The sequence below is a fragment of the Spodoptera frugiperda genome, chromosome 26 (genome assembly GCF_023101765.2).
Source record: "Spodoptera frugiperda isolate SF20-4 chromosome 26, AGI-APGP_CSIRO_Sfru_2.0, whole genome shotgun sequence".
NCBI classification, from domain to species: Eukaryota; Metazoa; Arthropoda; class Insecta; order Lepidoptera; family Noctuidae; genus Spodoptera; species Spodoptera frugiperda.
The window spans coordinates 1,465,744-1,754,101 of record NC_064237.1 but is presented as its reverse complement, the minus strand read 5'-3'; the positions used below and the strand labels follow the sequence as shown (position 1 = coordinate 1,754,101).

At 35.9% G+C, this 288,358-nt stretch overlaps 17 protein-coding genes and 1 non-coding gene across 23 annotated transcripts; 8 read left to right on the top strand and 10 right to left on the bottom strand.

The window, feature by feature from the left end:
- The first annotated feature begins 59,164 nt into the window (after window positions 1–59,164).
- On the top strand, window positions 59,165–59,236 carry Trnaa-cgc (transfer RNA alanine (anticodon CGC)). Its single transcript has one exon. It is a non-coding gene; the product is annotated as a tRNA-Ala (tRNA).
- Window positions 59,237–68,282: 9,046 nt separating this feature from the next.
- LOC118264350 (uncharacterized) lies at window positions 68,283–69,999 on the top strand. The gene is made up of 3 exons (XM_035576829.2): window positions 68,283–68,429; window positions 68,900–69,070; window positions 69,447–69,999. Exons 1-3 carry the CDS (start codon window positions 68,376–68,378, stop codon window positions 69,954–69,956), a joined length of 735 nt encoding a protein of 244 aa, XP_035432722.1. The 5' UTR covers window positions 68,283–68,375; the 3' UTR covers window positions 69,957–69,999.
- Window positions 70,000–85,311: 15,312 nt separating this feature from the next.
- Window positions 85,312–92,565, top strand: LOC118264550 (inactive pancreatic lipase-related protein 1-like). 2 transcript variants are annotated; one of them, XM_050704710.1, is made up of 3 exons: window positions 85,312–85,728; window positions 87,219–87,271; window positions 89,187–92,565. In XM_050704710.1, the coding sequence occupies exons 1-3, from the start codon at window positions 85,694–85,696 to the stop codon at window positions 90,092–90,094; spliced, it is 996 nt and encodes a 331-aa protein (XP_050560667.1). In that variant the 5' UTR covers window positions 85,312–85,693; the 3' UTR covers window positions 90,095–92,565. The 2 variants fall into 2 exon arrangements, with proteins under 2 accessions (XP_050560667.1, XP_050560666.1); XM_050704709.1 differs by lacking the exon at window positions 85,312–85,728 and having other exon boundaries at window positions 86,720–87,271.
- A 528-nt stretch (window positions 92,566–93,093) lies between these two features.
- LOC118264840 (phospholipase A1 2-like) lies at window positions 93,094–95,983 on the top strand. The gene is made up of 2 exons (XM_050704711.1): window positions 93,094–94,949; window positions 95,053–95,983. Exons 1-2 carry the CDS (start codon window positions 94,832–94,834, stop codon window positions 95,952–95,954), a joined length of 1,020 nt encoding a protein of 339 aa, XP_050560668.1. The 5' UTR covers window positions 93,094–94,831; the 3' UTR covers window positions 95,955–95,983.
- Window positions 95,984–117,430: 21,447 nt separating this feature from the next.
- Window positions 117,431–121,622, bottom strand: LOC118264660 (lipase member H-like). The gene is made up of 2 exons (XM_035577247.2): window positions 121,457–121,622; window positions 117,431–118,645 (listed from the first exon to the last, which is right to left on the bottom strand). The coding sequence occupies exons 1-2, from the start codon at window positions 121,551–121,553 to the stop codon at window positions 117,738–117,740; spliced, it is 1,005 nt and encodes a 334-aa protein (XP_035433140.2). The 5' UTR covers window positions 121,554–121,622; the 3' UTR covers window positions 117,431–117,737.
- A 5,424-nt stretch (window positions 121,623–127,046) lies between these two features.
- On the bottom strand, window positions 127,047–145,631 carry LOC118263964 (hexosaminidase D). 3 transcript variants are annotated; one of them, XM_035576247.2, is made up of 12 exons: window positions 145,348–145,631; window positions 144,810–144,864; window positions 144,167–144,349; window positions 142,843–143,040; window positions 141,823–142,006; window positions 141,320–141,474; window positions 140,534–140,643; window positions 133,591–133,694; window positions 131,660–131,746; window positions 130,554–130,674; window positions 129,940–130,026; window positions 127,047–129,518 (listed from the first exon to the last, which is right to left on the bottom strand). In XM_035576247.2, exons 1-12 carry the CDS (start codon window positions 145,374–145,376, stop codon window positions 129,335–129,337), a joined length of 1,497 nt encoding a protein of 498 aa, XP_035432140.2. In that variant the 5' UTR covers window positions 145,377–145,631; the 3' UTR covers window positions 127,047–129,334. The 3 variants fall into 3 exon arrangements, with proteins under 3 accessions (XP_035432140.2, XP_035432141.2, XP_035432142.2); XM_035576248.2 differs by having other exon boundaries at window positions 131,672–131,746; XM_035576249.2 differs by lacking the exon at window positions 131,660–131,746.
- On the bottom strand, window positions 135,670–137,013 carry LOC118263965 (lipase member H-like). The gene is made up of 2 exons (XM_035576250.2): window positions 136,804–137,013; window positions 135,670–136,639 (listed from the first exon to the last, which is right to left on the bottom strand). The coding sequence occupies exons 1-2, from the start codon at window positions 136,907–136,909 to the stop codon at window positions 135,762–135,764; spliced, it is 984 nt and encodes a 327-aa protein (XP_035432143.2). The 5' UTR covers window positions 136,910–137,013; the 3' UTR covers window positions 135,670–135,761.
- Window positions 145,632–146,146: 515 nt separating the features above from the next.
- Window positions 146,147–190,091, bottom strand: LOC118263966 (monocarboxylate transporter 14). Of its 3 annotated transcripts, XM_035576251.2 has the most exons (7): window positions 189,445–190,091; window positions 178,262–178,294; window positions 149,456–151,090; window positions 148,904–149,365; window positions 148,574–148,795; window positions 148,157–148,466; window positions 146,147–147,205 (listed from the first exon to the last, which is right to left on the bottom strand). In XM_035576251.2, the coding sequence occupies exons 3-7, from the start codon at window positions 150,674–150,676 to the stop codon at window positions 147,015–147,017; spliced, it is 2,406 nt and encodes an 801-aa protein (XP_035432144.1). In that variant the 5' UTR covers window positions 150,677–151,090; window positions 178,262–178,294; window positions 189,445–190,091; the 3' UTR covers window positions 146,147–147,014. The 3 variants fall into 3 exon arrangements, with proteins under 3 accessions (XP_035432144.1, XP_050560658.1, XP_035432145.1); XM_050704701.1 differs by lacking the exons at window positions 178,262–178,294; window positions 189,445–190,091 and adding an exon at window positions 172,237–172,383; XM_035576252.2 differs by lacking the exons at window positions 178,262–178,294; window positions 189,445–190,091 and adding an exon at window positions 170,490–171,082.
- On the bottom strand, window positions 158,692–163,685 carry LOC118267832 (putative uncharacterized protein DDB_G0282133). Its single transcript, XM_035582072.2, has 2 exons — window positions 161,631–163,685; window positions 158,692–161,550 (listed from the first exon to the last, which is right to left on the bottom strand). The coding sequence occupies exons 1-2, from the start codon at window positions 163,507–163,509 to the stop codon at window positions 161,486–161,488; spliced, it is 1,944 nt and encodes a 647-aa protein (XP_035437965.2). The 5' UTR covers window positions 163,510–163,685; the 3' UTR covers window positions 158,692–161,485.
- A 2,092-nt stretch (window positions 190,092–192,183) lies between the features above and the next one.
- LOC118264493 (monocarboxylate transporter 14) lies at window positions 192,184–201,740 on the bottom strand. Its single transcript, XM_035577013.2, has 6 exons — window positions 201,643–201,740; window positions 197,176–198,706; window positions 196,473–196,970; window positions 195,822–196,043; window positions 193,894–194,182; window positions 192,184–193,597 (listed from the first exon to the last, which is right to left on the bottom strand). The coding sequence occupies exons 2-6, from the start codon at window positions 198,412–198,414 to the stop codon at window positions 193,446–193,448; spliced, it is 2,400 nt and encodes a 799-aa protein (XP_035432906.2). The 5' UTR covers window positions 198,415–198,706; window positions 201,643–201,740; the 3' UTR covers window positions 192,184–193,445.
- Window positions 201,741–203,923: 2,183 nt separating this feature from the next.
- LOC118264494 (40S ribosomal protein S24-like) lies at window positions 203,924–204,584 on the top strand. The gene is made up of 2 exons (XM_035577015.2): window positions 203,924–204,078; window positions 204,190–204,584. Exons 1-2 carry the CDS (start codon window positions 204,029–204,031, stop codon window positions 204,536–204,538), a joined length of 399 nt encoding a protein of 132 aa, XP_035432908.1. The 5' UTR covers window positions 203,924–204,028; the 3' UTR covers window positions 204,539–204,584.
- A 622-nt stretch (window positions 204,585–205,206) lies between these two features.
- Window positions 205,207–210,030, bottom strand: LOC118264371 (zinc finger protein 62 homolog). The gene is made up of 8 exons (XM_035576859.2): window positions 209,664–210,030; window positions 209,147–209,282; window positions 208,623–208,749; window positions 208,063–208,190; window positions 207,512–207,621; window positions 206,803–207,034; window positions 206,324–206,406; window positions 205,207–205,859 (listed from the first exon to the last, which is right to left on the bottom strand). Exons 1-8 carry the CDS (start codon window positions 209,777–209,779, stop codon window positions 205,754–205,756), a joined length of 1,038 nt encoding a protein of 345 aa, XP_035432752.2. The 5' UTR covers window positions 209,780–210,030; the 3' UTR covers window positions 205,207–205,753.
- Window positions 210,031–210,361: 331 nt separating this feature from the next.
- On the top strand, window positions 210,362–212,787 carry LOC118264841 (lactosylceramide 4-alpha-galactosyltransferase-like). The gene is made up of 3 exons (XM_035577498.2): window positions 210,362–211,242; window positions 211,447–211,574; window positions 212,288–212,787. Exons 1-3 carry the CDS (start codon window positions 210,590–210,592, stop codon window positions 212,551–212,553), a joined length of 1,047 nt encoding a protein of 348 aa, XP_035433391.2. The 5' UTR covers window positions 210,362–210,589; the 3' UTR covers window positions 212,554–212,787.
- Window positions 212,788–213,077: 290 nt separating this feature from the next.
- On the top strand, window positions 213,078–216,130 carry LOC118264537 (lactosylceramide 4-alpha-galactosyltransferase). The gene is made up of 3 exons (XM_035577070.2): window positions 213,078–213,836; window positions 214,008–214,132; window positions 214,781–216,130. Exons 1-3 carry the CDS (start codon window positions 213,085–213,087, stop codon window positions 215,005–215,007), a joined length of 1,104 nt encoding a protein of 367 aa, XP_035432963.2. The 5' UTR covers window positions 213,078–213,084; the 3' UTR covers window positions 215,008–216,130.
- Window positions 216,131–218,240: 2,110 nt separating this feature from the next.
- On the bottom strand, window positions 218,241–236,143 carry LOC118264209 (pyridoxal-dependent decarboxylase domain-containing protein 1). The gene is made up of 15 exons (XM_050704702.1): window positions 235,965–236,143; window positions 235,517–235,890; window positions 230,071–230,177; window positions 228,517–228,648; window positions 227,108–227,322; window positions 226,694–226,765; window positions 226,471–226,530; window positions 225,541–225,732; window positions 225,203–225,247; window positions 224,989–225,117; window positions 224,269–224,506; window positions 223,766–223,916; window positions 223,350–223,471; window positions 221,133–221,319; window positions 218,241–220,723 (listed from the first exon to the last, which is right to left on the bottom strand). The coding sequence occupies exons 1-15, from the start codon at window positions 236,034–236,036 to the stop codon at window positions 220,639–220,641; spliced, it is 2,181 nt and encodes a 726-aa protein (XP_050560659.1). The 5' UTR covers window positions 236,037–236,143; the 3' UTR covers window positions 218,241–220,638.
- Window positions 236,144–236,379: 236 nt separating this feature from the next.
- On the top strand, window positions 236,380–239,013 carry LOC118264211 (NADH-ubiquinone oxidoreductase subunit 8). Its single transcript, XM_035576652.2, has 5 exons — window positions 236,380–236,543; window positions 236,791–237,011; window positions 237,575–237,715; window positions 238,092–238,190; window positions 238,655–239,013. The coding sequence occupies exons 1-5, from the start codon at window positions 236,507–236,509 to the stop codon at window positions 238,814–238,816; spliced, it is 660 nt and encodes a 219-aa protein (XP_035432545.2). The 5' UTR covers window positions 236,380–236,506; the 3' UTR covers window positions 238,817–239,013.
- LOC118264210 (deoxynucleoside kinase-like) lies at window positions 239,009–241,428 on the bottom strand. The gene is made up of 6 exons (XM_035576651.2): window positions 241,386–241,428; window positions 241,129–241,302; window positions 240,485–240,654; window positions 240,021–240,157; window positions 239,815–239,909; window positions 239,009–239,640 (listed from the first exon to the last, which is right to left on the bottom strand). Exons 2-6 carry the CDS (start codon window positions 241,270–241,272, stop codon window positions 239,494–239,496), a joined length of 693 nt encoding a protein of 230 aa, XP_035432544.2. The 5' UTR covers window positions 241,273–241,302; window positions 241,386–241,428; the 3' UTR covers window positions 239,009–239,493.
- A 3,105-nt stretch (window positions 241,429–244,533) lies between these two features.
- LOC118264788 (cytochrome P450 9e2) lies at window positions 244,534–256,416 on the bottom strand. The gene is made up of 10 exons (XM_035577423.2): window positions 255,924–256,416; window positions 254,858–255,021; window positions 251,469–251,623; window positions 250,990–251,163; window positions 250,357–250,495; window positions 249,615–249,677; window positions 247,166–247,387; window positions 246,664–246,764; window positions 245,282–245,450; window positions 244,534–244,728 (listed from the first exon to the last, which is right to left on the bottom strand). The coding sequence occupies exons 1-10, from the start codon at window positions 256,115–256,117 to the stop codon at window positions 244,571–244,573; spliced, it is 1,539 nt and encodes a 512-aa protein (XP_035433316.2). The 5' UTR covers window positions 256,118–256,416; the 3' UTR covers window positions 244,534–244,570.
- Window positions 256,417–288,358: the final 31,942 nt, after the last annotated feature.

Sequence of the window (288,358 nt, the reverse complement as noted above, 5' to 3'; positions counted from 1 at the left end):
AACCATCAAGTAAAGAAATTAAAGAGCGCTCTGCTTTTTAAAAGGCCGGCAACGCACCTGTAACTCCTTTGGTGTTGCGGATGTCCATGGGCGGCGCTGATCGCTTCCTATCAAATCTGCCTACTCCTTTGCAATTAAGTATTCCATAAAAACAAATAAAGAACGGTTTTTCTCATTCTTTCATTCATTAACAAATATCCTATTAAACAAAGCAACAACAAAAATAAAAATCGTAAACCTTCAACAAGTACACTAAAAGTAGTAATTACAAAAAAAAAAACTACAAACTTTATGACCCCACAACTCAGCTGGAGTGGTGAACACCGTTCATATTAACTCCGGACAGACAATGATGGCCGACAATTTGTTACCCACGCTTTGTGTTGCAAAGAAAATTACGATCTGCACTGAACCTTAATTATCTGTCGTTATGAAAGGGATCGCCTGTAAACCCCGGTGTTACAGTGAGTTGTGTGCGGTTGGAGGCTTTTTTTAGACATCGTTTAGTAGATCTTATGGGTTTTGTAATTAGGTTTGTTTTTGTTAATGAGTATTATGTGTGTGTTTTTTTTTTCATTTTGAAAATGATCTTTATCTTTGAACTTGACTGGAGTCTGAGTTTGATACGGCAGTACGTATTTAATCTGGAGTCAAACTTATGTCTTCTTATTTTTTCAAAGGCAATGTTGAAAAACATTGAGAGCCGGAGCCCCGTTAAACCCGCTAGGTAGTCCGCAGCTCCGGATCAGGCATCAGCCCTACTGGGCCCCATCTGTGGTGGTCTGATGGCTCTTTGAGACGCGCGCGGAACGCGGCAATGTTGAAACCAAAATATACATTGTTGAATAAATAATCGAATTATAACAAAACGGATATTTGCTAAAGAATTTCATAGAATTCAAGATTTTGGTGAAGAATTTAATTCTGAATCAAATAATAGGACACAATACATAAACCGCGGTGAACGCTCTCCTAAACCGCGACATCAAAATATTCGACAAATGACAATCTCAGTACAGTTGGCTGAAACAATGGATTTATGATCTTCTTTGTTCTATGAATACCTTCATTTAGAAGGCTGCCCTGTTTCTCTACTGAATATAAAATGTCACCTGACTTTCATTATTTTTTGAACAAAATATACGTAATGATCTGATATCTAAAATCTGCTTTTTCTTTTTCTACGAGCAAATTCTTTGGGTTTATTCTTGTAAACGAGCTCATCTGATGGTAGGCAATCGCCGACGCCGATGGACACTTGAAACACCAGAGGCGTTACAAATGCGTTGCCAGCCTTCTGCGGTTAAGAAATATATAAGTATCAACTTATTTATAAAAATCAGTGATTGAATTCACTATATCACCTTCCCACCTCTCTAAAAACGCAAATAAATATGGCGGTCACTGTCACTTTTCGAATGTAAAAATTTTAGAACGTGAAAAAGGTGTAGTGAGGATTTTTCGTGACGCTCGCCTAGCCCCCTTAGCCAGCGTACCGTGCGATAAGGTACTTCGTTCCAAAATCCAAAACGATGCTTCCCTTGTTGACATACTCATAAAGATAGAATGTATATTTGTTCCCAATAACAGCAATGTCTTCACACCCACTTCCCGCCTTAACCGAAATCTTTTTCTATCCAGAAAAAAAACTTCACTCCATAAAATCAGGTGAACAATATATGCAAAAAGGGAAAACAACGGAAAACCATTTTCCTAACACAATTTACACTCAGCGTAGAGTTTTTTTTTTTTTTTATTAAAACCCCAGGCGAGCCGTAAAGACGAAGGGGGGTGAAGAAAATTTATTCATTTCGAGACATAATTCTGAGCATATTTTAATAAAAATGTTCCTCGAGTACCGGTATGGAGTTCGGGAATTTGAATTCTGATGTTGCAATTCCTTATTTCATGTCGAGGGCACAGACTGTGATACTGAGAGCTGAGGCAGGTTGATGCTGTACTCATCTTCATGTCTGGCTCTGATGTAGTTAGGAGATTTGATTTGAAATCTATATGTTTTTATTAAAATCCGTAACCATTTAATTCTGCTGCCTTTATGAGTAGAAGATTAGAAATAAAAACTTCAATTATAAAAAGATTGATCCATTCTTATCTTTAACCTTAATTTATTTATTTCAGTGGCCATGGGTATTTTCTACCACTCTGACTTTATGGGTTTGTATCAGCATAGAAAAGTATAATATGATGGGGGCAAGGAGTGCACAATGAATTTAAAGGTAAGAAATTGAAACACGTGCACATTGCACAGATGTATATAAATTTACCCATATCTAATAAATACACATAACTATACAAATATTATAAAGCTGAAGAGTGTGTTTGTTTATTTTAACGCGCTAATAAATTATACAATGTGATAGGGGCGAGACTTCTAACCCGTTAAGGTGGACTTAATACCCGTTATCTGGGCATTATCTGACATTTGGCTGAAGAACAGTATACAACGAGTGCAAGGAGCGAACTATGAATTTAAATGTAGAAAATAAGGAATTAAAACGTACATATTACAGAGATATTATAATTATAAAACCTGTATTTAATAAATACACAAATAAATTATATTAGGTACATAATTTATTTACATAGAAATAACTGGTAATTTATAAAAAAAAATATGAAGACAAACATACCCATATTTCATCACAAGCACATAAAAGTTACTCTTCACTCCACACCTCAACACATACAACACCTGTGAAAAAATTAGGACCTCTAAAGAAAATGAGGTCTTAAAAGTGACTAGAGGCGTACACAGCCTAAAAATATCGCAGCACATAACAGTATATTAGGCTGCGGGACAGCGGGGACATTAAAATGCAAAGACTGACTTAACTTGATACTATCTCAGAAGATATAGGACGAATCGTAACTGAGTTTTATTTACTCACTGTAGCTAAAAAAGGGAAAAAAGAACTTATTTTATTTTGGAGTTTTTAAGTAATTAAGTAAGTGTGGGAGAGCCATGTTTCGGCACGAATGGGCCGGCTTGACCGAAGTGATACCACGGCCTTATAGAAAATTGACGTGAAACAACGCTTGCTTTGTATTTCATTGTGTGAGTGAAGTTACCGGAGGCCCAATTACCCCCCATCCGAAACCCCATTGCCCAACAACTCTTAAATTACTAACCCCCAAAAGGCTAGCAACGCACTTGTAACGCTCTTGTTTCGGGCGTCTATGGGCGGCGGCGATTGCTTGTCATTCGTATATGATTTGGGAATTTCACGTTGCCGTTTCATGGGCAGTTTTCGTTGATTCTAAGCAAGCATTTGTCATTTTTAGGGTGCCTATTATTTGTGAAAGATGCAAGCATTCGTCAAATAACGCAAAGTGAACTGTTACCCTTATAAGTACAATCTTTATACTTAAATCAATAAATTGATTATTAGTTCATAAAAATGAAAGCTATGAAAAAAATCTTTAACTTTTTTCTTTTAACTCGTTAATACTTAAAAAGGTTTTCTCGCGATGAGCCATTAAGTATGAGCAAAAAGTAGATATATAATATTTTATCTAAAATCAAATCGTCTTAAAGGAATCACTGAAGCAAAAAGAAAGAACAATGTAACTTTTGAAGCACGCCTTTGTGTTCAAATATATCTTCCAGTCTACTAGGCATTATATGCCAGACAGATAATATAAGCACTTATTCAAAAACGTAGACAATGTCATAATATTATTAAGAGTATACCTAGATAAGATATAATTTTGATAAAGCACAATCAATATTCTTGATATAAATTGTTATGGCTGCTTTTCTTTAAATACGTATAGAGAAATTTAAAATTGTTTTTCTAAAGGCCTAAATCAATTACATTTTCTGACATGACTGAATTCGTTTCAGAATGCATCCACTGAAAATTTCAGCATAAACTTTTAACATTATTCTTGACTCATATAAAACAATATTTATCTCTTTTGTTTAGACATTTCCCAACTTTTTGAGATCAATATTTTTATACAGATTAGTTTGTCATATTCTAATTCACAAAAAAAAACTTAAGTGAATACAGTACGTGTATGTTTTGGCATGTATTTGATGTTAGTATCTAGTAGGTATCTTAAAAGAATGTGAGTTGCCTGCTTATATTAACTTTTAGGAAAAAAAGTACATTGTCATTATTACTAGTCTCAAGGTTGAGTAGATGCGGCAGAAAAGAAACAGTAGGCCAATCTGACTACAGCAAGAAGAAGCAGAATTTTTCACACGCTTCTTCTGTCTAAGTTTCTGTTCTATTTTTTATTTAAGAAATAGTCCATTTTTTATGAATATATTGAATTGCTTTAGCTAAAATTAAATTTTCGTTACGTTATACAAATTCTTAATGCCAGGATGAACTCAATATGTCACTAAAGCTAAGTAAATGGAACTTATGTAACAAAACTGGTAGATAATGAGTCTTTTCTATCCATAGTAAACGATCATATCAAATGCCACAAGTGTTACAAGCTTTCAAAGGCCACGGCACCATCCAGGGGCCTTAGTCTGCTATTACAAATGTGTCAGAATGGTCGATCACTGAACAGTGCAAGAGGGACGGAGCTGTCAATTACCGTCAGGTGGACAGTGAGTTTTTTTGCCACCGTAGTGATATAAAAAAACAGTCTGAAATTCTTTCTGTCGATACAGTGAAGCTTCTGTCAAGTTCTTTTACCAGTCATTAGAGAGTGGGGGAAAGTTGATACTGTATAATATTCACATTATATCCCCCTTTACTGGCGTTTCTATCGACTATCAGCCGTTGCTCAGCATCTTTGTGGGACTCCAAATGATGTCATTAATGTTTGATGCCCATTTTTACCCTCCCTCCCCTTTTGTGGGAGATAGTTCGTTGAATATATGATGTTGTTATTGATTTTTTGTGTTTTTTTTTTTGAAGCTATACTGTGTTGGTTTTATGTTTTACATGTTTATAGTCGTGGTATTTCAACTTAACCTATTAACTGTTGGAGAGCCATGCTTCGGCACGAATGGGCCGATCCGATCGGAGTGATACCACGGCCTCACAGAAAATCGACGTGAAACAACGCTTGCGTTGTGTGAGTGAGGTCACCGGAGGCCCAATTACCCCCCTTCCCAAAGTAAGAAGACCTAATCCCCGATTCTCGAACAACACTTAAATTCCTAACCTCCAATAGGCCGGCAACGTACTTGTAAAGCCTCTGGTGTTTCGACTGTCCATGTTTGAAATAACCCGCTATTTTATTTTCTTTACAAATTGGTTTTATTGTCCCGTTAGTTTTGACGTATTGTAGTTACATTGTTCCTACATATATATACAATAGATAAATAGTGTATCAGAGAAATTGTAAAAAACTTCTTTTTAAAAGAGTAACGATGGAGTTTCTGAGAACGAGCGCCTAGCTTCACTGACAGACAGACTGACGGACAATTCAATTTGACGTTTCAAAAGTGCCTTATTTAGGATTAATTGAAATAAATGCTTTGACTTTGACTTTGACTTTGAATGGGCGATTACTTACCATCATCATATTCCATGCGAACCGATATGACTTTAATCTTCTTAAAAAACTAAAGTCTAGCATTACACTGTGACGTCAGGTGACAGTAAAAATCCTCAACGCTACAAAGGACATTCAATAAACTAGACACTAACTATTTCAATGCTAATATCTGCTGATAGAAGCTTACACTAAAAACCTTTCCCTCTATTTTCCAAAAGAGCATCGAAAACAAATAACTTACGCTGTCAGCATTTTAAAGAAGTGCCCTTATTAATATTAATTTTCTATCCCTCTGCGGATGACAAGCTACAGTTTATAGTTTACGTAGTTGCTTCTCCCAAAATATTATATTAAGTTTTCCAATAAATTTTGGTTATATAGGGGAAGGTTTACTGATATTAAGACTTTGGTAGTATGGTATTCGAGTATATTCTACTCTATAGCCCTTTCTTCATTGTATATTTTTACAACTGTTCTTTTAATAGTATTTTTTTTTTGTATGTAGGATACCTATATCCTTTTTCAGCCCAACACAGCACTGACCGTATACGACGTTATAACGCTTCGTAAGCCAAATATTATACCGTATGACTGGTGAGATACCTTCAATACTTATGGACAGTACTCGGTACTCGATTCTCGTTAACTTGATATAAAAAAATAGGTGCTTAATTTTTTATCGAAATGTCTCTAAAAATAAGTGAAATTTGAATAGGTCTCGATGTAGGTAGGCAACAGCTGTACAGTGTAGATACCTATGTATTTTGTGTTGATAGCGCGCTGCGCGACCCGTGTATTATCCGCGCGGTGTCCAAGTATTCCGCAGTTAAATAAATAAATACTGAACTCTCGGTGTACTGTGTACGAAGTTTAGTAAGAAGTAATTTAATATTGCATTTTTATGTTATTTTATTTAATATATAATTATCTTTGCATACTATCACGTCCTCAAATATTGAAGGTATCTCACCAGTCAGTCTGTATATGCACTACTATGTTTTATTCAATTCATCATCCCTTAGTGTGTCTCGGTATCAAAACGTGACAAATTTAGTCCTCTATATTCATTAAAGTTATTCTTTATCAGCCATTCATTATGTGGCAGCCAGTATTAACATCCAATTACAAAGAATCCAACACAATGAATCCACAAACTTCTCGAAGCCATTTGCATCCCGAGCAAAAGCTATGAAATTAATTAAAAATCATATCATCTGCCTCAAGGCGGCAATAATTACTTCTCTCGAAGTCCCATAAGTATCACATTTGCATATAAATTAATCGCACTTCTTTCTAAACACACAATAGTAATTTTAAACGCACAAAGATCGTAGGGCGCGTCGTGTTCCATGCGCGCCTCAAAGAGCCATCAGACCACCACAGACGTAGCCCAGTAGGGTTGATGCCGACCAGGAGCTTTGAACGGTTTTCAGTCAATAAGACTCCCTCTCGCCTTGCCCAAGGCGGGATTGATTAAATGAAGAAGTCATTGGATGATTTTCCAATTAGTAGTCAATTAGTGGGTTTCTTTACCTTAGTTTCTTTACCACTGTAACACGGAAATCGCCCATGTGTGCATACGAAGTCGCTTGCAGAATCTATTTATTTTATAAAACACAATTAACAAATCGTGCACATTTATGTATTGTGTCACTTTCTGAAATACAGGGCGAGATAATTTTTCAATTAACAAAGTAAATATTTATTTATTCAGACTCCAGGGGCTGTGTTGTGGGGTAATTTGAATTAAATTAATTTATTAAAGGCCATCCGAATGGGTACTGCTAAATGGAAATATCTTTTGTTTGTCTGCAGATATAAGGAATGGCGATGCGGATTTCTACTGAGTTTAATGTAAATAGTCTAAATAAGAGTTGGTTGGTGTCCTTGTTACTGGTTATCGTGAGAACTGCGGATACAGTTAATCTTAATCTCTGAATTTATTATTGTGGTTTTGTTTGTTTTTTATTTTTTATTTTTGTGGTATAGGGCAAATAATCTTTGCTACTTATGGGGAGTTGTATCACATCAAAGAAGTTTGTTAAAGTTACAAGTACGTTTTGGTTTTCCCTCCGGTAATTTTATATGATGAACCACGGCGCATGCGTTGTTTCATGCCGGTTTTTGTGTTGCATGTTCAATCAAATTTAATTTTGTAAGATTATTTAGACACCACTGACAAACGGACTTATCATTTTTAATTATAAGTTTGAAATCGCCAACCCGCGTTGAGCAAGTGACTAATGTTCAAACATTCTATATTCGTGCTTCTGCTTCGTGCAAAAAGAGGTCGTTGGTTAGCAGTGGCCATTTCCAGGCTGGTGATGTGAAAGAAACTGAAGCCAAAAACCTAACACAAACACAAACCAAATAAATGTACGAGTAAAATAAAATCTCCCACCAAGGCCAATGGATCAAATCATCCAAACGATTACTTCCATCCATCCACCATTGCTGACCAGATTAAGGATAGTTCCCTGTTCCTACATTTATTTGTTCAACCACTAACAATGTGTAACGCGTTTAACATTTCTCACGCTCTTAAAGTTTCGTGTGAAATTACTTTTAGTAAGTACGATTATTTGAAGATTTTTTTTTGTATTTTATTTTTAAACATAATAAATGTGGCTCACGACATATCTGTCATTTATCATGGCGTGCAAATATCTTAAGTATCTATTATATTATTATGACTTAAGTAATTAATTTTAATAAAGGCAGAAAATATCGTGAGAAACGCTTAGTAACACATTTACCGATTTATTTTTATATTATAGATTATTTTTATTTACTCTTTACATGTTTACATTTCATGCCTTTAATATACCATTAGTGTGACCTTATCACCAAACCTAAAACCTCATTCCAATTACTTTTCCGAGAATTTTATTACAGAACAGATCTGTATCTTTATTTTCATCAAAATTTCGGAGAAAACACAGCATCCTTTATAATAAGACTCGGTGAAATAAAAGTTAAACTTTTACAGCAATAACAGTTTGTCTTAATTCTCAAAACGACAACATTCTTCTTGTAAAATGATGTAGTGTTTGTATGTTTGTTGCTACAAAACAAACCAATGCTGCAAGCGCGTTTGTGTGAGTTCATAAGAAAACGACACGATTTCCATGCCGGGAATTTGTTTTATATTCAATTGAAATGAAAATACTAATGTATGAAAGGGCTAGCCTCGGAGTTAAAAAAAAAAGCCGACATAGCCCAGCGGATAAGCAAGCTGAAGTGGCAGTGAGTAAGGTACATAGCACGGAGAAATGACAGCCGCTGAAGCAAAAAGGTTCTCGAATGGAGACCGTGTTGAATATCCACCCACAAGGTGGACAGACAACCAGATGAAGGTCAGCAGTGGACGTCTTGGAGCTAATATGGTGATACTTAGGAGGCAAAGTTTCATCTTGTAAACGTACCCAGCCAATCAAAAAACGAATCAATTTCCATATCATTCACTCCTTTTAATTAGCTTCTAATCCATATCGTATCGTAACCGTCACGTAAGGTCCAAATTCCCTTGCGTTAATATCACCGAGATTAAGTCAAAGTAATGAGGTGTAAAACCCTCTTGTTTAGTGAACTAGTTTCATTGTACATTATGGCATTTACACTTTCAGGTAGCCATTATAATCCTTAAATTGTGAACGGTAAAGCCTAGATTAGCTTGCTGTTTAATATGTATTGGAAATGCCTTTAATAGGACATAAACAATAGAAACTTTGAACCAGCTGGTTTGCTTCGGATATTAATGGTCTAGAGTGCGTTGCAGTTTCTGAAGTACATAGTATATAATGACAATATAATATCAATACTGTTATTCCACATACTCTTTTAAAAATATATATGTTTGTATATATTAACGTAGTACGAATAATGAATGGAGTTTCTTGCTCGTTCACCATTCGAAGCTTCAGTTTGGAACGAGCCCCTAGCTTCACTGACGGACAGGCAGACTATTTATTTATTGGCGTTTCATAAGCACCTATTAATGGTTTAGTTGAAATAAATGCTTTTGACTTGACCGCAGACAAGTAGGCTTAGACACGCTTGGAAACAATAACAGGTATTCCAATTACGATATGTCTGACCAAATTTTACTGACTATGTGCCTCATTGTTCTGTGTATAAAATGATTTATAGCCTAGGTAAAATATATTTTCTTACAAACGATGCCACGTATAATAGGGATGATGACAGGGTATAAAAATTAAAAACCTATTTAGTCTAGTCAGTTGGGTAATGGAAAAATATTAGCCACGTATTTCTTTTTTCTGTCATATATAACAATACTTAGATATAACGAATCAAAGTTTAGGAGTAGAAGCAAACACATAATTTTTACGTACAAAATGTACCTAGCAATGACGTCACGCGATATTTCAGGTCAGGTTCAGATATTTGTTTCCGTAACAAAATAAAAAATACGTGTTTAAAAGACGGACATTAAAACAAAAATTGGTCATCTAACCCAGTATAGGTTGGGCTCGCTGTCATTGCAGCGGTAAGTCCCCTCTTTGAGGAGTGGCTAGAGAGGCGCCATGGCGTCCTCACCTACCGCCTGACGCAGGTGCTTACCGGACATGGGAGTTTCGGTAGGTTCCTGTTTTTGATTGGGCGGGAGGAAACGCCCGGGTGTCATCACTGCGAAGACCGCCCGGAGGACACGGTGGAACACACGGTTGCGGTCTGCCCTGCGTGGGCTGAACACCGCCGTGCCCTCAGGGAAGTGATCGGCGACGGCGACCTCTCGCGTCCGGCTTTGGTTCAGGCCATGGTGCGGAGCGAGGGGGACTGGGATGCCGTCTCCTCCTTCTGCGAAGCAGTCATGCTAGTTAAGGAGGAGGCGGGACGCGTGAGGGAACGAACTTCCTCACGCCCCAGCCGACGCGAAAGACACTCCGGGCGTCGGGGATCGCGTGACGATCTCCGGCCACCGTAAGTGCGGTCTGCGGACGGCGAGCAAGGGTAGCTCGCCGCCCGACCAGAACCAGACCCGTGCGTGCGGCGCGTTGCGTTCCGCGCGCGCCTCAAAGAGCCATCAGACCACCACAGATGGGGCCCGTAGGGCTGATGCTTAATCCGGAGCTGCGGACAACCTAGCGGGTTTACCGGGGCTCCGGCTCGACAAGCAGGAGTAGGAACGGGGTGGTTTTTAGTCAGTAAGAGTCTGACACTCCCTCTCGCTTTGCCCTGGCGAGAGAAGTCATTGGATGATTTACCCCCTGAAAAAAAGAAAAAAAAAAAAAAAAAAACCCATTATAGGTATGTTAATTATATGTATATACTTTGCAATATGCGTATACTATAATTACTAGCTTTCATAACTAACCAAAATTAGTACATATAATATCAACAATATTCAAACAAAACATAATTGAAAACTTAACTCAACCTCGGCAATTTCTTACCAAATGTAAAATATCAATCAATATTCGCACTTCAGACGTTTATAAAAGGGTGTTAAATCCATTGAACCTTGAAGATAGGATCAAAAGAGTGTACGAAACCCTACTACGGTTGGACAGGTGTTAATTTTGAGGTGCCAAGCATAAAAATCTTCATATTGATCGGGGGCTAATAATAGACCTGTTAATTTTATGGGGTCCATTAAACAAGCGAATTATATGTCAGCTCATTGAGTATCGTTGTACTTGTCATATTTTATATTTTAGATTTACATTAGTTTGGGTTATCTACTTATAGGATCGAATAGTGGAAAATTAGACTTAAAACTAAGAGTTCTTAGGTTTGTTTTTGGGGCACACTAAGATAAACTTAGTTTAAATGCTCAACATCCAATGGTACAATGGTGGTCACATGCGCCTGACCACCACTAAGTTAATGTTTGCTGGCACCTGATGAGATCCTCTCTCTAGATCTGTCGCCTGATAAAAATCGGAGTAGTGGACGGTGCCAGCAACGGTGCTTTTCCACCAGAGATGTGCTATGTAGCTGTGAAACTATGTGACCGTTTCCACTGATACTAAACTCGAGTATGTGATGTACAAGTAGGAAGGCCATCCATAGCACGAATCTTTCCATATAAAAAACATAACTTAGCTGAGTCCGTTTCTACCAGTGCTAAGCTATGTGTACCAACAAATATGATTGGTGGAAGCCAAACGCATTCACAGCAACGTAACATAGCACATCTCTGATAGAAAAACACCCTAACACAACCCACCCTCAGTCTAATGAATACGATCAAACGCAAATGTCATATAACCTTGTTATGCGGTTAAAAGCATTAAATAACAGCGAGTATTAACTTTGTAGTGAGGTTCATAAACTACGCGTCCATAATACAAGGCTAGTTAGCGTGGTAATGCACGTCCGGCCCCAAACCGGATGTGACGTAATTGAGCGAACGTTTCTGAATAATTTCAGTATAGCGTTGTCTGTTATGAGAAAATGGAGGCAGGTGTGTTTTGTTATTATTTTGTTTGTTAAGATCGTATCGTATCGTGATCACCTTTTTTATGCGCGAGTAGGCAAAGGTAAACATTTTTTTATGGTATAAGCCGGTAAACGAGATCACCTGATGGTAAGCAGTCGCTGCCGCCCATGGACACCCGAAACACCAGAGGCGTCACAAGTGCATCCGACCCGAGACCGACTCCGAACGTTTCGACTAACAAGGCAGTCAGGCAGTTGTTTGTTAAGACCAATTTCTATTAAGCCTTTAAGTTGATTTCTTATTTTGTGGAACTCATAATATACATAGGTAACCAATGGAAACCGGGTGTAACATTGTATGTGTGCATCTTTGAGTATGCTTTTATAGATTAAAAATACTGACTGTGATTCTAGACTCCGTGTTATTAGGAAAAAATTCTAAAAAAACCAAGACATTAATGTTTTTCAAAAAGCCGAAAATAAAGTCAGCCAGGGCTATAACCATATATCTTGTATACATAAGTAGTATATTACCTGTGTACATACTCGTTATGTTAAAATCATACGTTAAATTAGGTTTACGTCAGAATTTAAGGCACAGTAAATTTTTTATGTCGGTTGTCAGTACCTAATAAAGTTTTCAAACACCCTTTAAATTGACGCTGACTTTTAGTACTTAAAGCTTAGCACACACGTTCGACAAAGCGTCTGTTTTTCTGTAGATGAATTTGTATTAAAATTAACGTAAGAAATATTTTGTTTGTGTTAACTTAGTAGTCAAATTAAAGTTAAAAGTTAATATCACTCTTTTGCCTTTTAACTAATATAATATAACTTTTTTAAAAACGAACCTCTTTCCTTTATCGCTTTCATTTTTTAATGTCGGGTAATTCATGTAAAACCGTCTCCTAAGTAAAAAAATACTATCTTGAAAACCGCATCGAAATAGGTTCAGCCAAACGCGAAATAATTGCGGACAAATAAATTCATACTTACATATGTACAGATCAAACCGAGAACCTTCTTATTTGAAGTCGGTTAAAAATTGCATGTCATTGTAATTCAAAATATTGTAAAATACAAATTCAAAGTGAAAAATCTTTGCCATTTTTATTCTTCGAAATCATTGCTCCCCACCCAAATGATTGGTAGTAGGAACCAAAAGCCAAAAACCAGTACTTCATTCTTCTACAATTCTAACCAAACTGCCAAATAGTATACTCAACATTTACATGTTACCAGCCTGCAACACATCGAGCTAAACAAAACCAGTTTTTCATGACCTCGCTTTGTATGAACTTTCTGCACATTTGACGGTCAGCTTATACTGGTTAAATACAGTTTGATGTGCAGCTCTATACTTAACTCTCAACCATTTGAAACCGAAACATGTTCAAGACTGCATGTAATAAATGACTTTGGCATCTCAAACGCCAAACTTCGTACATATTTCCTGTGTTCCAAATCGTGGTATGAACAGCGAGCTTTACGTCATGTTGGTCGCAGACATATTGTTTTGAAACCGACTAGATATGACATGTTACATGTCAAACATGTCTATCTTCTGACATCTGTGTGACACATATTGTGTTAGTTTTTCAGTTTCTATATTTTGATGTCCGAACTAAAAACTAAAGTGTAAAGTTTTCGATTTATTAAGTTTGTTATGTCATTGTCAATAAAACTGACATGACTTTAAGCGACAGTGGCGCCACTTAAGGCGCGTCAAAAATACGTTTTTTTTTTGTAATACTGCGGTATCTAGTACGATACATAATCTATGGTGTTGTTATGTTGATATACCATAAACCAGAGCCTTATTTAGACCTGTTGAACTGACGTTTTTGCATATAATTATGTAGGTTACACATATCACGATCGTTTTACGTTCATTTTAATGTTTATTTGAGATATTTCGGAGGATAAAGGTAGGATTACTTTGTTTTATATGTTTGGAATTTGCGTGTAAAGAGCAAAATTAAGCCTTCTGAGATTTCAGCTGAGGATATGTTTATAAGTATCCATCAAAAAGGGATTTACTTTACGGAGAAATGTAATTATTCCTTTACACATATTTACACACAAAAGTGTCTGACTTCAGTATTCTTAACATCGTCGAAGTTGTTTGTGCTTAAGTTTATATTGTTTATCTATACATATAATAAAATCGTAGAAAAGTGCTGTCTGTACATTGAAAATAAAAATTAGCAGGGGTTATTGTTATGTCGATGTCGAACCCAAAAATGTAATTAACTTTTTTTTGAAGATATGTTGATACGAATGAAATACATGATTGTAGACCACATTATTTCCTATAACAACACCTCATGTGTAACATATGAAATGTTGTAATTATGGGATTTAGTGAAATAAAAGCAAGAACGTTATCGTATCGTGTAGCTTTAATTTTATAAGAGATCACTATGTAAAAGAAAGACAATTTGACCGTAGCTTTCTTTAAAAGTAGTAGCAAGGTTTTAAGAGTATACATCTATTAAATTCAAACGCAGAGCACAATATGTTGATTTTTGAGGAGTTCCCTAGAATATCTTCCACATCTAATTTTTGAAGAGATCCCGCGAACACATTAACGCAATGAATGAATACTAAACTAATAACAAATAGTAAGGTCAAATTTAATTTACTATTCAACATGAAGCAATAAATATTTGAATTTGAATTAACTGCTAAGTAGCCAAAACCTCATTTCAAGAACGCGAAAACAAAATATCTACAAAACATTTTAAACTGCGCCCATTATTTTGCAACAAACATTTGTCTTTAAGTTATCACCGAAAGCGGTGATGACGTGAAATGGTGATGTATCAAAACAAACAAGAGAACATCTAAACTTCAAGTTGCTCCTACAAAACAACTGTCAGCGAGACCGACTTACAAAGTTAAATGACCTTGAAAGTAAGCTAAATTGAACCTTAAAGGTTTGGAGATAAGACGCAAGTATCCGCACAAGAACGGCAAGGAGTCTAAGTCTATATTTCATAGCGACGTCGGATACGGGAACTACTAATTGTTTGCGAATTTAAAATAGATATTCGTACGTTTCTAGAAGGTCGTGACTAGAATGTAAAGTATTCTAACGGTAGAGCTTTTGAAATAATTTGGACTTTAAATGAGTGATATTTTTTTTGACATTTGAACTCTCTTGATATCTTTTAATAGTAATAAATAAATAAACATTTGATTCTTTACCCCCTTTTTCTCTTTGAGCATCAATCACCACGCTTGCTCAATGCGTGTTTTCTTTCACCATTTATGAGTGGTGTCACATTGGTACTTGCCGTTGGTATGTTTCGAACCCTCATGCATGCGAAGCGGACGTCCTAATCCTTCCGGCTACCACGACATTATGTAAAACCCACGAAACGACAATTTTATCCATCATTTCTTCTTCCTGACACACGCCCAAACTATATCACAATTAATCCAACCAAACATACATAGTAAGGGTTAGCAAAGTCAAAGTTGTAAAGTTATAATTCTCTCGTAAATCCTTTAGGACATTAAATTTATAAGTTAGGGAGAGAAAGATAAGCGTGGCTGCATTTGTGATGAACTCGAATTAGTTCGGGCGCAAGACGCGAAGGAACCGCGGACCGCGCTGTCAGAGGTTGACTCATCCAGTGATAATTTGAAAATTAATGCCTTTATATCTTTGGTTCTTTTGTGTTCTACGCTTTTTTGTATTGTTGTGGACTGTTACAAAATTATGTTGTATTAAATGTTAGATTTTTTATTTGGCGTTTACCTGCATTGTAACTATAATTTACAAAAAAAAATATGAGCAAAAGTAAAAATCTCAAAAACATACTGCTAAATATAGACAAAAACTCAGATCGACAATAATATACACACACATTGATTATACGACTTAATTATTATAAAAGTGAAAATGTGTTTGTTTGTTTGTTTGTCAAATATTTCAATACCATTTTTTATCCTTTTTTTAAGAACATTCAATTGTTATCTACACAATATTTACAACTAAACTAGAAAACGTAAAAACTAAACACAAACAAAACTAAAAAATATTTCCTATTTAAAAAGCATCAAAAAATTTGTTTGTTTGTATGTTTGTTCATCAACCACGCTAAATCTACAGAATTAATTGTGATAAAATTTGGTATGAGCTGACTCGAGTGATAGGATACTTTTTATCCCACGGGAACGCGGGCGAAGTCACTGACAGAAGCTAGTAATATTATAATCACAGCAATTCGGATTGTAAAGTTGAGTTTGAAATCTCTTCAAGCGACTAGGCTTAGACGATAATTTCATAAATCTCATCGTTTATGATACGCGGAAAGTTTCAATGATTAAGGAATTATCAAGTCTCTGACTTTCAGGCAGTTTACGTTTACGATACCAATTCTAGTTATTTGCATTCTGTTTTGATTGAAGTGTTATATCTAAAGCTGTTTGCCTGTTTTGAAACGTAGAAATATTTTACGGGATTACAACCGACTTCAAAAAAAGGGAGGTTCTCAGTTTGGCCTGTGAATACATGAAAGCAGTCAAATACATACGTATGTATGTTTGTGTATACAGAAACATACATATAATTCGACACCAGCAATTTATACTGCGCTAACTCGAAATTTGGAAAAAACGTTTTTTTAATCCAAGTTGCTTAAAATGTGTGTTTACATATGTACGTCATAAAAAATTGAGAAAAAATATGCAAAAATAAGAAAGTTACAAATCTTATAAAACGCTAAGTAATGGGACTTTTTGAAATCACTCGATTTATATTACGCCAACTATTATTAGCGGGGATCACTTTGGTCAAAGTCCGTGCAACACTGCATTAACTCATAGTTAGCGTAGTTTAGTGCGTTCGGGTGTATACTTGTTAGTTTGTAAAATGAACGACTTAGCGACTTTTAAATGGTAAATGCTTATGTGTTAACGTATAAATTAGTTTACTAATGGTACGTTGACTATTCTTTTTATAAGTAAGTACATGTTCTTTATAAAAATATTGAAATATGCATCAGATGATTGATCATGCACTACGACCTCCCGTACTACACTACGCTAACATTAGTTAGACGTGTATAAGATGTAACATTTTTTTAATGAAAGACGTTTATATACGGCTATCTTGCGCTAAATCAAAAAATAGAAATAATTAAGGAAATATAAATATGAGATATTACAATGAATAAATTAAATATTAAGCATACCAAATTTCAAAAAAGTATCTTAATTAATGTTAAAGTTATCACGTTTTTCCCTTTAAACGCCTCTACTGTAAAGTACGCTTTTTTGAGTAAGCGTAGTATAAATTGCTGGTGTCGATTATAAGTATACATACGTGAATGTATATATGTTTGTGCGCGATTATCTCGCGTTTAGTAAAACCGATTTTGATGCGGTTTTCAGCATAGCATTTTTCAGACTTGAGAGAAGGTTAAAGATTATTACTTAAAAAAAAAACCGGCCAAGTGCGAGTCGGACTCGCCCATGAAAGGTTCCGTAACAGCAAGGTAATATAAAAGTTGTAAAATAACTTAGTTTTACATAGTGTTTGTATGAACGACAAAATTATATTTGCGGTTTTTGAAAATATTTTATTTCTAAAAAACTAATAATGATATCTCGTTCAAACCAATTTTCGTTGGTAGTTTCCATTGAAATCTACAGCATATTTTTCTCAGTTTTCTCACTCTCTTATTTTAAAAGTTAGACCCCCCCCCCTCTAACTTTTACACTCATTTTTCGACTTTGGAAGCGTCTTACTTTCAAACGATTTTGATGAAAAGTGGTTTTAGGAACCTTGATGTCTTTTTTAAAGACCTATCCATAGACACCCAACACGGATATGTCAGGTGAAAAAATTTTTTTTTGAATCACTTCCATGTATGGAGTCTTTAATTTTTAAATTTATTAATTTTTATTCGAAATTCGAATAGCGGTTACCAGAAAACCAACCAAGCGTAAACCTACAAAATTTCCACTATGTAGGTAACAATTTTGGAAATAAATGGTTGTAACATACGGACGGACAGACAGACAGACAGACATGTCGAATCTATAAGGGTTCCGTTTTTTGCCATTTGGAACTACGGAACCCTAAAAATGGAGCCGGTAAAGAAAATTGAATGCGGTACTCTTAAAAATGTTTTATTGACTTGTGTCCTAGTGTTGTATATGAGGTTGACTACCTCATCGATTAAGAAGGCGTTATACTAACTGGTTAGTTAATTAACAGCTGTAAGGGCTCTTTCCAGTTCGATTCTCAGAGTAAAGAAAGTGTCATTCACAAGCGTGGCAATGGGCTCACCCAAGTTGTTGTAAGTGTTACTGACAGGCGTTCTGTTTTAGGGTCAAGCACAGTTTTATTAAAAGCAAAGGAAACTATAAAGAAAGAGCCAATAGTCGAAGCTTGAATGAAACCTTTTTTTATCGGTAGGTCAATGATAAAATGAATTCGATGTTAAAAAAAATAGGTACAATGCTTTTCTTTGAATTGAGTACTGACCAAAGTAATATTACAAACTTTTTACGTCTAACTAGCCACTTGTAATAGACACGAGCCTACCAAATGTAATATATTATGTATCATATCATCACTCCTTTTATCCCCAAAGGGGTAAACTGAGATGCGGCACAAAGTGCCACTGTACAGTGCGAACCCAATTTCCACCATTTGTATTATAAGTCACATGTCAAAGGAATTGAGCATATTGCCATACACAATTCCAGACATCGTACTACTACAGCGAAATCTTTGAAAAACCGAAAAAATCCCAGCAATACTTTGCCTGTCCCTGGAAACGAACCCGAGACTCCTTGTCCTATAGCATTTGCGGCTCGACTAACGAAGCAACCCTACAAACACAGTACACAAATCCAATTCCATTTCGTCGTCAATGTCTATCTGGTTGTACATAGAACTACGTAAAGCAAACAAGATATTGTCCTGTCAACAAAATTAGGTACGGAGTCTTAACATAGAGATTTGCTGAGAGAACACAGGATTATATCCGATGGGTGGAAGGAGCAACCGAGTGTGTTCTGATAACGATAATTGTACTCACATAATAATACGAGTGGTACAAGTCTTTGAGTTACAAGTACATGGATATTCGGATAACCGGTCTCTAAGATGATTCCTACATATCCTTAGAGGCTAAGGAATCCTATCTTACTAATATTATAAATGGTTGGTATTTCGAACAGGGGTAGGTTATGATCTAGAATAACTCATAGGATACATTTTATTCTACGGGACTGCGGGCGAAACCGCTGGCAGAAGCGGGCCACAGCAATGGCGACAGTCGTGCTGCTACTTCAATCTCACTGGAATGTTTAATTAGCTATATAGTTGCAACACTTGCAACTGAGTCCGTTATGTTAATTCTTATATATTATCTTTAATATCACTTCCTTGATGCAGGTATAATAAATTGACAATAATTATAAATCAATAAATTGCATGAAATCCTCGATTAAACATAGTTATTTATACATTAATCATTAACGATAAACGTATTTAAAACGAGTATTAAATACATGTTTCATTTATCTCTACAGGGTCGTATTTAAATTCACTTTTCATGCTATAAAATTCACTGCATGCGGCTGCTTTAATAAACTCAAAGGAAATATTGTAGAAAATTATGAGTTTATTATTCTGTCCCCTGTACACGGAAATATAAATTCTAGGAACATGGAAATACGTTACGGTAGATACTTTAATAGTGTGACGTTATATAATTATATTTATTTTCATAACTGCAGTTCCTGTCTGGAATATTCTAGAAATGTCTCTTTGAAATGCAAGGCTGCCCAAGCATATTACTACATAGGTATATGTAAAGGTATATAGAAATCGTCAGATTTCCTTCTTTAAATAAATTGTTCCTTTTGTATAAAAGTAAATATTGCCTGCTATTGCGCTCTAGTGAGTAAATCGTGCTACCAGTTACTGGATTTTAACGTCTTTTTTAAACGTTGCAGTTACACTAGGATTTTCTCCTGTGTCCTTGGCTGAATTGAATACTGTGACCTCCCAAAAATAAGTTTACCTAGGTACATAAACAATGTCACGTGCAACTTACACATCATGGGAGACGTATTCCGTAAACCTAGGGATGTACCGTAGCACGCGTTGCACCGTGGGGCTTCGTAGCAGGTCTTCTAAGAGGACTGGGCGCCTCTTACAGAGACTGGCCACTGGGGTGGTTTTAGTAAGGTAAAAACTCTCACACTCTCTAGTCTTTTATCCCCAAATAGGCACATTTTATAGGTTTCCCCTCATTATCAAAAAAATATTCATACATATAGTACAATATTCAATAATTAATTTTCTTTGATGAAATATTAAGGCTTTAGTTTGAAGGAAGATCGAGCCAGACCTTTGAATAACCTTTAGTTAACTTATGACCTAAGTAACTATTGAGGTTAAGTCTACTTAAATGCCCACCTATTGATGTTTAGAATAGAGCTTCTATACGTTTATATTGTCCTGGTACTTTGTGTCGCAGTTTCAAATTACCACAATAAAAATAAACTATTTTTGCTTTTTATGACTTTTAGAAACAGCGGGTTTAGTAATAAGCTATGGCTAGACTTCCACCTACGGCTTTGTCTGCGCAGAATTTAGAACAAGGTCTCAAGTAATATAAGTATATCACAAAATTTTGCCCGTTCTATAACTATATTCCATTTGAGATACTCGTAGTATCTAATGATGAATCTCTTTCGTATACTATGTTTCTGTATATAATTATATCCCTTTTTTTAGGGGGAAAATCATCCAAAGACTTCTCTCGCCAGGGCAAAGCGAGAGGGAGTGTCAGACTCTTACTGACTAAAACCACCCCGTTCCTTCTCCTGCTTGTCGAGCCGGAGCCCCGGTAAACCCGCTAGGTAGTCTGCATCTGCGGATTAAGCATCAGCCCTACTGGGCCCCATCTGTGGTATAATTATATCCCTAAGAATATAAATATATTACATTAACTATATATAACTATATTATATTATTTTACTGCGTCATATTCGTAGAACAAAAAAACATACTGGCCGAATTGAGAACCTCCTCCATTTTGGGAAGTCGGCTAAAAAATATCCCACATTTCACGCCTCGCCTCAAGCAAAGTAACGTCTCTTTTCGTCTCCATGCACCGACAAGACTTTAAGCACACTTTGTGTACACAGTTTATGCACACACGACGTATGTAGAGATTCTGGGAAATCGAGTGAACACTCGTCGAATTTTCTTACCGCAAAGCTTTGAGGCTCATGAATACGTGCAATTGTATCATGGCATCATAGATATATATGTATCCTGTATTATTATCATAATTATGTATACAGTTTTTTGCACTTAAAATATTTTATTCTAGTTATAATTTTTTTATGGTGTAAACCGAAAACGAAAAGACGGATCACCTATAGCCCGCCGCCCAGACACCTAAAATACCAGAGGCATTACAAGTATGTTGCCGGTCTTTTGAGGGTTACAGTTCTTGGTGGTTCGACACATTGGGAAAATACGGCTACAAAAAATGGCTAACCTCACTGACATGAACTTATTTGGAACAGGCGTAGATTATGGACTGGAATAAGACATAGAACACTTTTTATCCCACGCGACCGCGGCTGCGGGCAAAGCCGCTGACAGAAGCCAGTATCATTATAATTGTGTTTACAATACACCCAAACCCGAAAACTAAATTATGAAAACAAAACTAATCGAGTATCTTACTCATCAGTAACCCTTTCAAATCTATCTAATGTAGCTACCAATTAACAAATTTTCAATAACCCACACTGTTAACAACTATACGAGTACCAACTAAAACTCCACAGCACCCACCCACCATATTTCATCCTTTACATCAAATAAGTCCAGATTAATCCTAATGACCACTTTGTTGATATCAATTCCCTTTTTACGAATCCCCTGGGGTTCGTTTCTTGTGCTGATAACCCTGGGACAGATGTATGGAGAATAATTAATGATAATAAAAAGGGTTTAGACCCAAATATATCATAATGCGGTTTAGACCCAGGCGACAAGAAATCACGAATTAACGGATTTATGGCTGAAGACGTAACTGATTTACGACCCTGCTTTTGACAATGGTTGGACTCAAAATTGTACTTAGAAAATTGTTTTTGAAAGTCGCGGTTTGTGTAGTGGATATAATTGCTTGCTTGCTTTATGAGGCGTAAATTGTTTACTTCAATTTAATGACTGGCTTTGTTGGTGAGGTACGGACCTTGAGCTGGCAGCAAGACCACTCGCCCTTTTTTATGGGGAGACAATCATCCAAAGACTTCTCCCGCCTTGGGCGAGGCGAGAGGGAGTGTCAGACTCTTACTGACCACCACCCCGTTCCTATTCCTGCTTTTCGAGCCGCTTGCCTGCAAAGAGGTTATAGGTGCAAGCCTGTGATAGTGGATTCAATTAGATAACAAGTAAAAAGTAGATTAATTTACTAATAGGGATGATGACGAGGTAAGAAAATAAAAATCAATTTATTCAGTGTTTAATTCAATAAAATAAAAATTTGTCATCTATCTTATTTTATTGTTTAATTCATCATGGTCTTCTCTCTTCTGAACGTACTCGTAATAAACAACTGCTAGCTGGTTTATGAGACGTGAATTAAAACAGGAGCACATTTAGTTTGATTAATATTGTGTTCTGTGAAAGTAATTCTTTAAACCACTTTTGAGATTAAAATAATTGAAAAACGTGTCTCTGGCTGATAGCGAAAATATATTTTAATGTAACTTTTAAAGAAAATTTTAATTCTAAATTTAACTCGATTATTAGCAGCGCGTACAATCGCGATTCCGCGTCATGTGCCGCGGAATGCTGCTCATGAATATTAGCCTCTAGCATGGCTTGAAACTAGTCGAGTTCCTCGTCAAACAGTTACGTGAGTAAGCCGATAACATAATAATTAATACTAAAATAACGCTATAACAGAAAAAAATAAAATATTTTTCTCCCAACAGACAAATTCACCCTTCACTTACGACGCAGCGAATTTCCCTATAATCAATTTACGCACAACCATATAATACATAAAATATCTTTTTTTCCAAAGCGAAAGGGGGGGGGGCAGACGCGGAAAAACGTCTGACGTCCTTTTTTCAATAAAAGAACAAGTCAAACGAATAAATCATGAAATTCTACGGAAAGTTTGCATTGGACGGAGAAAATAAAGCGGTTGTGTTTGATAGGCGAAGCGAGCGAAGCGAAACAAAGTGGTTCAGCGATTTGAAAAGATAAAAGAAAATGTAGTTTTGTGAATTTCACCATTTTTTTTCTATTTATTTAATAGGACAGGTGAGTCTTTTGTGTTTGTATAGAGATTGAGTCGAGAGTCGTTTTTTTTTTTTGTATTTTTCATTGCATTTTCCTCATTTATCTGATGTCTTTATACGACTATGTGGCTACTGGATGTGGTTCATGGGTTCCTTTGTGCGATTGAACGGTGTTTAGTTTGAGTATTTGTTGTTATAGTGATGTTTTTGTGTTTGAAAATACTTTGAGTAAAGAGATTATTTAGCGGGAATGAATTAAGGAAACAGTTCGGTGTTAGCGTGCTTTTCACTAAAGATGTGCTATGTAGATATGCTGTGAGGATGTAATAGCTAAACTATGTGACCCTTTCCACTGATACTAAGCTATGTAGCTGTGTGAGGAAGATTAGGGGAGCGCGAGACGTTACAACGTCCCTCTCTATTTCCCAACATGCAGTCCTATACTACAAACACGTTGCCATATGTTCACCTTTTGCGCTTATAACCTATCTACACATTTTTACTTATAGTTTTTAACAGTGCGAGGCGTCTCCTCTTTGTACTTGCTTCATAGTTACAGTAAACAGATGCAAACTCCATCTACCTATATACATATAATAAAACTGTACAAGTATGAATTCTGTAAATATTTTGCGGTTGTGGGTATAGGTGTAGATGCTGGTGTGAGTGCGGGTGTAGGTATGGGTGTACATACAAGATTCCTTGCTGCAAATACTGCTAGAAGTCATTATTCTACGCGGACAAAGTCGTGGACAAACAATAATTTCAAAGACGTCATCCTCTCATCACAAAGTCCTCTCCTTATTTCGAAATAGCAGGCCACTCAGTCCAGACTACCAACTATTGAGACTAACTAATTAGTTCTGTAAAGACTGGTTTAACTATTGTTAATTTATAGCCGCACAAAGTGGCCGCCGTGGACTCTAGTTATGAAACAGTAGTTGCAATGTTTTCACTGAACTTACAAAGTTGTACTGGCTATTAGTTTTATTTGCTTTGTGTTTGGAGTGTATTTGTGTTTTAATTGATATGTATTTCTTGTGTTGTAAAACGTTTATCATCATTATATCAATAGCATTCCATGATACACCACCCTCCTATTACATGGGACTTATAACACAAGTGGTGAAATGTGGGTGTACATTGTATAGCGGCATTACGTGCCGTAATGTGCACCTCTGCCTACCCCTTTTTGGATACAAGGCGTGACGTTGTGTTGCCGTCTGTGATACATCACCATAACATCAACAGCCTATTAGTGGTCACTGCTGACCAAAGGCCTCTACTCACACGGAGAAGGTTTGAGCATTAATCACCACGCTTGCTCAATGCGGGTTGGCAAGTTTATAACTAGAAATTATAAGTTCAGGTTTCATCACGATGTTTTCCTTCACCTTTTGTCAATGTTATCTTCATAAACTAGAATATAGTAGATACTTATAATATACATCTATCGTAACTACCTACTTAGGTACTTTCATATTTTTTTAGTAGCAAACCTTTTTAAAATTTCCAAACAATGAAAATCCAATTTTAGTATTAAATAAATTTAACCTTTAATAACTTAATTTGATACAGCTTAAAAATTGTTGAAACTCGACCGGATATTTAAATAGGTACGTTACCTAACTTACCTAAAAAAGGTACTTCATAAAATTTTAATTAATCAAATTTTTAGAGTAGGAGGAGTAGAATGAAAAGCGTTCTAAAATTAAGTTACAAAAATATTTCAATTTCATAAAAGATTTGGTTCATTTTAGCTTTAGATTTTTTTTCTTATAGTACTTAATTACAACATAGTTAATTTCATATCACATCAACCTATAAGTGATCACTGCTGAGCAAAAGCCTCTTCTCACACGGAGAAGGATTGAGCATTAATCACCACGCTTGCTATGAGGGTTGGCAATTTCAAACTTGTAATTAGAAATTTCCTCACCATGTTTTCCTTAACAGTTTGTTAGTGGCGTCTCTAAATAATCTTAGATACATACTCGTATAACTCGGAAAATATCACATTGATACTTGACGTTGGTAGCCTACAAACCCGCACTCTCATGCATGAGAATTGTTTTACAACCGTGTCTTAAAACCTCCGGGCCACCGCGATATTTTTAACTTACTGTTATAAAAAAATACGATAATTGTATTGCATTAAAAAGGTACGATACAATAATGTTGTGTGTCACACACACACGTATTCATGAGCTCTGCCTACCCATTTCGGAACAAATGTGCGTAATGTAACGACTATAATAATGCAATTAGTTCCACAAATAATTAATAAATCATATTTACACTGCATTTATGGTTTTAATTAGGCAATTAGGCAACTTATTATGCTAAATGTTAAATCCATTATTTGTTCGAATTATTCATGGCATTCAATATGTTCTGTATTATTGTGTACTGTAGCTTTGTTTGTCTAGTGTTTCTGTGAAATACAATAAATATATTATTTTTTTGTTAATATGAGTCCCTTCAAATATCCGCCTATTTAATAGGGGAAAAAAGAACTAAGGAATCTGAAAAACTTTAGGCGCAAATGGTAGCCATATGCACCTAAAGGAGGCATCCAGTCTTCTTAGTAAACCAACCCAGAGTCCACATGGTGCAAAGTCTGTTATGGCACCTCCTCATGGAGACCTAAATGTCATCCTTGAACCTCCCTGTGCAGTGTCCTACTAATATTATAAACATGAAAGTTTGTTTGTTTGTTACGCCTTCACGTCAAAACGGCTGAAAGAATTGAGGTAAAATTTGGAACTGGGCAGGGGTAAATTATGGTCTGGAATAACACATACGCCACATTATATCCCACGGGGACACAAGTGAAGCCTCTGACAGAAGTTATAATAAATATTATATAACAACAGTTAAAAGCAAACATTTAGCTTATGATGTTTAAAAAGTGTATAAATATAGCCGTAGTTATCTCAAATTGAGTTCACAAACGTTAATTTAGGAAACTACGTTCTACCATCAAAGAATAGTTGAATAATGAAAGCGAACCACTTCGCGCGACTCTGTGAAACAAGAAACCAATACTTGACAACGACAGCACAAATATTTCTTAGTCAAACGCGAAATTAGATCAAACGGTAAATACGAAGCTCTGTTCAAAGAAATGTACTAGGGGTATTGTGAAAGGTATTTTTTGTTCATATTTTTGTACAATATACAGCATTTTTTAATATAATAAGGGGCAATTGAGCAGGCAAATAAGTAAGGCACGGGTCTGCAGACGGCGAGTAAGGGTAGCTCATCATTCGACAAGAATCAGACCTCAGCGTACGGTGGGCGTCTTAGGCGGGAAAAGCCATTGGATGATTTTCCTCCTGAAAAAAAAGTAACTAGCGCCGTCCATGGACACTCGCAACACCAGACGAGTCAGAAAGTGCGTTGCCAGGATTTTAAAAAAGTACTTTAATTACCTACGTTGGACCACTAATTCCTATATCGCTTTCAATAATTGACACTGTATTTGTTAAATCTACAAAGATAGTAATATGTAAGAATATCTGAAAATATTCGGCGAAATAAATTGACCAGCAAAACCACATCATTGACTTTCAAAACACAACAGCAACAAATTTAGTTCACAACTGTAATTGTGTTAACTTCCCAAGATATTTATGTGTGCAGATGACCATTTACCACAAGTCTGATAGCATCCAAAACACGACTCTATTATCAAAGCCACAAGGGACATGATACACGACTGTCTACCTACTTGTGTGTATATAAGTTTAAAGAAATGTCCTCAAGGCTTGTTTAATCGGGGCCTGACAAACTACCAGTGTTGCAAAATAGGCTTCAAATGGTGGTTAAGGTGTGGCTCAAGTTGTAAGAGAGGGAGAGTTTTAGTATAAAAGGAACTAGGTTATTCTATTCTTGTAGAGGGTAGGGTTTTACAAAGAAGATCATGAAAACTATAAAATTATAACAAATAAAGGGAAAAATGTATTCGCTTTCTTCGCTCGCTCTTTTTCCGTCACTCGTGTAGCCAGTACTGTAAAGTAAATTTTGGTTTTTATTGGTGGTTCATCAACATCTCTTTACAATTCTCTGCTGGACTATAGGCCCTACTACATAAAATAAATTGTCCATACTCTCAATATTGCCAGTCAGTTGGAGAACACACTTAAAGAGTTTAAGCTTTTTATGATCAAAAGACACAACATATTTCAAACCGCTGCACCTGTTCCCTTAGACCACCAATCCCAAGGGTGAGGGTTGAAACTTAACCCAAGAACCGCGACTTCTCTTTGAAATATAGCTGTAGTTTATCTCCAAAACTGCGTTAGCTTTTGATATAATTTGTAATCTGTTTCTAGAGACATCGTTACGTAATTTTAACGACAAACGTCAGACTAGTCCGTGATTAATGTCCTAAATATGTGTTTAATGCTCTTTGTAATGTTGAAGTTCGTGTTTTTGACTTTGGATGTGACTTTTCAAGTGATTGACTTTCTTGTTGCATTTTGACCTTTGTGTTTTAGGATTGTTTATGTATGTTGAAAGGCGTTCAGTTTTTTTGCAGAGTCGTTTAACTTTGTGGATATGTTTCAAAGGTATACAGAAAAAAACTGGTATTATAATACAGTTAAATCTGTTATAAATTTTCTATTGCATAGTAGCCCAACTGCTAAGTCTCTAACATATGAAAATACTCTTACGAGTATTTTCATTTCTTACTTGAAAATTTATCAGTAAGAACTCGTTTAAAAAAATCTACTAATCATCATTGCCACAAGACATCCACTACTGATAAATGCCTTCTCCAAATGACTTTCAGAAGTGTCAAAAGCGTAGATCACTCCTCTATAATAAAAGTTAAAAATCAACTTAAAAAATATAATAAAAGCATAAAAAGACAGCCACAATATGTCAACATTGAACGCTTAATATTCCATTCTAAGAGATGAGAACAAATTAGTGGTTTGTTAAGTCTACAAGTAAGAATAATTGCGTCGCCAGCCATTAATTTAAAGCTAATGATGTGTCTTCTCAGTATTCATGTGAACTCAAACAATTTCGTTTAAATATTTGACTATGTAACTTCGTTGGGTAAGTAATGTGTTGATTAGTTACGTGTGAACTCTAATGTGTCATGTGGATGTCGAGCATAATGATTAAGTGATTGGTTAGAATTTAAGGGGTAAAAAGGGTCGTTTTGTTTTTTAAATGCACACTGGATGCAGATCGCTTCCAACCGGCCTATCTGGAAGTCATTGGGGGAGGGTCTATGTTCAGCAGTGGACGTCTTATGGCTGATATGATGATGATGATGAAATGCATAATAACCTTAGTCAACTCTTACGACATCTGCTGGAAGACAAAAGAGTAAGGCTGCTTCTACAATTCACTCATCTTGTGTGCCTCTGGTTTTGTTCTGGTGTACTAGTTAACTGTGACGCTAACAAATAATCACTTACTAAATAAATGTACTGAATTACTGACCAACTAAATTCATCCACACGAATACATCATTTGATCACAAAAGCCGACCATTCCATGTGGTCACTCCCGGATCCCCAATAAAAATATCACTGCACACATCGAAAATTAACAAGTGATCCTTTAATCCTTTCAAAACATGACGATATTTGGATCGGTCCCAATCCGTTGTTCGGCTCATTTACCTACATTTTAATATTACATAAAACGACCCCTTTAGGGTGGACCCAAACGTTTTTGCGGTCAAGACCAGACTTGGTCGGATATCTGCCGGTTTTAGGAGTAAATTAAATCTTCACTGTCGGAGTTATACGTTTGGTTTAATGTTGCCAGACCTTTTTGGGATAGTTAGATGTATCTAATAGAGGTCATCCCGTCATTTATGGTTTTTGAATTTAAGGCAACTATGTTACTTAAAGTGGGGTGTCATGTAGAATGTGTTTAATTAAAATTCATTGTGTGAATGAAATAATTTGTGGTCTATAAAGTTGCAATGAAATTAAGCGTTACGTTTTCGTCTCAATTTTTCAGCGTGTCAAAGTCAAATTATTTATTCCAATTAAACCATAAATAGGTACTTTTGAATTGTCAACAAATAATAGTCTGTCAGTCTGTCCATCAGTGAAGCTAGGTGCTTGTTCCAAAGTGTAGCTTCGAATGGAGAAGAACGAGTAAGAAACTCCATTCGTTACTCTTTTAAAAAAATACATGTTTACAATTTCTCTGATACATTTTTCCAATCAATAAATCTATACTAATATTATAAAGCTGAAGAGTTTGTTTGTTTGTTTGTTTGTTTGTTTGAACGCGCTAATCTCCAGAACTACTGGTCCGATTTGAATAATTCTTTTTGTGTTGAATAGTGCATTTATCGAGGAAGGCTATAGGCTATAAAACATCTCGCTATGACCAATAGGAGCTAAGCAGAGCGGGTGAAACCGCGCGGAAGTAGCTAGTTGTACATATATGTAAAGACATTGTAACACGCAACACAAATGGTAGAACTTACTAAGTTAATATACAGAGGGACCCTTAGATCAAACATGATCCTCAATAGATTTTGCCAAACCTTAAATCAGGCAAAGTATCAACGGGATTTTCACATCACAAGACGACGTCTCCTACTATCCTAGCGCAAGAAAATGTCTCAAGTTGATTTGTAACGTAAAGTCAGCTCGTCATTAACCGGTTAACCGCTGACAATCAAACATGGCAGTCAGCAATATCCTGGAGCCGATGGAGACGAGTAAATCTTACGTAAGTGATACAGTCTGGGTGGCCGCTACAAATAAATCGGCGGTCGGAACGTCAGCTTGACTTGAATTGATTGGGAGACGTGGAAGTAGGTAGAATGTGATTGCTTAGGTATATTTTTTCGTGGATATTTTTAGTGAATAAGAACTAAATGGTAAATGAGTTAAGTTTAGATATTAGTTATTATTGTGGAAAAACAATTTGATACCTCCACACTATTGTTTATTATTATCATTTTCATGTCTATCGTAATAAATGACTTTATAAATTAAGGTAAATGAATATTTTTTTCCTATTGACAATTAAGTACTATGTAGAAGGTGCCAAAGAACTTCCCATTTTAAGAACTTAATCTAGACTGATAAATAAAATTGGGGTGTCTGTTTGTAATATTGAAATAATCGCTTTTTACTACATAATATACCTACATACACCAAAATAATATTTTTTACAGTTTCTGTTGGTTGGACTGATTTTGACGGGACTTTTATTGGCAGGTAGCTGATAAAGTAAGGAGTACCTTAGGCTACTTTTATTACTCACAAAGTCCGTAATCCACGCCAGTAGGTAATATAATTTAAGCATAAGAAATGCACAAAACATTTTTCCGCAACGCAACATCTAAACCACCAAAGCAACATCACATCTACCAAAAAAACGAGGCAGTCCTTAATCTATGGAAGGGGAAAGCAGTATTGATAAATTGAGCAATCGACTGGGACGAAGATGGGGGTGCTGCAAGCGACATAATAATTTCCACGGCCGGCGGGAAGATGAGAAATTCAATCTCCAACTACTCAGGCGTACTTTGATTTTTTCGGTTCTCGAAAACGATGTTTTAATTATCGAGTCGAGTTTTTAATATCTGTTCTGGGCACTCTGCTTCTAACGTATTCTTTTGTGTGATTATGCTGCTTGATTGAAATTGTGGGTTTCGTATGAGGTTTTAGGTTTTTGTTAGGAGGTAATACTTTAGTGTTTTGATGTGTCGGTGGATTTTTGTGTCTTATTGTTTCCTTATTTAGGTTGGTTTTCTATCAGAGATGTATTATGATACGTTGCTGTAGATGCGTTTGACTTCCACCTACTATATTAATTGGAACGCATAGCTTAGTACTGGTGAAAACGGACTGAGATAAGCTATATTTTTTTTTATATGGAAAGTTAAGTACGTGCTATGGATGTCTGTAGATGGCTTCCCTACTATTGATACATCACATACTCGATGATACTCTACCTCAAATAGCTGCTTTGCGGCGGCATATTTTCGTAGCACAGCTATATGACTGTTAACACTAATACTAAGCTATATAGCTGTGCTAATGACTGTTAACACTAATACTAAGCTATATAGCTGTGCTATGCTAAACCATGTGGTTTCACAGCTTAGCTATTATATCTTCGCAGCATAGCTACATGGTTTAAGTGCTACACTAGTAAATGTTTACCAAATAAAACAAAATGTTTTTCAATTTCAAACAATACAAGACACTGTCAAACATTGTATCTATCTACAAATATAACATGTAATTAATAAACTACAAGTACTAAAACTCGTAACTTCAACGAAAGATAAACAAAACAATTTTAATTAAAAACTGCAAACATTGTTGTTCACTTGTACATCGTAGTGTACACCATGTAAAAATCCTCTGAGCAAACAAAAATTATTTTCTCTTGCAACACATCAAAAATAATTTCGAAAAAAGAATTGCACATTTAACGAATAATAACTCCCACACAGGGTGTTCAAAGAGAAACGGAAAAAAAACAAAATCTGTAACAAAATTACATTGAAAAGAAAATTCTACCGCTTTAAACCGGCTCCATCCAGTTTTATCTGGAGAATTGCAGTTAGCACTCGGCATGACTAGACAACATCTAACTGAGACAATGCAAATGTACTGTGAAATTGAAAATGTTAAATTTCTCGCGAAGGAAACAAACTTTACATTGGGGTGGGAAATTAGCATTGTTTTCGAGAATTATAAAACGAATTCTATTGGTTTTTATGGGCCATTACATCGATATCTTTTATTTCTTTTAGGTAAGCATTGTGTATCATAAGATTAAGCTCAACACCAATAGATACATATGTACCAATAGCTATGGAGTAAAACTAATGCATCATACACGACAATCAAACAGTTCAACTAGAATGCAAGCAGCAGCGTCAATTGATTAAAACATTAAGCAGAGGGCTTAGTACCAGTTTGTTTTACGTTTAACGAGATCGAAAAGAAAACGCGTTCGGCGCTCTGATTGGTTGATTCATTCGCGCCGACCAATCAGAGCGCCAAACGCGCTCTCGTTTCGTTTTCGATCAACGCAAAACGAACTCGTACTAAGGATACAGATTAATGCTTAAATCTTTTCGAGAACTAAAGCGCTTATTGATTTTCGTATATTTTCACCAGAAACAATGTCAGTCCATTGTTCTAGGTAAATCTGTACTAGAGTGAGTAATCCCAGTTTTCAACCCTGGATTACAGTACCCGTCAGTATTGTGGAAAAAACAGTTCCAAACCCGTTATTGAATTTTAAACCTTCGCTTTTATACAAATAGTTCATTTTGCTTTGTCCATTGTATGCATTCGGTTTACGTGATATTTTGTATGGCAGATATTTGAAACATTTACGCATTTCACATTTCTGCATTGGTATTAATGTAAATACGAGTATGTCGCGTTCCAATGATATTTAAAACGAAACCTTTATTATTTAATTACACCTACAGAAACATATACAGACTGAAAATCAACAATTACATAATAATCAATACTGAAAATAATTTTCTATCCTGATATTTGAACTTAAGTCTCATACACAGCTACCATGCTTAGACTTAGGTCAACATCATCATCAAAAAGAACTTATAAGCGCCCAGTGCTGGGAAAAGGTCTCTTCTCATGCGGAGTAGGTTTAAAGTTTCGATTATATTACTTAATCACCACGCTTGCTCAAGGCGGGCCGGCATTTATGTACCTACATATTTTATTATCCATTGCCCCAAGGAACAGGGAAAAGTAATTCCACCACGTAATAAATAAAAGTAACATTATTCACTATGTAGCTAATCTAAATCTATGTTTACAAAAAAATAACATTTAAATAATACCCACTTGTCCCGCTTTCTCATAAATCGCTGGCACAGCTCACCCGGTTTTAACCGGAGATTACCGAGTGCTTTGCGGCTTTCAACCGGACAATATTTTCGACCGGTTTCTTTGTAGGCTTGCGGGTAAACCGGGTCTGGACCGAGCGCAAACCGGCTTTGTTTACTTACGATTCCCTGCCTCGGATCGTGGATTCTGTTATTTTCGACTGTGTATGGATATTTTTATTGTATTATTCTCTTTTTGTTACATATTTCAGATACATATGTGTTTTTAACAGAGAACATTCGTGAAATAAAATATTGTACGCTACAAAATATTTATTAAATCAGCCGAAAGACGTTCCCAATGCAAGCAGTGGATGCTTTCCTTAGTCTTCCGCGTTGAATGACAATTTATGCCTTGTCTTGCTCCCGCAACTCTGATATTGTAATTGATCCACATAATTGAACACTAAATTATAATTATAAAGACAATTTAAGTAACATTACTTAAATTTCATTACCATTACTAAAATCACCTAGTTCTTCTGAAGCGTTGTGCTCAGCAAGGAAACACGTAATTAAATTATTCTTTCACGCTAACGTCAACGTCAAACACCCTATAACAATACATAATTTACAAATATTGTTAACAAAAGCACCGACAAAAATAGTAACAAAATACCGTATCTCACTTCATAAAGCGATTGAAAGTCAAACAAATATCTATCCACGAATACCTTCAACCAAAACCAAACGCTCGGATATTAATTAAACACAGAATTAATCAAATAACTTGTAATTCCAAAATTTAATTAAAACATTGAAATTGTAATAGGAATTCTATCAAAATTTCTATCATCTAAACAACGGTAACGTTAGCAATTTCTCGGCTGTATCGCTTTAATACTAGTTTTGGTCTGCGACTTTACTATGGCATTAGTATTTGGGTGCTTTTCCACCAGAGATGTGCTATGCTACTTTGCTGTGGATGCGTTTGGCTTCCACCAGTCATATTCATTGGTACTGGTAGTTAAATTGTGTTTTTTATAGGGAAAGATGCGTGCTATGGATGTGTGCTATGAATGGCTTCCCTGCTATCGATACATCACATACTCGAGCTGCGCATCTTCCTCCTCTCATCTCCCATCCTAATTTAGGATTAATTGAAATAAATGCTTTGACTTTGACTTTGACCTCATACAGCTACATGGCTTAGTATCCATGTACCATTACCATAACATAGTTTCTCAGCTTAGCTATTGCATCATCATAGCATAGCTACATAGCACATTTGTGGTAGAAAAAAACCTTATTTTTTACAGCAGATAAAGTTTTAAATCAACCAAAATTATTAATTTTATGTCATTTGTGTCTCATGGTCTTCCAAAAATGATTTTATATGTATTTAGTTGAACTAGTTGTTTAATTATGTGGCGATGCACATTGAAGTTTCAACGACATGTTAACTGATGACGTCACAAAAATCTTACAGCGTGCAAGTGAAGTTTGTATACTATTAAACAAGGATAGAAAATTCCAACAAAACTGTTGGGCAGTGGCTCAACAGTTACCATCTCGTCACCTGGTCGGAGGATCATCTATTTCCGATCTTAGGGAAAAGCTGGCCACAGGGTTTGCGGGTCTGCGGACGACGAGCAAGGGTAGGCCGCCCGACCAGAACCAGACCTGTGCGTACGACGCGTCACTTTCCGCGCTTCAAAGAGCCATCAGATCACCACAGATGGGGCCCAGTAGGGCTGATGCCTGATCCGGAGCTGCGGACTACCTAGCCGCTTTATCGGGGATTAGAAACGGGGTGGTTTTTAGTCAGTAAGAGTCTGACAGTCCCTCTCGCCTCGCCCAAGGCGAGAGAAGTCACTGGATTCGTTCCCCAAAGTTTTGTATTTAGATTAATGAAACAACATGTAAATATTATGTTTTGTTAATTAAAGACATTTTAAGTAATAGCGTTCTAGCGAAATATATTATAGACTTTAATATTACATAATTTTGTATACCTATAATGTGCGTATTTTCACGATAAACCCGTTCTTGTTCCCATTTCCAGCAAACGAATATTTCACGGGAAATTTTAATCGCGTACTTTTGAAACAGTCTAGACTATGTATTACATTACTGAGAAATTTTAAATACATACCGTATCTAGAAATCTAACTCTATAGAGTTCTACGTAGCGAACAAACATTCAAAATACTCATTTGACAATTTTCACAGAACAAAATAATGTCAAAAACAATATTTTACGAGAAAATTTATGTTCATTGAAACTGAAAGGGTGGGAATAATAAGGTTTCGATACAGAATTTATTAATTTCAGACACAATTCAATACAATAGATTGTTTAATTTAAAATTCATATGTTTCTGTCAGTTGTACAATATTAATTTTCATTTGAAAGGGCTTTAGATTCGGTTTGTGTAGTGGTTACAATATTCTTTTAATTTGTTTAAATGTATATTTATTTAGAGTCAATTTGGATTGAATTCTGAATTAGATTTTAAGGAAAATGAATGTTTTTCGGTTGTATTTTTTAGCCGAACTACTTCAAAAAAGGTAAACATAAAAAAATATATAGGTTATAGGCAGAAACGAAAACGAAAATAAAGATTTTTCATCATCGATAAATAGGTACGCATCGGTACATGTATGGGTAAAAAACGAATCCCCCTATATAGGATGACTGGTAATTAGTGAAGGATATTTATATTTAAACACGTGATTGTACTCATGATTACAAACAACTTTCCCAAATAAACTTTTTTTGTATACTCATTAGTTTTATTTTTATTACAATAACAAAACAACAAAATTACATTAGTACGCGCGCGTAAAGCTCCAAAATTACTATTAGCCTTCCGAAAAACGCAGGTTTTTCTCAGTCACCCTATATACCTACCTTATGTTTCATTTCTATAGAGTAACCGATCGTCAACTTAGCTAGGACTACAATTACTTAAGTTAACATGCGTATTTCAATCTCAATTAAAACAACACTCCTTAAAACTAAGCCTAAATTTCACATAAAAAAACTAATAGGAATTTGTTATTTAAAACCCTATTACAAGAGCCTTCAATGCAGAACATTCCATTCAGAAGAAAAATTAAACGTACTCGTTGGCATCCAATCGGACGTGGCGAATGACCATGGAAATAAACGGGAAGGAATTTTCCTATTAACTTTAGCTTTATAAATTCAAGTGCAAAAATGTGACCGACTTCCTTTATTGGTTGGGCTCCTTTGTGCACTTCGGAATTAATTCTGGATTACAAATATTATATCTTCCATTTTTATGCTGAAGATTTTACTTTGGCTCTTAATTTTTCGCAAGCTATGTTAAGATTGGGAGTCTCATGTAAGAGGAGACTTTACTCTCATACATTATAAATCTACTTCTGAACTATGGGCCTATACTCCACACATTGCATATTTGCCGTAACCTCTACTTTTGCCAGGTAAGTTATAAATCACAGTTTAAAAGTTATTCATTACTAACAATACAGGAGTTGTCGACTCGGCGGCTCCCGCAACTCGAATGCTTTTCAAGTTCTGCACAACGCATGCTGAAAATATAATAAGCGGAACAAAAACTAAATATTTATTATATTGTTAATGTAGTATGGATTTCTGCAAAGTAACACCTGATTATATTTTTTATATTTTATTTATTATTTATATACACATATACAACACAAAGTACAACATCTAGATCCCAATCAGAAACCTGAATCGTCTGTCAATTTCAACAAAACACTCCAAAAAGGTCTTCAACACATCACCGTCCTCAACCGTACAGTGTGCGCTCTTCCTAAACGTTAGTATTTATTCATGCACTCATGTCTAACGACGGTGTGTACACAGCACATACGCTCATCAATTATTAGTGACACTTAATGCGCTCTCCGGCCGACCGGCTCGCTATAAATAATGGACCGGTCCGCTGAAACACCTGACGCTTTTAAACATCATAAAAACGTAAAGTTTCGACAGATACTTATGTACGTTGTTTTACATGGAAGAGCTTGGGATACAGGGACCATATTGTTTAAGTAACAAGAGTATTTAATGACTGCACGGTTGGCGCGGTGGCTGGGCAACTGGCTACCGCGCAACGTATAGCGGGTTCGATTCCCGCACGGATCAATTCTTTTTGTGATCTACAAATTGTTGTTTCGGATCTGGGTGTCCTGTGCATGTGAAATTGTATGTTCGTAAACGCAACCACGACACAGGAGAAAATCCGAATATGGGACAAATAATATAAAAAAAAAAATATAATTAAACAATCAATATTTTTTGTGTGGATATGATATAGAAAGCCTACCAACGGCAAGTACCAATGTGACTTTTTCCTAGTTATACGTACTTTCTAAGATTATTTAGACACCACTGACAAACGGTGAAGGAAAACAAGGAAACCTGGATCTATAAATAATTTCTAATTATAAGATTAAAATCGCCAACCCGCTTTGAGCAAGCGTGGTGATTAATGCTCAAAACCTTCTCCATGCGAGAAGAGGCTTTGGTCAGCAGTGGCCACTTAATAGGCTGATGAGAACGATGAATCGAATTTTCAAAACCCATTATGGGTACTTCCACAAACATTTAAAAGTTAATCAAAAGTAATTACATGAAGAGGTAGCAATTATTTCGTTAAGTAATCACATCACATGGACAAAATTGGATGAAACCACACACTAACTCTCCACGTCCCTCTTAATTCCATCCTTCTTTACTCTGATATCCCTGTGGACCGCAAACTCGACCGGTTTGCAACCTTGGCGTAATTTTAGAGCGTCATCCATCCTAATTATTTTTCAAAGGACTGCCTCGTTAATCGACGGTTTTGGGTTCGAATCTGAGTTGAAGCAAAGGTATTACTGGAGTTTTTAGTCAAAGTCAAATCATTTATTCGAATTAAACCATAAATAGGTACTTTTAAAACGCCAACAAATAAAGAAATTAATAGTCTGTCAGTCTGTACTCGTTCCAAAGTGTAGATATGTAGGTATTTAAAAAATATGGTAATAGTATAAAGTCTTATAAAGAAAATTGTACATAGTGTAAGATAGGCTTAAAGTAATGGCTTGAATTCTGAAATTGTGGCAAGTATGCGGCAACAGGGGATCACAATTACATTGAACTCATAATAAAACTGGTTATTACTTTGAAAAATACGTACCTCTACGTACCCCTTCCCCGGATCAAAAAGCCTAACCCTTTTTAAGGTAGAAAAGTCATCCAAATGCTACTCCCGCCTTAAGCAAGGCGAGAGGGAGCCTCTTACTGACTAAAAATCACCCCGTTCCTACTCCATCTCTTCAAACCGGTAACTCGCTTGTAGTCCGCAACTCCGAAGACTTAACTCTATTACTATTTTTCAAGGTACAAAATAACAATAACTCCTCACAGCTACCCCAACCAGTCTCATTGACAAAACCCTGAACTGTATAAACAAACTAATTTTCTAAACTAATTAAATTGTTTACATTCCGAAGCCAAGTATTCGGATCAGACAATTGAGTTAAAAAGTGTTATTAGTTGACAGTCTCGTCTAAATTAGTTCGTAAGTCGATTTCTCTGTGCTGTTGGGTGATAACGACAATTTGCCCTGCTTTGATAGGTTTTAAACTACTTGGCTTCGTAGGGTGAATGGCGAAAGGCTCTGTGAGATGGGAAAACTTGTGAGTACGAGGAGGTATTTTGTTAGTAATAGGTTGTAAAATGTAATTGTAATATAGTAGGTAGTTGGACCCTGGAGTGGCTTTGAAAGGCACTACGGCGTCCTTACTGGACTGCCTAGCGGGTTACCGGGGCTCTGGCTTAAAAAGCAGGAATAGGAACGGGCACTCCCTTTCACAAGACTGGAGAAGCCATTAGATAAATTTCCCCCCTTTAAATTGATTTTTATATACACAAAGATACCGATCATTTGAACTCAAAAGAAGATAAATGATTTATCAGCTCTCTATATATAGTGTATACACTCAACACAAACACCCAGACCCCCATGCCTTGAAAAAAGAAATCGTTCACGGCACAAATAAATAAACAATTCAATTATAGCGTGACAGGTCAATCTCCCGTCAACTCGACTTGCGTCGTTCCTTTTATTTCGATAAAACCTAACATTATATATAAGAAAACAAAATCAGGACGGTTGTCGCCTTAAACTGTATTAGGGATGACCCTTTTCGATTTAAATGTATACTTACCTTTTTAATTTAGAATGAGGTTCGTTAGGATTAGAATTGATTTTCAGTGAATCTAGAGTATTTAATTTAGTTTCCATTCTCGATTCTACAAACTTTATGTTATTAGGTTCAGTCAAGGCTTAAGGTTAGCTAACATCATCATCCTATAAAGTGGCCACTGCTGACCAAAGGCTTCATCTCGCACGGAGAAGTTTTGACCATTAATCACCACGCTTGCTCAATGTGGGTTGGCGATTTCAAACTTATCATTAGAAATTATAAGCCTCACGATGTTTTAATTCACCATTTGTCAGTGGTGTCTAAATAAACTTAGAAAGTACACATAGTTCGGGAAAAATTACATTGGCACCTGCCATTTGTACGTTTTATGGAAGAAGATACTCAATGAAATTCCATCTTACTAATATTATAAATGCAAATTATTGTGAGTTTGTGTGTATGTTTATTACTCAATCACCTCAAAATAGCTGAAGGGATCGACATGAAATTTAAATAAAATAGCGGTAGATTATGATCTGACTGATGACAGGAATGTGGGCGAAGCCGCTGGCAGAAGCTAGTATTCCATAACTCCATAACAAACTCTTTCTTACAAGAAATGTTTCTCCTTTCCCCATATTAACTGCACCATCAGCCCTACGGTTCCAGTTTTTCCCGGCGCAAATGCTATCCAATAATATTCTGTAGCCTACGATTTGTTCTTGCCATATTTTTTCAGTGACGTCCGAGTGCGAAATGATAAATGATCGTGTTCGAACCATCTGAGGGACGGATGCTTCAAATTTAATGACGAAATGAAGCTGCCGGTGTAGTTAATAGGAATATAGCGGGTTTCACCTGTGTTTGTAACAAAGATTCTCTTAAAAATATTGACAAAATCTATCATATAACATCTACCAAGATGTTTTATTCAATCGAAATTGCACCTTCAGCACCTAATACAAGAGCAGATATGGAAAATACTTACATAAAGAAACGTACGAACATTTTCTTTAAAACGTTGCTCCACACTAGGATTTTCTCCTGTGTCGTGGTTGCCTTTACAGACATACAAGTTCACATATACATGACACCCAGATCCGAAATAACAATTTGTGGAACACACGAGGAGTTGCTCCGTGCGAGAATCGAACTCATTACACGTTACGCGGTAGCCGGTTACCCAGCCACCGCCCCAGTTATATCAATCAATCTACAATTAGAAATCAGATATGTAGCCATATAGGTCGACCGTATGTATAGTTATAAATAACTCAATATCCTCACAATAACCTCTCATGTGTAGGTTTCAACCATTTGATATTTTGGAACAAACTTGTGGGATTCATGTATTAAGTTTCATACTATATCTATTTCCATTACTAAGGGTGCTTTTCCACCAGAGAAATGCTAATTAGCTATACTACGTAGATGTAACGGCTAAGTTGGGAAACTATGTGATCGTTTCCACTGATACTAAGATGTGTAGCTGTGCGAGAAAGATATAGGAAGCTCGAATATGCGATGTATCGATAGTAGGGAAGCCATCCATAGCACGCATCTTTCCATATAAAAAACATAGCTTAACTGAGTCTGTTTCCACCAGTGCTAAGCCATGTATACCAATAAATATCTATTTACACTTGAATGTACAAAATACAATTAAATAGTGGTACATAAGGCAAACTTATATTTTTTATACGATTGGTGGAAGCCAATCACAACGTAACATAACACATCTCTGGTGGAAAACCACACTAAACCTTAGTTTACCATATCAGTTTTGGACTTCATTGCTTGCTCGTGTTGTGTGTAATATAATCCTATATATTTCTAATATTTTATAAATCTGTGATATTAATCCTCCACTCGCTTTTAACTTAAACACCATAACTGAAAAACGATTTGTTCCGCTGTATCGGGATAATTCGCATTTTGTTTTTGTTTACATCAATCGTGGTGTCAATGTATTAACTTATTGATGTCGTTGTTTATATAAAATATTACTTTATTAACAGCGTGAACTTTGGAATTAAATTGTTCAGAAATGACAATTTGATTCATCGTTGAAAGTCTGTGACTGTACACTGCTGGAGTAGACCTTCAGAACTCCGTTACTTAAGAGGGTTAGCCACAATCACTCCTAGACTGATAGACCAACAGGAGTTCGCAGTTTAAGAGATTCAAGCTTATCTATTACACTTTATTCTTATTATACATTTGATGGAGACTAACCGGTCCTTAGCAATTGTTTTCGGAATAAAATCGTACTTAACTAAGAAATAATTTAATAATCATTAAATATCTCTGATTAAGACAGTAAGTAGCAGGGCTCTGTAATTCCTTCATCGACTCGCACGTCAATATTTTCTAACCGGACTCGCGATACAATATTTTTATCCGTCCAGCTCGAATAAATCAACCAAGCAGAGCGCTAAACAAGCTCTCGTTTCGATTACTTTAAACGTAAAGCAAATTCGTACTAAGGGTACAGAACAAAAAGCTAGTGTCAAAGTCTTCTGAAAAAAGGAAAAAAAAAACAAGGAGCTCACAAAAAATAAATAGAAAGTTCTTTCACAGATTTTTGTCGACATCAAAACGTTTTACTCACAACCACAATGAAATTACACAAAACATTCTCATTTCCATAAAACGCAATAAAATATCGCAATGTAGTTATCGATAACGGTTGATTTACTTTACTTCGGTAAAGGTAGAAACTCCCATGGAATCATTGTAGGTGCTGGCAACAATTTACTGGGAAATTTTCGACGTTCCACTTAAAGCCTGCGTTCCAGTACAACAAAGCGATGCCATATCGATGACATAGGGCTGGTAGATTCATTTATCGAGTGTTCTCTTGACTGTGCAAAGTCAAATTAGACCTTTGTAGTCAGTAGTAGTAAGTCCTCGAAAGGATGGGTAAATTAGTTACCAGGTAAATTGGTAAGCCTATAATGCTTCTATATATGTAAATTGTGAAATTAATGAATAAATAAATAAAAAATATGCGTGTATATGACACCTACGTTTCCCCTGCTATGTAATAATATATGTTGACAAAAAGAATATAAAAATGTTTGCCAGTACATTAAAACTTGTATTGAATAGAGAAAAGATTTATAACCATACTAGCTTCTGCCAGCGGCTTCGCCCGCGTTCGCGAGGTACAAAATGTATCCTATATGTTATTCCAAACTATAACCTACGACTGTTCCAAATTTCATACCAATCCCTTTAGCCGTTTTTACGTAATTGAGTAACAAACATACACGCAAAACAACTTTCGCATTTGTAATATTTTAGTAAGAAATGTAAAAAATTGTATACAGAATAAAATTTTCAGCAGCTGCTTCCAACTACTATACCAAGGAATACAGGTAAATATTAACCTGAAATGACACTCTAGTCCATAAATACACACATTAAGTCACATTTTCCTTCAGCAGCTTAGTGAAAAGTTTTCAAAGAGAATACGTATATTACATACTTTTGCCCCTATAGTTTAAAAGTTTGAGTGGAAGTCAGAAGTCGCTTCCCTGATCAAAAGTCACGTACACCTATTGACTTAAAGTTTTCAATGTACTCGTACTTCGTATCATATCCTGCAAGTTTGGCTGCATCCCTGCAGATACCAGTCGTACCATGTATGGGGAAGTTTTTGGAGTTCTCTGTAATATAGATGTGGAACAATGGTGCTGTGAGTTTGTAAGATTAGATAAAGTAGTGAAAATTCCATAGAACTTGTGTCTTTTACTTCTTAAGATATTATGACAACATCAAGTAAAAAGTGAACAGAATAGTACTTAAAACCAGCTTATCACAGCGTCGCCAGCCTGGCCAAAAACACTTTTCAGGTTCCTAAATATCTCCATAAATAAATGTCATAATCTAAAAATGCTCTGAATTGTCATAAATGAAATACAAACACTGTCGCATTTAATTATTTTAGTTTTTTAATGAGGTAAACCCGTAAACGAGCAGACGGATCACCTGATCGTAAGCAATTGTAGACACCCGAAACACCAGAGGCTCTACAAGTGCATTGCTAGCCTTTTGAATGAGCTAGGTATTTTAGAATTGTTGGGGATTCAGAGATTAATTGATTGGGGATTGGAGATATTGGAGAAGGGGATAAGGGCCTCCGCTTTGAACTGTTACAAGCTAATATCGTATGTTAAATCTTGCTGTGGCATACAATCCGTAGTTACTGACCCCACATTTTCTTAGATTTACTATTGGGTTTAATCTGAAAAGTTTTCCGTTTGACGTGGTTTATTTTCATGGCTGAATAAATATTCAATGTTTATGTGTTATTTTCTTGGTTTGCGTTTAACCTGATGTAAGTGAAAAGTAAAAACGAGTGAAAGAAGGTTTTTTTTAATACAGGACGTGGAAAAACTTAGTAGAAATATAATAAAGTCTTGATCTAAGTTGTAATCAACAGCCGGAGAACGTCCACTACTGAACAAAGACCTGCCCCTTAGTCCTTGACGCCAAATGACACTAGCTCCACGCAACTCTGGCGATGTCGTCAATCGTCGGAAGCTTATGTATCAAATTAAGTGCCTTTTGTTAAGCTACCACTAAAATGATGAAATGAAAGAGGTATGTAAGAATCGTAGCGATTGGCTTTCCAGTCTCTGCCTACCCACGTAATAGGCCCGTTATGTATGTAAGAATTTTATTGTAACTTTCGTGAGACATACTAAATTAATTATTATGTTATCGGCTTACTCACATAATAATTAATTTATGTAAGAACTCCTAAAATCTGACGTCAGTAACTTAATTACTTTTTTTAAAGCCTGCAGCGCACCTGAATTTTCTCTGGTATTGCGGGTGTCCATGGGCAGCGCTGATCGCTTACCATTAGCTGTCTGAAAATTCGCCCTCTATTCCATAAAAAAAAATTAACTATTGAGTTGTAAACGCTTTAGTCAACTTCGCCAAACGAAGTATTTTGAACTAGATACTACTATAATAGTATAACATTCCCTGGCCACCTCCTTCACATACCTAACTATACCCATAGCTACTCGTATAGCTATACTATAGAACCAATGTTGACCTGCCAAATTAGATAGTGTTGCACGGTAAAGGTGAAGACGCCGGGTGTTGCGGTAATTAATCTCCTTCGCGCTGACTAATGAGAGCCTTGAGTGAGGAGATAACGTGAGCCGGCTGGTGATTTACCGGAGTTTGTGTTATTCATTGGTGTGGTGGGTTGTAGGTTCGATTCTTAAGTGAAGAAGAGTGTGAAAATGATTCCTTTGAGGTGCTTGTGACACAAATGTGATTAGTATAGGAGTTTCATACACAATAATTAACTGTTTTTTGATATAGTTTCTTTATTCAATCACTCATTATAATTTACAGTACGTATAACTTTTGCGGCATAACTTTTGCGGTATAACTTATGCGGTGGGAACAGAAAATAGTAAGTACAGTAGCGACATGTGATACAAAGTGAAACTACAATTAGTAGCATGGATTTTAAAAGAGTGATAAAGATTTAATTTCTTTACTCATACAAATGGGCACAGAACTGACATAATTTACACTTTACGATTACCTATATATATAAGTTTTCCAGGTTTGAAGTAAACTAAATACATATCAAGCTAACGTCTTGATTTTCACAAATGACTAAAGTAAACTACTTATCCCAGAAACCAAATTCAGAACGCTCATCCATGTAATGAAGCAGTTTGCAACATGTATAAATAAACAATTACGACATATCCGCGTTCAAATCTGCGTACACGGAGCTACACGAACGCGAAGTATTAAGGAGTGTTACAAAAGGCCACAACTTCTCTCATTTCGCGCCGCGTGTCCTGAAAATCCTGAAAACTTTTTATCCGTTATTTCCTACCTTGTGTGGTTTAAGAAGAGATTATGAAGCGAAAAGTATTATTTATGTTCCGTTTGTGATTTAATTGAAAGATATAAATAAGTAGGATTTTTGTAACACCTGTAATAACTATCATGACGTCACTAACATACTAAATTAAGTGAAATAAACGGTTTACTCACCTAAATAAACTTCAAACTGAAATGTTTCCCGAAAGAGCCATAAGTGTGGTAGAGCCATGCTTCGCCACGAATGAGCTGGCTTGACCGGAGACTCATAGAAACGGCCTCATAGAAAACCGAGTGAGGCCCTGATAAGAGATCCAATCTCCCTAATCCCTGATTCCCAACAGCCCTTAAATTCTTAACCCTCAAAAGGCCTGCAATGCACTTGTAACAGCGGCGATTGCTTACCATCAGTTGATCCGTATGCTCGTATACCGGCTTATACCCTAAAAAATATAACATAATATCGACTGATCAATAGCCTTGTAGCAGATCAGCTTTCAATATTGTTAACAATTTTAATGTTTGATTTCATACCCGACATCCAACGGCTTCACCAATGAAATTACTAAAGGAAACAGCTTCAAAACAATTTCCCACGAGAGAAATGGCGAGTAAAATTCTAAGTGATAAGAAAAACAAACAGAGCCACGTTTACATTCTATTAAAAATCCACACCGCCATCACCCATATCTTTCACCACAAAATAACGAATGTTTGCACAAATATTTGCCCTAAACTGATGGAAACGGTTCGCAACTTTCCATTGTCTACTTTTCCATTATATCGTACAAGTTTACACACGAAAAGCCTGTCTGTATCGCTGGCTCCAATATTGGCCACCAATATTTGTACACCGTAAGACAACACTCATATATTGTGCGAACATTATATTAATTAATGCAAATAAGACTTGTTACAGTAATGGATTGTATAATATAAACATTTATGCTGAAGCACTCGAGAATAACAAATACGTTAATGTTCATCTGTTGAAATAGAACATTCTAGACGCGTCTAGTTTGTGAATTATGTTCGGAGCCGTCTTTGCATTTTGAATGGAGAAGAAATCAAGATGTCTGACTTTCTGTTCAAATTGGATTATGTTTGTTTTATTCATATTTTTATTGGATACTTACTCCCAAAGTATCAAACATTGTAGTAAACTTAGTCCAGGTACCCTACATTTTAGATTACGTTTAGATAATCTTTAGACTTCATCTAAAATTCAGTAGTTGTTAAACAAGAATTTAAGTTGAGAAACAACTCATTAAATACTAAAACAATAAACTTGTAGTAAACTTGAAGGTTATAGGAGAATCAGAAGAATAAGAAATGCTAACTCATTAATGTATCAAACACTGGGACATATTCATCAATTACTTTCATTTCTGCACGCTAAAATCTGCAGTGTCCACAATATCTAAAAGAAGATGTATGTGTCAGGTTATGCTGTAGCACAGCATAACCTGACACATACATCTAATTTGACATACAAGTCTTACAAGACTTGTATGTCAAATTAGAGGTTGCAAGAGTAAAATGCATTTATCTAGATTGTATTTCTAGAATATTCTTAAATGAAATTATTTGCTTTATTACTTACTAACTTTACTTACTTTAATGGGTTAAAACGTATCCTATCACCGAAGTCAGTTCTGTATACTAAATTTCATCAAAATCCGTTCAGTACTTTCAGCGTGATTGACTTACAAACATCCAAACAAACAAACTTTCACATTTATAATATTAGTGTGATATAATTTCGAGACTTATCTATTTACAGAAGTGTATCTGACGAACTGGACAATTATCTATTGGTTGACAGACACACAAAGCTATACCTAAGTACACTACACAGACAGTAAATGTCATGAAGGTATGTTGACAGAAATAAATAGAAATACATATATAGGTATTCGTAAGTACACATACATATATATTTTTTTGCCTTCTCTCAGAGCCATTATCTAAATAGGACTTCTCATTGTTCGCTAGTCGATGGAGTGCCTACTTCGAGTACTTTCAAAGTAAAAGCCACAATCTCCTCACGGGGGAAATATACAAAACGATACTTCGCCAAATGAAACGATCCTTTTGTTACAATAAATAGAAAGTAAAGTATTTTTCTTGGTATGCTCTTAGCTTTAAATGTGAAATAACGAGGATTTTTTTATCAATGTAGGCCTTTTATGTGTATGGAGACGTGTATTTCAGTTTGGAATTTCTAATTATGGACTAAATTCCATCAAAGTAAAATATAAATAGGTACCTTTGAAATTTAAACAAATAAAGAAGTAAAAAAAATTGTCTGTCAGTCAGTCCGTCAGTAAAGCTAGCTAGTGCTCGTTCCAAAGTGAAACTTCGAATGTAGATAAACGAGCAAGAAACTTCATTATTTATTTTATTTTTAATACAGGTTTATAATTTCTGTGATAGAGTTTCCCAATGAAAATTTGTACATTTATGTGAGAACAATGCAGAGACATTGCAACGCGCAGCACAAATGGTAGAACTTCATAATCATCATCATCAGCCGGAAGAAGTCCACTATTGAACAAAGGCCTCCCCCTTAGTCCTCCACGTAGAACTTACTAAGTTAATAATTATATTATGCAATACAAACATTGATATAATACCGTTGTATAAACTACTCTCGCAATGTATTTATAGTGTGAATTAAGTTTGTTGTCTTTAGAGTACGATTTCAGATTCCATCTCCACTTTAAACGTGAGACCCAGATACTGACTAAAGAACATGTGCAATTTCATCGACATGGCAGAGAAAAACATCAAAATCTGAAATACATCATCATCATTATCATCAGCCCATAAGTAACCACTGTTGCCTAAAGATTTTTCTCACATTGAGAAGGTTTGAGCATTAATCACAACGCTAGCTCAATGCGGGTTGGTGATTTCAAATTTATAATTAGAAAATATTATAAGCCCAGGTCACGGTGTTTTCCTTCACCGTTTGCCAGTGGTGTTTAAATAATTTTAGAAAATACATATAACTTAGAAAAGTTACATTGATACTAATTGCCTAAAGCGTGCGTCTTAAACCCCTGGCCACCACGACATCAAAATCTGAAATACACAAAAATATAATTTCCAAATATATATGTGGAGGATTGCTATTGTTCCTGAGTACGATACACTGCCATCTATTGTCAGTCATACATACAGTCATAATATCCTTTAGTCAATAGTTCGGTTAGATTGCTAAAGAGAGCCCTTTGTCGTGACACGGTTGCTGAGAAGATGTGTCATGGACATGGTGCGGCGACACGAAATCGTGCATTGATTCAAATCATAATCAAAACTGAATTCGTACCGCGACATATACAATGTGATAGGCGTGGGACTTCTAACCCGTTAAGGCTGAGTACTACATCTAATTTTATCGACAAAAAAATAATATGGGGGGTTGAACCCCTAATTGAAAATATTGAAAAATAGTGATTTTTTCGTTCAAAATAATTCACAAATGATTTTTTTTTCTCACCAAAACATTATCAAACTTATGAAAAAAGTAATGAATTAGTTAGCCAAGGTTATTAGCTACCGTTTGTCGTTTTTTTTTTGTTTCTACGACGCATACAACCTTTTATATCAAAAAAAGTAAAAAAACAATTAAAATAGCCATAGTTTTTAGGGGAGGGGATTCGACCCCTTCGACCCCCGACTTTTGTTGATAAAATTTGATGTAGAATTCAGCCTTAACGGGTTAGAAGTCTCGCCCCTATCACATTGTATATTTAAATATACATATATTTGAGTCTTTTTATGTATTTAACACCATTAAAATACATCACACCCATTGAGTCATTCACTAGTCATAATATGCAAAATAAATGTTACATTGCTGGCCACACCTGTCGAATAAAATAAACTGTTGAAATAAGCCGTCAATGGAGCGCGCACATGACACACTAGCAGCCTGGTTGACATGTCAGACGATTCAATTTTAACATAAATGGAAGCCACAGGCTATAAAAATAATGTCAGTTTGGTTTTGACACTTTAGTATGTGTAAAAAAGGGTATTTGTGTACGTTTTTTACACTGTTGTACCTTGATGAAGTAAAAATAGAGGTGTGTTTATACTGTATAACAAAATTAAGTTAATTAAGTCGCTTTCGTCAGTTTTCAAGGTTAGGGTTTTTGTTAAAAACCTACTTCAAGTTCCTAGAGTGTATAAATAATTTTTGATCATCAGCTTTACTTTTAATCATTAATATCGTCACGCCTTTTATCCCAGTAGCAATTGGGCAGAGGTGCACAGTATATACTATAGCACTGTACAATGTACACCCACTTTTCACAATTTATACTGTAAGTACCATGAGAGAGTGAGCCTAATACCATATACCGGGCACATATCCTGAATCCGTGCTACCACTAAGAAATTTTCGAAAAACAGAAAATAGTCCAGCAGTACTTTGCCCGACCCGGGAATCGAACCCGAGACCCTTGCCACTTACGACCACTCAGCTAACGAGGCAGTCATTAAATAATTTTAAATCTTAATTATTTAATAGAAGTAATCTTATATAAGAGACAAGAAACCGTTTTATTTGAGGAAGTATCATAACTGGTTACACGTACCTACTCACCATCTCCGTATTTTTTTATATTTTCAACCTAACACATAAAACGTCATAAAAAATACGTGTGACACAATTTTACGTGACTGGCTACTAAAGTATGTATTACATAAAAGATTTTAATTTCCTGTGCCATCACATATTCATGGTAGCCATTTTTTTCTATAATCTGAGATGAATGGCAACGCAGCGGCTAGTGGGTCTCGCTGCATGAATAAATGAGATGGCCAGTGATTGTGCCTGAATTATTCAAGAGGGTACTCTTTTTTTTCACCCACCGTCGAAATACTCATTCGCTATTCAATATTGTAATCTTCTACTGTTGAATTTAATATAGACTGTACCACGCTTGATTTCGGTCGACTCTCTAAAAAATGGGGACGAGATTTTTTTCGCCTCTTAAGACCTTTTTCGTGTTGCGGTGGATTGAAACGATTCTTTTTTGCGTGGGAGCCTCTCAGTCTCGTACAAAGTGTATTAATATAGATGGAAAGGTTGGGTCTATTTATTGGAAGGAATCAAATACAATATTAACATCCACCATTTTTTTATGAAAAATAACAAAAACATTATTGTGGCTAGCCAATAAAAATAGAACAAGCAAAATATCCTTTGCTACGCGCTACGTTGCTACGAGCTACGTCGCTACGAGCTACACGCTACACCGCTACGTAAGCGCTACGCCAAAATAAATTATTAAGACAAAGTTTCAACGCATTCAGAGCGCTGTAATTCCCACTTTACAATTACCATACATGTATAATGTACACGTTGTGTGTATGTATGGGTTGTTTACGCCGATACATACATTCGATACCTGACGACGAGGCTTAGTCGTATTACTAATTGAATTCTATGATTTATGGATCGTGTTCCAACACTATTTGTACTACAGAGATGTGCAGTAATGTGGAATGGTACGAGTATGTTTGTATGTCTAAGAATTATTTAGTGGATCTTAGTTTGGCAAACTCAGTGTTGAAGATAATAATTTCTATCATTAATATGTCTGCGATTAATCACAAACGATTTCAAACTTTCGGTCTAACACAATAGGGTGTTTTGAAGATAATTATAGTTTTTTCCTAATGAAAGTAGGATTAGTAAAGTAGGTTTATGAAACAATATACAATGTGATAGGCGCGAGACTTCTAACCCGTTAAGGCTGAGTACTACATCTAATTTTATCGACAAAAAAAATAATATTGGTGGTTGAACCCCCTCCCCCTAAAAATTATGGCTATTTTAATATTTCTTTTAATGTACTCCGGCGCACTTGATACTTTATGTGATAACAAATGTTGTATGCGTCGTAGAAACAAAAAAAAAACGACAAACGGTAGCTGATAACCTTGGCTAACTAATTCATTACTTTTTTCATATGTTTGATAATGTTGTGGTGAGAAAAAAAATCATTTCTGAATTATTTTGACCGAAAAAATGGCTATTTTTCAATACTTTCACGAATTACTCAAAATTTCGCCCCATAAAATTACCAATTATTTGCGCTCATTTAAAAGTATTTGAGTTTTTCTTTCTAACGATACCAAAAACATCACCATAACATCATTAATTCTAAGTAGTTTCCCCTGTGTAAGCTCAATACTCATACTCGACATTATTTGTAAATAAAACCAGTAATACTCATATGTACTTTACATTTATTTAAAATCAAACCTACTAAAAATACAAACAAAACATTTTAATGCTTAAAATTAATAAAATTTGAAGTCAAAGTCAAAGTCAAAATCATTTATTTCAAATAGACCAGGAAGGCACTTTTGAACATCAAAGCAAATATCCTAGCCTATCCTATCCTATAGTCCTCTAGTGAAGCTATTTGCTCGTTCCAATGTGTGGAGAAGAACGAGCAAGAAACTCCATAGATTACTTTTTTAAATCAGGTTTCCAATACAATTCTGTCGCGTGGTTCTTCTTAATAGCGCGGGATTAGATCGGAGTTCGTCGGCGGCGATCCTAATTCTTTCCCGGAGCTCTTCTCTCGTGTTTACCTCGACGAAATAAACTTTCTGCTTCAACCATCCCCAAAGAATTGTATTGTAAATCTGATTGTAAAAGAGTAACCTATGGAGTTTCTTGCTCGTTCTTCTCCACACATCGGAACGAGCAAATAGCTTCACTAGAGGACTATAGGATAGGATAGGCTAGGATATTTGCTTTGATGTTCAAAAGTGCCTTCCTGGTCTATTTGAAATAAATGATTTTGACTTTGACTTTGACTTCAAATTTTATTAATTTTAAGCATTAAAATGTTTTGTTTGTTTGTATTTTAGTAGGTTTGATCTATACATATAATAAAATCGTAGAAAAGTGCTGTCTGTACATTGAAAATAAAAATAAAAAAAATAGCAGGGGTTATTGTTATGTCGATGTCGAACCCAAAAATGTAATTAACTTTTTTTTTGTCTGTTTGTCTGTTTGTCTGTTTGTCTGTTTGTCTGTTTGTCTGTTTGTCTGTTCGTCTGTGCGCGCTAATCTCAGAAACGGCTGATCTGAGTTGGATGCGGTTTTCACGAATATATTGTGGGATGCTTAAATTTACATTTAGTGTTTGTTTCATGTCAATCGGTTCATAAATAAAAAAGTTATGTCAAATTAAAGAATCACGTCGAACATTCTATGCTTATACCATTAATCTCCGCAACTATTTGACGGATTTGGTTGAAATTTGGTACAGATATAGTTTAGAACCTTAGAAAGGACATAGATATATTTTTATTTCAAAAATCAAAAAATAAAAATAAGAAATAAATTATTTATAAATAATTCTATGTCGATCGTTACACGACTTCGGTTCATGTTATTGTTTTAATTTATCGAAAAAAGTAAATAAATAGTAAAAAGGTATGAAAAAAATAATATCAATATAATAAAACATTTAGTACAAAGAAAATGCTCTAACGGAGTATAGATAATTCTATGTCGATCGTTACACGACTTCGGTTCATGTTATTGTTTTAATTCATCGAAAAAAGTAAATAAATAGTAAAAAGGTATGAAAAAAATAATATCAATATAATTAAACTTTTAGTACAAAGAAAATGCCCGAACGGAGTATAAATAAATAATCCAAGTTGTCTTTATCCTCGATAGATGGCGTTGGGATCGAAATAGATCGCGCTATGGTTTCGTTACATTCATTTGGTTGGGTATCGGCCGAGCGCTTCGGTACTATCGTAGAAAAAGTGTATTATCAGTCGTATGATTATTTGTCTGTAGTGGTCCTGCTGTTTCGTATATTCTAAATTGGATGGATTCGTTGTATTTGTCAATTAATAAGTTTATTTGTTGGGTTTTTGGTTAAACTATTTAACGTAGGTTTAGTTTGATATCGATTATTAGTAGTTACTGTAGTTAGTTTTTTTAATAAAATTGTAAGTCATATTTTTTTTAATTAGATTAGATTTAAGTCGTTTCTTTTAAATTATTTAGTTTAAGCTTGGTTATTATAGCATAGAGGATAGGTTGTAATATAGTTTCTTTTTTAATTGTTATAAATTCGTAATTCGTAGCTTTCTTTAGTTTTAAGTTAGTTTAAGTCCGTTTTTAAACTATTTTTTCAATGCCCTAAGTGAGTATACATCTATTAAATTCAAACGCAGAGCTCATTATGTTGATTTTTGAAGAGTTCCCTGGAATATCTTCCACATCTCATTTTTGAAGAGATCCCGCGAGATCGGGAACTATGTGGTTAAAACCAAAAATTTGCCGGAAGTCACTATTCCACGCGAACGAAGTCGCGGGCAAAAGCTAGTTTTAAATAAATGTAAAGTACATATGAGTATTACTGGTTTTATTTACAAATAATGTCGAGTATGAGTATTGAGCTTACACAGGGGAAACTACTTAGAATTAATGATGTTATGGTGATGTTTTTGGTATCGTTAGAAAGAAAAACTCAAATACTTTTAAATGAGCGCAAATAATTAATAATTTTATGGGACGAAATTTTGAGTAATTCGTGAAAGTATTGAAAAATAGCAATTTTTTCGGTCAAAATAATTTAGAAATGATTTTTTTTCTCACCAAAACATTACCAAACATATGAAAAAAGTAATGAATTAGTTAGCCAAGGTTATTAGCTATCGTTTGTCGTTTTTTTTTTGTTTCTACGACGCATACAACATTTGTTATCACATAAAGTATCAAGTGCGCCGGAGTACATTAAAAGAAATATTAAAATAGCCATAATTTTTAGGGGGAGTGTTCAACCACCCATATTTTTTTTGTCGATAAAATTAGATGTAGTACTCAGCCTTAACGGGTTAGAAGTCTCGCGCCTATCACATTGTATAGTTTTAAAAGTATCTGCCACGGTAGGTAGGGGAGGTAGTGTTGTGTTTGAAGATTACAATAGTAAATAATAAATTTTTGATTTTGAGTGTTTTTTCATACAATACAATCTATGTATGAATTTGATATGAAAAAGTTATCTCTTTCATTATCTCGGTCGCATAGTGCGTATTTCATGACGAATAGTACGTATTTGTGAGTAGACTGAATGTTTATTTAAGCTTCTTTATATTCTCAAATGGAATTAACTGGTTAAAGGTACGAAATTTCTTCACTGTTATAATCTTCAAACACACCACGACCTCCCACTGAAACCATGGCAGATAATTTTAGAACACCTTATATAGTACTCTTGTGTCGTATATTTTGAATAAGGTGTTGAAAATAACGTTTTACAAAATAAATAAAGGAGAGACAGTACTTGAACTTTAGCCTCACTTCTTATCTAGTGTAGGCGTGAGAAAGAATAGCTTCAGTTATTTTTATAACACCTTCAACTTGATCTCTGTATATAAAATTTTTGTTAGTAACTTTTTCTACAAAATGTATATTGTAAATAACCAAGATTATAATAATATAATGTGAAAATCGGATTCTTTACTTCTAGGGCTACTTTTTTTAGAGCTGCGCACTACCTAGCTGACTATCGGGACTCCGGCTCGAAGAGCAGGAGTAGGAACGGGGTAGTTTTGAGTCAGTAAGAGTCTGATACTCCCTCTCGCCTGGCCCAAGGCGTGAGAAGTATTTGGATGAGTTTTCACCCTTAAAAAATGAGCTATTTTTTTATTAGACAAAAAAATGTGTACCATTGATCTCATCTCTTCTGAACTGCTAACTACATAGACCTGAAAACACCCAAGAAACTTGCTAAATAAATGTGGAAATCCACACCAAAACCAATTTAAAATAGTAAGCTTTTACAGGTAGTTTACAAAAGAATTCAATGAGACAAATAATTACGTGTTTCGCACTTCAACAACCTCTTGTAAAACGACTAGTAAGTCGCCAGGGAAACGTACGGTGCTCGTACACAACTACATATCAAGTGATACAGCCCAGTATAAACTGACCTTCGATATGTGAAAAGATCGTAGAAAGCGAGACCATGGTAAACTGGTTCTGTATTGCTTGATGTGTAACTGTGTGGACAAGTGACATCACGTAAGTAGTAAAACTGGCTTAGTCTTTTATAGCTATGCAGTTTTGAAGACTTATTCTGAAAACGAGATTGGAATTTGATATTGAATTTTATCTGACTTACATCACGAAGCAGATGTTTCGAATAAGTTATAAGAATCACTTATAATTCAAGGTCCTGTGAGATAAATTGAAATAGGTACTAGTGAAATAAATATATGTATTATGAAAACTAATAATCAATTTAGTCCGTCAGTTAGGTAATGAAAAAATAATAGATACGTATTTTTATTTTGTCATATAAGATTCTATAAAAGACTTCGATAAAATACGCTATCATCAGGGTGCCCATAAGTTTCATCTCTATAATTATCAGGGTTATTTTTTAAAACTAAGATTTTCTCCTCAGATGCATGACACCCAGACCAGTAACAACAATTTATGAATCACACAAAGAGATAATAACTTTTCAAACCTTTTTACCAATGAGAATTATGCACTATATACACCAGAATACAACTCCAATTGAAAAGCTTAAGCTCCTATAGATATATTTACGAGTAGTGTGCTATAGCTGGACGTCGGGTATAAAATGCCTGGTTTTATGATCTCAGCTGGTCACCACGCGCCACAGCCGTGAAGATATACTGAAAATGTATTTTTAAACGATAATCCAAAAATTTATAGCTTGGTTTTAGCAACTGTTATTTTGCAAAAGATTGATGGGGGGGAAAATGGCTGAATATAAACTGTTCTTGTGAACTTTGTTTATAGTTGGGGCTTTTTGAGATGTATGGGTACGTTGGTGATCTTTTTCTCACATTTTGTTACAGCAATCCACACTGGCATGGAATATGAACTAATAATACAGTATATCCTATACAATATGCAGATCTCTTTTATGACTTAATTGAATCTACAAGCAGTACACAGAAGCATAATACAACTAAACATTTCAAGGAGAAACGAAATAAAAATAAATTATTTTTTCAAACAAAATAAATAATATTAAACAGAATCAAATATAAAATTCTGTGTAAACAGCTCCTGTAATGTTGTAGGTTATCTAGGAATGTTACGGAAATGTGACGCGGCTGTTGCAAATTCCATATTTGTAAAGAGTGTTCAAATTATCTCAAAGAGGAAAATGCAATTTTTGCCTTAACTACTGGGCCTATGTCGCTCATTTTCCATACATTACCAGCCAAGATAATAATAAATATAATTTAAATTAAGTCATATATGTTTGATTCATACGGTATAATGTTACAAACCACCGAAACCAACCGGACGAAATAATAATTCTTCCAATAATTCGTAAAAACCATAACAGTTTATGCTCTTTTACAATAGTTTTTATACAGAAAAAAATATCCTTTTATTTGTTTCTCTCACAAAAAAAGTCAGGTTTACAGAAAACTCGTGTAGGAAAAAGTATTCCACGTCTACTTTTTACACGGAAAAAGTATGCCCAAAATTAATATTCTCCATTTTAAAAAGCAAAAAAGTCGCTTTCGATTCCGCGAACACACCGCCAGTGTGTCCTTCTGTGTAAAAACTCGTTCGGTTCTTTTTCTCTTTTTCCAAAGCAAAAAGCGTTGAATGGAAAACTGCGTGATTTATGTGAAGGATGGAAAACGTATAAGTTTGCAACTTCTAAGAGGTTATTGAGAAGAAAAAGCCTCGAGTTTTATGCTAAAGGGTTGACTGTGAATGAGGAATGTTGTATTAGTTTACAGAAGAAGAAATTACATTTTTCAATTCCCTCGACGTTTGCAAAGTCGATTGAGTCAATAGGAATAATTTCTGCTCTCAGAATTACAATCGATAGTTATACAGAGACTTGTTATGTAAAATGCCAGTACGAGTCGGGCAGGCTAGTCAATGAAATTCAAATTAGACCCAAGATAAAATTTTATGTTTAAAAAGAAATCATAAAACTCCCAATTTCTTAAACAGGAATACTTAATAACAAAACGTTTTATAGGTATAAAACATCTATTTTGCCATAAATCGGGTACAGTTCACCAAAACCAAGCTAATAATCAATGAATAGGGGTTGTCAATAATAAAATTGAGCGATGAGGAACGACCAAGAAAGACAAAACCTTATAAAACACGCAACAACCCTTTTCTTTCTAAGAAGATGAATGTAAAGGTAAATTAAATACAGGTTTACTAAGAGATATGTCAGAGAAGAATGCAAAAACAGTATAAAAATAAAAACACAAGAATAAATCAAAATCTTCTAGCTTCCAGTCAACCCTAACAGAAAAACAAATGAAACGTGACACATTTCTTCCAGCAAAAAGCGATGAATGGTAAAACGTAAGCTGATTTACGGCTAGCGACAGGAAGCGATAGAAAGCGGTCAAGCGCTGCAAGAGTCTGCCTTTGTAGGTGGTATTCGCGTGATGTATACGCTAAGTGTTTTATGTACTTTGCTGTGAATATTTACCTAGATTAAATGGCTAGTACGCTACAATGTAGTTGTGGCATGCAATGCTGTTGCAAGTAAGCTTGGAAAGGTTTGAGATCGGAAGCGTTCTTTAAAAACATAAAGAAACAATTATTTATTTTAAACGACCCATTGTAACCAGAGTTTGGCGATTAAAAGTACCAAAAGTGGCAATATAGTACTATACCAATATGAAACCTAAGCCCACTCTTTCACTAAACTAATATTTCACAATCTAACTGCAAAGTAATTAACACTCAATTTAAAACAGCACTTTAAACTCTTTCAGCCGACAAACAATAAATATTTGTGAACCATTACCGCTTTTGTTAGCGTTATTACAAGCAAGACACATGATCTATGTGTAACAGAAACGTTGTAACGCGAAAACGCCGTCCAAATAGTTCAGCGCAAATTTAACAAATGGGATTGGCCGCGGGTTGCATTGCGATGCGACGTTTGGTACAATTTGAATATGAAAAATGTTATAAATATTGCAGTAGACTAGTTTTGGCTGATATTTTTGGTTAACGGTCTACATGTAGCAGTCATAACTGGTTTTTATACCCTGTGTCAGTATTGATTACGTAATCCTATATTAGTTCTACTAGATAGTCAAAGAGAATAAGTGGGTGCCAAGCGTTGAAGTCCTTAGAAGTGATCGATAAACAATATTAAACTGTTACATAGTACAAATAAATATTATCTACTAAAGTTAAATACTCAGCACACATACCCAACAAAACGACGAACCAACAGAAAACTCCTTCAACCAACAAGTAAAAACGCTCGAATAAAAATCGTCGAGCACACACACGTATACTGCAAACCAAATTCTTAAGAAACAAGTTTCGTAGCCCATTAAAACTCCAACGTCTATAAATAAGACCATACAACAAAAGTCCGCGGCTTTTCACGCACATTCAACAATTCAAGTGATTTATACAAGCAGTAAACTAAGCCGGGTTTGTGGGCCCCGGGGCCCCACTGGTTCCGGGGTGCATGGAGTATATGTGGGCCCCTAGCACCCGCTAACTGCGGCGACGATATTACACACCACTTTTGACCTCTTTAGTTTTATTGTTTGTTTTATATAAGAGGAGTGTTACACTAAACTTGGTGATATTATGTGCAACTAACATATTGTATGAGCTATGAGTGCAATAGTAGACAACAACGACGCAGAATACTTTGAGCAAAGGGAAAGTGGTCTTATTGTTTTGGTATTAAAGATCACGTTAGTACAAAGTTGTTTGTATGACTGAATCAATACTCTAGATGCTACGTAAGTTTGGAATAGTTTAATGTCTAAAATATGAGATTTTTCCAGCGCAAAACTTATTTTTAAGGTAACTATCCAATATCCAATATATAGTGCATAAACCCTGAAGTCACGTGATATTACTGTCACGCTAATAAATTGCCTATGACGTCAGAATACGCAATGTACCTTAATGGCGTCACTAAACATATCTTGAGGTGATCATATATTTCAGGTAAAAAGAGAATTTTCCTGTATACTCTGAAAGGGATCTTCAATTTCGACGAATTTACCACCGGGGATGTAACTCAGTGGTAGAGTGTCTGCTTCGCATGCTGAAAGTCCTGGGTTCAAATCCCAGCATCTCCACATAACTTTTCTTTTGTTATTTTCATTTCATTCTGTTTTTTTATAATTTTGTTTCATTTTTGATACATTAATTCATAAACATAATTGTAACAATTCCTTTTCATACGTGTTTTATTAAACTCAAGAGACTATTAAACTCAGAACTTCAATTGGCTGTGACATTTTCAAACTAAGATTTAGTTTAGGTTGCAGTCATCATCATTAGCCTGTTCTCATCCACTGCTAGACATAGGCCTCTCCAATGACTCGCCATTGAGCTCTTCACCTCTAAGCATCCAACCACTACCAGCCACCTTTCGGATATCGTTATTGCTTGCCTAGACGCGGTCTTCACTCTAGAGCACGTTTAATCTAACGGTCATCGGTTCTTTGACAAATGTGACCAGCCAACTGCCATTTCAGCTTGCTAATCATTTAGCTATGTAGGTAACTTTAGTTTTCTGTTGGATCACCTCGTTACATACCTATTCCTGGCATAGCATTAGGCATAGGTCGCAATATCATACCTTTTTTAAATTTAAGTAATGCGCCATTGTCGGAATAATATTCGCTATGTTATACTAATATTATTACATACCTCCGCTAATATTTAGATCTCAAACAAAGCATTCTCACACAATACATTACTCACGATTATCTATAAAACATTTTCGCGTCGCATGTACTTTGAACAAACACCATCTAACATCTGTACCGAATGCTTTCAACACAAATGTCTAAACTCCTATCACGATTGTCCCAAAATACATTCGCGAACAAAATGAAAACTGACAAACTTTGTACTCAAGAATTTTCAAGTTTGCCTGTACTTCCCCCCTCCATCTCCCTTCTTGTATTGTGTGTGAGTATAAATCATAAATCATGACTGGATTTTCACTTTTATACGTATAAGCTGCCATCTTGTGTAGGTTGGAGGTAAATGAAGTGCAAATAAATAAAGATATTTGTGTACAATAATACAATGAAATAAGTACGTAGATTAATTCCTATTCTAATTTGAAAGATATGTTTGAAACATGTTGACATGTTTAAAAAATATCTTTCTTCTTCTTTCCATCACGACATCATAATATAATACAATTATTACTAACTCTGGTGTCTTCCATGTGCCTTCACGCACAGGCTATCCATTTTGTTTTTGTGGTATAAGCCGATAAACGAGCAGATGGATTACCTGATGGTAAGCAATGCCGCCGTCCATGGAAACCCGAAAGATCAGAGGCGTTGCTAGCCTCTTGGGGTTTAGGAATTTAAGGGTTTAGGAGAATTTAGGATTGAGAATTTGGGTAATTGGACCTTCGGTAGCCTCACTCACACTTGCTCACGTAGCTACATATCTTAGTATCAGTAGAAACGGTCACATAGTTTCACAGCTTAGCTATTACATCTTAGTAGCATAGCTAAATAACACACCATCTGGTGGTAAAGAAACCCGAGAAGAATTTCTCCAGAATCACCTTTTTTATTTCTATTTGTAAATTCAGTAAACAAAACAAAAAGAACAACAAAACAAAAAAATCTACAAATAATATTTCTTTCACAGAAGAAATTATGCGATAGAACAAGAGCACAGTAATTCAGCTGCATTTTGAAATTCCCTCGGTACTAACACTATTTTTCTATGCATATTCAACGCTAAGGAAGGTGCAATTTTCGGAATTACACACTTTTGTGAGATCTAAGAAATGCCATCAGTACAACGGGCCGAGAGAGCACTTTGAATATTTCAAATATTTTAGGATACAGTTAGTTTTGTCTTCGGGGTATGAATAAAACATAGAGCGCTAATGTACTCGTCGACATCCAGATTTGCATAACAATGACACTGACCTATTACGTTTGTCGGAACAAAGGCCATAATGACAGAGAAGACAGCAGCAGAGACCGAGGCTGCTAATTGCGTTTTGATGATTTTGGGTTTTTATTTGATTTCCCGAAGTAACTTTTTCGTAGACCTGACGTTTCGCAACTTCATGAATACAAAATTAAACAGTTGTTTTATTTTTTTGACGTCATTGCTTGCGCATGACCTAATAAATCGTTTATTATAATCACTATTGTAAACCTTGGAATTTCCAGAACTCCTGATTTTGTGAAGACTATGTACTTCTGTACTGGTTATAATATTTTGTCAGGTTTTTCAACAATTATCTTATTATTATCAAAGACAAGTAATACATATTAGTATTTTTCATGCGGTTTTAAAGAGCTTTCTTCTTAATCTTGATGATCATATAATAAAAACTTTGGTACACACTCGAGTGTGTACCAATAATTAGATTGATCACACGTTAGGAAGGGGATTAAATTTCAATAACTAAATTTGACCCAAACAAACAAACAAAACGGTTGAAAAATAGTGATAAAATTATAATTAATTAAGTATTTTATAATTAAAATAACGCTATATCTTTTAATCTAGCTGATATAAAAGAGATAGCTATTAGTATTTTACCAAAGCTTTTATGTATCAAGATACTTTTAAAACCGACATCTATGTATTCATACATTCTGTTTCAACTTCAACGTGTCGTCTGAACGGACTCATATCGTAAGAATCTATTCTTAGAATAGCAATATTGTGCTTGCAAACAATTGAATGCGCTGTTCTAGCATGTCTTCACACTACACACTAACGCAAACGTTCAATATGTATTTCTATTTGTATTGTTTGTGGGGAAAAAAGGATACTTATGGTATATGTATTATATTATTATGATATGATTTAGCTATCATGCTATGGACTGTATTTTTAATCGATTGGTTTTAAATCGGACTGTAAAACCTGTATTATGTTTCTTTGTCAAACAAAATATGTCTCATTTTCAATTTAGAATATAGAATGATATGTTATGTTTGTAAGTTACTTCAAAAGAAAATATCACTTCAAAGTGAAAATCAATAAATAAATAAATATACGCATTTGAAATATAGCGAGTATAGTATTGTATCTTATATGTATAACAAAATAAAAAAATACGTGTCTAATATTTTTCATTACCTAACTGACGGACTAAACAGATTTTTAATTTTCATCATCATCATTCCTTTAATATAAATAATCTAATTTTGCACAAAATAATCCTGCTTTAACTGCACACTAAAACCAATTCCTTGATACACCAATCCCGATTCCAGTATCCACAAGTCACAAACCGAATAAACCAATACATCAAAGTCGGCATGATACATCGTAAAGTGAATAATATAAAAAGTGGGGCGGACGGATCCGGCGGGCAGCGTTAATGTTTCAACACAATCACTGACGGCTCACTTATTCATGACATGACGAGGTCGGCCAATGATGTTGGATGTGTAGGTGGATGTACCTCATGTTATATTTTGATTAGAGGAATGGAAGATTGGTTAAAAAGGATAGTTTCTTGTTGTCGTCATAACGTATAATGTACAATAATGTACGTATAATGACGTGAAATGCTACTGTACAATGTGCATCCACTTTTTACCATTTGCGGCATAAGTCCCATAATATAATATATAATAAGGGATAAGCCTATTGCCATATTATTATACTGGGCACAATTCCCGATTCAGTGCTATTTCACTGAAAAAAATCAAAAATCTGAAAAAAGCCCAGTAATTTACCCAACCCGGGAATCGAAACACTCGACCAAACAGGTAGTCTACACGATTACAGAATCCCAATCCTAATAAAATAACAATCCTTTCGCATTTGATAAGATGATTTTATGAATACTTCGAAAAGCGAGCATTTTTCATATCCATAGATTGTTATAGCTTTTTAACTTCAATAGTCAATGGACTATTATTCATCAAATAATCTTTCAACTTTCCATTTACTAAAAATACTGCTATTTACTACTTTATAAAACAAACACTAAGCAAATCTAACATCATTGGCGCGTCTAGAAAAATGTACCACTATACTAAGAGCCGCAACAAAACCTCGCCCCGCCTTTTGACACTCCAATCCTTTACCACCTGAGAAGGGGGATGGAGGTCAACTTACTCTGGTCGTTCATATAGGCTTTGAGGTCAGTCATGTTATGTGTTCGAGATTTTTTTAGCACGCCTTTTGCCTGGGGGGACTTCAAATAGATTGAGTTGGAATGGGAACATTGTGTATTAATACTACTGTCAACATTTTTTGCCTCGTTTCAGTGTTAATAGGTGGTTATTATAGGTTGATATTTTTTCAGTATGTGGCTTTTTTGAGGGGGGTAAATCATTTAATGACTTCTCCCGCCTTGGACGAGGTGAGAGGGAGTGTCAGACTCTTACTGACTAAAAACCACCCCGTTCCTACTCCTGCGTTTCGAGCCGGTGCCCCCCATGTTTAAAGGCAAGTCCAATTTTAAGTGTATGAGAGCCATGCTTTGGTACGAATAGACCGGCTCGACCGGAGTTACACCACGGCCCCACAGAATCGACGATACCACGGCTTCCTAGAAAACCGACGTGAAACAACGCTTGCGTTGTATTTCGTTGTGAGTGAGGTTACCGGAGGCCCAATTACCACTTTCCCAATCCTCGATTCCCCAGCAAGCCTTAACCTTCCTAACCCCCAAAACGGCAACACACTTGTAACGCCTCTGGTGTTTCGGGTGTCCATGGGCGGCGGCGATTGCTTAACATCGTTTACCGGCTTATAAATATACCAAAAAAAAATGAGATTCACAACTTTACAATGATATCTTATTTTCATCCATTTAATGAGGAGTTTACTAAACTACAGACCTAGTGATTTACGCACACCCATACTAAAATTACCTTGAACGACAAACCCCAAAAATTTAAAACAATAGACGATCTGTAACACGTGTTCGATCAGTCATATCACATATCGGTGCGGTCTAGACGTGATATTGAAACCTTGTAACAGGTCGAACGAGCTTGACACGGGTTGTGATTCGATAGAGAAGGGATGCTGCAGAAGGATTAGATTGTTTGGTCTTTGAATAAGGTCTTCGATATTTTTGGAGGAATAATACGATTTCTCTTGGTTAGATGTAAACACATGTCTTTTAAAATCTGAATGAGATTTTTATATAATCAAATGTTTAGTAAGTAATGCGAATGTCATTTTTAGGGTTCCGTAGCCAAATGGCAAAAAACGGAACCATGTCTGTCTGTCTGTCTGTCTGTCTGTCTGTCTATCTATCTGTCTGTCTGTCCGTCCGTATGTCACAGCCATTTATTTTTTTGGGCGATGAAGACGCATAAGTTCTGTGAAAAATGAACGTGTGTGTTCTTTATATAAAAGAACGCACACGTTCGAACTAAAAAACGAACTAGAAAACCCGTTACGAACAATTTCAAAATATAAATATGTAAAGATATTAATTTAATAACCTTTTTAAGTAGGCATATTTACATACATACGTAATACACCTCTCACCCCACTACATTTATTCTATAGAAGTGTATATTGATTCTAAACTATCTAAATTATGTAGACTATCCCACTTCAAGTGAACTCAGTGAAGGGCTGGATCTCTGTATTTAATGTATACGTGAAACATGTCAGAACGTGTCAGAATTTATAACAGTTACCAAGTAACCAGACTTAGATACATCCAAGTATAGAATATTAAAATTAAATCAAGCTTGTACTCACACGTTTGAGTAGAATTTGAGGATAATACTAGTTTCTGTCCGCGACTCTGTTTGCGTCGCAATCAAACTCGTTTTATTTTTCTTTGTTTCCGTAGAATTACCGGGAAACCATTGAATACAATGTCCATACGCTAAAATGTGTCTCCCGGTTCTAAGCTACCTCACCACAAATTTTCAGTAAATTTATTAGGCGTTCTTAAGTTATAAATAGTGTAACAAACATGACTTAATTTTTTAAAGTATATAGGTGATGTTTATTTATTAACCCGTCGTATCTACGCAGGGTACGTATCTACGAACGCAGATCTACGCGAGACACAATGCATTTTCTATTGCTGTCTTATATACGAGAGGTTAATCGCTGTACTTATTTCAAGAGCAACGAATCGTATTGTCTAAATTTAAATTTATTACAATACAATCGTATTTAATCGAATAAACGTAATTATATAATCCAGTCAATCTAATTTGCAAATAACAAACTACAGATGTTGTATTATTCATTTTTGACATAGTATTTTAATCCCTCCTTCCTATTCAAAGAGTACGTTTTAAAACCTAGGTATTCTCATCTATCAGATACGCTTTGACAACAAAGAAACCCTACCAAATTATTTCCAAAATAATTTGTATTTAGCATCTCTACACATTCCTGTGCACACTGCTGTAAACTTAAATTTCTACTCCGTTGTTTATTTATTCTTATAAGTTGTAAACGTGGCTCGAGTTTTTGCCCGTTGCTCGAGAATGCTCACAAATTCTCGAGATCTCGAGCTATGTGGGACGTAATGAGCGCATTTCTAAGGCTTTTCATTTAAGGCTTGCACTTCGCCATTTATTGTTTTATGCTCCTTTCTGTGCTTTTGTCAGGTTTCAGCATTTCAGTTTATATTGCACTGAAAGTTGTATGTGAAGGAAATTTTCTTTTACTGAAATTGAAGTTAGAAGTTGGAACACTTTGACTGAAATGTTTATGTATTTGTTTGTTTTGATCTTTGAACATGGGTGAACTTAGTACCAGATGTAGGTATTCTTTACCAGTCTTTACAAAATTACTTAAAGTATGTACGCCTACGAACCATAAGATTTTTGATATGAGCTCGTATATACTTATCAAACCATTAAAGAGAATGACTCGTTGGCCTAGTGGTCTCACGTGCAACTGCCGGACAAGGAGTCTTGGGTTCGATTTCCGGCAAAGTATTACTGAACTTTTTTCGGTTTATCGAAAATTTCTCAGTGGTAGCACGGAGTCTGGAAGTGTGCCCAGTATATGGCAATAGGCACATGGGTCTTATAATACAAATAACCTCTGCCTACCCTTTCGGGGGTAAAAGGCGTAACGACGTTGCCATTAAACAAACTAAATACACTCAAAGCGAAATTATCAACAAATAACAAAATTAAATTCAAAACACATAGATATTAAACACATACACACATAAAACGTGCAAACTTCTACTGAAAGCCCTGAAAATCTTCACAATCTTCACTGAAAGTACAATTAGAATTAATGAAATTAATACAACGCGTGTAAGCACTTACTTAGTCACTCACACATGTAAGTTTTCACTTAAGTTAAATGTTGGATTTGCTTACGATATCTACGTGACGTGATGAACTTGAGTATGGTTGACAGAGCAAGCAAAACGCGCTGAAATACAGGGAGAATTAAATGTAGGTGAATAAAGTAATGTTGAAGTTATTTTGCCAAAGATTACTAGAGTAACTTAGCTAAATATGTTTTAAGAAACAATAGATAATTATTGTGTGTCGTGGAATGCTGCTCATGAATATGAGCCTCTAGAATGGCTTGAAACTAGTCGAGTTCCTCGTCAAACAGTTACGTGAGTAAGCCGATAACATATAATAATTGATTTAGTATGTCTCACGAAAGTTACAATAAAATAATAGATAATAACTTTATATTTGAAGATATTTTTAACTCTTTAAGTGGCCAGTTAAATATCAATTATCGTGCCCCTAGAACGCGGCTACAAATGACAAAATAATTATATGTACACTAAATAAGGAGGAGCAATAGTGTAAATAAAAATCATGAATTTTCTCTGTCGCAGCAATACGATACGAGCGGGAGGGACAGGACATATATGCGACACAGGCAGTTAAAGGGTTAATATCTCTTTTTGGACAGTCTCAGCTTCAGGAGGTGTCTCCTAAAACTTCAGTTCGTTTGAAGAGGTGTTTATTACATATACACAAACATAACGCAGAAAAAGTATTAGCATTGTATACTCAACATTATACACCAATTAATCACTCAGCATCTGCGTCAAACTTCTAAAACAACAAACAAATAAACACCTTAATACAAACACAATAAAATCCACAATGAATCACAAACATCTGTTGATATCTTTTTAATATCCCTGTAAACCTTTTCACCTAACCTTACGTGCGTGTGTTCAAACCATTTATTTGCGGATTTGATGTTAAAACATATTTTCAATTAAACCGGGGATCTAATTAAATCGTGAAAGGAGGCAGTTTTCGACTTGTGTAACTTCGCCTACGTGTGGCAACATATGATAAGACCACCATAAACAGACCTCCCATAGACCCCTCTTCGTTCACGCACCCCGAAACAAAAGGGGTATTTCGATAAAGATTCAGAGGTCACCCACACCGGTCTTGTTACGATTCGGTAGGAATACAAACGATCCCACTTAAAAGTTTTATGGATTCCGTATAAATTCCATTAACATTTTATGGTTTTACATTTTAAACAGATGTTTTGTAGAAATATTTCACGGTGCAATCTCGTCTCGTATTTACACAGATGGTGTTACTTCGAAACAAGTTCTATCGTCAGGAGATTAGGGCGAAGTTTGAGTGCAATTAAATTAAATGGTTTAGAGTAAGGCATTATTTAGTTGTAAATTACTGTTTTCAAACTGCCTCGCTAGCAATACAGTGACAGTAAAAGCTGCGTAACATGATGCTTTAGGTTCACAATTTTGCAATCTACTTAGCCAAATTTTCTACTTTATATAGGCTACCACTTAAGAGTCACAAGATATATTTGTGTCATGACATAACTGTAATTATAAAATAACACTACCATAAAAATGGATACACAAATTTGACTCTAAAATTGAACTGAAAGTGTCTCTTTACCGCTTCCATTTTTTATGTCAGGTAATATCCCATAACAATCTCTATGTCTAAGTCTGAAAACCGTATCAAAATCTGTTTAACCAAACGCAACATAATCACGCACAACCATACATACATACAGGTCAAACTGAGAACCTCCATTTTAATGAAGTCGGTTAAAAAAATACTGGAAGATCAACAACTCAGTCACAGAACAAATCAACAAGAAACAATTCTTGCAACAGAACAAAACAAGTTTTCATATAAAATTGATTCAGAAAAGAATTCCCACATGATTGTGTTTACCTATTCGTCTCACTCATTGTGTAGTGTCGCAGAAGTGGTCTTATTTTGTAAATAAACAAAGCTGTTGTTATCGGTTCAAAGTGGGTGAAGAACAGTCAATGATTTGTTGCCGGTAGCAATGGACGGAAAGATATTTTCCATATTGTTCCTTGTGCTGTCTCCTGTACTTATTGTAAGTTGATTTTTCTTTGGTGTTTTTTCTGGTAATTTGTGTGGTTTTTTCGGTCGTTGATTAGGACTGTATTTTCTTAATCTTATGCCTTTATCTAGTATTTTAAATGATTGATTTAAATCGCGTATGTTGTGTATATATGTAAGGCTGTATTCTACACTCTTTTATCGTTTGTTACCTTTCTAATTATTCTGTTTGACAGTTTTTAATTTAATTATAGCAAACTTAATTTATATTGGTTTTTATTGGAAAATGAATTTAAACACTCAAGAAAATTAATGTAACTTGCAACAATGTGCATAAATCAATAGTTAAAACATACCACGCTATTTAAAAGTTCAATAACCCTAAAATAATGAAACAAAAGACCAAATTATAAGCGAATATCCTTATTCCTAAAATTAATAAAAGCTTATCACCCGATATTCAATTTTAAAACATATTAATACAATAACTAAATTCCTTTACAGTCAGCATGGACCGCATCAAGAGAGGAGAGGAGGGACAGAGAGAGAATGCACGACCGAGACGCAACCATCCATCGGAGAAGCATCCACTACCATTCGAAGAGACACATGCTTCCTGAACCAGACGCCAAGAGGAGAGTCACCACACCACGCACTAGAGAGTTTAGGAAGAAGGTACATTCATTTAAAATAATTACCTTGTTTCCTTTAAAAAAATATATCCATCCTGATTTTGCATTAGTACATAATATTCCCTGCTTATCATATTAATAAGATTTTTTTTTACTTAAAGCAAGATTGTATCTAGTTAAGTAATATAGGTAGATAACTTAGAATCGGTTCAATTCTTTTTCTTTCATTCATCATTCTCGTCTTTAAGATATCACAGATTCCTCATATTTTTAATAATAATATCGTTTCTTGTACAGATCTGTGTTAAATCGATGAAAGACAGAAATATTATAAAAATTAAAAAAATATATAAATCAGACTGCATCTTTGGTACAAATACACCAAAACGTCGTAATTTAAATTAAACATTTCATTCCAGCCATCAGGCCACCTAACGCCTTTAGAAGAAGATGACATTGACAACGATGAAGTGATATCCGTTGCCATTGGTCCCCCTCCAATCCGACCGAAATACGACAAAGTCCACTGGAAGCACCCTCCCAAGACAGCCTCGCACAACGTATCAAACTCCACAGCTTCAAACATCGTGAAGGACGTAATCGTGCAACTCGGTAGAGAATTCCTATCCAGACAAGTAAGCGAAGACTTTGTATTCGGACAATATGTTGGGAATGCAATGAAAAATCTATCAGGAGAAATAAAACTACGTATGCAACATGAAGTACTGGAACTCATTGTAAAGTACCAGAAGATGAATCGAGGTGAAACTGCTAAGCCAGATGATAAGAATTCCAATGTCAACAATGGCAATAACAGTAATCCCATGCCGATATTGAAAGATATGAAGTTAGAAAAAAAGTTTACGCCTGCTAACGACACGGAGGACACGTGGCCTGATTTCTCGAACTTAGCTAAGATTGTTGGTTAAATAGATGTTAATTGTAGCACATATACGTTTATAGTTTATTTTTCATTGGTGTTTTATTTTATTTTTAAGGTGTTTCGGTTCTAGGAACGGTTTTTTGTATAGATACAGAATATTTTTCATTCCAATTATTATTTTCGCAAACAATCTATTTCAATTTTCTTGTTAAAAGTGTAGCAACATAATCTCATCACAGCTTCCAATTCTTCGAAACTATTATACAAGCAAAAAAATAATAAAAGCTAGAGCGTTGGTATTGTACAATCAAACAAATAAATAAAGTACAAAATAACAAACGCTAAAATATACATCGATTACAATTTCTACGTAACCATTATTAATTTTACGTAAAGCCTAGCACTATAAATGTACCTATATAAATTCAGTTAATGAAAACGAAACAGTATACTCGACTATCTATCACCTGATACATACATATTGATTATCAAAAACAAAGAGCTAAAGTCACTTTAATATTTCCTCAATAACTCCAAAAGCGTGAAACCCAATAATACTTTACACAACACGGAAATCAATACCCGAATTCCTTATACCATTGTTCCCATTGTCCTCAATTACTACGAATTTTATTTCTCAGAACCCTTTCAATCAATAACTATGTTTTTGTATTCAAGCTTTGTTCTAATAGATAATAATTATAATCCGTTCTTGACAACGGACCAAGTTGAAAGTGTGTACTTGCCAACTGGCATCTGACCGCAATGTTTGACTTTGGTCCTAAGGGACGAAGGATTAATCCGAGATTAAAGAAACAACGGAGATATGCTTGGAAACACTTGGCTCCAGAGGGTCCGAAATTGGACGGGTAGTGTGTAGTGGGTATAGATACTTTAGATATACAGTACCTTGTTAGTCCAGTGGTCGAGTGGAGTATTGATCTCTTGGTCCTTTGGTACGAAATGTATTCACTGACTCTCTGACTCGTAAAAAAACATGCTAAACAATGTAAGGAATGTATTGAAGTACAATACGCAGAAATGTGTGTCTATTAATATAAAGAAATTCTTATATTTATAAACATATAACAAGAGGCTTGACATTGTTAAAGTCTTTGCAGCACACGCATTTCTCGGTATGTTGCTGTCTATTATTAATAGAATTTAGACTGTTTTCTATTTTGCCATAAAATATCAAATTCTAAAAGTTGAAAATTGGAAATCAATATGTCCGTAACCGACCACTACTTACGTATATCCCATATCAAAAACTTCCCACAAAAATAAACCCAACAAAATGAACAAAATGTAACCTAGCAACGAGCAACCCACAACCCTATTACTACCGGCTTAATATCTAATTCCCAATAATATCACGTTTATACTTTTTCACAAATCTTCCACCTTACCTTTATATGCGAAGGAAAATATGTATAGGTACCTAGCTAGTGTAATCGTATTAGTTAATAGGATTATAGCGACCGACTAGTGAACAAAATGTTCTATAGTCAGCCATTTTAATTCCACACACGGTACCCCCTTCTTTTGTTTTAGATCGCTTTGTTTTCGGATTTTGTTAAAACCAGCTTGTGGTCGATGTTTTAAGAGGACGGTTTGAAGTATTATGCTCTAAAATATGGTTGCTTAATCAGGCATTAGTTATTTGTAAAAGTTAAAGGGTTAAATGAAGGTTACCTAGGAATTTAGTTTTTACATTTAGACAGCCTTTGATTATAACTTTCACTTATCGACAGTTACACTATGAGTTTTTAGTAATATCAGACATTCTGTCATTACTGAGAATTTCCAAAAATCCCGAAAACATCTCATTAATATTTTACCCCGACCCAGGAATCTAATAGCAATCGCTTGATCCACAAAGCAGTCTATCAACGAGATAGGCTGTACAAATTAATTCAGATGAAGTGTTAACAATAACTTACCACGTTTATATAATAAAATACTTGAGCAAACATTCGAACTAGTGTTATCCCTAGAGTATATTTTCTTTGTATTTTTTATTGGACAGGATACTGACCCCCACTACCCTACAATCCCCTATGGGCACACAGCCAAAAGGGTGTTCAACTGCCCGTGGGACGGAAGAGAAAATCAAACGAGAGAATTTTGATACAATATTTTATTATCTTGGCTCCTAGTACATAATGTAGTAATAGCTTTAGGCCTTTTCTGTAATCATAACAACAGTATTTATGATCAATATTCCTTATAATTTATTGTCAATAGTAATTTAGTTCAGTAATTCAGTAAATTATAATAAAAATACTGCAATTTATTCATTAAACATTTTCTCTTCAGCTATTAATAACAACTCATCCTGAGTTGTCGGAATGATGACAAATATTCACGGAATCTTAGCTTTAAGAAATTGGCACCACTACTAAAATAAATGGTAACATTTTAAACCTTAGGTCAAAGAAATAGCCAACCATTTAGTCAGCGGACAGATTGTCCATTTTTAGCCGCCTTTGTTTATTGTTCGCGAGGATTGTCCATATCCTTGTACTCTCAACTATTTTTATATAAACAAGATTGATTGGTTGAATAGATAAAGCGTAAACAGATAATAAACAAGCATACCTACTTACTTTCGTATTTATAATATATTAATATTAATTGGCAAATTACTTAAACACCACTAAACCAAGTACACCCCATCTTTTTACCATTCCCAAAGCAAAACAAAATACAAAGCAATCAAAAACGTAATTCTCACACTTTAGAATCCAATTGAAATGAACAGGAGAGCACTAAATTCTGTACACCTTGCCAGGTGTTTACATAATTACGGCTTCTAACATTTATGCAGGCAGACTCGAGTGGAGTGCTCTAACTAATGGGCCACCGTACTGTCCTGTTATTTTAAATTGCGACTACGGTCACAGAGAGCGAGACAGAAGCGAAAATTGCTCCAAAAATGAAAATGCTAGCGATTCTTGTACGGTTAAAAGCAAATTTTCGTCGCGTTTCGGATAAAAGAAGCGCACTAGATAGTAAGTGGTACAATGTATCGCTAGCGATATTATTGTAAAAGTAAATGTATTAATAAAAACCTGCCACGGCCTGTTGATAATCATGAGATGTATTAGCAAAATGTAACGATAGGCTTCTTTATACAACACTTTGTATGTACTTCCAATTTTCTGTTACAGACACAAAATTTTAAGACTGACTAGCTTCTGCTAGTGGCTTCGCCCGCCGTCCCAGGATGAAAAAGTAGCCTATGTGTTATTTCTTTCAGACCATAATCTACCCCTGATAGACAAACATTTATTAACCACATTATTTGGGTTCGATGTACATATATTTAGTAACACTATGAATTACATTTTTTAATATTTTAAATGTACAGAATGAACACTTCTACAGTTTTATTACTGGTAAGTATGCCTAGTTCCTTGTTTTAAAAAAGTAGCGTTAAAATTTTTGGGGCTGATGAATTTTCTCACGCGAACGAGGAGGCTTTGTGTGGTAATGATATGAAAATTTGAATTAAAATAATTCAAATGCTTTCCTTTGGAGCTCCCAGTTACATGGCCGCTGAATTTTTGGTTGTAATAAGTTTTTTGTAGTTTGCATATTTTCGTAAGTGGTTGCTAGTGTGGATACGGTACTTACTGTATTGTTTTCAGTTCTCTTTAGTAAAATGCTACTGCAACAGAAATATAGGTCTGCATGTGGGTTTTTTGCTCATGAAAATTAAAAAAAAAGTCAATACTTTTTCAGCTAACATTTTTAAGCGTGAGAGAAAAACCGGAAGATATTTTTCTTTACAAAACTTAAGCTTCCATATAAGCACTGAAATTCACGTGCTTATAAAACGTATGTTCCTACATGTATTGTATAAAAATCTTAAAGCTTTAGATACTTCCTCGTTCCTCCATATAAGCTCTTAATGAGCTTTAGAACTTTAAGCTCCCTCGCAACGTGCAGTTAACAAAAACAGCTTCTCAGGAAGTGCCCCATGGAGTTACCCAACCCATTGAGGGCCATGAATCAGCTGTTTTGATTTACTTACTGTATACAACCATATTTTGACAAACTTGGTCCTTCCGTACGCGTACCAAAGTACAGTTTACTTTTCGTTGTTTACATTCAGCACTTAATTTTTAAGAGGTTCCCTTTTGTACAGCTGTGTGAGGACGATAAAGCTTAAATAAAACCAGATGTTTCTCCTTATGATAACCTAGCGAGGTTGTTGTTAACCATTTGGAATTTTTCACGTAAGACTATCGATAGTGTCTTAAAAAGGCTTAAGACCAACAGCCAATAAGTGGCCACTGCTGGCCACAGGCCTCTTCACATACGGAGAATCGAGCATTAATCACCACGCTTACTCAATGCGGGTTAGCAACAAACATCATCAACCCGTATATCAAATACTGAACAAACATCAGTCTACACCTAACACATCACTGACCTTCACCTTCAATCCTTCTTTCCTAACAAAAAGACACACATTTAATCTTTACCCTCTAACAAATCCATTTAAACTTAGTATTTTGTCCGTAGTTTCTTTGAAAATACAAATAAAAGGATAATTACGTCCGTTAGAAAAGTTTTGGAAGCGTAACCCAAAACTCTGATAAATAAATAATGAAGAAGAAGTAGATAAAAGTTAGGGGACGAAGGTAAACAGATAGTGGGGAGGATTAAAATACAAACCTGAACATGTTGGGGCTGGTACTCATTGATTTGGAGCTAAAGGAAAGTTTGGAGGTTTACCTTCCAAAGTTTTCTACCAGGTTGTTGGTCATATTAGGGATTAAGGGTGTTGGGTGATACGAAAATACAATTTTTGTTGTCGGAGAAGGTACGCAGAAGTATAAGATTTTTTTTTATTTTTTTTTTATAAAAAACGTTGCCCCACATTAGGATTTTTCCTGTGTCGTGGGTGCGTTTACAAACATACAATTTCACATGCACATGACACCCAGACCCGAAACAACAATTTGTGGATCACACAAAGAGTTGCTCCATACGGGAATCGAACCCGCTAGTTGCGCGGCAGCCAGTTACCCAGCCACCGCGCCAAGCGTGCAGTCAATGCAGGCAAGACTGTATTTTAGTTTATTTATTAGTTTTGATCAAAAATGTTTAGTGTTTGTAATAACAACTGAGACCTAATGTGAAATGTAAACTCACAAATATCATCTCCTTTGATAACTACATTTTAAAAATTTGTAGTGATACCTTTTGTACACACATCTTAATTTTCTGTTTTGAAATTTTCGAGCCAACTTGTATTTCACGAAAAATTTTCACAAATTCAAACACGAACACTGAACACAGAACTACGAAAAAGAAGTAAAAAAAGCGGGCAAAGTCACAAGAAAAACTAGTTATTCGTTTGTGGGTACACAAAGCTGCAATATGCTGCTGCGTCCATTACCCGATTAGGGTTCCGCCGACGAGCACAGCTTTTAACACTTTGAATTCAACAAAGGAACCCTGATTTCATTATTGCCAGTATTGTCCGTGGAATTTATCTTGTATTGTTGGTATTGTGACCGCTACTGATTGTGTCTTGGAAATTTAAAACCAAAATCCGGGTATTTTTGCAAAGTAGACTTTATTTTGGGTTTAAAAAGGGTTGTTTATTCTGTGAAGGTGTTTTACGTTGATGTACAGATATTCATGTAGACACACATAGTCTCTTAGTGTAATAATGTGTTATGTTGCGCAGCAGTCAGTCGCCCAGCCTTTGCGCCAACTTTCAGTCAATCTTCTGTCTCCGTATGAGATTTTGACCGGCTCAGCGGCAAAAACTTGATCTATAACATAAAAAAATAAGAGGGCACGATGGCGCAGTTTCGAATACTACCAATGACAAGTACCAATGTGTATATATGTACTTTCTATGATTATTCTGACACCACTGACAGACAGTGAAGAAATCATCATGAGGAAACCTGGGCTTAATTTTAATTATGTATTAGTTTGTAATCGCCAACACGCATTGAGCAAGCTAGCGTGATGATTAATACTCATACGATCTTCGTGTGAGAAGAGGTCCTTGGTCAGCAGTGGGCATCTGTAAGCTGTTTATATGAATTTCACCCAAAATATTAATTTTATTAATATTTAATTTTATGTCTCATCATCATCATCATCAACAGCCTATAAGTGGCCACTGCTGACCAAAGGCATCTTCTCACTCTTGAGACATGAAAATACTTTGCATTTAATACACGCTATTACTAAATAACTAAATAGCAAAGTCACATCTCCGGTATCAAGTAAGGTGATCAGGTTTACTTCCTTCAGTTACGAAGTAATAAATTATACATTTTACAAAGGATGGGAGATTCAAAGTGCCTTATCCAATAACTTCTCACGTTTATAGCAAGCTCTCAACTCAAAATACAACGACAATGCTCATTAAAAACCAACTCGACGCGATCCATGCAAACATTTTAAAATTTAATTCAACTCGATAGGCATTCATGACTTCAATTATTCAATTAAAAACCCAACTAATTGATTACGAATCGAATTTTAAATAAAGTATTTATTTCGTTTGTGTTTTTTTTTTTTTTACTATTGTGGTGAACATTATACATAATTATGTCTGCGTTGTGGTTTGTGTTATTATAATATGTTATGTTTCTTTTTTTTCAATTTTCCTTATTGGTTAAATGTTTAAAAATAGGATAGTGATTAATGTCAAAGGATTTTATTTAAATTAATTCAAATAGTGTACAATAAAATGGAATTAATTCAGTCATATCTCATTAAAGCTGACTAATTCGTAGAGAGACCGAGCAGGAAATTCCATCAATACTATTGTTAGGTTAAATTATTTTTGTGTTGGTTAGTCCATTTATCGTGTAAAACTCAAGGTTAAGATCAATAGGAGTCGAGCAGAGCGGGAGTAACTAGTGGTATCGATGATTTATGATCTTACGATAAATGGACTGTCCAACAAAAATAATTATTAAATTCCGATCAGTAGTTTTAGTTACTAGCGCGTTCAAGCATACAAACAAATTTTTTAGCTTTATATGTCAAGAATATAGATTACTCTACTAATTATTTCTAGAAAATAGGTAGCAGTCAATTCTCAGACCTACTGCATACAAATTTGGTAAAAATCAATAAACCCGTTTCAGAGCAGTACGGTAACAAACATTGTGACATGGAAATTTTATTTATTGGATTAACTATTCTTTAATAGTCATTACTAGTATTAAAAATCTGATAGGCTAAGCGACCTTATTATGTAATTAAATGTTAAGCTATCTAACAACAACATTAAAGAAATTAAGCAAGCAATTGTGCGTGCCTACGCCAATATTACCCACAAACCTCTTTAGATTATAACTTCCAAACATACTAACAGATTTTTCAATTTCTTGTCCACACATTAAAACCTTATCCTCACAAACAGAAGGGACCTTAAAATCTTTCCGTGGGCGTTTTAATTTCTAACCACCAATTAAAGGGACAATACTCGTAAAGGCTCTTATATCTATTTGACCAGCTAAAACAATGTTTGATCTGCAGGGTCCAAAAGGTATAAGCCGTAATTACGGGTCTAAGAGTGCGTGAGGCCGGTGGCCGGTTTAGGGAAAGAGGATCCAAAACTTTTATAATTGGACTCTTAGCGTGACCTCTTGACTCTTAAGCTGAAGACACACTTGAAGGAAATTCATAGGGCATCAAGTACTTCAGACTTAAACGTGTCGCTTTAATTTTCAACTCTGAATAAATGATGTTATGATTTATTTTTGAAATTTTTCCTCGTGTACTGTTTATTTTATTTACAAATTGGAGTGTGTACTCTCAATCAATGTCGTTATTTGCTTGAATGAGTACACTCGATCTAAGAATTGTGTAGATAAATAAATTTTGTACGCGCGTTACTCCGTGGCGCCTACTTACAAACGAAGAATTGGTGTATTTATTCGTTGTTAAAAAAATCTACAGAGTGGTTACGAAATTGGGCTTTGTTAAAAAATACATATGTTTTTCCACCTAAATGACTTCTTTATGAACGTGATGGGGTGACGTTCGCTATTTACAATATAGCGGTAACCTTATTACAACTTCATAAAGTACTATTCCCATGAATAACACAGACATTCCCAGAAACAACCAACAAAACCTACCGTCTCAATTAAACTTGAAACCTTTAAACTAAAAGTGTTTTTTTAAACGTTGTCTCACAAGTTAGGATTTTGTTCCGTGTCGTGGGTGCGTTTAGAAACATACAAGTTCACATACACATTGCCCGTTACCCGAAACAAACAGTTACTCCGTGCTGATGGTTTGAAGTTGAAGAAGTGGTTGAACAGTTGCTGGTGGTTTGAACAGGAACCCGCTACACGTTGCACAGCAGTCAGTTGCCCAGCCAACGCGCCAACCATGCAGTCAAAGTATGTATCACATTGTGTCCATTAATCCAAAAAAGGAAAGACATCCAAAGGTATCCTATTGTGTCCCCAGCCTTACTTTGAAATCCATCCTAATTAATCATGATTTATTAAAATTAATTCGCTCAATAAACTTAATTAAATAAAAGGAAATTAGTAGGCGGCCGTTATCACCACGGTAATCCTCCTTGAGGGGCGATCAGAGTGACTGAGTGGTTTACTGTATTGTTGCTATATTTAGAGACTGTCCTTCAGTTGGTGAAGCTCCAAAAATATCTACAGAACATTCATTTGCTATTTTCGTATTTTTTACGTATTATTACGTATTTTTTACGTATTATTACGTATTTTTTAAAATAAAACTTTTACCCCTATACTAGGATTTTCTTCTGTGTCGTGCATACAAGTAGAAACACAAGACACCCTGACCCGAAACAACAATTTGTGGATAAGACAAAGAGTTGTTCAGTGCGGGAATGGAACCCGCTACACTAATTGCCCAACCACCGCGGTAACCGTGCAGTACTATTTATTTCAGAGCCCCAAATGCACTTCGATTTAAGAACACCGTTGTTCTAAAAACAATCACTGGGTAGTGTCCGTAACTACCCAGTGATTATTAACATATCAAAATCAAAACTAAGAATCTAATCACTTTATACTCCAAACCTCCTCTTATCTTCAATTTCCCTCCAACCAAAACCAACTAACAAAGCAAAAAGCATTCTCACATCAAATCCAATGTAAGTGTTAGGAGAATTTGATTTCACTACATAAAGCCAAGCTTACCATAAGGCTGGGGGCATAATTGCGCTCCCAGCGGACTATAAAATTGTGCCTAAAAGCAAATAGTAATAAAAAGAAAGAAAATTATCGTTTACACAGAAAGGTTCGCTAAGATAAGGTTGGAGTGCCACTGTTGGGGATAGCGGGCTTTGGGATGATTTAATGTTAAAAATACTTAGTTTGACGTGAAAATTATTTTAATTTGACTAAACCTATCTAATAAATCTTAATAGCGATTTGATTTCTATAGTTCGCTAAATAAGTTGAATATTATAATTATATTTAATATTATAAATGTGAAAGTTCGTTTGTTTGGATGTTTGTCCGTCAATCATGCTGAAATTACTGAACGGATTTTAATGAAATTTGGTATACAGGCAGAGTAGCTGAATTGGATGGTATACTTTTTATACCACGGGGACGCGGTGACCGCTGCGCTGGTAGTAACTAGGCATACATACATAAACTAAAAATTCTCTTTAAGATAAAGATTATGTAATAAGTCATTCCAGTCAATTTGTACAAGTACTTGTAGTTGTCACTAGCACCACACCTCAAGATGCGCTCGCCGAAAACCAACAGCTGTAAACAGTAATGTACTCACAATATTCATTTCTACGCTCTGAAGGCGTTTAATACCATCAACTTACAGTAAAATTATTTTAAACTCTCTATTAATGAACATTAGGTGGAAAATCTGATGCTGGATGTTACTAACTACACAGTATGCCAAACCGTTCATCAAGGTTCACGTTTCTGTAAATAATAGGTACTCGCTGTTCCGCTGTAAGCTCTACTGGACCAAATATTCCCCACTATCAATTCGTAATTTCCAACCTCACCAGTAATTACTGTTCCCGCGAAACACAATAGATCACAATCAAACACGTTGCTTTATTAGGAATCCAGCTAAAATCGAACTAAAATCTCTCCTCGATGCCTGCTATCAAATTGCAATTGAACAGTGAAAAGCCTACAATACGTCACCATCGACAGCTCATTCTCAATAGTCACGAAATAATAGCCCTACAAACTTAAACTTTTACGAAACATTCGAAAACCTACCTTCTGTGTACTGCATACGATTGTTAACAAACGCAAAGAAAAAATTGTTCAGTGACATCAAGCGTCCAGAGTAAACTGACCCCCGGATACTGGTTGCTGATGTTCAAGTGCGGATCAGATAAGAATGGATGATGGTAGCAACACATCACACGTCAGCGAAATCGCAACGCTGGACGAGAACAAAGTGCATGTAGTTAAAGCGGCTGCACAATAGCGCCATCTATATTGGCCGGTGCGAACCCTCGTCCCCGATCCAAAATGGCGACTGTGACGAGTTGTCGAAGCCTCGACACATTGTGACAGTGAGAAATATACAGAGTAACTTTGGACAGAAGTTACTAAATACTTAATTGAATAATATGAAACTTCTAAAATAAAAGTGAAATATTTGGGTCGCCAAGTGATATTCCGTGACAAAATTCTTTCAAATTAATAATTGACTACAGTCCAGTATTAAAAAAATCCACATCAGACAAGTTACAAATGCGTTGCAGGCATATATGAGGGCGAAGGGGATTAGGTCTATGCTAACCTCACTCATACAACGAAATATAACGCAATTGTTATTTAACGCCATTTTCTTTGAGGCCGTGGTATATACTCCGATTAAACTGGTCTATTAGTGGCGAAGAAGGATCTTTCGCATTTGTAAACTATTGGCAGCCATCTTACATTAAAATATAATCACAGCACGTTCCATTCATCGTATTTTGCTTTCACTTTTTCAAAATTTAAACAGCAAGTTTAATAAATCCCATATTAACCCCTCTTACAACTTTAATAACTAAAATAAAATTCACACACTCTCTGCCTCTTAACTACTCTGCGTTTTGCCCACCTTTACAAAATAAAACATCCGAATCGGAACCGTGTCAATATTCGCGCCATGCATTGATGTATTTACATGCAGAGCATAAACTGTTGTTGATCTACATATTGTTCTCTGAATGGAACACACACAAACACAAACGTGGAAACTGTGTCAACGGATTTTTGAAAGCTGAAAAGCAGATCTTTCTTTACTGGAAGTGAGCCTTTTCCGAAAGTGTCAGCCAACGGTATGGAGCAGGAGTTGGAACGAGGTAGTTTTCAGTCAGTAACAGTCTAGGACGTCCTCCCACTTCCTTCAGGACGGGAGGGTACTTCTCTCAGTAAGGAAGATGATTTAAAAAATATATAACGACTACGAATACTTTTGGAATTATAATCACAATAAGTTCAGATATTTAATTCTGGCAATATTGATCATTATTTTGCATTTCAAAAAAGTAAGAAGTTTTAGAAAGCAATAAATGTACGGTATGAAAATGACGAATTTTCAAACTTGTATAGCTTCTACATCTCGGATCCTAAAACTTTAGTGCCATTATAACTATTGCTCCAAATGGCTAATTCTTAAATACATAGGTATTCCCATGTCTAATACATACTCAATTTTTTCGTTGGTACTTTCATAAAAGGCCCAAAACTGTATAGAGCCGTAATGATCCCCTTCAATTTTAATTCTTAATCAATTACTTAACTACAATATTCCTAACTGGTTTATGTAATTTAAATATAAAGTACATCTTATTTCTATTATATTTCAATATTAAAACAAGCGAAATTGTATTCATTTTTAAAGACATAAATCTTAAATTGGGTTAACACTTTTACTAACAAGATAAAACAAAAAATAAAACCTTTGAACGCCAATCTTCACTGCCAAAGAAAAATTTACATAACAATCAGACGACTTGAATGGAAAAACCGTTTTAGTTGAATGTAGTTATTTAAGTTTCTTTTCATAATATAACAAAACTAATTATGGAACAGAAAGTTTGTTACAAAATACACTCGGAGGCTTCATCCACCATTTTTACTTGTTACTTTTTTTTCTTTTCCAACTTTTTAAACATTGTCTATTTAGCCCTAAGAGACAAATTTATAATTATGAGACCATCTCCGAAAAAAGTATTAAGCTTGAGGAAACTAGAAAAGAAAAGTTGTTAAATTAATGTGACGAGTTTTTTTTGGAGAATCTGACATAGCGTTACATCATTTATTTTATAAATATATGTACGTTATACTTTAGTATATAAGTACTTGCTTATCATTATTGCACTATCAATTTTAGACTTCGGGCAAAGTAAGACTGGGTTTATTTGGTTTTTCGTAATCTGTAGTAGCATGGAGCCTGGAATTGTGTCCAGTATATGGCAATAGGCTCACCCCCTATTATATGGGACTTATAACACAAGTGGTAAAAGTGGGTGCACATTGTATAGCGGTATTGCGTGCCGTGATATGCGCCTCTGCCAACCGCTTCGGGGATAAAAGGTATGACGATGCATAAACCTGCTTTTAGCCAAACCAATACCTGATACATAATAATATTTATAAGTTTCTGACAATTTTAATATTAATTTAGACCTAGGCACAGACTACCATCTACCATAGTAGGCTGACAATATTGACAGACAGTAGCCCAGTAGGTAGGTTTATACCAGTGATCCGATATTAGTTCGGCACGGCAATAGCTCAGCTACAAACGGCCGTATATTGCGCCCGAGCAAACACACTGAGACAATGGCAAACGACAATATCCTGATATTCCCCAACCATTGCACTTATTGAGTTTTTAAGAACATGAACGGTTTTTATTGGGATTGGTATGTTCTCTCTTTGTAATTGTATGAGAAGAATTTAATATTATTAAATCTATTTTGATCTTATAAAATACAACCATATTATAACTAGCTACTTCCAAGCTAGCGGTTTCTCCTGCTCTTCTCGGCTTCTATTCATCGTAGCGTTATGTTATTCTATTATATAAAAATAAGTCACTTTGCAACCTGACGCTATACTCAAATCACGAACCGATTTCCACGGTTTTGCATTTGTTGGAAAGGTCTCAGACTGCGTGAAGTTTATAGCAAAGAAAATTCAGGAAGAAATAACTAGTAAATCAGGAAAACAGGGAAAATCATTGGTGGCGAAACGGAGTTCGCATTAGGGTTTTAGTATATTATAAACTCCTTCAAAAAATGCACTATCCAACACAAAGAATTATTCAAACGGAACAGTAGTTCCAGAGATTAGCGAGTTCAAACAAACAAACTTTTCAGCTTTATATATTAGTTAAGTATAGAACTAACTAGTACATCACGTAGCATTTACTTTTCAACAGTTTTAATACGCGTCCCATTTAATAGTGATCCTAATGCTATATGTACCCATATTCACAAACTAATGACTGAAAAAAAAACCCAATAACCCAACCCAGGATTTAAATGCCCCAGTAAAACAGAAAAACAAGCAAACTTAGTAGCAATCTCAATACTATATGCACAAAAACCCCTTCAACTTGCATCACCGAGATAAGCCGCCATACTAACCAACGACAAGAAGAGACATTGCATGAATATTACATAATTAATAGTTTAATGCAACCCCTATCGAACAAAGCGATAAGGTAACTCGATACTCATTAAAAACTTCGCCGGCGCAGCCTTACTCTCACGAATTACATTGCTTGCTTAGCTCGTACGTTTTGGAAGCAAGCCAATGCGACGCGGCGATCACAACGTGGTGATGCTCATCATTTTAAGTGTAGAGATGTGGTGTAATGTGTATCGATATATCGAGTATCGAGTCGATAATTACATTGTTTTCTTCGTTAAACTTAACGTTTTCATAGGAATTGTTCGTTAGGTGTTTTATGGGATAAAATGTCAGTCAGCTCATATTCTGTCTGTATACCAACTTTCGTCATAATTTTTTCAGTATTTTCAGCGTGATTGACGGATAAATATCCAAACAAACAAACTTTCACGTGTACCTATAATATAAGTGCTAGATAATAGATATATCCGGAGCTGCAGACTACCTAGTAGACGATAAGCAGGAGTAGGAACTGGGTGGTTTTTAGTTAGTAAGAATCTGACACTCCCTCTCGCCTCGCCTAAGGCGGGAGAAGTCATTGGTTGATTTTCTTACCTCAAAAAAAAAACTAGATATACATTATTATTATAGAATCACCTTGTAACTCTTTAAGTGGTAGGGAGTGGTGCACATATTCAATATACCACCCACTTTTCACCAGTGTCCCATGCAATAGTAAGTGAGTCCTACACCGGGCCCATTCCCAGATACCATGAACATTGAAGTTCTATCGATAGTTTTAGTAACATCACTATTCAAGTAGTGATGGCGTCGTCACGTGAAGAGCTCTCCACCGGCTCGGAGGGAACGTTGTTATGTTGAAGCCACCTCAGCTGAGTATATTGTACTTTTAAAATAAATATCTTAAATCATAACAATACTTTAAAATTTAACATCAAACAAAAAGGAGATCATTACTGCTCCATAATTTTTTAGACCTTTTCTGAAAGTGCCGTGAACGCTGTGGTTTTCAGTCAGTAACGTTGTGGCACTCCCTTCCACTTCCCTTAAACATGGAAGGAGCGATTTGAAGATGTTGCATCCATCCATTCCATCATATGTTGAATATTTTTCATTATAATAACAATTGCCACAGATATTAAATTCTAACAATATCGATCATTATTTTACTTTGCCTAGTACCTTTAGAAAGCAATGATGCTTCTACATCTTGGATCCTACAACTTTAGTGTCATATTAACTATTGCTCCAAATGGCTAGTTCTATCGATACGTACCACTATTTTCGTTGGTAGCATTTTCAAAAAAGACCCAATAATAATGATCTTCTTTCCAAAATACTTTCACCCAGACACCAGGTTATCTAAGTAGACTACCTCCAGAGCTCCTTATGGCCTATTACGGCATATCCATAGTGAGAACACTATCTACTCTAATCCTTATAATTAGTTTATTACCATCTGCCAGCATCCTTGGAATAAAAAATACCATTTTATCTATCAACCTACTTATTATCCCATACTATAATTGTACCTAAGTTCGTACCAAATTATTTTCAGATCCGTAATCTATATGTATAGTATGAATATACATAGGTAGTTGTTTTTGATTAAAATAATGAAGTTAGTACAATTAACTCAAATAACTCCAGATATATTTTTCCTGTTAAGTAACAATATCATTAGTCCTGTTCTGTACCTAGTGATAATGTATTTTTAGTATTATTAAACAAGTACTTATTTTAAACTGAACATAAGGAGGTTATAACTATAAGTGATATGACGTGTTTATTTTATGTGTGTACGAATATACAGTTTAAAACGTGCAGTTTAGTTTCACTGGTTATAGTTGTTTCTGGTCTAAGTGTGATTTACATATATTACAAAGAGTAAATATACTAATGTATAGCATTAGTACGGTATATGGGAAAAACCTCGCGTGATGCAACGCTTTATCGAAAAGGCCAACGGACTGAATGATGGACAAATTCTAGTGTGACGTGTCGAAAGTGCCTCATAAAGGAATTTGGGTTTGAATTTGTAAAGTAATTCTAGAACTAGATTCGTGTTCAAAATTCGGATTATTGAACATCAGCAAGCAGTGTGAAGAAGCGGTTTTGGAAACCTCCAAGTACTTCAAACTTACATAACAGAATGTTTCCTATTGTATTACTTCTATTATACAAACTGTAAGTATATACATATATATAATCTACTTAAATCGTATTTTTATCCATTATAACTACATATGAATGTGAAAATCTATTATGCGGGTTATGGAAAGGGCTATGCTCAAAGTTTCTTTGCGAGATCGAATAAATTTTGAGGAGATCCGTAAACGAACAAAAGTCATTGACATAGCTCAGTAGATTAGCAAGCTAAAGGGGCAGTGGGCAGGGCACATGGCGCGGAGAACCGTCGGTGCTATGGCAGAAAGGTTCTCGAATAGAGACCGCGTACCGGCAAGCGAAGCGTAGAACGTCCACCCATAAGGTGGACAGACGACCTGATTAAGGTCGCAGGGAGCCGCTGGATGCAGGTCGCTTCCAACCGGCCTATAGAGGAGGCCTATGTTCAGCAGTGGACGTCTTGTGACTGATATGATTATACTCATGAAATAGATCTTTTTTCCCACTTGAATCCACTGTACTCATCAGGAAGTTTAATGTGTATTACCCATGTAAAATACTAATAATAGTTTAGATAGAATTGGGTTAAAAACTGGAATTTCCTTTCACTCATGATCAAGTGATTCATTCAGTGTCTAGGTCATTTATCTGAGAGGCAATTTATATAGACATTACCGCTCGTTAGCTAGATAAGAACTTATCAGTGATTGGTCGACGCTTCAACGTAAATAACTCTGATTCGCTCGTGAATGAGAACTGCCAATGATGTAGGACGACTAATGAGGATAGTGTTAGCTATTTGATTGTGGATTAAGAAATTGAAAACATTATGTTGTTTTGTGTGTGAGAACGCAATTAGTAATATTTTGATTTTGAAAATAGCCAAAAATATATTCGATTAACATGCTTATTTTGACTAGAATAACACTATTAACCCATTTGCGTCCACTGCTGGACATAAGCATAACCAATACAACACCATTTTAACTAGCTTAAAACTACTACAATTAACGCTTATAAAAGAAATGCACGCTTCACGTCTAATCTACAAACAAAAAACAGATGTTACATGAATATTATATAATCCAAACACAACGCTCTCACTCGATAACACTTTAAACCAATGTCACATTTACTTACGCAACAATAAAATCACAATCAATACATAAAACAAATACTGAATACTACCTATTTCGTATTACAAAACGAACGTTCGTGACTTAGCTCTCATTTTTAAACTAGTGACGTTTTCGTTCACCATTCACGTAAAACAGTTAACAAATCGTCTTTAAGATTTAAATTCTAGTAGTGTTCTGTCTTCCAAAGAGACAACATCGACAAAAAAAAATAAGCGTAAAATTTTTGTGTGACCAATAATAACCTCACTTGAATTTATGAGGTCATACTGTATACAGTGTCCTACATCATTGGCAGTAAAAGAGTTGAATCATATGATAACGTTCACTGTGTAGTGTAATGTCTCCAAATATACAAATTAAAATGAAATTTCCTGTATTGTGTGTTTTTTTAATATATTTTGGTTTTACCAGAGCGGTTTTGGAGAAGTATGGACCTCTCAGCTTCGCTTTAAAGATGGTTAAATGTAAGTATTGTGTTTTTTTGTTTATATTGACTAATAATATGTAGATTAAAATGTGTTTACATTGTTGTTTTGTGTTGAAATATAATAAATACCACATGTTTGAGTCTGATATTGTAAAATTGTGTACTTTGTTAGGTAATATTTATCAAAGAAATATATAAATAATTATTTTTTAATACTTGATAATGATGTTCAACAATAGAGTTAGCGCGCGTATTTTATATAATAAGTAACTAGTTTCTGTCAGCTGCTTCGCCCGCGGTTCCGTGGGATAAAAACTGTCCTATGTGTTATTCTAGACCATAATCTACCCCTGTTCCAAATTTCATTCTATCTTTTCAATTTTAAAGCGATTGAGTAGCAAACATACACTCGAACTCAAAAACTTTCGCGTTTCTAAAAACAAGTTTTGATGAAAATAGTATAGGTAGGTCACATACGTTAATCGGAGCTGCGGATTGCCAAGCGAGTTACCGAGGCTTCGGCTCGAAAAGCAGGAATAGGAACGGGCTGGTTTTTAGTCAGTAAGAGTGTGACACTCCCTCAAACCTCGCCCAAGGCGTGAAAAGCCATTATTTTCCCCCCTCAAAAAAAGGTCACATACGTTATTTTTTCTCTTCTTTAGAATCTAGGTTGATACTCTAGAAAATAAGAGATAAAAATAAATGATGTCTTATTTACCCAAGAATTAATTTGTCCGGACAAACACATTGTGTCCTCTTTTGAGGCTATCAACAAGATTCCACTGTCCAAAAAACCTCAATTACGAACATAACTCAGAACGAATATCACTAATTATGAAATAACTGAATTTCAACCGAAATTCTTCACTAATAAGGTTACAAAACCCAAAAAAAAAATTACGACTAGCAACTTTGAAATCTGAATTGAATAAAAATGTTGACTTAGGCACTGCGCAAACTTAGACACTTTTTAATCGGTACTGAGCACGATTTGAGTGAAAGCAACTAGACACACGTATGCACAGAGAATGAATGATTTCATACTGGTGCTATACAAATCAAATATTCATCAGTAGCTTGTGTCTGACACAAGACACAAAAGTGTCCACGTCTGCGCCCTACCTTAAACGCCGCATCGAACCGTGACGGTTAGTTTTTATTGTTAAATACAGTAATATTGTGTTATACTGAGCTATGTGCACTTGTTTGTATAGGTGAGGCCTTTTTGTGGACCGTTAGTTTGAGTACAATTAGATTAAATGTATGATACAGTTCTTTTTTAAAACAATCCGAACAAAACTCACTGTTTGTGTAGCTCACTGGTTGTTCGTGTTATGGAAACACTTTTAATAAATGATTTTCTTTTCATTTTTTTGAGAGGGGAAAATTATTCGATGACTTCTCCCGCCTTGAATTAGGGAGTGTCAGACTCTGACTAACTGAAAACCATCCCATTCCTAATACTGTTTTCGAGCCGGATCAGGCATCAGCCCCATAAAATAGGAAATGAAAGTTTGTATAAAACTTTGTCAATTTGAAACCGATCGGATTAAGACTTTACTGCATAAGCATGCACGCAAGCTACTAAGAGGTAGGCATGCATTGTAGTTCTTAACACGAGCGAAGTCGCGTTGTAATAAATGAACATTTGTCAATTTGATCAACTTCGTTCGTAGATTATAGAAACCTTTACAACGCATAAGCATGCACGCAAGCTACTAAGAGGTAGGCAAGCTTTAATAATAATAGTTCTTGACACGAGCGAAGCCGTGGCAAAAGCTAGTAATAAATTAACATGACCCTTTTAAACTGTGATCACTGCACCCGCCCACCAAGGTTGTAGATTATAGAAACCTTCTTATAAAGAGGAAGCCCGTAAACCGGTAGAAGACTGTCACGAGGTTATGATGATGACGACGTATTATTAACACGATGATTATTGCTATTTACAGGTGAACACAGCAGGGACCTAAACCTCGATGTCAGCGGCATTGACGTATACTTCTACGACTTTCAAAATGACATCGCTGAGTCCTTTCCTATCAACGAAGCTGCCCAAAGAATCCTCGACTTGAAGGACCTGGACAAAGTGAAGAAGTTCTTCATGTTCGTCGGTGGTTTCAAATCACACATCAACAAGAATACAGAAGAACGAGTGAGAAACGCCTTCAGAGAATTCCCCAACAGCTACCTGATCATCATCGACCACTCAGCCTACACCAACGACAGACAGGGCAAAAAGAAGAGCTACGAACGTTCAGTGAAATACGTCTACTACATTGGTAGACAGTTGGCCCAAATGTTGGTAGGTCTCCACGAAGGAGGAATTTCGCCCAAAACTATTCACTGCATTGGCCATAGCTTGGGCAGCCAAATGTTGGCCCATGTTGGTGAGATATTCTTTGAAGCTACAGGTGAGAAGATTGCACGGATAACTGCTTTGGACCCAGCTGGCCCTTGTTTCTCGAACAGTTTGATTCAGGAGCAGATCAGGGCAGGTGTAGCAGACTATGTTGAAGTATATCATTGCAATGCTGGTGGGTTAGGCACGACCAGTGTGCTAGGCGACGTAGATTTCTTCGTGAATAAAGGAGGATCTCAACCAAATTGTGGAACTGCTTTAATTCCTGGTATCATAGACTCCTCAATTTCTGCTAAATGTAATCATAAGACTTGTGTCACGATGTGGACAGCTTCTGTAACAAATCCTGAAGGATATAAAGCGTACAAATGTGATAAATATAAGCATTTTAAAGGTGGCATGTGTTCGTTGAATGATAGAGCTATTGCTGGGTTCTGGAACCCTGGTAACGCGACCGGTGTATATTATTTTTCTACTGAAGGTTATGATTTAAGTTAGTATAATAAAGTTATGAAACTATCACAAAGTTTGAATAACAGAAAGTTGCATAAACATGCAAATAAATTAACCTTTCGCATTTAGTAATAGACCAAGAAGGTCGCCCGTCGTCTGGTGCCGCTTGAACATCCCATATATTTATATATTTATGTCGGAGTACATATCCCGTCTAAATATTTCTTTTGTATGACGTCCACCAAAAAGTTGTCTGGTAGAAATCACTATCAATGTTGAGATCGCCTTTGTGCCTAAGATTTTAATTATTATTTCGTAATTTTGTATTATTTTTTATTCTCCACAATAAAGTTTTATCTATCTATCTATTAAATATATATAATTATATAAGAATACATATTATTATTTTCTTTGATATCGTTTCCAAAGACTGAATATAAAGTCTCATAGTCAAGCTTGGATTGTAAAGTGAAAAACATAGACGCTAGGATTATTATTAATTGAAAGATAATACTAAAAAACAATACTTACAAACAAAAGTTCAAGTTCTGCAGAAACATAAAACAGCAACGTCACGCTTTTTGTCATCGAAGGGGTAGGCAGAAGTGCCGCTATACAACACCCACTTTACACCATTTATAAAACATAATTAAAAGTAAGATAATGTTAAGTAACTTAATGTTGGTTATGATCGAGATGTAATAATATTATTTCTGTATACTGATGGCTTAGTACGAGTGTATTTTACGTTTAAAAAGACGGTATCGCGTTTAGCTCTGTAATTGATTGGTTCATTGGAGCAAGCCAATCAGAGCGCCGAACACGGTAACGTTTCCATTACGTTAAACGTAAAACAAATTCATTCTAAGGGTTTCACACGAGTCTTGAAGCACGTCCACCATACACTATTATTGAGAAATAATGGGCAGGAAAATGAAAATTGTACCAACTACAACTGTAGATTATGTACCAAATAAGTAACAATTACCTACAACACCTTAATAAGTATATCGGACAATGTTCTTTGCCTAATTAAAAATAAATTGTCAACAAATTCGAACAAATTTCCCCTTGTGGTTCACAAGGGGAAATTTGTTCACAGTAATTGTTTTTGAATTATACAATTAAAATGAAATATTATGAGTATGCATTCCATATATGTATATTATAATACATGCCTTACCAAACATGTTACATATTTATTTGTTAATTACTATGTTTATTTTTGGTCACAGGGAAAATAAATTAAATTTTTGTATTTAATGTGAAATGTTTTGAAATATGCAAACCGCATTGAGCAAGCGTGGTGATTAATGCTGAAACCTTTTTCAGGTGAGAAGAGGACTTTGGTCAGCAGTGGCCAACTTATAGGCTGTTGATGTGTGTTCTGATATATGTGTAAAAGTCATTGTGATCCTTAAAAATTTCAACGTGTTTCCCAACAAAAATCCCTTCATCGTCCTTGAAATTAACCACAACAATTGCATACCACAGACTCATACCTATTGGAAATCGATCCCCATTATGTATCATTTATTTTTATGTTTTAATATGTTAGGATTAAAGTGTTAATTTTTCGTTCCTTTACTAAGTTGTCATAACTTTCGTGAGACATACTAAATTAATTATTATGTTTTTTGATTTCTCACGTAACTATTTGAAGAGGAACTCGACTAGTTTTAAACCATGCTAGACTCATATTCATGAGCAACATTGCACGACATAAGTCGCGGCGACAGTCGCGTAAATAAAGTAGAAACGCGACTGTCGCCAAAACATAATAATTAATTGTGTCGAATAATTATTCCTTAAACTAAATTGATTACCCTTAGGGCGCTTTACTCATGAAACCAATCTCAATGTCAATGCAATTTCAATCTAATAAAATGCAACTCAAGAGTAATTTCACAATATCAATCTCGATCGATCACAATTCGATTCAAGAGGAAAGGTGCTTTTCCACCATAGATGTGCTATGTAGCTATGCTACGAAGATGTGATAGTTAAGCTGTGAAACTATGGGACCGTTTCCACTAATACTAAGCTATGTAGCTGTGCTAAGAAGATTCGCCGCCGCAAAGTAGTGTGCGAGGAAGATGCGCAGCTAGAGTATGCAATGTATCTATTGGGGAAGGGAAGCCATCCATAGCACGCATCCATAACACGCATCTTTCCATATAAAAAACATAGCTTAGCTGAGTTTGTTTCCACCAGTGCTAAGCTATGTGTACCAATTAATATGATTGGTGGAAGTAAAACGCATCCATACCAACAAAGCATAGCATATCTCTGGTCTAAGCCACCTGAACATCGAACAGAAAACCTTATCGATAGTTCAACTAATGACCGCTTTATAAAAGAAGCTGTATATACAATATCTATTTAGGCTTACACGATACATTTAGATTAGTTTTTTTTTTCTAAGTGGAGACGATGTTTTTTATATCTGCTTTGTAGTGAATAAGCTAAACTTACCTGTACGTAAATAATAAATTACATTGGTTACATAAAGTTTATTATTTATTTGTTATTTTATCGCCCCTTTTTTGAGGGGGCAAAATCATCCAATGACTTCTCTTGCCTTGGGCGAGGCGAGAGGGAGTGGCAGACTCTTACTAATTAATAACCTACTAGGCAATTTGCAGCTCCGGGTCGGAAGGAGTCAGTAATAAGATGACTTCTGATATGAGGCAATTGAAAATCGGTACATACATTTACTTGAGGAAAAAAGAACATCAGAGATTTCGAAGACCACATAGAGCCATACCACTACTACGGCTGTGTCAAAAAAGTACATTTAGATATTAATAAGTATGTTATATTAAAATTTTAGACACACCAATAAAGTCTTCGTTTTTAATAAAACGTTGCCACACACTAGGATTTTCTTGTGTGTCGTGGGTGCGTTTACAAACATACAATTTCATACATGAAACCCAGACCCGAAACAACAATTTGTGGATCACACAAAATGTTGATCCGTGGAGGAATCGAAACTGCTACACGTTGCACGACAGCCATCGCCAGCGTGCAGTCAAGTGCAGTTTTAAATTTGATTCAGTAAAACGTGAATAGAAGTTTTGAACAATAATTTCACGATTTCTTTTCTTGTACAATTTGGTGTGATATCAATAGTAGCATAGTATTTCAATATGCACAAACAAAACTGTAGAAATCTGGTTTACGAGGAAACATCTGTTTCTCAAAGTCCCTGCAGTCACAAGAGACCACAAGCTTGCGCGACTATTGTAAAGGTTTTTCACACAGAATGTGGAGAAATGCTGCGTTTTACGTTACAGTAGGCTACGATGTTAAATTTGTATTTACTTGAGCGTCGAAAGGACATAATTTCAAAAATCACAGAGAGAGTCCTGCCACTATTGTGTCAAAAACTACATTTGAGTACATGCGTATTCTATGCTATATTAAAATATTAAAAGAAACAATTGCTTCTTTTTTTTATTAAAAAACGTATACCAAAACGTACCGTATAATAAACATAATATCGTCATTCCACATATTGATTTAAAATCCTCTAAAATTACATTTTTAAATACTAATAAATAATATCTAAAAATAGCAGCCAAGCAGTAGCAGGTCCAAACTACCGGTGGTTAGGGCTCCAGAGACAAAAACTTCCTCCATATTGTTATTCTTATCATGGTGATAGAATAATACAAGGGATACATAAAATATTTCTTATGTTAAATGGTTTTAATGAGCTCTATTCCACCTTTCAAGCCCTTTCGAGCCCTTAATGGAAGAAAAAGATATACATTAGAATACTGTATGGTCATCAAGATTAAGATTGTGTACCAAATATCAGAACGATCTGTCGACGGGAAGGGGATAAAATTCCAATCACGCAAATAAACGGGTCAAGCTAAATAAAACTGGGTTTTTGGCCAGCAACCTTCTTACTGCCAGGACGGCGAAGCGAAGATGTGGCCGAAGATGGAGCACACAGACTAGTTTCGGGTCTAATTACCGGATTGGGAAAAACATTGGAAATCTTCTATCTATCGAAAAAAACTCTGTTATAACACGAAGTCTAGAATAATTTATGTCCGGTGTATGGCAATAGGTTCACCCCCATTACATCAGTCTTATAAAATAACTGGTAATTTTGTAAAAAGTGGGTGCTTTATCGTAAATGTGCCACTTTGTCCATTTCTACCTACCCCTTCAAGGTTAAAACAATTGGCGATATTAAAAAACACTTATTACAACCCTACCTTATAGCGTTAATAACGATCGGACGAGGAGAATGTTAATAATCTTAAATAACCTAATTAACGTTACATACCCACACAGTTTTTTTTTTTGGGACAAGCCCGCCACAACCTCCCTTACAGCTGCAACTCCTGTAAGCCTGGATCTACAGTAGATACAACCATGAAAACACCGGAACATTGAAGTCCGGCGCGTCCCAGGGACATGAATGATTGTCTCGGATCCCGCAACGAAATAAAACAGAAGGTTAGAGGAGAAGAAAAGAAAACGATAGGTTCCACTTCCCTAGGTGAATTTAATGCAGGAGACAGAATGACTATCGTGACGTCCTATGTGTGACTGTTATACCTGCTTCCAATAATAGGTATAGCAATAGACATATAAAGTTTATGTACAGGAAAATCTAATTAAGGGAAAGTGTTATTTAATATTTGCTATATATAAAGCAAAACTCGTCCCTATTTACTCATTCACCAACGATAGACGGGAGGATACACAAGCCACCATTTTATTGGCATCGTGAAAAGAATTAAAAGACCAAAAACCAAGATGCGTGTGTTTAGTTTATATTTATTTTCGTTCATTTGTTTGAGTGGGATCACCAATATCAGCGGCGGTAAGATTGGGACAGATGTGCTGAATTGGGTTGTGGGTCTGACTACAAAGTGTAAGTATTAACTTGAAAAATAATTATTTTCAAAATTTTACTAATTGAACACATTTCACTAATGGCATATTTTACAAATTAATATATTTCTCCTCCTCAACAGGTGACGTTATAAGAAACGAGACCACGGACGTCAGTAAGCTTACAGTCCATTTTTACGATTTCCAAAGTAAGCAATACAAGTCTTCTCTTATAAATAAAGCTGCAAAAGATATCAATAAAATTGACAAAAACAAGAAGTTATATGTGTTTATCGGTGGTTTTAGAACACACATTGAACACAAGACGGCAGACCTAGCAAGAGAAACATTTAAAACCATCAACGACAGTTACCTAATTATCATCGACCATCAGGAATACACTAACGATGCTAGTTTCACACTATTTGCTTACAAAAAAGCCGTCCCTTACGTCCCCTCTATTGGGAAAGAAGTGGCAAAAATGCTGGCTCAACTCAACAAAAAAGGAATTGATGCTAAACGCATCCACGCTATCGGCCACAGCTTGGGCAGCCAAATACTGGGCTATGTTGGGCAGAATTTCTTCGAAATGACCAATAAGAGAATCGCTAGGATTACAGCTCTAGACCCGGCTGGCCCTTGCTTCTCCGACCGTCCTAGAGAGGAGCAGATCAGATCTGGTGTGGCGGATTACGTTGAAGTATATCATAGTGACTTTGGTTTTCTCGGTACAACGAGTGTGCTGGGTGATGTAGACTTCTTTTTGAACAGAGAAAAATCAGAGCAACCACAATGTAAGGAGAAATCATGGTTGAAAAAAATTAATTATGTATCACCGAAAATATGCAGCCACTCAATCTGTGTGAAAGCGTGGATGTCGACAGTTGCCCATAAGGACAGATTCGAGGCTATACGATGTGACTCATATGAATTGTTCAAAGCAGGGAATTGTTCTCGGAATGCCAAGACCAAAGCGAGCTTTTGGAATCATGGTGGTGCCAGAGGAAAATATTACATCACGACTAAAGATTTTGTGACATTTTAAAAATTACTAAGTACTTAAAAGTATATACTAAAATTTTGGTATATTAATAGGATTATTATCGATACAAAATATACGCATTAGTATTATTTAATTTAATTTAATTAATTAATCTTTATTATCAGGCTACTTTGGCCCATAGGTTTCTTTCTTCTTTCTTTCTTTCTATTATAATACAGATTATGTTAGTATATAAACTTATAACTATGTTAGTATTACTTCCTGGGGCACTTTATTTGTACGGTCGTGTGGCACTTGTCCGCGGAAGCGTCGGAACAAAGAAGCGTATTATGCTTTTATGAAATAACTAGCTTCTGTCTGCGACGTCGCTCGCGTTTTCGTGGGATGAAGAGTAGCCGATGTGTTATACCGGACCATAGTCTACCCCTGTTCCAAATGTTCACATAAACTTAGAAACTTTCGCATTTATAATATTAGTAAGTTATTTTTTTTTCGTAATTCGGTTTTTCTAGATATATTTTCTTTAGCTAATAAGTTCAACTTGTAATAGAGAAATAGAATATCCAAGTTTTGTATTCGTAAATGGAGACGCCGCAACATAAATTGTAAAATTATGTAAGATTTATAAGATTTGAAAATAAACTTTTTTTAAATATTTTATTTATTAATTCCACTCAGAACATATAAATATCCTTTCAGAATAGACCCATGCGACATTGTAGAGTAATTACTTAAAACATATACCGTAGTTTTTTATTCATCTTATAAACGTAGTGCACTGAACCGACATTAATACCTGTCTTTGTTATTATTACTGCCCGACCTGTCCTGACCAGGGGCCTTAGTCTGCTATTACAATTGTGTCAGAATGGTCGATAATTTAATTGATCAGTGCAAGAGGGACAGAGCTATACAACCTACATAGCTCCGTCCCTCTTGCACCGATCGATGATCGACCATTCTGACACAATTGTAATAGCAGACTAAGGCCCCTGTAGATGTAGTAACCATATATACAAGTAACTCGGAAGAAGTCACATTGGTACTGGGCAGGTTGGGCCTTAGTCTGCCTCAAAGTGTTCGTCATTCAACAGATTAGGAGACTCCAACTCATCAAATTAAGTGTGGGAGAGTAATGCTTCGGCACGAATGGGCCAGTTCGACCAACGTAAAACAACGCTTGTGTTGTGTTTAATCGTACAAGTGAGGTTACCGAAAGCCAAATTACCCTCCTCGTCAATTTCCCCAATCTCTGAATCCCCAACAATCCGTATATTATTCTTAAAGCGTCAAAGACCGGCAAAGCACTGGTAAAGCCTCTAGTATTACAGATTTCAATGGGCAGCACCGATTGGTGACCATCAGGTGATTCGTCTGCTCGTTTACCGGCTTATCCCATAAACAAAAACATTTTTAAATCTGATTTTAAGATAGCTTAATAAGATTGTTCTTACATCTATAGAATAATATAAAACGCTGTGTGTTGTTCGTGTGAAGAGCTCCTAATGTGCACTTAGCGCCTAGATACGACAGCTACACACTACACTTTTCTTTAAGGAAAGAGCTTTTGTTTTAAAAATGACATTATTTCTCTTTCGCGCCAAGAAATGGACAGATTGCACTTTGTGTGACGGTGACAGGGATATTTTGTGTTACCATGTGAAATATTTAGGGCATTTTTTTGCTCTTTTTTATCGTCATTGCTTTTATTGTAGTAGGAGTAATGATATCCCATGTCAATGTAAACCCAATTTTCATAATTTACGTTATAAATCCCATATAGATAATAGGGGATGAGCCTGCTATAATACACTCACTGGGTACAATTTCAAAGACCATGCTATAAACGAGTAATTTTCAATCGCAAAAGGTTAAAAGCCTTGGTAATTATAATGTAACAAGTATAGGCACACATTTAGAAATTAGACCTTTGTTTTGTTGAAAAGTTGTTTAAAAACTACTGCCTAGGAACTTCCAGTTATTGTTTTACATCGCCTATATGCAAACAAACAAATGTTTGCACACACTAGATATTGCTCCAATTTTCCATACAGGCACGATCAATAGAGGTTTTTTAACCTACAATGCCAAGTTAGGGACTAATACTACTGCATTATTGTTTTTGAAAATATCCCTGTCCATTCGAATCTACATTTACGAACGAGCTAGCTTAGCTCTATAGTTTCACCAACGGACAAGTTTGACGTTTCAAAGTTTAGTGCAAAACTAAGAAAACAGATATTATCATAATCGTTATAACTATTATAGTTTTAGTCCGTTTAGTTTGTGAAACTCTCTGAGAAAAAAATTGAGATAAATTTTCAATTTTCTGAGATAACTCAGAAAAGTTTAGCACATGAACCGCACCATGAATGCGCCCCCAGCGTGGCTTGAAACTAGTCGAATTATCTTGAAAGTTACCTGAGTAATTCGTTGAAAATAATTAATTAATTTAATATGTCTCATGAAAGTTATAGTGATAAGATTTTGCAATACTTTTACAATTACTCGAAAAAAATATTTTATTTTTTAATACATTTAAGCTAGTCTTCAAAAACAGTGAATATCTTCTAACGAAAGCAAAACACGTAGAGTACGTAGACAAACTATTTCAATGAGGGAACTTTGTGTTCAAAGCGAGGCCACAGATATTCCCGTTTAACCCAATATCTGGGAATATGTATATGCGTAGTAGTCGAAACTATACACAGTTAATGGAATAACTGGAAACCAGTTAGTGAACTGGATAATAACAAAACAGTATTCTAATATTTATTCTGAGAAATGGTAAAAAAAAAATGTTTTTTGCAATAATACTGAGTGTACTACAGCAAAAAACCAACATTTTTTAGTATGTTAGTGCGCGATTATCTCGTGTTTGGCTGAATCGATTTTAATGCGGTTTTCAGCATACTATTTATGAGATTAGGGAGAATGTTTTAGGGAAATTTTCTGACTTAACAAAATGGAGGCAGTAAAGAAAATTTAAGGCGGGTCCGTGTTTTTTTATAAAAACTTTCTATTTAAAATATTAGTCAGTATCAACGAAGCAATCGAGGGACCTAATCGCCAAGAAAAAATACCATAATAAGTTCTAAGACAAAATTAATTGAACATTAATGACGAAGGAAGCTTACAAACACCGTAAATTACCGACAAAATAAGGGAACGTAAGCAAGTCTGCTATAAAAAATATATTTTTTCCTCCACTAATGAAAGAAATGCCTATTAAAAAAGAAAATGGAGTGCTTTTAAAGAAAAAAGTAATTAAACAACCTTTTATAATAGCTCGAACCATTAAACGTTCTGTGGTGGATGAAGAAATATGGATACTAACATCCAATGAATGTATTTCGTGAAAAAAAACTAGAAACACTCGCGGATTTTCTCACATTATTATCAGTTTTTTTTTAACGTTGCTCCACACTAAGATTTTCTCCTGTGTCGTGATTGAATTTACAAACATACTAGTTTACATACACATGATACCCAGACACGAAACCAAAATTTATAGATCACACAAAGAGCTGTCCAAAGCGGAAATCAAACCAGCTACACGTTGCGCGGCAGTTGGTTGCCTAGCCACCGCGCTAACCATGCAAGCAAGAATAAAATTATTCTATTGTATTAGCGTTATACTTTCATGAATTAATTTTGTTAACGCATTTTTATAAATGTGACAAAAAAATCGGACCATAAAAACATAGAGAACCTTCTGACATTCAAACAAAACCTTCTGGCGGTATTTTGGGTGTTAGTTTTTAAACACAAATTATATTTTGTTCCAACCCGAGAAGTGACTGTCGACAGATAGATCTATGCACTTAAAACCACGCAGCCAACCAGCCCGACATTAGTGTACAAAGTGTACAAATGAAATTAAAAACTCACGATACAGACAAAAAAATATATTAATTTTAATAACAGAACACAGTCTTAATTACAGAAACGTTGTTATGAAAACAATATTTCTGCTTAATAGTCTGTTAAATTTGAATTATAACCGACATTTTAAGGGTGTTTCGTAATAAATATTGCTTAATGTCTTTACTCGAGGTATTCTCCAGTAAATGTTGGGTATTTACTTGGAAAATTGACCCTATACCAGGATTGCAACAATTGAGAAGATAATATGACTGTATGTATACGTACTTATGTAATATTGTAATGTATATCATTAACATTTTCCATACATTCACCCGAATGCCCCGAACCACCACAGACGACTCCGAGGTCTCGACATTGATGTCGTATAGAGCTTCTGCAGTGGCGCTGGTTTCAATGGTGATAATATACGGTATATATGTCGCATCTCTACTTGATTGCTACTCTGCCACGGAATTATGAGTCGTCGACACCGCCCTAGCTGTATCCAGGATCTCTGAGTGAATGACACCGATCACAATTGCCGCAAATGTGAGCTGCGGCCATCTCACGGCTAGCTTAAAATCAACACTTTTAGTGCAAACGATTTTCCTTCAGGTCCGAAATAATAGCAGATTTTAATTTATTTTACCACTCAATAATAGCCAAGAGCTTGGACTAGATTCCAAACCTATTAATAACTCTATTAACAGATTATTAAAAATTGGTATTCGTAAACACCTACCTCATTGAAAAATTACAAGCACAATATCATGTTTGTATATGACCAGGCACAAGGAAACACACCAGGCACACCTGGCAACAGTTTAACCACATAAAACACACTGCAAACTGCAACATAAACTACAATTCCTAAATGTATATTTAGCAGACAGTTTACCTGCACCAGAGGTCTTTGAAAAACGACGGAGTGTCGTCATAAGCTCTTACCAACTGCTATTATGGTTACTGGCAGGAAGCCAGGTACAGGTTGTTTTAGCAAACTTGTAATATTCAGCCTCTACCGTAAAATATTTACGAATGACTTATGTGTAATGTAAGACATGCTTGATAGATGACCAGGATATGAACATTAAAAGTCTGTTTTATTTGGTCCGTAAGTTGATGATGAAGAAATGACACGAATATAAAATAAAAGTACATACATACATACATAACCTCACGCCTGTCTCCCATGGGGGTAGGCAGAGACAATGGAACGCCAATTGCCACGGTTCTTACACACTTCTTTCGCTTCATCAACAGTCATCAGTCTTTTCATGCATGCTCGTCGACGAGCATAAAAGTAATATTTTGTTTTCAAAATGTATCAAATCTCAAAACACTAATGTTTTAAATTAATCTACATTAAAATAAAATGTAGGAAACTACTAAATTATATTTAGCAAATAGGGTTATTTTATTTACGGTAATTGCTAAAGATGTAAACGGTTATCGACTTATGATCCTCACAAACTTATTTTAATGCTCTTTTGATACATTGGCAAACACTACGTTCTTTTTTAGCTGGTGGCCTGAAGAGCAGAAAACCATCACAAATCAAGAACAAATATCTCTTTTCTTTCATTTTAAAACTAAGTAATTAAAAGCACCAAAAAACGTTCCATTTATCCCTTACACACACTAGAAAATATATCAGACTAATCTTCAAGAACAAAATTAAAAGCCCTTTTAAAACCTACAGAAAATAGTAAAAGACCTTTTAGTGACTAAAAGGATATTTATTTTAGCCCTTTTCAATAGTGAGTTTTCTCATTACCATCCTCTTATGGTCAGTAATCCATGAAACGGTTAATGATCCTGGACTCAATGGTCGGCTATTGATCAGAAACGCTTATCCTTTGAGTAGTAGGTTTCTGATCATTAAGGCTATGTTGTGTGGCCCTTTACATGGTTGCTAAGCTGCCCGGTATTATCTGTGTGGTGTATTGATGTTTATGTTGTATACTATGTAAGTGAAATGCGTCTTTTTCAATGAGATGGTAAACAATTATGAGGTATAGTGTGTTAAAAGTTTTCTGTATTTAACTTATTACAGTATCAGAGTTACAGTATTCCCCCCACTATTAGTATCATCGCCTGTTACATTATATATATACATAACACGATAGGTAAAAACTGGATAGGTATACATTGTACAGTGGCATTACGTGCCATAATGTGCATAACCTAACCCTTCGGAGACAAAAGGCGTGCCGACGAGTTACAGTTTTACGATAAAATTGTCGTTCCTAAATATGGTTTATAAAACAATTAAAATAAAGTCTCTGAATAAGTCTGATCGCCATACTCATAAGCATTTAACCCAGTCCTTAGCAATTATTATTGTTTTCGATACAAAATCGTTACTAAGGAATAGTTTAAGTAATCATTAAATGTCTCTGAGTGCGGCAGTATGTCTCAAAAAAAGATCTGTTTCACGTCTTACAAATCATTTAATCTAGTCGATTGAAAACTTCTACATATAAAAATTGAAATAAAATTCAATAATTTAAAATGAACTCACAATTTTATTTTCTTTTAGCATCAAAACAAAATCTTATAATCTTGTTTACTAAGAATACGTACGGCTTAAATAATTATTTTCGCTGCCAAAGTACACAAGGGGATCGCAGAGCTAAGGCTGGGGAGTTAAATTGTATGTGAGCGCAGGTTCGAATCAGGCCACGTTCCATTTTAAGCTGCATTACGTGATCACGCCAGTCTGTTGCTCGAACAGATATTATGTGTTTGCTGTAGTGGGTTTGGTCTGAAGATCGAGAGAATAGCGGTTTATATTATGTCATTGTGTAATGGAATGAAATTAAATATAGTTTACAAGGTACTTTCTAAGTCTGTGTGCTCCATCTTTGGCCGCATTTGCGCTTTGCCGTCCTGGCAGTAAACGGGTTGGTAGCCAAACGCCAGACTTATCAACGTTAAACAAAATCAAATCGTTTTATTCAATTCGATTTAAATAAACATAAAAAGGTTTGTCCTTCAGCGGTCAGTCCTTTTATAAAGCTATTTCCCCGCGATTTCATCCGCTCTCCTCGACTTCTGTTAATCGTAGTGTGACGTTATAATAGTCTATAACTTTCCTCAACAAATGGACTATGCAACATAAATACAATTATTCAAATTGATGCAGTGGTTTTGGCGTAAAGAAGAAACAGGGACGTGAGTTACTTTCATATTTTACCCACTGCTTAACTCCTATTAGTCACTACATGATGTTCTAACGCATATAGCCTTCCTCGATAAATTCATTATACAAACACAAACATAATTATTCACATCGGACCAGCAATTCTGGAGATTAGCGCGTTGAAACAAAAACAGCAACTTTATACATTTATATTCTATGCTCCGTTTATTGATTTTTTTCGCTTTCACACTTAAAACATTAAACTGAGCAAAGTAAAAGTCAAAATCATAATCATTTATTTCAATTACACCAGGGAGGCACTTTTGAACGTCAAAGAATAAAGAGCTTAGATAAAGACGGTAATGACATTAAATTTTACATACAAATTGATTAATATACTAAGTGAGTATATTACTATGTACTTACGCTCATCTCTCCTTCATCAACATCATCACCACCTAGAAACACATCCATAGCAAAATAAACCTTATTGTACCCTTTCACATCGAACACCACCCCGCCATTTGCATCTATCGGCTTATCGGCTACGGTTTCCCTCATCCCTTGCACCATATTAAAGAAATATGAGCTATGTAAAATGCCGTCAAAAAGCTCTTTATACTCAGACTTACAGATTTCTGAGAAGACGTGATGGTAATTCTAGAGTGACATGACAGACTTTACACTTAAATTATACATCTCCTTTAAAAATAATATTTTTATTCACTTCGTCGTTGATCAGATTGGATTTGAAATACATTTTTTTAAGTTGTTTTATGGTATAAGCTTGTAAACAAGCCGTCGTATCGCCTGATGGAAAGCAATCGTCGTCCCTCATGGACACCCGAAACACCAGAAGCATTACAAGCGCGTTGTCGGCCTTTTGGGGGTCAGGAATTTAAGGGTTGTTGTGGAATCGGGAATTGGGAAGATTGGGAAGACGGGGTAAGTAATAGTGCCTCCAGTACCTAACCTTACTCACACAACGCAAGCGTTATTTCACGTCGGTTTTCTGTAAGGCCGTGTAATAAATAGTATATATTATTCTTTGGACAATCTATTCTGCGTTATGATGTATTTAGATTTGATATGGCGGTAACTAACTAAAACATGAATACATATTCTTATAGTATACAAATAAACAAGTTCGATCAGCTATCATTATCTAACTCTAATTTAATTTAATTCAAAGCCAAAGAATCAATCCAAATCTCAGAATAATGACTCGCATAGTTAAAATGATAATAAACATTTTAAATTTGGCTATAAAACCATCTAAACTGAGCAATTACAGAGAAAAATATTGATTACACAGAAAATAATGGCCATTATAAAAGCAATGAGCATTTTAATAGTCCATTAAACAAAATAACAGTTGAATTAATATAAATTAGTGGATATAACAGGCATTATGTTACTGTTTCCCGCAATATAATAGAATTATTATAATGATTATTGTTTTAACAGTTTTCGGCCAAAGGTTATATAATTATAATCATAAATATTGACAAACTGATTAATAAATGTATGGAAGAATTCAATACATTCACAAGGATAGCGAAACACTGCCACGCGTGCCTATGACGGCAAGTGGCACAATATTTTGGGCACATAATTGATCACAAAATCTGTTCTATATAAAAAAAAATATTATTTTGATGCACATGTAGTACCTCAAAACACATTTCTTTAAAAAAATGGCGCGTTGTTACGTAAATGTTCGTCGTCACTGTGGTAGACCACGGGAATTGCACAACTTGATTCCCCCTAGGCCTTTCCATCTTCGAACCACAAGACAATCGGCGAACTCGCACGAAGCGCTTCGCTTCAAGCTTCCTTGTGCGAACTGCTAGGGAGTGGAACTCCTTGCCGGAGTCTGTGTTTCCTGATGGGTATAACCTGGGTGTCTTCAAGGCCCGAGTGAATAGGTTGCTTATGGGTAGACGTGCTCCACCGTAGGCCGCATCATCACTTACCATAAGGTGAGATAGCGGCCAAACGTCGACCCATCAAATGGAAAAAAAATAAAAGAACTATTTGCCTTCTTTACATAAGAGTCAGCCATATCATCTGAGCTATTTAGGCGAATTAGCGATCACAATTTAAAAGACTTAGATTTTATCACACAGCGCTGTCCAGTGCCTCTCAAAATATCTTCCTTAGTTGACACTGAAGATACCCGTGAGAAGTTTAGGGGTGATGTCTCTGCCATCACAATAGACCTTGGTCATGAAACCAAACATAAAAATATAAGGCTTTAACATAGGTACGAGTAAATGCGCCCATTAGCAGACAGTTCGCCACACAACTAAATACAGTTTCATTAACACCATTAGGACAAACGGATGGGCGTTCGTTAATGAACATGTAATTAACTTAATTTGATCGTTTTTACGGATTTTCGAATAGTTCACGCAATGGATGTGTTTTGCTATTCGTTGTATTTTGTGGCTTTGGATAATGGTCATTATTATTTGTGTATTTGTTTCGATAATCTAGTATGTGTAAATACAATGTGTTTCTAATACATGTTATAGTAATTTCTATTTTTTTTTTTATGAAACACGCCGGTAAACGGGCCGACGTATCACCTGATGGTAAGCAATTACCGCCGCCCATGGACACTTGAAACACCAGAGGCGTTACAAGTGCGTTGTCGGCTTTTTGGGGATTAGGAATTTTAGGGTTATTGTTCGGGAATCTGAGATTGGGAAGATTGGGAAGGGGGGAATTGGGCCTCCGGTAACATCACTCACACAACGATAATTTGCTAATTTGATGACACTTGATTATTATGTGCTGTAATCCTGCAAAACGATGTAGAACTTACCAGATGTCTAATACACCTGTAAAACTGGAAGGATGCCCGGTACTTATAGCATAGGTTTTCATAAGGTTAAGTACCGTACTAAGATTACTACGAGATATAATATTGTATGTTTTTTGTGTCAACAAAATTATTTATACTTTTACTTTACTTTAGGGTTGGAACCTATGTTAAGAAAAGAGCACGTTATCCTTTGATTTCAAAACCAACTTAGTTCGACGTTTGTGATACATCATCATTCATCATTGTAATCATTTGCAAATGTAACACTGTCATCTGTGTCTCTTATTCTCTTTATTGTCCTAAAAACTGAATACAAGGACTACCTAATAATATAATGTTCGACCTGGAGTCCGATTAGTCTAGTCGCACCAAACTTGTAGCCAGATGTAAGTAGACGACACAACGAAATTATTTCAACTCGCTTAATAAAATGTCGAAATTACATGCAGTGGTAATGATGTAGTCAAACACTAAATAGTTACGCATATATTTATCTTGCAAACGAAAGGTAAGTTCTCTGCCAACCCACCTAATTACTCATTAGTCTGTTAAAGAGAACATAATTAAAGTGGTTTAAGTGTAAATATTTAGTTAAACCAAACCCGGTTGGGCAGACTTACACCGGTTGTAATTACCGGTTAGGTAAAATAAATACCCGAAACCCGGTTTAAAATCAAACACAAAGATAAACTACATATGCTAGTCATTACCGGGACTCATTACCGGAGCGGCCGGTAATGATACCGGACCGAACCGCAAAACGATTAGAGGTTTCGGTCCGGTTGTTTATAGCTAAACAGTACCCGGTTAATTAGATTTTTATTTCTTCACGTTTTTGTTGGTGATTTTAATTAAATTGCTCATTAACAGGTTTGGTTTTGTTTTGTGGTTACAATGTTTGGTGTTTGTTATTTGTTTTATTATAATAAGCTAGCATTTTACACTTAATACGCATTTGTGCTAGTATATTATCACTTTCAAGGCATTGAAGGAATTAGATCCTGCTTATCTACATTACTAAAGCTTAGCTACACTTTGGGACAAGTACCTAGCGTTACTGACGGGCAGACTAACAGACTATTATTTATTTGTTAACTTTGAATTTGTATTTTTTTAAATAGACCCGCATTTAAGTATATCAACTACATGGTATGCCATATTCTGACGTCATAATGGAGAATGTTAACATTTTTAGACATGTGTGTAACTATGAAGCCCTCGATGTAACGAATTGATCTGTATACTTAGTTTTATCGTATAATCAATACTGACCAAAATACATCTAAAGTTCTGATGACTTGAATTTCTCATACAAAATTAACGTTGTATTGTGACGTCATAGTACTACGTCTCATATATTTTATTTTTTAATACTTATATCTACATAGTATGTTATCACTTAATAATGTTTTAAAGCTATGTATTTAAATATAAGAATGTGTAGTTTAATGTGTTTTTTTAATTTACGTAATATTAAAATTCTCCATTCCTAGTCAGACAAACCACATCATTACCGTTAGAAAGCACTCACAAAACTATCCCTTAATACAAAATTCCTCGTCAGATTCCGTCACAAACCCCCTTGCAGCATCCTCAGTCTATCAGGGACTAGTCAATGCGATTGTCAGGCAAACTGTAGCCATTGAACCTTCAGTCTGAGCTCTGAGCAAACGAGTTAATCTAATTCCCGTTCTCGCTTTAACTGATTCGGCGTCAGCTGCTAACGAGGTCGGAAGTGTAGGGATGCAGGTTGATCTATTTAGTAGTGATTTTTTTTATTCTACGATGATGATTTGGTTTTAATTACTGTTTATTCACCGACCTAATTAGTTATAAGAACTAAAAGAAAGATAATTACTTAACTGGTACAAAAGAGTCGAGTAACGCTCAAATGTGTACGATCGAGGGCGATCGTTTGTTTTTGGTGATACTCGAATGTTTCCGAAGGCGCTCAAAAGTCATAATGTAATGTCGTAAGTGATTGAGAAATGCTCGAACGTAAATGAGTACGCTCAATCGATTTAGAAGACGCTCAATGGTTTTCGAGGGCTCAAGGGCGAATACGCTCAAGGGCGTTCAACCCTTTTCGAGCAACGCTTGAAAAGGTTTGAGTGACGCTCGTGAGTAATCGAGGATGATGATTGCCATTTACTTTGAAAGTTTGCCAATTTCCTTTCATAACCTACAGGTTACAAGTATTACAATACTTATTAAGACCATATAACAAATCCTTACTTCATAGCCTAAAAAACAGCTGTTAAAATATTAATTAAAAATTAAATCTGCCGTACTTAAATAATCTCCGTAACAAGATAATCAGGCTTTGAGCACGGGCCCCTGAAAATCAACAACCTGTGAGTGTATTCGGTCAGTGGACCGTGGTGTAATACTCTCGTCGCTCATGTACGCCGGGTATAAAGGATAATAACACAGGAGCCCTCCACTATACAGGGGATGTAGAAATATCATGTTTTTTTTATTGAATTTTGTAGATTTATTTTATGTTACTCGTATATACTCTCCATTCGAAGCTACACTTTAGAACGAGCGCCTAGCTTCACTGACAGACAGACTGATGGACAATTCAATTTGACGTTTCAAAAGTGCCTTATTTAGGATTAATTGAAATAAATGCTTTGACTTTGACTTTGAATAAGCCGATAAACGAGCACACGGATCATCTGATGGTAAGCAATCGGTGCAAGTCATGGATTCCCGAAACTCCAGAAGCGTTAAAAGTGCGTTGCCGGCGTTTTCGGAGTTAGGATTTTTGTGGATTCGGGCTGATGCCTGATCCAGAGCTGCGGACTACCTAGCGGGTTTACCGGGGCTCTGGTTCGAAAAGCAGGAGTAGGAACGGGGTGGTTTTTAGTCAGTAAGAGTCTGACACTCCCTCTCGCCTCGCCCAAGGCGAGAAAAGTAATTGGATGATTTTACCCGTCAAAAAAAAAAAACTTTTTACGCCGGTTTTCTGTGAGGCCGTGGTATCACTTCATTTGAGCCGGCCCACACGTGCCGAAGCATAGCTCTCTCACACTTAAAGTGTATATGTTGTTTGGTTGGATGTCGACGTAATGTGTCGGTTTGATTCTCCTTAACTGATGGAATAATACTTTGAAGTTATGAGCAAAATCAGTATTGCATGTCAGGTAATCTGCGTTGAGTTTGATGGTTCGCACCTACAACTCCTTTAGTACTGCAGGTGTCCAATGATCTACGTTGATCCCCTAACATCAGGAGTACCAAAAAAGTCATCAGTCCCAAAAAAATATTAAAAGATGAACGTATCATAATTTATTTAACAAAAAAAAAGCTAAATCAATTGAAGAATTGTCCAAAACGAACCTTTTGTTTATATTAATAAAGATTAAAATAAAAAAAATACGGGCAGGCGATAAATTGAGCGCATCGGCCCAGCTGAACAGTGTACGCGCCCGACTGACATACATGGGTGGCATACATACGCATTATTCATGCTATTTTATCATTTAATGACAGGAAAATAAAGTAAATTATCCTTTGAAATGTCAACGAACTATATTTATACCTTTCTTTTATTTTATATTTATAGTTATCAATGAAGGAAAAAAATGTACATATTTGTGGTCAATTGTTATAAAAGTCATAACTAATAAATTTAGTATTAACAATTATTACGAATAAAATTATAATTACACTAAAACCACAAACTGCCGTAGGTACCCAGAGTCATTTAATGATTACTTAAACTATTCCCTAGTAACGAGTTTCTACAAAAAAAGTACTAAGTAAGAGTATACAGAAGACTTGATACCAAATTCTAAACAAAGTTAAATCATTTATTCCAAATTAAACCATAAATATTTTGAAAATGTCAACAAATTAAAAAGGGAACTGCCTTCAATTTTCTTTATCGCCTCCATTTTTTTAAGTCAGGTAATATCCCTAAAACCACTAAACTATGCTAAAAACACATCAAAATCTGTTCAACCAAACGCGAGATAATCGTGCAAACCCATATAGTAACCTAACCAAATAAGGCCTATGCCCCAATAAAGCCTATTTTGAAAATTTCTCTCTTCCCGATGTCAAATGGTCGCCAAAGTTTGTAGAAGTGTGCATGCACATTACTTAACTAATTTGAGCACAGCAAGCAACCCGTGCCGCGATTATGTTGGAACCTACAGACGAAAACAATCACGACGTGGAGCGCACTGTAGTTTTTATAAAATTCGAGTAGCGTAAACTGTTAGTATTTTTATATTTATCAGTATACGACGTGCCGTGTTTTGTCTGTATGACAATTATACATTTAGCCATCTCCTCACATTAGTGAAATAGCTATAATATCGGTGTATTTCATATAATCGTTGTTTTGTTTACCTATGTGCCATGCCCTAATAAAGCCTACAAAAAAAACGTGTCTGTAGGCCTTATTACGGCATAGTTGTTTTTCAGTAATTTCATAGAAAAAATAAATAAAATAATTAAAATGGTAGAAAGGGGTAAACGGGTGAATAGATACAGAAAAGGGGTGAATGGATATCGGGAAATTCTTCATAGTATCTATTCATCCTTCGAATTTTATGCACCCTGTTTTACCCGGTAGGCTGCTGCAGCCAGATATAACTTCCAAAGAAGTACGCATCATCTAAAGAGTGGTTTCCACTACACGAAAGCTAGGTCGGTCGCTAAATTGGCTACAGAACAAGAAGTTATTCTCATTCGTTTGACTGATGCTGGGGTACCAATGACTTCAAAGATGTTACTTGGGTATTACATGATGAGAAACTCGTTTAGCCTGATGTATAATGACCAAAATTAATTAATAAGATCTCATTACATTTATTATAAGCATTGACAAAGTTTTGTTATAATTAAGAAGTTGAATATTTACTAGTTTTTATTGAGGCCTTATTAAGACATAGGGTTCCCAATAAGGCCAAAGTGACACTTTAGTTATTTGTGTTTACAAAATTGTAATTTTTGTTTCTAAAGCCATTTTGATTCCATTATTACAAAGTTTAATAAATAAATATAAGATTTTGAAATTATCAGCCCATTGTCATTTTAAACCTACGAGCTAGGCGGTAATAAAAATAAGGTAGGCCTTATTTGGTTAGCTTACCTTACATTACATACAAGTCAAACTGAGAACCTCCTCTTTTTTAAAGACGCCTAAAAATACAAACAATAAACACTCAAAAGAAAAATAAAGAAAATTTAAATAAGTACAAACCCTTAAATAAACTAAATCAATAAAGTCTTGTTTGAAGTTGAGAAATGAAAATAATCAAATTTTCCGACTTTTTTCTTTGTAAACTGTAAACCTAGGTTTAGGTACAAATGGGAAACTTTATTAAAATTCTACGAAATACACAAACGTTGTAAAAGAATTACTGAAGTCATTGTCAAGTTGTTTTATAAGAGACGAAAATAATAAAGTTTTGTGTTTACAGATCTCTTTGTATTCTTGTCTTTATTTCGATAAAAGTTATAACAAACTGTCTTGTTACTTACTTATTGTTGTATTGGTATATAAATATATGTCTCGTCACGTCTTATGAAGGGAATATCCCTTCAGGCAGAGGTGCACATTACGGCGCGTAATACTACTTTACAATATACACCCACTTCTTACCATTTGCGTCATAGGTCCCATGTAATAGTGGGTGAGCTTATTGCCATATACTGGGCACAATTAAAGACTCCGTTCTACTACTGAGAATTAAAAAAAAACCGAGAAAAGTCCAGTAATGCTTTGCCCGGCCAGGCAATTAAACCCGAGACCCCTTGTCCGACAGTCGCACTTGCGACCATACGACCAACGAGGTAGTCTAAGAGTAATATACCTAAGATATACAAGAGTCCTTAAAGGTACGCGTCCACAGGCCCGCATCGTACGCAACGGATTTTAGTTTGTCTTTTATAGAAACTCATACAACTGCGTCCACTGATCCGCATCATCAGCAATGCCTACATGCGATGCGTACTGATGACGTCATACGGAATGCGTGCGATGCGTACGATGCGGGCCTGTGGACGCTTACCTTAACAAACATTATTCTCCAAATATCTATTATAAAACTTTCATAATTCACTACATAATTATCTAGAAAACAAGGGAAAGAACGAAACATATCATTTGACACAAGCTCATTACCAAAAACCCATCATTAGCGAGCAGACTCATTATGTAAGGCTTGTATACGGACCTAGATATAGAAATGCATTCGTGTAAGGCTGCGACCATAGGAAATTCTGTAATGTTTTAGAATAGGTACGTCTCTATAAGGACCAAATTCGTGAAACTGAATCACATTTAGTATTTAACTACGTTATGCCATTTTTCTTTAGAACAAGAGGGGTATTTGAATATTATTATGATAGAACATGAAATACTTGTATTCCAAATTATTCAATGAACATTTGTTAATTATTGTGATTATCACACATTCTTTCTTTCTAAGCAACTTCATTGTCAACGCAACAACCTTCCAAGTTATACTCATCTATTCAACCGTGTTCCAAAATTTTGAACTGTGCGGGTTTACCGGAGCTCCGGCTAGAAAATCAGGAGTAGGAAAGGCGTTTTTTTTCAGTAAGAGTCTGACACTCCTCTCGCCTCGCCCAAGGCGGATATTCAATTCACTGGATAATTTTTCACCCATAAAATTAGTTATAGGCCTTACATCTTTCTGGTATCATTTTACCAAAAACTATTATTTTTTCTTCCCATCGTACATTCCAATCTTTAATTGTGAAAACACAAAGTCAAAAGCAACGTATTTCAATGTTGGTCCTTCTATCCGCAAGGAACACGAATGTAAACGCGGTCCTAGGTGCAACCTCGCCCGTTAAGGAAGACAGCACATAAATTGCAGTGCACATGCATTACTGCTAATGTGTTCTAGAAAATAATTGAGTGCTGCATCGACTTCGCTGCTGTTGCTCGGAAATTCCAGTTAAATAATTGAGGAACGTATTGTTATTGGTTTTAGCTTAACTATTGGGTATTTTATAGAATAGGTAGTATAAGCTCATAAGAATTTGTTGTAAATTGATTTAGAAGATGTAAGAATGGAAATCGTTGACTTTATATTTAATCTTCCTACATAAATACAATCATTTAAATATTTGTATCATTCGGTACTCACTGATCTTAGTTCATTTATTTATTTAATCTTTAATGTACACAATACAATTAAATAGTGGTACATAAGGCAAACTTAATGCCGTGTGGCATTATTTACCAGTCAAACTCAGGATTCAAAGAGAAAATCTAGTTCATCTTATCCAACCATTGCTAAAACACTAATTTATTTAAAATTAAAAACATCTTTTCTTCTCATTAAACACGAAATCAGTAGAGAAAGCGTTCAACATTGCAGCATTGTAGTACGAAAGCAAAAAATTACAACAAAAATACAGTGAACTAAAAAAATCGTGGCTAAATCGAAACTTTCGTAGCAGTTTAAAATGGGAAATAGTATTTTTACGAAGTTTCGACACTGGTAACCGAGCACTGGAATTGTATCAACTCGTACAAGCTCACTCTTGTGGTTTGTGGTTACACTGTGACCCCTACTAATGTTTATTGTCGAAAATAGTTACGATTTCAATTGGACGATATATTTTTGGGGCGAAAAATTGTACTGGATAGGTACTGGTAATTGTTTTATTGATATTGTGATTATGAATTCGGTAAATGTATGTTAAGTCATCAGAGGTTTGGCTCTTTCGATAGTTTTTTTTTTATCATTTTGATTAATAGAGTGTTTTATCCCCGAAGTACACCCTTACAAGAGGTGCACATACGGAACATAATGCCGCTATACAATTTATACTCACTTTTCACCACATGTGTTATATAAGTATGCATGTACCTAATAGGGGGTGAGCGTATTGCCATATACTGGGCACAATTCCAAAAACTGTGCTACCACTGAAAAAAAAATTGAAAAACTGAAAAAAGCCCAGTAATACAAACGGTGTAATTATTTTCACTAAACACCCGGAGCCAGTGGATGCAGGTGGCGGCTTGTCGTTCTACGTGGAGGACCAAGGGGAGGCCTTTGTTCAGCAGTGGACGTCTCTCGGCTGATGATGATGATGATGATGATGACCCGGAGTACTTATGCTACTTCTATTTGTATATTTATTTATTTATATTTAACAGTTTCCAATCATTTTAATTAATATATTACTTTACAACAGGCTTATTCAGATTATAAAATCTTAATAATACTTTGACCTTTCCATGGTATTTATAAAATGAAAGACGTATTTGGCACAAAAGCAGGCACTTGACGGTTTTTCCTCTAACTGTACTTGAGGTTTATTTATAGACATTAATTATCCCGTCACATCTTATTTCAATCCATACACCAAAGAACAAATATATCTGATCCATTTAAAAAAACAAGTTGATAATAACGATGACGAACTTGAACTTGGTACCTATTGGTAATAATTATTACTTCAATTGGTCCTAATGCTAATCAAGAGATACAATTATCCAATGAGAACCACAACGCAAACACGACATCTAATTGTCTGAAGTTAACAAAGATAGATTCACAAGGTGAAACATGTACCTATGTACTATGTCATAATTGTATTGTCAGTTTCACAGGTAAACCGGGCTCATTTTAGATAAGACTACTGAAAAGATTAGATCAATGAAAATTGTTTTCTAAAGGCCCAATTACCCCCTTTCCCAATCCCCGATTTCCCAACAACCCTTAAATTCCTAACCAAAAAGCTGGCAACGCACTTGTAAGACCTCTGGTATTTCGGGTGTCCATGAGCGGCGGCAATTACCATCAGGTGATCTATGTGAATGTGCCGGTTTATACCATAAAAAAATTAGGTACCTTGTGCTAAACAGTCACGTTTTCAACAACTCGATGGTGGTCATTATCTCTCATCTAAATTGTCCCTACTAATCAAAGGAAGCGATTATCCAATGAGAGACCGTAGTAATAATTTTAGTTGCAGGTCAAGTGAGCTCGCAACTCACGTAATTGAACGTCTAAAATGTTTATTTTTAACGTTTTCCAGTGAATTTCAACTGGAAAATGAATCATACGTGCTTTTTTATTATTTCCCCAGCATAAAACGTTTAAATTTGAATAGGAATTCTTTTGTGCAAATAACGCCTGGTACTTTTTTGGTGTTGAATTACTTTGTTACAATTTGTAGCGGATGAAAATGGTTAGGCGCTATTTCGTGTTTTAAGTACTGGTTGATTACATTATACCCTATGTTTTGACATGTAATTTAGTAAAAGCTAAGAACACATGCACATTATACTATTATTCCTAATAACTTATGAACTTACTTTTTATTGCATCAAAGTAACTTTTTTCTATTTTATGTAATGTATATGTATTTTTCTGTTAGTAAATCAAGCCAGACTAAACTCATTTTAAATTCAACGAAACTACGTTCATGGTCCTTTTCAGGATCAAAGGACCAATTTCGCGAGCAATAGCCGAGGTCTATACCTCAGGCCTTTTGCCACATAACTCTTCAGGGACAATCCAATTTCTTCGCAAATGTCTCCAAAAAAACAAATAAAGGGATCTTGGATATTTTTCACGGGAAACATTATGCGTCACATAGAAATATATCTCGCTCACACCATAAGGACCACATGAGTTATGGTGGCCATCATTTCATCTTATTCCAAATGTCTTTATGGATGTGTATAAATGAAAGTTATATGTCAAACTTCAAGAAAGATGGAGCTAAGTTCCTATTTTCAAAAGGTCTTTGATATTTTGTCAGTTGCTTAATAAAAAACGAACGGTTTGAGTTCATTATTGATGTAAAGGAAATTGTTCCCAAGCAGATATATGGGATTTTTCCCTTGACATTTCTATGAACGTAATACATAACTCCTTTTTTACTTTCAGCTAGCTTTTTTAGTTGTAGTCGAGATGGTAGCAACAAAGATATTTTGCTATATCGGGCATACCCATCTCACTGAACTAACCACTTTAACTCCAGCCATCTCCAGCAAAACGCCGAAATAATGAAATTCAGCGCATCTCAAGGATATTGATAACTGTCTTCTATTAGACAACGAAATCAATCAGGCACCTATTAGTAGAGAAAAAAGCATTCCGGCCGAATTGAGAACTAAGTCGGTTAAAAAGAGGACCTCTTTTAACTTCCCTCGTACTCCTATGTGCAGGAGATTGATTGATTTTTTACCGACTTTGAACCAAATGAAGGTTCTCATTTCGACCTGTCTGTACTATATGTATGTGCGCGATTGTCTCGCGTTCGGCTGAACTGATTTTGATGCTGTTTTTAGCATAATATTTTTCATACATAGGAGAACTATTTATGGATATTACCTAACTCAAAAGAAATGGAGGCGGTAAAGCAAATTGAAGGCGGTTCCCTTAAAGATTTCGTTTTTGCCAGTTGTGAAACCCATGGACAAACTGTATTTTACCGACAATTTTGAAAAACCCAATACACGTAACAAAACAACTTATTAATAATGGACTTCCCCTTAACAAGACATATGTAATTTGTCAAGGTTTTCCTTTCTTGTAGTCTCGTTACATTCACAGTAACTGACCACGTCTTTGTTTTTAAGGAAAACTGTTATACAAGCAATATATTGCGGTTCTTCCTCAAATGAGAAGTCACAGGTGTAGAAGTCCTATAGTAACTGTTTTGGGTGGTTTGAGTTATTGTTATGGGGACTTCCCAAATACAGGGTACAATTCCAAACTCTATCCAACTATTCAGAATCTCAAAATCAATTAATTTAGTAAATTTTACCTAAATATAATCAATACAATATAGCCTAGAGTGGCCACTGCTGACGAAAGGCATTTATCTTTTCACACGGAGAAGGTTTGAGCATTAATCACTAGGCTTAATTAGTTAATGCGTGCTGGAGACAATTTTATTTATTTATTTTATATTAGGGCAACCAACAGCTAATACAAAGTTTACATAACAACAACTACATAATACCAATTACAGGTTCCCACTTTACCTAGATTTTCATGCAAAATTCTAGTTTTCAGACAATACGTATTGCAACTTACGTGTGTAAGTACTTATGCAACGATGCATCAGATAGTTATGCATCGCATTTGATGTATCATTTTAAAACAATAGAATAACTGACATATGAAATGTAACAATCGGCATGACTGCCGCATTTGTAGGTAGGCCTACCTCCTATAAAATTCTATCGAATGCACCTACCATAAATAGAGACCACCATTATATCTCAAGTCAATTGTCCCAAGTTTAATCAATGTTATCCTTGATCAACACATAAATACACTAGCCAATACTATTTACTATCGAAATTCTCAGTTAGTAAAAATATTTTTTTTTTTGTAAAAAGTATATCAACCTTATATTCTCTCCTAATATAATTATCCTTAGGACTTGTTTCACAATGTCTAGATAGCCGCTATGTATCAGATAACTTTGAATTAAGAACGTAATTTGTATGCACTATCTGTCACATAAGTTTATCAGGCACTTATATGAAGGTGGTGAAACAGGCGCTCAATATCCTTATGTTACATATTATATGTAAACATATAAATTTTATCTGTAAAACGGTTGATTTCAAGTATAGGTATACTTGACTACTTCTCTTTTAAAAAAACGAGTATTACACACAATACAATCACAAATAATGACACACATAGGTACGTATAAAGTCAAATAAGCTTAATTGACTTTGTGGTTTATTGTAAACAAAATGTTTATTTTCCTTATATTTTACACAGCGAATACTTAACTAACAATTATTACAAGCTCGTTCATGTTTCGTACTAACTAACAATTTTAGCTAAATCGAGAATATCGTACACAGTGAAGGAAACAGATATCAGAGCCGTGACAAAACAATTATGCATAGTTTCTATACAAAACAGTGAACATCACTATAACACAAAGCATTTGATCCGATCAAATGATTCTGTATACAGACGAGTCTATCAAATCACCGACACTATTATTCAATCCCATACATTTCTGTGGAAACATAGAACACGCCTGTAGCGTTTCCAGGGTTGTTGTATCCTGCTATCGTCACCTGATTGGCTGCACATTTACCTTCGGAGTAATGGTCATAAGTGTCACAAGCCCAAGCCAGGAAACCATTCTGTAGGTGCACCGACATAGCGTAGTACCTCACGCAAGCCTTGTGACTGCACTTCGCAGCATCACTCTCCCCTTTAGCTGGTATGAAACCTTCATGGCATGACGGCTGCTTATGTCCCTTCTTGTTGAAGAAGAAGTCAATATCAGCCAGTACAGCAGTCGTGCCCAAGTCTCCAGCGTTACAATGGTACACTTCCACGTACTGCCCAACTCCTGATCTGATCTGGTGTTCTATTAAGCTGTTTGAGAAGCAAGGTCCTGCTGGATCTAAGCCAGTCACTCGCCAGACTTTTTCTTTGGTCAATTCGGTGTACTTTGTTCCTGTGTAGCCAAGCATTTGACTGCCCAAACTGTGGCCTAAACAGTGAATTTTGTCTGAAGGGAATCCCTTAGCGCGAAGACCAGCAAGGAAGGTTCCAAGCGCTGTTCCGATGTAGTAGGCGGATCTGACGGAGCGTTCATAGCTGGCGATTTTTCCTCCCTTACTTGATGTGTAAGCGGAGTGGTCTACTATGATCAGGTATATATTTGGTACGGTGCTGAATGCTTGTCGGATGAGGTCTTCTGTATTTTTGCTGATGTGAGACTTGTACCCTGGTACGAAGAAGACCAGTCTTCTGGTGACGTCTAAATTGTAGCTGGAGGTGAGACCGTCCACGGCACTGTCGATTGGGAAGGAGAGATTGAAGTTGTTTTGGAAGTCGTAGAAGAATATTTGCGTCTCGCTCACACCAAAGCCCAGGTTCTTGTCGTGGTCACCTGGAAGAACAAGATTTTATTTAGATAACCATTTTCCTCTTTAGATCAGTTGAAACTGATGTGTCTGCCTATTAAGTAGGCTGGTTTAGCATAATTAGTTACTTTACTACTAGTAGTAATTGATGAGGAAACTTTTGTTTTTTATTGGTAGCCATTCATAGTCAAGGTCTTAAATTCTACCAATATGTAAATAAGAAGAAGGAAGGAAAATAGTAACTTAATCTTATTGTTAATCACAGTTATTCCCCTATATTTTTTTCTTTCGGGGCTTTCCTAATTATTATTATCAAATCTTTACATAAACTGTACGTTTTTTTTTTTTTTTTTTTGGGGGAAAATCATCCAATGACTTCTCCCGCCCTGGGCGAGGCGAGAGGGAGTGTCAGACTCTTACTGACTAAAAACCACCCCGTTCCTTCTCCTGCTTTTCGAGCCGGAGCCCCGGTAAACCCGCTAGGTAGTCCGCAGCTCCGGATCAGGCATCAGCCCTACTGGGCCCCATCTGTGGTGGTCTGATGGCTCTTTGAGGCGCGCGCGGAATGCGACGCGCCGCACGCACGGGTCTGGTTCTGTTCGGGCGATGAGCTACCCTTGCTCGCCGTCCGCAGGCCCGTACTTACGGTGGCCGGAGATCGTCCCGCGATCCCCGACGCCCAGAGTGTCTCTCGCGACGGCTGGGGCGTGAGGAGGTTTGTTCCCTCACGCGCCCCGCCTCCTCCTTAGCTAGCATGACTGCTTCGCAAAAGGAGGAGACGGCATCCCAATCCCTCTCGCTCCGCACCATGGCCTGAACCAGTGCCGGGCGCGAGAGGTCGCCGTCGCCGACCACATCCCTGAGGACATAAACTGTACCTGTGATCTGATTTTTTAAGTGTGAAATAAATTCTTATTCTTTCTATTTCTTTTTTAATGCCTATAAAGTTAGTTTGTACTTTGTACTAGTAAGAAAACTTTAAACTTTGTTATAATTTTGGAGTCAAAAAGAAAAAGGAAGAAAAACCAAAGAGTCTGCTCGTTTACCGCCTAGTTTTTTATATCATAAATAAGAGGTTTTAAAAAATATATTAACTACATATGATACCAATTTATTATAAAGTATTACGATACTCAGTGGACGTCTACTGGCTGATATGAAGATGATGATGGTTCTGTATAATTATAGATTATTATGAAAACCTTCTACCGTAGATATCTACTTAAAACCATCAACTATTTCCACTAGACACATGGTTAAGTAATTACTCTAATGTATACAAGAAAGGTCGACAATGAGGATACAGCGACCTATGATTTTCTTTAATTACGAAATTATATATATGTATAAATAATATACAAAATTATGTTTGAACATGTATATGCCATCATTAGAGCTACGATTTTAGGATTCCTTTAGACCTCATGCTACGTATGTACTTAAAGGTACTGGATTCTCAATCGTATATTATTTTCAATAGAGTTAAAAATTCATGCAAGGCATAATATTTTACAGTATATTATGAATTATACATATAGGAAACATTTCATTATTTATAAAATCGAAGAACATTTGTTCTTAAATAGTCCTTTACCTTTGCTAGCCTTACCTATACTGTGCATAGAAAGGAATTTGATTAGTTATTTCGCTTTCACTCCTATACGGCTAAACCGATGTGGGTATTAAATACTTACTAGAAACTAGTGATTATTGGTTATAATATTTCATGCTAAAAACTTAGACACTGAAGAAGGAGACCAAGCTCCGGTATCACCAAACTCTTCTGAATTTAAAGAAGCCCTAAAGTAAGATAAGTAACACTTAAAATCATTTTTATTTTCACCAATCTTAGGTAGATTGGTGAAAATACCTAAGTTTAACCAAACAGTGCTAAGGTAAACATAACAAGTAAGGAGTTAGTTTAGGTACTACGATAGTCTAACCGCCGTTCTCAGAGTCATTTAATGATTACTTAACTTAGTCCAAAGCAATTGTGTTTGATACAAAATCCATACTAAGGAATTGTTTAAGAAGTCATTAAATGACTCTGCATACGGCGGTTAATGACTTTTAGTTAAATGACAGTTTAGGCGTGATTGGTGAAAACGGCCTCAGGAGAAGTTATTAGATATTTTTCCCAACTTGGTCTGACTTTATACTTCGTATAGTCATAAATTAATTATTTTTCTAAGTATCACACTTAATGAGAACTGACGAGAGATGAAATTACGAGTAATTCAAAGAAATGGACAATTTGTATCACTTTGATCGTCTGAGTATTTTTGTTTATAAAACAAGGTTAAAGTTAAACACAAAAATATACTTAACAAGATAAATCAGACGACTAAGTACCGTTATCGAGGCCAAACTTATAAACATTACATTAAACGTCACTTTATTAAATTCGCACTTAAGACATTGAACTTAAGGTTCTAATTTGTATTTTGATATCATTCAAATTATTGTGGTATATCTACTAAGCACTATTACTTTAGAAAGAATTAATCCATCGATTACTTTAGTTAAAAAACCGCAATGCCATTTCAATAAGGTTAAATTAACTAATCAATGTCAACTAGAAATCGCGTTCACGGTTAGAACTTCCGTAGGCAACAACATATAATGTACATTACTAAAGGGACTACACAGAAAACTCTATATAAGTACAATTAAACTATTTACTTAAATATCGAATTATCATTAATGTAATAAAAAACAAAGTTCTATCAAAGGTAATCGACCTTAAAATAAATACTCTGTGTATCAGACCACACAACGATCATATATAAACTACATATATACATACATAATATATACATAAAAGTGATGTCACTCACATGTTATCCAATCAGAGTACAATAAGGCTCTAAATGGTCCAGCACACCCACATACTAACACGGCACTTAAAACAAAACAAAATAAATAATTGTTCATTTTAATTGAGCCACGTCCGTGCGCGGCGGTGGTCAGACGACAAATGACACACGTGGGGAAATATATGTACACTTATGCGCGCGCGCCGTTTGTATGGGAAAACAATAACAAATAGATCACGTCAATATGGGACAGTCAAGCGCTAAATATTCTTGGTGACTAACTTTTTCTGATGGTTACACATTCTGTTGCTAAATATTGTAGAGAAAAATATTATTGTGTTATCATTCCAATAGTATGTAGTGGTTTTTTAATGAGCGAGAAATTCATCCAATGACTTCTCCCGACTTAAGCGAGGCGAGAGGGGTGTCAGAGTCTTATTGACTAAAACCCACCCCGTTTCTACTCCTGCTTTTAGAACCGGAGCCCAGGTATCCCGTTAGGCAGTCCGCAGCTCCGAGTCGGCATCCATACAAGGGCTGATGCCAAAGTACATATGTACTTTCTAAGATTATTTAGGCACCACTGACAAACGAATACGGAAACCATCGTGAAGAAAGCTAGACTTATAATTTCTAAGCTTCTCAAGAGCAAGTGTTCTCCGTATGAAAAGATGCCTTTCGCAGTGGCCACTATATAGGTTGTTGATGTGATGATGATGATGAGTTTCCAAAAGTACTTAGAAATAACCCTGCTTCAGATTCCTAATATTTATCTTTAGACTAGCTTCTGCCCGCAATTTCGTCCGCAGAAAATTAAAAAATTTAGTGCTGTACTACCCCTAACATTTAGGGGGATGAAAAATAGATGTTGGCCGATTCTCATAGATACCGGATAAGCACAAAAAAAAATCATCAAGTCAAAATCGTCAAGCCGTTTCGGAGGAGTATGGCAATGAAAACTGTGACACGAGAATTTTATATATTAGATACATTGATAAGAATAAGGAAATAGGTAAGAGATGGGTACTATAGCAAATTCCAAACATATCGTGTTAAATGCAAACAAAAATAAGAATGTAAAACAATATGAAGTTATTTTTAATTTATATTTTCTTTCTAACACCGTAATTTAAATAAACTTCAAGATTCAATAACCAAAAGAATTTATTTGTTTTTGTTGTATGCATTGTCAATATTTGTACCTACGTACATATCAACTGCATTTCGTATCGGGGGAGTTACTCAAAGAATTGTTTATCTTGTGAATTTTCACGATAATGTTTGATAAAGAATTTAGAGCAGTTATCGTTTATGAGATGAATCAACACTATTATTTAGCTGAGCGTATCTATGAGTAATATTGTTAGTTGTCAAGGTCAGTGTTATCAATATCAACCATTGTTTTAAGATCTAATTCATGACGCGACGTTTGTTTTTCCTGAAAAAAAACTTAGAGATGTTGGACATCTCTGATTCAAAAATATTTGATCCGATTATCTAATCGGGTAAATTATATATCCTTAAATTTGTCAATAATAGCAACGGATTTGGAATAATGTGCTTGTATAAAATAAGAGGTAAATTCACCCCATATTTCATGAGACTAATTTACAACATAACTGGTGAAAAATGGGTGTTACATTGAATGTGATCTTACTAATATTATAAATGTTTGTTACTCAATACCGTCAAAATGGCTAAAGAAGTCGGGATAAAATTTAAAACAGGGGCAGATATGTGGTATATGGTTTGGAATAACACATAGAATTCTATGGATGTTAGTAAATAATGATAAGTAAGTAATTATACTTAACATATCTATCTAAATTCACACATCTATTTATGTACGCGTAGGTGGGGAGGTGGGAGTTACCAATTAATGTTCATCTTGAACTCAATGACTCAATGTCAACCTTTATTACTTAATTTATGTAATTGAAAGTCAATTATAATGAATCTGTAGACATTCTCGTTCGTTTATCGCACAGTATTATAAGTGCCTACGTATCAGCAAACTCATGTTGAAAGACCAAGGAAAAAATCACAGAAAAAATATAAGTAGAGACGATTCCAGGATATTGGCAATTATTAAAGGATGGGATACAATCAAAATGAAAGGGGCGAAAATTGCAGAAAGATTTTTTCTGTATGTTCACCTAGCAATACATAAGTGTTTAGGTACATTTCATTTCGTGAAAATGAGTCATTTTACCAACAGTAAATCGATGATCGAGTACACCTATGAGAAATCGCAAAAAGGTTAATCACACTATCACCCTTAATATTACTAATGTGAAAGTTTGTTTGTTTGGATGTTTGTCTGTCAATCACACTGAAACTACTGAACGCTGAACGCATTTTGATGATATTTGGTATAAAGATAGAGTATGAATTGACTTGGGTGATAAGAATTTTTATCCTACGGGAACGCGAGCGAAGCCGCTGGCAGAAGCTAGTCTATAATAGTTATATTAGCTAAATAATGTTCTTTAGGTAATTAATCAAACTTTGTAGAGCGCAACACAAACCATAACGTCGTGGGATTTCACACCTTCACCCCTAGGTATCACTGGAAATAGATAAAATATGTAACATATCCTACCTATGAAAAATGCTAGCTGTTAAAATAACCCATCTCTAAACACTTTAAGAATTTCAGTAACGCTTACTTACCTAATAGACTAACAAACACAAATTTACTTCAAAATTTCGAAGAATCAAACCAAAGGATTCTCAACAGTGTTTCTTGTAAATTAAATTAGAACAAAGTTAGAAGGAAAGTGAATTGTATTATTCCCATTAAGCGTGATCCTGGAACAAAAAGGCGGAACAAGATCTCAACAAGATCTCTAAAGTGTTAATTACCTCACCTTGGTTGGAGATGGAAGTTTTTAATTGAGTCAAGTCGATCTTCCACTGTTAGGGGGGGAGCAAAATGAGATTGGAGATTGAAGTCGGGTTAGGAATCGCTAGATATCTTGACGTGTCTTCACTTGCTTTGGTAGAGGTTATTTTTATGTTATAGGTAGGTGTCATGTTTTTTTTATGGTTTAAGCCGGTAAACGACCAGACGTATCACCTGATGGTAAGCAATCGGTCCGGAATATCCGTGGTGCTTGGCGACTGGGCTTCTCTCATTTGTGCAGTCTCTTTTGTTCCTTGGGGCTTGAGTTTAATAACATCTTCTGATTTGTTTCGTTGCGGGATCCAAGACAGTCATTTATTTCCCTGAGACGCGTCGGACTTCAGTGTTTCGGTGTTTTCATTGTATCTACTGTAAATCCTAGCTTACAGGAGTTGCAGCGGTATGGGAGGTTGTGGCGGACTTGTCCCTTTAAAAAAAAGGAATTGGTGCCGCCCTTGGACACCCGAAACATTAGAAGCATTACAAGTGCGTTGTCCCCCTGGGCAATTGGGCGTCCTGTAACCTCCCTTACACAACAATATAAACAGGTCATTAAGGACTATTTTATTGTATTAATAGCTTAATCCTCGTTATTTCTACGAAATCATCCTTCGTAGAAATTGTGCTTAGGTACGAACAAAAACAAAACTGCTATTTCGTCAAAGTTACATCTCAGCATTTTCACATTGCTTGACGAGTTTCGATAGAAGAATAGACATTGGGCGGACACTGTGATTGATGGGGAACTAAGAGTGCTGACGACAGAATTACTAGCAGTCTAATAAAAAAAGAATTACTAGGTAGATTGTACTTCCGGATCTGCGGACGACATAAAAGATTACCGGGGCTCCGGTTCAAAGCAGGAGAAGGAACGGGGTGGTTTTTAGTAAGTAAGAGTCTGACACTCCCTCCCGCCTCACCCAAGGCGGAAAAAGTCATTGTAAAAAAGGTAGATTGTACCTACTTAAATAATATACTTTTAAGGAGTTGACAAGCATTAAGCAAGAAATATTTGACTGAACCTAAGCATAAATATCTAATATCTGTTCAAATGGATATCTTCAATTTTGTCAATTGTAACGAAGTACAATATTCAAGGTTAAAATTTATAGTTCCTGTGACAGCGTCCCAATACCCCGATAATCTGTCGTCCCATCCCGTCCTATCCCGTCCTCGGCCGAATTGATAATAGGTAATTTGTCGATTCAACTCGGCTCTCGAAGATAACTTTTAGAACATCTGAATCACTGTTCGCAAGGCTACGGGTAGGATAGTATTGTGAAGTTAGCCTGACTTCTTTATTATAGGTTAATAATTATGATATTTCGTTTTTGTGAAAGAAACTTTTTTTCAACGTCACGCCTTTTACCTCGAAGTGTTAGGCAGAGGTGCACATTAGGTACGGCACGTACGAGTAATGCCGCAAAACAATGTATACCCAATTTTCACCATTTGTGTTATAAGTCCCATATAATAGAAGGTGAGCCAATAGGCTGAAAGTGCTACCACTGAGAAGTTTTCGAAAAACCGAAAAAAAGGCCAGTAATACCCGACCTGGGAATCGAACCCGAGACCCCTTGTCCGGCAGTCGTACTTGCGACCACTCGACCAACAAAAGAAACATTTCTGGTAGTACTATCTGGTATCTTTTACTTTACCTTTACCTTTACAAAATTTACTATAGTAACTATCTACTAGTAGCTAAGCAGTAATCTTAGAGATATTAAACCAGTACCAACGCAGGAGCAAAAAGCAGGAGTAAAAACGGGGTGGTTTTTAGTCAGTAAGAGTACACTCCTCTCGCCTCGCCCAAGGCGAGAAACTTTTGTGGCAGTCATTGGATGATTTTCCCCCTCAAAAAAAACTATAAGGAGAAAATTATCTGACTTAAGTATATACGTACTTCATTTACCAGACAGGTAAGGTACATAAGTCTCAACCATTAGTCCAAAAAACATTCAAGGCTTACTTCCACACAGCTCATAATGTCTCTTATGACGGGCGCACGGTATCTGATGGACCAAGCTAATTGTCCCAAGATCCGACGCGTAATGTCCCACAGATTATGTCGTACGCTTTATTTCCTACCAACGACAACTAAACGTAATGGACCCGCGTTTTCTTAACAACTTTTTTAACCTGTCTTTTAAAAAAATGTCTTAAATATGACGAGTTTTAGCGGGAAAATGTAGCCAAGGACATTTTGCTTTTTTTGGAAGTTGAATAACTGAACAGTTTTTGGACTTGGAATAATTGAACCAGAGAATTCGTTACATTACATGTAGACATAAAATTCCTGTGTAAATAAATCGTGCCAAAATAATACAGATATGAAGTGGCCATGCCTATACTCTTTGCTTTTAATATGACACTCAAAAATGTATTTAAACCTAAGGCGATGTCGAATGTGAATGAAAGTGACTTAACTCAAAATTTCTGTAATATACGATTTTATCATAAACTTGGGTTTTTAAATATACTCTACCTATACAAACAAAGAACTAATCCATAAATCTAGTAAAAATCAATCGTGTCATGGAATATACTACAATGTATTCAATATTATAATTTTCTGAGACTCTCTGGCTCATTTCCCACAACTTGCAGTTTTTTGATTCGGTCACTTTCATTCTGAGGGTGCGACATGTCGCTCGACAAATGTTCCTAGTGGGGACGAGGCTTAATTGAGAAATAAACAAAAGACAGTTATTTTTGAAACATTTATTTAAATTAATTCCACTTTCAATATAGACACTGAACACTGAGTTAAAACAAAAGTATAAATAGGTAATACTATCAGAGTAACGATGCATACTCAAGTCTTTACGTAAAATCTACTATTAGGTACATTAAGGCCTGTTTTGTTCAGCGCCAGATATATTTTACTAAAGTAATAACTTTGAATATTGACAATTTCATTTATATCTACTCTTCAGCTAAAAATTAAACACATATTATCGTTGATAGATATATGACTTTGTCTACGTTATAGAGGCTAAACACCTTACGATTTAACTGTGCAGTTTACTGGGATATACAGAACAATCGTAAGGAGTGTAGGCTATATAATATGGACCTACGATTTAACTGTGCAGTTGACTTTGAGATACGTTACTTACATTATATCAAGATTCTAAAATTTAAAGAGTCAATAGATAACAGGAAAATATTTTTTTTTTACTTTTGTCCTAAAAGAGGATTATTATCAATAACTAGGTACACACCCGCGGTTTCACCCGCTCTGCTTAGATCATTTTAATCGTAGCATGATGTTTCTATAGCCTAACCTTCTTCGATAAATGGACTATCTAACGCAAAAAGAATGTTCCAAATCGAACCAGTGGGTCCAGAGATAAGCACGTTCAAATGAACAAACAAACAAATTCTTCAGCTATAGTGTATAATAAAGTTTACAATATAATTGAAATATTATATAATTTGATTTTATAAGTATCGACCTGTATAATTGAACACAAAGAAGTATTTTAATAGCTTTTTAGTGTTAAAATAGGAAACTATGACGTTGTCGTCGACATAGGAGAAAATCCTAGTGTATGGCAACGATTTAAAAAATAAATACAATATTCAATAACGCATTCAATATTATCAACATAGTAGTTATATTAAAAATATTATTCACTTATTTTAAATCTTAAAGGAACATTGAAACAGGCTCAAACAAGCTAACAATACTAAAAGCATTAACAAGTAATAAAACATAGCATTTTGTGCAATGAGCCTTTTGCAAATTAAAGTAAGAGTAAGTAAGAGCTCTACTCTCATATATCTTCACTTCACACAATTCTTTAATGTAAATAACATTTGCAAAATGTTTTACATATTACCTTTAGAGATGGACTTCAGTCTTCATTTAGTATTTACCTAGATATACATAGATATACCTTTGGCCAATCACATAAGATACTGTCATATCAGTCTTTCCAAATCAATTTTGAGGGTGTCGGTTCATATCTGACGGAACATGCGCTGCGTATTGTCAGTCACGTAACGCCAGAACGTAGGTATAGAAAAACACTTGACCGTTCACTATCTGTCGCGTAATCCCAGAACAGACTAATGTATAGAAAAAATTGTTCTCACTCAACCCTTAATATGTTAGTGCGACCAATAATACGCTCGGCGTATTTTACGTCAGATATAAACCGACCCTAAAACGTAACCATGTAGTAATATGGACCATATTACCACAATTTCCATTCATTACATTCAAATGCATTTAATAAAAGAATCTTCTTAAAAAGCTTAGCTGCTAAGCTATTCTGTAAATGTCAATTCGAATTGTCAAAGCTCGAACTCGTCGTTGGTCGAGATAATTCTCACATACATGGCAGACTGTCATCGAGTTCACATCGATCTTTCGAATTGAAAGTTACAGAATAGCCTAGCTGGAGAGGAGAGCAAATAATTTAGTAGGTACACATATAAAAAAAAACAAAGATATAATTCAGTACAGACGCTTCAACTATTAAATAATACGCCTACTAAAGCTTTAGGACGTTTCATCTCGTTCTTACAAGTTAGTAACCGAGTATGCAAGAAAGGGACAAAACATTCTTTAACAATTTTAAATAGCATACAATTATAATATACGGTTTAGTAAATAATTTGCTTTGGTTAAATTATATACGTGTGATATCTTAAAATAAAATGAAATTAGATCAATTTATTTAAAACAAAGTAATTGAGACACTAGTATTTGTTCTCATAAGATGGATTTTGAAAGTTGATATATAACTGGGCGCATAGGCGTAGCCAGGTTTTAGTATCGGGAGGGGTTCAAGAAAGTAAAACGAACAAAACTTCCTTCATTCATGAGAATATATGTTAATATAACCAGTTACTAGCTACTTAAATTTTATTTTACTTTTCGGGGGGTTTCCCCCCCCCCCCGGCTACGCCTATGACTGGGCGGTTAAGGGGTTAAATTATAAGAGAGGTTGGTGAAATCCGCCATTGGCCTCCTCTCCATCACCTTACATAGGTTTGACTCCAGCTTCGCAGACGACCCTCTCGTCAGCAATCCTGCAGAGTCGAGTGACCTTAGTGATCAAAGGTTCGATGTACGAGTGCACCCATTCGTCTGTGCTCCGTTCTCCCGTTATACGGAGCAAAGAGTTTGTTAGGTCTGCTTTCAGGACCACCAGCTCACTTAATATGCTGAAAGTAGAAAGGATATATTTTAGTAGATTTTTTAAATAGTGTTTTGATACAAAGAAGTACATAGACCAGGGTTTCCCAAACTATATGGGTCGCGACCCATTGGCGGGTCGCGAGCGAATTTCTAGTGGGACTTAATGCACTATTAAAATTGTAAATAAAATCCATACTGTATACTAAATACCCTCTAGCCGAGGATTTCATTGTCGAAAAAAAGAACAATTCTTCGGCTAGCCCGGGTATCGAACTTCAATTCTCCAGTGAAACTACTACTTAAACTACTATAACGAAGATTAAACTGTAAGATCTGGTTTTGCAGTTTACATCGTAATTAGGCTTTTCATTTCACCGTTTATAACAGATTTCATAAGCACGAGACATTTAATATGTTTGTACTATGATCTCATGAATAAATACTTACTGATGTGCAGTGACCCTGATGCCCTCGACATGTACTGGGACGGTGTACCTGCGAGCTATCTGCCACGGATTCAGCCAGGTACGGACCCTGCAATACAATTCATTTCATATATAATTATGTACAATCGTGGTCTCATGCGCCTGACCACCACTAAGTTAATGTTTGCTTGCACCTGGTGAGATCCGCGGGTGGTGGGCGGCGCCAGCGCAAGTAACCGAACAACATCAAACGCACCACTGACTAATGAATTAAGCTGCGACATTATCGCTTTTTTATTAGATGAGACATTTATGGGGTATATTGCTGGGTTCATGTAATAAAGTTTTAAAATGATCAGGCGGATCTGTCCTCCACTATACACATAAGATATGACATCCCCATCAATTTTAAATACCTCATTTTTCGCCAGTTTTGTTATGTATCCTATGTCCTATGTAATGTAATAAATCCTTTGCATTAAGTTCAGTCTCTACTCGGTCTTCTTACACGGATCACTCAATGTAGGAAATGGTTAACATGTCTTTTTAAAGACCATGAAACTATAATTATTTTAGTTCACCAATCTACTGAATCTACCTACTTCTCTTTATTATTCTACAAGTAGATACACTTACATTTCACTAGTTAAGAGTCCGATGGCCCTCTCCCTCAGTATGACAAAAGTGTGAATACTCCTCGCCACCTCCTCCCCAGGCCACTCATGGGACGGCAGTATATCTTCACATAACGCATGTTCTGTAAATATAACAGTACACAATTATGTAAAAACATTCAATTTAAATTTTAAGATGGTATTGACTATAAATAATTTCATTATCATTAGAACTTAAAACTGGATATTACCATATTTCAGCACTATTGCAAACGCCATGATCACAGAAATTAATAAACACGGTAAATATCCCGTTTGAAGTTCTAATGATATTACTAGTGACCATATCAGTTTAAAAACTAATAATAACATTAATGAAGCATACATAATTATGTATGTATACTTTCAAAGCTTCTACAGTCATAAAAATGATAAAAACATTGCAAATGAAAATCTCTGTATAATCTGGACTCTTGCAACAAAAACTAAAAGACTTGACGCAAACGGGCCACGAAATACTTCGTACTGTATAAGTTATAAAAGTTTTTATTAATAAAGTAAAATTCTTTCAAAGTACCTAACAAAAAAAATTACTTATAACGACAAAACTGCATTGAGGAACAAACAATATTATAAAGACCAATGAAAAAAATATTTAGAATAAAAGGTGCTTATCATTCCTAGAGGATAAAATATAAATAACTCGCAGCAAAAAATCTGTAAACAAACAGAAAACATTTGGGAACTAATAAAAAACAGCGAACAATTAAATCCTTCCAAGAAACAAAAAGACGACGAACCAATAAGTTGCAAATAAAAATACTTTTGCAACGAACAATAAATAATCAGCAACAAACAGTAAACATTCAGCAACGAACTAAAAACATAGCAACGAACTTAAAACACATTATTATTAGAACTTATGACGGGATATTTACCATGTTTATTCACTTCGATGAGTTTCCGATATTTCGGCACTGTTGCAAGCGCCATGATCACGGATGAATAAACATGGTAAATATCCCGTCATAAGTTCTAATAATAGTGTTAATGACCATGTCAGTTTAAAAACATATTACAACGAACAATAAACATCTAGCAACGACCAAACAGTTGTTTGCAACGAACTAGCATAAGAACCTGGATCCAGGTTAGAGCCGGCCAGGGAAATGGGGCGGGCGCGACATATCCTGCGTCTGGTGAAGCGACGGCACCCTGCCACACAAAACAAGGAAACTATCACTGATGTGGCGGAGTATTCAGAACACCATTGCATTAATTAAGAATGGAAAGATGTAGAAGTACTTTACATAAGAAAAATTAATATATATAATAACTAGCGGACCCGACAGACGTTGTCCAGTCTACACGTCTTTAATTTGAAAATTTGTCGGATCCAATGTAAATCATTCCAAAATCAACAACTACTAATAAATTAAAAATTAATAAAAATACATTGTCCAGCGGACAAAATTGTGAATCTAAACCATTCTCAGATCCCCTTGAACACACACAAAAAAAAGGCGTTATCAAAATCGGTCCAGTCGTTTAAGAGAAGTTCAGTGACATACACGCTTACAGAAGAATTATATATATAAAGATATTCCTAGAGAAATAAAAGAGCTACCTACCACGAAATTTAAAAGAAAGCTAAAAAACTGGCTTATGTAAAAGTGCTTCTATACCCTAGAAGATTTTTGTAAGTATAAAATATAATTTTATATGTAGTTACCCTATACTTTAAGTTTTCGCATGCCTACTGAAGGCGAAATGTGTTTAGCTACATAATTACTGTTACCACCTTTTTTGTACCATATTTCGGCGAATAAAGATTTTATATTATTTATATTTATTAATAAAACTTCATTTTGTTTCAATTTGTTTTTTTTTAACGTTGATAAGTCTGCGTTTGGCCACCAACCCGCTTACTGCCAGGACGGCGAAGCGAAAATGTGGCCGAGGATGGAGCACACAGACTTAGAAAGTACCTATTTACTCTGACCTTAAATAAGTTTTTGTTTTAAAATAATTAACATAGTATTTTAGCATGCAATATAGAATCAATAATCTGCTTAGATTATTATACAATTGCTAAAGTATATGAAATATTAAAAGTTATATATTTATACAGTCTGTAAAAACGACAAACATTTGATGTTTACGTATACTTTTACGGATAATAATATCCTATACAGTCCAAGCCACAAACATTAAAAAAGCTGAATAGATTAGCATTGAATTTAGAGAAAACTTCTCCTATACATATATTTACGCTGACTGTCTACCTTTACTGGGAAGAAAGAAAGAGAAATAAAGAAAAGAGCAACAGAAGTGAGAAATTAAAAGCAATAAATTATAACCTCTCTGCATCATTCAAAGGTCAGACTGGAAGATGATGCAAATGGCAGTCTGCCTAATCTACGATTGTGCATAAAGGTACGCGTCCACAGGCTTGCATCGTACGCATCGCACGCACCGCACACAACGGATTTTAGTTTGTCTTGTATAGAAACTCATACAACTGCGTCCACTGATCCGCATTATACGGACTATTATACAATGTGATAGGGGTGGGACTTCTAACCCGTTAAGGCTGAGTACGACATCTAATTTTATCGACAATAAAAATATATATGAGTGGGGGGGGGAGGGGTTGAACCCCCTCCCCCAAAAAACATTTCTTTTTTTCTCACCAAAACATTAATAAACATATGAAAAAAGTAATGAATTTGTTAGCCAAGGCCAGCTAGAGTTTGCTTTTTTGTTTCTACGACGCATACAACCTTTGATATCGACGTATAACGTATCAAGCGCGCCGTAGTACGTTAAAAAAAATATTGAAATAGCCATAATTTTTAGGGGTCGATTTGTCGATAAAATTAGATGTATTACTCAGCCTTAACGGGTTAGAAGTCTCACCCCTATCACATTGTATATTCCACATGATGCGATGCGTACTGCTGAAGTCATACGGAATACGTACGAAGCGGGCCTGTGGACGCTTACCTTAAAGCTTTATAATTATAATAAACAAATTAATACTATAGAATGACAGTTACCCATAGGAATGCCGTCATGGTCTCTATGCAGGACCTTCAGACAACTTGCGAGGCTCGGCAACGCCACGGGCAGGAGCTCACACAGAGTGGCGTAATGATCGTATCTGTAAACAAAATATTAATCTCTATAATATAACAATAAGTCGGGTTTTCCTTCCTGACGCTATAAGTCCAGAACGCAAGTATCGATTTCCAGAGTTTTGCATTCGTTGGAAAAAAACACATACATCCCAAAGAAAAATAAAACAACATAAACTATTTGATTGACATCTACTATTATGAATCAAACATGCACGAGAATAAGATTACTCACATAGGTACCATTGATAATAAATTAAGTCATATCTGTTTGCTCTATATGGTATTATAATGTTATGCGTCAATGTAGTAGATATTTCCTATGATGTAGGCACGAGTAATACGTAGGTGATACAAATAAAGTACCGTACGACATTACTAGGTACACTAACAGTACCTATCTATTTTTTTTAACCTTTAATTAGTGACGTGATCAAAGAGTAATCATGCAATAAAGTAAACAATATTATAATACGGGAATGTACCTAATGGATGACCAAGTCAATCTATTTTATTTAAAACGTGAAATAAATGTAATATTGATATGATTACAATTTACATAATAACTTAAGACAGAAGGTCCCTTAAGTAGGGACTAAATAAAATAACCGACTCAGTATTGCATATCACACCTTTTTACTGTAGGAAAACTTAGGTGCGAGACTTGTTTTTTTTTTACTGTCTTCCACTTCTACTATCCTCTTTTTTCTATAAGTGACTATCCACTTATAGAAAAAAAACTATACACATCCACTATTTATGAACTCGCTATCCTTTTCATAAATAACACAGACACAGTAAAAATTCATGATGGAAAAAAATACTGTAGGGATCTTGGTCCCTACAGTCCGCAGGCTGCCGGCCTGCTTACGGTGGCCGGAGATAGTCGCGCGATTCCCAACGCCGGGAGTGTCTCTCGCGACGGCTAGGGCGTGAGGAGGTTTGTTCCCTCACACACCCCGCCTCCTCCTTAGCTAGCATGACTGCTTCGCAGAAGGACGAGGCGGCATCCCAGTCCCCCTCGCTCCGCACCATGGCTTGTATCAGTGCCGAACGCGAGAGGTCGCTGTCGCCGACCACATCCCTAAGGATACGGCGAGTGTTTAGCCAATGCAGGGCACACTGCCACCGTATGCTCCACCGTGTCCTCCGGGCGGTCCTCGCAGTGATAACACCCGGGCATTTCCTCCCGCCCTATCAGAAACAGGACTCCACCGAAACTTCCATGTCCGGTAAGCACCTGCACCAGGCGGTAGCTGAGGACGCCGTGGCGCCTATTAAGCCACTCCTCAAAGAGGGGACTTACCGCTGCAATGACAGCAAGCCCAACACGTCACTGGTTAAAGGTTAACTTTGTTGCAGTTGTTTAGAACAGATATCCATTTGAGGAAAAAATATAGAAAATATTACCTACGTCTACGACATCTATTATTTCCGTAAAGAGATAATTAAATGGACGTAGTTACTTATACGTATACACTCAGTTCATTATTATTTATTAAGCTTAAGAATTGTTTGTAGGTTTGGGAAAAAACATTTTAACGTAGGACCGTAATAGACTAATCCGGAGCTGCGGACAACGTAATAGGTTACTGGGGCTCCGGCTACAGCAAAAGCAGGAGAAGGCACGAACTAGTTTTTAGTCAGTAAGAGTCTGACATCCTTCCCGCCAAGGCGGGAGAAGTCTTAGGATAGTTTTCCCCACTCAAAAAAAAGGGCCGTAATCTACAGAAACAACTGTAGATACCATCAAAAACATCCTTTAAAAAAACCAACTCTTCGTTTTCCTACCGTAAAAAGTTGACTAGATCCATGTAAATAACCAATTCCATCTATTTTATTTCAATCGTAAAATAAATATAATATTGATATGATAACAATTTACATAATAACTTAAGACAGAAGGTCCCTTAAGCAGGGACTAAATAAAATAACCCACTTGGTATGACATGGATATCATTTATCAAAAGTAAATAGTACTCTAATAATAAAACTAATTACTCAGTTATTTAATTCACACTTTTATTCATTTCTATAACATTGACAATATTGACTTATTTTATTTTAATGTTAAAATACTAAAAATATATGATCTAAAACTTGTATTTTTTAGTCGAAAAGTAATAAACTCCTTTGGCAGTACCAGGATTCCAGAAGCCCGCTAGAGTTCTTCTGTTAGGGGCGCACCTCCAATTTTTGAACGCTTCATATTTGTCACAGTTCCTAGCCGGGAACCAGTCCCGATGTGCCACTGACGCCATCCACATTGACACACAAACATTGTGGCTGCATTTATTTGATGGTGTTAAGGATTTACATTGCGGTTGGGCACTTCCTTTGTTCACGAAGAAGTCTATATCACCCAGCACACTCTTCGTACCCAGAGCACCATGGTCACAATGATAGACTTCAACATAATCCGCCACACCAGATCTGATCTGCTCCTCTCTAGGACGGTCGGAGAAGCAAGGGCCAGCCGGGTCTAGAGCTGTAATCCTAGCAATTCTCTTATTGGTCATTCTGATGAATTGCTGTCCAACATAGCCCAGTATTTGGCTGCCCAAGCTGTGGCCGATAGCGTGGATGCGTTTAGCACTAATGCCTCTATTATTGAGTTTAGCCAACATATCTGCCAATTGCATTCCAATGGAGTAAACATGTTCGACGGACCTTTTGTAGCTCTTTTTCTTCCCATCAAAATCGTTGGTATAAGCTGAATGGTCGATGAGGATTAAGTAACTGTTGGGGACCGCTTTAAAAGTTCTCCTTACTAAGTCTGCGATTGGGTGGTTCATGTATGTTGCGAATCCATGAACAAACATGTAGATATTCCTGTTTTTGTCGAGGTTGTCAAACGAGAGTATGCCTCTTGCAGCTTTGTTTATAGGAAAAACTTTGCTCCTGCCTCCTTTGAAGTCGTGAAAATGGACGTTGATTTTACTAACGTCCAGGCTGATGCGGCGAGTTGGACCTGATGAAGAAATTATTATTGTATTACTTGCTATCGTATTACACATTGTATTGTGAAAGATACAATTGTTTTAATTTAAGTCAAAGATGCTAATTTTCAAAAATATCTTAAAGATTTTCTGGGTAAAGTAACAAATAGAAATATTTAACAAATACAATACTTACATGTCAGAAAATGTTTCAGTACCGCGCCCATGGCTTGTCTACCGCTTATATGAGTGATTCCACTCAAACAAATTAATGAAAATAAATAAACACTTAACATTCGCATTTTGCTTTTTGTTTTTTTTACTCGGATGCCAATGATGTAGGAGCACCGTATGTGGTGACTCCTTCTGGATTCACTTTTCTAATGAGAACAATAAAACTAAGTGTTGCCTTTTATACGTAATGCATATCGAAGCTTACTTGTTTATTTCATTATGTAAACATATGTACTCGAGAATATTTTACAGATTTTCCTCATTTAAGTTTATTACGTGAATGATGTGGTTAGTTGTTACTAATAATTAGATATTTATTATTTTCATTTTAAGTTTCTTTTTCGTGGAAATGTTTTCGTCTTTACCTAATTGTTATGTTTTTCGGCTTACTCACGTGCCTAATCTAATTCAAAGAACGAACGAACGACAAAACTTTGCAGAATGCATACTACAATTCTATTTATTGCGAACTTTCGTGAACAACAATGAACGAATTAAATGAAGATAAATAAATAGGTTTTGATTTGAAATTAAAAATAAAACGTTATTTTTAGAAAGAAAGAAGAGTGAAAGAAAAGCAGTTTATTTGCACCATTTAAAAAAATAATATGATAAAAAAACATAAATTACATAAACATTTAGTAATTCTATTAGTAAGTCAATAAAACCTACGGCCGAAGATTAAACGAAACTTCGCATTCGAGAACCGGAGTAGGCCCCTTGATTCGACAGTCGTCATCGTAATTCGCGGAAGCTCTGTATGTACCTTTAGTAAGAGTTTGCTTTACGTCTAACGAAGTAAAAACGAGAGCGCATTCGGGTGTAATAAAATAGTGACTTCCTCGTTGGTCGAGTGGTCACAAGTGTGACTGCCGAACAAGAGGTCTCGGGTTCAATTCCCGGATCGGGCAAAGTATTACTGGGCATTTTTCGATTTTTCGAAAATTTCTCAGTAGTAGCACGGAGACTGAAATTGTGCCCAGTATATGGCAATAGGCTCACCCCTATTACATGGGACTTATAACACAAATGATGAAATGTGGGTGTACATTGTATAGCGGCATTAAGTATCGTAATGTGCACCTCTGCCTACCCCTTCGAAGATAAAAGGCGTGACGTTGTGCAGTAAAAGTGGAATCACTAGTGCGAGAATTTAATTTGAATATGATGGATGTTGGGCCTCTTTTAGTGATTTTAGCAAATCCTATTTCATCTGCTGCCATCAACTTATTTAAGGTGTTCACGCGTCAGTGATATCCTATCACTTATGCCCTAGACTACAATGTGAGGTTATAATATAGCTTACTTATCACTCAACGGGGTTGGCACATTCTAAGAATAAAAGATTAAAAAAGAGAGCATTCGGCGCTCTGATTGCACAAACCAAACATTTTGGCTGGTTTCGATCTCGTTAAACTTAAAACAAACTCGTACTAAGCCCTCTGGATTGGCTTGAAACTAGTCGAGTTCCTCGTTAAACAGTTACGTAAGTAAGCTTAACTTGTTCTTTTTTTAAGCATTTAATACACGAGCTAATTCAAGGCAAGGCTCAAGACATTCCTATCAGAAAAATGCCTCTACTCAATAGACAATTTGTGATTTTAATCTATCCTATATATCTATACTAATATTATAAAGCTGTAGAGTTTGTTTGTTTGTTTGAACGCGCTAATCTCAGGAACTACTGGTACGATTTAAATATTTTTTTTGTATTGGATAGTGCTGGATAAAACATCACACTATGACCAATAGGAGCCAAGCAGAGCGGGTGAAACCGCGCGGAAGTAGCTAGTCAATTATATGTGACTATTGCTATTCTTTGTTAAAGGTGTAATGTGACTTGCCATTTTATTATTATCTATTGTAATTTGTATTTTTTTTCTATGATTATTTAAATATTATCAACATTTAATTATTTGTGAATGGATAAATTTTATATACTTATTATGATAATTTTAATGGTTTATGACATATTTTAATTAGTCCGAGTGAATTAATTGTATTTTTTTTGTTTTTTGGTATGGTTACGTTGTTTTTTATGTTATATTTTTTATGTAACACATACAGACACAATGTACATATATTGTTATTGAATTAAATGAATGAAATTTTATTTATTTGACTCACCTCATTGTTCATGCTCATGATTTGCGCAGTTGAAAAATATCCATATCTCTTTTACCTACGTAACTAAAACCAACAACAAGACATTTACCTAATAATAAGCCTCAACAGGATAAATAACAATTGAATTTATAAACTTAGTGCTAATTTCAACTTTAAGAAAAACCAGTATGATACCTATTTGGGTTAAATTCCCCATCTAAATATAAGTATACCGTATGGGGAAACCTCTTATGACTTAATTAAAACCACATATTTGTTATCATCTTAGCTGACGATATACGAAAAATGAATAGGCCCAGTAGGTAAGCTAAAAAGTGAATTATTCCCTATGCGCTAATTTGAATACTCTTTACAAATACGGCATTATAACAGCTGCGTCGCATGTCCGTAACATTCCTAGATAACCTGCAACATCTTCTGTGGTCGAGGTACATGGAGCTGTTCACACAGAATTGAATTCGATTTAAAATATCGCGTGACGTCACTTCTATTTACATTTTATACGTAGAAATGACGTATTTGCTCCCACTCCTAAACTTTGATTAGTTTTATTTAAGTTCTGTTATGTTACGACATGACAAAATAATAAATACTAGTGGTCGCCTAGTGGCCGAAATTCGACCATATATGATTTAATTTACAATACCACTTAACGTACGTTGAAGGATAATTTTTATTTAACTCAAACTCTTTTCATATGAGACGTGAGAATATCATCGCAATATCTATCGATTTTGACGTTTTGTCAAATACGATCAGATACTATGCATGTGTGTGTAATGTTTTATTTATTGATTAAATGTACTTTATAAGCATTATTTTTGAAAAAAATTAGCGTTCTCCACTTCTCCTACACATAAACTATAAGTGTACCAAATTTTATGCTCCTACGTCCGCGCAATTATCGTAAAAAGTGGTCCAAAGTTTTTGCATCACGTATTAATATATAGACATGTCACATATTTTTCGTTACCTGACGATTGAGTATTACATAAACTGACGGACTAAACAGATTTTTGATTTTCATACCCGTTGGTATCTCTCACAATATTTTACTTTAAATGTTTTTTTTTTTATGGAACACGTCGGTAAACGAGCACACGCATCACCTGATGGTAAGTAATCGCCGCCGCCCATGGATACTTTAAACACCAGAAGCTTTACAAGTGCGTTGCCGGCCTTTTGGGAGTTAGGAAATTAAGGGGTTTTTTTGGAATCGGGGATTGGGTAGATTAGGAAGGGGGTAATTAGACCTCCAGTAACCTCACTCACACAACGAAACATAACGCAAGCGTTGTTTCATGTCGGTTTTCTGTGAGGCCGTGGTATCACTCCGGTCGAGCCGGCCCATTCGTGCCGAAGCATGGCTCTCCCACACTTAATCCATCGTAGTTTGTTTCCATTGCTGATATGAATTAGTATAATAAATAAATAAATAATATTTATATTTTTAAATTTGCTTTTTATATTTTTAAATGTTTTGTTTTTTTTTCTAATTAAATATTGAAAAATGTAATTAACAAGTAAGGTAAATAAATAAATGAAAAATAAATAAGACTATATACCTGGACCAGCCAGTGAGTATGACTCCGATGAAGTTGACTCGTTCGTTTTCCTTCATATGAGAGAGCCAAGCCTCGTGGTTGCTTACATAGCGGGCCGCTGGCGATAATACCTGCAAATATTCATTAATTAATAATATATTTTTTTTTATATGTTTATTTACATTTGTTCTCCACGGACTCTTGGTCCATGCCCTTGTCATACAATTTGTTAATTAATAATATTCATTATTTTGACTGTCTACTTCGACAGACTGCCTCGTTGGACAAGTGGTCGCAAGTGCGACTGCCGGGCAAGGGGTCTCGGGTTCTCGGGTCGGGCGTAGTATTAATAGGCTTTTAACGGTTTTTCGAAATTTTCTCAGTAGTCGTACGGAGTCTGGAAATGTGGTCGGTATATAGCATTAGGCTCACCACCTATAACATGGATCCGGAGCTGCGGATACCTAGCGGGTTTACCGGGGCTCCGGCTCGAAAAGCAGGAGTAGGAACGGGGTGGTTTTTAGTCAGTAAGAGTCTGACACCCCCTTTCGCCTCGCCCAAGGCGGGAGAAGTCATTGGATGATTTTCCCCCTTAAAAAAAAACCTATGCCATGGGAATTATAACATAAATGGTAAAAAGTGGATGAAAATTGTATAGTGGCATAACGTGCAATGATGTGCACCTCTGCATACCCCTTCGGAGATTAAAGGCGTGTCTGTCTAGAGTCTGGAATAGCACATAGGGTAATTTTTATCTCAGGAACGCGGGTGAAGCCGCTTTAGAAGCTAGAAGTGTAAAAATGTTACCTGGCAGCTCCCATTAGCTCCTTTGAAGGCTGTTCCGACAAAGACCTTGGGAAAGAGATGAGTGTAGATATTGAACATTTCCTTCGTAAGGCCGAAGCACTCCACCGTGCTGTAGTGCCATATCACTGGTATGGCCAGGTCGCCTATTGCATATTCTGAAATATATAACATCACACTAATATTATAAATGTGAAAGTTTCTTTGTTTGGATGTTTGTCCGTCAATCACGCTGAAACTACTGAACGGATTTTGATGTTTAGTATACAGACAATGTATGAGCTAACTTAATGAAATAAATAGGATACTTTTTATCCGACGGGAAGGCGGGTAAAGCCGCTGGCCTAATCTATTTTAAAAAAATGTATACAGGTATTTTCCAAAATGAAGTAAGTAGGTAGGTATATAGTAAAATCAATAAATAAATTTTTAAATTGTATTCTAGTTAGGTATATTAAAAAATGGAAAAAAAAATTGACTGAAGAAAATACACCATTAGAACATACCTATCAAAGTCTCCGCGTCCATGGGTCTCAGCATATCGTCCCACATGAGCACCGATATGTTTGGCACCCGACTCTTCACGTGCAGCACCACCCGCTTCACATGCTCCAAGTACAGCTTGGATTTAGTCATCTTGTCCTCTCCTAGCTTTGCCTGGCAGTCCGCACAGATGCCTGCGTGCCAGACCTGCAGAAATTAAATAATTATTGGCCTTAGTACTAATATTAAACGACAAACTTAAGACGAGATATTTACCGCCGCAATGACGAAATATCGGAAACTCATAGACACAAATAAACATGGTAAATATCCTGTTAGTGACCATGTCAGTTTAAAAACTTAGACTATACGAATGTATGGTTACGGCTTTTTTGAAGGGGGAAAATCATTAAATGCCTTCTCCCGCTCTAGGTGAAGCAATTGAAGACTGTCTGACTTATACTGACTAAAATCCACCACTAAGTAATCAATAAATGTCTCTGAGTACGGCAGTTACTCTATCTTAAAACGGCACATACATAACGCATCTGTAACAGTTGCGAGTGTCCATGGACGGCGTTAATAGCTTACCATCACTACATGGAAGTTATTTAATGTACTTGTATCGGATTGTGAGACTCAGAATATTAACAAATATATTGAACTCACAATATACAATACCGTACTGAAGTAGCATAAGGCTATCCGTTTGACCTGATATGAAATAAAAATTAATAAACATTTTAATACAATAAAATATTATTATTATTTTTTTTTGAGAAATAAGTATGGCATTTGACGCAAGATTTTGATGACGTCATAAATACCTAACTACTAACAAAAAAAAATGAAAAGTAGGTATTGTTTTTGACATTTCGATAAAAGTATTGAATTTGATTATTTGGACACTACCCTATTATTCTAAAAAAGAGAATTATTAAGTCTTTGACTGCTAAAAGAAACTGTTGAAGGCAAATCCTCCGCTAACGTCGGTCACCGGTGACCACCACGGCGTTCAATGTAACTATTAATTAATATTTTACCTCATCAGCCCCAATATGAAAGTAGGTGGCATCAGGCTGGACCTGTAAAGCCTGGTCCACCATCGCCATCACCAGCTGCAAGGACTTCGACTTGGTGGGACACATGACAGCCGGGGCCTGCTCCATCTCACGCAGCTCACGGAACGCAGGGTGCTTCAGTACAAACTCCATGTGGCCAAATGTTTGGACCAGTTGTATCTACAAATTAATTAAGTACATGGAATGTTATCAAAAGTTATGTTATTTAATTATTTTTGTCTAAAAGAAGAAAGAAGCATATAAGACGTAACATCACACCCTTTATCCCCGAAGGGGTAGGCAGAGGTGCACATTACAGCATGTAATGCCACTGTACAATGTACACCTCCTTTTCACTATTTTTTATGTTATAATTCCCATGTAATATGTTGGTCTGCCTCGTTGGTCGAGTGGTCGCAAGTGCGAGTGCCGTGCAAGGGGTCTCGGGTTCGATTCTCGGGTCGCCCGACCTGCAGAGCTTTTTTCGGCTTTTCGAAGAATTTCTCAGTAGCAGCACGGAGTCTGGAATTGTGCCCAGTATATGACAATAGGCTCAAAAGTATGTATGATTGGAAAACAGTCGTTCCATTGTCTCTGTCTATACCCATGGAAGACAAGCATGAAGTTGTGTATGTAGTTATGTTTTATTAAAATTTATAAGTTAGGAACATCCATACTCAGTTATTTAATGGTTAGTTAACCCAACCTAGTTCTTAGGTAACTAAGGAACAGGTTAAGTAATCATTAAATGTCTCAAAGTGCAGCAGTAACTGTCGAATTTTTAAGTGACAAAAACGGAGAATTAATGCAAATATTTTTAATAACACAGTACTCATCAGCAAAACCGCAATGACAATATTTAAGTAAGGCAAATATCTGATATTCGCAAATTGTTAAAACTAAATTACAATTAATATCTGCTCTTAGTCATACAAAATTACGCTAAGCAAAGTGTTACGCCAGCCCTCTCATTGATCACAGATAGAACATCACCTACAAAAATAGTGAAACCTGCAAAGTATTTTAGCACCATATAGATGGTTGGCAGGCCACAACTGTGCACTTTTTTCGAATCTTACTGCCTTGCACAGCAAAACTGTGGAATGAGTTGTTGTCAGCAGTATTTCAGAACCTATACAACAGTCAAGAAAAGAGCGTATTCCTGTTTAAAAGACCGGCAATGCACCTGCCATTCCTCTGGTGTTACGAATGGCCATGGGCAGCACTAATCGCTAACCAATCAGGTGGTCAGTCTGCTTGTTTGGCTACTATTCCATAAAAAAAAGAATTAAACAAAGACCCTTACAGGTTCCATTCCCAGTTGCTTGATGCAAGCCAGCAGATGTGTGACTTCAGCCAAGCTGTACAGGTTGTCACCTCCTGCATTCTTCACACTGCCGATTTCATCCAATTCCCCAGTATAGGGGAAGGTATCCTCCCATTCTAGAAGGACTCCAGTTACACCCCATGATTTGATTACTTGGAACACCTGGAATATATAAACAGTTTATTAAAGTCTATTTATAAATTTATTTCATTTCTGGTTCCATGACAGTCATTCATGTCCCTGGGACGCGCCGACTTCAGTGTTTTCATAGTTGTATCTATTGTAGAATTTCGCTTACAGTTGCAGTGGTAGGGTAGGTTCTAGCGGGCTCGTCCCACAAAAAAGAGTGTTTTTATAATATTGATAGAACAACAGCAAACTGTTGAATACAAATTCTTTGCTGATAGTGCTTTTCAACACTTGTTCTGTCACTGTAGTTTATTTTATGTCGTAATAGCTTATTTTGCCAATAGTATATTATTATATGTATTCCCAGATTGTAAACTTCTTTTGTGTCAACTTTCATCCAAATCTGTCTACCAGTTATGACAAATGATGGTTAAAAAAACACCAATCCAAACTTTAGCGCTAATAAATATTGAAGATTGATGAAGATAAATACCTTTTCCAAATAATCAACCTTCATTGGAGCCCCCTTCATATCCAGATGCACTATTCTGGAACAATACCATAAGACTGTAGAATAGAATAAGTCCCAGTAATTTATTGTGAATGTAAATAGACAACTGTGACTATGATTCAGCGGGAAATAGTAGTCAGATAGATAAGTGAATTCCTCAAGGCTCTGGCTGCATAGTTTAATATAGTTTAGAGACATTGCTAACTTTATTTTAAACTATGGATCCTCTAATTAACCGACAGTATACTAATATACTTTAGTCCAACTGACCCCATTACAATAAGTAATTAAATTCTATATTATCAAAGTTTAACACTAAGTCTCTGGAATTTAACCTAGAATTGTGGGTATTTTATTACAATTTTTATTTAAGTAAGCACCTTGAATTTAATACAGATTTTGTGCAAATTCGACATAAATAATGATAATTGTTTTTGTGATCGCAAAAGTTAAAATACAATAATTTACTGGCAACAAAATTGCAAAACGCATAATTTCGTAAAAAAAAACAACAACTTACTTCATCATTTCGGATTTGGAATTATTCATCTTTACTTAAAATCTTTTGTTTGTTTTGATTTCTTATCATTCCTGTTGTCAGTTTACTCTTATCAAAACTCATGAAAGGTTATAATAACTGTTGGTGTATTATATTGAAAGAATTAATATTTTTAGTGAATCAAGGAAAGATATCACTATATCACTATTAGGTACGTATGCATTTTATTGATTTTCTGTCTGCATATAAGAAATTAAAATTGTACAGACCGCTATAGACAATTTGACATTTCTTCAATTGAATGTTGCCAATACACGAAACAAAAACTCCCATTTTAACTGGATAAAAAGCCAAGTTTTATTTTTTGTTGTTTTGTCACTTGTTTATGTTATTGATACATTTGTGATTATTTTTGTTCAAATATATTGTATTGTTTTTCTCAACTCTCTCTTTACGTGTACAAACACCACTACGAAGCAACAAGGCATGGGATCAATTGCCAAGTCAAGTTAGTGAACTACACTTTTTTGGGATTTTTAAACAAATTTTGGTAAAAGTAGGCAGTCTGCAACCAAGCTCGATTTATATTAATAAGAGTGAACTTAACATAATTGGCTATTAAAGAACTCATAACGTAACTGGTCGAAAAACAACTATATTAAAAATACTTCTGCAAACGGGAGATAAAAATATGTGATGTCAGATTTTTTATGTTATTTTTTATTATTTTTATGTTGTTTTTTTATGTTATTTTGTTGTTTGGTTCATTTGGGGAACTATCAGAAATAGTTTCGATTGCGTATAAATAAAATCAAAACACTTTATGAAATAGCATGTTTATTTTTAAATAGCTCATACATGTTACATACGTAGAAAGATTTAAAATCTAAATAAGTAGACAAACTTATATCCTAAAATACTTTCAAAATTTGTAACTAAAATAAATTCAATATTACCATGATCGGAGTTACAAAATGGCAAGTACATGATTAGACGCAAAAAACAGACACTCTGTACCTAAAATGTAAAGTTGTATAGGTATAATATTTTAAATAAGAGTATTAAACTTAAAAACATACAATTTGTTATAAAACACACGTCTTCTAGGGGTCTTTTAAAAAACCTATAAAGTAACACTACTTCCTGGGATACAAAATTCATTGATTACTTAACAAAGTGGGCCTATTTTAATTTACTTATTACTTGTACCTAATACAATCACGTAAAGACACATAGTATTACAGAAATACTTTATCTCCTTAGGAGATTTATTTAAGCACACAAATAATAACATTTGCCAGTATAATGATGACTGTACATATTAATAGGATTAAAAAATATTCTCTTGTTACAAAACTCCATAAACACACATGTGCAAAGTCACGGTAGGTATAATTTTACTGATATTTAAATACATAATTTTACTTCGAACACAACAATACGTGTAAAGTTTAGTTGCAATCACTAGTTTAATAATGAACATAGTTTTACAGTAATAGTAAAAAAATCATAAATAATTAAAATACCTTTTGTAAATTAATCAATCAATCAAAAAAATCGTTATTATCAAAAATCGACAATAAGAGTCGAAAAAATACTAACTAAAAAAAGTAAAAGTAAGTATCGTAAAGCATTTCCAGCCAGGAATTTCTTCAAAATTCACTGTTGAAAACTTCTTGGTGGATGATTTAATGGGCAATGATGATCTTCACTCCTGGATCAGGTTCACCAGCAACATCTTTGGCCAGAGGTGCGTTGCCACATATACGGAAGTTCTCAGTGTAAGGTATAACGCCAACCAGGAAACCAGATATTATAACCCACAAGCCAGCGACGTAGAAAGCTGCGTCCCAATGTCCAGTGACGTCTCTCAGGGCACCTGAAATAAGAAACGAGACACTTAATAAAATAGTCATGATGAAGAGTGTCACTGTAACTCGAAACTAGTAGAGCTTTAATTTACGTAAGTAAACCGTGATTTTTAATTAATTTAATACGTCTCATCATAGTTATTATTAAAAAGAAAGAAGTATTGTCTTAAACTAATTTAAAAACTCATAAATAACTTTATAAAGAATGGGGAAAACACTCTGCTGATAATTACTAAGCGATTCAATGCCAACAGCTATTCTTTTCATTGTGCCTATTCATTTCATAAAACTAAAGATAATATCAAGGCCTTAATATTATAAGGCGCTGGCATCCAAGATTCTTTAGAAATTAATGTTATTTTAAATGCATTCGTAAAGTCTGAAAGGAAATCTTGCAAGTTATTGACAGGTAAAGAAACAGCTACACAAACAACCTTTGTATTCATAAACAGTGCAGATTATAGCTAGGTTTATGACTGCTCACACTTCATTTTACGATTGTAGTTACCGCAACTGATGCGATAAGAGCAAAACATTAAACCTCGATATTGTATACCGATTTATTACTTTTTCCTAATATTTATGTACTTTTATACTTAATAAATGGTATACCATTTTAATTCCTATTGAAAAAGATCAATAATGAACTACGTAGCAAGTTAATAATTTTACCAAAAGACTAACAGGTACGTTTTGTTTTTAAAACTTCAAATATGGCTTTCTTATAATATTTTACAAACATTGGAATGAATAAACTATAATTTGATATCCACACGTATACGTATGAGTCAAGTGAAGTAAACCAATACCAGTATTTAAAAACAATGAGTCTACCGGCAAATTTTCCGGTGCCGATGTTATGCGAATTTGTTTTGCAATGTCTCACGATAACAATGGCCAATCATTCCATGCCAACTCTTACTTAAACGTCTGAGTCGTCAAAATATACATCAACTTACCAGCCATAGGTGGTCCAATAAGATGTCCAATACCCTGGCTCAGTAGAACCAGTCCGTATGCCATTGTAAATCTTTCCAAAGCGATCAACTCCACCAAAATGCTCGGAGTATACGAATATGAACTTGAGAACATTAAGCCAAACATTACAGCATTCAATGCCAATATATAAAAACTATAGGGAGCTTCTGGGTCCATTATACGAATCAGAACTGGGAATAGGATTATGGTTATTCCACAAAATATAAGGCATACTGCATACGTCTTCGTAACGTTCACCCAAGGCAGATCACCCATCCAACCTAAGCCGACCTGAAATAGATAAAATCGAAAATTAATATAAATTCAAAAAGTTTACAAATAATAACTATCAAGTTACCAAAAATGAAAGTATTGATGATTAAAATAATAATACTTACAATGCCAATAATAGTTGCAATACCGAAGACACTCAACATCCAAGATCCATGAACTTCGGAGTATCCACTCATCAGCATAAAGTTGGAGATGTAGAAGTAGGGCACGATGAACCAAATGAAGAGCACTAAAGTCGATAGGTTCATCATCAAGAAATGGAACTCCGTGAACATATTGAAGTCAAAGGTTTTGTTGATCGTGTCCAATAGCCGTTTGCCCCAAGTCTGGAAACAAAACATAAATAAAACTATTAATAAAAACAGTTTCATTCATCAATGCAACATTTCCTTGAATGTTTTATGAAACAATGAATGTTTAACAAAATTAATTACCTTTTCTTCCTCAACGGACCACATCGAATTCCTATAGATGTCAGGACAAGAAGAAGCTCGCAGCTTGTATTTAGCAATGTTCATCATAGCACCACGATGCATGATCGAGTTACGGTGCACTCTGATGTTTCTTAAGTACTGATGATCAGTAACAAATTGCCTTGTCCACCAGTCCTGACGTTCCCTCTGTACAATCACTGGCTTATTTTCAGGTATTGGTTGGAGTAACTTCTCCCTGACTTGGTCTAGTTTAGTCTCAAATTCCTTCTTTTTCTTCTCTTTCTTGTTTAGTTTTAACTTCATTGACATCTTAATCGGTTTATTTTTAGAAGGCTCTGTCGGCTCCACGTTCAATTTTTGCTCTGAAGTACTACGTAAAGCTAACAGCGATGGGTAGTTTTGTAATATAATATTGTAGAGTTTTTTATTACTTTGAAGTTGATCTAAAACTTCAGCAGGCACCTGAAACAAATAAAGTTTTAGATTAATTTAAACGATTTACCAAAATAAGGCCTGTAATTGGCTTGATTAAATGATGTTGCTAATTCTTACCTTCTCACTTTGTCTCAAAAACGTAGGCAGATTAATTACTGAACTAACTTTATGGTATTGTGACATATCAGCATTTCTCTTAGTTGCTGCTTCCAAATCTTCTGCTTGAGCAATAGAAGCTACCAATGTTGTGAGTATATATTCAGGTGTCTCACCACTCTTCATTAATGTCTTTAACTCTTCAGCTCCAGGATAAACAGATTCACCACCTCCAGACTTAGCCGAAATAGATATAGAACTAGATGCTCTCTTCGATTTATTTAGTTTCCTTTGTTTTTTCTGTTCTAATATCAACCATTCAGGATCTCTCATGACAGCACCACACACGCACACATTAAGTACAGTACCAGCTAATAATAATAAGGTACCTCTCCATCCAAATTCTTCCAATAAATACGTCGTCAATGGAGAATATATGAAAGTTCCAAAACCAACTCCACATGAACCTAATCCAACAGCTAAATTACGACGTTTCTCGAACCAGTAAGCGATTGATACTACGGCAGTGACATATAGCAAGCCAGTTCCAAGACCAGCCATAATACCGTAAGTTACGTATAAAACTTCAACAGAATTACTATACGAAGCAGCTACAAACCCTATTGTTGATGCTATGCCACCAACTATTGTCATACTTCTGCATCCATATCGATCAACCAAAGCACTCATAATAGGTCCAGCTATTAATGGCACGGAAATAAAGAGACTTCCAATTAAAGAAGTTTTTGCTTCACTGGTTTCAAAATAAATGACAAACTTGTCATGCATCAATCCGTAAGAAAATGCCAGTCCGTCGGCGACCGTAGCAATGAGGAATGATGCTGCTACGACCACCCAACCCCATCCTCCATCAGGAATCTGCGGGGCTGGTTCTGGAGGTGGCTTACTGGAACAAATACTGTCATCGTCCCCGAGACCAAAGAATTTGACACCCTCGGTGGTTGAAACAGCGCCATCATCACTAACCGAATCTTTATGATAGCTCACGGAAAGACGGTTATCCGTTTTCATAGAATTTACAGTATCTAAATCATCTTTAGGTTTTCCCGTGTCTCTCACTTCATTTTTATCATCATTCGCTCCATCAATATACTTCAAATCATCAATCCTCTGAAGCAAGGGAGACGTAGTCTTCTCCTCTTCAGACGGTACTTTATATTCATGCTTGCTAGAAGGATCTTTCCCTGGAATTCCATTTGTATACGCTCTTTGTGATTCCATTAGTCTTTTAGACGATCCTTTTTTAAGTACGGTTCTAAGTACGTACTATGTTGTCACTAATTCGGTCCTCTATCGGACTCCGTGAATACTACCAGAATTGGATTAATAATCCAATCGCTGAAATTTCTTCTACGTTGAAGAAATTGTTAGTTCTCTTGACCAGTGTCTTAATCTTGGGTCTCTAGCCGAATAGCGGCAAAGTCTCTTCGAAATACAAAGTGTTAGGGCGCAAGGGTTGTAGCTTGTCGAGTACATCAAGGACCGGCTAGTCCTCGATTTCACACTTTTGAAAAATTCACTTTCTATATTGTCACACGTTCGTCCCGAGAACGTCGTGTACCTTCTTGACATTAATTAAAGTTTTATAATTCGAAATATGTCCAACATTTCCAATTCGTCGAAGACAGGATTAATCTGAAACAAGAGAAAAATATTACATTAGCATAACAAATTAGGGGAAAATATTATGGGGTAAATGATTGTTGGCAACATTTTATAAAACGTCACTTTTAGTTTTGGCGCCAGTATTAGGATAAAAAATGTTCATAACAAAGTCTACAGTTTAGCTCTAATTTTACGAAATAAGGAAACTAAATTTAGCAAACAGGAAAATGTGAACAAAGTAAAAACCTAATCAATGACAATTGACAAAAACAAAATACCTAACTCCTTACTTAACCTCGAAATTCATTCGACATAACTATCAGACCATAAATTTAAATAAATTAAATAAGTAGGTACGGTAGGTAAATGATGAGAAATTCAGTTGTATAGGCTGGTACAGGCAGACAGGCCGACATCTGTTATCACTGACTCACGCGTCACTGATGTGTGCAGTTCATAAAACTATCATTATCACAGGAGATAACGTTAGGTCCCGTACAGAACATTACTATGTACTTAGTTTTAAGTATTCTTTGTACTACGGAGCTGTTTGCTTTGCATTGTGTGACGATAACATTAAAACGTTCCTTGTCTATCAGATGATTGTTCTTCAACTAGGTTTAGGTTGACTCTTTCAATGGATACGTTCGCGGTTTATTTTATAAAGATAATTAAGTACCTATCTACCTGGAAAAAGTAAGACTAGACTCACTTACTGTCGTTAGCTAGGTAGATGCAGATAGTAAGTATTTTTTTAAACGTGGCCTGACACCATGTTTTTTCATGTGGCGTGGGTAATACTTAAGTTACTTATTATTCTGTAACAGTAGCCAATTCTATACCGCGTGCTATTACTTAAGACATGTTGTTTTGCTATATTATTATAGCTACATAGGTACGTGATTCTGATTTTGTTTAAGAAATAATCACGCACAAAAAAAAGGAAAAATAAACAGTTGCACAAACGTTTCTATACAATATATTCTTGCCATCTTGCACTAACAATGTACTATCTACGTAATGTACTACAATTTTGCTTATCCATGTAATTTCAAAGTTAAACCGCAATTAAACTGTAAGGTAACTAACAAGGTTTCTTTGTGGCCTCTATTTCGGTATCCTACCTGTATAATCTAATTACATGGTTTTTTATTTCACATGTAAAATGTCTATATGTATCTTATTTTAAGGTTGATTACTGTATACCTATTTACCTAATTAAACAATATGGGTAGGTGTGACGTCATTAACGAAATAAGGTGCGTTGGGGTAAGATCGGCGCAGGGGTAAGAACGTACAAATCAAATATCTCACTTATTTGGCTATATTTTTTAATGCTGATCACATTGCGTGGCACGTCATTAAGTCCCGCCCCACCCCGCGGTGACCACCACTCGCTCCGGTCAACACAGACGTGTACCCGCGCCGTTTTAGAAAAAAGGAAAATTTTATAAAATATTTGTTTATCCGGTCTTTCACCGACATTTTTATTTGCATATTTTAGCAAAAGTATAGCTTATTTTGACATGGTTTTGCCTAAATACTAAGTTTTGAGCAATGATAATATGATAAAACTAATCCAGATTTGTCTACTACCTCTGTAGGCTGAAATCCGGTGTTACCCATGTTGGGTAAAGATCGGTCAAAAATATCCCTATTCGAAAATGGGCAGTGATTGTCAAACTTTTGTTACACATGATTTTAATTTAATTTTAAATAATTACTTAGGGCTGATTTTCCAATCTTCAGTTGCCACGTAAATACTCCCGAACCTCTTCGCAGGCCACTTCTTATACAAAAGAAGCGCTGGAATAAGCCATGCAGCAAATAAATAATAAAGAACTCACGTATGCAGCCACTTCATAAAAGCTTGTGGATAAATCTAAACTTTGAGAAACTCAATTTCTTTGAAATTTGGTATGCGGGGTAAGATCGGACAAATTAAACGAAAAAAAAAAGAATCATTTGGAACATCTATATTTGTTGTATTAGGTAAATTTTTGTGATGTCATGTTAAAGTACAGGAAAGATGGGATACGTTCCTTTTATACACCTTGTGCTCCTAGCACTAGAAATTATTTTAAATTGTTGTCCGAACTTACCCCATGACGGCCAAATCGTCATCACATTAAAAAAAATTGACCTGATTTTATAGGCTTGCAAAGCAAAAAGTATTGAGTATTTATAAATAAATTAAATTTTAAATTACACTGTGTTTAATCATTATTCGTTTCCACTATTTCTCATTAATGTACTGTGTATCAAAATTGAGAAAATAAAGTTTTTGCAACATCCTTGCAACTATTCGAAAATCCGTCCGATGTTACCCCAACGCACCCTAACAACTACCTACGTAATTTACTTTTATTGTACCTAAATCCATAGAAATGGTTCGGGTTGCCTAGATTCCAGATTTCTAATTGTTAATAATATTGATTTATTTTTAATTAGATCAAATATTTTATCAATTACATTTTATATAAATGATAATTAAATTGATCAAACTTTATCTGGCAACTGATACTAGGGTCTTCGTACCTTCTAGCTTCGTAGGGCTTTTTTGAGGGGGAGCAATCATCCGATGACTTCTTCCACCTTGGGCGAGGCCAGAGGGAGTGTCAGCCTCTTACTGACTAAAAACCACCCCGTTCCTACTCCTGCTTTTCGAACCAAAGCCCCGGTAACCCGCTAGGTAATCCGCAGAGCTGCGTAGGGCTACGAGGTTACATGCAACAGTTCAGCAGTGACCAACTTAATTTCTAAAAGGTACTCCACAAGTTAATCTTAATCCATACCTACGTTTTCATTATCTAAGCACATTGGTAATTTCCAAAGGAGGTTTTATAGGTAGCCACTTAACCTAATAAATATCGAGTAGTTGCCCCGTATAAGTGGTCTAGAGCTCAATCAGATAAGCCGATATTGTTCCAATAAAGGTAGGTATTACGCTATACTATATTGGAACAGTAATATAAACGTTCTAGGTAAGTATTCAGTCTAAAACAATATCAGTGGAACTGATTGTGGTCGAATTTTGACTACCCAATGGTCGGATTCTAAAATCCCGTAGCAATAGAACCATAGGTATTTATAATATTTAAACCATTTTAAATGACCAAAATCAGCCCTAATTCCGAAGTTACTCTTCTGACATACATACAACATTGAATTATTTTGCAAATATGCCAATCATGCTACGTATCACGCTCGGTAGACATTACTGGTGTGTCACGCCAACTGTACCCTTGAGGACGTATGCTAATGAGGGCAGTTGACCAGATTGATGGGCGAGCCCAGGCGAAACCATTGACTTGATTATTATGATGCCTAGTCACGGAAGATGCATCTACCTGGATAAGGCAAAATGATCCTTGTGATTTGGTTAAGTAATTACGATTTTCATAGGAAAAACAGTTAAAGGTTAAAGTTGAAAATAGCATAAAACTCCACTAAGCTAAGCTACCTAAGGTTAGCCTACATGACATTTGCCTAGACCTATTCTCAACTCTAGAATACGAGGCGAGTCTTCTAAATCGGTCATCAGTACCCTTAGTACGAGTTAAAGTTACGTTTCGATTACTTCACAATTAAAACAAACTCATGCTTAGAAAACGGTTATCTGTCAAATGTAAATACTGCTTTAGTTTGCAAAGCCTTTGAGTTGGGCTACCCCTATCGACTACATTGAATCTCTGAACTAGAATCGCCTACTTTCACTCAATCTTTCAAAAAGGAATCCCTCACTTCTATTAGAAGCCTCAATATCTTAACGTATGGTGCATCTAGTTCTACTAATCCTACTCATCCGTTCTCTTAACATTCAATGCCTTCATAGACTTTAGCAAAACAACAGGATAACGATCTACAGATTAGAATACAACTGATGGTATCTGAATTGAATGAATTCAATCACTGTGCAGCACCAGCATGCCAATTTGCCGTTCAATGGAAGGCGGAAAATATCGTGGGAACGATGGAAATCAATGAATAAAGGGAGCTTTGTACATTGTTGTGAGTTAAGGAGCATTGTGGAAAAGTAATACAGAATGAAGTATTGAATATATTGGTTCTTAGGTACAATCGACAAAGATGGCGGTTAGGTGATATTCGCATGCACTCGCGAGCGACCACACACGCCCGGTAGAGGTGGATACCGAGTTTGCAACAGGATTTTGTTTATAAAGTACATAGAGATATCGTCTCCTAACTCACTTAGAGAGAACTCTTACTTGTCATTGGTCGAATTAGATATTCTCATAACCAGTGAGATGGCGGACCGCAATCGAGCTCGAATGTTTCGAATTGACAATTACAGAATAGCCTATCAGCTCTATATTTTTACCAACTTCTAAAAAGGAAGGTCCTATGTTCGGATGTCAGTTTTTTATTTGTTCACCGATTACTCCGCTATATTTTAATTCTTTTTATTGAAAATCTATCACTCAAAAAATATTCTTAGTAAATACCTTACATTTGGCAAAAGCCTATTATACAAGGTATAAAATTGACAACACCGGTATGCAAACGTGTTCATATTTTATTTACATAACAATGCCTGTTTAAACACTGATAATATAATAATAGATAATACATTTATCGATAAGTTCCAAATAGGTGAGTGAGAAAAAAGTATCACACTGACACATAATAGCCAGCTGATTGTGGGTAACTAGAGGTCAAGGCCGATCGATCCATTAACGCTTCGACCCACGGATTGCGATACTATAAATAGACTATGCGTAGGAGATAGGTAATAGCCCAGGGCTATTCTATTACTGTCCACGTAACCTAACTAACGCTTTCGTCAATTGACGAATACATGACGATTGGAAGACGAATGCTTGCATCTTGCGTATGTCATACATTTTAAGTCTTTGATTGTCAATAGAAAACAGGTGAAGGCAAATCCTCCGCTAACGTCGGTCACCGGTAACCACCACGGCGTTCTATGTGTTAAACAACTAAATATCCTGTAACTTTAGTACCAGTTTGTTTTATCTTATAAACGAGAGCGCGTACGGCGCTCTGATTGGCCGGCGCGAATGAACCAACCAATCGGAGTGCCGAACGCAGTCTTGTTAAACGTAAAGCAAACTTGTACTAAGGTTTTGTTTCAAACAATTGCACGTTTGCGAAGGCAATTTTTGCTCTTGAACCTAAGTAAGTAAGTATTTGTATTAAAATACAATTCGCAGAATGTAAATTATTTGCCAATCGATATCTCGGTACCTAAGTAAGTACATTACAAACAAACATCAATTGTTTTTCATTACACAGTTTAACGAGAAATCGAATCGGCAATGTAATCGATACCTAAGTCGTCTCGATTCTTTATACGAACCGTGCGTCATGATTGCACTTGATGTAGCTGTATGACTTGTCCAATGAATTCTATTGAATCGCATCAACGGATCCATTGTCGTAAATGGGACGCCATTATTCATACAATTTCGATGTTGAATTAATATTTAATCACGTGTACCTACAAGTACATCGCAGTTTTTGCATTTGTTATTTGTAAAGGACCTTACATAGGTAGATATAAGTACCTATCTACAATACATTCTACAATTTTTTAAGGTTACTGATAATGAAGATCAACTTACATATACAATGTGATAGGGGTGAGACTTCTAACCCGTTAAGGCTGAATACTACATCTAATTTTAACGACAAAAGTCCTGGGTCGAAGGGGTCGAATCCCCTCCCCCTAAAAATTATGGCCATTTTAATATTTTTTTTACTTTTTTTGATATCAAAGGTTGTATGCGTCGTAGAAACAAAAAAAAGACGACAAACGGTAGCTAATAACCTTGGCTAACTAATTCATTACTTTTTTCATATGTTTGATAATGTTTTGGTGAGAAAAAAATAATTTGTGAATTATTCTTACCGAAAAATCACTATTTTCCTATATTTTCAATTAGGGGTTCAAGCCCCATATTATTTTTTTTGTCGATAAAATTAGATGTAGTACTCAGCCTTAACGGGTTAGAAGTCCCACGCCTATCACATTGTATAGGCTAAATTGGTACTGAAAGTTATGAAACTAAAACAAATCTTTTACGTTACGCAATCACCAATTCATCAAGAACCGCAAATAATTTCATCGTAAATTAAATTGATCTCTCTAAAATTATATTTCTGGTTTCATAAACATCCCGTCAAACAAGCGACACCTACCTGAAATATTCAATAATCATACAATCAATCATCATCATCAATTAATAATTACAACACGTGAATGTTCGTGCGTTTGTGTGTTTGTGTGAATGTTTATTGCTGGCTGAAGGGACGTTGATGAAATTTGAAACAGGGGTATCTACCCCTACGGGCTATCTAGCCTATAATAACACATATGTTACTTTTTATAATGCGGCCAAAACGGCTGGCAGAAACTAGTTATTCAATATTAACTTCACTCTTTCACATTAATTTTTCTAGAGTTATTATTATCATTGCTTTTGCAAATAAATCAGATAGGTAAACAGGTAACATTTAAAACAAATGACATCCGGCAAATAATTCACACAGATCATTTAAAAACTGTACACTGCTGTACAACTGTAAACAATATATGAAAATATTCCACAATTTTAAAGAAAATAAAAACGTAACTGGCAGCTATCCAGGTTTAAAAAAAAATGTAGATAATATTTTGTTGTCAAGGCGAACATTCGGTTGTCCAATGACCCAACCCAGTCTGAGTCTGTTTCAAACATTATAACAACAAAATATTCTAGACTTTTATTCATGCACTGAAGAATACAGGTTAAATAGAATCTCTACACAAAGTTTCAGTTTAAAAACGTTTAAAAAAATTGGTGCCAAAATACTTGGTGTCGCAAGGTTCTTGACTTTAAATCATACAAACGTATCACAACACTACACCACTTGCTAATATTACGAAACATTTCTTCTGTCTAATCTGATCGTCTAGGACCTGTATTTACCTAATTTTGATGGTCGCAATTTGACGGTGTAAAATTCATAACTTCGTTTTATGAAAACATGAATTTGAAAAACCCTTCCCGTATCGTTTGTTATGTTGTCTAGAAACCGTGCACTTGATATGTATACCCCCTTTTGTTACACCCTGTTTAAACACATAAAATGTGGAAAAATGTAACACACACCTACTTATTTTGTCAACAACGGTCCGGGGTTTTCACGTTTAAAATCCTTTTCTATGTGTGAGTAAATATTCGTGATAGTGCTACATTATCAACGTAAAGATGTAACATCGTACATTGTGTCATAGACCTAAAAATCCTAAAATACATATTTTTTCAATCCTTTTGCTAAATGGTTCAAATAAGATGAATAAACAAGCTCATAATATGTATAAATAGACACATCTTATTTTTTTATGGGACAAGCCCGCCACAATGTCCTAAACTGCAAAGTTTCTGAGTTTGTGTGTAATGTTTGTTCATCAGTCATGTCAAAATAGCTGAAGGGAAAGGCAGGATGAAATTTGGAACAGGCTTAGAATAATACATAGGCTTTTTATCCCATAGGAATGCGGGCGAAGCGACTGACAGAAGCTAATCTATAGGTACTATAGGTAGGTACTAATATTATAAAGCTGAAGAGTTTTGTTGTTGTGTTTATTAAATTAAACGACTTGATGTGAGATGACTTGTATTTTACATTATTTTACAATGTTAATTATTTACTATATTAGTAGGTGCGACTGCACTCGACACACACTAGAATGACAGTGGTCGTTGACCTCAGACCATAGTGACGGGGTAATGACATGAACGAATGATACTAAATTAGTGATGTAACATCCCCCTTCTTAAATTAAAAAATTAATCTATTTCATCGATTAACCTTTGTGTTGGTCTCACAACACGACCTGACTTGGTTTTGTACAATTGTGGGAATTTTGGATTCTCCGGCTCCTGTCTGTCACCCTCATCTCTCCCCTGCGAAGAATTGGACCTCATAGGAGTAGGGTTGTCACTGCCATTACAATATTTATGCCTTAAGTGTACCCTATTTCTCCTATACCTGACTTTATTTATATCTTCTACAATGTATGACCTATTATCTGGACATCTTTCCTTCACAGTGGCATGTTCCCAATGACTCTTAGGATTTCTCTTAAAATATACATGATCATTTGGTTGTAACATAGACAATGGTTTAGTATTCCTATTATAATACTTTGACTTATTTAAATTATTTTTGACAACAGACTTTTCATATTCTTTAAATCTTACAACCTTTGGCTTTAACCTTTTATATGACACTGGTATGTTATCTCTTAAAGTTCTAGACATTAACAATTGAGCGGGTGACGACAGATTATTCTTAGGTGTGTTTCTATAATGCAATAATGCTATGTATGGATCTGATCCATTTTCCTTACATTTTCTTAGCATATTTTTGACAATTTTGACTGAGCTTTCTGCTTGACCATTTGACTGTGAATGATATGGGCTAGTGACTACATGTTCTATGTCCCATTCATTTAGAAAATTTTTAAATTCTACTGACTGAAATTGTGGACCACCATCAGACACTAAAGATAATGGTATCCCATGACGTGCAAAAATTGACTTTAAATGTGTGATTACATTGCTTGAACGACTGTCTTTGTTTAACAAAGCAATTTCTATAAATTTTGAGTAGTAATCAGTGACAATTAGATAAGTTAAATTATCAAAATACATTAAATCTATACCGACTTGTTGCCATGGATACTTACAAATTTCAAAATTTTGTAGTGGTTCCTTTTGGTTACATGGTTTGAATTTAGCACATATTAAACATTGTTCTACTATGTTTTTTATATCTGTAGACATATTTGGCCAATACAAAGATTCTCTAGCTAATTTCAAACATTTATTTATACCTTGGTGACCTTTATGTATTTTATCTAACATTTCTTTATACATTGACTTAGGAACAATTAATTTTGAACCTTTAAATATTAAATCTTTAATTACATGAATTTCAGCTTGAATATTCCAATATGGTTTTAATAATGGACTTACATTGTTTTTATTTTTAGGCCATCCTTCATAATAATATTTCTTTAACAATTGCAAACTTTCATCTTTCTTAGTTTCCTGACTTAATTTTGTGCTATATTCTTTACTAATTGCAAGATTTGAATACATTAAATTTACATGACATGACATTTCAGACTCATTTTCAGGTACATAATTTTCCTGAATAGCTGCTCTTGACAAAGTATCTGATATATACATTTCTTTACCAGGTACATGTATGACTTCTAAATCATATTTTTGCAAGGTTAACATCATACGTTGTAATCTTGCAGGTACATCATGAAGTGGTTTTTTAAATAAATAGACTAATGGTTTATGATCAGTATGTACTGTTACTCTATGACCGTAGACATATTGGTGAAACTTTTCACAACCAAATTGTATTGCTAACAATTCTTTCTCAATTTGAGCATATCTTTCCTGGGTTATGGTGAGAGTTTTAGAACTATATGCAATAGGTTTATTATTTTGCAAAATTACTGCACCTAATGCTGACTTTGACGAATCGACTGACAAGACTAATGGAATTTGTGGATTGTAATGAGCTAAGACTGGTGATCTTGTGATCTCCTCTTTCAAAATTTTAAGACATTTCTCATGATTCTCATCCCAAATCCAGACTGAATCTTTTTTCAAAAGATTTCTTAATATTTGAGTTTTTTCTGACAAATTCTTGATGAATGGACCTAGGTAATTAATCATACCTAATATTCTTTGCAACTCTTTGACATTGGTTGGTGTGGGCATCTCGAGTATTGCTTTGACTTTCTCTTGATCAACCCTAGCACCATCTTTATTAAATACATAACCAAGAAAACATACCTCTGACACTAGAAATTTACATTTCGACTTGTTAAATTTTAAATTAACTTGACGTGCTCTTTGCATAACTTTATGTAGTCGTTCATTATGAACCGACTCATTAGGACCATGTACTAAAATATCATCAATGAAAATTAAAACTCCTTCCAAATCACCGAACAAATTCATCATAATTCTTTGAAATATTTCAGACGAAGCACTTATGCCATAAGGCAATCTTAAGTACCTGTATCTACCAAATGGTGTTTGGAAAGTACACAGATCTGAACTATATTCATCTAACTTTATCATCCAGAAACCTGAGAAAGCGTCTAGATGCGTAAAACATGCAGCACCTTTTAACTGTGACCGTATCTCATCAATAGACTTTAACGGATAATGTTCTCTCATTATACAATTATTTAAGTTTCTAGGATCTAAGCATATTCTTAATTGACCTGAACTTTTGACAGTGACTACCACAGAATTTACCCATTCAGTTGGTTTTGTGACTTTTTGTATGACTTGCATTTGCTCCATGCGATCCAATTCCTCGCGCAGTTTTCCTTGCAACGCAAACGGAACTTTCCTTGGCGGATCAATACACGGAACTGCACCAGGCTTGAGTTTCAGATGACAGACTGGGGGTAGACATCCAAGACCCTTAAACAAATCATCATATTGTGTAAGAATTTGTTTACAAAAATCTTGTTTTGTGACGGAAAATACACGTTTTATTATACCTAATTTTTCGCAAGTGGGAAGACCTAAGACAGTTGGACAGAGTATATTTGCTACAATGAACACTATATTTTCACAAATATTTCTATTTTCTATGTTTAAATTACATTTTAAATTTACTTTGCCTAGAATTGGAATGTTATTGCCACCAAATCCTGTGACATTTACATGACATTTATCAATTTGTGACTTTGACAGATTAAGAAATTTGAAGTTTTTGACAGATATGACGTTTACATCTGCGCCTGAGTCTATGACACAATTTATTTTTCGGTTACCCACATGTAAGTTTATTTTCCATGAACTACCTGAATAATGATTTTCTGAAACTGAATTACCCTTGACATGACTAATTTGTTGATTTAAATTATTTAGATGAGATGCTACGTTTGGTATATTTGAATGCATGTTGTGACTATTTGTTTCTGATGCTGAATTACTTACATTTGACTGACAATGATGTGACTTCTTAGTGTACTTGTGGTGATTAATGTTTTGGAAGTGTGTATTATGTGACTTATTGACGGACTGACTATTCTTATTGGATTTATTATAATTAACATGTCCTTGACCTAGACTATGACTGTTTTTATTGTTATTTATTGTCTTACGACTGACGGACTGACTTTTATTAGTGTAGCAATGATAATAATGCTCACTTTGACTATTTTTATTTCGACTTATTTGACTTATAGGACTATTTTTATTAAGACTTTGACTTGTAAGACTGTTTTTATTATGACGGTGTAATCTCTCAGTGCAATAAGCATTGTCATCATGGAGATTACCTAGACTTGGACTATTTTTGTTTTGACTTTGACTTGTATGACTGGTGTGTGAGTGCGATTTGACTGGTGTTTGACTATATGACTGACTTTTTGACTGTTTTTGTGGCTGACTGTATGACTGTGTTTGTGGCTGACTGTGTGACTGTTTATGTGAATGACTAAGATGATTATGACTCGACTGACTGTTTAAAATTCCTACAAAATAATTATCATTTTGTATCGACTTTGTGGAAGTTGATGAATGCAACTGTCTGACTTGTTTATTCTTATAGCAAAACTTAGCATAATGACCAAATGAGTTACATGACCTGCATTGTACTCCGATCGCTGGGCACTTCGTTCGATGAGACTGCCCACAGCGACCACACGTTGATGCTGACTGCCTCATCGGACTGGGAGACTTCCACGTGGCCCGATGTGGCGTTTGACTTGAAGCACGCTGTCGACAGACTCGTCGACCGCCGCTCCTTTGACGCAGTTGCATCACCTTCTCGCCGTCTTCGACGATGGACTTGTTTGTCATCTTGTCTGCATCCTGCTGTGCGACAATTAGGGTTTTCGCCAACTCTCGCATCCTCTCATAGGTGAGGTTGGGCTCTTGCAACAGCCTTTGCCGGATGTGTGACAAATCCATGTGCAGGTTGGCGATGAAAATATCCCGGATCATGGACTCGCGCAGGGTTCCGAACTCGCAATCCTGGCTCTTTAGCTCCAGATCGGTTATGAAATCGTCGATGCTCTCGGATTGAGCTTGCCTCCTTGTAAAAAACATGTACCTGCACATGGTAAGATTCTTGCGTGGCTCAAAGTACAGGTCGAATTTGACCTTGACGTCTTCTATTTTGGCTTCATCCAGGCTGATGTTAAAGGTATTGAAGATTTCGAGACCTTTAGGGCCAATACTGTGAAGCAGAATGGCCACCTTCCGCTTCTCCTCCGACCTGTCTAAACCTGATGCCAGCAGATACAGCTCCAGTCGCTGCCACCATTTCCTCCACGCCTCCGCGTTGTTCGCGGTTGCCTCCGACGACAACTTAAGACACTCCAGACCGGCCACACGGCACCTCGTGTCGCCGACGTCTTCGGTAGACATTTTGTTTTTTTTTTTATTTTTTCGTTAACAAACGAATCTTCTTTATTTCGTTGTTACTTTCACTTCTGACACCATGTATTGTTGTTGTGTTTATTAAATTAAACGACTTGATGTGAGATGACTTATATTTTACATTATTTTACAATGTTAATTATTTACTATATTAATAGGTGCGACTGCACTCGACACACACTAGAACGACAGTGGTCGTTGACCTCAGACCATAGTGACGGGGTAATGACATGAACGAATGATACTAAATTAGTGACATACTTGTGGCCCATGCCATTTTGGGCACCGCAAAAGTACCTACTTAATCTACTTAGTTTATAAGCAACCCAATATCACGAGTAGCCACAATCATTGACCGCTCAGTGTTCTCATTTTGATAGAAACCCAGGGATTTCCCTTCAAATCCCAAAGTAATATATTCACATCACATTATAAACTCTACGTAACAAACAGAGGATTCCAAGTACCATGGCGATATAGTCGGTCATCAATAATATGGTAATCAATGGCATCGTATGCAGTGACGTCACGAGGAAGGACAATAGGGCGACATGACTGCATCACTCGATATAGAATGCAATCTATGTATGTCAAGCACTTTACTGCATGATTACCAGCCTTATAAGCTAAACGTGATGGATTTACTAAGTTTGGCTGCTAATTTATACTTGAAAAATATTTTGGTACATAGAATCCTATTTAGCTAATTTTTAGATTTAAAAAATGAGAAAAATCTTTCGAATATTCATAAATTCTTACAATACTTTTCTTCCATTATTTACGAAAATAAATAAATCGACTAAACTGACAACCTACCTACCATAGACCGTTACCAACGCATTAAATATAAAAAAAAGTTATAGAATAATCTTCATATCGGATGTCCCAATAATAAAAAGAAAAAATAACCCATTTAAAAATAGAACAAAAATGGAATGCATTCGAAGGAGCGTTACATTTCAAGTTTGCTTGCCGCGCTTTTTATACGCGCATTCAAGTTTTACGTCCTACCGCACCTTGGTCAGTGGAATATTCCATTCCATACAGAAATTCCAACGTGTTTGCTTGTAACTTTTACTTTGTAGAAACACATACCAACATAACTCGCCTTTTATTCCACGAAGGGATAGGCAGAAGTGCTCAAACTGGTCTTGATAGATGTGACATCTAGATAGGTCTTGCCAATGATACGTCCTCTTTTAAAATAGGCTCGCTTATTGACTTAGAAATCTCAGCTTCGCCTTTAAGGCTTAAAAAAGGCTCATACAGTTACATTGGGCACAGCTGTGTCGGCCCTATCGTTCCTTAACCTAACCTAACATGACACACTTATTCCGTGGGGTAGGTTACGTCTGTTGATTGAGTCCGGTGTTGCCAGAAAAATATGATACTTTCCCGGAAAGTACCATTGGGAATTGGACTGTATTTTAACATATAATTTGGGTCAGTTTTGCTTGATAAAGATTCATATAAAAATACGATTTCGAACGAGTATTTGGTTAACGACGTGGTAAAAGTGTATTGATTGAAATAAAATGCATTCACTGCATGACTTTGGCATTGGTAGTAATCAATTACGATGACTCAGTTGCCATCGATCCAACAAAAGAAGATCTAATTTTGACTTTAAATCTTTGACTAAGAAAACTGTTGAAGGCAAATCCTCCGCTAACGTCGGTCACCGGTGACCACCACGGCGTTCAATGTGTTAAGTACTTTTGACTTTAACCATCATTTCTGCAAACTAATGCCAAGTTTAAGACCAGCTCTATTACTAACAGAAGCTTTTTGTAAATGAGGAAGCCAGCCACTGCATTACCACAAAACGATGGTAATTGACACTAACTAGTGGCAAACTTATCCAGTCTTTGCCAGTAACTGTGCAGTAGCCACTTGATCGGGACTCCTCATTGAGTGCTGACACCAATTGCTAAAAGGACATCATTTCCTGCTCTGTAGTTTGTTATGACTGTGTGTGAAGCTTTGTACCTTTCCGTCTACTCTTGAGTCATTATCTGAAGATAAGCAGAAGAAAATGCTAACTTTTAATATAGTCAAAGTTAAAGACTTTTTATTTCAAATAGACCAAGAAGGTACATTTGAATGTCAAAACCAAATATAATAATATTAACAATGTCTACCTGTCGGTTTCTAGTGAAACTATTTGCTCGTTTCAAAGTGTAGGTACCTATGGAGAAGAACGAGCATGAAACTCCATAGAATCTCTTTTTCAAACAGATTCACGATACAATTCTTAGTTACATTTTCTCGATTACTTTAATTGTGTGAGAACCATGTAACACTAAAATTCAGTCAAAGGGATAGAAAAAGAAAATATAACCTTGAGGTGAACTGTGAACAGTGTCGGCCCATTTAACATTAAAAAAAAAAATAGTATAATGAGTCATGACATGATGACTATAGGTAAATGACGAGCAATCTATCTCTGTTGAAATTATATCTGCAAATAGGCGTTCCAACTTTTACGAGAAAAATCGATCGATACCATCGTCATCACTACAGATAAAATGATAAGAGTTTGAAAACTTTTGACAAATAGGTACACAGCTGTACGTAGTTATCAGACAAAATCTTTAAGACAGATGTTTATACTTAAGTGTCTATTTATTTATAAAAGAGATAAGATGATACCTATATTATGATAATCGGCACTTGAGACTGTTACGAAATGGAATTTAACATGAGATAAACAAAATGATTTTCATAAAAAAAAACTCGAGAAAAATCTTTAACAATGCAGACCATTATTCGATCTGCATATAAATACCCAACTTGCAACCATCTATAGGTCACATCCATAGTACTAGTTTTTTTATTGGTATATGCTAATGCATATGGAAAGACAACCCTACCAATAAAAAAAACATATCTTAGTTGAATCCGTTTCCACCAGTGCCAATATACCAATGATATGATTGGTGGATGCAAAACACATCTACAGCAACGCAGCATAGCACATCTCTTGTGGAAAAGCCCACCCACACCTAAATATTTGCAGTTTTTAGTTATTTTCCATCCCACAGAACTTGTTACCTGCATGCAATAGAAGTAGCCAAAATACGAAAATATAAATATTGATAAACTCAAAACGGATATTAAAGGTAAACACGAACATTTGAACATTATACATACTACATACATGCAAACGGATCTTGTATGAAATTACGAAGGCAGTTAATTTTGGAATACATACAACAATCATAACTCATATTTTGTGTTTGATTTAGCAATTAGTGTCTAAATGTCTACATAGTACTAACAAAGTATTGAGTAAAATGCTGAAAGAAGTGACAAGGCATTGATTATTGTTGTAAAAAGAATTAAGACGTCTAGATAGTAATGGTACGGGACACAGGGTACCTACATCTCAGAGATCATCATCATGAGGATTACCGAGACTCCGGCTCGAACCAGAACTAGGAACGGGGAGACTTTTAGTCAGTAAGAAAAGCCTCTCGCCTCGCCCAAAAAGGGAGAAGGTATTGGATAATTTTCAAAAAAATATACTAGTGAGACGTATGGTCCTATTATAATGCAATCGGTTTCGTTACAACGGGTTTACTGACAAATATTTATATTATTCAATAGACCAACAGCTACACTAACACCTCTTTAAATTTAAAAACCCTAAAATGATAAAACATCATAATATTATTTTCTAAATTGCAATAACCAATAGCAATAACATTGCAAAAATTTTAATAGGTACAGCTCTAAGTAACAAAGAATAAATACCGAGATAAGCGCAATTAGCCGCCGACCTCACAGAGGACACGTAACAAGTTCAATAATAATACCTAACTAGGAAAAACTGTATCTAAATGACCTCGATTCCTATAGCTGTAGTGTACCTACCTACTCGACCGTTTCTCTGCTAATGGCCGTAATAAATAACTCTGTGGCAACGCATTTAAATAACGAACGTAGGAATATTCTAAAAATAAACTCTATACTTAATAAGTTATTTTATTGTAATTTTCTTTACGTCATAATTATGTTTTTTTTTATTTCCGATTCTATAATATAAGTATCTACGACTTCCGTATTTCCGACCTCCGATTACCAATAAACATTTTTTTAAACTTATTAAGACTATTTTCGCTGCGAAATACCTTGCGGATTTACCGGGGCTCCGGCTCAAAGAGCAGGAATAGGAACGGGGTGGTTTTTAGTAAAAGTCTGACACTCCCTCTCGCTTCGCCCAAGGAGAGAGAAGACATTGCATGATTTTCCCTCATTAAAAAAGACGAAAATCCAAAATCGACATTATAATCTTACACAATACAACACTATTGAGTCAGAAAATAGTATGTATACGTACAGTACACAGATAGAATTTTAGAACAATAATTGAATACAAATTATACAATGCTTAGTTACAGAAAAAATGCTACAAAACCAGACGAAACAAGTACCCATTCAAAGTATTTCAATATAAATATAAACTTCGCAGAAAACATACCGTAACGTACCTAAACAAAAAATCAGCAATATGTTTAACAACATCATATATTATCGTGTTATATATCAACAATACATTAACAAAATATTCTTTCTTGGAATTATTCAATAACCTCACAAACAGGTTTATTGATACCTTCATCAAGTTTTTGCAAAATAAATGTTAATGTTTGTGCTAATGACTACTTAACTTAGGATTTTGGGTATCATTGATTCATTGATTCACGGTACAGTACCCTTAAAAAACCCTTGTTAGTAGCCTTAAAAAGCCAGCTCGCATAAACCAACCAATCAAAGCGCCGAACACGCTCTCGTTTTGTATTATTTTAAACGTAAAGCAAACTCGTAGTAAGTGTACAGATATCTGAATGAGATTTCCATCAAAAACAGCATCATCAAGCTTATATTCGTCTACTGCTGGCCTATCCAAGACTTTTTTATGTAAATAATATTATAAGATATGACGGTAAGAAATACCAAAGGCGTTACAAGTGCGTTGCTACGTTACTAATTTGTACTTTCCCCTTTCCAATCAAACCAACAGAACAGTAATTCAAGAAAAAAATCCACTACATGTATAAAAAAGCAATAGGTACCTAGTATCTACCTACCTAGTACCTACCTACTACCGACTAATCCAACTCTATCTACCTACGTATTGTAAATATTTTAGATATTCAGCAAGCGTATCGCAGCCAACTGCCAGACGTATGAGAAAAACAACGTTTCGCGTTATGTCACAATTTTTTGCACAGTTTTTTATCTAGTAGTGTCACAGAGTCACACACGTACGGTGACTTATTACTACAGATTGTACGATAACATATTTGTAGATAAATTAGACGTAGATGCAGAGAATCGGGCTTTACGCGGGATTGTCCAAAAACATTAACATTGGTGATTTTAAGTGAAATACTCATTATTGAGGCTGTCTCTTGGAAATTTTGGAATGACAGATTTCAAGGAAAACGTCCACTTCAAGATTTAAATTAAAAAAATACCTGCTACCCAAAAATATCCGAACATTAGCCAATTGATGCAAACACTCTTTATGTGACCAACAAATTGTTGTTTCGGGTCTGGATATCATTATTTATCCGTGAACTTGTATGTTTGTGAACATACCCACGACATAGGAGAAAATCCAAATGTGGGGCAACACTTTTGAATAAAAAAAAAAGAATTCCATGCACAACAGTGTAGTCACATCACTATAGTCCTTAAAAGGAGGTTGTAATTCATAGGCTTCTCTACAAAAGAGTTCTAAGTACCTACCTACATAAAGACGTCATAATCAGGAAGAAATATTACTTCCATCATAAATTGCTATCAGTACCTAAGTGGAAAGTCATTAGAAACCAGTTAGAAGCAGCTCTTCTATAAGGTAAGACATTAATTTGATTTATTCAGACCCTAACGTACTAAAGCCGGCACAGTCTTGATATCTAAGCGGTCAAGACAGGTTTCTTTACAGACCCGTATAATATATAAGTACTTGTAATAAAATTCCTCACGTGATCAACACGAATGTATGCAAAAGGGAGTATTGAACGATCATGTTTATTTTTAGCTCAACTCCACAAGGACAAATTAAGAATCGTAAAGGAAACAGCGTCAGATTAAAAAAGTCTGATTTGATTTTACATCCTTTGTCTTGGTATATTTTTTAAAGTTCATCATCATCATTCATCATCGGATCATCCAATGATTTCATCCAAAAAGGAGTGTCAGAGTCTTACTGACTAAAAACCACCCCGTTCCTACTCCTGCTTTTTGAGCCGGAGCCCTGGTAAACCCGCTAGGTAGTCCGCAGCATATTCGGTACTCATATTGAAAATTTAGATAAATATCCACGTTTAGACAATGCTAATCTCTTTTGCCCTTTGAACAATAAAGCATTGTTCAATCAACAACAATAACAACAATAAAATAGGTACTAAAACGATCAAAACGAAATTTGATAAAAAATATGAAAGTGCTAATCCAAGCATTCTCAATCACAATAACAATACAATCGATCAATAAATTGATAAGCTATCAAAGGTAATGTTCACTTATTATGGTAATTTGTGACGCAACTTAAATCAGCGTGACGATAGTCGATAGACAATATCAAACAGTGACAGGGGCAAAAGTAAAGCTTCAATACATCACACAATCGCTATCAAGGTTACTGAAGTAAGTCTTCTTACGAGTTAATAACAAAATTTCCCATTAAAACATTATCTGCCGAAAAAAAACTGTTGAAGGCAAATCTTCCGCAAAGCATCGGACACCAGTGTTCAAACGTGGCAAAGTTGTCCTCTCTTATTAATAATCATGAAAGATGAGAAAGATTTAGTCGTTGTCTCAGTCATCCTCATCACTACTCGTATGAGCAAAAAAGAGCAAAAGCGATTGACGAAAACATAACCAAAGTAGAAACAAAAGAAAGATTAAGAGCATAACACAACAGCACTATATGCACTATAGCTAACTCCACTCACCTCTCCGTTCAAATAAAACACAAATCAACATTGAAAGCATAAAACTCCCATACGAATGAGCGTTACAAATTGGCATCGCATGTTTCCTCTCACGTGCAGTATCTGCTCATGTTTACTGGAGTCAAGCAGTGCCAAATGACGTCATCTGTCGCGTCTCTCAGCTATTTCCGAATTCTCCTTGAGACGGCCCGTGCCCGTCTGATGTTCCAAAACTGGTCTCCCGAGGGCTCTGCGTAGTTACGATGATTTACGCGATTGTGGGATTTTCTGTCTGTATTTCTTGCCGAGTTGTGCAATGAAATCTTGCGCTTGACGCATTTTGCAGTCTTGTTATGATGACCAAGATTTACGGTTCTTTGATCCTTATTATAAACCAAAATTTGAGTTTGACTAGTTATTACGAGATGCACTTTAATCGGAGAAAAGGTTTTTGTATCATACCTTCATCAATATTTACTTTTTCTCCTCAATTCCCCACTGAAGACACCAAACTCTGACCGCTCAACTAACTCTCTTACTATTGTAAAGTCACTAACGCTAAAAATGTTGTCATGTTTCTAAAACACGTCCACAACACACACAGTCCCTGTTCAACTACGAAAGCTTTTGAAGACTACATTGCAAATAGAAATACATAGATATACATATACAATCCTTACTATGTACTATTCAGAGTTGTATAAAGGCCACGAAGCCACTAATTCACCCTTTTCATGGCAATTCAATAGTGAATTACAAACTAAAGACAGTAATTTTGCTCTCATCAGTCGCTTTCAATCAACTGCTACTTATTCAGAAGAGGAAAGGAACTATGTTTCTGGTGATAATAAATATAGTCAGCGTTTCAGTTTGTGTATCGTCACGCTTTTTATCCCCGAAGGACTAGGTACAGAGGAGCACATTACGGCACGTAATGCTACTGTACAATGTACACCCACTTTTCACCATTTATGTAATAGGGAGTGAGCCTCCATAATATATTGGACACAATTCCAGACTCCGTGCTACTACTGAGAAAACCCGAAGAATGCCCAGTAATATTTTGAGTCTGTATAAACAGAAATAAATGGACAGGTATCCTAACTAACACAGTTATACAGCTATCTAAGTAAGCATTCACGTTTAATTACTCACAATGTTTATTCATTTTCTCTATTCATTACTTTATTCATGAGAAGACAACTGGACTAAGAGATGCAAATGCATTTAATGCCATTTTCCGAGAAAGAACATATAAACGACTCTTTCTATGCAGTAATGACTTTTGACATGCAATTTTCACGCAGTCTTGAAATTCAAAGATGTTGGCAGTCTGACCAAACAACCTGTATAACTAAACTATTTCAAAGACCATCTTCATAATTTCTCGTCTAATATTGCATTTATGCAGTCCGAAAATTACCTTAGGTCTGAACCTCCACGGTAGATAAGCGAGTTTAGGGAGCGCAGTTAAGAATGTTTAGTATTTATAAAGACAGTCAATATTACCCTTACACGATTAGGTATCTTTAAAGTGTTCTCCAGACCACCATCAGTTGACAAAACAATGAACGTTTGACATCAAATAGTCAATGTATTTAAAAACATGGAGCACCTAGCAAGGCATTGTTCTTGTGGTATGTAAACAGTAGGATGTTTGTGTTTCTATGCGGATGATACCCGTGTTTGAAGCAAGCAAATATGCACGGGTAGGTGTGTGCAAAGTGCAACTTCTCTGCATGAAGGAGAAAAGGTTTTTCTATCATACCTTCATCAATATTTACTTTTTCTCCTCAATTCTCCACTGAAGACACCAAACTTCGTCCAGTAAACTAACTTTGTATTGTTTTAAAGTCACTATCGCTAAAAATGTTGTCATGTTTCCAAAACACGTCCACAACACACAGTCCCTGTTTAACTACGCAAGCTTTAGAAGACTACATTGCACCTTTCCAACGAATGCAAAACCGTGGAAATCGGATCCGTGTGTTCTGGAGTTATAGCGCCAGGAAGGAAAACCCGACTTATTTTTATATTATAGAAGATTAATCATCAAATTCTATCTTCAAATTCAAATTCTTAGTCATTGTTGATCACATGATAGTAATCTTCCCTACTATGTATACCTATATTTAATTTCGTATTGAAAATTTGCATCTTATAATACAAAAAATAAACATAGAATGTATTGCTAAGCGCCAAATCTCGAGAACAGCTGCACCGATTTCGCTAATTGTATTTTTGGTGGGGTTTATTATTGTTAGGAGAAGATTTGTTGTTGTTATTGTTCGTTTTACGTAAGATAAAATAACAAAGATGAGCAGAAGAATTTCCAAGGTGAAACAAAGTATGCGGAGTTTGCTTAACTGACAAAAATACTGTTGTCAAGGCGTCTAAGGGACACCAAATGACATCTAACAAAATCTATACTTATAATAAATCTGTAGAGAGGTCAATTCTGTACATGAAATATATTTCCAAAATAACTATCAGCGGGTGATTAGTGATCGATACTGACGCCAAAAATGTAATCAGAAAAAAATTGTCTGTCTGTCTGTCTGTCTGTCTGTCTGTATGTCTGTCTGTATGTTCTTCATAGAAACAAAAACCACTCAACAGATTTCAACGAAACTTGGTACAATTGTTCTTCATATTCCTGGGCAGGTTATAGTGTACTTTTCATCACGCTACGATCAATAGGAGCAGAGCAGTGAAGGGAAATGTTGGGAAAACAGTAGAACTTACTCCATTTTTGAAGCTTCCATCGCGTGTGCAGTCTTAATGGTTAAAGCTACACAGAAATCATGTATGACGGAAATGTTCTCCTTAAAATTGTTTAAAAAATATTCCACGACAGCAAATGTCTATCTCTTATGGTTGGCTCACAATAACACGTATAACTCCCGATAGCTTAGCAGTTTGGAGCTTTCTGATTATATTTGTCTACTCTTACGTTTGTAACACTCTCATTCATTCATTCATTCATTCATATCATATCATATACAGTGAAACTTGGTTAAGTGGGACCTGGATAAGTGAGAAACCTCCACAAATGGAACTCATACTGAGGTCCCTACCCATTGGCACTGAATTACCTCTATTAGTGGGACAAACAACCCTCTTTATCTGGGATTCGTTCTTTCGATTTATCATCTTAGTTACCTCTATAACTGAGACAACAAGTGAATTTGAAATGCATAAATCTTAGTAACTGAGATAACATCTTTTTGTTGGTTGACTACTTATTCTTATTCATTTATAATGTACACATGAAACATTGTCTTATTTAAGAATCGCACCTCTTTATCTGAAATAACCCGTATGTTCACCTCCATTAATGGATCCCTCTGAAAATGAGACAAATGTTTATTTATACCTGATTATCTGAGACATTGGGTTAGTGGAATACCTCTATATTAAGTGATACTAAATTGAAGGTCCCTTGGTGTCTCACTTAACGAGGTTTCACTGTATTATAATAAATCTGTAGAAGGGTCAATTCTGTATATTGAAAATATTGAAAGAATAAATAGCAGAGGGTGTTACTGGATCGATACCAAACCCAAATATGTGATTAAAAATGTTTTTGTCTGTCTGTATGTTCAGGCATCACGTGAAAACTAACGGTTCGATATCGATGAAACTTGGTATAATTATACCTTATTATCCTGGGCATAAAATAGGATACTTTTTATCCTGGAAAAATACGAAGAAAAAAAAATCTTTATTTTTCGGTTTTATTCTACAGAACGCGAGCTCAACACCAGTAGCTCAAAAGAGGGATCTCACTAAGGCCTCGCCATATTTGTGTCCAATAGGTATTTATAAGATGTCATTGTCAGAGTTACTCAAAATGGAGAAATAAAACTTCCACGCGAAGACCGACATCCGCGCGGACGGAGTCGCGGGCGGAAGCTAGTACTTAATAAGTACTTTAAGTTATTTGCAGAGTGGTAATGAAGTTGTGACCAATTGGCGAGCAGCCATTGCAACTTAACATCAATTGCGCCAATTACTCTCTAGCTTGCATGTGCAGGGCACATTCATCGACGTCTTATAGGGTATAACGTCGATGAGCACATTATATTATGCACTATCTAAGTGATGGAATGACTGAAGAACATTTAGCGTTTGAAGAGAAGGAAGTACAGCTACGTAGATTGTGTACCCTTTAAGCTCCTTCGGAAGATGTGGTTGAAAAGACTTTTACGTCGTCTTCAGAGTCATTTAATGATTACTTAAGCAATTACCCAGTCCTTAGCAATTGTTTTCGTACCGAAATTGTTACTAAGCTATAGTTTCAGCAATCGTTCAATGTCTCTGAGTGCGTTATTCAGGTACAAAATAAGACTAAACGCAAGGAAGATTTTAAAAACTAGTTTCTTATCTGTGTCATTTTACATACACTACCTCAGAAACTAATCGTAATTTCTTACAATTCCACTGTATATCGTATCCACATTGAAAAGAACACTACCATACTAAAAATGCTTGAAGGCAACGTTCTTTATACAAACTGGTTTTCATATCAACATCACAAAGAGATTACTTTTGACAAGTACGAATAAGTTTCGAGGAAACAACATTAAAAGCATGTAAAGGTAAATCCCATACAAATAAATTTTCCAAGAAAATAATAGCCGACATACGTATCGTGTAATGTAAGTCTATTTTTATGATGCAAAGGCGTCCATTTGACTGCGTCTAGCAATTGTTCAATTAGAATAAATTGTACAGGGCTGTGGCTTCAGTCTTTGCAGAGCAAATCTTTGTTGAAATTGTAATGCTCTTCTCATTTAAGACAAATGGGCCGGCTCGACCGAAGTGATACCACGGCCTCACAGAAAACCGACGAGAAACAACGCTTGCGTTGTGAGAGTGAGGATACCCTAAGGCCCAAATACCACCCTTCCCAATCTTCCCAATCTCCGATTTCTCAACAACCCTTAGATTCCTATCCCCTAAAAGGCCGGCAACGCACTTGTAACGCCTCTGGTGTTTCGGGTGTCCATGGGCGACGGCGATTGCTTACAATCAGGTGATTTGTCTGCTCATTTACCGGGTTATACCATAAAAAAGACATATAAAAATAAAGCAAGCACCTAACCTTACCAATTTCTCAAAAAAAACTAACTCAAGACAAGCCAGAGCTCGCGTGACATCCCTAAATTGTAATGATAACAATAAACGTATGTTGTCGAGCAAAATGATCCAGACGGAATTGATCCGACTCCATTCAATTAACTAGCACAGTTACTTTCCAGAACTTTCTGAACGGGTCTGTCTTAAACGACTAGCATATGACATATGACATGTTTTATATTCATTGGTAAAAGAGAAATAGAGTCATGTGTATCATTAGCCAAGTGAGTAGTACTTTTCTCTTTTAGGGGGACCCAATTATAGGGATGACGACGACGTATAAAAATAAAAAATCTAATTAATTCGTCAGTTACGTAATGAAAAAATATTAGATAAAGAAATATTTCAGCCTTGTCCTTTATTTACGTTGTTTTTACATTTATATAATTATCTACAAAAAGGTTATAAAAACTCATGGTAACAGATCATAGAACTGAGGAAAACAGTGATAAAATCATGTCTTTGTTTTTCAGTCCAGAATCGACATGAAAGCTTTCAGCAGCTGCGATATCAAGTAGGGTCCAAAATAAATAGGACATCAAACACTCCATAAAAAGACCTCCAAGAGACTAATATTACAGACATAGGTACATAGATCGGTACGCTCACAGATAATCTACCACGCCCAAACAAAAGATAACTGACAGTTGCTTGCTCTTGATTTTCTAAGAATTAAAACTGATGCCTGACAACTGGCATCTAATGGACGGACTGCGTAGCAAATCATTTCAATTTGGTCTAAAACCGAGACTTCAATTTAGTTAGCTTGTCGGCTAGAAAAACTGCGACTAATTGCATTAAACAGTGCAAATTGACATTGTGCATTAAACGGTGGAAAATTATGGGTAAGTTCTTACTGAAAATACCTGATTCATTCGTTTGCAAAGATACAGGAAAATACTTAAGGAAACCAATCTCAGTAATTAACGGCGCGTTCCAATAAACTACCGATCGGTAAATTTGCTTACGAGCCGTAGAATTTTGACATAAGCTCCATACAAAATGTGTCAAAATTCTACGGCTCGTAAGCAAATTTACCGATCGGTAGTTTATTGGAACGCGCCGTTAGTCTTTGACTGCCAATAGAAAACTGTTGAAGGCAAATCCTCCGCTAACGTCGGTCACCGGTGACCACCACGGCGTCCAAAATGTTAATTATGTAAAGTGCTTCCGTACTGCCGATGCCATCAACTTTCATAATACCATCAATCCTACTTCTTAATCGGACAATAACTGCCAATAACCACTTCGATAGCCACTCCTTCAAACACCGATCACGCTGATGGATGGGAGACTTAATGGGCTATAAAACAAATGTGTTTTATATGCCATAGACTGAATAACGATTAGGTTATTCAATCCATTTCATTGCTGTTAACGATGGAGTTTCTTGCTCTTTCTTCTCCGTTCGAAGGTACACTTTGGAATGAGCACCTAGCTTCTTTGACAGGCAGACTTACGGACAATTCAATTTGACGTTTCAAAAACACTTAATCGAAATAAATGCATTTACTATTTTCATTCTAATTTCTACTTATCATTTTAAGACCAACAGGATCAGGTGATACGTCTACTCGTTTGCCTCGTTATCCATAAAAAATATTATTCTTATGATGTACCTCTCGCATGGCTTGAAACTAATCGAGTTCATCGTCAAATAGTTACGTGAGTAAGCCGAAAAACATAATAATTAATTTAGTATGACTTACGTAAGTTGTAATATAAAAATCCGTAGTTAATTAGGATAATAATTACTTAAAGTGTATATGGAGCTGCTAATTGGTCGTCTATCGTTGAAATCAAGCTCGAATTTGAATAATTTCAGTTGAAGAATAAAGCCACTTAAAATTGTTTTAAAATACCTTCACTACATAGGTAGATATTTCTTTCAAGTCACATAAATATTTTTCTAAATTTTTCTAACATAATGAAGAGGAAATAAACAACATTATGTTTACAAAATCTCGCTATTTATAAGACTAAGTATTGGTTTATTCCAGGGTAACGTAAATCCCCAGAGTTGTGTTACAGTTGTAATAGGTGTTTTTCTATCTGGTCTATATCTACATGTACCACATTCTATCTGCGGCTTCGCTTGGGTTCCCATGGGTTAGAATGTAGCTTATGTCTAGACCATAATCTATCCCTATTCCAAATTTCATCGCGATCCCTTCAGCTGTTTTCACGTGATTGTGTAACAAAAATACACACAAACTCTCACCTCGCCAAAGACGGGAGAAGTCATTGGATGATTTATCCCCCCACAAAAAAAGGTTCAAATGAATAATAAATAAATATTCAGTTTATCCTCAAGAGGAAATACACAAACAGATCATTTACATGTTTTTTTGCTGAGCTCATCCATATTTATATACATTTACCTCAATTATAAATAACATAAGGACATGCTATGTAAATAATAATTTATGATTTACCTATTATTTTCCATGGTCAATGACATTTGCAGATAAATCTTTCTCCTATACCTATTGTATTCTCGATAAATTATGTATATTGATTGACTTTTTTAAGATAGTATTTTTATTTACTTTCCTGCTTAAAATTACCTAATATGATTTTGTTTACTGCCTAAAGGAAAATCATCTAAATAGCTTATTTATTATTGTTATCGAATATGAATTTCAACTTACCTATAGATGTCCCAGCTCACAAGAACTTAGGTCCTGCAAAAGAGGAAAATAATACATTACTATTTGAATAAAACGATTTATTAAACATACCTACTATAAATAATAAATAATATCACTAATCGTGTAGCTCTGGGTAATAACAACTCATAATAAAATGTTTAAAGCATCGTAATTAATTCTATGATACCTAACAGCATCATACATGTCCAGAATGTTCCTCTCAACTGAAGAATCAATTTCCTTCCTACTGCACGAGACCATGATCGCGTAATAATGACATTTCTTGCTCTTTCTTTTCCATTTGAAGCTACACTTTGTAACGAGCACCTAGCTTCATTGACAGACTGACGGATTTAACGTTTCAAAAGTGCATAATTAAAGATTCATTGAAATAAAAGCTATTAATTGAAATAAATGCTTTGACTTCAACTTTTACTTATAAGTGCAACTATTAATGAAACCCGGAGGCTGCAGTCTACCTAGCGGGTTTACCGGGGCTCCGGCTCGGAAAGCAGGAGTAGGAATCCGGTGGGTTTTAGCCAGTAAGAGTCTGACGCCTCGCCCAAGGCGGGAGAAGTCATTGGATAATTTTCTCCCCTTAAAAAAAACTATTAATGAAATATACAAATAAACGGTAGGTAATATATTGAAAATCAGTATTAGAATAAATAATATCGGAAAATTGCCACTATTACTATTATTATACAATAAACCTTCTTAAATAAATTAATCAAAATTAACATAATTGAATCAAATTCTCATAACATATTAGAAAATAAAATCCCCTATCACATCTGTCTGTTCAACGTAAACTCAAGAACTACTAATCAAATTAACATACGATTTTCAACAACGGATAGATTGGTTCTTGAAAAGAATTTGAATACCGGCTTGTTCTCGGAATAAAACACGACGCATCTCTATGTGATAATAAACATGTACCACGGTAAAACCTGAAGTACCTAGTACCTGGTACCTGTTGAGTCTGTACGTGTGCAGAATTACAGTATAGTACCTGACAACAAACATTGCACATCTGAACATTTACTTATACACGATTTTTTCTTAAATCATTCTTCTTTTGTTAATATAAAAATAGGCATTAGCATTCGTTGCACAGTTTTAAGGCTCTAAGCATTACATAGGGACATACATCGATTTTGTTTTATACTATGTAGAGATGTTTCTGTCACTAAAATGGACGATAATTCAAAACTTCTAACAGAAAAGCCTATATCCAATAGCACAGATGGTTATCCTAGTTTGGATTCCTGACTTCCACCACATGCAATGTCATTTTAATCGTTTAAAACCTGGTTATGATAACATGTTTAAGAATTTATTATATTAATAATCTAAGCTAAGTTTAAGACCAATTCTATACTAATATGGTGGAAAAATAAATAAATTTAGGTATTATTTATTATGTAATCTCAAACGAATGGAACACATACGATATAATACGCAAATTTTCAGCCGATGTGCAGTATTTATCGCCGGGTACTGCACCTACGTCAAGGACTGCCCTCAGTACTTTTCCACTGCGTTGCATTACATCACAGATCGGGTTCAATGACCGGAGCCGGTCCGCTTCGGTACGAGAAGCCAGTATGCATAATTTTACACGAGGTCGAAGGAAAGTGTTTTTTTTTTATTATAATATGTTGTTTTTATCATTAAAACTGATTTGGAAGTCTAATGATAAGTGGAACTGTAGATTGTAGATTCGATGTTTGTTTTGAGCAACATTTCATCGAGTATGGAATTTTATAATGATAAACTTAATCTGGCTTTTAACTGAAACAGTCACTGTTTTTCTGAGAGTAATAGAGATTTTTGATACTTCTCTACTTTGCAAATCTCTTCTGGACTTTACAAATCGTCCAGAAAAAAAAGCATATATAGTTTACGTAATTGACTGCACGGTTAGCACAGTGGCTAGGTAACCGGCTGCCGTGGAACGTGTAGCGACTACGCTTCCCGCACGTAACAAGTCATTGTGTGATCCACGATTTGTTGTTTCTGGTCTGCACAAAAAAATGCACCCAGAACACGGGAGAAAACCTAAGTGTGTGGCAACGTCGTATGTTAAAAACAAAAATTGTTACTCAACTATGTAAAGTTAATCACGTTAAAATGCCAACAAACAATACCTACTTAGCGCTCTAGTCGTATTATTCTGGAAAAGGGTTAAGAAATTACACTAACGACCTCATTAACCTTGACCATATATGTTTGGCTTTTCATTAGCCATGTCAAATGTTGTTTTACATAACACACGTAGAAGTCACATTGCTTTGATATAATCAGTCTACTTGTATATTATCAAGTTCATGGAATTATTTTAATGCAAACCGAGACGGGTTATGTTTTTTTTATAGCATAAAAAAACAAAAACAAAAATAAAAAACCGGTAAAGTCCCGGTAAAGTGTCAAGCAGTATGTTAAAAGAAAATCCGGAGCTGCGGACTACCTAGCGGGTTTACTGGAACTCCGGCTCGAAAAGCAGGAGTAGGAACAGGGTGGTTTTTAGTCAGTAAGAGTCTGACACTCCTTTCGGCTCGCCCAAGGCGAGACTTCTCGTCATTGTATGATTCCCCCCCCCTTGAAAAAAGGTATAACATCTCTTCTTTGTATTTTCTTCATGTATGTATAATATTAAACACATACGTACAACGATAACCTCCTTTTTACAGTCAGTTAAAAATAGAACCATCGAGAAAATAACAGTATGTGATAGGCTTTCACTTTCGTATGACTAGAGTGGAATTATAAATACTCGTACAATAGCGTTCATGATTCAATGGCCCAGTGGAGTGGTCAATTGGCCTAATAAAAAACTGTTATAAGAACTGTATGGTCGCTCTGTGTACTGTATGTTAATGTTGTACCAATTTAGATATTTTTTCTTTAATTCAAGAAAAGAGCGTATTCCTGTTTAATAATCTGGTAACGCGCCTGTGACTCCTTTGGTGTTGATTACCATCAGGTGACCCGTCTGCTCGTTTGCCCACTATTCCATAAAAACAGAATTAGATAGCGATATGTGTCCAGCAGTCCACTGATAACTACTGCTGACTACTACTGGATCATTTGCCACCTTGCCACCATCAGATGATAAACGTAGATCATAGATATGACGGTTGAGACGGCCATTTGCAAAAAAAAAAAAAACGATTGTAAGGCAAAATCTTCATAGCCAAGAAATCAGCGAAAAAAGCGAAGAGAGGTTCTAAGAACTATTAAATCCGGCCTTTGAAACCCAATAAATCTTTAGTATCCACTAGCCCCAATATTTACATAATTGCTAATGGAAAACCAGTCGCCTCTTTAACGGCCACAATAAATCAATTAGCAGATTCAGAAGTGCCACTAACTAACCTACACGAACAAACAAAACACAATCGTAACACAAAACAAATAAAGTCCAAATTGGAATACAAACAAAAATATCGGGAGCAGAGAAAAAAAGTGTAACCTTTGTGGTATTTGAGCTTGAACTCTATTTGTGAATGGAATAAAGTCGATAATTGTTTGTAAATAGTTGTAGTTATTTTGCAGATAAGGCAGCACGTGTTTATGTATAATCACGTTTATGTATCTATAGGTACTAACACAGCGGAGAGCGAAGTTTGTCTAATGTAAACTTGTATGAATATCGTTTACTCGTTCCATAGGAATTTACGCGTTGGAATCTTGCACCTAGCTTCAATGTTAAATAAAATAGCACTTACATAACAAAATTAAACAATTTCGGCACGAATGGGCCGTCTTGGCCGGAGTTATCCCCACGGCATAACAGAAAACTGACGTGGTGTTTCGGGTGTCCATGGGCAACGGCGATTGCTTACCATCAGGTGATCCGTCTGCTCGTTTACCGACTTATATTATAAAAAAGGTAGATGATTTCATTACTTCCTAACTGATTACTCTAAAGAAGCATCAAAACTCAGAGGCTAATCGTTGAAAACCACCAACTCTGTCCAAACCAGGACCAACTCAAAAGACATAGTACAAACATGTTCTGATTTATAATTGTTTTTCAACAAACTTGAAATGCTTTTTTTTGAATCAGTTAACTAATATGAGACATTTTTTCCTTATCATCATACATTTTAGAATCCTTATCTCTTTCAATTATGTAAATATAGAGGACGTCCTCTAGGCATGCCTACTTGAAACCTGTTAGTAAACCAACTGCTTTCTGGTTTCTTTAGAAAAACAACCATTAAAGACTAGTACCTATAGTCTATTTTTTCAAAACCACCTGTTATAATTATCTTGTGTACCGTGGGAAAATCCTGACCAAATTAATTCGTTTAAAACTATAGCATTCTAAATTCGAATCGTGCTTAGAAAGATTTTATTCATTGCATCTATAGAAGAATTTAACCATAGTGTACCTACGTGCCTATTGTTAACAAATAACTGAGCATTTGACCACGAACTCAAACTGAACAATATAAACTCATCAACTGCTAGCAACAACTGTAGACCTTTCAGATTTCTCATCCATTAGTGTACTGAATGGGGGCCAAAATGTTTTCGCTCACCAGATGTCGCGAGTGTAGCAAGAGGGTTTTTTGACCAATCACTGCAACCGCCAGATATTGGACGTCCAATGGTGTGACACTAGCTAATTCCCTATTGGGTGAAAAACACTACCGTCATGTGGTCAGCAATATTAATTGGACAATTTCGACTGACTTTTTTTTTTAATCTACAAGGCCTAAGCAACAGGCATAAAAATATTTTTATTAAACAAAAAGCTATACCTACTTAGTATTTACATCTTTTTATCATATTCATTGTTCATTTAAGTGACGAGTGCGTGAATCGTGTTCAAAATGCCCGACATTTTGCGAACCACGTATGAGTGGCATGGTAATTCTGCACTCCAGTGTACAGACGCAGCATACAGATTTCAATCTTTGTGGCGTTGAAATAAAGTTAAAAATCTATTGAAGTTTTTGGCAGTGGATGGCTTAATATATTTATTTCGTTGACATGACACATTTTGTCAACAATGCGTTATGGAGCACTTAAATTGCTTACTTGTTCTTTTCTCGGGAATTGAAATTAGAAACTTTTAATGGTGACTTTGATGAGTGACGTACGGAGGGCGAAATACTCGTACATCTTCCTCACACAGCTATACAGCTTATATAGTATCAGTGGGAACGGTCACATAGTTTCACAGCTTAGCCTTTACATCTTCGTAGCATAGCTACATAGCACATCTCTGGTGGAAAAGCACCAACATAATGATTTATTATCTCAAGAAATTTAAAATGATGATCTCATATTACCATCAATTATGAAAACATTCCTGTGTGTACAATATTATTATGACACTGAATACAACAAAAGTTCAAATTCACATACAAAAGGCGCCCGTATACCGACTCCATTGACAACAAGGCATAATAGAGCAATTTCCTTTGCCTTCCACGTTTAAATTAAAAGTTCTTTCTGTCAAATCGACTGACAGATGACGTCACTGTATGAGCAACGATATCATGTCGTGGATTCAGATGTTAGCATTAACACAGCATGTTTATCAAAACCCGATGCCAATTACCTACATTATTATTTTTATCGCCGGAGATGTGGGTTTCCTGGCTATGTTCGTACTACGTATTTCTCCACACTTTAAAATTAGTATTTTGTTTTAATAACCGAACTGTTTAGATTCCAAAATTATATAGCACTTCTGCGGTATTAGCGGGTATTAGCAATATATTTTTTTAAATAAAATGTTACCCCGCTCTTGAATATTTCCTGTGCCGTGGGAGCGTTTACAAACATACAACTTCACATACACATGACACCCAGACCCGAAACAACAATGTATGGATCACACAAAGATTAGTTCCGTGTGGGAATCGAACATTTGGTTACCGGTGCGCCAACCATGCAGTCTATTATCTGCTGACCTGACAAAAGGTATTAGGATGTTGCTCATTGGAGGAAATTAGGCCTATGTGCAACAAGAGCACGTCTTCTGGCGAATTATAAAACAGTCCATAAGTATAAGATATTGTACAAAGACCAATGACGTCACAGTCACAGTGACAGTCGCCGATACAAGTAGGAAGCATCACTGACAGAAGCGTTACAAGTGTTAATACGTGGAACGAGTACTACTGCACTACACCACGGTCGTATAACAGTAATACGGAAGAAAATCTTCACAATAACAATAATCCTGTTTACTTGGAATCTACACTGATTACGATACTTGGTGTAGAGAAACACTAGATTCTGCCAGCGACTTTGTACGCATAAATAGCGAAATTACACATTTTTCCTGTTACCATGGCAGTTTAGTGAAATTGACTCTTAGTGCCCAACACTCCTTAAACCTTTTTTTTTGAAGGGGAAAATTATCCAATTTTTCCTGCCTTGGGCGTGCCGAGAGGGAGTGTCAGACTCTTACTAAAAACTACCCCGTTCCTACTCCTGCTTTCCGATTCGGAGCCCCGGTAAACCCGTTGGGTTGTCAGTAGCTCCGGACACTTCTTAAGCCCTTGTCTGGTACAAACGACAAAATACCTCTTCGGACATTCAATATAGAACATTACCAATAATTACATTAAATACCGCAGTCTGGAGAGTTTACAGCGCGCAGCGGTGACTCACTCAGGATATTTACTGCAAAACATACACACTATGTATAATTATAATATAAGTATCTACTTATACGCGGGAATGGAAAATTTTGCAACGCATTCTATTCCCATATTGATAACACTACATTATGTAATGCATCCTGTTTATTGCAATATCTATAGGCGTGAAGTCAAAAAGATGAATTAGAAAACGATAAACTAAAGGGGCTGTGTGGTGATGCCGGTTGAAAATACATTTTTGTTTACATATTGACAGAGTTTAAAAGACTAAAAAACCTGAAGAACCTTTTAAACTACAATCTCCAATTCGCCAGCTGACGGCCATCTCTACATAAGAGGGTAGAATAAAAATCATCCACTGTGTACTATCACGGGCTATTGTCGGTGGGACGCTCCTAATTATTTCTTACTCATTTTTTAAACGGGGGAATATCATCCAATGATTACAATGACCTTGACTACGACAATGATCTTGGGCAAGATGAGAGGGACTGTCAAACTCTTATTGGCTAAAAACTTCCCCGTTCGTATTCCTTTTTGATCTGGAGCCCCGATGGTGACTCCCTTACGAGCAAACTAGATAATCGACACATCATGTCTGGACAAACATACTCTTTCTATAAAAACACCAGACAAAACGCCACGTGCGCGCCATCTTACATCAACACAAAAAGCCTAATATAGATTTACTACAGACGAAATCCCTGGCCTACATTAACTAGAATATTCCACGCACACAGACTCCCATGCAATGACGTCACTAACGTGAGAGCTGCAATAAATGTACACTGATATTTTAAACACGAATAAATTAATTGTCCGTTTGTTTGCATCGAATAAGTTGCACACGAAACTGGGGCAGTTTTTACTTTCGCATGCAACACACAATTATTTTTCATTGGTAAACTTACACACAAGAAGAGCATTCTAATTTATATGTGGGAAAGCCACGCTTCGGAATCGACGTGAATTAACACTTGCGTTGTGTTTTGTTGTGTGACTGAGGTTACCGGAGGCTTAATTACCCCCTTCTCAACCCCCATTCTTCAACAACCCTTAAATTCGTAACCCTCAAAAGACCGGCAAAGCATTATTAAAGCCTGTTTTGTTTTTTGCTTGTCCATCAGACGATGACGTTTCTGCTCGTTTACCGGCTTATACCATAAAAAAATTCTACATCAACAGCCCGTGATAGCACCTAGCTGATCTAAGGTAAGTGCAGTGATGAAAGGTCCTATAGAATAGGGGAGTTTGCCATAATCTTAACTCATTGCAGGCTGACGTAAACCCATTTGTAAATCCGTACACCACTAAGAACCTCCTGCTGGTTCTAAATATACTAACTAAACAACCAGACCGCGTCTACACACGTCATGTGCTCAAAAATAAACTCAGAATACAAGAATCTGGGTTTGAATAACGACACGATAAAATATAATGACATTTATTTAAAAAAGATGGGCGCGATTGCGAAGCCATGTGAATATACTTTTAATTATGAACTTAATAGCTGCAATGTCTATTGTTGAAACACGAGAATTGGAAAAAAATTGAGAAATGATACCTTAATTTAACTATTTGTTGCATCGCACTTATACATTCATAACGCAACGTCACGCCTTTTACCCCCGAAGGGGTAGGCAAAGGTGCATATTACGGCTCGTAATGCCGCTATACAATGTACACCCACTTTTCACCATTTGTGTTATAAGTCCCATATAATAGGGGTTGAGCCTATTGCCATGTACTGGGCACAATTGCAGACCCCGTGCTACCATTGAGAAATAAACGTTCATAATTAGACACAAAATTCATTATAAAATACGACAAAGACAAACAAAATAATACCTACAGAGTACCAAGGACATAATATGTGTAAAACCAAACAAAAATAAAAATACCTACACTATTTGAATAACACGAGCCAACGACCTTTATAAATAACTCCTAATAATAACAACACAATCTAAATACCCAGATAATCTTCTATCTTCTTGTTATCGATAGATATAGAAGTAATTTCTTTCTTTTAACATTATATTACTCATTAATTATGTAATTAATTACGTGTATAATGATAAGCTACTGGCATTATTGTAAAAATAATAACAACAATACGTTGTTTTTAACGTCAAACTCAGAGTCATTTAATGAGTAGTAAATCACCTGTTCTTAGCAAGTTTTCTATACAAAATCGTTACAAAGGATTAGTTTAAGTAATAGAGTACAAAGTTAAAGGCTTATTTCAAGGACGGTGACTTTTATCACTAAGCTCTCACCCAAATAGGTTTGCACTTAGTTTGCTCGTTGTTTTAATACTTTAGGTAATACATCAAAATAGAACATTACACGTCTTAAAATTAGACATTTTGTAATAACTCAATCCCCCGGAACGGCGCAAAAATAGAATTAGCTAATTGTTTACTTAATTTATCTGATCAAAGAACCAAGATAATAATATGTAATTCATGCCTTCTTCCGGCTAAAAGAAGGTGATCGACATTGTTTTTGCGATATTGAGTTATACACATCATTCGATAGAGAAAAATTGGCTGATTTCGAATATTGAACTTGCCCTCATTTGGGCGAAAGGCATCGATATTTCGTGTATAGAGAATAATCTTAATCTCAAATGAACATCTTAAACTTAACAGTAAGTAAACTAAACGAAGTACAAATCCATACATTTATGATACTAAAAGCCAGTATGAAAGTGAAGGCGCTAGCGACGGCTAAGCGAACCGGTGAATAAACTCGTGTGCAGGTAGCCATGGAAACTTCGAGAAGGTTAGAAACCTTTGTCCGATCCTTTGTTCCCTGGCAGACTTTGGTCCTTTGATACCAAGACAGGTTTATAGGGATCTCAGAATACAAGTCTCTCACTTGCTTTCGTCATCAGGTGTTTGATAGTTTGTGTGTTTTCTTTTTGTATAATGACTCTATCCATATCCAAAGTGACAGTATAGTCAGTTATACGTATCTAGAGAGATTTTGTTTTAAAGGCTTATTTATTTTGCCTCAAAAGTGGCGTATTTCTCAAATGATAAACAGATACAAAACACAGCATAGATGAATTTGTTTAATTGGCAGATTTTATTCTTAGTAATAAAAAGTAGGTGCAAATGCAAAAAGTCTAGAACGTCTATCTTCTTGTGACCCCGATTGTACATTTTCGGGTGATATTCATTAACTGTTGCTTTTAATCATTTCTATAGTTATATATAGCCTTAAAAGCTATATGCTAATGTCGGCTCTATTGGTTATCCACTCAACTAGGTACATGAATAGGCCAGGAGCCTTACCTACCATTTCTAGAAAGTTCTATATCGCTTGTCTTATAAAAATGTTCATCTATATCCAAGCTCTAGATTTGAACCCACGGAAACTGTAGTTTCCACACAATCATTGATAACAATCCTTATCTTCTCTATTGTTATTTTGATAACATTTTATGAATTTCCATGTGTAGCTTGCTGCTCTTACCGGCTTTGTAGAGATGAGAGGTGACGTCATTGCGAAATGGTGATTAAAGATATAAGGACTAACTTTACTTTTTGTTATTAATAATAGCATGGTAATAATATATTTACCACGTTTTTTAACGACGAGTAAAGAGATGTATGGTAAATAAATACAAAAATCGATTTTTTTTTCTTCATATCTAGATAAATCTTTTGTTTTATATCGTTCCCAACGTATAGTAAAATATATTTTTCTAGATTCTAGCATACCTACATTACTAAGATAATACCTAGTATAAAATCACACACACCAAAAAAAATCCCATAGCTACCAGAGACTTATAAAAATATAGACAGGTTGCCCTTACTGCCTTTTAATAAAAAAATATATATTTATGAGAGAAATATAGGTACTTAGGTACCATGTTTTATTAACGATAAATGATTCAATGTCAGTTTATGACTCACATACACATTTTATGGCTCATTCCTTGAAAATCTTAATAGAGCGAGACGGAAAACACTTTTTAATCTCTCTCTTTCGTTCTATTTGCTTTACATTACCGTGTAAACGTTGAGATGATAATAGGGGCAATTGTGCTTATCAAGTAATTGGTTTTAATTGAGATATACACATAGATAAAGTAAATAGCAGTTTCTTATATAAATTGTGAAATATACCGTTTGAACGTCTTAGGTTACTTAGTTCCGATAATGTTTACGGTACTAGAATGGTCGCGAGTTCGCATAAAGCACCGAGACCTGACTCATTGACTTATATTTTTACATTCCAAGGTACAATGACCCCAAACTATAAACTCACTCTCCCGTACTACTAACTCCAAAAATACCACACAACCAAGATAACAAATACGATATTTCCTCAAATATTTCCTTATATCAAAACCACAAGTTCCTTGCAAACTGCATGAAATTGAACTCCAAACATTCGAATTATGCTAAAATGTACGAACGCACACATCGGACGTTCATTCATGAATTCCATGACGCAAGTGTTCAAAAACATAAATGAAACACACAATTTAGCACCTATTACACTTATAATAAGTTATAAAATAACTGTACTTACCACCTAGAGCGATGTAACACGGAGTACACACAATCAGCTGATCACAATACGTAAAATTCACACTGTATTTTTGTAAATAAGTCGAACACGTGCGGCCGGTTTGACAGGCAAAACACATCTGGACAGTTAGTTTAGGTCGCCGCTCGTATCGAGACGCGGGAGTGCCGCGCCTCTAGCCACAACTCCGCATTTTTGTAACACAAAAAGAAATTCGCTCCAGAAAAAAATCCTTTTTTTCGCACTCAAAATGCGCCCTCGCACCACGATGTTCCTTCTCCGAATGCTATCATTTACGTTAATTATATTGTTTACACAGTTAAAGATATTATTAATGCTTATTTAACTTTAACAATCCAGATAGATAACAGTGGAATTTTACGTAATAATTTTTTTGTTGATTATGTAAATAATGTTCGAGTTTTTTCTTTCTCTCTAAACTTTATTCTGACACATGGATTGACGTTGTACGCGGTCAAGGGGAACGTATTAAAGGAGTTTTTATTTCTTTATGTTTAATTACATTTTAACATAAATATAGGAATCTGGATTTTTAATTTATTATTAGAGTTGCTCTCGTTTCAATCCCTGAGAACCACTGTAGGAGAGCTGCTAAACTCAACTGATTAGTCCACTACAGAGGTCACGATAGTCGGTTCATGATATTATGTATGTATTTAAATACACATTTATGTTGTAATGTTCTGTGTGTACACGAATAGACGAACAAATACCTTCAGATATAAGATGACATAAAGTCTAAAGGTAACGCGCCCAGCAATACCTATTAATAAAAACCTTCAATCGATGACTTATATTAATTACTTGATAAACCTACATCACTATAAGCAGATAATAAGATAGATAATATTTTCAAACAAGTATTTTTTAATGATCAGATGATGAAACACCACACTGAAAAGACGGATTGTTAAACGTGGTAAAATTCTAAATTCTGTATCTACATACTTTTTATGTTCCCATCCATTAATGTTATTTTCACTATTATAAGTACTTATTTATTACAGTTATTGGTTCCCCTAATTATTACATAAATATTGCCTGAAATACTTACTATAGCCCGATTTTCATGGTCAAATAACAGTTTGCAATTATACCTATCCTTTAGTTACCTTTTTTAACCCAACGTGGTATTTATTATATTAACACAAAAATAATTATTATTATTAACAAGAGAATAATAAAATGAGAACCTTCTTCTTTCGGTTAATAAACATTGCACTTATCATGTAGGCATATAATAAATTACAGTGGGTAATGTTGTTTAATGTATCAGAGACAATACAACAAGATACAAGCATAGGTCACGGACCCATCTCGTAAATTAAAAGATATAATACTAAAGTATAATTCTCATTGATTTATTGCGCTTGATATTACTTTCACATATATACGAACGTATATAACCTCACGCTTGTGTCCCATGATGGTAGGCAGAGACTATGGAACGACAATAGCTACGATTTTACTATTCTTTACACATAGGGTCTCTAGAATTAGGCTCGATGGAGGGCAATACTATATAAATACACCCCCATTTATTACATGTTTGTTACATGGCACTCATAACATAACTTATTAAAAGCTTAAAAAATCTCCCCCATGAAGTATATATAGGTAGACCTATTGCATGGATATGGAATATAAATCGCTCGAAAAAAAATTAAAACGAAAATATCCAATAAATAACTTTAATAACAATCGATTAAATGGACTAATATTTAAGTATAAGTAACATTTTCAAAAGTCATTATACATAGGACCAATAATTCAGTAGCTTAAATACTAATATCATAAGAACATCTTAATTATATTGTGCATATAAAAGTGTTACATAAATAGATAGATTACAATTTCATTTAAATCTAATGTCCCTATCAGTGGCGTAACTACAGGGTGGCAAGTCCAGATGGGGCCCAGTAGGGCTGATGTCTGATCCGGAGCTGCGGACTACCTAGCGGGTTTACCGGGGTTCCGGCTCGAAAAGCAGGAGTAACAACGGGGTGGTTTTAGTCAGTAAGAGTCTGACACTCCCTCACGACTTGCCTAAGGCGGAAGTCATTGGATGAATTTCGTCCCTTTCCCTAAGGCTTTTTTTTATCTGGACTTTTCACTTTTTATATTCGATAGGCCTCCGCTTTTATGAATTTGCCACTGGCCTCCATATAGTTACGCCACTGGTCCCTATATTGTGCACTCTCTACATTATCGTAAGTCTACATTCTTAGGCCAAGAGCTCACCTTTGTTTTCACAAAATCATTTTGCGTTTACTTCAGTGTATATTTTTAAATATTTTTTATAGTATGTTGTATTTTACTAGTTACATAATAGGTTTGAATGCTAGAATACGAATACAAGTTTAAAAATTACATACATTTTTATCAATAAATAGGTATTTAAATATGGTTACAAATAAGGCTAATGGCACATGAATTTTAATTTGTATAATAGTAGTATTACTTTTTTTGGTTCTGTATAATTTATGTATAAGTAAGTACGAGTATTACGTTTTAAAAAAGTTAGGCAGTCCTCATTTAGGTAGTTAAATCAAATAACACTGAACGTTTTCGAAAGGGCTTCAAGTCGTCTCAATTCGGAATATTTTAATCAATAGTAATATAATTATCATTATTTTAAAAACAGTTAATTGCATTACAAATTAATTAATTACTTTTTGAAATTTATCCACCGATAAAAAAAAATCGTTTCTTTAGGTAGTTGGGCACACGCGTCTCGTGGCCCCTCTGTTGGCGTCTTCGACACTAAGACTTATCTTATTTCCCCGTGGTATAATAATTATAGCTCTGGATCCCAACAATCATTCGATCTTAATATCTATAAGTAAGTAGGCATTACTTATAGCCCTAAATAGGCAATAAAAAAGAAATTACGATCCAACTCGTCACCAAAACACGTGCTGCACAATACGAGGCGGATAATCTTAATTGCTTTAAATTGATGTTTCATTTAAATAACTGACCCAATTGACAGACAGACGCGCCTTCAATTGACTGAGAAATTGAGACAACTTTGAAATGTGTACCAGAAATAACTAGGAGTGATTTCTGTGATTAAAATAAAGATGGTATTATGAAAAGTATTTAAAGTGGTAGGTATACAATAATCTAACATTGGATGACTACGAAATAAATAGTTTATGTACTCCATTCTTAAAAGGAGATCGAAATAAGACGTGTGTACAACAAATTTGGCTTAAATTCATCTAATTTGGTGTTTTTTTATCACTAAAATTAACTCTTAGTAACTAAACAGCTGCCTACAATTCGTTTTTAATAAAGTTTTCGATTCTACCTATGCTAAAAGCAAACTATATGTAGGTATAGATAGAATTCAAATTTAATAAATGCCACTTAAAAACTAGAACTCCGTTTGCGAAGTTAAATGTTATTCGTTTTCGAATATTATTTAATTTAATTTAAGTACATTTTTGCATAAATACTTTGATACCTAAACGACTACAGGAATAAATATTCATAAATACTAATTTAATAAAATATGGGAACCGTTAATTTAATAATCTGTGCCATTTAGGTGATTGAATAAATTATGGTACTCTACTCTTAGACTAGGCAAGGCAACTCCATACATTTCTTCTGTTTACGTAACAGAGATCTTTCTGTGAATGCATACTCGTATAGGCATTTTAAGATGAATTAGACTTGATTTACGTCACCATATTAACTCATTGGAGTTTTGCTGTCTCTATGCAATATGTATTTTTAATCAGACATCATTTACTAGGCAGCGCTGCTGTAGTATTGCCATACTATTAATTTACTGATTGACCGGAGCAATAATTGGACTAACATGACTAAATTCGCTAGTGGCGCCACTCGCATAAAAATGAATTTTATTATATAGGGTGGCAATTTGCCAACTGATGCTGAACCAAACCTCCTGGGTGGTCCTCCAGTATATTAATATTGTTATTTTACTTCAGGTGTTCTGTCGGTCTAAGGCTCTAAGCCATGCTGACGTTGTCGAGGGTTGCACGACGAAGTTGGTAGTTCTTCACCGGTTGTATGAGAGAGACTAGTATACCTGCCACTACGATCCAGCCGCCAGCTAGGTAGAACGACAGCTCCCAGGATAGTGTCACGTCGTAAATGAAACCTGGAATCAATGAGATTATTTTAAATTGTAATCTACCAAGTCCACTAACATGTTGCATCAGTAAACACCACGATTGTCCCAATCAGAAAATCTCAATAGTTATAATAGAAAGTCAATTCTTTCAGTTTTGTAAATAAAATCAATTCCCTATTTACCTATGGGCAGATTTTTCAAACAACAGATAATTCTTAACTGTACAATAAACATTTGACTGATTTTAGTATATCCGATCTGGCGTTGGAAAAATCGACCCTATGTCTTGTAAGGTATAGTTTCATAATGTATAAGATAATTACCTGATAGCGGTGGACCAATTAGATGACCGATACCCTGCGCGAGTAACACCAACCCATATGCCGAAGTAAAGTCGTCCAAAGACACCAGCTTGACCAACAGACTCGGTGTGAAGGTATACGAAGCTGCGAAAAACAACCCAAAGGCTGAGGCAGCAGAGGCTAGAATCCAGTAATTGGTGGCTGCGGCTGGTGGAATGGCTGCCACAGAAGCACCGCAGAGTACAAGGCACACAGCATATAGGCCTCCTATGGAAACTTGGGGGAAATCTCCTATCCAACCAAGACCGACCTGGAAAGAAGAAATATATTTCGTCAATAAAACTGAATACGTTTAGTCTGGGATACTAGACACGGTGCAGTCGACATTTGTCGGTACAGTCAAATGTCTCTATACATTGACTCTATATGAATATTATGAACTCGAGTGTCTTTAATTGGTGACACGATATCAAGTGTAAACAGCATTTATGTTGTTGCCATCAAGAAAAAAAAGCATTTATGTCAAAATTTCTGACGTAGTCCGACCACAATTAACAAGAAAATCATACCTAATATACAAGTTTAAGATTAAAATATTCTTTATTTCAACATAGAATAATATACCCGCCAGTTACAACAATCAAATTAAACAACCGTGAAATTAGACGAACTAGGTAGATACTCCATTTCATGCTACGAGTACGTATGTGAGTAAGAGCGTGTATCAGTCTGACCAAGAGTCTAACAAACAATTTGTCACACAAAGTAAACTTCCAAAGTATGAAAAGCCCACCTAATCATTGTCTCATGACCAAGAAATCATGAGCATACGCTACAGCTACGCTTCACAGTTATAGCATTCATAATGAAATACATTTAGAAATGCTACACAGCCACAATTTGGCACAAACAGCGTCCTCAGATATTTGGAAACTGGATATTATCTATTTCTGGCCACCAGTGCCAGCACAGTTATGTCAAGTCACCTCGGGTTTCGTGGACCTTGGAGCAAAACCAGACCAAGATCAGCCTCGTGACACACATGAGCAGTACAGCACAGTTATGCGCCATTTGAAACGCAGATTTATTATAATTGTCTTAAATAAAGATTTACTAAAACAACTCTCACAGAAACTGAAATTAGAAGTTGGCTTTACGTACTGTGGCTCCATAATATCAAAGATTGATAAACAGAATGCTGTGTAAAACCTCATGCATTATAACGGAACCAATTAATAAATGTTATAAGTTCTGAAAAAGTTGCAATTGCACTGTATTCAAATGATAGGTTTAGGTTCTTTTTCTAATTAGCCCAAATATGTATGTATAGAAGCTTGGAGAGTATTATTTAACAAGGTCATATAACGTAAACTTTACTGAACCTAAAACATTAAAAAAACTGTAATGGAAACGTCTTAAATTTCTTACACTGGCGACAATCCAAGACCGAGGACTTGAGACGCGAACCTTAGAAGATATGTATTTTAGGCAAGAAGCCAAAAATAAGTAAAAAGCAGTATATCTAACAGATTGGCAAAATTTTGGAATTTTAATAGAATAAATACTGTTTCACATAAATTGGGGAAAGGTTATTGAACGTGCCAGATTGTTTATATGTTTTTATTTCATCATCATCAGCTGGAAGACGTCCACTGTTGGTAAAAGGCGTCTCCCTACGTCCTCCACGTGAAACGACAAGCCGTCACCTGCATCCACTGGCTGTTGAATTTGTTATAGAAACCTCAAACAGGCCTATTGGATACTTAAAATGATGTTTTGCTACTATGCTTATAATATAGCAATATAACTGCAAATAGTCATGTTCTGTGCCTAAGTATTTTTAAATTGAGAGCTGATGTTCACTAACGCAACCAAAACACTACAACATCGTGCAATGGACAGTGAAAACGTTTAAAAGTAAATAATAAAATATGAAACAACAAACTTACCATTCCAATAGTATTAGTAATTCCAATCAAGCTGAGCATGCCAGCGCCTTCATCATCAGTATACCCCTTATGAATCATGTGCTCAGCGAGGTAGAAGTAAGGCACGATGAACCAGATAAACAAGATGATGGTGCCCAAGCACAGGAGGTTGAACGTCATGCGCTTGAAGAGGGTCACGTTGAACATGTCTGCGAGGCAGCTGAAGCAATCGTCGTACCAGTTCTGGAAGCAGTTGGACAAGTTGTAAGTAAAAAGTTAACATTGGTTCTAGGTAAACATTTGCAAGGGAAGCCGAGACCGGGTTTAACGTAGCTCCGATTCGAAAAGCAGGAGTAAGAACGAGATGGTTTTTAATCAGTAAGAGTCTGACACTCCCTTTCGCCTCGCCCAAATCGAGAGAAGACTTTGTTTGATTTTCACTTCTAAAAAATTGAGTTCAGTCGAGACCAGTGGCTGACTATATCAATATCTTAATCATTAATTTGATAAAAACTTTAAGAAACAATTTTAAGCTAGCTAAGATTTGTGATGACCGCCAAAATCAACGCGGATGCATCCTAATTATTACTACACCTGATTCAAGAAATTCCTTAAAAGACTAATTTATGAACGGTATACTAAAGTTAAAAATTACTTAACAATACTTCTTACCTCTTCCTTCTCATCGATAGTGATCATAGAATTCTTGAATATGTCAGGACATGAAGATGCCTTCAGCCTATACCTCTTTATGTTCAACATCGCATTTCTGTGGCTTATAGAGTTTAAGGGCATCTTCAAATCCCTCAAGTAATGATGATTTACAGAGAGTTGCTTTTTCAACCAATCTTTTCTGTTTTCTTTACTATCTTGCTTTACCAGTTCTCTGTCATCCTTTGTTTCCGACTGAGCCTTCCTCATTACCTTTCTCTTCGGATTCTTAAGTTCATATTTGTCCGAAGTCTTATCTTTGTTCTCATATTTCTCTGAATTCGTTCGCTGTAGAACATCATTCGTGTACTTAACTACAGGGGGGTCGTCCAATTCGTTGCTCGGTTCTTTTATCGGTTGCTTCTTCGTTCGATTTATGGCAAATGCTGGATATTTCACCTCGATCCCATAGGCCCTGCTAGTCTTCTTTACTAACGTATCTAAAGTTCCCATTGATAACTGAAATAGAGAAACGTATTTTAATAACAGGTCAACAACCATAAAATACTGTGTGGTATCTAAGTAATTATTTATTTACTTTAACTAGATAAGTTGATTAGAAAAGAGATTTGGCAAAACAAATTAACTGTTACTGCCATAATAAATATTTGTAGGCGTATCTCGTTTTGCTGTTGCTAACCAAGATACGTATACAGGTACATACCTTCTCGCTGTAAGTGAGATACGTAGGTAGGTTCTCTACGGATTGAGATTTTGAATTGAGACGTTTACATTTCTTAAGTTTCATTATCTCCTGGTGACGTTTGATGTTGTCTGCCTCTTGTTTGATCACCTTTTCCGGAGAAACTCCTCTTTTGATCAAGCCAACCATACTCTTGCCACGCGTTGGTGCATCAAAATCAAAGACATACGGAATAGAAATTGAAGCTGAACTGGAATATCTGGACTTATCATCATCTTTCTTAAGTTTTCCTTCATCTCTGCTGCTCTTCTGTCGTTTCTGTTCTTCTATCCACCATTCTGGATCTCTCATAACGCACCCACAAACACATAGATTCAAAAGTGTCCCAGAAAGTAAGAGAATTGTACCTCTCCATCCGTACTCGTCAATGAAGTATTGTGTCATAGGTGCATACAAGAATGTTCCTACGCCAGTACCACAAGCTCCTAAGCCTACAGCCAGATTCCTTTTTTTCTCGAACCAGTATGCTATAGACACAACAGCAGTAACATAGACCAGCCCGAGACCCAAACCAGCAATAACTCCAAAAGTAATCATCATCATTTCTAGGGTTGTAGAAATCGAGGCTAGAACAAATCCTAATGTTGAAATTAAGCCACCAAGAATGGTCATGCTTCGACAACCATACCTGTCAACTAAAGCACTCATCACAGGCCCGGAGAGTAGTGGCACAGCGATGAACAGGCTGCCGATCCAGGCCGTTGTAGATTTGCTGGCTTCAAATTCTTCTAAAAACTCTATGTACAGCAATCCAAAAGAAAAACTGATTCCATCTGCTATCATGGATATTATGAAAGAAGACATCACAACCACCCAACCCCAGCCACCATCAGGTATCTTAACTTTATCTTTATCAGATTTTCCTTCATCTTGTTTCTTAGTCTCGATACTTCTATCAGCAGGATTCACGGTTATTTTAACAGTATTAGCTTTCGGCTTATCCAGTAACGCAATAGCTTCATCGCCCAAGTTAGGAAGTTTCTTTTGAATGGTTGGAAGCCGTTCTCGTGTGCTAAATTCTAGGTCAGGGCTCGAGAACGAAGCAGTGCCAACACTAGTAGTGTCATCTTCTTCACCTTTGCAAATTCCTGATGTGGAGTCAGACAGAAGAGATTCTCTTACAGCACTTTCTCTTACCAGTTCCTTATTCTTTGGAGTCCTAGTAGATCTCAAAATAACTGGTTCCCAATCTTGTTCCATTTTTATGTTTGTACTACAAATAATACCATAGAAAAATACTGGAAGTTGTTAAATGTTTGTTTGTGAATTTAGGTTCTTAATCTTGGGTCTCGGGCGGAGTAGCGGCTGGCTTGCCTTGCCACACTGTTAAGTTTCAAAGTATTTGGCTTATTTTGACCGGCCACCATTAAGAACCGGGGTAGGATCTGATCAGTGACGTCACCCATACACACGTGTTGGCGGTAGGTGGCGCAACTTAGCGCCACAACTTGACGACCCAAGAACGCAGAGCTCGCTGTAGCGATATTTATATCTGTGAACAATACAATTGTTATGATTAATCCCATTGCCTTTTATTACCTACTCGAAAGAGTTAGCAGTGGCACAGAATACGCAGTGGTCCGCAACGGCATTAATTAACTAAGTACTAGACCTACCTAAAGCAAACTCAGAACAGAATTCGTTAAATATTTTTATTTACCACTTACTGGGGCTGTTTCAGGCACTTCTGTAATGCTAAAGAGGTAAAACAAATAAGGTAAGCTAACCAAATAAGGCCTACCTTATTTTTATTACCGCCTAGCTCGTAGGTTTAAAATGACAATGGGCTGATAATTTCAAAATCTTATATTTATTTATTAAACTTTGTAAAAATGGAATCAAAATGGCTTTAGAAACAAAAATTACAATTTTGTAAACACAAATAACTAAAGTGTCACTTTGGCCTTATTGGGAACCCTATGTCTTAATAAGGCCTCAATAAAAACTAGTAAGTATTCAACTTCTTAATTATAACAAAACTTTGTCAATGCTTATAATAAATGTAATGAGATCTTATTAATTAATTTTGGTCATTATACATCAGTCTAAACGAGTTTCTCATCATGTAATACCCAAGTAACATCTTTGAAGTCATCGGTACCCCAGCATCAGTCAAACGAATGAGAATAACTTCTTGTTCTGTAGCCAATTTAGCGACCGACCTAGCTTTCGTGTAGTGAAAACCACTCTTTAGATGATGCGTACTTCTTTGGAAGTTATATCTGGCTGCAGCAGCCTACCGGGTAAAACAGGGTGCATAAAATTCGAAGGGTGAATAGATACTATGAAGAATTTCCCGATATCCATTCACCCCTTTTCTGTATCTATTCACCCCGTTAACCCCTTTCTACCATTTTAACAGCGTTTTCCATCTTTTGCAAAATCCATTGGCTTTCTTTTTGACAGAAGCTGGTGGTCCGTTTTCTATGAATTCACTGAAAAACAACTATTCCGTAATAAGGCCTACATGTTTTTTTTGTAGGCTTTATTAGGGCATGGCACATAGGTAAACAAAACAAACATTATATGAAATACACCGATATTATAGCTATTTCACTAATGTGAGGAGATGGCTAAATGTATAATTGTCATACAGACAAAACACGGCACGTCGTATACTGATAAATATAAAAATACTAACAGTTTACGCTACTCGAATTTTATAAAAACTAAAGTACGCTCCACGTCGTGATTGTTTTCGTCTGTAGGTTCCAACATAATCGCGGCACGGGTTGCTTGCTGTGCTCAAATTAGTTAAGTAATGTGCATGCACACTTCTACAAACTTTGGCGACCATTTGACATCGGGAAGAGGGAAATTTTCAAAATAGGCTTTATTGGGGCATAGGCCTTATTTGGTTAGGTTACTATACATATTTTCTTTTTCAATATTCACAGTATAACTATGGCTCCACTAACGCAGTAAAACAGTCTTTGCTCATTCCCTATAGCAGACATTTAAGATTTAACTATGTACAATCTACAAGGTTTTATATATAAGTCATAATATTTGTGAACATCTAAAGTTAATCTATTTAAGTGAATGGAGGGCGCGGTTTTTTTACCTATATCCTTAATTCGATCGTCGATCGTATCTTCCTTGTTTTAAAGCACCTTTTTGCCAAACATCTGTTACATTAGATTATAGTCAAGTAAGTTTCGAGATTCATATTCATAGAGTGATAGCACAAAAAAGGTAGACCGTAGACCGTGAAGGCCACAGGGGTTAGAAGCACTCCATAGTCAATATTATTAATTCAGCATTTTGTACTATTACATACACGTAGGTCCATTATATGCTTCCCAATCAGTAGTCAGCAAGAAGACAAAATATGATCCTCCGCGAAATGAAAAAATAACACAAGACGACACTTCTGTCCAATAAATACCACGGTTAAAGCTGGAATTAAACTAATTCTACAAAGGAAACAATTGGTTACAATTATTATGCGTTTTTCTCAAATATGGTTCAAGTTCAACTCCATATTATTATGATCTCTTTAAACGTTATAAAATTAGCAGTGATAGTACAAGTTTCTTTAGTAACAATGATTGTTTATCTATTTTTGACGCAATAACATCAAAGGGATTGGATTGTTTCAGTAACTGTTTTGCCTTTATTCTGGAAACTGGAGAAAATCTTAGTGTGGGACACATGAAAAATAGTTATAGTGGTACCTAACTGAACCAGAATGATATAAATTGATCCTTGACTAAGAAAAAGTTGGGAACCCCTAATAGAGACATGTTAGGGAATTATATAACAAAGAAAACCTATTTAAAAAATATATTAAATATCTAGTAACCTGTATAACTATCCACTCATTAGGTAATAGGTACCTACTTAATAACATTGGATGGGTAATCGTCCTAATTAAAAACATAGGTGTACACACACTACACTATACACTTTCGCATTTCGCATCATTAAGAATTAAGTGTTAGTAGGATCTATAAAGCAAGCACCTATTCACTTTTAATTTAGATAGGTACCAGTGCTTTAAAAATAATCCGTAAAGATTTCTGTCTTAAAATTAAAGTCAGAGAATCACTACACTTGATTTAAAATGTCGTAGGTCAGGTATTTACTTACATGATCGTCATGTTATGTAGGTACAGTGCCAATATACCATAAATAATTAATCACACTGCTTAAATAAACAGATTTTAAAACTGAATCGTGAGGAATCACTTTCATTTCATTTAAAAAACATAACTTATAACACAGATTAACTTAGGTATTTTAAAAGATGTCCATTTCAATTAATTCATCAAGAAAAAAATAAATATAAATAAATACGAACGGCGCGGGAAACAAAACAGTTGACTTCTAACTAAAACAATCGATCGAAATTTGAATTTGAATGAATTCGTAATAATAGCGTATCAAATGATGGATAATTAAAAAAATATTAACATTCTTACTAACCTGCATAAAACCTCTAAGGTAAATAACTCGTCAGACGAGCACTCAAAACGGTATCCCAGGTCTATATACGACCGGCATGAGACGAAGCGATCAATAAAGGGTGGCTCTGGGAGGACAGGGTGGCGCCTCCATGGACATCACCAGGATCCTTGACCCCCTCTCCCCCTCTCCACTCAAACCAATGCACGATTACCAAGGGACTTTTGTATAGTAGGTCAGAGGTCTTTCAAACTGGTCGAGTCAGGCTGAAACCTTGTTACGTAGCCGTGACATCACATGAAAATATAATGCATTATGTGCAAGAAGTTAGAATGATAGATAGTTTGTGTAATACTATAATGTTGAGTTAATGTTTAATTAATATCTATGGTGATTAATAGTATTTAAGTAATTTGCTATTACCACAGTCCACACGCGCCACAAATACCCAGAAATATCTTAGCGGGAACCCTAAAATTTAATTAATTTTACTGCAATGCATGAAATATGAATTATCAATATAAAAAAAATCGCCTTATCGGCCGGCAACGCACTTGTAACAACTCTGGTGTTTTGAGTGTCCACGGGTGCCAGCGATTGCTTACCATCAGGTGATCCGTCTGCTAGTTTACCGGCTTATACCATAAAAAATATTACATTAATGTTTTATTCTTATGTATTTACCTATCCACATCCACTAACTTTATAAAAAAAATCCCATGTAATGTAAGTAAGTACAGGTACTAAGACTACATAGACATCTAAGATGTGTTGCTATCAGGCCATGGTAGGCGCCTTACCGCCTTGACGCAAAAGAATAAGATCCCTCGGGGGTGATTTACGTAATAGTCTGTCAACAAGCGTGGTATTATATTGTTAAAATAGATCGCTTCAAGGAAAGTTCCACTTGACAAGACCCGTGGAATATGACGCAAACACAGTTTTTATTTGTTTAACATAAATGTATAAGCAGAGCCGAGTTATTAATTTAGTGTTTAAATGTCATCATTCATCCATCATATTATTTTGATATTATTATCTGTGGTAGCCAGACTTTCATGAATTTTCAATTGAAACCACTATTTAAATTGTTCTTAGACGATCAGACTAACTTTAAACACCTTAGCAGATTTATTTCCTTTACTATTATAGAAAAGTATTTGTTTTATATTACCTTACGCAATATAACGAGCAACATGAAACATACGCAATCATTTGCTAATCACAATCATCAGGCGCTTAGAAAAATATTATTTGTCTTTCCACAAAGAACATTGTAGTGTCCTAAATAAAAACTAAATAGGTAAGTACCTATTATCTGTTAATGTCCAACATCTATTACTTTGCTAACAACTACCTATTAGGGTAATAATGTCTAGTCTAAGTCACAAGACAATATTTTACCCTGAATTCCCTTGAGGACTTTTTTTATTAGGTAATTCGGCGCTTGTAAATATTTACGACCAAAAGTTCACGAAAATGTCATTCACGAGGCCTGCGTACCAGGTGAAAAGGTAACTTAGTATAAAATATTTAGGTGTTATGGTACGGAACTAGCGACGAATAAAAGATTTTACATAATTAATTATGTACAATACTAATTCTAAGTAGCTTCTCTCCTATAGTTCAAATAAAATTGTATTAAAGCAAGGTTAAAACTTACTTTAATTAAACTTTAAAAAAGAAATGTTGATGAGTTTCCTTGAAAATTTGGTAACTCATAACTGTGGATAGTTCCTTAATCCAACAACGATGGTCTGCTTTACCTATATTTATCTATCCCATTAGCGAAAAGAAAGTAGTTTATGGTATAGCTCTTAAGGGTCAAGGTTATCACGCACATAAATAGTATCAAACATCAATATACAAAGCAGTAAAGTAACAAGAAACGCCGGCGAAGAAAACAGCTCCATTGTTTATTTTAACAAGAAAAAAAAATAGCTACGAAAAAATATAATTTATGCGTAATTATGGGGTTAAAAATCCTTGTTAAAAATATGAATAAAGCGAACAAACAAAATTGGTACCAGTAGCATTTCAAATATTTCTTTTTAATTATTTGAACGCGACTCAAATAATCCTGACGATGAACGCATTGGAACGCATTGTTTACGAAAATGTTGCATGTACAAAAAATATTACTATTACAAAAAGAAAGCAAACTTTGGTTATTAAATATTTATGTTAAAACCTATAACATTTTAAAAAATATTATTATTAATAATTATATTATAGCAAGTGCAGCTTTAGCTTAATATTTTTAATTATAGTTTACTGATTAAAATATTTTTTGTCTGTGCAGGAAGTTGATGTTTGATATTTCTGGCAACATTGGCACCGTTCTTTTTCTCTGTGAGTGTTGGAGACACGTGCGTCGTTTACGGCGAAATCTCTAAAATAATTCAAAATGACTGAAGGAACGGCAACAATCCGTACGCGCAAATTCATGACCAACAGGTAAATGTGATAATCTAACAGTTTCAAAGTAGTGAGAGTTAAAATCACTGTGATAAGTTGGTGCCTCGCCATGACAGGTTATGTGTGACAACGTTTTCGATATTTTTGTAGATTGTTGGCGCGCAAGCAGATGGTATGCGATGTCCTCCATCCCGGCAAGCCGACCGTCAGCAAAACTGAGATCCGTGAGAAGCTGGCGAAGATGTACAAGGTGACACCCGATGTTGTGTTCGTATTCGGCTTCAAGACGAACTTTGGTGGTGGCAAGTCCACTGGCTTTGCTCTCATCTACGACACCTTGGACCTGGCTAAGAAGTTCGAGCCCAAGCACAGACTGGCCAGACACGGCCTGTACGAAAAGAAGCGGCCCACACGCAAGCAGCGCAAGGAACGCAAGAACAGGATGAAGAAGGTGCGTGGTACCAAGAAATCCAAGGTAGGAGCGGCCGCCAAGAAGTGATGTGACGGTTAGGACTGTAAGTTAATAATAAAATCCAAAAAAACTATTTTGTTGTTATATTTTACTTATAAACTGAATGATGACAGGTGTGTAGGAGGTTAACTTCTCACCCGCACTACATTCAACAAAGTTGATACTAAATAACATAATATCCTTGATATATAGTTCTGTTATACTATTTAAAACTAAAATAGCATATTATATTTGAAGTTAAGACTAGTTTACCATTCAAAACTAAGATACCATGGTATATTTTTACGTTTATAGGTTTCAAACTTCTATACCTGATTAAGGCTGATGCTTGTTGATAAAATGTGTTATTATTTATCTATTTAAATGCAGCAGTATTTTCCTAGAAATAGTAGCCACCAAACTTTATTGCATGCATAGTCAGTCTTAAGTTGCATCAGGGAGGCTGATTTTATTCTATATCTTTGTGTATATGTTACAACTTGGAGTAATCTTTCTTATTATTTTAAGTTCAAAAAAGTGATATCGGACTTAAGTTATTGTAGAATTGAACATCTCATGAAAAGGGTTCTGAAGTCTGTTGATAGCATATAAGCAAGGACAATGTCCGGGTTACACCAATCCTGTTTGATCATCAAACACCTATGACAAGTGAAAAACAATGCAATTTAGGAGTAAATAAACACAAGATACATTAACTTATAGCTATATTTATTAAGTGTACTTTAAAATTTAATTATTTTATGATACATAGTTTAAAAATCTTGATTTATTGATCATTCATAGAATGTATAGATCGTAGGGTAAAAAAAAATATTTTACAAAAGTAAAGTTAACTTAAATACTTGAAAAATTTAGGCAACCCGGGGTTGATTGATATACATTTTTACAATATGACCAATAAGTTGTAGCTAAATACAAATATAAATCTGAGCAATTCTAGCTTCCAGGACTTGAAAAGTTGAAGTTTATATACAAACTCAGTTGAAGTTTGTTTGATAAGTTTTCCATGAACATATACTGGTCTGTCAGTATATGAGATACAATAGAAAACATGTGTCTTGCATAGATCTGTGCTCTGGCATACCACGGGTTAAACAAATAAATATCTACAATCTTTGTTGCCCATGTTTGTTGCTGTTCTGAACATCACTTATCATACACTTTGCTTTAATAAGTTCAAATTATTAAGACACTTTGTTAGAACTCTGCTAATACTGAGATAGTCTCTTGGAGCTTGAATATCTAAGTCATTTGTTCCTGCTGCTGCTGTCGTAAGTATGTAGGCAGGATTCCAGAACGCAACTTCGGTCTATTGTGGACTCTACGTTCGTGACGTCGTATCATCTTTCTGGAATGGAATAAGTATAAAAGTGTAAGTATTTATTTGTTAATGCTAAAACTGTAGTACATAATTTATGTATGTAGTGTAATAAGTTATGGAGATATTATATTCTATAATGAGGTATGTAGCTTTCTACATACCTCATTATAGAATATAATATCGTCTTCAACAGCCTTTAAAATGCCCCCGGCTGAGTAAAGACTTGTCACACGGATAAAGTTCTGAGCATTATCACCACTTGGTCATTGCGGGTGGGCGATTTTAAACTTTAGATTCTTTTCCTATTCTTCCGTAATAGATGTTGAACCTAAGTTGATGCACAGTTCCAGACTATGCTTATTACCCAACATTTTCGAAATATTAAACCTAAGTCAGCGGCGAGTTCTTAGATAGTTCTAGTCAACTAGTGAACTAGGAGTAAATTAACTTACAAAGGGAGTTTCATATTGAGCATCAAAATATTGGTATACCTAGTTGAAAAGGCTTTTCCACACGAATTGCAGACATGGGGCTTAGCTGTGCTATGTTGTGTAGCTAAATGATTTTGCAGCGCCTGTAAAATAAGTTATATTCCAAATTAGGAAGGAATAGCAGTATAAACATTTGTCTTAGACCTATACTCAGCTTCACTGAGATGAGACTGCATGATGATTGGTAAGATCAGAAGTAGTTTATGAGTTCGAGTGGTATGATTGCATCAGGGGTAAAACTAATTTTAGTAACTTTTAGTAGTATATTTTATCGACAGAGTACCTATGTGTAACTTGCACACACGCTTGCGCGCACACATACACCGTCACGGCTTTTATCTTCGAAGGGGTAGGCAGAGCAGACATTACGGCATGTAATGCCACTACAATGTACCACCATTTTATAATTCTCAAGTAAAAGGTGGTGAGCCTATTGCCATTATACTGGCAAATAAGGTACAATCAATTATAAACATTACCTCCTTAAATCTAAAGCTCTTGACACACACGTGGCAGTGATAGGCTGGCGGTAGGTGTCTCCTCTTATGCGAGGCGAGATTTGAAGAGTTGAGGAAGGTGGCCGGGCAGTGTGGACAGGTCAGGGGCCGCTCGCCGCTGTGGGCTCGCTCGTGAACCATCAGCGCGTACTTAGTACGAGCCCGGTATGGGCACTGGATACATGGATACAGCAGCTCTCCTGTGTGGATGAGCCTGCAAAGATTCAATTTATTCAGTAAGATCGTAAGTAACTATTAGATTAGTCTTGGAAATGTTTATATTGCTATCAAGATCTAAATCTGGATATTGCTTAAAATCTAAACTTATCTTGCTTAATTTCTAAAATAGATACCAAAATCTACGTAAGTAGGTAAATAACAGGAGTGGCAAGCCCAAAATGCTACATGCACCTAGAAAACTAGTAAGTACCACATGCAATATGCACAGGCGGGGTACCTGATGCACACTACGGACCTTACGATTTAACTATGCAGTTTTAACTGTACAGTTAAACCTCTTATTTCGTCAAGTTAAAAAGGTGTATAGAAGTTACAAGCAGTATTTTTCGCAATATTTAGTATAAATAATAACGATAGAAATACCTACCTACATAGTTATGTCAAGTAGGGAGTAGAGAAGACCAACAAGCAGTCACTTCATGCAGGTGTACGAGGACAATGGTTTGCTTACATGTGTCTCTTCAATCTCGTCATGGACTTCAGCTCCAGCCCACACGTTTCACACACGAAACTCTTATCGCCGCGAGAACACGGCAGTTTTCCATGTTCCGTGAACATTTTCTGATAAAAATAAGCATTTATTATGTTAAAAATAACTTATGGGCAGACGTGCTCCATCGTAGGCCGCATCATCACTTACCATCATGGCATCAGGTGAGATAGCGGCCAAACGTCGACCCATTAAATGTAAAAAAAAATTTCTTCGAGTTTTTCAACTGTGCATTAGGTAGGTATACCTATTTTATTTAACACATGGCCCATGCCCCTAAGACGTTTACTAATGTCGTACACAGACTCAAAACAACAATTTAAGGATCACATAAGGAGTTGTGCCGTGAGGGAATCGAACCCGTTACATGTTGCGCGACAGCCAGTTGCGCCGAGCTAGCGCACCAATGATGCAGTCAAAAATAATAAGTAATCTTTGATTGATTAATAAATTAATGATGTGCTGATTTTATCTATATGTTATGTAGCAACAATAAACGTAGCCTGCTTTACCTGGCTATCAAATATTTGTCGACATTTTGCACAAGTCCATTCCCGTACGACAGTCGCGCCTTTTTTCACAAAGTAGCCTCCATGGGGCTTCTTTTCTTTCTCTTCGGAATCTGATTCCATACTTGTCACTGTAAAAGCAATAAGGCACATGTAACTTGGTTGGTTAAAATTTTAACATAATTTTATTGGAGCTTATTGGTTTCTTACTGCGGCGCTAAGACCGCGTATTCATTTACTACACTACACTGACACAGCGACGTCAGCGCAGCGTGTGCACGGCGCTCTTACATTCACTCAATCTTTTTGATATCTACAATTTAATTTTTTTTATCATCATTATCATCAGACGTCCACTGTTGAACAAATGCCTCTCCCTTAGTCCTCCACGCCGAACGACAAGTCACCACCTGCATCCACTGGCTCCCCACGACTCTGACGATGTTGTCAGTCCACCTAGTGGGAGGTCTGCTTACGCTACGTCTTCCAGTCCGCGGTTGCCACTTGATCACCTTCCTAAATTCATTTCTTTACTTAAGCAAAATTTAGCAGAGTATTCTTACTTAGTTCAAGTTCCTGTTGCAGTCTCCACTGGGTGACCTCAGCAGTTTGCCTGAGCTGGTCTGCATTCCGCAGTACTACTTCACATGCCTTGCAAATGTACTGCGGTTTATTATCATCCTCAGTTACCTAGAAAATTAATAATTATGGATGATAGTTAGGACTTCATGGTGTTATACAGATGTAATTTTTGGGCAGTTCTTTACTTCTTCTCACTATAATTAAAAAAAGATCATAATAAAATATTAAGGGCTAGACCATTTTGCTGGCGACTTCATCTGTTTGGATTGGTGATTTAGGTTAATTTTGTAATAATTAGAAATTATAAGTCCAGGTTTCCTCACAATGTTTTCCTTCACTGTTGGTCAGTGTTAGAGACTACTACATGTGCTAAGAAAGTACACATTGGTACTTTGCCATTGGTAAGTTTCACACCCTCATGAATGAGAATAGGTTGTCTTAAGCCTCTGGGCCACCACAACATTTTCAGAGTAAATAACTAGTACCACCTATTAACAAAAGTTACCTGTATCTGCAACAGTTGTTTGATTACAACAGCTATATCAAAATCATTGCTGCCAAACATCCTCTTGCTGCCCGGTTTGAGGCACAGCCTGCATGTTTTTCTGTACCTTGGATTTTGTAATAACTTTCTTAGTGATCTGTAAAAATCAGTGATGGTGTTATTCTTATAATCATGATAAGTATTGAGGGATAGTAGCTCAGTTTAATTTGATGATCTAATAACTGACTATGGACTATTAAATCATCAATATCATGTATGCAATGTATAAACAATTATTAAATGCGGTATCTCATTTATTATTAAACCTATCGCTGTAGGTGGTATCTGTGTCTAAGCACCGGTAGCTTGAATATACTGGTAAACCCCTATTTTGTATATTTATAAATGTACACATAATATAAAATTTCATGAATGTCGTGAATTGAATAGATAGTGATAATATAAAATATCCTACACTGTACTTTTCATTTTCATTTTGAAAACAGGACAAATTAAATAACAAGTAATAGATACTTACGATACTGTTTTAAAAGTTTTCTCATCATTATTGGCTCTAAGCCATTTTATTTTTTCGAATTCGCCCGTATTTAGTTTTACTGACATCAGTTTTTGAACTAATAAACTAGAGGTCATGTTGGTTGCTTTAATATTTTACAATATTCTTTCTTATATTTATGAACAAACAGACAAGTCAACAAATCGATTATTAAAGGTTCTCTTGATCTTGATCTGATTTAAATCTTTTAAGATAGATAGTAAATAGTAGTGTGACAATAAAAGGCGATATTTGTACAACATCAGACAACATGCATACAAAAAAATACAGATTTTCTATTTCTCTCTGAAATCAAAATAATCTGCTTAGCTGTTTGGATTAACTGTCAGTGTCAAATAAATAAACCGTCAAACAACTGACGTCATTGTTGCCAGAAATAAAAAGATTGATTTAGTATCATTAATAGGTAAGTCTGACAGTCCCTTTCGTCCTCCCCAGACGACTGGGCTCTATGAGGACTTCCTACCTTGGGGTCAAAAATAAGTATCATTAATTAATGGTAACCGTCCCTACGTCATTCGCATGCTTTCGTCAATTAATGATTGCATAAGTATTACAAGAAGACTGCGTCTTGCGTTGTAACAACCTCATTCTTCTTAAAATTGTAGAGCAATCGTGAACCTCGTCATCGGCAATCACGAGGACAAAGAGCCTAGGCACAGAATCTAAGGGTAATTGTCCATGACGCGTCATTTAGGTTTTTGTTGTAGTCAATTTGTTTGTTTATAAATCATGTTTCATATCCTATCCTGTATGAAACAAAAGCTGAAATTCTTTTCAGTCGCGTCAGATATTAGTAAAACATTGATTAAACAACCGCAAACACATAAAGTAAGAAAGTGCCAAAATAAATACATAATATACAAAGTCATCAATATAATGGTATAATGTACGCACAAGTTTCGCTATTCAAAACTAGACCTCGTCTCAGTGCCGCGATAATATTAGTGCTAGTCTATAGAAGTGTTCGTGTAGTAATTGAATGGACCACTCCTTGTCATTACTCGAACTGGGGAGACGCGCTACCATCGGCTGAAGATCCGACATTCATTCCTAAAGGCAAATCAATCTTCTTTCATGAGACATCGTGTCGTGGCAATCTTACTGTTCGTCAGGCCTGTTCCGTGGAGGCAGCCGCTAGAGCACACCCACAATGGCAGATCTATGTACTCTTCAGCTCACCCGTCACCAACCACGCACTCAGAACCACCTGCCTCAAACGTCTCCAAGAGTTCCCCAATATACAATTCCTACGGTTACACGTAGCTGAGTACTCAAAAGGAAGTGTTGTGCAATCTGTATTACTTAATGATGTAAAACACAGTAAATATCCAGTACACCATACTGCCGATATACTCAGGATTTTGACCCTTAACAAGTGGGGCGGGGTGTATCTAGACACTGACATGATAGTCACCCGGTCGCTGGAACAACTGCCTCTAAATTTCATTGCGGAGGAAACCTATGGTGATATCGCATCAGGCGTCATGTCTTTTGGAAACGATGATGTCGGTAAAAGGGTTACTGGTGAAGTATTGAAGTAAGATTTCGTGTTGTTACCCAATATTGTTTATCAAACCTAAGGGCAAAGATTGCTCAGTCACTATAATTTATAAACAGACACAGAATAAGTACTAAGTACGTATATCGTATACCCACGCTTATGTCAGAAAGACTAATTTTCACCCAATAAAAGTGACTTTAATAAATAGTGGATTTATAATTTATTTCCTATTGTTATTAGATACATCAGTAATAAATACAATCCGAAAAAGTGGTCGGTTAATGGCGCAGAGGCAGTACAAAAAGTTCTGCAGAGATTATGTCCGAAATTGAAAATGAAGGAAAAAGTACCTGTAAAAGACTGTAAAGGTAAGTTTTAATTTCGATATTAAACAAGCAGAGCCGTATTATTTATAAAACTAGGCAAGTGCCTAGGGCTAGGGCTCCAGGTAGGTTGCCAGATCGATTCTTTCTGTTATCGGGATCAATAACCGATTTTTCAGGATTTTAAGGTTTTGGTAGGGAGAAATAAAAAACCGGCCAAGTGCGAGTCGGACTCGCCCATAAAGGGTTCCGTAGCATCAAGTGGATGACATAATATATCCCCGAAGGGATAGGCAGAGGTGCACATTACGGCACGTAATGCCGCTATAGTAACCCACTTTTCACCATTTTGTGTTAAAGTCCAATGTAATAGGACAATAATGAAGCTTGCCATATCCTGCTCCGAGCTACTACCGTTGCAGTCGCACTTGCAACCACTCGGTGAACCAATGACTGCTTCGTTGGTCGAGTGGTCGCAAGTGCGACTGCCGGGGATTCGGGTTCGATCGGGCAAAGTATCACTGGCCTTTTTTCGGTTTTTCGAAAATTTCTCAGTGGTAGCACGGAGTCTGCAAATGTGCCAGGTATATGGCAATAGGTTCACCACTTATTACATGGGACTTACAACTTAAAATTGTGAAATGTGGGTGTACATTGGCACTATGTGCCATAATGTCATAGATAATGTGCACCTCTGCCTACCCCTTCGGGGATAAAAGGCGTGATGTTATAAAAAAATTAAATCTTGTATTTTTCAGGTGTCCAGATATTCGGTTACGAGCTGTTCTACCCTAAATATTTCTTGGAAGTCGACGACATGTTTCGGTCACCTGCAAAAAAATTTGACTTACATCGTCCTTACACGTACCATATGTGGAACTACCTGAGCCACAACAGGACCATATATAAGGGTACCATGTATCAGATCCTGGCTAAAACTTTCTGTCCGACCATTTATGAATCGTACCGCCACGAGTTTCATGCTGATATAGTGAAAGTAGAAGAAAAAGTAACAAAAAACTAAGTTATAGGTACCTAAATGTTTTAGTTTAAGTCTTTGACTGCCAATAGAAAACTGTTGAAGGCAAATCCTCCGCTAACGTCGGTCACCGGTGACCACCACGGCGTTCAATGTGTTAATTATTTTATTTTAAGTACTAGCGATTGGTGAGGTTTCACCCACTTTGCTCGACTTCTATTAATAATACGGTCGATGTTTTAGCCTATAACCTTCCTTAGTAAATGGATTATAGTCCATGTTGGATACAACACAGAAATAATGATACAAATCGGACCAGTAGTTTCGGAGATTAGCGCGTTCACACAAAGAAACTCTTCAGCGTAATATAATAAAGAGTGTGAGAAGTATAACATGTAGTTTTATTTATTCTCCACCAGGAGACCCTTATTGAATAAACCTTGATAGGTTGGATAACCAAGGACGTAGAAAAAAGGTGGACATGGTTGTAGTCCCTACACAACAGAAGCAACCTTTTTTTTAAACGTAAAAAAGTATAAAGTTTAACTATAAACGCTTGTGTTGTCGATTGTCATAATGGTGGTAGAATTATTATCATTAAGAATGATTCGCTTTTTGCTTTACTGTATCAAAAAAATAAAACACATAACCGTTATATACTCACTAAGAACACGGAAAAGAAATTTGTTTTTAATATTTTTTATGGTTATTAGTGCTGGCACTATTTATCTTGTCAAGATGAGAGGTGTTACAGATCGACCTAAGCCAGAACTTGTGTCCTGTTATAACCTTTATGAAGGTGATTCACTTCCATGGGCTGAAGGTAGCAACTTCTCGCCAAGGTTCGACTCGATATTCTTTCACGAAACATCATGTCGTGGAGTCTTAAACTCTCGTCAGGCGTGCTCCATCGAGTCTACGGCAAGGGCACATCCAACTAGACCAATCTATGTTTTGTTCAGTGGACCCGTCGCTGAGATAGTGTATCAGAGAAGCTGCATAGCTAAATTACGACGCTTTCCAAACGTACATTTTGCTAGAGTGCACATAGAGGAATATGCAAGGAACACCCCTTTGGACGCCTTAGTAGCAAGTAAGAAGTTAGAAGAGAGTTATTGGCCCGTAGAACACGCTTCAGATATCCTCAGATTTTTGACTCTGTACAAATGGGGGGGACTGTATCTGGACACAGACATGATAGTCATGAAGTCTCTGACACCGCTCGGTCACAATTGGGTGGCGAGGGAAAAGCTTGACTGTGCGAGCGTAGGAGTTATTGCAAGTTCCATGGACCACGTCGGTAGGCAACTTGCGCAGGCTCTTGCAGAGTAAGCATTACCATAGTTTCAATACCATTGCTTTTATATTTCTGGCAAAATAATTTTAAAATCTCGATATTACAATATCAGTCACGGGTCACAACTTCTAGTTAGAAGCGGCCTGTATTCAGCGGCTCCTTACGACCTACATAGTTTAACAACGTAAATATGTATTTTTAGTGAACTGCAAACGACGTTTAAACCCGATGTTTTCAACAATAATGGCCCGGCCGTGATGTTGAGAGTGCTAAAACGTTTGTGCAATAAATCCGATCCGAAAGAATGGACTGCAGAAACATGCCAAGGTAAATTTGTGAATTGCTCAACAAGTCTCTTAACCTTTTCACATGATGGTCTTTAAATTAGAAATTACAATACTTTAAGTAGGTAGTCAGAACTAGGTGATACTATGGACCGTGGATCTGGGGGCCTACACCGGTTTTCGAATCCGAAGTTTCGTTTAATCTTCGGCCGTAGGTTTTATTGATTTATCTACTAATAGAATTACTTGAAATAACGTTTTATTTTTAATTTTATATCAAAACGTATTTATTTATCTTCATTGAATTCGTTCAGTTTAGTTAACGAAAGTTCGCAATAAATAGAATTGTAGTATGCAATCTGCAAAATTTTGGACGAAACATCGTTTTTCGTTGAATTAGAGTAGGCCCCCGAATCGTGTTATCTTCGGACCTTCAAGAAAAGAACGTACTCCTTAAAAGGTCGAGAACGCACTAGTGACTTCTTTGGTGTTGCGGATGTCCAAAGGCGACGCTGATCGCATACCGTCAGGTGCCTTAGTCTGCTATTACAATTGTGTCACAATGGTCGAACACTGAGCAGTGCAAGAGGGATGGAGTTATACAACCTACATAGCTCCGTCCCCAGGTGATCCGTCTGACCCTTGCACGTTTGACTGTCTGCTTGTTTGCTCCTTTTATAATTATTTTCAGGTATCACAGTGTACGGTCCAGAATACTTTTACCCAGTCCATTATACAAACAATAGCGTATATTTCGAACCTGGAGAGTTGAAGAACGTTTCAAATGCCTACGCTCATCATTTATGGAACAAAATGACTTACAATCTTACAGTAAAAAAGGATTGCCCTTACGATAAGTTGGCTAAGAAATTTTGCCCTCTAATTTATGAGATGTATGGAGATGAATTTGGGACATAAAAATGTCAAATAATATTTTAACAAAAACCTGATGATGTTTTTACTGATGCCTAAAGGCACGTGAATATGGCGGGTGTATTTGTAATAGTTTCGTTCCGTAATAAGTACAATTTTTTAAGAGCTAGTTAGGTACTAAATAATATGCTTTAGTTACTTTTTTTTCGTTATCATGCACCTGCCGTATTGACCATTTAAGTTAGTATATTTATATGGGGTTAAAGATAAAAATAGAACACAAACAAATAATTAACAATGTATAATTTTATTATTTAATCACTCAATGACTTAATTAGGTAATTAATTTTACAGGATAATTGAATAATAAGTTTCTATCTTAATAATAGTTTATAGGAGGCATTGTAGCCGCGGTGTCACGGCGAACAGCAGTTTTAGAGAAAAAAAAATGTGATCTGTAGGTGGCGCTAGTGAGTAGTAAGATGTTAGTTCTTTATAAGTCGTAAATATATTTACGTGGACTCGTTTGTCGTGGCAGAAGCCTATCATACATTTACTATGGTTAGAGTCACATTTGTATGTGATGGCGCAAAGCGTGTCTCGTGGGTCACCAAATGCTTACAGGCGATTGGTGGTATTCAAGTATTTATTGCATCCATAATGTACATGGGTGTTGGAAAATACAGCATTTAATCACAATTATGGACCCTGTCGGGCACAGTAAATTATATGGCCTTTGCGCCACGCCACTCCACGACATACAAGTGTGTGTCTTATCAAAAATAGTCGAACTAATGGTTCATTTTAACATTACAACCTATCTCTAGATTTGCGTATTAGAGATAGAATTATGGACATAATTAAGCTCTATCTTTATTCATCTCTAATAATATATCAAATTCTTCCTCTAATAAGCAAATCATCTACAGATTAGTTACTAAACAGACAAGATATTGATACTAGGTAGACATGTTTAACTTTATATAAATATTCTGTAGAGTAAAGACTGCGAGCCAGTGGATGCTCAAAATAATATTATTTTTAAGTCTAACGACCATGACACCGCGGCAACAAGCCTCAATGTATTCAGAACTAATACATTACATAACTTAAATGCAAAAACTAATAAATATATTACTAATAATAATTGTATATCGTCAGTTTTTTATTTAACTCTGATCATCGCAGTTGCCTCTTTAAATTTAAAATAATATTATATTATTCTACATTCGAATAGTTTTATTTCTATTGCATTAAGGGACAGGGAAACATAATATATGGTCTTCCTATGCCACGCCTTTCTACGACATTCGTATTACATTTTATTTGGACCAAAATTGAGCATGGGCAAGTTAAGTTTTACATGAAATTTGTACTGAACTAATGGCTGTAAACAAATTGAGATTTTCGCAAATCTACATACTATTATCGAACTAAGCTTGGAATGAATAATGTGGACAAGATAACGACACAATAAATAAATATTTCCAATAATCTAATAGTAAAATAACAATAATTAATCGTAACGATTCAATTAGACACTACAGTTTACTTGTGTAACTGTTCGAGAATTACTCGACTAATTTCAAGCTACGATGGGGGCTTATAATCATGACCAGCATGTGCGTTGTTACTCAGTCTGTCGTTACGAAAGTAAGATGTAGTGTCTAATGAATTTACTCAAATAGTATAAATGTATGTGCTTGGTATTAATTTACGTAATAAGAATATTTCATAAATAGGGTAGTACACAGGGTATGAAAATTAAAAATCTAATTAGTCCGTCAGTTAGATAATTAAAAAAATATTAGACACATATTAAGGTTACAATACTTAGATAAAATGGAGTAAAGTTTAGGAGGTCGTTACCCTATAAAATGTAGTTAATCGTGACGTCACACGATATTTCAAATCAATGTAACGTATTGCCGAAAGTATTTAATTTTCTATGAAAAGAGTAAACACGTGTCTCATGTTTTAATTATAATCTACCAGACGGACATTAAACAAAATAATTGAATACTACCCTATTGTTATTCCGGGTTTGGATGTGATGTGTAAACAATTTGAAGTCCGGACAGGACATTAAAGTAAATTCGACCACGTATTTTATTAATTAAAATCTAAATTATACATTCACATTATTATTTAAAATAAGTCAAATAAATTGTTATTTACTTTATGTGAATTTAAAACATAGTCTTGGCATGATTCGTGTAAAACTATTGTGTCATTAGACACTGATTTAATATGTCAACAGATACAAGTGGCTTGCATATGTAATAAAGAGCTCGACTGACTGTGCATATACATACTAAGGCACAACCTATAGGATTTTTCACACAAAAAGAAATCCTGTATAATCTTTAGAGTATGAGAAGTAGGAGACGACATCCTGAAAGTTTTATGAAATCAGAACAAAAATGCGTGATTTTGAAGCACGAAGTCGGGCTGAAGCTTGTCATAGACTGGCTTCACTCAAGAAGTGACAAACAGACATTATTTTGTACTATGTACTAACTTCGCGACTAATGGCTTTAGAAGATACTATAACATAGCGAAATAAACATTGATATTGCTAATTATTAATTATCTACCTAACTTTGTAAGTACCATATCAATCGTGTAACATCCTCCAGTAACCAGCTCCGAATTCTTTTAGTTTTGGTTTCAAGCAAAATTAAAATAGTACAAATTGGTTTTATAATAACTATCGTAACTAAAAATCACAGTTTACTCACGTAAATTAATGAAGAAAAGCTCTACTAGTTTCGAGTCACAGAAAGACTCTTCATCATGAGCAGCGTGCGCAGACGCAGCGACGTCGCGCAGCCTACTGGTTAGACCATGCGTTGGCGCTTTTCTCCATTAATTTACGTGAGTAAACCGTGATTTTTAGTTAATTTAGTACAAATTGAATTAAAATTTATATGTCAACTAATAGGGATGTACAATCCAATTTTTTTTCGTATAGGTTATTAAAATAAATAGCATTCCATGACATATTGTTCACTAAACATAAAACAGAACCCATTGTATTATTTCATTAAAGAATCTAATTGAAATTATAAATTAAATATTTTTTGACGTAAGAAACATTCATATTGTACCACCATTTTAGCATCACATACGCCATCTATTGAGAGACACTACTCACTAGATGACTGCATAATTCCAGCACCTTCTAACCGACAACCGGGATGATGACAGGGTATGAAGATTAAAAACCTATTTAATGCGCGACATAAGGCACAAGAGCACATAAGGAGAAAAAAATATAAGGACAAGTATTTTTATTTAGGCGTACAAGAAAACAATATTAAAATACACAATATACACGAATTAAACAGTGTGATGTCATACGATATTTCAAATCGATACCCGATAGCTTTTTTATATCTTTAGAAAAAAAAAAAAAAACGTAACTGGTAATGTTTTAAATTAATCTACCAGACGGATAGTAACAAAGATTTGGTCATCATCCCGCATCCCTACACAGCAACGTCGGAAATAAGTCTTAATGTTACATAATGCTATTTAAACATCTGTACACTTCTATAACTTACTAATATTGCCATTATTTTTATCCTAAGATCAGCTACTGGACCGTAATTACATTATACTTTATTTAAAATACTTACCAAATCCAATTTACAGCTTAGGCAACCGATGAAGGTAAAAAACTAGAGTATAGAATGTGTTATTATAGATAGAATGCATTCTTGTTATCAGCGCCATCTATCGGTGCACATAACTAACTAACATAACACTTGCAATAGTTTATACAGTTAGTTACCATTGCCTTATTGCTTGCGCCTGAGTCTAAAATCAGTTGACTACACTGTAAATGTGATTTGTTAAAGCTGTTTTATGTTACGACGTATATATAATGTTCTAGAACTATTCATAGAAAAGCTACAATTTATTACAGCTGTTACAATGAACTTATGTAAGAAAATAATAATACCATCGACTTTTTTGGTCGATAGTAATTTTGTTTATTTTCTAATTTAAACTCTACAGCTTCGGAACAGGGTTTAAAATAGGTAATTAATAATGTATTTAATATTAGTTCTTCGACAGATCAGGCGATATTAAAATAAAAGACGTTTATTTTGAAAATCTGCTATCAGACGCGATCTATCAGTCTTAGATTTTTCTAAACAGAATTACGCTGACCACGGTTTTATATAGCGAGCAAGATGTTAGGGCTTCTGTTGTCCTAGTACTTCTAAGCTTTAACCCTATCGCTTCTCAAAATACTTGGTGTCCGGGCTAAATGACAATTAAGCGCTAGGCGATTGAGAGGATAAAAAATATTATGAGATAAATACTGACTTATGTCAATATTTACGTCAAGCAGAGTTTTCTAGTGTGACGGTGTCGCTTAGGGTAAGCGTCCACAGACCCGCATCGTACGCATCAGACGGATCGCATCAAACGGATTAATTTTTCAGACTGCGTCGATTGTATCGACGCCTACGCGAGTATTAGCAGTCGGATTGCCCATAGCACTATACTCGGATTTTTGGCATCGGCATTCCGTATAAAGTCTGTCTATCTAGTTCCGTATAAATCTAATTAGTACTCATCGCATATCGGCATTGCTGATGATGCGAATAAGTGGACGCAGTTGTATGAGTTTCTATACAAGACAAACTAAAATCCGTTGCGTGCGATGCGTACGACGTGGGCCTGTGGACGCGTACCTGAAATGCCATTTCGCTTATAGCATTGATTCCAATTTCGACGCTCTATTTATTTATTGACATTCTTAATCGACAGATCACTAATAACTAAGGCTTTATACACGCTTGTAACATTTACCTTATAGTTTTAACTTTTTATACTAATATCTATTGTTACCTAGCTGACCCCGCGAACGTTTTATTGCCATAAAATTTAACGAATGTGTCGTGAAATCTAACGTCATTCATAAAACAGTTTGTATGGGATATTAGTAATTAATGCTTCTAATATTTTCCTTGCAATTTCTTCAACTTATTATAACCTTTCATGGCTTGTAATAAATAATAGAGTCGGTTCATATAACACGTAAAATATGTCGAACGTATCATCGGTGGAGTGTGAACGGTCAAGTATTTTTCTATACATTTATCTGTTCTGGCGTTACGCGACCGATAATACGCGACGCATGTTCCGTCAGATATGAACCGACCCAAAATTAGTGAAATCAGTCGCGATACTTTTCTAATTAATAATTTCATACAGTAATTTTGATTTCAATTAGCTGAATGAACACTTTTTGGCTACAGCCGACGATGTCTAATAAATACTCTTTGCCTTAACAGAGCGTCCGTCCGTGGCCCTGCAGCACCTCTACAATAATACAAACATTTGTTTTTTTTTTGAGATCTGCAGCAATTTACAATACAATACAATACAAATAAACTAGTAAATACAAATTCTAATAGTATTTTTTATTTAAATACAAATTCTAATAGTATTTTTTATTTAAATACGCAATCTTTGGTATCGTCAGTTTGACTGACTTCGAATAGTTAGTAGGTTAGATTGCAGTTCTCTCAATTACTTGCAGACCAATCTTGCAAGCATTTGGACATTGGTCGAATAGTTTGGCCAACATTTTATTTACAAACTTGCATAGCCATTATGTTGGGCCAAGGTATGGACATACACTTAACTGGCTACTAGCTACTCTTCTTCCTCAGCGGCTTGCGTTTGTCTCGTCGGTGAGTGCGCACGCGCAGGTTCTGAATTACTTTTGTTTTGAACGCGACTGTAGAAGAAAATAATATAAATTAGAGTTAATAATAATATAGTATAATGGAATACAAAAATATGATTAAGTCTTCTAGTCCGTTCCGAATACGGTACGGTACGGTACTACGCGAGAGATCTTATAAATCTTTAAGTAAGTATGTAAGTGAGTATGTACGGGGTAAGGAATGAGTGAGTGATTAATAAGTGAGTAAAGTGAGTAAGGTGTGGGTGATTAAGTAAGGAGTGAGTGAGAAAAAGACAGTGAGTAAGTAGGTAAACGAATGAATGAATGGGTGAGTGAGTGAATGAATAAATGAATGCATGAATAAATGAATGATTGAATGCATGAATAAATGAATGAATGGGAGAGCGAGCGAATGTGTGAATGACTGAATGAATGAGCGTGTGTGTGTGTGTCCGTGTACCTGTAGAGGTCGGCGGTGGTCTGCAGCGTGCCGTGCGCGAGATGCAGGCGGCGGCCGGGCGGCGGCGGGGGCGGCGGGGCCCACCACTGGACCACGCGGCCCACCACGGGCACGCGCCGCAGCAGCCCCTCCTGCCACAGCCGCTCCGCGTTCTCGCGCTCCAGGTCCGCCTGCGCCTCCTCGATACCTGACAACATATTACTCATTCTTGTAAAGACTTCGACGCTATATTCACGTGACGACAGTGCCGTCGTTAGGGGGGGGGGGGGGTGGACCGATGGCCCAGGGCGACAAATTCTAGGGGGCGCCAATAAAATTAAAAACTACTACATATACCTAATGCGCTCTAACAAGGTGCGGCTGACAGATTCAGTAACGTTTCGTATCACCCTTGAAAGTTGCTGCGATTTAAAAATTATGCCTTAATATTTTAGCTGTATCACATTCGTATTATGTTAAATCATTCGGATGCGTTGTTAATTAAATTAAAACCAACCACACCGGAATGTTCTAGTATTCAATTAAAATCTAATGTAATGAAAAATAAAGTAAAGTGTTATGCGTACTTATAACGTAAAGCCATAGTCGTGTTTAGTGATGGGATGTACGGCTACGATGGATAGGTAGTCGATGTTTTTTTAGAATAAAAAACGAAAATCGTGCGTCGTTCAATTATCATTCTTAAAAAACCTTTAATTATGTGGGTAAATCCACTGTAGACGCGGCTCTCTCTGCCCAAACCACAGTGACATTATCTGAGCAGAAATATGTAGTAGGCATTTTTCTAGATATTTCCGGCGCCATTGATAATGCGTGGTGGTACTTAATCTAACATATACAAATTAATATATCCTTGTTTTCTTCACGGTTCTGTAAAACTGAAACTCTGAAACACCTCAGGGCTCGGTCATTTTGACAAGTATATACACGTAGTTAGACTGCACAACTAAATAACACACACATTTAATAAAAAAATTAAAGAGAATTAAATGTATGCTGCGAGTATCGATAGCGATAAAAAAAGATTTTTCTAATATCCATCCCTAAAGAGAGACGTCAACGTCATACTGGCATCTGTCAGCCGCACCTTGTTAGAGCGCATTAGGTATACTAATACTATGATATTGCTTCCCTCAAGTGGGCGCCACAATATTTTCGCCCGTGGTATCAATGGCCTTTACGCCGGCACTGCGTGACGATGCGCTAACGGTAAACGTTACCTAATCACAGTTCGCAAGATATATACCGACGCACCTACACTATTCACTCTGCAGAAAAAAATTATTAGAATATTAATGAATATCAAGGAAACAGACTCATGTAAACCCCATTTTAAAGACCTCAGAATATTAACCCTGCCTTGCCTCTACATACTCGAAATTTGTAAATTTGTACGTAACTACCCCCAATTCTATTCCAAAAGAGGAGATATTCAAAATAAAATTACACTCAGACATGAAAACAGACTAAACATACCCACTTCACGATTGAAAATGCACTCTTCTGGTACACATGTTATGTCCATTAAAATATACAACAAGCTTCCGGAAGACATAAAAAATATTGCCAAAAATAATATATTTACTAATAAATTGAAACAATTGCTAATAACTAAAAGCTATTACACTATTGACGAGTACTTAAACGACAAATTTCAATAACAAAAAATCTCTGACATAAAACAATAGATGACATTTTTCATTTTTCATTTTATATTTAATCTTTAATTAGTAACTTGTTTTTATATCGTGAAAATACTATTAAAATGATTAGGTACACTATTGTATTGTATGTATTAACTTTAGCCTAAACCTATATATTATATTTATAAATTTTAATTTACTATTAATTTAAAGAAGCGCCTTCATCCTCTCTCCTAATAAAATGTAATTAAATAAATTGTAAAAATCCACTTTGCTGTGCCCGACAGGGTCCATAATTGATTCTATGTTTAACATACCAACTGTTTTTATGTACACATTATGGCATGCAATAAAGTATTGAGTATTGAGTATTGAGTATTGAGTATACCTAAAAATGTAGGTAATTGGGTGACAAGAGCCCAGACACGGGCCCGTTGAGAATATCGGTTCAACGCTTTGATTGGCTGACTTGAATATACCAACCAATCAGAGTGCCGAACGCGCTCTCGTTTCGATTACTTTAAACGTATAGCAAACTCGCACTAAAGATACTGTACACTTATCGACGTATTACCTTTCTTCAATACTTCAGTCATGTTAGTGAGTGCTCGGCTGCTCTCTTCCACTTCTTTACCAGCAGATATAACGAGGTCCAGTAACTCGTCTACGTCTGTGTCTTCCGTCACCATGCCGAATCTGCAATTAAATAAATAAGTAATAAATAATATGATAAAACTAAAAAGAAAATGACACAAGGAGTGGATAACATTCTACAATGTCTTTCTATCACCATTTAGATTTTTTTATAAGATAACAGGTCAAACAGGTTCCATAGGCGACAGTCTATGGACTCCTCTGGCTCCGAAAATCTTAGTCAAACAGCGAAACAACGTAACATTACACGCTGTGAGACCGTGGAACACTCCGACCCACTCGCGTGGAAGCAAAAGCACGGCTCTCTTGTATGTACAATCTGCTAGCATCGCTCACCTGACGCAGGCCATGCCATCGTCGCCGTCGCCGCAGGAGAAGGCTCCGTCGGTGGCGCGCAGCGTGTCGACGAGTTGTCTGTTGAGCGAGTTCAGTTCCTCGGGCGCCGCCTCCTCCCAGCCGGGGGGGATGTAGCGGACTCCGCCCAGACCTACATGAAACATTTGTTTAGGGAGTAATTGACTTGTGCCTGTGGCTTTGATCGCGTGAGTTTCGTCTATACTTTGCTCGGAACTCTTATCTCAACGAAATTTTAAGAATATCGGTTGAGTAGTCAATCTCCAATAATTTTGTTGTTTTGATTGGAATATTGGTAATTCTAAAATTCCTGGGCTACATTTATATTTGAAGATATCTGTCTTCTTTTAGTATTTAAACTAAATTCGGAATGTCTTAATTTTTCAAGTAGTTGATTTACACGACCTCAATTGAAAAAGCGGCTGAGTTTTTACTCTTATTAATTATTTGATTTGTTTATAAAGCTACGTAATTTATGTACTGACCAGCCCATCCGGGCACATGTACGAGCTGCAGGCCGGGCCGCGCCCGCACGCGGTCGTGGAAGGCGGGGCGCAGCGCCACGGTGGCGCCCAGCACGCCCAGCTGCGCCTCCAGCAGCGCGCCCCACGCGCCCGCGTCCGCCCCCCCGCCCCCGTCCGCTACCGTCGCGCCCGCGCCCTCTAGCGGACAGTACCGTAACACTACCCCGTGTGCTTCTGTCTCGCATACTTCTATACTTATCTGGGAACATAGAGAACATAATTTTATAGGTCTTATCGTATTTAAGAATAAATGACTGCGTGCAGTAATGAATTGCATCGTTAAGGTAAGCGTCCACAGGCCCGCATCGTACGCATCGGACGGATCGTATCAAACGGATGAATTATTCAGACTGCGTCCACTGTATCGACAGGGTTCGGATTGCCAATGTCACTTTCACTCGGATTTTTGGCATTGGCATTCCGTATGACGTCGTCAGTACGCATCACATGTAGGCATTGCCGATGAGCGGTCCGTACGATGCAGATCAGTGGACGTGTGTGTGAGTTTCTATACAAGACAAAGAACCTTTAACGTCTATTCCGTAAGCTAGTGACAGATTTTAATGATACATTTTCTCTCAAATAAGTGAAGTTATTACTTTACTAATTACTTTATTACTACTTTTATTTGTGACGAAAGTGTGATGACCGTAGAGTATATAGTTTGTGTAAAATCCTTACCATGTCAGCCTCTCTCTGTAGCACCTGTCCAAGCCAAGAGTTGAGTTTGTCGTAATACGGCGGCGGTTTCTCCGTGCCTGGCGGGGCGAACTGGAACGCCACGCAAGCTGACGCGTGGCTTATCGCTTCCTGACAAACAATATGATCACTGTACACATGTTTGTTAAATAAAATAATTCATTATAACGTCACTTTACTAAGAGTGTCAACTTACCACAATTCCTACATTTGGCGGTTCATCGCCACCCGGTCTTTCGCTCTGTAAATTAAATTAACGGGTTTAGGAGTCATAGTCATAGTTTATCAACTAAAAAACCATCCTAAAATATGTTTTTACCTGAAAAGTGTTGAATTATTGGTTAATATATCAATACAATTTTTTTTTGCAAAAAGGTGAAAAATCACAAAATTACATTCATAGTTGTGAAACTTCTACAGTCTAAACACGTTTCACAGTTTAAGGCTTAATGTAGTCTAAACCAATATGAGCAACGTTTTTAATGACGCCGAAAACGGCAAGAACTTTTAGAACTAAAACAAAGTCCCACATACCAGTAACCTGAGCCCCGCATTAGCGACGACGGCGTGCACTGCCCGTGCGGAGCGGAATGCGGCCGTGAGTCGCTGCTGCAGCGCCCGCGCCCCCGCCGCGCGGACACACGTCCACAGCGGCAGCGCCGGGATCCGCGCCCCGCCGCCCGTCAACCCGGCTAACGCTGCTAGCGCTCCTTCTCTGCTACCCGCCTGGAACATAACAATCATTTATTTTTAACCACTTGTCTGTTGGTATATAAGACACAATAGAAAACACATTGTGTCTCGCGTAGATCTGCGTTCCGACAGACAACGGGTTAAATTACCGCTTACTTACGCGTACCATTGAACAAAAGTTCTACAAGTTACAAGTCACAGCGGGACTCTTATGGCCATAGTGTACAGTAATGGTACCGCTCTAATCTAACTATTATATCTTGTCATCGGAATTTGAACATTAAATCTTATGTCATAAGATATATTTCAAGTTTCCGGTCATATGGGTATATGACCAACCCATATGCACTCTTAGTCACAAATAAGACTAATAAGTACAGGAAAAAATCTGTAGTTTTTATTCTACTACGAACTTTACTTTTGCAACATGTGGTACCGCATTCACAAATATTTCTACCAGTATTATTAGTTTGGTTTGAATTTCCGTAAAGTAACGCCTGATTCTGTTCTATACTCTTATTCATGAGCAGCGTGCACGGCGCACTGACCTCGCGCAGCCAATTGATTTAATTAATTTACTATGTCTCACGATATTATCGAGTTTATTACACAAAAGCAATAATATTAACAATAATTATATAAACAGAAAGTAAAATTATGACGATTGCACGCAGATTCCATTTTGTGTTTGCTTTACAATAAAATGTTAATAAAAACATAACCCTCCTTCTGGCGCAGTCGGGTAAAAATAATATCAAGATAAATACTTACTGCGCTCACCACTTTCGACTGGTCGTTAGCTGTGATAGCTTCGGGTATTTTGTAAAACGTCTGAACAAAAGTAATTAAGGAAATTTTCTCAATTAAAATATGTATAGAAGTACCAGGACATCAGAACACTGAAGAAGTTGGTATAGAAATACACTCAAATATAAAGTCTATTGTTGCATACATTGAGTTCATTTTAGATTATCTGTTTTATTGTAAAGGATACAACAGTTGGCAGTCCTGGAACACCGAACCATGGCCCAGGTGTGAGTGTCACCGAATCTGGTATACTGAAAGACTGAAAATAAACATTTTTATTAATTTACGTGAAACAAGTATAATTTACACAAAACTTGCAGGTATAGAATTACTTTAATTACTTTTTTATATTAATTAGATAATTAATTATTGGCGCCAATGAAGAAGAATCACATATTGAACAATAAGATCTTAAGCTACACTAGCGCCACTGAGAGGAAAACACTTTAAATATGGAGGGGATTGTACAGAGATTTAATTGTTTCTCAGTAGTGAATTATTCATTTGATTCTTCACAAGAAATAAACCTAATAAACTTCACGGAGTACATTTTAGATATGTAATTGCTAGATAAATATAACAAAATATTTAAATAACTGACCTCATCTTTCGACGAGGCGCCCGGCAACGCGAGCGCATGCCCTCTAACATGTAAGTGCAAGTTTCTTTGAGAGCACATTTCACCAAGTAACGCCAGTGGAGTGCCCCATCCCAGAGGTGGGGCCCCAACCTCGCCTAGCACTAAGAGTGGGGTTCTATTCGCGTTTATATCTTCATCGTATAGTTTTTCTAGAGCCTCTATGTCCATCCCTCGACCTGTGGATAAACAAGTTATTTATTGATTTGTAAATAAGTTATAATAATAATTTATTAGTATTTTATATGGTGTAAGCCGGTAAACGAGCAGATGGATGACCTGATGGTAAGCAATCGCCCCCGCCTATGGACATCCGAAACACCAAAGGCGTTTCAAGTGCGTTGCTGGCCTTTTGGTGGTTAGGAAATTAAGCGTTGGTGGGGCGAATTAATCGAGTATTAGGAGGATTGGCAACGAAACACACCGCAAGCGTCGTTTCACGTCGGTGTTCTGTGAGGCCGTGCTATCACTCCGGTCGAGCTGGCCCATTCGTGCCGAAGCATGCCTTTCCCACACTTGTATTTAGGTAAAATATTTGAGGTAGCGATAAAATTATAAAGTTTATATTAGGACATTGTAGAGATGTTCATTAACTATTTTAGTTTTAATACGAAATAACGGAATCTATTTGAAGATGTTTTAGTATCGCCGATGATGCAAATTGTATCATAACACTAATTACCTGACGTCACTTGTTTGTAACGAATTATGTATTTACAAACAACATTCATTACACATCCGATAGTGATCTGCGTTTGTTTAGATTTTTCTTCTCAAAGTAGAGTACTCAGAAGAGAAAAGCCGAACTCATATTTTTTTTTTAACAGCTGTTAATGTTATTATGGGATGTCTATCAATCAAGTAATATTAAGAAATACAATTAATATGTATTAGGTATGTAAATTTCATAATTCAGATTATACAGTAAATTAAATAATGTTCTCCAGGTGTTTATACTCGTGCTTGGCATACAGCCAATAGCTGTATACTTCGTTTGATCATATCTTGTCAAGGTTTATATGAACGTTTTAGCTCTATGTACTCAATTTTAAATAACCTTGAAATAATGCAGTTTTCTCATGAAACTATTTTAGTTTTTAGGTTTTATAAAAAGAACCCCTAAAACAGTATTAAATACAACCACACTTCACTTTTTATTATGGTATATTTCGTGTGTCTGTATGAACGTCATAAACTCAAAAATTGTCGGACAGATTTTTGTCCGATTTTCGATAAAGATAGTGTAATTCATGAGGAAGGAATACGCTAAGCATTTGACCATGCAAAAACTGCAGATGGAAAGCCTAATCCTTGGCAAAAATATCTTTTTACATATTAGTTTCATTACAATTGGTATGCAGTTCATGTATTACCTGATGGATGTACTGGCACAGGTCTGACGCATGCTAGTGGCAGGCCAAGTTGTCTGCACAAGTGTTGCACCACGCCGAGCGGGCTCGCCACGCAGCTGTATATGCAAGGCAAGCGATTTGTGAACGCTATCGCTGTAACAATATTGTTTTATTTCTTTAATTAGGACCATATTCAAACAGTAATTAGGTCTTAATTTGAAGATCATCTCGTTTGTCAAGTGTTGGATTACCTACTAAGATTTTCGGTTTCTGAAATATCTCAGCAATAAAATGGTCTCTGAAACTGTGAACGACATATGTCTCCTATTACGTGGAGCTTCTATCTGGCAAAAAGTGGGTGTTAGAATATGCTTTGTTGCTTCTTCAGGGAATAATAGAAGAATGAGAGGTGGCAGACATAAAATAAATAGGACTAAACCAAGCATTAAAAAAGTGAGTTAAAAATGGCGGACAAACAGACGGATCATTCAATTTGACGTTTCAAAAGTGCCTAATTGGGGATTAATTGAAATAAATGCTTATTTACTTTGAATGTAGAATTTATCTAGCCAGCGTAGGCTAGGCTTAGGTAGTTAGGTATGTCATTAAATACTGAATAATCATTTACATATTCCAACAACGAAGTACGAATAGTACCTAACTCAGTTATTTTATATGCGAACATTACGTTCGCGTCGTTGATACGGTGATAGGGTGACGTCATCGGAAGCTTTGTTTCATCAAACTGAGATAAGCCGATGTTCTAGGCAGCTAGGTACGAATTCCGCACACAATGTCGGTAACGCATACGCGGTTGAACAAATAAATATCAGCACGAGCCAGTACGCTGTTGAATTGTAGGAAAAATATTTTGATAGAATTGTTTGGACGCGGTTTTAGAAATAGTAAAGCTTTTTCTTATAAAATTGGTTTGTTTGGGACTTTCGGATGAACTTAGTATCACAGTATGTTTCGAAAGGATGTGCTGTACAGTAAATCGTAATATTCACTTTTTGCCTTGATTTTTGTTACCACACCTATAATAATAATAAATCGCGGTGTACAATTAGATGTCCAAGATTTATTAGAGAGCGTTGCTACCCGGCCTTAATCAAATATACAGCGTGTAACAAAATACCCATATACATCAAGAAGCACTGAAGAATACAGGCTGAATAGTATAGAATAGTACAAAATACTTGGTGTCGCATGGTTCTTGATTTAAAAAATCATACAAACGTGTCATAACGCTACAGGGGTCACTTGCTAATTACGAAACATTTCTTCTGTAAATCATAATTTTAATTCGCATTTTTCATGCGAAGAAAAGTTCATAACTTCGTTCCGTGAAAACATGAGTTTAAAAAACCCTTCCCGTATCGTTTGTTATGTTACACCGTTACACCATTTAGTTACACCGTGTATAGTACCTACCTATGTCCCTTAGTTGGCTTTTACGCTACCGGAAAGAGTGGGGCAATGAAAAATAATCTAAGAATTTCATAAAGCTAAGCAAAATAGAATCCTATTTTGTGTGGAATAAAGAGGAGAATGAATATGTAGGCAATGACTTACCTCCATCCTCCAAATACCTCGGGTATCTGTGGTGTAATAACATTCGGGTGACCCTCACCAGACCCTCTAGCTGTTCCTGGTGATAGTACGCATTGTAGTCTGCTAGTCTGGAACAAGATATCAAGGTTAGGATCTAAACGGAGATAAACATTTTTGTATCAGATATACGGCTTATTTACGTAGCTGTTCGACAAGGTAATTCGACTGTTTTCAAGCCACGTCGGGGCTCATAGACAAATACGGCATGGGTAACAACCGACGCACAGGCAGTGAGTCGACGGAATCCAATTATTTAAAATAAATTGGTCCGACAACTGGGCCCACAGTCCCAGTCACCAGATCCTCGTTAGTTTAACTATGAGAAGCCATATAGGGACAGGGCATAGCGCCATATAAATTTTCGACGACTTTATTGCCAAAGGACTTTAGGATGCAAAATTCTGACTGAAATAATACAAAAATTAAACTCTTCAACCATTTATTAATCTAACTACTGTACCTAGTTAAATAGGAGCTGTAATTGGCCACTGGAATACCAGTGATTATTGGATCAATTTGAATCGACTACGATTGTAAAAATTGGACAAATTAAGCACCATTTATATTTCGTCATTGCATCACATCATGCCTTCTATTACCTACTGCGTCGCGATTTTAAGAACTATTTGACGAGTCTCAATAATGTATCTGACAAACAAACTGACGGAGAATTGTTTCGACGATTCAAAAGTGTATGTTTCAAAATCAAATAGCTAATAGATATGGAATTTTGTGACAGATAATTTTGTATGAAGCCAATGTTCAAATTCAACACGACTAAACTCCATAAATTGGCCATAAAAGTTCGATCGAACCTAGAAGCTATTCTGTAACTGTCAATTGGAACCTTTCGAAGTAAGCTCAAACGCATTCTCACCCATCATTAGTCGATATTATTCGCACAAAATGATATGGCGGACCGTGAAATAGTTCAGTTACATCTTTCAAATTGAAGGTTACAGAATATTCAAGTAATTCAAGCAGGTATGAGATTACCTGATCTTATTGGGTTTTCCTCTGTTCAAATGCTTAACCGATTTCATTATCATATCGTTTTCCTTAAAGGATTGATACGTACGGACTGCACAATCAAATGCCTTTCTCCCACAGACATTACCTTCATACGACATTCAGACCTCTTTAGAATAAATTACGCCGCTTTGTTAAACGCATGTAAAACTGTGACAAACAATACTTGTTACATGCTTCATGCATGTTATTATTTGCATAGTAATAGCTACCTTATTGTCTAAAAAACAAGTGTTTGAATTGCATGAATTGGTTTTTGCATTACAATATGTAGGTAAATAAATAGTACGTACGCATTTACGACATGGTAAATCGGAATTTTATGGGTATTATGTACAAATGCCAGTACGTATATTAAGCTTTAGGATTTTTAACTTTATTGTTAAAAGGGTAAGGTTGAAATTTGTTTTAATAGATTCGGATATCTTTATGTGCACTGCGAATTGTTGAAGTATGTTCAGAATTGGTCAGCTTTCTATTTGTAAGTAATGAGAAGTCGTGTGATATTTTCCTAAATATCTGTGTACATAGCAGTATGTACTTATTAATGTGTGTGCTTTCTAAAATGCTTTTAATTTTATTAGAAAGGTTTGAAGACTTTGACAGGCACAATAACTAAAATAGTTTTTTTTTGTTCGTTCAGTTGGACAATGAAATGTATTTTGAACGTATTTTTCTTCTTTTACGTTGGTATGTATGCCAGAAACTTCAGCGATGGGAGTGCTAAGTGACATTTTATACTTTAGTTATGATGTAACGAATACAATTTATAAATATAAATATCGATCAATTTTTTATTAAACCCTTCATTTTGAACTAACAAAATTCTTTCGTATCTCTCCAAAGATACGAAAGAATTTTGTTAGTGATGATGATTAATTACCCCCTTTTTTAGGGCAGAATATCATACAATGACTTCTCCCGGCTTGGGCGAGGCGAGAGGAAGTGTCAGACTCTTACTGACTAAAAACCACACCGTTCCTACTCCTATCCTTCGAGCCAGAGCCCCGGTAAACCCGCTAAGTAGTCCGCAGCTCATGACAAGTCTCTCTAAGCAAACTTTAGGTATTTGCAGTTTTATACCTAGTTAGGTAGGTACTTAGGTAATAAATAAAACTTTATCTAGGTCAGTTGCATCCAGGCGTTCACGGCCAGGTCCTTGGTTGGCCATCCAGCCATTAGTAGGCCTTCATAATTTATGCATTACCTACTTGGACACGCAATCAACGTAGGCTTTACCGCATTGTTGCGGTTATAAAACTATTACGTAGTGTTTGTACGATATCCTGATGGCTATTTGATAAAATTGTTGTTCATAGAAAGTATTCGTCATAACATCTTATGTTAGTTATATTATAAACTAGCTACTTCCGCGCGGTTTCACCCGCTCTGCTCGGGTCCTATTAGTCATAGCGTGATGTTTTATGCACTATCCAACACAAAAAGTAAAATTCAATTCGGACCAGTAGTTGAGAAGATTAGCGCGTTCAACAAACAAACTCTTCAGCTTTATAATATTAGAAAAGATTAGCTTCTGCAAGCATTTAGCTTAGTCAATCATGTCAAAACTGCTAAAGGGATCGGGATGTTTGGAACAAGGATAATTTATGGTCTAACACCTCGGCTTTTAAGTAACGGGAACGCGGGAAAGGAGCAGAAGCAAAAGCTAGTGTTTCATAATTTTATTTTTTGAGGTGAGGCGCAATGTGTATTAGTATTTAATGTACAACACATTTGAAGAAACACCATAACAGAATTTGAAAAAAAAAGTATCGTGACTCTTGAGTACCTACGTACCTACGAGATTTAGCTCGTTACACAGGCTATCGCTATTTCAATTTCCATATAACATAATACCTACTGACCCACATTTCTTTTATAGTTAGTTAAAAATATCACATTATTCACGCCTACTATAAAAAACTCTTATCAGTATGTATGGAAAACGCTGTAAAATCACCATTAAAATTAATTTACACCGTGAAGTAGGTACTAATGGCGAATGATTAATTAAGAAAACTTTTATTTCGTATTGTGATAAAAATATTATTTTGGTACTTATTTTTAACGTGGCTCTACACTAGTTCGGCTCTGTCATTGGTTGATTCATTCGCACCAGCCAATCAGAGAGCCGAACGCGCTCTCGTTTCGTTTTCGTTAAACGTAAAGCAAACTCGTACTAAGGGTACAGAATTATCTTCTGTATTATAGACGCTCTCGGAACAACATTGTCGATCACGTAAAATTAAAAGACGTGGTGCGTGCGGGAATCAACCCCGCGACACGTTGCGTAACAGCCGGCTTCCGAGCCACTGCACCAACCGTTCAGTCATGTAATATAGGTTGATGTATTTGTAATCATAAACACGTAGATACCCATAGAACTTTTTTTAGGTATCAATTTGTAGAAAATGTAATATTATCTTTAAATAAAATATTAAAGGAATGATAAAACGGTAATCCGCCATTAATTGCTGTCTTAGTCACAACAACAACATATTCGTTACACCTGTTATTTTCCAAAGAGATAAAGCATAGTGTTTGGAAGAGTAGCCGTAGTTAGTGATAACTAGTCAACAACGGGTTATGGATTAGTTTCCCAAGTCTGAACCCATAAAGCGTGTTCTGATTGGCCAAATGGTTCGAATAAACCAACCAATCAGTACCCTTAGTATAAGTTTGCTTTTCGTTTAAAGTAATCGAAACGAAAGCGTGTTCGGCGCTTTGATTGGTTGGTTTATTCGAGCCTTTTGTTCAACAGTGGACGTCTCTCAGCTGATGATGATGATGATGAAGATGGTATGACTTAAATGGATGTACCTTGACTTATACTATCTATGGACAACCATTTTGCTACACGAATGCGGATAAAGCCGATGGTAGACGTTAGTATCTCTTAATCTTAGCCTAGCCCTTAAGGGATTAAAATGCACATAAGTAATATAAGTTATGGAGTTTTGATGCAACACAAAAATGAATAGCAGTCCTTTCATTCTGTCAGTTCTTATCCAAAATCAATTAATACTCAAGGCTGACTGATAACGCTAATAGCAGATATTATCAACTACACTAATTTATCAGTCACACATCTGTGCTCTAAATTGCAAAGATGTGTACATTCATTAGTTACTACATTATTTTACAATATGTTTTAATTATTATGTTATCGACTTAACTACTCATACAACTGTTGGATGAGGAACTTGACTAGTTTCAAGCTATGGTAGAGGTTCATATTGATGAGCAGCATTCCGCAACACTCTAGCATGACTTGAAACTAGTCGAGTTCCTCATTAAACAGTTATGTGAGGAAACCGATAACATAATAATTAATTTAGTATTTCTCACGAAACTTATAATAAAATTACAATATGCTAGTTTCACCTGCAATATAAGGAATTGTAATAACTCCTAATTTCATAATAAGCAGAGCATTTGTCCAACTTATTACATAGATATTGTAAGAGCAAAATAAGAATCTGCAGATAAGACAGTGACTGGGCTGCAGTTACTACTCTCTAAAAACCCTGAACCTTTTTAACTACAACTTCCAATCTGCCTGCTAAGCATGGAAATTATGATAAAACATAGTACATACAAGAGGCTCACAAAACAGCAGTTGCCTGTCGAAGTTTGTTGTTAAAGTGTAACTAATTTGTTATTTCATGCAAAATTATGCCAAATATATTTACAAACTTTCAATAAAGTTCTCAACAAAAACAAAAGCCTTATATTTTAATTGACCCCATTTTAAACTTATAGCAGATATTCATAATAGAGGCCTTAATACAACTTTATTTTATGTTCAACGAGATCGAAACGAGAGTGAGTTCTGCACTATGATTGGTTGGTTCATTCACACTGGCCAATCAAATTTTCATTCTATGTAAAGTGAACTTGTACTAGAGGTACTGACTACAAACACAACACAGTGTTGTTGAAGCAGGTACTTGTGATAACTAATCATATTTCATCATCAATTAAGACCATAAGTGTCAATGACAAATACACATTCATATAACAACTCCTTTGTACATAACATTCATTTGTAATGTACCTAGATATATGTGATTGAACAAATAGAGTGGAATACTACACTACAATAGTAGCATTTATTTATTTAAGTTGATTAGATTTATGCTAAAATGTAGTTACCTAGTTAAGTTTAGGCTTAAAGGTACTTTATGACTACCTATTTTAAACTTATAGATGTTACTGCCATACTCAGAGTCATTTAATAGTTACTTAACCCAGTCCTTAGCAATTGTTTTCAGAATAAATTTGTTATTAAGGTATAGTTTAAGTAACCATTAATATCTCTGAGTATGACAGTTGGATAGTTAATTCTAGTAATTCACCAATAAGAAAACTTTCTTACCTGAACATATGAGACATCCATCTTGTTGTTTCACTAGCAATGTGAGCACCAAGCCTTGCTGCATGACTCCGCTCCAACCTTCCAAATAAAGCGGATATACTGTGCGACAGTATCGCAGCTCGCGTCACCGCATCTGTAGGCAACAGCGGCGGCTCCACACTCTCACAACTAGGGTCTGTCTTCAACACCAAGTCTTCCAAAACCTTCAGTATCTCATCCATTGATGTTTCTTCTGGCTCAAAGAAGCCAGCGCTGATCTTTCGCGGCTCTGGCTTCTTTTCCTCATCTTGAACATCCTGAGCGTTAACTCCCGCCTCCAAACGGCCTACTACTTCTGAAACTTGGAACTCCAAACCGCCGAAAGGACGCCGGTCCTGAACAACGATAAAGGATCGTTAATGACTTACTATAAAACTCATATTTCAGAAAATGATTGGGGAGAGTTTACCTGCTCAGGGGGCGCCTCGCTTCCGGGGCTTGGCTTATTGGACTCCGGGTCAGAAACTGATGCATCTCCCATGCTGCGTGGCGATTTTTTCGCAAAATTGTAGCACCGACCCTAAAATGTGTAAACGTCACTTCAATTCCAATGTTTTGACGTGGGTGGCGTGTGTACATTCACGAATAGTGAATGTGATAGAATTTATGAACAAGTTCCACGAACAAAATTCAATCCAAAAAATCTCAAATTATAAATTTTATTCACATAAATATAACAGGTGCGTTAGTACTTGTTTTCTGAGGTGTAATATGTTTACATTAATTGATTTGGAATTGTTGGTAAAACGTATAAACTAAAAAGACGATTAAGAATTAAAAAAATAGTGTCTGTGGTATAGACATTGAGCTGTCAAAACTGCCAGCAAGGCGGTTTGACATTGACAGCTTTGACGCGGTTGACAGATTATTCTGACATTTCGCTTTTATTTTCACTCGCAAAACGCAATCAATAAAAGCGAAAATCAAAGCGAGTATTTAGTAATTAGAAAAATGTCGTTAGCTAAAATATTTTCCGTTTCTTCCCGAGGTAAATTTCCTTGTGTTTTGCCAATAGTAGCTTCACGGAAATTAATTTAATCTGTTACGCAATTGTTGTTTATAACCTATTCAGATAATCTTATTTACTGTATGAAATATATTTATTTTATTTACTTTCACTACGCAGTTGATTATTTATAGCAAAGTGTTACTCTGTGAGAGTGTAAAATAGACGTAAAAACATTGTGTTCCATAAAAAATTAAAAGGATACTTACTAACCATCGTTTTGTTTTAGTTCGTGCTACTGGGGCCAGTAGCTTAGTGGCGAGGCATGCCCAGTATAGTACAGAAGGCAAAGTGGAGAAGGTGTACCCGCCCAACATACCCGGCTACAAGTATGTGAATGCTGAGGACCCTAACATGTCTATGAAGGAGATGTCCAACAGGGCTGCCCAAACATTGTTCTGGACAGAACTTGCTAGAGGATTCGCTGTTACCCTGGCTCATATCTTCAAGGTAAACTTTTCAAGAATGCTTTAACACATAATCTAGATATACAGCCTGTTAGGAAATGTAAATGTGAAAACTATAGCTTATCAAGAAACATCTTAGTGTGAATGTATTGATCTTAGTGCTATTTGCTTGAAAAAGCGTAAATTTTAATGTGATAAGAAAACTGTAAATCTGTTGTTAAATTAACAATAATAATATAATGAGGGAAAATATGAAGGTTGTTAAAACATGATATATATATTTTTGTAAATATCTTAATTTTAATTTATTGGTTTAACTCAGCTATTCAAATCCATTTCTATAGGTAGTTATAAGACTGATACATTGATTTTTAGTGTGTTCATACTATGTATATTGAAAGTACAATGGGACTAACATATGCTGTGCATTATTAAAAAATCTTAGCTGTCCAGAAATTTATTTATAAGATCTATAACAAAATTATTAACAGATCTGCACACACAGTACTGACTGATGGTAATCTTTAGATTTGACCATTTTTGCTGATATACCATAGACATACTTACTTGAGCTATTTTACAAAACATATTGTTATTTCCTTCCAGGAACCAGCAACCATAAACTACCCCTTTGAAAAGGGACCTCTTTCCCCTCGCTTCAGAGGAGAGCATGCCCTCAGGAGGTATCCATCTGGTGAGGAGAGGTGCATTGCTTGCAAGCTCTGTGAGGCCATCTGTCCTGCTCAGGTAATATACAGTTATTAAGGCCTGGAGTAAAATCTAAGTTTACAATGAAATGGTTGATCAACCATTGCAATGAGCCAGAATAAATTGCATTATGAGTATTCCCAAAAACATTCTTAATTAAAATATAGGTTTTATTATAACTTTCGTGAGACATACTAAATTAATTATTATGTTATCGGCTTACTCACGTAACTCAGTAGCAGCGCGACAATTGCTGCGTCGTGTGTCGCGAAATGGTGCTCATGAATATGCCTCTGCCTCAAGCATGGCTTGAAACCAGTCGAGTTCCTCGTCAAACACTTATGTGAGTAAGCCAATAACATAATAATTAAAATATAGGTTGTTTTTTCATCCTTGAATGTCATTTCTATTATAGGCCATCACAATTGAAGCTGAAGAACGCAAGGACGGCTCCAGGAGAACCACTCGTTACGATATCGACATGACTAAGTGCATCTACTGTGGTTTCTGCCAGGTTTGTAGTCTTTCTAAGCCTGATTACTAGTATATGAGACAATAGAAAATATTGTCTCACGTGAATTTCGCGGTCCAGCATCCGAGATTGGTTAGGTTTGAGGGGCTTATTAAAAATGTTGCTTATTAATCAGGAAGGCCAAATCCTGAAGGGTAAATAAATAAATAAGAAAGAAGTATGAGGCCCAAGGCGTTTATGGACACTTAGCTTGTTGAGCGGTCCATGACAGACCACCTTTACTGACCGACGAACATTGCTCATGTTCGTTTTTACGCGAATGATGATGCACCCCGATATGCCAAAGTAAGACGAATCATCCAAAGCATATGGCTTAGCCTGTTGTAAAAAATCTCGTAACATTTTTGGGTTTTGCACAATTATGTTGTAGTTAGTTTGAAATTGTTTGGACTTGAATTTCGTCCCAATTTTCCTTGATTACTTAAGTAATCATTTTTATTTTACAGGAGGCGTGTCCCGTCGACGCTATCGTAGAAGGCCCTAACTTTGAGTTCTCGACCGAGACTCACGAGGAACTGTTGTACAACAAGGAGAAGCTCCTATCGAACGGTGACAAATGGGAGAGTGAGATCGCAACCAATATTAGGGCTGATCACCTTTACCGTTGAACAAACAACTCTTTCCGTTAGTGTAAATAGCACATCCAAGACCTATTTTGAAGTTGAGTAGAATGTTAACACAATACACAAACTATATGCAATAAAGAGAACTTTAAAATTCCTGCTTAAATATACAAAATAGGCCTGGGAATTAGGAATATTAAATTATATTGTTTTTATGATAATTAAAACATCATCTCAGTTAATCATTGTTTTATTTCGAGAAAATAAGTCACACATTTGATCTAAATTTAAAATAAGAACTTAAATAAAAAAAAACCTTATTATATCAGTCATTTGTACCTATAGATAAGTAATTAACAAGATTATTGCAAAAGCCAGCTTTGGCAAAGAATAAAAAAATCTATTATTAATACTGTAATCTATGAGTAATTAAGGTTGCAAACAAAATTCAACCTTGTTGTGTAAATAAATAACTATTAAATCAATTGCAAATTGAAGTCCATTACAAGTTAAATAATATTAATGAAAAAATATTCAAGTCACTATTTGTAGAAAAATATGTAATACATAGTTATCATAAATGATAACTTTGATTATGAAAAAAATATGAAAATGATTTAAATTAATTCTTTGTACATTATGACTAAAATTATCAGTATCTTAAGACCCGCATAAGTAATAAAATAATACTACATAAAAATTAGGAACCTAAAGTAAATAACTTAATTGGTGTGATTACCACCAAGTATCTTGTAGGAGTATCTTTCGAGATCCTCTTTTACGCAGGCAAGACTTCTGTCTGCATCGATTGTCAGCACTTCACACCCTACATCTGGAGAATTCAGCCAGTTTTCATATGATTCATGGACCTGTTAATTAGAAAATTGGTATAAATAGATACTATAAATATCCAGTCACAGTATATCAGTCTTGTTCATTGTAACAAGATAGTTACTGGCACGGGTTGGTGGAATGGTCAAATAAAAAAAAAAAACTAATGGTAATATAAAATATTACCTGCTTCAGGTAATAAAAAATATTACCTGCTTCAAATAATCTAGAGGCACTTCAGATTCCTCAGCTCTACCTCGTTTCATCATCCTTTCAAAAACTGTCTCAGGGGTTGTTCTTAGATAAACTGAAAAATTTTAGTTTGAATAGAAAATTGTAGTGGGATTAGCAACATGCATATATCGGTTAAATAAAATTTGAACAATCCTAAAAATGTGTACTCGTGGCAAGTATTTACCTATCAGATCTAAATTGATATCAAGATGTTTCTCAGAGTACTCAAACCAAGCTGACAGTGTCTGGTACTCAGGGTCCTCCAAGAAGTTTTGCTTCTTGGCATTCTCCACAAAACAATGTCTGCTGTTTTGCACTGATCTGAAAAATAGAGATGTATCATAATCATACAAAACAATAGCTATACTTAGGATTTGAGGCCTAGGAGTTTCAAGATCGAAATTGGTTGGTTTATTTGCACCGGCCAATCAGATTGTCAAACATGCTCTTGTTCAATTTTATTCAACATAAACGAAATTTATACTAAGCATATTGATTAACTGATCGACTTTTCTATTCTAAAGATAATAGATAATTTAAAGTATCTATTTTCAAGTATTAGTTATTAGTCACTTAATCACATGCTCTGATTTGTATTCTATTTTTGATGAATAAAGTTCAAACAAACAAATAACATTAGCTTTTTACCTTTCAAACATTTTAACAGTAATATTGGCATTACAAGGCTGACTGGTTTGTATTTTTAGACGGCTCAGATGCACATAGTGTTGGAATGCAAAGCTCCACTTGTTCATGTCACTGTAGAGCAGACCAAGGAGGTTGTGACCTCTGACGTTACGCCAATCATCTAGAGGTTCCTGGAAGATAGATAATATGTCTGTGTTATTTGAGAACTTGCTTCTGCCAGCGGGTATTCTCATGGGATAAATAAAAAGTGGCCTATGAGTTATTCCAGACCATAATATATCATCATCATCAGCCGAGAGACATAATAACCATAATCTATCCCTATTCCAAGTTTTAGCCCCATCCCTACAGTCATTTTTCCATGAAAGATTCACAAATGTCCACCATACTCACTAACTTTCACATTTATAATATTAGTAGGATGTATGGCAGCTTCTATGGTCAGATTATTTCTAATTAGATTGGTGTGAATAAGTGTAAGTCTATTAGTGAGATTAGATATTGTTTAACTGCAGTTTAGGTACAACAAGGAAGATCATGAGTTAGTAACTAATAGTCTAAATTACACGAAACTTATGAAGGAAAGGATGACTTTCAAATTCAGTTAGTTCCTACAAAATTTAAGATATTTCTACAGCACTTACACCATGTTTCTCAACGTTGGGGTATTTATCGAAGAACTTGATGCACGTTGACTTCCCAGAGCCGATGTTGCCTTCGATAGAAACCCTGAAAGGTCTCTTTTGTACTGCTCGTGCGGCATTCGTAATAGTCTTCATATTGGACATTGTTTAGTATTTGACGGCTATAAATATTAACTGCAAATGAGTTGTAATTGTTAGAGAAGTTACTTTTTATCATTATATTGAAATATCTGGTCAATATGTTTTGTAAAACTAACCTTTTGTCTTAAAGCCGCGGTTGTTGTTGTCGCACAGCTTATGTCGATAAATTATGTTTGTAATAGTTTCAGCACTGAGTTATATGAAACTTTGATAGTATTTATTTGTTTTATTGTTGTTATCGTCATAAAATTGAAAAAAGCATTTTTAAACGCTAAGCACTTTCACTGAAACAGTCAACAACGACAACAACTTTGGCGCCAGAAAAGATTCAATGTGTAGACAGTGACATTTTTGTGACAATCTTGACAGTCAGTTTTTGGGCTACGGTCTTTATGCTTTTATGTGTACTGTTTAGTTAAATGTTGTTTTTAATTTTAATCCATTTGGCGATTTGGTTAAATAAGATTAGATAGGGTAATCTGCGCCGTAAACAATTCAGTATAAACAAATATGCTATCTACTTTAGATCGGAGGTAATGGCTGTTTGTATCTGGAGGAGTAGTAAAATGTGCTAAGTGAGAGGCTAAGAGAATGAGTGAAAAGGTTTAAAGTCAGCAAGACACTTGTAACTCTGGGGCCCTGACAAGTGATCCTTTCTTGGCCCCCTATCTTATAAAGAAAATAAGTTTTCTTAGTCACTCATGTAGCAATACATAAACTGCCAAGGGTCTAAGTATATTTCTACTTACACACAGTGTAGCATGACTTCGTAAGAGTATCGTATTATGCGATACAAAATGAGGACGCATATACCTATTGTACCTAGTTTATTTAGCTAAACACGAAGCAAACACAAATACATAATTATACCTACTTCAGAGGAAGCGTTTGATTTTTTCATTCGAGGTTTTGTGAATGTGACACGCAATCAATGTGAAATAAAGATTGACAGTTAATTAAAACGGGGCTCGTTGCACTGCGTCGACGTTCTATAGACGCATATCGACTGAAATTCAAACTACAGGTGCCTACCTATTATAGTGCTCGTGCAGTAACTTTTGTAGACTTAATTGGTTGGTGATACATCTAGGTAGCATGTCGTGCTGCCTAGTAGGTAGTATACTGCCTTTATGGTATCTATTTATTTCCAGAGAGGTTCCTTTGGAGAAAATTCATTTTAGGCTTTTCTTACATAATGATTTTAAAGTGAGTTGTCTTTTATTTCAGTTATACCTAGGTGATTAAGGGAACATTATACAAAGATACATTATTGGTAAACGCCAACCAAATACAGGTAACTCAATTAAGCTAACCTATGACCTACGTGTTAACTCAAAGATTTGACAACCCCAAATCCAATAACATAGATCTATACCTATTTCAGCGAACCCGAGATTTCGTGTATCCAAGTTTACTTTGAGACCAGCCGACCAATGTAGAGTTATACATATACTTAGCTCTAATATGTAATTATGATCTTTAAACCAAAACATCTAAAAAAATATTCAAAGTAATTTGTAACGGCACTAGGCTCATTATTTAAATGGAATAATGAACGCATTGTCTGTGCCATTGCTATACAGTAACAGGCAAGTTCCATTGCCTCTGGGCTTGACGCAAGTCTATTGTCTCTGTTTTATACTCCGTTGCACCGCGAATGAGTGTGGGGATCCGTGAACCGTTTGTTAAAGCTGTTCGTTTTTTTAAATTATGATTGTTTTTTTTATCCGTGACACGTAGATACATTTTTGTTTTGATGAATGATTGAAAGGTACTAATTTTTTATTTATTTAAACCTTCTTCCTCGGTTTTGCTTGTGTTCCTTTCGGATAAAAAGAAGCCTAAGTGTTATATCACTATCATTTTAAATGTGGGAGAGCCATGCTTCAGCACGAATGGGCCGGCTCGACCGGAGTGATACCACGGCCTCACAGAAAACCGACGTGAAACAACGCTTGCGTTGTGTTTCGTTGTGTAAAGAGGTTACCGAGGCCCAATTCCCCCTTCCCAATTTTCCCCGATTCCATAGTACAACAACCTTAAATTCCTAACTCCCAAAAAGCTGGCAACGCACTTGTAACGCCTCTGGTGTTTCAAGTGTCCATGGGCGGCGGCGATTGCTTACCATCAGGTAATACGTCTGCTCGATTACCGGCTTGTTTCATAAAAAAAAATATCAGATGTAATCTATCCCTATTCCAAATTTGATTCCGATCCCTTCAGCCGTTTAAATGTGATTCAGTAACAAACATACACACAAACACACAACTTTCGCATTTATAATATTAGGATAATAGATAGTAAAATTAGAAGTAAGATAAACACCAATAGGTATTTTGTCTTTTTATCTTTAAATAGAACAGAAGCGCACGCAACGTACCTAATACTTACTTATTTTTCACCAGTTTGAAAAAAGGGTCCCATAATTACAATAAAAAAGGACCTACTACCTCACAAGTTTCGTATCTGTTAAGTACTGAATATTTTCTAAATATGTAGTTCCGGAAATCTTTAACTCTCAATTCCAAACGCAGCAGGTTTGTAATAACTCGATCAACGAGGCCATATTATGGCAATATAATTGACTAAGAATATTTTTTTGCCTAGGGTATAGCTACAGACCCATCAAAATAAAAAAGAAAACTAAAAAGTTCAACCCTCTCCGCAATACATTTTTCATTACAAGCGCTAAAATAGGATCCTTTGCAATAACTACATTTTTTGGGGTGAATAGCTCTCGACATGCTATTGTAAAATGCACAATGGCTATATGAAAATAATTATTGTTGCGAATTGCATTGTTTGCATTACGAAACCAGCATTATTTTAATTTTGTTGTTTAATGTCATTTGTATAGAATTCAATTAATAACAGGTAAACTAATAGAGCTAAAATACTCTAAATAGCTCGTTATGTTTAAAATAATGTTTTATACTGGCAACATTGCATTCGGTATTTAAATTAACAAAGCTGTTTACTACTGTTTAATAATGAAAAATCAATAATGGTTGAATAGTTTTCAATGATTTGTTATTCAAGTTTAGGTACCTACTATATCTTTGTTGTTCTATCTATATTTGAATTTTAAAACTATTTAATACTGTAATTTGAGAAGGTAAGTACTGTGGAGTAACTTAAATCCTCAAATTAGTTTCAAGTTACTGGTCCCACTTCGGGCGGCAATATGAACATTTAGTCCCATGTCGGGCGCCAATATAAACATTTTTATTTCACTACTACGACGGTAACGATTAAAACAAATAATTGTATGAATGTATTTCTTGTAATTTAAACTTAATGTCTAGGTCCTAGGTGCTACAATAAGTTGGTATCCATCTTTGGGTCTTAGAATAAAAGCGACTGGAGAGAGACGTGATGATTCTCGAATTGCCTTCGTCTTGTAATGTTTCAGAAATTTCACGAGGAACACTTTCGCTGCTAGCACTGCGAAGCGGGAACCTGAAGCAAAAGGACATACGTAACATCTTCATTTAAACAACACATGCATGTAAGATACTGGAAAAATATTCACAGAAAATGAAATCCGTGAACCTAATCTTTGTGACTTTCTTGAAGCCATTACTAACTTAGAATTCGAACCAAAGACCGGATACATTAGTTGTGTTTGATAAGTCACTTAACTGACTAGACTATCACTAAACCGACGTGAAACAACGCTTGTGTTGTGCGAGTGTGGTTTGCGGAGGTCCAATTACCGCCCTTCCCCAACAACCCTTAAATTCCTAACGCCCAAAAGGCCGGCAACGCACTTGTAACGTCTCTTTTGTTTCGTGTGTCCATAGGCGGCGGCGATTGCTTACCATCAGGTGATTCGTTAGCTCGTTAACCGGTTTATAACATAAAAAGAAATAATAAATGTACGTCAGAAAACGATACATAATAACTCAAAGACTGTCCACAAGTTCTATACTACAATGTAACTAAGTCCCTTTCTCAATATGGACATTCACAATATGGACCATACTCAAAGTTATAAAGGAGCATTCCTTACCAATGCAATGCCGGGGTCCATTTCCGAACGGCATGTACGTATAGGGAACTATCTCAGCTTTCCTCTCCTTTGAGAAACGTTCTGGAACACAGACGTCTGGATTTGGCCAGAACTTCTCGTCGCGATGTATCGAGTATATTGGTAGCCAGACGTGTATACCTGCTGGGGCCTGGGGGAATATTCAGATTTGTTATTTAGTGAAGTAGATCAATTAAAGGTTGGTTGGTAAGAATGGAGGTGGTACGTTTTTGTTGCAAGTTTAATGAGTAAGAGATTATTTGTAACTTTAATCAACAACCTTTCCAAATTATCTGCGTTTGTTACCTACTTTTAATAGAACTTTGAATAATATTAAATTTGTAGGTGCTTAAACTAACCACCTACACACGTACTATTAAAGTACCAAAACGTACTCTTTTAAAATTCAAATAGTTACTTATATTATTTCTAAGATTTCCAGCGTAATTAAATTTGAACAACAGACTTGGAAATAAGGCTGAAATTTTTGAAGTCTTCGAGCCCAGAGTTGTGAAAAAGTAAACAAAATTCAGTAAAGGTTTCACCCCCTATTATGTCGTAAACGATCTATTAACAGAGAATAAAGGAATCCTCCAGGGCAATGGGCCTATTAAGATGCCAAATTACCTATTACCACGCGCCAATGAAGTTATTACTTGGAAAGTATCGCTGGTATAGCACAAGCTCATTTGTGGAGATAGCTGTGTACTAAAATTAAGTGATAAAGATTTTGTAGGCTGATAGTCTGAAAAATATTTGTTGGGTTCATTGTCAGTGGCCATTATAATCATTGTACCTAGTTTATTCAGTTTACGGAAATAGTCTTGATGTACTGTTTCTATTGTTTTATTTTTATAGGTACATCTCCTAAATTAACTTCTGTATTTATAGATCTGGAACTTGGTTTTTTTATGACTCCAGAATGATGCACGAAGTTTTGGCGTTCACTTTTTGATTAATAAGATACTACGAGTATTAGAAACAGATATTCCTGACTTGTCACTTGGACTAAAAGGAATTTCATGTTTCAAAAACTAAACATCGAAGTCAAAACTCCATACCTTTTTTTATTAATTTTAGTAGGGACTGAAATTGGCTGATACCAAGCTTTGGCTTCTATCCAGTAAAATAAATTATACAAAGTAGTTCCTAGTGCTATATAAGTTCAATAATATTTAGTTGCGTAATAGTTTTTGGCTTAATTAATAAACAACAATCTTTGTTAATTAGGTAACTAGTCAAGATTCTCGTCAAACAGTTACGTGAGTAAGCATAATAATGAATTTAGTATGTCACACGAAAGTTGTAATAAAATTTACAATATTTTGTACACATACTAAACAGAATCTTAAATAAGTACTCACAATAAGACGGTCTTTGCTTCCAGGATGAGTAGGGCCAAAGTCATAAGTGGCGACCGAACGCCGATCAGCCGATCCAACTAATGGCCACAATCGCAAAACCTCTGAAAACATAGGTAAGTAGGTAATTATTCAACGGTCAATGGAAGTGATAGTTGTTCTTCAAATAGGGTATTCATTAATCGGACATTTGTCACAATAAGCTGCCTCCAACGAAGGGAACTTAATAGGCTTCAATTAGTGTTAAAGCCTTTTTTGACGAAGGAAAATCATCCAATGAGAAGTAGAGTGGTGTAAGAATCTTACTGACTAAAACTACCCCATTTCTACTTTTGCTTCGAATCCCCGGTAATCCAATCCGCAGCTCCAGAGGGTCAAAAAGCATAGGGCTGTGTAGAGTTTTACTAACTAAAACTTGCCCCATTATCACATGGGTATACGAGAACCAAAATCTTTCGTAGTGCCAAAGACGTTAAAATGCGCCTCCCATTAAAAAGTTTCTTACCATTAACACACATCTCCAAATACTCCAGTTCTTGAATTGCCTCATACATATCGTTGATCTGGTCTTCTGGAGGCAAGGTGTCCAGTTCTTCATGAAGCTTCTCCTGTACTGCAGGGTTGATGGCCATTTCATACAAGAAGTAGTAGATGAGGTTTGCGGTGGTGTCGTAACCAGCTATGTAGAAGAGAACTGCTTGGGCAACTAGATCGTCGTCTGTGAATTCTGTGAAAATATTGTCATTTCTTAAAAAGCGGTTTTGTTTTACGATATGGTTAGTTTCTTCTCGACATTACTTCATATGTGAGTTACTGGTCCTACTTATTGAAATTTTGTTTTTGAATTTTATTTAAAAGTTTCACCTACTCATTGCTAGATAAATTTATTAAAATAAGCCATTAAGCTTTTTAACCTCTTTTCATATTAAATATAAAATGGCTATTATTACATGCACTCAAAAACCGATAGTCGCTGATAGTTGGAAATGTTGAAATGCTTTAAACTTTTATGTAGCGTCCGATTATTTCCGAGTCCATTCCGATTCGTCCGTATTATAATACGTAGCGATAAATAAAACAATTCACTAGACAAGAGAATGTCGATTGGGATTTTCCGAATGGGAATTTCCCATCAATGGGATCACGTGATGAACATTTTTGAAATATTATAAATTAACTTTTGTGAAGCATTGAGTAAATACAAGTAACTAGGGTTATTGTTCTGTTACATATTATATTAAGCTGTTGATTACTGAAAAGGTAACCAGACGAGCGAAATGGTTAAGTTTTTGTCTATCAAGTTAGTTTTTTTATACTTAATAGGATGACATTTGGCCACCAGCTCGCCTGGTGGTATGGAGCACGCCCATGAGCAACCTGTTCACTCGGGACTTGAAGACACCCAAGTTATATTTTGTAGCAAACACAGACTCCGGCAAGAAATTCCATTCTTTAGTGGTTCGCACAAGCAAACTCGAAACAAAACGCTTCGTGCGAACCGGTGGAACATCAACCATGTTAGTTAATGTTTGAAACAGGAAAGATTCCATATTTCTTAGAAAGAGGGTAGGATTTAGAAATACCAAGAATATCGTTAACACAGTTATCATTGATTTAGGCAATTCGAAATTCGGTACAAAAGCCAAACATTTCCGAATTTTCCGAATGTTTTGGGTTATTATGTAGATTCTAACATTAGTGAAATATTACGGTTCACTGATTGTAGGTTTGTTAGACTTGTGAATAGTCTCGCTGCTAGTCTAGACTATTTGAGTTGCAAACTACCAAGTTGGATAAGTATCTATGTATACACTGAAATTAGTAGTTAGCGTAGCTTGTGAACTTAAAAATGGTTTGTTATTATAATATTAACAAGATCATCCTTGTCCGTTCTATGGTAATATGTAGGTATGTTGGGTAGAACTGCTCATAAGTTTGATATAATTTCTTCTATGAGGACTTGCTCATTGATTTAACAAGCTTTGAGCTTGTATGATCGATATGCAAATATATTTCAATTAATGCTGCATATTTGAAAGTAAAAATAGCGTCTTTTTGTCGGAATAATCCGTTGCAAGTAACATACCGAACTAGTCTTTCATATACCAAAAAGTAAATCGAAAAAACGAGTAACTTAATCTGGCAACCCGACATCAGGATTCATATTCAGCGCTCGCAACTCAAGTCATAAAGAATCCGACATTAATTTGAACTCTCTCCAAAATACGCGTATGTTTACAAGGACCGACGGAAACATATTGCTATGCAGTACATCGTAATCTTGATCCACAAAACAAATACGTTCCGGTTGTAAGGAATGGCGTAATCCCGGCACAATTGTGACGTCACGCTCAGAACACGTCATAATTAAATTTGGCGTGCGTCTCGTCAATCACTGCCTCGTACTGTGGTGTAGTGGAGATGTTACAGTGAAACCACTTTGTTAGGGGGTGAAAGTGGATTGTTGCTTGGTTTATTGAAATTGTTTTACTGATCGAATGGTTTCTGTGAATGATATCAAGAATAAAGGATTGCATTATGTTACACTTTTACAGCTTAGTATACTTTCCTTTTAAAAAGTATAAAATTAGGTTAGCATAACTTGACCTAAAAGTTACCAAAAAATGTCTACTGTATATGACGAGTAAGTCCATCTTGATAAAATCAGTACCCCTTAGTACGAGTTTGCTTTACGTTGAACAAAAACGAAACAAGCCGGCACGAATGAACCAACCAATCAGAGCAAACTCGTACTAAGGGTACAGGACTATCGCTACAGTTCTTACGATTACAGAACCAATCCTATTAAAATTTCAAATAAATAAATATGTGTAAAGCAAGTTTTCGGTATCGCACAAGCAAGAAAAAAAAAAGTTTCACTTAACAACTATTGATCTACTGTTTAGTCCTTTACAGTGTGACTTAAAGAGTAAACAAATTAAAGTTAATCTTACTCTCAGCGGTCTTTGCGCACTCGTTGTTGTTGCCGTCACTCTCACCATCAGCCTTCAGTTTCCCTGCGCCGAACGGATAAATACATAAAGTCAACAATAAATAATAATCTGTGCAGTATACCAGCTTAACTATAGTTCTAGTAGCTTAACTATACCGTTCGAGAGGATCATTGCAATTTCATCGGATGTATCCCCCTTGCCTACTAACTGCCGTACTTAGAGTCATTTAATGGTTACTTAACTCAGTCCTAAGCGATTGTTTGCGGAACAAAATCTTTTCTAAGGAATAGTTTAAGTAATAATTAAATGACTCTGTGTACGGCATTAAGACAGAGAAGTTCAGGTACGAACCTATGAATGATGGGCCAATGGGGGCGCGTAAGTATTTTGCTGACTACTTTTTTAATACTACGATCTCCCACACACCTACCAAGCAAGCATGAAGGATGTGGAGATTGTGTTAAATCATTATCTTACGTATTCACACATAAGCGTAAGAGATATTTCTACAACCTTCATGCTAGGAAGGTGGGTTGGAGATTGCGTTTTAAAAGGTGCATGTTTATCAGATAATTATTAAGTACTAATTAAGTTTGTGAAATAATTAGAGTACAGACCAAGATACCGTACCAATTACGAATAAGAAATCAAAGTCATTACATCGATTTAAATTAACAACCGACAATTCCTTAAAAGCCACTGAGAAGTACCAGGAGTCAATAAAGTATAGGAGTTTACTTACCATTAGCAGCGTCGACTAGAACTTGAATGAAGTCAGGTCTAGGTTTCACTAAGTTTTCTCTACGAGCCTTTAGTGCAGATTTGAATAGCTGGGAAAACTGTTCCGCGTCTTGTGTGGGAATTAATTTAACTCCTAGAAACTGTAAAAAATAAGTTATGGGTTTAAAATTACTTAAGGTATTTTATTTTCATTTGGGTTCATTACTTTCAAACACTTGTAGTGTTATTTTAACACTTTTCGCACTTCGGAGACTGAAACCGAGATTTCCTTAAATCGGTCGTTGCACTTGTACTTGTCTTGATGAACGACGTATTTCATTCGTTTTTGATATCACAAAGAATGTAATTAAATACTAAAATTAACTTAAAGATAGATTAGCAAATGAATAGAATCTCTCTATACCGTTCTTGTCACGAAGCCAAACATTGATATTGTTTTAAATTCGTAGCTTTATCATACAAAACCTAAACCCATTCAAAAACAGTATTTTTTTTGAGGGAAGGTATCTAAAGGCTTCATCCGGCTTGGGTAAGACGAGAGAGCGAGAGAGAGAATCAGAGTTAGACTCTTATTGACTAAAACTTTGACAGTCTTTAACATACAAAACTAAAACTGATACAAGTCCCAACATACCTTCATAATGCTCTTCATATTCTCGTAACCGAAGAACTTCATGACTTGAGTAGTGTCCTGTATGACTGCCTTCTTCCCTAGTCTGAAGATGCAGTTGCTAGGATCCTTGAGAGAATCAGACGCGAAGCCGAATGCGCATGATGCTATCACGTCGTTCACGTAAGACATTGATATCTGTGGAATCAGAGGGCTTAGGCTTGGTACAAATCTTTAACGTTTAACGAGATGGAAACCCTTAAATTCCTAAACCCCAAAAGGCCAGCAACGCACTTGTAACGCCTCTGGTGTTTCAAGTGGGCGGCGGTGATTACTTACCATCAGGATACGTCTGTTCGATTAGCGGCGTGTTCCAAAAAAAAAAACATTACGGCGTTCGCGAACAGTATTCGGTGCTCTGATTGGCCTGCCCAAATGAATCAACCAATCAGACCGCTGAACGCGGGAACGTATCGGTCTCGTTAAAGGTAAAACAAACTCACGGTGTTCACATCGATGACTTGTTCGCCAGTTATCTTTTCTTGTAAATAGTTGAGGACTGCGCACGCGCTCTCGGACATGAGCGGCACCATACTGCGGCAGCGAGCTCCAGAGAACGCGGGAGATAAAGAGGCACGCATTGATCGCCATTTTGATCCTGCAATGACAAAGGTTGGTGTAAATATGCCGTCTTTTCTTATATTAAAGTACCTATTTACAAACTACAATATACGTAGATATACCATAATAATTATACTCGTTTAGGAAACTGCATTAGACTGCCTGCAACTGTATTGTTGCCTTATACATTACTAAAGCGACTAACGCTATATGGGTGCCAATCGCCGCCGCTGGGCGACACACGCCTTCGCAGTGAGGCATCCACATGCGACTAACACTGTTGATAGGGTACACATTCCATTGTTGGGCGACTATCCCGATGCGGGACAATGCCGGTGCGGGACGAAGCTTGTGCGTGATAAAGCATGTGCGGGACAAAGCTTGTGCGGAACACAAAGCCTGTTCGGGCCAAAGCCTGTGCGGGACAATGCCGGTGCGGGACAATGCCTGTGCGGGACAATGCCTGTGCGGGACAATGCCTGTGCGGGATAATGCCTGTGCGGGACAAAGCCTGTGCGGGACAAAGCATGTGCGGGACAAAGCCTGTGCGGGACAATGCCGGTGCGGGACAATGCCTGTGCGGGACAATGCCTGTGCGGGACAATGCCAGTGCGGGACAAAGTCTGTGCGGGACAATGTCAGTGCGGGACAATGTCTGTGCGGGACAATGTCTGTGCGGGACAATGTCTGTGCGGGACAATGCCTGTGTGGGACAAATCCTGTGCGGGACAATGTCTGTGCAGGACAATGTCTGTGCGGGATAAGGTTTGTGCGGGAAAATGTGCGTGCGGGACAAATCCTGTGCTGGACAAACCCTGTGCGGGATAAGGTTTGTGCGGGACAATGTTTGTGCGGGACGATGTCTGTGCGGGACAATGTCTGTGCGTGACAATTTCTGTGCGGGATACTGCCTGTGCGGGACAACGTCTGTGCGGGATAAGGTCTGTGCGGGACAATGTTTGTGCGGGACAATGTCTGTGCGGGACAATGTCTGTGCGGGACAATGTCTGTGCGGGACAATGTCTGTGCGGGACAATTCCTGTGCGGGACAAAGCCTGTGCGGGACAATGTCTGTGCGGGATAAGGTTTGTGCGGGATAAGGTCCGTGCGGGACAATGTTCGTGCGGGACTTTGTTTGCAACTAGGTATACCTCATATACAGAAAGAAATAAAGAATAGTTCTTAAAAAGGCTTGTATAAACATGATAACATTAACCGATATAACTTTTCTCACATTACAAAATCAAAGTACCAAGATAGCATAGTTTAGAGGAGCTTGCATAAGTTGGTTATTTGGTTGGTTGGTTGGATATGGCCCGTGCGGGACAATGTCTGTGCGGGACAATGCCTGTGCGGGACAATGTCTGTGCAGGACAATGTCTGTGCGGGATAAGGTTTGTGCGGGATAAGGTCCGTGCGGGACAATGTTCGTGCGGGACAAATCCTGTGCGGGACAAAGCCTGTGCGGGACAATGTCTGTGCGGGACAATGTCTGTGCGGGACAAATCCTGTGCGGGACAAAGCCTGTGCGGGACAATGTCTGTGCAGGACAATGTCTGTGCGGGATAAGGTTTGTGCGGGATAAGGTCCGTGCGGGACAATGTCTGTGTGGGACAAGGTCTGTGCGGGACAATTACTGTGCGAGACAATGTATGTGTGGGACAAGTTCTGTGCGTTACAATTTCTGTGCGGGACAATGCTTGTGCGAGATAATGCCTGTGCGGGACGATGCCTGTGCGGGACAATGCCTGTGCGGGACAATGCCGGTGCGGGACAATGCCGGTGCGGGACAATGCCGGTGCGGGACTAACCCGGTGGGATTAACCCGTATGTGGGGCGACTAACGCCATAGGTGGGGAACGTATCCCATTGTAGGGCGACTACCACCCATCTACCTCTCGATTTACGGCGCGACCTACATTTCGTTTCACTGCTAGTTATCTATATTGAGGGTTGGGCATGACGATGTTAATAAGCACACATGTTATGGTTAGCAATAATTGCTGAATTAGAATCCTTATTACTACCAAGTTTTTTTTTAGGGGAAAAATCATTTGAATATTTTTCTCGCCTTGTGTGAGGCGAGAGAGTGTCAGACTCTTACTGATTCTCTTGCTTTGAGTCGGAGCCCCGGTAACCTGTTACGATGTCCGCAGCTCTGGATCGGGCCCTACTGGGTCACATCTGTGGTGGTCTGGCTCTTTGAGGTGCGCACAGACCAAGTTAAAAGTTAAGACTTTGTTTGCAACTAGGTATACCTCATATACAGAAAGAAATAAAGAATAGTTCTTAAAAAGGCTTGTATAAACATGATAATGTTAACCGATATAACTTTTCTAATTCTCACATTACAAAATCAAAGTACCAAGATAGCATAGTTTAGAGGAGCTTGCATAAGTTGGTTGAACTGTATACAAACTCTTTGCTCTTATCTTCGCGTAAAGTCAAGTCGCTGGAAGTCGTGTGAACGTTGTTGTTACGGTTAATTTTCTAACTAGGTCGGAGCGACCCGGCTCATAGTCATAACGGGTAGTATTATGTCAACTGATTGTAAAGGCAACCATCTTTAATGAACTTTGGATAACTTTGGTCAATGTCGTGTGTGACGCACGATGGAGGAATAATAGTTTGTATAAATACTACTAGAGCGAGATCCCAGAGCTGTCAGACATATCTTATTTTTACAAGCATTTAACCTTCATTAAAAAGTATATACAAGACTACTGTAAGCCGAAGGTTAAATGCTTGTAAAAATAAGATATGTCTGACAGCTCTGGGATCTCGGACCATACCTATTTATTGTTTATAACTGACAATACTAATTAATTATTATGAAATATCTGGGTTTATTTTAGGATATAATTTACCTGGTGTGTATGCTGTAATGTATTTACCTGGTTTGCTTACACACATTATTGTGTTCGATAAATAAACATCGAATGCTTAACTAAAGGTATTTACAGCCTAAAGTTGACGGTTGAGAGGCTAATTGATCCGAGTAATTTTTTGCGATATTGAGTTATATACATCATTCGATGGAGAAAAAATCGGTGATTCCGAATATGTATATAAATTAATATCGCAAAAAATGTCGTTTAGATCAATTAGCCTTTCAACCATCGATATATAATTTTTTATACACCTTCGTCAATGACCGTAATCCTTCTAGTATTTATGGAGCTATTATTCTAAAGAACATACTTACTTACTTATATTATTTTCAAAAGAAGATTAATGGTATTTTTTTTTATAAAATGAGGATATATTATACCAGTCAACATGATGAGGTTCCTCCCAAACAGAGGATCGCAGTCAGCATCGATGTGCACTCCTCGGTCGATGAAGGAGTTGAAGTCCCGCACCATGATCTGGCGGATCAGCTCCGGATCCCGAGGTATGAGGGTCGGTACCAGGTACTGGTACAGGCCGAAGTATCTGGAAATTTCGGTATTGGACACATCGTCACGCCTTTAATCCCCGAAGGGGTAGGCAGAGGTGCACATTACGACACGTAATGCCGCTATACAATGTACACCCACTTTTCACCATTTGTGTTGTAAGGCCCATGTAATAGGGGTGAGCCTATTGCCATATACTGGACACAATTTCAGACTCCTTGCTACTACTGAGAAATTTTCGAAAAACCCAGTAATACTTTGCCCGACCCGGGATTCGAACCCGAGACCCCTTGCCCGGCAGTCGCACTTGCAACCACTCGGTCAACGAGGCAGTGAGAATTAAACATTTTTATTAAAAACTGACGATATAACGACAACGGGATAAAAAACACTATTCCTTTTTGGGGTTTTTTTTTTATTTAAAATAAGAATTTATGAATTGATACGCTTTTCATTTTTGGAAGTTGGTTAAAAAGGTTAAAAAACTGTATCGCAATCGAATAAAAATATATGTACATATTTTTTTTAAGTTATGATGCCAATGTTACAAAATTTTCGAAAAAATAGTAAAATGGAAATGAAATAGAGTCTGTTGTTTTTGTACTAGTGTTTTCTTAACTATAGTTACGGCGGGGCTGACAGGGCTAGTTCAGCTTTAAAAGAGACATTATATTATATGTAAACACTATCAGTAGAACTAGCACACTATTATTTATGACATATACAAGATTATGATGTTTGTAATAGAGCTGAAAAAACAAATATTAATTAAGGTACTTAATTAAATAACTTACCTCGTTTATACAACTGCTGAATACGATAAGAATATGTCAATACATGGTATGAAGATTATACCATTCCAATTTAAAAATAAATAACAGAACATTTGTGTAAAGAAACGCTGATTTGCTGTAGAATTATTTTCATTTTAGTACTTACCTTTGATCTTTGAAGGCATTGTATCCCGCCGCGATCGCTTCCACGAAATTTTCCCGCCCAAGAGTGACAGCTGTCAAATTCCCCAAAAACGGGACCGGAGGCAACGTACGTACACCCCGAGACGAGAAGTAACTCAAGCGATGGCGGGAATAATAGAAGAGGCACGTCACTAAGATCACGATCAACAACCACATCTCTTTGTTTTGTTTTAAACAGCAAAATAAACAGAATTTAATATTATTTTATTTTTTAGTTTTTTTCCGTCAACAAAACGCGAATTCCAGAATACGATATTTAAACACTGGCCACTAGATTCCATGAAGTCACAAATAGAACATGATTTAAAAGTGGAATATATTTTTTCTTTGCTTATATTAGCTTCGTATTATTATATTTTATTTTGCGAACACGTGTTGGCGCGCTTTTAGTTAAGTAACGTTTGTGACTATATTCGAAACTGACCGGCATCGCGCAGAGAAAGTGGTGAAGGCAATGGCTGCACGCTGACATAGCGAATAAGTGGATGTTATATAACAGTACACGAAACTGGTTTTCGTAAACCGTGACCCTCTTTCCAAGTTGGGCATAATATTCGACGCATCGTGTGTATAGTGTCCGAGATAGTATTACGTATGATTATGTATACCTTTATTTCTTTAAGGGGGACAATCATCCAACGTCTTCTCCCGCCTTGGGCAAAGCGAGAGAGAATGACAGACTCTTACTGACTGAAAACCACCCTGTTTCTACTTCTGCTCGTTGAGTCGGAGCCCTGGTAAACCCGCTATGTAGTCAGCAGCTCGGGGTCATTATGTATACCTTACCGCCATATAATTGTTTCTTTAAGAAAATTAAATTATTAAGATTGCAGGCTTTGTATATCCGCTTTCGTGCTGTGCTGTTCTGATTTGTAAACCAATGAATTATTCGTAGGAACATTACCTATCCTGATTTCGAAATCGTACCTAGGTTCATCTGTAAATGAACTTTATCAAGCATAACGACTAAAGTTTAACAGCAATATTTATTTAAGAAAAATCTTTCGTGCAGTTTATGTTTTGGAATCCTGCCCAACAAGGAAATTTACGAGGTGATATTTCCTTTCGATGATAAAACATCAAATCAAAAGCGTTTGCTTCTCTTGAAAGGAGCGCATAAAACAGTTGGAATAACCTAACTTTTATCACAAACAACATGCAATCGTGTAGTGACGGTTGCGAGGGCATATCTGGCGGATAGTTTATAGACACAATAACGTGAGACGAGCAAAGAAACGAATAACCGTTCCTAGTAACGTATACGAGTAATAAACTAGTGAGACAGTGGTGTCCGTGTCCCGGGATTGGTTTGGGAATTGTCTAGCTCTCCGCGATTATATTACGCCGTTTGCCAAGCCACTTATTTAGTTTTATATTGTCTTGTTTGATTTATTCTTTCGGGTTGTCGTTTTTTGAATTCGATTGTATGGTTTTCGTTGAGATTGATGCTGTTGGTATGTTGTATACGTGATGCTGAGGTTTGTTTTACGATATTCGTTCGGAGAAAAGTAAATAGCAGAAATAAAGATAATATTTCTATTGCCATTCTTATCAGAATATTGGAACATAGCATGCTTTAAGGTCTGCAACAGTGGAGACTTAAGACGACTAGCTCGAATTCCCAGACATTATACATACATCTATATCTAATAGTAATATAAATTATTATGTACGTCAAGAAATTAATCAGCTTCTCAGCTCGTCTAGTCAACACAAGTCGACACTTTTTTCTATTCTACTAAGTAGAAAGCGGCTTAAAAATTAGGCAATATTAAGCGAAAAGATGTAGATACATAATATGAACGAGCCAATACATAATTAAGTATCTATTTCCATATTCAGCAGGTGCGCCATGAATATATTTAGCTGATGTTCCGACAAGAATATCGGGTGATCGACAAAAGAGTGTTAAGTAGTAGAATTATCTACCCTCCTTGTTCTATTCGCTATTTGATAAAATGGACTGAACAAAAAGCAAAAAATATCTTCTATTTATCTGTTAACTGCATTGCCATAGCATCTGTCCAGGGATGTGCTATGTAGGTATGCTTACGAAGATGTTGGTAATAGCTTAGCTGTGAAACTTGTGACCATTTCCACCGATACTAAGCTATGTAGGTATGCGAGGAAGATGTGCATCTCGAGTATGTGATATCTAAAGTAGGGAGGCCATCCATAGCACGCATCTTTTCATATAAAAACATAGCTTAGTTGGGTCCGTTTCAACTAGCGCTAATCTATGAGTACTTACCAATGAATATGATTGGTAGAACAAGAAGCCAAACGCATCCACAGCAACGTAGCATAGCACATCTCAGTTGAAAAAGCACCCTTAATCATTAGCAATAAAACAGTCTGGACTAAATTAGCATGTCCTTTCTAACCCTCAAAGGGCAGAAATTACGATTTCATCCCGTAAAAAAGGGCAAGGCGTTTAAGCGTAAGAATTAATTTGACGTCACATAATACACACATCCGTATTAATTATATGCTCGTTTGGCCGGACAAAAGTTTTTGTTTTGTTTGTTATACAAATGTGAGGGGCCGAAAGTGTCACTCATTCCATTAAGCGAGAACGGTCACATTATTAAATCTGTTCATTCTAGGGTTGACGACTTCACCGAAAGAAATTATGTTCGGTTGTGTTTTAATGGTGATCGTGTGGAATGTCTGTGTCTGTGTTCATTTGTAGATGTTATAGACTGTTAATTGGAGCGAGGAATATTAATTGAAATATTATTTAGGTAGGTACCTATTTTTATTTTGTCTTTATTGCATTTTTTTCATTTAAATTTGACATAGGTAACGCAGGTGGTAATCCAACTTACGTAAAAGCGGTGGTAGTGGAGCACAAAATAGGTTTACATCCCAGAATTCCTTTACCAAATCAGTTCAGCGGTTCTCAAGTTTTAGGGAGACTAACGAACAGCAATCGAATCATGTATATAGTCGTATAGATATAGAATAAGTAAGGTATTCAATCAAAAGAATCTCGCTTTTCATACGCGATAGCCAAAAATCTTTTTTTATTTTTAAACGAGACCAACCCTATATTATAAAATCTCCACGAAGTTGGGTCTTTTAGGCCTCACGTGGCTTATATATGATAATGCGTTCCCTGTACCCAGAGAATTGATTTATGTGTTTTTAAAATTATTCCCGTGTACTTATTCGTGGCTACTGGAGTCCTGTGGACAGCTGTTTTTAGTACTAATGAGTACTTGAACAAAGAGCTGTGGACAATTAGGTTTTACTTACATATAATATGTTTTTCTTAGAAATTGCTAGCTAAGGAGAGCTGTTACATGTTTTATTACTATAATTAATTAGTAATTATTAATTAATTAATAGTTATGTTTACACGAGTCTCATTACACTTAGGTATAATTTGACGATAATATGTTTAGATATTGGTAGTGAACGCTAGTCAGGATTCTTGTAATAAATTAAAGACATTACTAATAGAGATGATTAAAAATTTTAAACCAATTTGTTAGTTTTACTTTTAATAAAATCTCATTAGGTGACGAAAAGTTTAAAGCAAGGTTAACTCTGTCCCTATCCGGAGCTGCGGAAAACGTAACAGGTCACCGGGACTCCGGTTCAAAGCTGGAGAAGGAACGGGGTACAGTAAGAGTCTGACACTCCTTCTCGCTTTACCCAAGGCGGGAGAAATCATTGAATGTTTTCTCCCCCTCAAAAAAAATGTTAACATTGTCGCAAATTACTACGATATTTTATTATGATCTATTTTTCTGCCCTTATCGACGACTCCATACTTTTATTTCGGCACTGATTCGTCCATTCACAACGTCTATTTGTTTAGGCAAAAGCACGAGTGATTAACTTGTTTAGAAAAAAGAAAATCGTGATCTCTGGCTGTTTAGATTCAGTTTGAAAGCAAACCTTTTTGGTGAATTATGTTTGTTTATTGTTATTCATTGCGATCGTGTCGTTGTGTTGATTGAGTAATTGAGGATTGAGGACTAATCAGTTTAAAGGGAGGTCTACATCGTATTATTTCGTTTCATGTTAATTTGCACGTATGTAGGTACCTACCTTGTTGTTCTGATGAAGAACAAATATATTTTCATTGAATTAGACGCTTGTTTGCGGTTTGTTTTGTGCCTGTGGTTTTAAGAGAGTGTTTATTTATTTTATTTTGTTCAAGTCATGGGTAATCGTTCTTTCGGTGGTTAGGTAGTAGGTAAGAGTGGACGAAACGAAGTTCTGCGGTTGGCGAGCAAGGGTAGCTCGCCGTCCGACCAGAATCAGACCCGTGCGTACGGCGCGTCGTGTTCTGCACGCGCCTCAAGGAGCCATCAAACCACCACAGATGGGGCCCAGTAGGGCTGATGCCTGATCCGGATCTGCAGACTACCTAACGGGTTTACCGGGAATCCGGCTCGATGGGCAGAAGTAGGAACGGGGTGGTTTTTAGTCAGTAAGAGTCTGACACTCCCTCTCGCCTCGTCCAAGGCGGGAGAAGTCATTGGATGATTTTCCCCCATTAAAAAGATACTGTGTTCGAAGTTCGTTGATGTAAAATACATATGGTTTATTGTAAACGATATTGTACACAAAAATTAGGTAGTAAATCATTCCGTACCTACCAGACCAAAACAAAGAATCACATACCTACGAACTTATACAAATTACATTTAACCATAATTATCCTTTAATGTATCCAGCTAACAATAGCACATATATAAATAGGTACCTGTAAATAAATCGTATTCGGGAAATTGGCGCGTAATTAATAAGTGTGGAACAATGTACTGAGTGTTTGAGCAACGGGAACCAAGTAATTTGTTGCTACTAATTATACGTTGCGTGCTACCAGTACCAGGAATGCAGGAATTCAGAGGAGGTTTATATTATGTATTTTTGTTTTTAAGTTGTACGTGTATTTTTATTATAATGTTTGTTTTTTCTAGGAAGTGTAATCTAGTGACGCCATGTTTTTTTTTAAATATCATCCAGTGGCTTCTCCCGCTTTGAATGAGATGAGAGAGTGTGATACAATTATTGACTAAATACCCCTCGTATACTTTTCAAGCTGAAGCCCCGGTAACCTGTTCTCTGTGGCTTCCAAGACTCCCGGCGTCCTCCCATAGGTTAGCTGTCCTTCTTATAGGTGGAAGTCCAGCGCTATGCTTGTCGGTATATAGCCTCTATTGGAAGACGCAGATTAAGCTAGGGGTAACCACATTTATTACGTGTTTTCTAGGTACTATTTATTTCCTTCATAATAAATTTCCATCAATCAATTTTAAGTATAAGTAGCTTCGTCGTTGGATACAATCTATTTGTTGTCTCCGCGTAATTTCATACAGTTGTTCTAAGAATTCTTCCGTTTCCGAAAAGGAAGGGTCTCTTTAGTACACCAAACAAATAAACGCCTACAATGATCCTTTCTCATTAACACGGCAACAGCCTGCTAACATCTGCTCTCCTGGTACATACATTCACTAAATCAATTCCCGTACTAAAAGCAGTAGGCCCCCTTGTAACGCAATTACCATATTAATATACATTATGGAAACCATCGTGTGCGAGGATGGGCAGAAGTTCTACTTTATGTTACTGAGGGCCTGGTTGTAAGTGCATCATAATCATCATGTCAACCACAAGATAACCACCTCTCCGGAGCTGCGGACTACCTAGCGGGTTTACCGGGGCTCCGGCTCGAAAAGCAGGAGAAGGAACGGGGTGGTTTTTAGTCAGTAAGAGTCTGACACTCCCTCTCGCCTCGCCCAAGGCGAGAAAAGTCATTGGATGATTTTCCCCCCTCAAAAAAAAAAAAAAAAAAGATAACCACCGCTGAACGTCTTTTATTGGCTACCCTGGAACGGTTAGTTTGAAGTGACCTGCCTCCAACAGCTCCCTACCTTTGTTATTGGGTGCATTTTGACGATTAATTAACTCAAAAGAAGCGATGCTGCTAAATGTTATAATTGTTGCAACTATAAGTACTTGGAAATACATACGATTTAATCAACGTGCCTAAGTCAAGGTGAGAGGGAGCGTCAGACTGTTACTAAATAAAAATCACCCCGATCCTACTCCTGCTTCTGCGAGCCAGAGCTCCGGTTATCCGCTGGGCAGTCCGCAGCTGCGGATTTATTCAATGAATGAATAAATTTGAACTTTTATCAATATATTCTAATACAATAAAAAATAACTCTATTATTGAATCTTAAAATAAATAATTACAATGAAATTAAATTAAATACGTAAGAGAACAAAAGAATTTATTAATACTTAGTAATACTTCTGCGTTATACATTTGATACGTTCAAAGGGCCTATATTTAGGTAATACTGACGAATATGTTTCGTAAACAACACGCTGTGGTTATTGTTATATACATAAATATTATTCATTTAATTATATCACGTTGTTCACACATGAATCACACATGAATTGTATTGTGAACCTGATTGAGAAAGAGTAACCTATGGAGTTTCTTGCTCGTTCTTCTCCATAGGAATCTACACTTTGGAACGAGCAAATAGAGCAACTAGAGGACTGACTGACAGACAGACATTTCTTTGATATTATAATATTTGCTTTGATGTTCAAAAGTGCCTTCCCGGTCTATTTGAAATAAATAATTTTGATTTTGACTTTGACATTACAAAGCGTAGGTTTTTGGATGGTGATATCCTTTTAAGTTTTAAATTGATAAATCTGAAAAAGAAATGTTGATATTTTTCTACCTAAATGAAATAAAGCAACGAAATGTGTCGAAAGTTGTATCACAGAAAGAAATTCCTATTTGGTCTTTGTGTTTTTTTTTTTATGGATAATAGGGGTCAAACGAGCAGACGGGTCATGCGTCACCCCCGCAGTAGCTATGGACACCCGCAATACCAGAGAAGTCATGAGAGCGTTGCAGGCCTGTTAAAAATAAATACGCTCTTTTCTTGAAGCGTTGAAGGTCGTATCGGTTTACTACCATTACTGGAGACGACATCTAAATCTATTGAGTTCTTCATTCCGATAATAATCAAGATATAGAGAATAGAAACCTATAGCAAAACCGCAGTAAACGCTTAACATTGAGAGCGGTTAATTCCCGCATCTGTAACTTAGCCACAAGCTCCTTAATATAATGAATAGTCACAAATGCAAACGGTAGGGTGAACTTTAAGTATCGTCATAAAGCGAGCGCGGCACCCGAACGCGGGCAGACGCGCGAGGGCAGACGTGTTGCCAAGACGAGACCATATTATAGTCGCACTGTCAAAAAGTAATCAGATCCCGTGTAGAGCCAAGTTTCTAACCCTATACTTTTGAACTGGCGAGTTTTTAGAAGATAAACCTGATTACTTTTTGACAGTGCGAGCTATAATATGGTCTCGTCGATTTAACATGAAATGCCTGGTACATTTATATTGTTATCCTTTATTCTTCACGCATGTATGTGGTTAATTTATTTAGTTTTTCTTTGATTTTTTGAGTTTTTGATTAATGTACAAATCTGGCGAAAAGTTGAATGAACTGTTAATAGAAATTAGATAAAATCACCGTGCTTGTGGACTCTCTTTTCGCAGCTAAGTTACGCGAATCTCATAAAGTGAGGGGTGATTTCACACCATAATAAGTACTCCGTACATCTACTAAGATTTCCAAAATGCAAGAACTCGATACTTTTCCTGACTCGGAAATTAAACTTGATGCTCCCAATGCTTAACAATTACTTAATCAATGAAGCAGTTGATGTTAAGCGGACACAGGTAAAAGCATGGTAAAAGCATGGAATAGAAAAAAATATAGGTTAAAAGTATGACGAAAACAGTAGCAGCGCGACAGTCGCCGCGTCGGATTGCTGCTCATAAATATGAGCCTCTAGCATGGCTTGAAACTTATCGAGTTCCTCGTCAAACAGTTGTGTGAATACGCCGATGATATAATAATTAATTACGACGAAACCCTTATTTCTCAAGAAAAATAAACTTAATTACATTTTTCCAAATTTAATTTGCATGAAAACATAGCACATTATGTATAGGACACGTTTTCCTATTTTTAATATCTACCGTAGAACCTGTCTGTAGGTACATCTCATGTTCAGACTTCGCACATGGCACGACCGTTATGGGAGGCGTTGCAAACCCAACTGAGCGTAAAATCGACACTGCCTTACTAGGTAATATTGACTTAATATGCTTTCGTTCATTGAATATTGAATTGCCTGTATATTGCTAAGGATTGCGTCATTATAAGAAAATGAAAAGTCGATGTAATTTATACAGTATCTTATATGAAATGGGATGGGATGGGAAAATTATTGTCTTTTTCAATTTTCTGTTACTGACATTGTAGAGTATTTTTGGGTTATTCGATTTTCGTCATTTACCTATGTGATAGAATTTGGATTTTGTGCTCTTTGTTTAGTAATAAGCTTGTGTGACAACGTAGAATTAGGTAACTGCACCCTTAGTACGAGTTTGCTTTATGTTGAAAGTAATCGAAATGAGAGTGCTTGCTGATTGGTTGATTTATTCGAGCCGGCCAATCAGAGCACCGGAGAAAGAATTTGTATTCCACTGGTTCTATAAAAATTTAAACAGTGTCAGCTGTCAAAAACAGAAAGTGTAGCCAGTTTAGTGCTCGAAATAAATAATATTGTTTGTATCAAACATAAATATGGTGAGTGATAAAATATATGATTGTTACACAATCATAAAAAGTCCCCTTTCACGTCTGCAAATAAATACAATAGACTTAGTTATTATATATTTTTTGAAATAAATAGCCTGTTTAATATTGGAACACCTTGATAAAACAGCGAGGGTACGTCATAAATACTTTTTAAAATTTCTAAGGATGCCTTCTCTTTAAGGTCAGCGTGGAAGCCATAATGTCTGTATTTTAATATCGTCTGGCAGAAGAAAACTGATTTTCTTTTGTTTTGGTTTATTTTTACATTTTATTAAGGTAGAATGGAAATCATCATCATCATCAGCATGACCGTCGTAGTATATATTTGTACCTTTGTATGTACCTACATTTAAGTGACAAATATATAACTAGTGAACCATATCATTTTGATTCCATTTTTACGGTTCAGCAGAAGAAGTGTGGGAGAGCCATGATTCGGCACGAACCGAATGATACCACGGCCTCACAGAAAACCGACATGATGCGGTTACCGTATGCCCAATTACCACCCTTCCCAAACTTCCCAAACTCCGATTCCCCAACAACCCTTAAATTACTAACCCCCAAAAATAGGCCAACAAAGAACTTGTAACGTCTCTGTTGTCTATGGGCGACGGCGATTGCTTACCATCTAGTGATCCGTTAGCTCGTTTACTGGCTTACCATAAAAATACCATACAAAATAGAGATACCTAATTAATACGCATGTTTTAAACATAACTAATATTGTGAATTATTACGTATAGTGCTAAACCCCGTCTGTTTACTAGTACCTATTATACAAAAATTAACTGAAAACCATCTCGATGCTCCCTTCCTTGAATTTCCCGTGTACTTCCTACGAACAGTTGGCGGTGTGCAATCCAATCCTTTGCTAAAGTATCGGGTCTCAAGGTTTGAAAAATTGCTTTTAGTTTTCTCCTTTATTTTATGTGGTTTTTTATTTTTTTTCCTTGAATTCAACGGCCTTGAGCCCTTGGGTTTCGGTTGGTTTCAGGGGAAATATTGAGTTCTGCGTTTAAAAATTCTCAGAAAAATTTTACCTCTTGTCTGCTGGTATATGAGACACTATAGAACACACATACTGTGTCTTGCGCAGATCTGCGTTCCGGGATACCACGGGTTAAGTAAGGAGTAAGAATATTGGTTTATCTTTAAAAATGAGTGATGAAATACATATTTTGATTTGTTTCCTTAAAAAATATAACCAGAAAGAAGTTTATTTTTGTCTACCCGTTTGAGGATTAAAAGGTGTGACGTTATCTTACATCTTATACTTTTTTTACTTTTAATTATATAAAGCTGAAGAGTTTGTTTGCTTGTTTAAACGTGCTAATCTTTGGAACTACTGGTTCGATTACAAAAAAATCTTATTATGTTAGATAGTCCATAATAAGAAAATAAATACCTAATATCAATAAGGGCTAAGCAGACCAAAACCACACGAGCAGAGCAGCTTATAAAATAGATGCTAATATAACCTGTAAAAAATATTTTCTTTCTAAAATATTGTTTAACCCGTCAAGGTAAAACAAGGATAATAATATGTTTTACGAACTAAATGGCTGGCAGAAGTTCTTCTAAGGTTAGCTAGTTACGCAAGTTAGTGAGTTTTTTTTTCTCTAATATAGTTTTGTTATATCTGTCTGCCTGTCTAGACAACTTCATTTCTTCAGTCTATTGCCTTCCTTTACTGACTTATGGCCGGAGTTTTCATTACTTTTTCTTTTAGCAAAAAATCCTACGAACTGCCAATGTTGCTTTGGTATATATACTTATACATTGTGTATTTTATGAGCTTTTATTAAGAAAAAAAAGTAATCATTTATTTGTGAGGAGGGGTTAAGATATTGGTTGGAGTTTTATGAGATGTATTGATGTGGTGTGACAGTGGGTGTAATGTTGGATGTGAATATGGACTGACAGTCTAAAAACATGATATTTAAGGTACGCTCTTTTCACTATGACGACACTTTAACTAAAAAATAAAAATATTTATATATCGGTTTCTCACACTGTTTGACGAGGATCTCGACTAGTTTCAAGTCTTACTAGAGACTCTTATTCATGAGCAACATTCCGCGACACACGACGCGGTAATTGTCGCACTGCTACTCATCATGTGTCGTGTATATCATAACATAACAATTAATTTAGTATGTCTCACGAAACAAAAAATAAATAAATAATAAGATGTCTGTACAGTCCAACAAAATGAATAAGAACAGACAGCTAAGTACATACCAGAATCATAGCACGTTAATATAAATCGGTGCATTAAGAGCTGCCGTAGATTTATCCTCTCCTTTTTCAAGTCTTTTCAGGTTAAGTGGAACATGAGAACTAAATGTAACTAGGTTTGCTATTATGGCTACGATCGTTGGCTTTTACGAGAGTCCATTCTTGGTTGTCATGACGACTGTTCTAGATAAGGTAATCGTACCCCGAGGAAGCAGTAGTAGTACAGAACGATTCTATGGATAAACCCAACAATTTTAAAGTTAAATATTTGCTAATTAACGCCAACTACGCTTCAACAAACAAACTAAATTCCGAATAGTTGATCTAAATCAAAACAAACCGAAACTATATCAATCGATTTACGTTTAATTACATTTTGAACGAAGCGTTGACATTTCGTTCGTCGTCAGCTGTGAAATCGGGTCGCCATCTTGATGTGCCACGAAAACCGCAGGCGTGCCGCTGACTGGGCACTTTCACGCGTGTTTACACATCGCCTCGCACATCTGCTATCCTGGTACCTAACGGGTACGGGCGGATTATTCACTGATTTGCTGGTTGAGATTATTTCCAAAATAGCATACGGGAAGCAAAGGAAACCTGATTGAAAACGGTTTCAGACTACTGGTGTATCTAATGTGCTATTTTTAGTCCTTTGGTAGAGGAAGCTGTCTAGTGCCATGGACAGGATAAAAAGTGAAGCTAATTAGAAACGTTCCCGAGACATCGTTGATGAGGTCAAAAGGCATTGATTTTAGTTTTGTATTTTTTAAGCTCAGCTTAGCGTGATAGTCGTAGCACAATGATTTTCCAATTACATATTAAAATCGGATAGAATTGCAGTATTTATTTATTTGTTAAAATACAAGGGCATTTTGATACAGACAAAGTATCTAGTATTTTAAACCAATGAGGATCATATTCGTAGAATAGTGAATGTTTAGAATTCAAATCTAGGTATTAAACAGGGCATTATACTCGGTAATAAGGTGACCATTGGGTTGTTTTGTTATCATAATTACAAGTAGCTGACGTCAACGTTAATTATATTGCTGTTATTTTATGCTTTCCTAGTACCTAGTACGGTTAAGTTAGAACAAGTTGATTTAACTACTCTACTATTGAATATTATTAACAGAAACATACTTACATATTCCTAGAGATATAAAACCAGAAACTCTCTAAAACAAATATTTTGTTTTAATGTCAGTATTTTTTATGGTATAGGGGGCAAACAAGCAGACGTTTCACCTGGTCCTGGTGGTAAGCGATCAGCACCATCCATGGACACCCGTAGCACCAGAGGAGTCACAGGAAGAATGATCGGCCTTTTAAGAAGGAATACGCTCTTTTCTATTACTGATTCACAATAAAAACGAAGTTAGTAAGTACCTACTTAAGTCATAATAATATACTGAAAGATCTAACTTATTCTATTGTTCCTAGAAGTATGAACATTTTACTCAAATGTTCCTCTAACAATGAACTACTAAGACTAAGAAAGCATATTACAGAATTTCCTTCAACAAAGTTACTTGTTTCCTCTACATATTTTGACATGCATGTTACATATTGCAAAGTACGTAGAAATTCACGTACATTTATTTTCCAGTGTTTTGTAGGTCGGTACTAGAATCAAAACATCAATTTGTTAAAGAAACCGTGTGAATTTGACAGGTTATAAATCATTTGAAAGCGTTTTTAAAAACCTTAGAGATTGGCTAGACAATAACTAATAATAGAAATGAAAGATGTATCGATGTTTCGTGTTTTATAAAATAATATTGAAATGGTTTGAGTTTCATGTTTGAATTTGGTAGTCGTAGACTGTTAGTTAAGACTTCTTGTTTTTATTATTTTTTTTAGAACGTTGCCCCATACTTTCATTTTCTCCTATATCGTAGATGCGTTTACAGACATACAAGTTTACATACACATAAGACTGTCTCGTTGTTCGAGTGGTCGCGAGTGCGACCGGGTAAGAGGTCTCGGGTTCGATTCCCGGATCGAGCGAAGCATAACTGGGATTTTTCGGATTTTCGAAAATTTCGCAGTAGTAACACGGTGTTTGGAATTGGGCCCAGTATTTGACAATAGGCCATAACATAAATAGTTAAAAGTGGGTGTACATTGGACAGTAGGCATTACGTGCCGCAATGTGCACCTCTGCTTATGCCTTTGGGTGTGGTGATACTCCGGTCGACCTTGCCTATTCGTGCCGAAGCATGGCTCTCCCACATTTAAACTCCTAACCGATTCACACGAATGCAACTCGAAAATAAATTAAACACGTGTTAAATATCGCGCATTTACACCATAAGCCAGTTAGTGGCGTTGAAATAATTCTACTTTTGACTCGTACCGTACGTGGTTGTGAGCGTCGCGCGTCGGAAATTCCGTACGGCAGAGCAATCTCTAAAATAAATAGCCGTCATAATTTAGCAGGACATTGTCCTAAATAACGCGTTAATCATGGTGACTGTGTACACGTTGGGCCAAGCATGGCACTCGTACACGAGTAAGTTTTTGCTGGAGACCTCACTGTGATGATGACATTAGTTTATTTCGTGGAACGACAATGAAGAAGTCAAAGTCAAAGCATTTATTTCAATGAATCCTAAATTAGGCACTTTTGAAAAGTCAAATTGAATTGTCCGTCAGTCTGTCTGTCAGTGAAGCTAGGTGCTCGTTCTAAAGTGTAGCTTCGAATGGAGCGGCACGAGAAAGAAACTCCATAGTTGTCTTTTAAAAAAAATCTTTTTACAACATCACTGATACATTATTTCACTGATAAGAATATTGAGAACCTGATTGAAAACGAGTAACCTATAAAGTTTTTTGCTCATTCTTCTCCATAGGAATCTACACTTTGAAACGATCAAATAGCTTCACTAGAGGACTGACCGACTAGTTTCAAGCTATGCTAGAGGCTCATATTCATGAGCTGTTTTCCACGACACAGGACGAGTTCCTCGTCAAACAGTTACGTGAGTAAGCTGATAACATAATAATTAATCAATTGTTATAACAATTTTATGCAAAGGATTTCAAGCAAGTAAAATAACTTGTTTATCAGCTTAATAATTATTTTGACTTGCTCTTAAAAACCAAACAGTTTTTCTTTCATCCCATAGACTTTAAATCAGCAAAAACAATTAAAACCGCATAAAGCCTCTGTCAGACGAACTACTCAGACGCCAGATTTTCATATTCATACGTCTCTCCAGCAGTACTTGTTCTAAACGCTACGTGTTTTGCAATTCCTCTGCGCTTTGAAAAATATGTAGATTTGTTGTCTGAGACGGTCCTTATTACTGTGTTGGGAACGTAAGTGGAATGTCTGATGTAGTTTGGTGAATCGTCTCATGTGTTCGCAAGAGAGAACAGACTTATTGTGTTTGGGAATAAAAGAGAGGAAAATATAGCTTTCTAGATTGTCTGTTCTCCCAGTTGAAGTTCACAGTTGATTGGTGTTTGAGAATATGTATATGAAAATTTACCAATTTTTATTTGGTTTTGTTTGGTTTAAAATGTTCTATTTTGTGTTTTGATTTGTTTGTTTTTCTTATTGCAGTCTAATTCTGTGTTTGTTTAGACTCGTGTGAGTCATATGGGAATTAATGATGGTGTAAAATGTGTAGTGTATACTGGGTTATATCTATATATATCTGTCCCTTTCACACCTCCGCTTATCTTTAAAAACCTACCGTAACATTTCCCTGCGCCACCATGCGGTTGGCTGTTAGAGAATGCTATTCGGCATTAAAGCCACCTATATTAGTTTTGTACATAAAGTGTTAAATAAATAAAATCATGCGTGTTGATGGCCCATAGAAGACCATCAGCAGAGCTTTCAGCAAAAATCTAAATTTAAAGCATACGTTTCATATCTCCCTTGTTCCCCACTTCATATTTATATTATCAACAACTAATATCTTGACGGAGTGCTAACATTTACCCTCTCAAACGTGCATCAACGGCCCATATAAATTCTATGCCGGCTGGAGAGCCCTCCAAAGGGATCGTACGCTTCAAAGTGAACACTCTTCGACACTCGAGCTCTTTTATCCTGTATTCATGTTGTCATAAATACCCTGACAATTTTATATTTAGACTTTCAAAATATTCCAAGAATTTTTGACTTGATTTTTGTAATGTTGACTTAGCTTTTGATGTCGTTACTATACTTTTGGTTAGGGTAACTTGAAGTGAGACCTATCGATTATGTTCATCGATATGTCTAAATCTAAGAAATAGCTCGCATAAAAATAGTATGCCAAATAATGTTCTAATCGTCCACACACGAAGCTCATAACCAAACTAACTTTTTCCTCAAACCAGCGAAACCAGAGGCGAAACTAAACAAATATTTAATAACAGTAATTATGACATACAGACCCGCAAATTGGCTTATCGCCAAAACGATAATATAATTATTCGCTAAGCTCCAACAACATATTCCGTGTATGACGAAGGAAATCCATTTAGGGGTAATACATCTGCCATAATACCATCATAAAATAATCTCATTAGGGTTGGGAATGTAATGGGACGTGCGAAGGGCCGGCCCCGGACTAGCGGTGACAAGCCAGCTGACGGAGCCCTTATAAACTTGTTATTAACTTGTACCCTATCTATTAACGCTGTTCTTGCTCATTCAGAAGGTTCTAGGAATCCTATCTTGGTTAGTTCTTGTAGTTTTCTTACAGTTTAACGATAATTTTGTTTGGCTGAATCAGGAATAAAGATTGTGTCTATCTCTACTTCGGTCAAGTTCTTCTCATCTTCAATCGTTTAACCAATTGACCAACTTGGCACTCGACTCCTTCAGCTCAAGCCGTGTTCACTCAATCAACCGCTATTAGATATCTCTATAATTGATTGTTCTTCACTTACACAGTGGAATGTACCACAAAATCTCAATAATTGACAGAGTGATAAATGATATGATTCACAAAATCTGTACGGTGTGACTGACGGAGCGTGTCCTGGTTGACATGGAAGAATCGATCCGCAGCCACGGCCAAATGATTGATGATCTCCTTCTCATGGTGTCATTGACATTCCATAACTTTACTTTGTAATTTATGGCGTTGGAAATTAAATAGATAAATAGCTGTAGTGATGTCATCTTATGTCCGGTCTTTGTCTTGTCTTTTTGATATTATACATTTATTTATTTTTCTAGAATAAACATTACAATACATTTATTATGGTATAAGCTGCTATCTGGTATTTCTGCCAGAGGCGTAACAAGTAGTTACCGGACTTACCTGATAGGCATTTAGCAATCGCCGCCGCTCATGGACATCCGAAAAACCAGAGGCGTAACAAGTGCGTTAACGGGTAGGAATTTAAGGGTTTTTGGGGAATCGGGGATTAGGAAGATTGGGAATATTGAGCCTCCGGTAACCTCACTCACACAACGAAACACAACGCAAGCGTTGTTTCGCGTCAGTTTTCTGTAAGGCCGTGATCTTACTCCGGTCGAGCCAGCCAAAATTAAGTTCAGCACGAAGCATGGCTCTCCCACACTTAATTTTCTATTTTCAATAATCGCAAACTGTGTAGGTGAATAAGTCTCACGCAATATAAAGAGACGTAGGTTACTGTCACAGACACTAAAATATAGGCTGTTCAAAGAAAAGTCGAATTATGATTTGTTCGAATTAAGAAATGGTTGATCGTGTGTGGGTGTATTATACATTTATTGTGGGTATAATTATACGGTGGGTGTATAACAAAATTACAGGTAAGTACTCTATCCATCCACCTCTTCTTTACATGACATTGTCTCTCGGACACTTGTGTAAGTAAATGTTTCCAAGTTCACTTTTGTTTGAGTCAAATGTCAGACATTTTACCCCTTCCTAACCTTCGTCGAAACGAATGTATTAAGCTTTTTATAGAGCACGATTTTGTTTTATTGCAGTAATTTATTTGGGACGATTGGAATACTTTATTGAAAATGTGTGTAGTTTAGACAAATAGTCATATTATCGTACGTCGTTAATTTATATAAAGTATTAATAGTATTTATAACTGGCCCGGAGGTTTAAGACCGCTTCTCATGCATTAGAGTGCGGGTGAAATCGCCAAAACGCATTGAGTAAGCGTAGTGATTAATGCTCAAATCTTCTCCGTGTGCGAAAAGGCCTTTGGTCAGCAATGATCACTTACGAGTATAGGCTGTTGTGATGTAATGTGATGTGATTAATGGTTAATAATTAGTTTATACTAATACTATACTATTATACTTGTGTATAATATAAGGTTAGTTCGAGGTGGCGCTCTTCGATTACTGGGACAAAGAAGTGTAAATAAACGGAGCCTAGCTAGCACCTTTTTTCGCTGACGGACAGACTGACTAATAGACTATGCTTTATTGAATAAATGATTTGACTTTGACGGATTTTCTCATCTATGAATGTAACTCAATAGGCTCGTTCTCTGTTACTGAAAAATATTTATGGGAAATAAGTGGATGATACTTAAATTCTAATGATTCGAGAATTGTTATACATTACGTAGATAGAATATAAATTGAGCACCATTGTAATATTGGCATGGAAACAGTAAAAAACTAAGTTTATTTTTTTAAAAGAAACGTAATTTATATAACGTTTAAATGGCCAGTGTTTTTGTAAGTTTTTAGTTTCAAACCAAACATTATCTAGATTTTAATACTGAGAATAAAATTACTTGTCTATCGTTTTACTATCTGAGATAAATGAATGTAGATTTTATGATTACGTAGATTTATGAAATCAAAGCTGTATTTAACATATTAACAGAAATAATGAGACGTATACCCTTGTCTAACCTTCATACGGTCTTCAAAACGACTAACGTCAACGGACCTCGGGTCTAATTTGACCCGTACAGTATATTATCTACATTTATGGGAAATAATTACGCAGTTGCTTGTAAATAGGTTTATAATGAAATACATTTTAATAATAGACAATGGAAACAACAGTTAGTCACTATATTTTTTATTTTATTTAATTATATTTTGAACAGCAAACACTTATAATTGTAACGTGCATAGTACTTAATTACGCTTTAATAACTAAATATAATAGTAATAGTATATATTCAAAATGAAAAAAAAAACAATTATTACATCGAGTACACAAAGTAATTTTATTCGAATGCTGCTTACATATAAACTTTCTGCATGTAAGGCACACTATTAGTGTAATTTGTTTTTCCAGCAATTTCTGTCCCAGTTGATATGAAGTGAAAAAGTTATCTGTTGTAAGATTATGGCCCTTTAGCCCCACAGACAAATCAAGAACCACACGCAAACCTTGATTTTTTTCAGGAACACTTCCGGTTTGTTTGCCTGTATAGGGTTGAATATTCCAAGCATAACTTGTTGCAGAATCGCATAGAACCCAAAACTTTATGCCATACTTTGCAGGTTTTGACGGCATATATTGCCGAAACGGGCATCTTCCTCTGATTGCAACTAACTGTTCATCTACAGTCACATTTGGGGAAGGATTATAAAGTTTCGGTACCCACTTATTCCATAGCTCGCGAATCAAATCTTATAACTCTTGATATTTTTTTGAATGTCTTGAGGGACATGGTCGCTGCAAATATGGGTCTGCCTTTTTTAGAATCCCACAAACTTTCAGTGCTTTCATTATTTGATCGAAACACACCCGCTAACAAAAGTAAACCAAATAAACGCAAATAATTCAGATCTATCAATATCAGTCCATTATTTATCAAATACACGTCTACCCTCAATATTCGTGTAATTCAAAATCATGTGTATCAGTGGAGGTGGAAAAAATAACTCAAAACTTGAAATCTCTTCATTCTCGACGAAGAATAACGCGTCAATCCAGGCATCATATTGATAATATTTTCCCTTGAAGTTCTTGCGCAACTGCTCCCAAACGGGGTTTCAGAATAAATTATTTGACCATTCTTTGAAAACAATCCTTCAGCAGGAACAACTGCACTTTCACTCTCACTAGAACTACTGTCAGATGAATCAGCATTCTCCACATGATCTTCAAACTCCGAACACGATTCTTCTTCGTCCGACACCTGATTCAAAATATTGTCAATTTTACTGTCTTGCATTTTCAAATACGAATTCATTGATTTTTACGATTACTTGATTTTGAAGCACTGACGTTCTAGTCGTTCAATGTTTGTTCAATAACTACAGTGTTATGTGGGTAGAACAATGCAAGTATTATAAAATGAATAGTGGGTAACCCGATACCTAAAACTAACCAAACACAATCATTCTATACTTACGGGTCAAATGTGACCCGAAGGCCATTAGAGTAAAAAAATCTATAAATTGATAAATATAATATATTTAAAAAAAACTGTCAAACATTTACATTGAGCTTACTACTTTGAACAAAGTCATGCCATATCAACTGCCACAACAAAATACTTAAAAAGAAAACTTTGTTTTTATCCTCAAATGGGTCAAAAATGACCCGAGGACCGTATGAAGGCTAAGAATAAAAAATACTGTTAGCATTTTTTTGCATGTGTAGTGAAACTATATCGTCTACGAAACGTTGATGGATCAATAAAGTCGTCACTAATAAACAGCAATACAAATTAAACCATGAACAAAAGCTAGTTTAGACAAAAAATCTGAGATGATTTGCTACGTCCTAATTCAGTGTAATAAAAAGCGACCCGAAGTCTTTGATCTTATGATATTTTCATTCAAACTCAAGATGAAAAATTAGTTGTAGTACCTTAAGAATGTTGTACAGACGCGTCAGAGGGCTTAGTACGAGTTTGTTTTACGTTTAACGAGATCGAAATGAGAGCGCGTTCGGTCGCTCTCATTGGTTGGTCCATTCGTGTCGGCCAATAAGAGCGTCGAATGCGCTCTCGTTTCGTTTTCGTTAAACGTAAAGCAAACTCGTACTAAGGGTATTGTATTATTTAATTCATCCACACGAGCGTTTATTTTTGTGAAGCATTTCCTTGAATTCCTTTGATGTTATACATTTTTCGAACTGGATTTGTCTCCATTATTACGTTACGGTATTTAATCGCCATTCTTCCTTTGCAATGAGTTATTGAAGATGTTTCCAACATTTTTTTTCCATCTCTCGTAATATATTTCTTTCCGTCAAAAATTAAGATTCCCTGTTTGTAGAATTTTAATATTATATCTTTGCGTAAATTCTTTAACAAAACGTTTGTGAAGTATATCGGTAGAATGTTTAATATTTCTGTTGGATGTATTTGGGTGGACGATGGAGGGGGGGGGATATTAAAAATGTTCATTCTGCGTAACAAGCTTAAAAGAAAGATGAAATATTTTTATCAAAGAAATAAATTGATTCCAAGTTTTGCTGGAATTCCTTTTCCTGTGTTTCTTTGACATCGGGCGCAGGAGAACAGGACTCCTACGTTAACGATATGCACACATACGTCCGTCCGTCTGTGCAACTAATATTATAGAGAGAAAACTTATGCGTCACTGAAACATGATATTTATTTCTTTATAAATACCAATCATTTTCATTTGTTGAAAAATCGAAGATTTTTTTTTATTTAATTCAAGTTATAATTGAAATGATAAGATTATAAATAAGATATATAATCTACACTAATCTACACTTCTACACTAATATTATAAAGAGGAAAACTTTGTTTGTTTGTTTGTTTGTTTGGTTGTAACGAATAGGCTCAAAAACTACTGGACCAATTTTAAAAATTCTTTCACCATTCGAAAGCTACATTATCCACGAGTAACATAGGCTATATTTTATTTTGGAAAAAAATAGGGTTCCGTGAGATATTTGAATTTTTCGGACACAAACTGAAAAAAAAACAACCAAAGAAGTTACTTATTTTGCGTACGCTGCCTAAACTACAAAAGATAGAACCATAAAATGTTAAAGTTAATTGTAGATCTTATAAATATCTACAAAAAAGTCCGCGACACACTATACCTATCTATGTCGAGTGAGGCACAACAACCACATTTTTATTTAAAAATCTTGATTTTTTTGGACTACATTTAAACGCGTTTATTTTACTCATGCTATTAATCCTTATCAAAATAAATTATTTCATCAATAAGTACAGTTTATGTTGATAATATTTGGTCTTTGAATGATTAAAATTGGACGTTTGGTTTTGAAGTTGTGGTCAAATTAAAATATTACGATTTCTGCTGCACGGCCCGTTGCGAAGTGGACGTCGCCAAGGCCAGGGGTGCGCGTGCGGGAGAGGGGTGTTTAGATCTATGAGTAAGGTACCCGCGAGGCCCATATTTAATATTATAAATGCGAAAGTAACTCTGTCTGTCTGTCTGTTACGCTTACGCCGTTACGCCTAAACCAGTAAACCGAACATTTTGATGAAATTTGGTACAGAGATAGAATAAACAACATAGACTACTTTTTATTGCAAAAAAATAGGAGAGTGGGTAAATAGGGGATGAATGGTCATATGGAAATTCGCCATTTTTAAAACTGTAACATAGGGGAGAGTGGGTAAAAATAGGGGATGAATGATCATATGGAAATTCGTCATTTTTAAAGTTGTAACAGCGAAACTTTGTATTTAGACACTTAATGGGGAACGAAAGAACATAGGCTTACCTATAGCGAATAAAAAGGGTAGAAGGCGTTTTAATTTTGACCACCAACCACGCGGACGAAGTCGCGGGCAAAAGCTAGTAAGATATATTTATCTTTGTCGATATAACAAATGATTGAATAAAAATATACAAAGGTACATTACATACAACATTTGGTGATCCAATGACATTAATCATTATCATCATAAAATTCACAGATAGAAGACGCATTACCCGAATTGAACTAAAAACTATCAGAGTAACTATGGAGTTTTTTGACCGTTCCTCTCCATTCGAAACTACACTTTGGAACGAGCTACACATTTACGTAAATGCTTTGTTTTTAAACATAGGACTTTTAGATTGGCCGACGATGTAATTTTTTGAACAACATCTACCTAGAATCAAAGTCTAATTTTTTTGTTCAAAACTGATCTTGATAGCTGTTTAACACCATTTACGTCGCTACCGAATCGTGATCGTGTCGTCATCAGAAACGAAGCTCTTTAGCTTTTAGGTGATGAGTCAACATACTGGTACAACTTCGTTAGTATGAAAACACATTGTTTATCTATCTTTGTGAGGCCCTCTGCCCCGAGGGTTGGCGTTAGCCTATATATAGCCAGCCTTTGTAAACTACAGTCTTCATTCATCAGCCTTACCCTGTAATCTTTCCTGTCGATTTCATTTTGTATCTTTTTTTTTCAGTTTAGTTAGCTGCGGCATTTCAGTTGAATGTTGTCCGTTTAGTCGGATTGAAAGGTTCTGGATTTAGTTTGTTTTTAAGATGAATAGGACTTGTTGATTGATTTTTGGGGAAGAGTTGTTTAAACTCTTTTGTATTATATGATACTTTGTAGTATAATATACTATGGGAGTTGTTGTTTCATCAATAGTTTTAATGATAAACAATGAAAATGTACGCTAAGTGGACTGGACACTCCAAGGTCCGATTTGGATTCGTAAAACAAACAAAGCTCTTTATAACGTGGAATATATCGTACTAACTACGTAACGTACAAAATTTAAACATTGGCTTCTTGCACTCTCGCTTAAGTACTTATCTATGTATTTATTCGAACTATATAAAAATGTAGAATTTAAAGAAACATTTTATTAAACGACCAATTGAATCAGTTTACTCCTACTAGTAGTACTAGTATTTTAATGCTACCATTGTTACCGACGGGTGACGTCATGAATGAAGCGCAGCAGTCAACTGACACTACGCTGAAAGATTGACGTGTAGTGTGTAGTATTGTCATAGTAAAACAATAGCTTATCATTTCATTCAACCAACCTTTGTATCCTGGTACCTATAAATACTTGTATGACATACTTTGTCATATTATATCATACTATCGTGCTTTTTTTGCACCGTGCGGACTACCTAGCGGGTTTACCGGGGCTCCGGCTCGAAAAGTAGGAGAAGGAACGGGGTGGTTTTTAGTCAGTAAGAGTCTGACACTCCCTCTCGCCTCGCCCAAGGCGGGAGAACTCATTGGATGATATTCCCCCCTCAAAAAAGGTGTACACATAGTGTAGGCTATAACCAGTGCTGTACTGTACAGGCCGCGCGACGTCGCCGCGTCTGCGCACGCTGCTCATGATCAAAAGACCCTCTGTGACTCGAAACTAGTAGAGCTTTTCTCTATTAATTTATGTGAGTAAACCGTGATTTTGACTTTGACTGCACGGTTGGTGCGGTGGCTGGGCAACTGGCTGCCGCGCAACGGGTAGCGGGTTCGATTCCCGCACGGAGCAACTCTTTGTGTGATCCACAAATTGTTGTTTCGGGTCTAGGTGTCATGTGTACGTGAACTTGTATGTTTGTAAACGCACCCACGACACAGGAGAAAATCCTAGTGTGGGGCAACGTTTTTAAAAAAAAAAAAAAATTCTACAAGACAAGTTTTTAAATATCAGATCTATCTATCAGACTATCTTTGCAGAATTGTATTTTTCACACAATTTTTGAGGTTTAGAAATGAAAATGAAACTCTCAAAAAGTTGTTCAACTACAAAGTCAAAGTCAAAATTATTTATTTCAAATAGACTGAAGGCACTTTTGAATGTCAAATTCACTACAATTTTAAAAAACTTATAACATAAACATAAGGTTTAAAAAGACACGGTTTTAAATAAAAAATACACCTTTAATACGACTTCGGTTTAATCATAGTTTCTGAACAAACTCTGAAGGTTAGTTCCCAACTTTTAGTTCTAGGAAAGGTTTTTAGTTATTTACAAAACGATAAACAGCAGTTTCGGAACTAGTTACGTAACGCTTAGTTTTAATAAATTATTTGTGTTCCTCTCCGTCGAATTCCCTGGTTTTTGGAGCAAGATTTTTTTTAATCAAATCAAATCAAAATGTTTATTTATAGAACATAGGTATAAAAAGGTGTACAAAGTCATTGCGTAAAGTACTAGTTCACTAGCGGGTTAGCCGTTAGCTCCGGCATACGAAATAACTGTACTTACAACTAAAATGTAAAAGAACATTTGAAATAACAAAAAGAAACAGACAAAATATGAAAACCACATACATGTTCACAATCTTACATAATTTAAAATTGATGTAACGTCATTGAATGATCTTTAGCACCTCAATTGAAGCTTACTTAGTTATATTATGATGTAACATAAATAATATTTTAAATTAATGAATACTATCCAAGGTCCCTTATAGATTCGTCATGTCTGTCTGTCTGTCCGTCCGTATGTCACAGCCATTTATTTATCACTAACGCGTTGCTGACCAATTAAATGGTATACCATCATTATCGGGAGGTCCTCTCACCAAAAACGTACCACTTATCCTTTGGGGAATAACAAGCATGTTAGGTTATTAGTATCAAAAAATTAGGCAGGGTATCAGCGACCGCGATATGATAAAAATCCCGGAGACACCCCGATTCCGTCGTGGGTCGGAAATAATCGACAAACTCGATTAGATTTCCCCGGGCGACGTTTTTCATTGATCCCGAGTTCACTAAGGGCAGTCGACTCGAATTCGTGTTCAGTAGTCACGTTTTCAATTGGAATCGATTTTTTAAGGGGACGTTAGAACAATAGGATTGAAGGCTCGATTCTATAGCCTGTCCGGTGATTATCTTGCATGGTTTGCTTGCTGACATTTTGATTTTGCTCTTTTTATCTGAAGCAATTTCCTGTTGTTAAATTTTCTTGTTCTTTTTTTTTAAGAACAAAGTTGTTGGTGTTTTGTTTGTTTTGTGTGATGTTTTTTCTTATATTTAGATAGGAAAATTATTGCAATTGACAGAAATAAACAATACTAATTTTTATTAAGCTGTGTAGTTAGAACAGTGTTCAGATGAGTGGCTGCAACTTACTGTGTCCATTTTTGTAAAGAGCAACAATTTGTGGGATCGGCAACACCTGATGTGTATGGGTATCAAATAACTGTGATACTTAGTGTACTTGTAAACTCATCCTGTTAGAAGAGCGTTTTAACGTTTGTCGCAAACTTTTTAAAAAGAGGTTTGTTCTCATACTTTTCATGACTTAATTAAATTTTCCATACTCCCCACAACAGTATATTTTGTTCTATTCACAAATTGACTATTATCATTATTTTAATGACTATAGTTGCTTTGTTTGTTTATAATAGGTATTTACAGCATCTAGTAATATATTTTAATGTGTCTATATGGCGTGCAATGTAATTTTACGTGCATACAATATTCAATTAGTATATAATGAAATAAATTCCTCTGTAGAGGTAAATAATAATTTCGTTAATGTCGATAATTATGAATATGACTGGGAATTCAATGTGTATACTAATAACTGTTATGTTTATGAGTTCGACCAGCTGTTATGAAGTGATATGCGAGTGTGTTCTCAGTGAGGAAATTTATTTAATTAGGAAACAGTATTGGTACCGCATTTTATTGTATTCTGCCAGTATTTATTTTATGTCATTGTAATGTTAAAAGAAAGTTGAAAGATTGTAATGTTCTCATGTTTTTTTAATCTATTGAATAATAATTATTTCCATACCAAAAAGTTGTGTAAAAACGTAGACAAATGTGAGTAGGTAAAAGAACAATATAGGTTTTTTTTCATACATATATTTACTAAGTTTTAATTCCACTAAGTATGAGAAATATCTATGTGCCTAAACCTACACATGAATGCAATAAATGATTTGAGTCTGAGTATTATTTTAGATTTTAGTCCTTTTTTTAATGTGTAATTAATAGTAATAATTTACTTCGAATAAACTAAACTTTTGTAAGAGCAAAATAAAATCGTCCTTTAAAATTAAGGTAAAAATATTCTAACACAGAAATTGTCTTATCATCTCTGTATCGATGTCAATTCGAGTTTGTATTCTAGTAGCGTCGGCTCATGGTTGCTTACGTCGAAGTGGGGGATTTGACGGTGGTCGCTTTTGTCAAAAATAATAAAAAAGGGATGGACAATATTCGTCTGTGGCTCCGGCGATCGCGACCCAGTCTCTGGTTTAATGTTTCTTTCTTTCTTTTTTTTTTTGTTTTGCAAATAACACAATTTTCTCGTCAGATTTTGTTATGATATGTTTTTCTGGAATGCTTTGATTAAACAGATTTTAATTTATTGTAATGTGTTGACAAGGCTTTTTAATAAATTTTGATGAAGAATATCTCCCTGTTTTGAAATAATCACAATCAACAATTTATACTATTTTATTTGTTCGTTTGGTCGAACGAATTGAATAGTTCTTTTTGTGTTAGTTAGTTCATTTACCGAGGAAAGATATATGCTATAAAACATCACGCTACGATTAATAGGAGCCGAGTAGAGTAGGGGAAACTGCGGGACTAGCTAGTGTATTATATTTGATGTTGATTATTTTTGCCTGTGGATTAAAACTTTGAAAGTTATTCAAACAGTTGTATACTTAGTTCTAAGATAGCTGTCTTCTGAAATTACTCTTAATTTTTTTTAACTCTAAATATCATAATCAATCATCATCACAAGTCCGAAATATACTCGCAGGAAGTGTCTCAACCCATTCTGAATTCTATAGTCACCAGCACAGGGTCCATAACAAAACACGTAGCACTTTGACAACAGTAGGTTAGGTCAGGCCTTTGTGTTACCTTGAGCAGGTTTTGAAGACCAATTTGCTCAACGCATGGGATATTGGTTCCTTGGAATATTGAACTAGGACACCTTAACCTTAGTTGAGCTGTTAGGAAGGTCTGGGGATGGTAAACTGTAAAGGCGCTTTTAACAAGAAGTGATTCTCCAAATAGATGTCAATAGAGTAAAGTTCCTTTATGTTTCATTTAAGTCTTCTATTTAGGTCGCCATACTAGCTACTTTCGCCCGATTTCACCTGTTCTGTTTGGCTCCTATTGATTGTAGCATAATGTTTTATAGCTTATAGCTTTCCTCGATAAATGGGTTATCTAACACAAAAATAATTATTCGATTCGGACTAGAAGTACCAGAGATTAGTGCATTCTAACAAACAAATTCTTCAGCCTTATCAGTTTAGATTACGCTGGTATCATTATTACGTATGCATGTCTTTTTACGCGCTTAAGTAGAACCGCGTAAAAAGAACATAAAAATTTATTGACAGGTTATATAAAGATGATCACGGCTAAGCAGTCCCGAAAACTTTATTCCATTTTGTTTCGTACAAAGTACAGACAGTTATGTTGTGTTGTAAGCGTAGTGGACACCACTGCATGCTCCGTAGCTTCACTGTAATGACACAAAGATGGCACCCACGCTTGTGTACACATGCCTGCCCATCCAGTAATCCAAATTCGGTCAGCAAGACATTAACTAAAACATAAAACAGATAGCCTTCTGCGGTTTGTAAGAAATTGCTGCGGGAGTTTCAACCTTATTGCATTGGATGATGTCCTATTATCACACCTAGTGCTGGCCTCAAGTGCAATAGAAGTCAGTTTTGGATAACTGCCAAAGCACTCGGACGTGAAGCATAGTGTTGCCTTCAAATCGAAATGGTATTCTGGAATTATTAGATACGACTCACTCACGAATGCTATAATCGTATAAATTTTATTGTTTTAAAAAGGAAATTTTGTGGTGCTATATGTTACGTACGTGTCGAACTGAATTATCAAGCAATGCGTAAAGTGGACAGAATTTTATTACTTTTCATGAAATGGGAAATAGAGTGGTATTGACTATGTAGGTTAGACTACTTAGAAATCATGTTATTTTTTGGAAAATGTAAATATATAAATAACAGAAAGAATAACCAGTAAGACAAGTTGATAACAACAGTATGAAAGAAAAGCAGAACATATTTTATAAAAAATAATTACATCAACAGAACTAGTCGAGTCACCAGAACGACTGCCGACATTAATATTTATTTCTTCGTTGGAAGAGCGTCTCGACAACGAGTCTCGAGTTCGATTCCCGGTTCGGGCAAAGTATTAGTGGGCTTTTTTTCAGTTAGGCAAAAGCATAAGTTTGTTTTTAAAGGGATCTTTAAGACTTGTTAATGAAATTTTATATGGAAAAGCTGAAAAGCTGGGTTCCTAGTTACCAGGGCAACATTACACGGACACTTAGCCAAAGTGGGAGGACGTTCACATTTCTTAAAAGATAAACTCGACTACTAAGCTTATGTGGGATCTTAGAAAACGGGTTCGGAGGAGTTTGGGTTTTTAATTTCAAAGACTGAATTGTTTCTTTTAACGAGATGGGTTTGGAATTGAATGCTTTCGTTGGTAATAAAGATTTTTCTAACAATTTGAAAGAACATTGATTAGTATGTTATCGGTATCATTTTACTCACGTAACTGTATGACGAGGAACTTGACTAGTTTTAAGTAACGTTAGAGGTTCTCATGTAAGTAAACTGATAACATAACAATGAATTTAGTATGTCGCACGAAAGTTATAATAAAATTATTGAAAGAACTATAAATAAACTTCTTATATTATTATGGTTGGCTTTCCGACTTTTGAAAAAATAGGTACTGATTCATAATTACGTAAAATTAGTGCAGTATTGTACTGTTGGATTTACAGCCTTGTTTTTGGAATATGTGCACATTTACTTCCGTATTACTTCCTGATAGCCACCATAATTTGTGATTTAAGAATTTATTTCTGATTAAAACAATACAATTCGCTATATATAAGAAAACATGATAACTTAAAAAGACAGTATGAAAATGCAAGCAGTATATTGAAAAATTTACTAATTTAATAATTAATTGTTAATAATTTTCCATCCTTAGCTGAGACGTAACAATCACAACTTGACTAAAATCACAGAACAACTTAGTTTTAACACACATATACAAAAACTAATCCAAAAAAATGCCAAACCCAGTCATGTGTAATTAATTCTTTTCTATTTACTGTCTTTGCCAACAAGCCCTCAATCGTTGGCATCCAATTAGCTGGACCATCCAGTGTGCTTTACGATATCGCATCTCCGTCTTCTTGTATCCACGTCGTAAAGAATGGAGTCAAACGCCTGACGTCACGGTTCGTTACCCCCCCTCCCCCCATTACCCTGAACATCAAATTTCCACTTTATTCCCCTTGCTATTCCATTACGAATAATTTTTGTGTATACCCCCCATGGTGGTGGTGATTAATGTATGCTTATTGTGGTGAAAGTCGTTGTGGTGACTTTGTTGAAGAGCTGTTAGTAAGACGTTTGTGGTGATAAAGATTGTCTTTATTTTTAAAGGTGCTGTGATTTTGGTCACCTCAGTCTAGTATGAGGATGCTTTTCCACCAGAGATGTGCTATGCTACGTTGCTGGGGATACGTTTGACTTCCACCAATCATATTCATTGGTACACATAGCTTAGCACTGGTGGAAACGGACTCAGCTAAGCTATGTTTTTTATATGGAAAGATGCGCGCTATCGATGTGTGATAGTTTCAGGGCTTAGCTTTTACATCATCGTAACATAGCACATTCTGGTGGACAAGGACTCCGAATGTCGAGAGTGACCAGAAAAGTGAGAGGAAGAATACCAACCGTTGTGGTTTGAAAACCACGAAACCGTATGAAGTCATAATCAGATTTCTTTCACGTGCAAATCAAAAAGAAATCCAGAAAAACGTAGACCAAAGTGAAATGACAGTACCATAATTATTTGCATTCCAAGGAATTCTTTTCCAATGCAATCTTTCCAGAATTCAACACAAATATTTTATAGCAGCTCTGATGGTTCCGTGGAATTATCGTTCAATTCAATGTAAAATTTGTTGGTTGGGTTATTATTTATAATAAGTAATAATATAATTATTGCAAGTGAAGAATGAAGATAATTATTGATAACAATTATTTATTTATGTTTTTAAAATAATTTAAAGTGTTTGGTAAGTACGTGATTGGCTTCATTAACGATCCAAAAGTCGCTACGCGGGATAATTAATTCAACGATTTTGACAAATATAGAGTTGGTATTAAAAAAAACTTATTTGAATTAAAGACTTGACAGAAAAAGAGGTAACATCACCTTTGTACATCTCCCTTTATTAATTCCTAAGGGAATCAACACTGACTTCGCAAAACACTTACATAAACACTGAAGCACAATAAAAAATTAAGCTGCAAGGACCAAAACCCAGACTCTATCCCTCAAGCTGTCTGGAGAATCACCTCATAAATATTCCGAGCGATATTTTTGCGAGATTACCATAAAATCTGGATATGACGTAGACAAGCCATAGACTATGCATCACTAGTGCTGTACACAGCTTATAAATAATTTAGGGGTGGCTCACCTCTGTACCTAGTTGGTATGTAAACTGAATTAATAGGCTGCTCCGACCACGTGAAACATGCACTGACCTTACTATAGGGTTGCCACCTTGATTGGGAGCTATATAATTGATCGTTTGATTGTTGTAGCGTGCACAGTGCACGCAAATCGGTTGTTGTGTGTGTGTCCTTAATTAAGTCTGTGGTTATGTAATGAGTGTGACTATGACGAGTTAGTCTTAGTATAACTTTACCTACTGGTCTTTATCATTGCTGTATTAAGTTCCTTGAATTAAATATTATATTTTGACGACAGGTTTGGTGTTTTTGCATTTACATATACCTATGAGAAAGAACCGAATGTATCTTGAACTCTTTTTTTTCAGGTGCGAAAATCTTTTAATGACCTTTTTCACTTTGGGCCACCACGAGAGCGAGTGTCAGACTCTTACTGACTAAAAACCACCCGTCCCTACTCCTGCTTTTCTAGCCTGAGCCCCTGTAACCCGCTAGGTAGTCCGCAGATACAGGATGTATCTTGAACTCCAGAGTAATAATTCAGCCAATTTAGAGTCATTGCGCATTAACTAAATCGATGAATTAAATCATGGAGTAATCAGAGTCCCAACTGCCAAGATCCATTCAGAATTGTTTTAATTTCTTCCCATAAAATGTTCAACTCAGTTAATGACCATTTTAATATTGTTACCGACGTTAACATTTGGGTCATTCTCCATCTTAATTCCTATTCATTCCCTTTGTATCCGTATTGTTTTAAGACTAAAGATAAATTGAGAATGATCTCAGAAGCTTAAGTGCGGTGAAATATTTACTAGATTTTCTTCAGTAAATTAAGTGGCTGTAGAAATATTTTAAGCTATTAACTTGGCTAATTTATAAACACTTTAATGTTGTGGAACGTATTACTTTTTATTTACTTGAAAAGAGGTCTTAATGAGTTTTAAGTTGTAAATATTAGTCATAGTTATTATTATTCTTAAGTTAATATGGTTTAACTAATTAGCCATAACTATTTACTAAGTAGCCATAAATTTTATTTATTACTAAACGATCAATTGTAATCTAGTTTTTTTACCATTACATCTATGGAACGGGAATTGAAATCATAACACGTTGCATAGCAGCTCTCACCTGGCTACTATGCCACTATATACAACTAATACCTAAAAAGAAAGAAATAAATAACACTGCTCAGATTAAGCGGCAGCCCTAGTCGGTACATGCATAACAGTGGTTTTACACGAGGTACAGGTAGGTGGCGCTGATGCCTCAGTATTATCGTAGATGCTTTGTAACGCAGCGTTTGCTCCCGCCTCACTGCACAGTCTTACAATTTCGATGTTGAGACAAGTGGTGAATGAGATTCTACATGGATTGCATTTCTACGGAGACGGTCTGAGGTTTATGGATGCGGTGTTTTGTGAACGTAATTTGTGGAGTTGTAACTGGATGTAGAATGGCATTCATACATATTATTATGTATTGAGGACACATAGTAAGATGTTTTATTTAATTTTATTGGTTGGACACCCAACAAAGGATGGAGGACATGCTAAGATACAATTGACTTGAACAAGTAATTATTCTATTTTGTTATGAGTTCCCTAATCCCTAATTTTTTAAGTAACTTTGCCTCACGCTAAAATTTTCTCCTGTGTCGTGGGTGCGTTTATAAATATACAAGTTCACGTACACATGACACCCAGACCCGATACAAAACACTTTGTGAATCACACAAAGAATTGCTCCGTGTGGGAATCTAACTTGTTACACATTGTCCAGCAGCTAGATGCCCAGCCATTGCACTAACCGTGTAATCATGTTTATTGCAAGTGAAATATAAGCTATAATTATTTCTCTTTAGAGAATTTCGTATTGAATTTATTTTCTTAGACCTTGAAATTTGATATAGAAATGTCTGTCTGTCACCTTAGAATCCAGGATTTCGTGTTCAGCATTAATGTTAGACTAATGAAGTAGTATACACCTCTAGGATATAAGGACAGGTAATTATATTTTTGTACCGGCACCGGCATTTTCTCAGTAAAGGCAAAACGCCTTCGTATTAAAAATTATACCGAAGACCTTTAAATTGTGAAAGAACTTTGGACACATTTTAGAATTAAAAATACCGTTGGTAAATTTA

Excerpts from the sequence above, each read along its gene's own strand:
- LOC118263965 (XM_035576250.2), bottom strand. The coding sequence starts at position 136,909 with ATGCGAATGTTAAGTGTTTATTTATTTTCATTAATTTGTTTGAGTGGA. Across the intron at positions 136,640-136,803 it reads ACTGAAACATTTTCTGACAT|GTCCAACTCGCCGCATCAGC; the intron begins GTAAGTATTGTA and ends TTTCTTCATCAG.
- LOC118267832 (XM_035582072.2), bottom strand. The coding sequence starts at position 163,509 with ATGTCTACCGAAGACGTCGGCGACACGAGGTGCCGTGTGGCCGGTCTG. Across the intron at positions 161,551-161,630 it reads TCCCACTTGCGAAAAATTAG|GGTCTTGGATGTCTACCCCC; the intron begins GTATAATAAAAC and ends GATTTGTTTAAG.
- LOC118263964 (XM_035576247.2), bottom strand. The coding sequence starts at position 145,376 with ATGAATAATTCCAAATCCGAAATGATGAA. Across the intron at positions 144,865-145,347 it reads TCCAAATCCGAAATGATGAA|AATAGTGCATCTGGATATGA; the intron begins GTAAGTTGTTGT and ends GTATTGTTCCAG. Across the intron at positions 142,007-142,842 it reads TTCATATTGGGGCTGATGAG|GTCTGGCACGCAGGCATCTG; the intron begins GTAAAATATTAA and ends TAATTTCTGCAG.
- LOC118264209 (XM_050704702.1), bottom strand. The coding sequence starts at position 236,036 with ATGGGAGATGCATCAGTTTCTGACCCGGAGTCCAATAAGCCAAGCCCC. Across the intron at positions 235,891-235,964 it reads GCGAGGCGCCCCCTGAGCAG|GACCGGCGTCCTTTCGGCGG; the intron begins GTAAACTCTCCC and ends ATCGTTGTTCAG. Across the intron at positions 227,323-228,516 it reads TGTGCCAGTACATCCATCAG|GTCGAGGGATGGACATAGAG; the intron begins GTAATACATGAA and ends GTTTATCCACAG.
- LOC118264211 (XM_035576652.2), top strand. The coding sequence starts at position 236,507 with ATGTCGTTAGCTAAAATATTTTCCGTTTCTTCCCGAG. Across the intron at positions 236,544-236,790 it reads ATTTTCCGTTTCTTCCCGAG|TTCGTGCTACTGGGGCCAGT; the intron begins GTAAATTTCCTT and ends GTTTTGTTTTAG. Across the intron at positions 237,716-238,091 it reads AGGCCATCTGTCCTGCTCAG|GCCATCACAATTGAAGCTGA; the intron begins GTAATATACAGT and ends TTTCTATTATAG.
- LOC118264494 (XM_035577015.2), top strand. The coding sequence starts at position 204,029 with ATGACTGAAGGAACGGCAACAATCCGTACGCGCAAATTCATGACCAAC. Across the intron at positions 204,079-204,189 it reads CGCAAATTCATGACCAACAG|ATTGTTGGCGCGCAAGCAGA; the intron begins GTAAATGTGATA and ends ATATTTTTGTAG.
- LOC118264841 (XM_035577498.2), top strand. The coding sequence starts at position 210,590 with ATGTACGCACAAGTTTCGCTATTCAAAACTAGACCTCGTCTCAGTGCC. Across the intron at positions 211,243-211,446 it reads GTTACTGGTGAAGTATTGAA|ATACATCAGTAATAAATACA; the intron begins GTAAGATTTCGT and ends TATTGTTATTAG. Across the intron at positions 211,575-212,287 it reads ACCTGTAAAAGACTGTAAAG|GTGTCCAGATATTCGGTTAC; the intron begins GTAAGTTTTAAT and ends TGTATTTTTCAG.
- LOC118264660 (XM_035577247.2), bottom strand. The coding sequence starts at position 121,553 with ATGAACAATTATTTATTTTGTTTTGTTTTAAGTGCCGTGTTAGTATGT. Across the intron at positions 118,646-121,456 it reads GTACTCTGATTGGATAACAT|GTGACCACGACAAGAACCTG; the intron begins GTGAGTGACATC and ends TTGTTCTTCCAG.
- LOC118264788 (XM_035577423.2), bottom strand. The coding sequence starts at position 256,117 with ATGTGGTTGTTGATCGTGATCTTAGTGACGTGCCTCTTCTATTATTCC. Across the intron at positions 251,164-251,468 it reads AAGTCATCGATGTGAACACC|ATATCAATGTCTTACGTGAA; the intron begins GTGAGTTTGTTT and ends CTGATTCCACAG. Across the intron at positions 247,388-249,614 it reads GTGCGCAAAGACCGCTGAGA|AATTCACAGACGACGATCTA; the intron begins GTAAGATTAACT and ends ATATTTTCACAG.
- LOC118264493 (XM_035577013.2), bottom strand. The coding sequence starts at position 198,414 with ATGGAACAAGATTGGGAACCAGTTATTTTGAGATCTACTAGGACTCCA. Across the intron at positions 196,971-197,175 it reads ATCTCACTTACAGCGAGAAG|TTATCAATGGGAACTTTAGA; the intron begins GTATGTACCTGT and ends TCTCTATTTCAG. Across the intron at positions 193,598-193,893 it reads AATTGGTCCACCGCTATCAG|GTTTCATTTACGACGTGACA; the intron begins GTAATTATCTTA and ends CATTGATTCCAG.
- LOC118263966 (XM_035576251.2), bottom strand. The coding sequence starts at position 150,676 with ATGGAATCACAAAGAGCGTATACAAATGGAATTCCAGGGAAAGATCCT. Across the intron at positions 149,366-149,455 it reads TTTTGAGACAAAGTGAGAAG|GTGCCTGCTGAAGTTTTAGA; the intron begins GTAAGAATTAGC and ends TATTTGTTTCAG. Across the intron at positions 148,467-148,573 it reads TTGCAACTATTATTGGCATT|GTCGGCTTAGGTTGGATGGG; the intron begins GTAAGTATTATT and ends TATCTATTTCAG.
- LOC118264371 (XM_035576859.2), bottom strand. The coding sequence starts at position 209,779 with ATGACCTCTAGTTTATTAGTTCAAAAACTGATGTCAGTAAAACTAAAT. Across the intron at positions 207,035-207,511 it reads ACGAGATTGAAGAGACACAT|GCTCATCCACACAGGAGAGC; the intron begins GTAAGCAAACCA and ends GAATCTTTGCAG. Across the intron at positions 205,860-206,323 it reads GGAAAAGCCTTTTCAACTAG|AAAGATGATACGACGTCACG; the intron begins GTATACCAATAT and ends ATTCCATTCCAG.
- LOC118264537 (XM_035577070.2), top strand. The coding sequence starts at position 213,085 with ATGGTGGTAGAATTATTATCATTAAGAATGATTCGCTTTTTGCTTTAC. Across the intron at positions 213,837-214,007 it reads CTTGCGCAGGCTCTTGCAGA|TGAACTGCAAACGACGTTTA; the intron begins GTAAGCATTACC and ends ATGTATTTTTAG. Across the intron at positions 214,133-214,780 it reads GACTGCAGAAACATGCCAAG|GTATCACAGTGTACGGTCCA; the intron begins GTAAATTTGTGA and ends AATTATTTTCAG.
- LOC118264550 (XM_050704709.1), top strand. The coding sequence starts at position 87,145 with ATGTCTCCAAATATACAAATTAAAATGAAATTTCCTGTATTGTGTGTT. Across the intron at positions 87,272-89,186 it reads CGCTTTAAAGATGGTTAAAT|GTGAACACAGCAGGGACCTA; the intron begins GTAAGTATTGTG and ends TGCTATTTACAG.
- LOC118264840 (XM_050704711.1), top strand. The coding sequence starts at position 94,832 with ATGCGTGTGTTTAGTTTATATTTATTTTCGTTCATTTGTTTGAGTGGG. Across the intron at positions 94,950-95,052 it reads TGTGGGTCTGACTACAAAGT|GTGACGTTATAAGAAACGAG; the intron begins GTAAGTATTAAC and ends CCTCCTCAACAG.
- LOC118264350 (XM_035576829.2), top strand. The coding sequence starts at position 68,376 with ATGGACGGAAAGATATTTTCCATATTGTTCCTTGTGCTGTCTCCTGTA. Across the intron at positions 68,430-68,899 it reads TGCTGTCTCCTGTACTTATT|TCAGCATGGACCGCATCAAG; the intron begins GTAAGTTGATTT and ends ATTCCTTTACAG. Across the intron at positions 69,071-69,446 it reads CTAGAGAGTTTAGGAAGAAG|CCATCAGGCCACCTAACGCC; the intron begins GTACATTCATTT and ends ATTTCATTCCAG.
- LOC118264210 (XM_035576651.2), bottom strand. The coding sequence starts at position 241,272 with ATGTCCAATATGAAGACTATTACGAATGCCGCACGAGCAGTACAAAAG. Across the intron at positions 240,655-241,128 it reads CCAACGTTGAGAAACATGGT|GAACCTCTAGATGATTGGCG; the intron begins GTAAGTGCTGTA and ends TCTATCTTCCAG. Across the intron at positions 239,910-240,020 it reads TATCAATTTAGATCTGATAG|TTTATCTAAGAACAACCCCT; the intron begins GTAAATACTTGC and ends AAAATTTTTCAG.